This window comes from Carassius gibelio, chromosome B24 (assembly GCF_023724105.1).
Source record: "Carassius gibelio isolate Cgi1373 ecotype wild population from Czech Republic chromosome B24, carGib1.2-hapl.c, whole genome shotgun sequence".
In the NCBI taxonomy this organism is placed as follows: Eukaryota; Metazoa; Chordata; class Actinopteri; order Cypriniformes; family Cyprinidae; genus Carassius; species Carassius gibelio.
The window spans coordinates 3,921,926-4,128,179 of record NC_068419.1 but is presented as its reverse complement, the minus strand read 5'-3'; the positions used below and the strand labels follow the sequence as shown (position 1 = coordinate 4,128,179).

Below are 206,254 nucleotides of genomic sequence, written 5' to 3'. Positions count from 1 at the left end.
GCATTTTTAAAGTAAAACGTCTAAACTTTTGTTTGTCTGGTCCAACAATGAGTGTAAAAAACCACTCATGTTAGCCTACTTACAGTTCATTTGTCACTTAAAATCAATAGACATATTGAGTGCACTAGGACACATGCAGAGTGCACTGCCTGTATAGGGTGAATGCAGGTAAATAAATTGGGTCACTTTTTAACACTCATGCACAATTTGCCAGATGCAAAACATAGGTCTGCTGCATAAATGCAGAGTGTTAGGCTATATTTGACTAAACAGACCAATACGTTCAGAAAAGCATGCTTCCATATTCTTCATAGTAGCTATTGGTTAACTAGGCTATGTAGGAAATAGCAATATAGTGTAGGCAAAATATACTGTGCAGAATGCAGTAATCATCCATATCCACAGAATGTTTTGGATCACACTGTCGATGATGACATGCAAAACAACACGATATCATAACTTAATTATAAATACAAGCACAGGAACAGTTCGCAAACATTTGTGAGCGATGACTCAATCTTTATGGTTTCGTGTTTTGAACCGGTTCGTTTGAAACCAACCGCCCAAATGAACCGATTCGCTAAGTGAACCGAACGTGCCTATGCTAATCACAAGCGCTTTTTCCGTGTCTCTCTCTCTCCTCTCCCCTTCATTCCTTCACTGTTCACCGACGCTAAACATCTGTCCATTTTAATCTAAATATATTAGCAGAATATGCATTAGTGAAAATCAAAGCTGATGGGAAAAAGACGCGGTGCACAAACGCAAGAGAAGGGTGGCTCTTTAAGTCTCCATCATGTGCGTGATTCTCAATGCGGTATTATTTGGTGAAGGAGGCAGAGGAACCCACGGGCTGTACGAGAACATTCCCCACAAAGCTTTACATAAGCAACGATGTGTCTAAACAACATTGCAAGTTACCAGAGCTATTTCAGTTTTAACAATGGGACTCTAGATATGCTGCAGAAAAGAGAGTTCTCAAGAGCCTTTGCATATGTTTCACTAACTATAGCAAGTCAGTAACACAAACAGTCAGCAGGTGCTCTATCTGCTCTGGTTTTCTTGTTTGTTTGCATTTTATCCATCATTGATTTTAATTTTAAAAACAATAATTAGCCTAACTTTGCCTCTAATAACCCCCCTTCCTTTCTTTCTGTTAGATTTGCTATTGATTTTCAGTATCCAAGGTGTAGTGTTTAAAGATCTGGGCCAGATGTTGAAAAGGTTACAATTTTGACTCTCACAATAGGTTATCCATGTGCGATCGCCATTGTGCCTTTGAGCAAGGCACTTAACCTCAGGTTGCTCCGGAGGGGCCGTGTCTGTAATAACTACTGTAAGTGGCTTTAAGTAAAAGCGTCTGCTATACTGACTTGTTTAACATTGCTATAGAACATATTGAGTCGTGAGGCATACTGCTGGATATCTATTCCCATTGCACTTTATCTAGAAATGCCGTTACTATGATCTCTTGAACCAGAGGTTGTGTAGGAGCCTGATTGTGCCGTGCTCACATTTATTTCCCCTCTCTCACCAAACACAATCCAGTCTCTGTTCGTCAGTACATTTATCAGGCCCTGTGTGATTGAAGTCAACAATGCATGTACAAACATTGTCAAGACTTCTTGATATAAATAATTGCAAAGTACAGGCAACTGTTTGCAAACAATTAAAATGCAATTCTGTATTATATTTGTGTAGAAAAATATAATGCAATATATTTTCTCTAGGCTATATTGTGCTGCGATAACACAGAGTGCTAAACAATATTTTTTACTGTGCTTTACTGTGAAACTCAGACTCAGAATGTATTCTTGTCATTGAGAACAGAGAAATTAATGCCCTTGCTTTTACGGCGCTATGAACAATGGATACTACCTCCATTTCTGTAATTAGTTTCGGCAGATAAGAAGTCTGACTTACAATTAAAAATTCCCCCAGAAGAGGTAGAAATCTGCTTAGCGTGTGCCTGTTTTAATTACTCAAGACAAGAGGCCCTATTGAGAGCCGCTTTATTTATATTCACAGCAGAGATGTGATGATGGTTATCTTCATTTGATGGTTATTGATTTGACCTATTATTCACTTTTCTTACTGGTGCTTCTTGAACAGCAAATTAATCCAAATATAATTTTATATACCGTTTTCCATCAATCAGTCTGTGCAAAATATATATATTGGTCTCTTTTGGTCCAAGTTTTCCTTAATCAGGTTATTAGATGCCATGTTAAATTAAAGTGGATGAAAACAAAGTCACGTTGGTCCTAGATCACGTAATTTTCACAGCTCAAATCAACTTTCAAAACTGATTATGATTTATTTTTTCACAATGTATTTTTATCTCTCACGGCCTCATTTTCATCCCGTCAGAAATTAAATATGGTGCTATCCTTAAGGTCTATAGGCTACTGAGCCATTATAACCTATCATCATTAACTCTGAAAACACTCTTTGTCCTTTTTCACTTCTCTCCAATTATGCATCGCTTCTAGAATGTGCTGTATGTAAAGAGGTGCTAATGGCTTCTATCAGCATACAAATGACTTTACAACTCAATAAACAGTGACCTCAAAAAAGGAATTGCACACTCGAGCCACACCTAAAATGTATTGCATTAGACAACAATATATAAAACACAATTGCATTTATTTTCATAAAAATACAACACGAACACACGCACTAGAAACATATTGAACTGTAAATGTATAGTTTAACACTGAAGAAATAGGTTTAGCACTTCTTTGGACTTTTGATTACTATACTGAACTTGATTAAATGGTCCATTACGTCATATATAGCCTAATTTGTGTTAATTTAGCTGGCTTATGTATGAGAAAAAACGTGCTCACATTTTTATCTCTATATTTAAAAAAATATGTTTTAAACTTAATTTATTAAGCCCTTTTCTTTTTTTATACATATAAAATAAATGATAACACGAGACCTAATGAATCTTATTCTCAAGTCAGAGGTTACTCGTGTTTGTACTAGAGTTTGGAATCGTGTAATACTAGAATTAGTAACTCAACACAAGAGGGCGCTAGTGAACTGTGAATTCTATCTTGAACGTTTATATTGGATTTACATTTGAACTCTAAATCCCATAACTAAATTTATATGAAATTCCTACTTTTGAAAACACATCTTTAAACTGTTGGATCTGAAAACGGACATAACTTATATTTAAACATTACTTGTGAGAGTTGACCAAATTAACACTTTAGGGAAACATCCAACAAACCACAACATAAAGAATATAATGTTGTGGTTTTTGAAATTCACAAATCAGTCACGACCAAAAATTAACAAGATCTAGCCTACATTCCATTTTATTGGCTATCTTGCTTTAAACATTCAATAATAATGGCATTCCAACAATCTGTGTGCTCTGACCATCTGTGGCAAGTCTGAACATTATTTCACCTCCATACACATCCCTAGCGTGAACACCTGTCTTCCTTTCCCTGGTCGCTTCTGACCACGCCCTGTACAAACCACGCCTCTATTTCGATTGGACCGGCGCTCATGAATATGCAAGTTTCGAACGCTCGGCCCCTCCCTTTGCACCTGATTGGAAGTATTTACTAGTTTTTTGCACTGAGGCGCTGGAGTAGAGCTGCACTGCACTGGAAGATGAAGCCCTGCCGGACCGAGCAATAAGGATTACAGTGATTTGACTTTCTAAAAGAGAAGAGAGGACCTTTATATCTGCCAGTCGACTTTATACATATTCCAAGATGCCTCGTTCATTCCTAGTAAAGAAGCATTTCAATGCAGCAAAGAAACCAAATTATAGTGAGCTGGAGAGTCCAACAGGTAATAAACTTGATGATTCTAACTCCTAACAGTGAAAAGTTAACGTTATTTTGTCAGTTGCAACTGTTAAAACGCGTTAAGTTTGCGACATATTAAAAAGATGAGCCTAATGAATTATTCAGTTTCATTTCATAAGTTTGGGTTTTAAATGATACCACTTTTAGGACTGTTTTCCAAAGTATTTCCTTTGAAAATCCGGTACACATGCGTATGATTGTTTTTTGGCGAATGATATTATGATATCATCGTTGTGAAATTATTGTCTGAATGTAACTCAGTGTAACGGAGTTAATAAAAACTGGTAGTTGGTGCATATCAGTTAACTATATGAATGCTCTAGGGAAGTACAAATACTCGTTTTATCAATAAATAAGGCAATATATCTACATGCATAGCTATAAAAAAGGAAACTGCATTTGAAATAGTTTCATATTTTAAAATATAGCATGTTACTTCTCAAGGTTTTTATGTCAAGAACCCAGTGAACTAATGCAATCACATTTCCCCCCTTTTATTGCAGTGTTTATTTCTCCATATGTCTTAAAAACCCTCCCGGTGCCTATTATACCACAGCCTGAAGTGTTAAGCCCGGTGTCTTACAACCCCATAACAGTGTGGACTACCAGCAACCTGCCCCTGTCACCCCTGCCCAGTGACCTGTCCCCCATCTCCGGATACCCCTCGTCCCTCTCTGACACGTCCTCTAATAAAGACCACAGCGGTTCAGAGAGCCCCAGGAGCGATGAAGACGAGCGGATACAGTCGACCAAACTGTCAGACGCTGAGAAGTTTCAGTGCAGTTTGTGTAACAAGTCCTACAGCACGTATTCAGGACTCATGAAACACAAGCAGCTGCACTGCGATGCACAGACCAGGAAATCATTCAGCTGCAAGTACTGCGAGAAGGAATACGTCAGCCTAGGGGCCCTAAAGATGCACATAAGGACACACACGCTGCCGTGCGTTTGCAAAATGTGTGGGAAAGCTTTCTCCAGACCTTGGTTGCTGCAGGGACACATTCGGACGCATACAGGTGAGAAGAGATAATGCACACTTAAAATTCTTGTTGCATGCATTGCGTTTAAGTATTTTGCACAATTTGTAATCAATAATTGTATCAGACAATGCATTGCATGATGCAGCAGTACTCCATTATTGAACTGACATGACTTTTGTGTTCAATAGGTGAGAAACCCTTTTCATGCCCCCACTGCAGTCGTGCATTCGCAGACCGGTCCAACCTTCGAGCTCACCTGCAAACCCACTCAGAAGTGAAGAAATACCAGTGCAAAAACTGCTCCAAGACCTTCTCTCGCATGTCGCTGCTGCACAAACATGAGGAATCTGGCTGTTGCATTGCACACTGAGACAGTCTCTCACACACACATTCACTAAGTGCCTCCGATTGTGAATGTGTTCTCGGATCTGCTCTTCCTGTCAGTATACTCATGATAAACTGGATACGAAGTGCAAATGCATCCGATTTAAAAAAAAGCACCGCCCTAGGGTCTGAATGCATGAAGTGTTTTTGGAGTCATTCAGAGATCAGATTCCAACCAAGACGCTACACGCTAACAAGTTAAACTGACCCAAAACAGCTTTCCGCTTTAAGATTGGTTCCTGGAGAACCTTCGACACCCTCAGAAAGGAAACGGCACAAAACAAAAGACTGGTGGTCTTAATTCATTGACTAAGAAGCCTTTTCATTTCAGTGTAAACACAGATTCACCTGCCTGTCACGTGCCTTCCATTTTAACAGTATTTGCCCTGTCCTGGTCGGGTTGATGTGTACTGTACATTTGTTTACGGATATGTACTATTTGGGAGGTTTTAAACATGTAGCCTCTCCAATAAGCAATAATTTGTGACTCAATGTCAAATGGTTAACAGTCACTTTTTTGTTTTGTTTTTTGTTCTGAGAGGTAATCGGTCAGACATTTCACACCATAGATGGTGACACACCAATGAGCTTGAGACCAAAGGAATAATTAACGCCATGTTTTTAAACAGGGAACAAGTGCAAAATGACACTTTCTTGAATTCAAAGTATTTAAACTGTTGTGCTATCATAACACCACAGCAGTTAACCAGCACTCAAGACTTGCAATTTTTTTCATCAGGAACTTCAGAGATTTTGCCATGTAATTGTTTTTTTGAATGTATATGACACTGATATGATTGTACTTTGTATTGAAAAGTGTAAACGAATGGTATGGTTTTGTACAAAAAATAAAATTTACACTTTTTGAATAACTCTGCAATGGTTCGAATCTATTTGGCATCCATACTTTTGGGATAGTTTGTGCAAAAAAATCTAAATTAAATCATAATTAACTCACCCTCATTCCAAATATGTATGACTTTTTTATCTGTGGAAAGAAGAATGTTTCTTGAAGAAAAACAATACGATTAAAGTCGCTAGGGTCTAAAACAAGGCTACTGATGATAGTATTTTGTTTTTTGGGGGGTGAACTATCCCTTTAGGCTTTAACACTTTCATTGAATAACAATTAGCCCAATGTTTAAATGTGCATAGTGTTTGAAATGTTATGCAAATGAGAATGCCCTTAATGGCACATTAACAGAACGTCTCTTACCGAAATCTCCTGAAAACTGTGCTGTTAAATCTGTTGCTAAAGCATTCTGATTTTTTTCAAATCTGAATTAACAGTTAAAGAATTACAGTTAAACATGGTCATGGGGGGATGACTTTTCATCACCTGGTTTTAATATAGTTTGACTCATTCCCACAGTTAACTTGCATTGTGGGAGTTCATCAAAGTGCAGTTTAAGTATTTCATGCTGCAAATGTGTTTGCAGTTTATTGTGACAGAAAAAGGAAAGAGCAAGCCGTATGAACTACTATCATTAATTTAAAAGTCACACAGCTGGAGACTCCATTTATATTCAGGATTCAAAGTTAATCAGAACCAACTTGAAGAGTCATGGAAATGAAGTGGCCAGAAGATGTGGGAACGACACAAGAGTTGTTGTGCATCTCAACAAAACGTCCTCATTTTAAAGTCAGTGGTTTTGTGGACACATGAACCTGTCCTTCCGAACCTGTTCGGCTCCCAAACAAATCCCAAATGTTACACCCCCTCGCTATGTTGATCTCACTTTGCTGCCAATTTCTTTGAAGACTCCTGGTCTCTGAAGGGGCCACTATGGCAAAGCCAGACTGGCTCTCACACATGTGAAAGTCCTTTACTGGATTATTACTCAGCAACCTCACACTACACAGTGGGAACTCACAGGACTTGCACAAACCAGCGGGCTTTCAAACACTGAATCCAATTTTGAACTAAAGTAAATACCTTTTAACTCCATTACAAAAATCATCTAAAGTACACTAGAAAATCAAGGTGAAAATGTGCCATTTAATAACATTACACCGAGAGAGAGATTTATTATTATATATAGAAATAATAATTAAATAAATATTTAATATGCTAAAATAATATGGAAAAATGACACATGCACAAGTAAAGGCCTGGTGGGAATACTCACCCTATAGAAAGGCTTTGGGAAAACACTTGTCTCTTTCATGCTGTGTGGTTTTATCTTTCCATGATCTGACTCATGGAAGCACTATTCCAGGTGTTCACTGTGACGCACCTCACAACTGAACAGCTTCGGCCCTCGGGACCCCCTATGGTGCCATACAGGTGTTCACATATCTTGCGGTTTTCTAGAAGTTCAAATAAATGTTATGACTTTTTGTGCATAATAATGACAGAATATTATCACAACAAAACTTGGCAGATTATGTAGCAAATATGTTTAGGTATATAAATTAGGTATGTGGCTTTTAATTCATCTATCAGCTTTGAGGTCATCGGTAAACCTTTCTTGTCCACTTTCTTTCAGTCACCAGGAAAACATGTGACAGAACCTGCTTCTAATGCAGTTTGCAAGAACGTAATTCAAAATCTGTTCTAACTCTGCTCTTTTGTCACATGTTCATTGAACTTTTGACGCCCCACGTCACATCAGGCCTCTCTCTCACAAGACTACCATCACCATGGCTCAAGGACAGATCCGACAAGGTTACAAAGGAAGTATATTATCTTTGTTAGTCTCTCTCTCTCTCTCTCTGTTGACTTCACACTAATGCAGCTGCTCCTGTAAATGGAACAGATTCAATTAGAAAGCTGGTTGAAGGCCTGTTTGTTCTGGTTTGTGTGCGATAGAAGGAGCCTGACCCGAAGAAAAAGACATAAATATTCTTCTCTTAGTAGCCTGAAAGAACCTTTACAGTATAAAAGAGGCAATTTTATTGTCTTTAAAGAAATAGTTCATGCAAAAATGTATGCACTACACTGCAAGTCATTAAAAGTCATATTATAGATATGTGTGAAGAAATATAATTTATTATTCACAAAAAAGGCAATTATTCATTATTAGATCCAACTCCAAGGACAAAAGTGAATCACATCTGAAATCTATCTTAAAAGTAAAGTTCTCCCAAAAGTAAACATTATTATTATTATTTTTTAAATAAATTAATCGCAATTAATCGCATCCAAAATAAAACATAAATATTTTTAACATAATATATGTATATGTACTGTGTATATTTATTATATATAAATGCACACACATACAGTATATATTTAGAAAATACTTACATGTATATACATTTTTGCATTTATTTTCTTATATTTTATATTATATACATAATTATATTTAACCCTCTAAGCACCAAAGTCGCAAAATTGCAATAAAACATCATACTCAATATATATAAACATAACATATTTTTCTTAAATATAAACATGCATGTGTGTGTATGTGTGAGTGTATTTATATATACATAGTAAATATCCACAGTATACACACACATATGTAAACAAGAACTTATTTTGGATGCGATTAATCGCGATTAATCATTTGACAGAACTCATTTATTTATTTATTTATTATATATATATATATATATATATATATATATATATATATATATATATATATATATATATATATATATATATATATATATATATATATAAAAATATTGTGGAACACAACAGGATATATTTTGACAAATATTACTAACCAAACTGTTTTGATTACTATTGACCACTAATGAACAGAATGAATGAATGAACAAACAAATGAATTAATAAATAAATGACCTAACTTTCATTTTTGGTTGAACTGTCCCTTTAAGATGGCAGTTGGATTCCAAGCAGCTGGTAATACCAACTTAAGGTGGTGGAGGTTGGTTTTTGGAACATAACAGGCATTTGTTTCCACCTAATAACCAGCCTGAACCAAACTATGTACCAAAACAGATACTTCAGCAATCAGCTAAATCTTCCAGAAGTGAGGGATACTTGTATTTTTTGTTTTTTATAGCAACATACAAGGTAATTCTGCATATCACAGAACTGCAAGAGGGTAACTAATCAGTGCAGTATGTTAGAACAGTGATTGATCCAAAAAATAATAATTAATGAAGAGTAATTAGATCTAACGTTTTCCTAATGTCAGTAGCTGAATGAAGCTGAATAGCTTTCAGTGTGTGAGTAACATTACCAGCCAAAAACAATACTTGTGTCAAATCATACATATACACATCAGGAAAAAGGGGAAGGAAAGAATCCGAACAGCTAGACATGTCTGCGCTTGCTTCTAGGCCAAATATCATTACAATCTTCTGCTAACCTAAAATGTCTGATCGCTCATGTGATGAGAACAGGACACTCACATGCCTCGAAATCAATTACAGTCGATATCAACACAATCATATGCCAGCTCCTGAACAGATTTGATGACCTACAAGATATTTATCATCCATGTGAGAGTTTCATAACTCCAGGACAACCATACTACAAATACTCTATTATGTTTCAAGAGAAGAACATGCGATTTCTGAACATTATCTATGGATTTTATGCTAAAATGTTGCCAATCAATACACCAATCTTGGATTTGAAAGCACCAGCTCCCATATTCAGCTAGACAACATCATCATGCTGATGTTTCTTTCTAACATATTATTTCATAAGGGATTTAATTTAAACTGAGCAAACATTAACGCCTTATAGTACACTACATTTTTCAATATGCAGAAGAAGCTAATCAGTTTGTCAGAACATGATTGTTTTTCTTACACTAGGCAAGTGGCTGATTGTTGTTATTGAGTCTAATGAAACATAATCTAAGACAAGAGATTATTTTTAGCCTCCTAATGAAGTTGGTCCTCCAGGATGAATTAAATCCCACCTTCAAGTCTATGGCTGCTATGATATTTTCACTCCTATTATATGAACCTATTTTATATTGCTTACAAATCATACTGGAGAGTGATACTCTCAACAAACATCACTAGCTCTTGGTTAGCCTCTGTCAATGTACCTCCAGGAATCAGGGTGGCGCTAGTGAGTAAATGTCAGACATGAACTGTTTCTATAAAACTATAAATTCTGCTAAAATCTGGAATCTGGACATTTATAGATTTGCTGTTTAGCAAAAAACAATATCATGGATACACACGAGTAGCTTTAACTTTATGCAGTGTTTGTAAAAGACACTTGTAAAAGTAATGCATGACAGTATTGCGCTACTCCATAAAAAAGTAACTAATTGTGTTACTTAGTTACTTTTTATGAAAATTAATCCATTGTATTACTTTTGCATTACTTTTTATCACTTGTACTGGGCCTGCTTATTTGTTTTTTTAATATTAAAAAAAATTTTTTTGGCAATACCTCATGTTATTTGTAATGCATCACTATTTTAAAAAGTGACTCAGATATTTATTGTAAATTAAATTGTAATGCGTTACTTAACTAGTTACTTGAAAAAGTAATCTGATTACATATCGCCGATTACTTGAATGTGTTACGAGTAACTTGCATTACTTATATGAAAAAGTAACTCAGATATTTATTTGATATATAAGTTTGATATATAAGTATGTTCAACTTTATCTGCATACATACGGTATACTCATATATGGTGAAATTTTGATCTATCGTCACAAAATGTAAATTATCAGTAGCTACAGTATAAAGGCACAAAAATATTGATATATTATAAACATTAACATCATGATTTTCTGTAAAGCACTGTGAAATCTCTATACAAATTAGGACTATAACAGGATTTTTGATTGTTAGAATGTCAAGTTTATTTTGGAAAATTACCCAAATTGAATGCAGCACTCAATATAAATAGTTTTGGTGCAAAAAACATTAGCCACCCCTAAAGTACAAATCAAATCCTAACAGATTTAAAACCAAGCAAACTGATTGGAGCCGTCAACTCCAGATCAAGTAATGCTCGAAATCCCCTTCAGATTGAATCCTGTCTGTTGCCAAATCTATCCCGATATCAAGGCCTATCCCAAAACAAAACAAATGGGAAGTGATCGATTTACATTTCACAATCAAGCCAGTGCCTGCTTTTAGCTGCGCAGGCTTTATCCATGGAGACAAAAGAATCTGGAACAAACAAACCTTAGAAAATATCCAGCGCATGATGGTATTGTAGTCAAAAAACATGCCAGAACAGCACCAATCCACCAGCACGAGGCTCAAATAAACACGGCTGGATATCAGATGTGCCCTTTCCGAGGACCATTTATATAAGCCCATTCTCATTCATGCATTCTGATCTCCAACACGATGCCGGTAAATGCAAAATCCCCATATAGCCTTGTCAGTGAGACACAAAATATGAACGTGTCACTGTGATTGCTTGACCTGGTCAATGCCAGCTTTTGTTATTTTACTTTCACAAGTGAATGTCACTCTGCAATCAGTGCAGATCAGACTCAGAAGGTCACATCTTCAGCTGTAGACTGTTTTTATGATTTTACACCATGACGAAACCAAAATTGATGTGATAAAGTGATAAGCGATAAAGCTATCTTTTCCATGAAAGTTTGTTTTCTGTCTAACAGCAAGTAGCTCTGAGCAACAAGATGTTTCGCTAGTTGTGTTTGGATCGGTAGCTTCGCCCGAAATGAAACAGCATCAATCTAAAATCCACAAAAAGGTCAATAAACAATAAATATGTTCTGACGTGTCAAGAGTGTGTTGCATCGCACAGCATTTATTTGATTTAAAATACAATAAAAATACTATATTCAAAATAGCGGTTTACTATTTGAATATGTTTTACAATGTCATTTATTCCTGTGATGCAAAGCTGAATTTTCAGCATCATTATTACATGAGGCTCAAATAAACACGGCTGGATATCAGATGTGCCCTTTCCGAGGACCATTTATATAAGCCCATTCTCATTCATACATTCTGATCTCCAACGCGATGCCGGTAAATGCAAAATCCCCATATAGCCTTGTCAGTGAGAGACAAGGCTACAAGGCTATTATTTGATTTAAAATACAATAAAAATACTATATTCAAAATAGCGGTTTTCTATTTGAATATGTTTTACAATGTCATTTATTCCTGTGATGCAAAGCTGAATTTTCAGCATCATTATTACAGAGTCTACAGTGTCACATGATCCTTCAGAAATCATTCTAATATGCTGATTTGCTGCTCAGGAAACATTTCTATTATTATTATAATTATTAGTGTTAAAAAAGCTGGTGGTACATTATTTCAGGATGACTAGAAAGTTTTAAGAACAGCATTTATAAATAGAGTTTTTATGCAAATATATTTACTCTAACTTGAACTCATCCTTGCCTAATAAAAGTATAATTTTTTTTTTTTTTTTAACTGTACTGAACAAAAACGTTTTAATATATCCAGACACTTACATTTTGAATCTAATTTGCTGCAGTGCATTCTGGAATTCCAAACCTACAAATGTAAGCTAATAAACTTCAACGTTCAGGTGCATTACTCGAGTAAACCATGACTAATAGTGCTGACTGAATCTATAACTGTAGCTATAGTCGTTTTTGCGGCTGGCAAAGCTAAAAATACACGGTTCAGATGTGCTCCAGACTGTGTGTGTTGTGTGTGATGTAATGTTTGGTGGTGTTGTGTGTTTGTCCCGTTGTGTCTGCTGAGTAACAAGGGTCTGTCGGGTCCAGCTGTAAGATCTCTGACTCAGGAGGATGTGGCGCAGACGCTCAGCTCCCCCTCAGCTCTTGAGGAAACAGCACCCGCGCCAGCTCAAGTCCTGAGCATTGTCTAAGTCAACAATCAGAAGGGAAAAGCCTGGAGAGTCCATCTTTGGCTTGGGATTTATTGGTCTGTGTAGGGAAGACCTTGACAAAATTCCTACAATCTTTTATAGGTTGTTTAAGGATTTTATTTGGATGAAGTATATAATTTTCTGATTAATTAATCACGTTCCAGTATTGCTGAGAAAGAGAATGCATTATTAGACATGTAAAACATTTATAGTAGTTATAAAAAGAGGCTTTAGGAGTCCATTTAAAATCATTTCATTTCCATATCATTAAACATAAGACTGCCATACAGTTCATTTTACAAATGTTAATAATTAAGAATTATTATCAATAATCAAAAAAATTAACTTTAATTTTATTAAAATGTATATATTACAAACATTAATAATAATAATATTAAAACAAATAAAGTGTAATATAATTATATAAAAATGTTGTATAGATGTTAAAAATTAAAAAATTATACTACTAATAATAAAATGTATACCTTAATAAAAAAAGTATAAAATGTCTATATATTTTATTATTAAAATGTCTATATATACTATAACAGTTATTAATCAAGAATAATTACTTCCAATTAAATAATTATTAAAATATATTTATGTAAAAATGTAAACAATGAACAATTAAGATTTAAACACAAAATACTATTTAAAATGTTAATAATTATTTAAATCTAATTATTTAAACAGTTTATAATTGTTAGTAATTAAGAATTATAATTACTAATATTGAATTTTTTGTTAAATTTCAAATATAATTATATAATGTAAACAACAATAATATTATTAATATTATATAATTATTGTCAATTGTGTGATTAATACTTGATTTTTCACATTAAATCTAAAAATGGATTTCTTTCCAAATGCATCACATCACAACCATTTTTTCTCAATATTAACACTCTTTACAGAAAATCATACTTTTAAAGTTTACAAGCAAAAATAAAAGTGTATGAATTTTCCATCTGTTCTAGTGTTGCTCATCAGCGTTCAGGCGCCGTCGTGTGTAAAATGGAAACTGAGTCACACAAGTTTTGGGAGTGTTTCAACAGCCTCGAGAAAGGAATGATATCTGGTGGAAGGTGATGATAATAGTAATATTATAGTGCACTTCTGGGACTTTTGAACATTCAGAAAGAAAGAGCCAAGCATTTCATTCTTCTTCAGCTCTGTTTTTTCCATTTGAGTGCCTTTTTTTCCCTCTCTCTCTTCATGCCTGCGGGGGTCATTCCTGATCTCGCATCACTTGGCAAGCATCCGCTTTTGATCATTTTTCCTTAATATGGAAAACTCTTTGCACAACACCTGATTCACTGGCACTATTTCTTAACTAAAATTTAGTTGATTTAAACAAAATCAATTCTGAAAACAACAAAGTTTTTGACGTGTGATTACATAGCCAACGATGGGCGCTTGAACTGTAAATTACTGAATTTGTTGCCTGAAAGCATCTCTGGGATGTGAGATCTCAGCCGTTGAGGCGGATAAGAGCCCAGACACACTCACAGAGAGATAACGTCAACCTGCACTAGTCTCTGCCTGCTGCTGATATACGGGTGACTTATCTGCTCTGGATCAGTTCAGAGGTCTAGTGAACTGCAGAGGTTTAGTGCAGCTCGCTGCCAAAACTACAGACAGACCACAATGGACACTTCAGAGTGATGTTAAGATGCCGAGTGTACACTTTAGGCACTAATATTTACACTTTAAGCACTAATATGTACACTTTAGGCACTAGTATGTACACTTTACACTTTAGGCACTAGTATGTACACTTTACACTTTAGTCACTAATATGTACACTTTACAATCTAGGCACTAATATGTACACTTTACAATTTAGCCAATAATATGTACAGTTTAAGCACTAATATGTACACTTTAGGCACTAGTATGTACACTTTACACTTTAAGCACTAATATGTACACTTTAGGCACTAGTATGTACACTTTACACTTTAGGCACTAGTATGTACACTTTAGGCACTAGTATGTACACTCTACACTTTAGGCACTAGTATGTACACTTTAGACACTACTATGTGCACTTTAGGCACTAGTATGTACACTTTACACGTTAGGCACTAATATTTACACTTTAAGCACTAATATGTACATTTTAGGCACTAGTATGTACACTTTACACTTTAGGCACTAATATGTACACTTTAGGCACTAGTTTATGTATACTTTAGGCACAAATATGTACACTTTACAATCTAGGCAATAATATGTACATTTTACAATTTAGGCACTAATATGTACACTTTAGGCACTAGTATGTACACTTTACACTTTAAGCACTAGTATGTACACTTTACACTTTAGGCACTAGTATGTACAATTTACACTTTACGCACTAATATGTACACTTTACAATCTAGGCACTAATATGTACACTTTACGCACTAATATGTACACTTTAGGCACTAGTATGTACACTTTACACTTTAAGTACTAATATGTACACTTTAGGCACTAGTATGTACACTTTACACTTTAAGTACTAATATGTACACTTTAGGCACTAGTATGTACACTTTACACTTTAGGCACTAGTATGTACACTTTAGGCACTACTATGTACACTACACTTTAGGCACAAAAGTGTACACTTTACACTTTAGGCACTAATATGTACACTTTAGGCACTAGTATGTACACTTCAGCACTAATATGTACACTTTACACTTTAGGCACTAATGCGTACATTTTAAGCACTAGTATGTATACTTTAGGAACAAATATGTACCCTTTAGACACTAGTATGTACACTTTATGCACTATTATGTACACTTTACACTTCAGACACTAATATGTACACTTTACACTTTAGGCACTAATGCGTACATTTTAAGCACTAGTATGTATACTTTAGGCACAAATATGTACACCTTAGACACTAGTATATACACTTTAAGTGAGCAAGCACCCCTTTGCGTGCTGATCTGCACCATCGATGAGCAGCGGACTTCTACCTGGCATTACGTCATGAAAGTGTGGACTCAGAGGAAGACCGCAAGGGTTTAGGGTGCCATTTGGGACAGGGCCAATATGTACACAAAGGCACTAATACATAAATTTGTTTAACTAGTATGTACACTTTAGACACTAATATGCAAATTTTGACACTAAAAATACATTTAGCTTACACTTTAGGTGCTACTATGTACACTTTATGCACTAAAATATAAGTTTAGGCACTAATATGTACATTTTTGGCACTAGTATGTTACTAAATGTACACTTTAGGTATACACTTCAGGCACTCATATGTATACTTTAGACGTACACTTTGGGCATTAGTATGTACTTTTAAGGTACTAAAATGCACTCGCCTTACACACAAAAGGACCACAGTTCATGTCACTTTTTAGGGTTAAATAAAGGAGTACATTTTTCAAAATTATCACTCAAGTGACAGCTTTTGAACCTTTATTTCTGAGAGTGCATATTCAAAATAAGGCATCATGTCTAAAACACTGTCATATATCTTCTGAAACAAGAATGTAGCCAAATATTTAAAATTTGGGGGAATTTGTTTAAAGCATTGCAACCACTTAGCAACAACCTAGCCCACTCAGAACACCCTAGCAACCACCTAGCGACAACCCAGAATGCCCTAGCAACCATCTAGTGACCAACAACATCTAGTAACTCTAGTAACTATTCAAATAATCAGGCTTCGGAAGAATCTGATGGTAAATATTTGAGTTCACATTAAGATCTCTGATTTTGGCAGATGAGTCTGAGATATTGCTGGGATGTTTTTTGAAACTGGACATTGGTGACAAATGTCTGATTACACAAAGAAATATCAGAGGCTTCAGCAAAGGTCTCCATTTAAACTCTTCGGTGTCTAGTAGAAAAATTACATCAGTTATGATGCTTTTTTTCCTCTGGAAGTAGAGACACTTGCGTACGAATATCCTAATACATCAATACATTTCTTATCTCCATTACATCCCAATCTAAGGAGGGGTTTGTTAGAGCAATCTACATCAGCCGGATGACGTAAGTCGAGACATCAATGAAGAGATAAATTGGCTTGTTTTGGCTCAAAAGCCAAATGCAATAAAACCCAAATTCTTACTGTTGAAACATTCTGCAGTTGAGCTGAGCATCAGGAAACCTCAGCGGGGCTGTAGCACATCACCACAGACGGACAGATGGGAGAGTTACGGTGTCTTACGAGGACGCTGAACATCAAAGTCTCGCACCATGGACCTGTGACGCTCTCATCTGATAACAGGCCCTCTGTGTCTGTCTCTTAATCTCTTACACTGATGCTCTTCAACCTCTTTTATGATGTCGGTCCACGGCTGGAATCCAGGCCTGATAATCCTGACCGAACCCTAGGAATGTGTGTGCAGAGAAAAAAGAAAACAGGCATGGATGGACACAAGATGAGCTTAGCAATCTTTGATCTTTGCTATTCATATTGAGTTAAAATGTGAACAAACACATACCTTAAATATTAAACATCTTTTCTTCAGAAGAAAAGTGTAGATATATGTAGATATTTATCTATCTATCTATGTATATATCTATCGTAATTACTATATTTTTATCTATCAGTGTTTTGTTATATTTATTATTATATATTTTGTTTCGTTATATCTTTCATTATAACTTTCGTTCTATCCTTATATCTATTGTTATATATTGTTGGTTCGAACATTATATCTATTGGCATATCTTTCGTTATAAATTTTGTTCGATCATTATAATCATAGTGACATCTTGCATTCTATCGTTATCTCTTTCGTTCTATCATCCTATCTTTGTGTATCAATATATCCTTCCTTCTATCGTTATAGCTTTCTTTCACTATATCTTTCATTCTATCATTATAACTGTTGTTATATCTTTCATTCTATCACTGTCTTTTGTTAACTTTCGTTCTATCTATTGTTATGTGTATCGTTATATCTTTTGTTCTATCATTGTTTCATTCTATTTTTCGATCTGTATTTCGATCCATCTATCTATCTATCTATCTATCTATCTATCTATCTATCTATCTATCTATCTATCTATACTATCTATACATGTCCTTAAGGCCTAAAAATACAACATTCATAGTTCCTCTTGATAAACTTTGCTATTTTAGTTCGGAATTCATTGCAATTCAAATTCAGGAAGACAAAGCGCACTATGAAGTACTATGAGTTACTTTAAAGAACGACATGATATGGTCATGTCCAAAAATAATAGTCTAGTACTTCTTTGTAAAAGCTGGTGGAAACGCACGAGACAGGTGGAAATTACATTCACATGTGCAAACCGGTTGATTGAATCTGTCCATTTCAGCCACTTACAAGTGCAACGTGAGTATTTGGATAGTTAAAAGCACCATTTAACCATCCACCATCAAAACACACACACGCACTTATCTGCGCCTGCCAAGGGCTGCAACTCGTCTGCAGTAATGCGCCTCTCATGTTGGAGAGCAAAAGCTGACCTTGTCCTCTTTGCTGTGGGTCTGTGGGTTTTGGACTTGGGAACAGGAACTCCCAGTACAGACAGAGTGTCTGCGAGCCCCAGCGCCCGCTCCACAGAGGAACACTTTGTTCACCGCCACCAAGGAAAACTTAAGACAACAAAAACACACACATTCTGGAAAAATGAACACTTGAGAAGGGCCCCCTCAACCTTTTCTTTCCCTCCCCCTCTTTTTATGAAATCATTCGCTTGGCGTTCAATGATAAATACTATCTCCCTCGCCTCCGAAGGGGCAACAATAACAGAACCGGAGGGAAAGTGTCCAAAAGCCAAAACTGCGGCTAATGAATGAACCTGAGTGGAACATAATGACTCGTAACTCAACGATGAATGATATCCAATTGGGTTTGATTTATTGTGTTAAGAACAGAAGGCCTTGGTTAGGGAAAACAAAACACTAGGAGACTTTCTATGGCTTGTCACAGTAACTCACAAGCAGGACTGTTGACAGGAGGGGGTGGACAGAATAAAACGCGTTTTGCAATACATGCATCTGATTATAGTTTATTTGGAGTTTGACTGCTTTTGTTACATTATAGCAGAGGCATATGGAGTGATGATTGAATGCACAGCTATAATTGAAACAGTCACAGATGCTAGGTAGGTGTTAGTAAAGCATGAGAAAGCGTCATGGTGCAGGGGTTACAGCATCTGTGTGCAACACACTGAGCAAGTTCAAGTCTAAATTACATACAAACTCCTATGTCTCTATTAATGTCTAATGCAAATGCTTCAGCAAAAAGTATGTAATGTTACATGTTTATATAAACTGTACAATTTGTTTTACTGGTAATCAGTTTTTTTATTTTATTTTATGAACATTTCTGTTAACTTTAAAACATGTAAGAAATCAAATTTTAAAATGCAGGTAAAATATGTGTAGAAGTTCATTTATATACAAATATACAATACAACCAGTTTACATTTAATTTGCATTATATATTTAATTTGTGACCATGGACCACAAAACTTATAAGGGGTCAATTGTTTTCTAAATTAAGATTTATGCATCATCTGAAAGTTGAATAAATAAGCTGTCCATTGATGTATGTAATATTTAAAGGATGCAAAACAATAAAAAATATTGAGAAAATCACCATTTAAAGTTGTCCAAATGAAGTCCTTACCAATGCATATTACAAATCAAAAATGAAGTTTTGATATATTTACGGTAGGAAATTCACCAAATCCCTTCATGGAAGAAGTTCTTTACTTAATATCCTAACGATTTTTGGCATAAAATACAAATCGATAATTGTGACTCACACTTTTAGCTATTGCTGAAATATACGTCCCCAGCGACTTAAGACTTTTTTTTTTGACATTTCTTTTACAAAATGATGCATGATTATAAATATATTTAGAATGAATATGCTGCGTTCATATATAAATAACATAAAAATAACTAGATTTTTTTTTAGCAACCCCAAACAAAAAGAGGCCGATCCCAAGCATTCTACTCCTTCAGAGTAGTTACTGTACTTTACTAAAGTTGTCGACTAAAGAAACAAAACTCATAATAATTAAACAATTATAACACGAAAAAGAGCATACCATTCAGAAAAGATCAAAACTGTGCCTTCTTTTCACCTCATACACCCATTTTACCAGAAAAGGGTGGAGTGAAGGAGGTAAGAAAGAGCGAGAAAGCGAGAGGGCCAGATTTTCATCACCCCGGGCTACAGTTATCAACCTCCACCCAGCTCGGCTCTGACTCAAGCACTGCGCTCGGGCTTAAGCAACGCATGCTTTGTTTTCTTCTGAAAGTCTTTCCTTTTGACTCCATCATGAAGCAACAACCTCCCCGGTTCATGATGATCCATTCGTCAGTGTTTGTTTCAGATCAAACTCAAGAAGGTTTGGCAATCGGTTGCGTACGGTGGCAGTGGAGCAGGTTATCTGTTCGTAGCGTGCTGCCACGCGTCCTGCTGCACCTGATAGTCTTAACGCAGCATTCCTCACCTGAGACACAGAAAGAACGGGCAGGTTTGAACACGAGCGTCCAGACACTCATACACTTGTTCGGTGGCTGCAGGTGTAGCTCAAATCGCATGTAATACTGCAGCTCCAGGCTTGTAGGTGAGCCGCATCAACTATGCGCCTGGGCTTTAAGGAGGAGGTAAGGGTAATTTAATGTTTGGAGCCACAAACCGTGGGACGAGAAATCCAAACGACTGTTTATTTAAAAGAATGAAGCTTTTCGCTCTGTGTGAAGTTGATCGCTTTGTGGATTTTCCCTCGGGCACGGTTCAGGGCACGTGAATGCATTAAAATCCCTCTCAGATGTAACAGCACACCGACTTCCAGTCGCTCCACAAATCTAAATATACAATGTGAAGTACTTCTCAGTCTGATGCATATTTAAGATGGAGGCCTCGCGGTAACCGTCACATTCAAAGACAAGGAGCGTGTGGAGATGTCGGGTAATAGTGCAGTGTTTACTGAATGGAAAGATTAGGTTAAAGTGTTCTGTGATTACAAGCTGCCAAAAAGCATCTTAGCCAGTTTCCAGACTCAGTGTCAAATTAAACTAGGATTATTAATGCTGAATCACCAATTCTCATTATTTGCTTATCAGTATGTATATTACTTACACATTGGCTGTTTGTTAGTACTTACAAAGCACATATTAATGCCTTAGTCTGTGTGACAGTGTTTAAAATCCCTTAGTCCGACACCAAACCTAAATTTAACAACTAGCTTACTAACTATTTATCCACAGCTAATTAGGAGTTTATTGAGGCAAATTTCATAGTTAATAGTGAGAATTGGTGTCTGAACCAAAGAGTAGCTTGTATTTAAAATGTACATATGAATGTGTTTAGATTAACCTGTCAAGAACACGTCAAAGTATTTTAAGCTCAAAAGCAAATTATTATTATTTTCAATTAAATTTGCATAATTACAGTATTTCATTACAGTAATTTGGGATGCCGTTACAGTAAAAAAAAAATAAACAGTTGCATATTTATAAAAATAAATAAAGATAATATTAATGAATGCAATTATAGTATATCAATAACATTAAAAATAAAACTGATATAAATAAATATTAAAATGTATATTTAAATTATTTTTTTATATTTATATAAAAATTTAATATATATATTTACAGTGTTTGATATTATTTATTTATTTATTTTTTTGCATAATAATAGCAATGTCTAAATGTCACGACAAAAATGTGAACATGAATTTAAAAAAATTTCTAGGTCATAAAATTTTCTTTATTTCTTTCCTTTTGATTTTGTGGTAAAATGTGACCTGAACATGCCCCTAACAGGTTTTGTGGAAGTCACCGTTATGACACCAGCCATACGCTATTGTTGTCCGAGGCTTCTTGTTTGCACATGTGGACAGCGAGATGCTTTCAGACGAAATTCTTCTGAGCCCCACCTCTGCTTCCTTCACGTATCTGCCTCCTCTCACCCACCATACACTTCACATCCAAGAATGTTCCCATAATTCCATGGGGGTGACATGGATGTCCTTTTTTCCTGCCTGTAAAACATTTTTGAGAACAGAAAGGGGATTTTTCATCACAAAATCAATTGTCAAAAAGGTTAACTTAGGTTGAAGCAATCTGGTTTTGACAAGAAGAGCTGAATGTGACATGCTGAGGCCTGTGTGTGTGTCTGTTTGAATGTGTGTGTGTGTGTGTGTGTGTGTGCGGCCTGTGGCAGGTGCACAGAAGAGGTAGATAAAGGGATTTCAAACCTGCTGAAATCTGTGAGGGCAAGTCAGAGCTGTGCTCCACACACACACACACACACACACACACACACACACCCTCTTAGATACACACAAATACCTCAGCCAATGTTTTATCTCAGGTTAAATAGGAAAAGTCATTAGGACTTCATGAACAGAGTGTTATTAATTCACAGCTGTCTGGAATACTTGATTCTGATTGGACAGTCACAGCATTCAGCAACCATATATTTCAGAATAACAAATGTTGTATGCAATGCTGTATAACTGACCGGTCATGTTTCCTTCATAACTGTGCCTGTGTGGATTAATGTATATTTAAAGGGATAGTTCACCCTAAAATGAAAAATTGCTGTTAATTCCAATATGTAGGTGACTTTTTTTCTTCAGTAAAACAGTAAAGATTTTTAGCTAAAACTGTGGTCCTTGGTGACTCATAAAATGCAAGTCAGCAGCTGCCCATTTCTAAAAATAAAAAAGAAGAAACACAAAATTTTGCACTCCTTGATATGATTTTTTTAAATTCTCAATAATGGGCAGACACAGACTTTATGTTATAAATCTCAAGCATAATGGTTTCTGCTAAAAATCTTCTTCACTGTTCGGCTGAAGACCAGGTTTTCTCAAGCCACCATCAATTTTGTTCAAGTTGCTATACAATCACAAAACAGAGGCTATTTGAAATGTAACCATACATTAATTATAAAGGTTCAAGTATACAACAAAAACTTTTAAATATGTATGTGCTTAATAAAATGCCACTGTAACTGTATGTATAGTGTTATACTTAAAGTCTGCTAAACTGGAACAAATAATTTTGTAATAATGCACTTTAATTGTGCTGAAGTCCAACTAAAGTTATAATGAAGTATATATGACTGTGCTAAAGTGGAAGTATAATTTATATATCATGCATTAAAAAAAAAAAATATATATATATATATATATATATATATATATATATATATATATAAAGATGTTATTTAAAGATCATACAAACCTCATCAATAGTGACATTAAAACACATTTTAGACTTAATATTAAGAAATGTGCATTGTGCACAAGTAGTACTCCAATAAAGTTTAATTATAATTTTTATATCAGTAAGTCTCAAGCGATATGTCAGTAAATATGGTAATAGATTTAAATTATACTTAGTATAAAATAAATGTATTTTAAATATATAGCTTTTTTATTTATTTTTTACTAGGGTATAGTTGGATAAACAATGAAATAGTTGCTTTAAGGTTTTGTTTGAATGCTCATATGCATTAAAAAAAAAAATTATATGAAGGTTTCAAAAATATTAAATTCCCATCAAAGAGAAGTTTTATGACAAACTATGTTTAATGGAATGAAGGCTGTGTGTGAGCTCTGACACAGATCCCTAAACCTCACAGCTATGTAAATAAGCAAGTCTTGTCGTGTTCAGACAGACCCCTGTAATTACACCTTCATCAGAATCACCTGTGTGAAGGTCTATCAGTGCCTTCATCACAAGAGGGCTGCGTTCAGAAGAAAAACACAGTGTGGAAATGAGTGCATTATATATACGCCACTACAGCTGAGAGGGATGACAGAAAGACTATATGTGCAAGGTTCATTCAAAGCGTAAAATATCAGCTGGGCTCTTTGAAGTTGCTAATCTGTTGATTTTTGGCAGTGAATTTTAGGTTTCCCAGCAATCCTCTTGGTGTCAAGACAAATGAGACACGGTCTGTCGCCCGGTCTTTTAAAAACCAGAGACACGCTGAAAGAAATGGACGTCAGTGACTCCTCAGGACATGTACCTGCTCGGGAGAGCTGACAGCTGGAAACAAAAGAAGGTAGAACTTAAAGAAAGAAAAAAAAAAAGTTTCTGATGGAGGAGAGGAAGGGCCTTATAAATAATACACACATTTTTTTAAATCAATTCTCTTCTGCTCAGCCAAGGCTGAATTTATTTGATAAAAAATACAGTAAAAATTGTAATATTGTGAAATTATATTACAATTTAAAATAACAGTTTTCTATTTGAATATAATTTTAATTTTAATTTATTCCTGTAATGCAAATGCATCATTATTCCAGTCTTCAGTGTCACATGATCCTTCAGAAATCATTCTAATATGATGATTCGCTGCTCAAAAAACATTTATTATTATCAATGTTCAAATGAAAGCTTAATATTTTTGTGGAAACTGTGATACACTACCATTCAAAAGTAAGAAATTAATATATTGCATTCAAAAGTGACAGTAGTAGTTCTTTCCAGCAGTGCTGATAATGTAGGGTCTATAATTATACACAACACCTTCTGTGAAGTGCAGTTTTTTTTCTTCTTCTTTCTTTAAATGAATGAGTTCAATCACAATCATTCACCAATGTTTAATCGATTGTAAAAAATAAGGTATCTCTTTACATTACAGCACGGATTAAACCAAAATGAAATGGAAGTGAAACTGGTCATAGTCTTAACTGACAGGTTCTGGTTTGGTCAGTGCGCTGTGAGGGATCCTAGAGGAGACAGGTTTAAAAAGCGCACTTATCTCTCCAGCATCAGCAGATCACCTGGAGCTATCAGAGAAAATGTCACTCGCTGGGAGTGAAAGAGGTGGCTTGTTTTGTCCCGAATCACTTAAGTCCCTCAACCTGAAAACAAGGGATCATGGGATAATCCAACTCCACAGCAAACTGAGACACGGCCTCCAACAAAATTCCTTCTTCTGTAACAGTGCAACATACATCATTAAATATCTTCATGAGTGCTATGCCAAATGCTAAAATAAACAGACTTATCGTGGATTTATGTATATGGAGGTAATGGAAATGTTGCACAAATATTTCAACTATGCACGATCGCATTCTTGTAATTTGACAACAAATAAAAAACTGACCCAAGTGCACCTACGTAAACTGTAAAATAAAAAAAGTAACAGAAATAAAATGTTTCGTTATATTTTAAATTATTGGTTGTATTACACTGGTCTAAGTTGACTGTAAAAAAATAAATAAAAGATTGAATAGAATAAAATATTAAAATACATACATGCATACATTAGGCTAACCTAAATGTACTAAGCTAAAGAATAATACTAAAGTAAAATAGAAAAATTTTATTATTATGTGTCTGCTCTCTTGTGTAAATTACCTGCAAATAATTCTGATAAAAAACTAAAAATATACAATGAAAAAAATAAAAATCACCCCACCAAAATAAATGAACGAATAAATCAAATATTATATTATAAAAATAAAAGAATGATCTCTCTCTCTCACTAGACAGATATAGATATATATTATTTGTATGAGTTGTGCTCTCTGGAAAGTTTAGCTGTAAGGTTGACCACATTTGCACTCAAATGAAATGAATGTACAGATTTGTGTATTTTCTCTCTTCACACCGTAGTGACGGAAGCAGAAAACACTTCCTGTGCTCTGACCTCAGCAGCTCCAATCCCCGAGGCTGTGACCTCACATCCACTGCAGACACACACACACACACACACACACACACACACGCTGAATATGAGTCTAATGCATACTGACATGACTGTGCACTTTCCACTGCTGACTTACTTTCCCCTGCCAAAGAGAGCGAAAGGAAGTTTTCCTGAAGTATTCATCACTTCTCGGAGCTCAGGCAGTGAGCAGTGAGCAGAGCCGTTCATGATGACCATATCTGTCATGTGCCAAAAAAAAAAACTTAAAAATAGACCAGGAAAATAGTATATTACTCTGAAACATTTATCATTTTATTTTATTTTATTTTATCTTATTCCATTTTATGGCGAATTATTATTATTATTATTTTTTAATTTATAGAATTCTATATATTTCATTTAAATATATAAATTCCAAGTAATTTATGTATTGTTAAATTTAAATTGCTAGTAATTTTTTTTTATGTTTTCATGGTTACTATGAACTATATAGACTACAGACACTGATAAAAAAAAAATGTTTCTTGAGCAGCAAATCAGCATATCAGAATGATTTCTGAAGGATCATGAGACACTATATGACTAATATAAGTAATGATTCTGAAAATCACAGAAATAAATTAGATTTTACAATATATCCAATTAGAAAACTATTTTAAAGTTGCAATAATATTTCACAATATTACAGTTTTTACTGTATTCTTGATCCAGTAAATGTAACCGTAGTGAATTCAAGAGACTTCTTTTAAAAACATTAAACTTTTAACTGGTAGTGTATGTAAAAAATTAGTTTCAAGATTGTATGTAACTGTAAAATAAATGACAGCATGAAGGTTTGGAACAATTTGGGTGAACTGTTCCTTTAATGTAAACCTAAACTCCAGTGCTATATGGGAACAGAAGCGTCTTATATCCCCCTAAAGCCTGTCTTAAGTCCCTCTCCTACGCAGTAATAATAAGATCAGGTGAATTGTTGAGTAAGCGCGTGAATAACTTGTGCCAGTGGAATTTCCCATTGTAAGAGAGCATGATGCCACAAGCGTGCAATGAATCATTGCTCTACAGTAATGCTCCAGCGTCTCTTCTGAGGGACCTGAGCACAGGGTGTGTATCAAAAGCCCTTTAATAGTCATAACATGTATGGCCAAAATAGAAACCAGTAAAGCTTTGTTTATCCGATTCATCCTCCATATAGGAGGCACAGGAATTGTGGCTTATGGTTAAACTTGCGGTGGCAGGAAGTGCTTGTTTACTGTTTTCTAACATTTCAAATCTGCTAAATATATGCTGACATTAGCTCTGTTTTAAACCAAGGGAGCGTCCTTGATGCCTACTTTTGCTCACAATTGATTACAATAGTTAATATACACAAAAGTACATAGCCCACACAACTATTGGATAAATTAGTCTATTTTTTATCAGTACTGTATGTTGCAGTAAATATATTTAATTAAGCCATTTTTGATGATTTTTTATTTTTTTCACAGAAGTTTCAATGTTACTTTATCATTATAGTTTTCAGTTAAGTTAAACTTAAGCGAAAATTAAATGAGAAATGTTGCTTTGGCAACTTTTATTTGATTTATTTTTATTATTTTATTTTATTTTATTTAAAGTAATGATTCTTATGCTTTTTTAGCTTTAGTTTTGGTTGATGATAATAACCCTAATTAAAAAAAAAAAAAGTTAATGTTAATATAAATTTGACTTTTACATTTGAGTGCAGTGTAAGAACTTTTTTCTAAGTTCTAAATTTACTAGGAGTTTTTATGAGAAAATTGTTTATATAAATTTGTTTCAGTGAAGATTTTTTTCTTTTCTTTTTTTTCCACAAATTATTAGTAAAACATTGACTTAAAAGTAGAAAAACTGAAATATTTTCTTGCAAAATGTTCTCAAATAATCTTAAAAAAAAAAAAAAAATTTAAGTGTGTAATGTAATTCACACTTCAGATATTACATCTTTTTTTTTGTTTTACATATAGTCTGGTTTGCACATATTTTAAAGTATCAGTTTTACTGAAAATTATATGTAAAATTAAGATGCATTGCATATATATCATCATACAGATGATAAACAAACACACTGTTGATTACAAACATATACATTTGAAAATCAAGTTAGACCTTTATGAGTTTAACATCTGACTTTAAGATACAGATAAACACACTCAGGGATACACTTGAATAAATAAAATGCATGGCATTTTCCAAGCAAATGTTGAAGAACACATGACATTTTATCTATTGTGTTTGCCTGTGCTAGACATTTTTGTCAATAGGTCAAACGAAATACACCGAAGGCTTTTCCTGACCATTGTTCCCACGAATGAGGCATTTTACCTTGAGGGACTGTCCTTGTCAGTAACAATTAACTTTAGAAACCTTTTCCTTTAAGCTGTACAAACTGCTGCAGAGCCCTGGGTGTGAAATGCTGCTGACTAAGACAAATCAGCATCAATCTGTGAGAAGAAGCCGTCACGACAGATAAACATTGTTTGCTGTGGACTCAACGAACTAATCATGTATCATTTTTAAATTGTGAAAGCAGGGATGTAGCAGTCGTTCCACCTGCAGCTAGAGGGGAGTTTTAACATTAGGGAGATAATCATCACTGTCTAAGACCCCCATTCTTCAAATCAACCAAAGGCTCCTGTTTGAAAGGACTTAGTAAACCTAGGTGTAATAAAATAGCTTTTTTTTTTTTTTTTTTTTTTTTAGAGAGCGAATAAAGTTGTGCCATCATGAGATCAAATTCATAATATTATGTGAATAAAATCAATAAAATGACACTTTTCACAATTTCTCTCACAATTTTTTTTAACACAAGAATGCTAGGTTTACGGTTTTGTTATTTGATGCGATGGCATGCATGCTCTTCAAGTGTGTTTTAAATGACTAAACACTTTTTGGAAGCACTGAATGGAATACAGATGGAATCTAATATATACAAAGGAGTAATAATTAGAAACAGTTAGAAATGCTTCAGCTACATATTAAAGCCACACCCATGAAGCGAATCTGGGGTGCTGAAAGACGATTGGCTGCAGCTCAAGTGTCTCTGCCATGTGTTTCTCTCACACCTCAGCGTCAGAGCTGGTCTCTAATGACAGAGCAAGGAGAGGCCAGGATAACACACACACACAAGCCCCTGCATTCCTCAGCGCAGAGCACCATGCCCACCGCAAGTTAAAGCACGCTCATCAGAGTCATATCTGTCTCTCCTGGCCAAAAAACACTCTCACGAGCCACTGGGGCAGTGCCATTGCACCAAGGCCGGGACACAGCGGATAGGCTGTTCAGGCAACAAAACACTTCTCTGTTCCAGGCAGGGATTCACGACACATGAAGACATGCACCTGTTAGATAGCATGTGTGTGTGTGTGTGTGTGTTTGAGAGAAGGAGTGAATGAATGAAAGGGTGATAGGAAGGAGAATGTCTAACACAGTGCGCACGCATGGCAAGGCTGTCATCTAACACTGATAAAAGACACTTATTTACTTTGTAGAAAATAATTACCGTATGTGTGGCCAAAAATGTACTCTTTTGTTTATTGCTTGGCTATAAGAAAATATTAAAGAGCCCAATTTGGCTGTGTTGTTAAAATGAAATTCAAACTAATGAAAAATAGTTTTAAAATCAAAGAACAATATAATATAATATAATATAATATAATATAAAATAATATAATATGATATGATATGATATGATTATAAATTATATATATAATTATAAAGATAATATAATATAATATAATAAACCTAGAAAACCTAATTAAAGCAAAACAGGACAAATTGCCATGCGAAGTATCTGAAATAAAGCAAGTTGAATTTGAAGTAATAAAATAAAATAAAATTAAATTAAATTAAAATACAATAAAATCAATAAAATTTAAATAGAAATATCTGTAATAAATAATAAAAAATGACAAGAGCACTAAATTAAAACAAAATAGAATAAATTAGTGTTTATACAATATATAATAAATTACTAAAAATATAAAAAAGCTAATTCAAAATATGAATAAATACAATATTGGTAAAAAGATTATTCTAAAATGACACATTTAATTATATTTATTTGTAATAACATTTAATTATAATAATGATATTATTAAATATTATTCATATTACTTTCCTATATAAATAGAAAATATAAATGTCACATTTATACAAGCAGTAAATGAGTGTATTTTAAAAAAAAGTATTAAATAAATAAAAATGGAAACATTTAAAATATAAAAATGCTATTAAATAATGAATTCATGAATATATTAAATGAAATGTAAAAATATAAACTATTTAATAAAATATTGAATAATATTCATATGAAAATAATATTTTGTACATATTTGAGGGCAATCTTTCTTATCTATAGTTGTCACTGCATATTAAGCAGAGATATTTTATGTTACAAAATCGTAGTTTTTAAAAAAGCCACTTAAACCAATGGTCATGAAATGTGTCTATGCGTTCTATTCTTCAACTACGGGTCGACTGCTGAACAGCTGTGGTCCGAACGCCTCGGATAACTCAGATGGTCTCGGCTCATGGTGTTACAGACAGGACATAACACCTGTCCAGACAATCCAAACCACCTGCTCTTTCAAGCCCTCACACAACACATGACGTGAGGCTAGGCACCTTACACTTGAATGTAAGGAGCCGTGTGCATTCCTCAGCTCCAAGAGATGTTCCTTATAGCCTCAGGCACAGATTCTATCTGTGAGCATCTACTGAGAAATGACTGAGCCAGTTCCAGCCGAGTGAAATCACTGTGGTTTACTTATCTTTACAAAAACATTCCTGGCCTTAATATCTAAGAAAGCAACCATCTTCAGAGACTTTGGCAGAGGCACATTTTGTTTATATACCACCCAAAATGTTAATTCAGCTACTGATTTAGTTTAGTTGTAGGATTTGTTATATTGTAGCCAAATTTGAGACATGTATGTGAAAAATGTAAATTAGGAATGTACTTCTTTAAGACTCCCTGCTTCAGCCAGTAAAAAGTGCAAACTGATCATGAAGACAAATGCTGATGCGTATAAGCAGGCTGCTTGTTATAACAAGAATATAATGCTTACATTTCCTAACCTGCTGAATTTCAACATTATTATAATGTTATGCTTACAGTGTCAAAATCAGATTAGCTGTGTACTGGAGAATGCATGAGTTTAATAGTGTGATCTGTGTGTGTGTGTGTGTGTGTGTGTGTGAGGTGCACAGGTGTGAGATATTGTGTCTTGTTGCCACCACCTGGTGTAGTGATGTGGTGCACCTGCGAGAGAATAAACCTGGTCAGTGCAAAAACTGTACTGGTAACTGTATGCACACACACACACACACACACACACACACACGCACACACCATCTATCTATCTATCTATCTATCTATCTATCTATCTATCTATCTATCTATCTATCTATACACCCTATTTATATCCAAAAATTGATATTATATATATAACATTTTACAACATACTAATGTATAATTATATATATTATAATAATATCAGATTCAGAATATATTATTTTAAAATATATTAAATATATACAACTATGTATACATTACATAAAATATATACTTTTACATAATGTGTCTTATTTCATACTTTTTTTTTTACCTAGCTTTGAAATAATTAAATAAAAAATGTAAAAAAAATATTTTCCATATTTCTGGTAAAAAATAAAAAATAGTAAAAAAATAATAATAAAAAAGAATGCATGATATTCACTCATACATGTATAGTAGATATATAGTATTTAATGTATTAATGTAAGTACTTCTCTAGATGTAGCTTGGGTTTCTCTTTCACTTAAGGTCTATGAGATTTTGTTTCATTTTATTTTTTAAATAATTTTTTAATTACATTTTTTGCCTGTGAGACTGAAAGTCAGTCAAAGTCAGAAAATCAAAAGCAACAAGACTGTAAGTCTTAACTGTAAGTGATTTTTCTCCATATTTAATTTTTTTACTTTTGTCTGCTAGATGAAAATCAAGTCAGAAACACAACAACAAGACACATGATTTGATTTGTTCTCGTTACTAACCTTACGTATCAGCTAGAACAATACAGACAACAGTACGACCTGACAGCGTTTGAGCTTTAGTAGAAGAGCCTGAATGACATTCCATCAGGACTGCTGGAGGAAGTAGGAACGGACACAGCCATCACACTTCCTCTGTCATTTCACACACACATTAACCTCCGGTGCCCACTGGACTCGGCCTGTCACCACTGAAACACACACACACACACACCGGGCCGACGCTTCCTCTAAAACACACCTCAGCATTTCACACGACAAAGATGATGAAACAAAATCATCAGTATTCTAGATGTGTTGCTGGGTTTTGATGACGGTCACAGTGACCTTTAGAGTAACTGTACAGTCTGAACAAAAGACAGCGTGTTTCTATGAACTATTTGTCCTGCAGTCAGACTCAGAATCAAATCACAGGGATGCCGGCGTCTAAATCACATGTATCGAGACAATGAGGGGAGATTTAAAGTGGAACCTTTTCCTGGCCGTTTAGTTATTTTCTGGAAAATATTTTTGAGGAAAACTAAACAGAAGAATAGATCAACTAAAAGATAAGGTGACAAGAATCTCCACACACAACACAATCTCCTTAAGTTTAATTATATATATATATATATATATATATATATATATATATATATATATATATATATATATATATATATATATATATATATATATATATAAACTTAATTATAATTTGTTTATAATTACAATTATACAGGTTTTTATACATTATAAGGGTATTACTCTAAATAGTATTATATTTTTAGGTATTTTATATATAAACATAAATTGAGATACATGAACAATTCTATGTGGAAAATCTTTTCGACTACAAGAAATAAACAAAATATTAATATTTTTATTCTACAAAGAATGGTTGTATTTTTAGTACTAGTATTGTTGTATATATAGCAATATTTACCAATAAATGTGTGTGTGTGTGTGTTTACGTGTGTTAGAGAATTGCATATTTAGCTACAATGCATTAAATTAATCAGAAGTGACAGGAAATAAATATTTCTATATATTACTTTATATTTGTCAAATAATTCTGAAAAACATTTTTTTTATCAAGGTTTCTTGAAAAATGTTTCTTGGGCAGCAAATCAGCATATTAGAATGATTTCTGAAGATCATGTTAGTCTGAAGACTGGAGGAATGATGCTGAAAATACAGCTGCGCATCACAAGAATAAATAACATGTTCAAATAAATTACAATAGAAAATGGTGATTTTAAATTCTAGTATATTTTCTACATTTTTTCCCTTTTTCCTTGTATTTATGATCAAATAAATGAAGCCTTGGTAAGCAGAAGAGACTTCTTTAAAAAAAATTATAATAATAACCCCAAACTTTAACAGTAACAAGTTTTATAAGAGTTTTAATCAATGAAACAGACTGTCTGAAGAACTTGATAGAAGTGAATCAAACTTACTTCGGTCCACTGACAATGATTTGTGGTGCTTTGCAACCCAAAGTGATTAGTTTCTGATGAAAGTTTTCTGGCAACATTAGCATTAGAATTAGCAAAGATAAACGTCATGCTAATGAGTTCAGAGACTCTGCAAACCTCCAGCAACTGAATCACTGTCGTTCTGAATGTACCTAATGGTCTAAGACCATTTTGCTAGTTGCATTTAAATGAGAGCCATTGCTCCTAAAAATACTCTTAATGGTGTTAAACCTGCAAGCTGCAAGACGAGGAGGGAACGCAGATCTGGGGTAATCATACAGTCCTCAGGAAACTCAATGGTCAAATAAAAGGCACATTAAAATCACTGTAAATGCATTGTGAATATTTGCTATCCAGCCCTAGTCTTATCCATAAACCAAGCCCTTACCAATAAACCAAACGTTATATTTCTTTGCCCTATTTTGGACTCAATCCTTATATACAAGTGATTACGAGATGGTATTCCCTCTCAAGTGAAAGATGCGGCCCGCGGGAGCAGTCGCCAGGAAGACTGATGGGCTTTTCTGAATGGTGTGTCTGTGCACTTCCTGTTTGGCATGATATCAGAAAGTGGGAAGTTACTGAGTCTGCAGTCAGCCTTGCCAATACTGGAACAATCCAGCTGTGAGAGCGTACGAGACAGAGAGAGATACACATCTCTACATACACAGCAGCTTTAGAAAGCATTTGAACATTTAAAGGAATAGTTCAATCAAAAAAATGAAAACGTACTCCATCCAAGATATAGATGAGTTTGTTTCTACATCGAATTAAGAAATGTAGCATTCCATCACTTGCTCACTGAGCCTCTGCAGTAAATGGGTGCCGTCAGAATGAGAGTCCAAATAGCTGATAAAAACATCACAATAATCCACAAGATACCAGTCCCTCAGTTAATGTCTTGGGAAGCGAAAATTGTCTGTTTGTAAGAAACAAATCTCTATTAAGATGTTTAAAACTTTCTCCAGTCAAAAATGTCATCCCATGTAAATCAGGAGAGAAATATTCAACAATCAAGCACCGTTCACAAGCAAAGACAGTCCAAAACAGTTCTAAACAAAAAAGCCTGTGTATTGTGATGTGAGAAGACAACAGCGGATGGACTTTTTCACTAGAGGAAGCGTTATTATGGATTATGGACTCATATTTTGGACAGAAGCGATGGTTTACAGTTAAAAATGCCTAATGGAAGACTTGCTTCTTCAGAACATGCAGCTTTCCATGTCACAAGATGTTAACTGATAGAAGGGAGTGTCATTCTGATGGCACCCATTCACTGAAGAGTGAAAGTGATTTCAAGTGATACATTTCTCCAAAACTGTTTAGATGAAGAAAAAAAACTCATCTACATCTTGGATGGCCTGAGGGTGAGTACTTTTTTTTTTTTTTTTTAGCAAATGTTCATTTTAGGATGAACTGTTGCTTTAAGTCACACTTAAAGACGTCATTAAATACCAAAAAAAAAAAACAAAAAAAAACTGTACTGACCTTATTGAAATCATCAGCTGGTGTTTTGGTGATTTTAAGTACAAAGTCAGTACAAAGTACAAAGTCAGTTCTCCAAACAGGTGTCCTAGCAGAGAAACCACATAAACATTAAAAAAAAAAAAAACATTTCTCTTTATACTGAACAATACATCTTCTGTTTCAAAATTTGAATTATTTCAAATAAATGCCACTTGGTTTGAGATTTGTTAGATAAATCAAAAACACTCCCAAATACTTTTTTATGTCCTGTTAGTATACATTCCTTCCCTATTTAATACCGAGCATAACTACATATGAGATTGCATTTGTCTACATGTACATTTATGGCTATGTGTAAGCATGTGATTTCTTTAAAAAGGCACTAATGTCCCCGCCGCAGTCAGCGAGATGTATTCTCGGCTCCATTCGCAGCAATCGGTTGGTCTGTCTTGCTCTAATTGTTTCCAGATTTGTGTGGGAGGTCAAGCCCCACAGTGCGCGGCCCTGCCAAGTTTATAAACACAGCAATGTTTCCAGATGGCCAGCGGCTCCAGCCTGGCTAGCAGGTTGATTGGGTGCAGAATAATAGCAGGTGGAGAACAGACAATGAATTCCTTGACACTTCAGACCTCTTGCTCTCTCGCTCACACACTAACCAGCAGTTTTTAGAAGTTGTTTTAGAAATAATCATTAGAAGCCTCTGGCGCTTCTTAGCATGGCATTTGGCACATGGAGATTTTGGGATTTCATTTAACCTTCCTCTAATGACCCGACTTTTAAAGTAACATCATAAATTGTGAGTGCATCAATACATTATTCATGTATTATTTAATGCTAGTGATTTCATAGCTGGTGTGCCACTATTAAGCAAAGAATCATTTAAGTTTTCAGAATGATGTTTCATTCGGCTTTTTAGATTGGCATGCTGGATTTCATGTCATTAAAGCATGGATAATAGAATAAACTTTAAATAATAGTTCCTCTTTTTGCTCTAAATGGAATCTTTCTTTTTAAATGTGCAGTTAATACAGAAGAAAATCAAACCTTCATTACCAGATTCAACTCATTTAAGCCTGCGGGCAATTAAAGTTGCCAAATTCTCCACCACTTTTTTCCATATGTGCCTTCTGGGTGACTGTAAATGCTTTAAAAACATCTAGCGTACAATTACGCAACTTTAGGTCAGGGGGAGTCATTTTTATTTGCACAGCGTTTTTAACAAAACATGTTGTTTCAAATGTCTTTAAGCCTCAAAGGAGACTTTAGAAAGACATTTTGACAACTTGCTGGATAAAGTGTCACTTTTATTTCACGCTGCAATTTCTGGGCATTTACTCAGAAACGCACCTAGCAGCTTGAGTGACCGGTGTGCAAAACCCCTTATTATCTTTATATAGCCCACTGGTCGTTGAAGTTGAAACCATCTTTATATAAAAAAAATTTACTTAACAAATTGCACAGTTCATATAAAAAAAGTGCACAAATATCTTGGATAAAAAAAGTGCATTAATGGGTTAAAGAAGTGCAATTTTCATTGTGTTTCTTCACAACTTTTAAATAAACTTATGCATATGCTTTGACTTGCTCAAGAAAGAACTTTCACAAATCCTTATTAAAGAATAATTAAAATGAATCAGCATTAAAATGAATAGTTACATAAACACTTTTTGCTGTAGTGTGTCATGAGATAATATCAGTTAAAATTCCAAAACATTAATTTTGCCAATAATTGTAATAATCCAGTGAGACTTTTTTCTGACAACAGCCAGTGCTCCACACAGAGATCTGATCTCATCATCATCAGTCTGTCTGGAATGACATGAAGAAACAGACAAACTGAGACAGACTCAATCCAGAAGAACTGTGACAATGTCTCCAAGATACTTCAAAAAAAACCTACCAGCAATCCATCAGGCCTATATATGTATATAGAAAGAAAGAAAGAAAAAAAAGAAAGCAAGCAAGCAGATATGGCCATAGGTGAGACTTGTCTGAAAGTGTGATTTAACATCTTTTTAAGTAGTGATTCATTGCTTTGCTCAAATATTCCATAAGGTATCGTATCGCGAGAGAATCACATCATAACATTGTGCTGACACTCAAATCTGTCGCCAGTTCATCCAGACTGTTCCGTCATGACCAAGGCTTTTTACTTTGATGTCACGCACGTCTGGACGCCTGACGCGGCTGAAGGAGTACTTCAGACTTTGAAAGGTGAGATTTTTATCAAGAAAAGCATATTGTAGACGAGCAGTATCCGTCCACACGGCCCCATTTCCACAAACTCCAAGGGAAAAGGGAAGAATGGAAATGGAAAGAGAGGTTTGGGGAGCTCCTTTCATCGACTGTGGTGTGCTACACTTGTTTCAGCCAAAGCTCCCTCCCCCTCCTTACTTCCACCTTAAATCTCCTTCTCTCACTCACCCTCTCTCTCTCTCTCGCTCTAGTAGACTCCAGATGTGCCGTGGCTCCAGTGTGGCTGACATATACAGTAAATCGGCATCTGAGGGCTCGTCAATCTGCGGGGCACTGATCGAGGAGGGCCCCGCCCCTCTGCGGGAAGTTTGGACGATGGAGATCCCGAGAGGGTTTGTGGACGGCGCTGAAGCGGAGGCGGAATGAAAAACCAGGAGCCAAGGAACATTTTCAGAAGGAGTCTGAGGGAAAACTGTGTACCACAAAGCAGCAGAAATCACTTGCAAAATTACCATGGTTTACTGTAGTATTTGCGCACGTCATCGTGGCATTTGTGTTAGTGCAGAAACTCTTGAAATGTGCTGATTAAAGGTCCTTACAAAAACTACGGTAGTACCATGGTATAACCGGGTACTCTGTGATGCTTTGATACATATACGAAGTTACAGAATTATAAAAATAAATATTAATGCACTGTGGGATGAATAAGTTTATACTCACAAAAACATACCATGTACTATTTCAGAAATGTAGACACTTTTTTTTTACCATGGTAATACAGGGTTTTTCTGGACACATACTTCTAAACATGTACTAAAGCATAGTAATACCATGTTTTTTTAAACAAGTACCATAGTAATATCATGTTTAGTGAGCTATCCTTACTAAAAGGTACTTTATTAATACTTCCATATAGTAAATAACTTTGTGCCATGAGCTTTGCATAAAAATGCTGATGTTTATTCAAATAATTTTAATAAATAACATTTTTCGAAGTATTTCATTGACATATTTATAACTATAGCATATATCCAAATTATCATGGTTGTACCATGGTACTTTCTAGCACTTTTTTGTGTTATATTTTCCATGTTAATACCGTGACACATGAATATTGCAATCGTTCAGTACCACCGTGTATTGTCATCTTTTATCATTGTGTCACCACAGTGTGTTTGTAGGGCATTATGAAATATTAATTATTTTACATACAGTTCAGTAAATAGCACATTTTCATGTTTGCACTAAAAAAATAACATACATGCATAAGTATACCATGGGAATCTTTCAATAACAAGTTGATATTAACATATTATCACTACCCTGACATCATCACAGTGCAATTTCTATGAGGGCGCTTAATAGCTAAGAATCATGAATATTTATATTACTGAATTATTTCATAAAAAATGTACACATTTACTCATGTATACAAAAATACTCAAAGTGTGACCCTCAATTCTTAGGACTTTTAACACCCACTTCCAAATGTAAATCGTTCATCAGTGCATGAACATTTAGCATCTGCACCGTTCATTCAGTAAACTCACACACTTGTTCAGATCCAAATTCTGTTAACTCCTCCACTCCAGACGAAACGAGATGAACCTCAGGGACAGATCAGGGTGAGAGAGTGAGAGAGAGAGAGAAAACAAATGTTCTCTTTCAAACAAGACAATAAACAGAGGGAATGAGAGCGCTCGGATGTTTCAACACATCTATAAACACACTAGAGACTTCGAATTGACCAAGAATTGGGCAATGCGTCAATGGCGGGAAGAGCTAAAAGGTTGAGAAAGAATTCTGCTGATCTTAAACTTTTCAAGGAGAAGGTTACACTTGACCTTACTCATTCGGCCGCTGACGTCTGCAGAGCAGTGGATGCTCAGAACCTGTCAAATTCCAAAGCTTGCCAGATATAATTATGGGAGTTGAGTCAGAGTTGCAGAATTAGGATTCTGCGTGTGTCTGATGGAGCGAGCGTGTGAGAGTTAGTGTGCGTCTGGCTCTGTGATAAGAGCACTTACTTGGATTGTCTCAAAGCCTGGGAAAATGAGTGGGCTGGAATGTATGAAGAAATAGCATCTGCATACGCGCACACACACACTTGCCCATATATACAGTCTACTTTGTCTACTGTACATACAAAGTCTCTCTCTGAATATTCATGCATGGAAATTCATGTTTTTGTATCCATGAATGTGCTATAAATGAATACAGCAATGGTGCGTGTGGACTGCCGCAGCTCAAACCCCGTCCTCAGAGCGTGGTTGGAGAACTGTGTCGCCAACTTCCTGTGGGATCCCTGTTCTCCATCGTACATATTTGGGGCTGAGTGAGTGTGTGAGTAACCGACCCAGGCGTCAGCATGCTGATTATTTTCACTGACCCGAGTCTGTCTCCTGCGGGGCCTCTGACGGCCTGTGTGTGAGACAGAGAGAGAGAGAGAGAGAGAGAGAGAGAGAGAGACTAAAGAGACATGAGAGAGAGACAAAACAGGATGAAGATCAGGGAAATGCAAAGGTGAATGGAAAGAAGAGAAATTTAAATTAATAAGGAAAAGGGAATGGAAATAAAAATGAAAAGTAAGATAGAAAAGGTTAAAGATGCAGAACATGTAGAGAAAGGAAATTGGAAATAAAAAGTAAAATAAAATAAAAAGGAAATAGAAATAAAAAAGGAGGATGGAAAAGGATGAAAATACTGAAAGTGTAGAGGAGAAAGAAAAAGAAGAGGGAAAAGAAATAAAGTTAAAATGCATAGGAAAATGAAAGAAAATGCATTTAATAGGAAATGGAAATAATAGGGGAAAAGGGAAGGAAGTTCAAGAAAGTGTCGAGATGAAAATAAGTATAAAATAAGCTTCAATAGGAAAAAGCAGGTAGAAAAGAATGAAGATAAACTGATGTGAAAAGAGTAATGCAAGATAAAAGAAAAGAAAAGAAATGGAAGAAAGTATGAAAAAGGATGCAGATGCAGAAAGTGTCTAAATGAAAGAAAGGGTGGGGCATGGAAGAAAGAGGAAATGCAATGAAACACGAAAGGACTTTGCAAGGAAAAGAAAAGAGATAGGGAATGGAAGTGGAAGTGAAAAAATGAAAAATGAAAAGGAAAGAATAAGTGCAAGAAAGTTAAGGGGAAAAAAGAAAGCATAACCACCACAAGCATTCCTTTTCCTTGTCCTTTTCCTGGAAAGTTAGGAAAGGAAAGTAAGTGACTTTAAAAGTGTAGCTGCAAAAGCGAGTGTAAGAGTAGAAAAGTGTTTGGAGGGGTGTGGGGTGTCCGATGTGGCTCCAGTATGGCGGGCGACTCGGGCAGGTTGATGAATGTCTCGGGCTCAAGCATCTTTGCCACCCAGAGCTCATGATTGCCGGCCACAATGACTTACAGTCTCCTGGACCAAACCACCAGCCTTCCCTCTGCTCCCAAACCATCGCATACACACACAGCCCTCCTCCCCTCTCCCTCCAATCCACAAACACTGTGTGTCTATCCCGAGACTCTCAGGAGCATATCTCAACACCCCGGCCCTCGTAACTCACACAAACACACTGATTCTCCCTGTTCTTCCCCACTATATATAACACACATGCATTCAGCCACACCACAAATCTCACACACTGCTCGGAGAGGAATGTTCAGTGAGTGTGTGTGTGATTGCACCATGTGATTGAGTGTTTGGTAAACTGGAAAAGTGTGTCTGAAGCTGTCAGCAGAGATGGTGATTTTCATGAATAAATCAGACGTTCTGCTACACGCCAACGGTGAATGAAGCAGGTGTACTACATGAAGAATGTGGAACGAAGCTGATCGCCAACCATTGAATGATTTCTTGATGCTGGCAACCCGATCAAAGCATGGGGAACTGAGAAAGAGATAAAGAGCAGATGTCAGCACTAGAAAGAACTCTTCCACTTCCAGATCTACTTCCTACAGGCTCGGCTGATGCTGTAAGCAACTGCACTCTTAAAAATAAAAGTTCTTATCAAAGCATAGAAGAACCATTTTTGGTTCCCCAAAGAACCTTTCAGTGAGCAGCTCTTAACATAACCATTTTTCTTAACATAAAGAACATGGAATGGAAAATGTGGAATGGAAAAGTAGATTCTTCATGGAAAAATTGGTATCAATAAAGAACCTTTATTTTTAAGATTGTACTGGCACCTATGTTCCATCTAGAATTTTTTACATACATAGAACCTTTCCATTGCACAAAACGTTCTTTATACGTATTTAAAAAAAAAAATAGTTTCTTTATTGCCATTTACTATTCCACAAAGAACTTTTAACATTCATGGAATCTTTTCAATGCAAAAAAAAAAGATTCCATATACTGGAAAAAGGTTCTTTAGAAAATAAAATGTTTTCTTCATACTTAGAAGTCAAAATTTTCTGTTTCTGTTTCAGTTTCTTTGGGGAACCCAAAATTATGCTTCCACATTTGGAAATCGTACTTTCAAAAATCTATATTGAAGAATATCTTTTCAGGTTCTGATTATTATTGCGATTGTAATGAACACTGCTGTGATCTTGATCTAATCTCTTTGCCCATCTAGTCGATGTATCACCTCACAATGTCGCTTTGTTACCACCGTCCTGACCAACAGTCCCTAACAATAAACTATTCAGCATGAATAATAGCAATTACCTCCAGCTAAGGATCCAGTTATGCTCCATTAAGATGCTTATAAAACCAGACTGTAATAGCTTGAGGAAAGCAGCACTGTCATAAACCCGACTCCCTGTTGTTCGTACAAATTGTACACCTCTCCCGGTTATTATCCCTTGGCCATGACAATCCCAAGAATTTTTACTTCCATACGTGATCCTTAGCACTGTTTAGCGCTGGCAATAAAACAAGTCATGCATACAGCCACTGATGAACAGGAATGAACTGCACAGTTTTGGGTGCCATTACAAATGCATTATGGTGACAGTGATCGAATCCTTTGATACCGTGCTACTAGATGATTACCATATTCATATTTCATTGTACTCCAATAATCTCAAAACAATGATGGTTTTACATAACATTGGTATCAAGGCTAGTCCATTTGTTTTTTAGTTTTTACCAAGAACTGTCTACTAAGGGTGTTACTGACTGACATTTGAAGAGATCAGTCGCAGTTGTTTTGTTTTACTCTTTGTGCGGGATAATCTGACTTCCATGGGGGGGGGGGGGGGTGTTCATTCATAATGTACACTCTAATGCATTATATGTTTTCATAAATGAATGTAACCAAAGTTACAATGCATTTTAATGCATCATATATACAAGTGCATCTCAATAAATTAGAATGTTATGGAAAAGTTCATTTATTTCAGTAATTCAACTCAAATTGTGAAACTTGTGTTTTAAATAAATTTAATGCACACGACTGAAGTCGTTTAAGTCTTTGGTTCTTTTAATTGTGATGATTTTGGCTCACATTTAACAAAAACCCACCAATCCACGATCTCAACAAATTAGAATATGATGACATGCCAATCAGCTAATCAACTCAAAACACCTGCAAAGGTTTCCTGAGCCTTCAAAATGGTCTCTCAGTTTGGTTCACTAGGCTACACAATCATGGGGAAGACTGCTGATCTGACAGTTGTCCAGTAGACAATCATTGACACCATTCACAAGGAGGGTAAGCCACAAACATTCATTGCCAAAGAAGCTGGCTGTTCACAGAGTGCTGTATCCAAGCATGTTAACAGAAAGTTGAGCGGAAGGAAAAGGTGTGGAAGAAAAAGATGCACAACCAACCGAGAGAACCGCAGCCTTATGAGGATTGTCAAGCAAAATCGATTCAAGAATTTGAGTGAACTTCACAAGGAATGGATTGAGGCTGGGGTCAAGGCATCACCTGGGCTAAGGAGAAGAAGAACTGGACTGTTGCCCAGTAGTCCAAAGTCCTCTTTTCAGATGAGAGCAAGTTTCATTTGGAAACCAAGGTCCTATAGTCTGGAAGAAAGGGTGGAGAAGCTCATAGCCCAAGTTGCTTGAAGTCCAGTGTTAAGTTTCCACAGTCTGTGATGATTTGGGGTGCAATGTCACCTGCTGATGTTGGTCCATTGTGTTTTTTGAAAACCAAAGTCCCTGCACCCGTTTACCAAGAAATTTTGCAGTTTTTCATGCTTCCTTCTGCTGAACAGCTTTTTGAAGATGCTGATTTCATTTTCCAGCAGGATTTTGCACCTGCCCACACTGCCAAAAGCACCAAAAGTTGGTTAAATGACCATGGTGTTGGTGTGCTTGACTGGCCAGCAAACTCACCAGATCTGAACCCCAGAGAGAATCTATGGGCTATTGTCAAGAGGAAAATGAGAAACAAGAGACCAAACAATGCAGATGAGCTGAAGGCCACTGTCAAAGAAACCTGGGCTTCCAGACCACCTCAGCAGTGCCACAAACTGATCACCGCATTGAATTTATTTAATACATGAGTTTCAAAATTTGAATTGAATTACGTAAATAAATGAACTATTCCACGATATTCTAATTTATTGAGATGCACCTGTATATATAGGCTTTAAGTTTTACCAGAATGAATAATAAATAACAAAATATAATAAATACAAATAAATATTGAATAAAATAAATGTACTAACTAACTAATAATAAAAACAATTTGAGTGTAGACTTTGTGATAAATCCAAAAGTAAAACCTACTGACTGTTGGGATCACAATTTCAGTAAATGCAATTCCACTATAGTCTACACTAGTTATCTAGTCCTAACTAGTCTAGATAGTCCTAAAATTGGGGAAGTCGTGGCCTAATGGTTAGAGGGTTGGACTCCCAATCGAAGGGTTGTGGGTTCTAGTCTCGGGCCAGACGGAATTGTGGGTGGGGGGAGTGCATGTACAGTTCTCTCTCCACCTTCAATACCACGACTTAGGTGCCCTTGAGCAAGGCATCGAACCCCCAACTGCTCCCCGGGCGCCGCAGCATAAATGGCTGCCCACTGCTCCGGGTGTGTGCTCACAGTGTGTGTGTTTGTGTTCACTGCTCTGTGTGTGTGCATTTCGGATGGGTTAAATGCAGAGCACAAATTCTGAGTATGGGTCACCATACTTGGCTGAATGTCACTTCACTTTTTAAATCTGTGCAGCATCATTTCAGCCAGCTGTTGCCACTGCATGATTTTTAAAAAGCCATCAAAAACATTGTATGAGCATAGAACATTTTTAATATCCTGATTAGCTCATAGATAAGTTCTCTGTATCTGTCACACATGACCCATTTCCAGAGTGACTGTGGGGGGTACATTTCTTTGCACAGGGCCTGATAGTGAATCATCTGACAGCACAGAGCAGTCGTTCAAAGGCGGCTTTGATGGTAAAGCTGCACTCTCTCTGGTTCTCTCCCCCTCCAAGCACATCTCCTCTGCCCTTTCTGTGACTTCTCCTCACCCCTTCACCCCCAGCACACACGCATTCCACACTGCATGCTGTGAAAAGCAGGCCTGTTGTGTGGCACAGCCCTGGCGGCAGACTCTGTCACGTTTACAAGCCGCTCCGCCGGCCCCCACTGTGAGCCCGTCTCCAAGCCCCTGCTCCCAAATGACCTATAAAACACTTGCCTCTCACACCAACCTGACCTTAACAGCTCGCCATGAGCCCTCTAATTGTGCCATTGAGAGCTAAATGTGCTCTTTTGTGATGGTCGGCCATTAGATCATGACGACTAATTGGCTGCCCGCATCTCTTTCCACTGTGCTGGATGCGAAATGGTAAAAATGGAATTCACTGCGCCAATGTTTTGCACAGTGTCTGGGGTCAATGAGGATGTCGGTGTAATTGCGTTTTTGTTTAATGGATTGTGGATATGTAACTGGGATGTATGTAGTGATCTACCGAGTGCTTGTGTGGTCTAAGTATACCTTAAAAAACAAAAAGTAAGAGATTACATTGTTCAACCACACCTATTGAAAAGCTATACTGTTATGTACACACACACACACACACACAGCGCTGGATAATAACTGATTACATGTAATCTAGATTACATAATCAGATTCCATAAATGAAGTACTTGTAATCAGACTATAGTTAATTTTTATTGATTACATGATTACGTATTATTCACACAATAGCAATAAATTATTCATAATTCATTAAATTAAAATCATCCACCCCAGTTTAGGAAACCTTGACTTATAATGTATATGTATAATGTTTTTATGCACTTCATGTTATTTCAAAAGTAATCAAAAGTAGTCAAATGATATAATCAAAAAGTGTTATGTAATCGATTACATTACAAACTAAAATTTTGTCACGGATTACAATTTGCATATGCTAAATGCATAAATATGAGTGTGAATATAACCAAAATGATTTGTTGTACATAAATAAATATGGAATGATGTTGTTAAAAAGTTGCTTGCACCAGCTGTAAACCAACATTCTCAGGGGTCAAAGGTCAAATGCTAAGAGCTCACAGAGATTCCAATATGCGATCTTCTTAACCCATGATTTACAGCACGTCAAGACAATTTACACATATAAATAACAATTGCAGAGCAGTTAGCAAAATAAGATCATCTGACAGGATATCCGTGTCATATATTACAATAAATAACAGCTAGTATTTGCAATGAAATATGCAGTACAAAGGGCTGATTGCAGCTACCACCCAGAACACTCTAGCAACCCCCTGAAAATACACTATGACCACTCAGACAGGAAACAATCACACATTTTCTTAAAAAAAAATTGTAGCTTTAAACTTTATACATAAACTGTTCATTATAAATTGTAAACAAACAAGTATAACTGTAAAAAAAAATCGTTGAGATTCACATCATTAAACTGAAAACTAAAGACACAATACTACCTTTTTTATTTTTTACAATAAACTTCAATGATAGCTGATTATCACATCTTGTACATTTCTAAAACGTGAAATTGTTGTGAAACCAAAACATCATTTTTAACAGCACTGAAAGAGAAAACACTCAAGTAGCAACTGAGTTCAAGTAGGAAAGAGGTTAAAGCAGACGGTCCTCTGGATTACAATCTCTGGCTGTGTATTTGCTTCTAAAGATAAGAGTTGAATATCATTCCCAGAACCGAATGAAATAACTTTTTTAGCAATTCGAATGACTTTTGGACACTGGGTGACAAAACTGGGGGGGGTCACATACCAGAGTATCTAGGGACATGGGGTTGGACTCTTGGCTTGGTCCATCCACACATTTACTTCAAAAAATATAAATTATAATATATATATATATGTATTATACACCAAATTGGACAAAAATGTCCCTGCAAAATTAAGCTAAATCTACTATGGTTGTCGCAAATAAACTGAAAATGAAATGAAAAGTATCTATTATGGCATTAAATTCAGATCTGATAATGCCGGATCACAATCCATTTTAGCGCGTTTTTACATGGTTGCACATTATCACACGCAATTCTGTTGAGCTAATGAATGCAACGGCCAATGGAAGGTGTTCTGATTAGATCACATTTTGTTTTAATGCGTTTTTACAGCATTGTGTATTATAATCAATCACACGCAATTCTGTTGAGCTTATGAACGCAACATTAGTCATCGCTGAATCACCGGTGTTTTGTTCAGTGTGCGTGCTCGCCGATTGAGATCTGCACTCTCGAGAAAACAACAGAGTGCAGATGTATATTCGAAATAGGATATTATTTTCACAGTGTAAACAACTTCAGGAGTTTTTTGAGAGTGCTTAAATTAGTAATTGCAATAAATACAAATTCAGTTGTATTGTATTGCCTGAAAAGCGTGTTTTTGATGTGCGTATTTAATAGACTAATATTAGACTAACACATTAGATACTTTTAGTTGGTTCACCCTCCCCCTATGTATAAATATATTAAGCTTTAAATGCTTGTTTGTAAACATTTACCAGAAATAATCTACGGGAGTCACATTATTAAAATAAAACCTGAAGATTCAATACTAAGGCTAACCTGAAGATTCGTTCAGGTAATATAACAAGGCTGTTTGACCTTTATACAAATGCACACATGGTAAAAGTCATTATAATGTGACTCAGCCACAGTGAGAGCAAAGGGGCACAACGTGACATAAAAATGAAGTGTATAAGAGCAAGTAATGAGCTGAAATCGACCGATTCCTTTCATAGGAATCCAGCTCGCAGCAGCTCAGTGTCAGGTCCTCATTCATAATTACATGTTATTTAGATTTTTAGGTGCAACTTCAGCAAGAACTTGTGCCAAAGCTTTGTTTTGATCTGACTTTGAAAATCCGAAAGAGGCAGAGACAAATTTTCTTTCTCTTCAGTATTTATAAGGTTTCTGCTTTAACTCCAGAAGTTCCACTGAGTTTAAAAACTGAAATATATCTTGTTCTCGTACTGTAAAAATTCAAATGCATATAAATTATGTCTTCAAAAACACATCAACTTATAATTTTCTCTTCAGAATGAGTTATAAAATGTGCTGTGTGAGTTAATAGCTATCAGATAAGGGACTTGTTTGGTGCTAGTTTCAGATGACAGATGACTGGTGCAAACTCATCGGTAAATTCCAGTGGTTCCCAACCCTGGTCCTTGAGGCATCCCAACACTGCACATTTTGCATGTCTCCTTTCCCTGACACACCAATTTCAGATCTTAGAGTCTCTACTAATGACCTGATGACCTGAATCAGGTGTGTTTGATAAAGGAAGATATGTAAAATGTGCAGTGTTGGGGTGCCTCAAGGACCAGGGTTGGGGACAACTTAATTAGACAACTGATATTGATACTAACATAACACTACAAATATGTGTTATGTATGTTAAAGTATTGGCTGAGATTAATATTATATATGTATATAAAATATGTTTAATATTTTTTACAACCATTTAAAATATGAATATATATTCATATAATCATTAACAAAATATTACTCACTTGGTGGTGCCCAAAATTTCTTTTTTTTCTAAAACTTTTTCAGGATTCTTGGATGAATAAAAAGTAAAAAAACAAAACAAAAAAAAAACAGCATTAATTCAATATATGAATATTTTCTGAATAAAAGTTTAAATTTCTATAAAAAAATTAAATAAAAATGTACTGAAACCAAACTTTTGAACTGTAGTGTATTCTATTTTTATTTATTTTTATTTAAATAAATGCTCTTCTTTTTAACTTTTTATTCGTCAAAGAATAAAGTTTTAAAAAGTTAAAAAAAAAATATTCAGCAGAACAGTTTTCAGCACTGATAATAAATCAGCATATTTGAATGATTTCTGAAGGATCATGTGACACTTTATACTGGAGTAATGATGCTGAAAATTCAGCTTTGCATCAAAGGAATAAATTAGATTTGAATGTATATTAAAATAGAAAAACGTTATTTTTAGTGCTGTCAATCGATTAAAAAAAATTAACTAATTAATCGCACAATTTTTTTAAATTAATCGCGATTAATCGCAATTAAAAGACTGAAACTTTTTGGATATGTAAATGTAAAATGTAAATAATTAATGTAAACTCAAGACAAAGCAACTATTTAAATTAAAAATATGATTGTTTATTGGAATTTTTGTTTAACTTGTAACACAGATTTTCTCATGTAAACAACATACCTGCAATAAACCATCAATATCCTCCAAATTAACTGTTGGCTTGAAAGCAATATTTATTACAGAAATAAAAACACAGGCATGTAAGTACCATTTGAATTTCAAAACAATCAATGCCAATAAAAAACAAAAATGATTTCCATGTTGAATTCTAAGTGGACTGCAAAAAAATTCCAAAGTATAGTCATTGCCAGTGCTTTAAGTGGGCCGGTACACACCAGTACTCAGTACCGCCACTTCCAAATATAGCTCTTGAGCGTACCGCCACCTCTCCGTGCGCCCAGAACGTGCTTGTAGCGTACCGGTACGCTCATTTGGACATCTGTTTTAATAGAGGTTTTAATCTTTTACCTGCACTGCCGATTTTCAGAGCGCCCTTCACAATGCAAGCTTCCTAATTCATCCCACCCAGAGCAGAAACTACATTACCCATTCACCCTTAAGTTATACAAGTGAATAGCGCATGTGTCGCTTTTCCCACTGTTAAGTGTCAACAACTCAACGTGGCCGGAGAAGGTGTGTGAAACTCGTTGTGAGTTATACTAAAGCAAAATCTTGAGTATTTATTGTCTGATAAACATTAAAAACTGTCTGCGGAGGTTGAGTCGTCCTGCAGCCCCCGCTGGCTGCTCATTGGATGCAGCATCTTTTTTCTAAGTTCTAAACAAATACCGTAGACGGCAAGGCACAAATTTAGATATTCATTTATCTAATTAATCTATAGCCTATGCACAAAGACAACATGATCTTTTTGTCCCCTTTTTGTTTTAAAGCTTGATGAAGAGAGAGAGCGCAAGTTGCTGCAGCTGCGAGGAGGACAGTGATGCACGCGTACAGGAGTGATTGACAGTTCGCGGCACTGTGTACAAAAAATACTCCGCTACACAATTATTTCTTTATTTTCGTTTAAGCTTATTAACGTTAGCGTTACAGAAAGGTCTGATTTACGCACTGTTACAGTCATACAGTCATAATGTTTCTTGTGGCAGACTGAAGAGTAATCCGGCAGAGTTTTATACTGAAACTTTCCGTCTAAAAGTCCTTCCTTGGTCTTATCCATATTTCTTTGCACGTTGAACACACATAGGCCACAACTGGAAATAAAAAAACTGCAACCGCGTTAATTGCGTTATTTTATTTTAACGCGTTAAATATTTCAAATTAATCGAATGCGTTAACGCGCTAATTTTGACAGCACTAGTTATTTTACATTGTTATAATATTTCACAATATTAAATTTTTTTCCCTTTAGTTTTGATCCAATTAATACAGCCTTGATGAGCATAAGAAACTTCTGACTCCAAACTTTTGACCGGTAGTGTGTGTTATATAATATTTTATGTTTTAAATAATAATCTTATATTGCATAAATTATTAGATATCATACATGTACAATAAATTATTTTGCCACTGTCCCACATGGGTCCAATGTGAAATCAGAGTCCTGAAACAAAAACCCTTTGAAAAGAACTGTAATCCTAAAATTACGATCAATCCTCTGAAGTCATAACAGGAGAGAAGTTGCTATCTCAGATTCCTGGATCTCCCTTAAAAGCTTTAACAGATGGAAATCATTGTCTTTCTGAAAGTGTGTCATAACTTTTATAATACATCCCAAGATTCTCATACAACACCTGTAATATTCCTTCACATCTGTCAGTACTAGCACAAGTATTCTGGTCAGCGTTCTTAAAATAGATATCACGTTCAATTATAACTAGGTTAACACTCAAGTGTTCGTTGATGTAGGAGGTCTCGCTCGCTTTTAACTGGTTATCACAGCTGATAACTATAATAAAGAGACTTTCAAACAACACTGGATGCCCACTTGTCCTAGTAAGCCGTGCTGAGGCTGGATGAGAACTATTGTATGAAGATTAATGGAAACCAGATGTTGCGCTTGTGTCCTCAGAATGAATGGCTCTATTGGGAAAGCAGACAGTGTCTCATGGGACATTCCATTCAGAGGCTCAGCCGATTGGTTCGCATTGAAACAACAAAGCCAAGGTAAACGCTGATTTGAAGGAAGGTGTGTGTGTGTGTGTGTGTGTGTGTGTGTGTGTACTGGGGGGAGAATTTAGTCTTGGACGGCGGAGCCTAAAATAAATCGTTAGGGCTAAAGGAGGAGCTTAGCTCATCCTCTAAGGAAAACAGAAACTTTCGCAAATGACTGACGTGCATGATGACTGTGGCGCCAGGCAAGTGCAGACTGCTGCCCACTTTCTGAGGCTTCATGGGAAACGGGGAGTATCGGGGGAGCCAAACTGTTTTTACACTGATGTCACTGAGCGCTGCAGCATAATTTGCCTTTTTCAGCACATTGTTCTAAAACTCACTTTCTACATCAATGTGCCTGAATTTACTGTTACCACACTGTGGTGAAAGACCTGCTTTTACTGGCCAGAGCTGCAGTGAGAGAACACAACATCTGAGGATAGAAACGCCACACATTCTGCCTAAATAAATCAATGCAAAAAAAATATAAGTACTGGAGTAAAAACTTTGAGAACCTAACAAAAGACTTAAGCAAAGTTGAAAACTAAAATGAAAACTGAAATGACCAATTAAAACTAAAATAAAACTGACAACAGTTCACTCCAAATTAAACTAAAATTAAAATACAAGTGATTTCAAAATATTAATAAATACTATAACAGTTTATAAATAATACCAAAATAGCAGGTGAAATGGTCAGACAAAATACCGGGTTGAAATAAATCATGACATCAAATATATAATTCGAATTCAAACAGTTTTTAAAACTAGATCAAAGTTTGTAAATACGGTCTAAATAAACAAACTTTGATGTTGGCTTGAGAAAGTCTAGTTTAAAATGATAGATAGATAGATAGATAGATAGATAGATAGATAGATAGATAGATAGATAGATAGATAGATAGATAGATAGATAGATAGATAGATAGATAGATAGATAGATAGATTTTTAGAGAGAAATAGTAAGATTTATCTGAAAAAAAAAGTACAAGCTATATGGAAAGAAATTATAAAAAATACCAGACATATAGGTCAGTACCATTAATAAATCAAACTAGAGAAAGACTATAATGTCACAGCTTAACTGGGTTTGGAGCCACTTGGCTCTCTTTACAAATGAGGTGTGGGACCGTCCAGACACAGGAAACTGACCCAGACCCAAAATCTGACCTCAGACATGACTGATGCACTCACTCCTCCTAATCTGACCTCTTGCAAGTTTTCTCAGTCTAAGAAGATGAACAAAACTGTTGTGTCCACAAAGAGAGATTCTAGTCTGGCCATAATGTATATAGCACATAAAAAATATGACATTATTAGAGCAGGTTGTGTGCAATGTTGCCCAGAGTTTCAATACATACAGTGGCCACAAACAGTGTTTGGACATTTCAGTCACAGTTAAAAATCGACGAACAAATGAACGCTTAATTCAACCACAGAATGAATATGTAAAAATGCGAGTTCCCTTTCAAGGAAAACGTTACAAGACATTTTAAGTTATAAAACAACATAAACTGTTAAAATGAAAGCATTACATCACTTGCTTAACAAAGGACGCTCTGAAGTAAATGGGTGCCGTCAGAATGAGAGTCCAAGCAGCTGATAAAAACATCACAATAATCCACTCCAGTCCATCAATTAATGTCTTGTGAAGTGTAAGGATGTGTGCTTATAATAAACAAATCCCTCAAGATGTTTTTAACATAAAACCATTGCTTCTATCAAAAATATGAGTCCTCTTTGTGTCTCGTTTGAATTAGGAGAGAAATATGCAAAGATCAAGCTTATTGTAAAGTGAGAGGACAAAAGGTGATGTACTTTTCAATGGAGGAAGAGGTATTATGGATCTTGTACTTGTATTTCGGCCAGAAGAGACATTTTAAAGTTAAAGTTGTTTCTTACAAACACAGCCTTTCGCATAACAAGACTTTGGTGTGGATAACTTGTGGATTATTAATTTTTTAACAGCTGTTTGGACTCTTATTCTGACGGCACCCATTCACTGCAGAGCATCCATTGGTGAGCAATATTTCTTCAAATCTGTTCTGATGAAGAAGCAAACTCATCTACATCTTGGATGCCCAAAGAGTGAGCAAATTTTGAACACAGGGAACTATTTGTTCAGTGTGATGCTTTACACCTGTGTGAACTCATTCACTTAATCGCCAAAATACCAGCTGATTAAAAGACACTGAGAAAAACGATGACGAAAAGTGTGGAGAAAAGCTCTTTGCGGATGGCATTCATACATTTTTAAACGGTTTAACTGTCAAAACACTTTTTCGGGCTATTGTATAAGAGAAACAAAAAAGAAACATCCAGCATTCAGAGAGGAATTATTCATTTTATTTTCGGCTAATCTTGTTGCGTAATCATCCTACATTCTGACAGCTTGCTTTCTCACTCGGCATTCACACTAATCTGTTATTCAGAAGAGTCACAATTACACCCTATTGATTACAAAAGATCCGACGCTCTTCCTAACAACACGTCCTGTGCCTGTCCGAGCCCCAATAACCACAAAAGCCACGGTCTAAATTGAGCCGCGGCTCCCGGAGCAACAATAGCTGGAAAGAAGGAGTGTGACGGAGCTTTTCCTCTGACAGAGGTGCAGGCGGCCCTGTTTTGTAAGCACTTCCATCCTGTGAAAGTCCCTCGGAACAGAGAAAGACCTCCACCTGCCATGAAAGTCAAAGGCGTTTGGGGCCGACCACCTTTCCAGGAAGGGACACTGATATCATTCGGCAAAAGACAAAGTGCAGATCTGATCCGGGATCAGTGGTGGAGGGGAACGGCCGCATACAACGCCCTTGCTTTAGGTACAGTCTCGGAGCCCGGGGCCCCTCCTCCTATTCGACTGGCGCCAGTACTCAATGGACCCTGCACTTTGATTATTTGTGTTAACAGTTAATTTAGCACCACAGACACATGTGCCAAAGCTGCCTTCACTTCCTCATGCATCACTAACAAATGTGACTTTTATGAGTTCTTTTGCACAAAACCAGACACCCCCACAACTCCCGCCACCACACACACACACACACTCACCTCCCGCTTTCTGGCGTCGCTCATAACTCTCTGTCTTTAATGCACATACACAAACACACAGACTCAGTGCTAATCGCTTCCACATCTTGCGTGAGGAGTTATTTCTGGCTCCTCTGTTCCCAGTGTTTGCATTATCAGGGATACATTTCATGTCAGAGGAGAGCAAGAAACCTTCTGATGACTTTAATCCATGTTTGCTTCCATGCGCGAATAAAGAAACACTACAAACTTTTTGCTCGGCATGCTCGAGTTTAGCATCAGTGTGGCTTTTTGTTACCTTTCGGCTGTTGACTCTGGAATAACTGGTTTCACATATCATATTTTTACATTTTAATAAAAAACTATGGTGCTAGGGTAATATTATACAATTACTAGTTTTAGTTTAGTAGTTTTAACTTCAAAGTCAAAGGGTTGTTATCATCAACCAACACTAAAACGACTAAAAATCATTTTTGTCACTGAAAAAATGTTACAAATAAAATATAAATTGAAAAACAAAATAATTTGATATGTAACTGTTGCACTAAAATGACTTAAAAGATACAAATAAATAAATGTAAACACTAAAATAGTGACCGGAAATACTAACAGTAAAAACTAACTGAAAAAAAAAATGAAAAAAAAAAAAAAAAAAAAAACTGATGTAAAAATTGTATCTAAATAGTGATATAACAAACTCTAATAAAAATGACAACACATTACAAATAAATAAATAAATTCAAAGGAAACTGAAAGCTAATATTAATAAAAATTATAATAGTATATAAACAATACTGAAATAACTCTGGCCTCATATTCTGGTCCCTAGATTTGTTTTCACTTTAAAAAGGTTATTAAAACAAAAAGTTAATACTTATAATAATATTAATTATTAATTAAACTTCTTAAAAAAAATCTAAATTATGAAATATAATTATACTATTAATTGATAGTATATATTACATGATAAAATATTTAATAAATATTTAATTATCGTAATATGAACAAACAGTTAAGGGCTGAACTGGTAACAACAAGGTTTCGAATATCAAGTCAAATAATGTGCTTGATTATTTTGCCAGCAACATTTTTTTATATATATATGTACGGCCCTGAATGCATTTTAGGTCAGTTTGGATAAAAGAGTCTGCTAAATGCATAAAATTGAAGAATAAAATCTATATAAATGCACAGAGAGAGAACATCTCTCATTCATAAACTAGCTAATTCTAATCATGCATATAAAATTATTCATTCTTGATGAAGGGTGAAAAGTGGTGTATATAAGTCACCCATCCTGTTGCACTATGAATAAGTCAGCGAAGCGAGAGGTAAAGTGAGCACAATCTTCATGGACACGTCTTGATGACGCTGACACAGTGCTGAGAAACACCTAAGTGACCGCACACATGAGCTCATGCCTAAGCTATGCAGCGTCTGAAGGCCACAGGAGCCTCTGAAACATCCTGACTCCACTCACGCTCCGTCTCTCGTCTGAGCCGCGAATAGAGCCGTCCCTTCAGCAGTGAGGAACATCATCCAAAACCTCAGCTTTTCTACTTTTCAAAACAGAGAAAACTGACATGCTTGCATTAATCTTTCAGGGGGAAAAGACAGATGAACGATGAATGAAATCTAATACTGTTAATGATACATACAGTCAAGATGCACCAATAAAAACCACAAATCTGATGACTTGCCATCATTCGAAGACCCCATTAGAAAGATTCACCTGGGGCATAGCTTCCAATCAACCTATACAAATTCAATCAAATGACTGGAATACAATAAACAACTTTTTCTACTTCAGAATTTGCACCTATCTACAGTTTCGAAGGGTCAGCGATAGTTGCTGAAAGTCAGAGTTACTTTGCAGATCTTGGGCTGCTGTTGTTGACTGATTTCTCATAAAAAGACATAAACAGACTCCAATTTTTTAACTACATACTATGATTCCATCCAGTCAGAGGACATCAGACATTTTTGATGTATTTAGAACACTTTGGTTTAAGGTAGCAAATGGAATGCAATTCAAAATGGAATTTAAATAAGTGGAGTTCACATGAACTGAACTTTAAATAAATGGGTATAATATTTAAGTAGGAAAAGAACGTTCATCAAACAAATGTTAAATTATGGCAAAAAAAAAAGTTTGAAGGACATTCAGTCAGATGAAGTGTCATCTACATAAATGTCTAAAAATCTTTCAATTTATTGACAAAGCTGAAAGAACCCTTTCAATTTTCAGAATGCTGTTGAATTTTGTTGAATTGTAATTCAGTAAAATCCATCAGAGACACCATCACAGTTTTGATTCCTAGTGAATGTGTGAATGGATAAAATACGAACTTGAATGCAATGTCAATCGCTTCGGTTAAAAGCATCTGCCAAATGAATAAATGTATAAATTGATATTAAACTGGGTAAATAAGGAAAAATCTCTTCTAAACTATTGCTTTACAAAAATGACTGTAGAAGGAAACAGCAATACCAATGTCTGCCATACAATGTAAATCATTTTTTGAAGTTGTAAAAAACGATTTCAGTCATGCAACTTCAAAATGTACATTTTGTGAATTTCGCCTGTTGCAAAATTCCTTAGCCATTTTTCTGAGTAAAGGTTGTTTCAAAGCCAAATTCGTTTTCAATGCAACACCCCTTTTGTTGTGATACTTAAAATGCAATATACCCGACATTGTTACGAATCTTGTTCTGACTCACTTCAGGTTCTATGTTCTAAGAAGTGGAATGCATTCAGTGAAGCTCTAATGCTTAAGTTATATAAAGGGATATAGTCAGTATCGGGGCTTCATAGGTTGGCAGCTTCATGTCCCTTCTTCTCACTGCCTCCTCTTTCCTTCCCGGTATTGTCCTACATCCTGTGGACTACTTCTGCAGCCTGTGCCACAACAGCACCAACAGGGACCAACTGTCTTTACAGCCAGTCTGTCACCACAACATTTGTCTGCTAGTTCGACCTCGGCAGGTTTACGGCTGTTCCACTGCAGCCCGTGAAGGACTGCCTGTTATTGAGGCACTGGAAGCCCATTCTGGGTTGATTGGGAATCCTCTGGAACACAACAATCCATCACCATTCAGGTGTAAGATTTAAGTTTAATTTAAAACTACAACCAGCTAAATTTACATCCCAATCATCAAGTCTGCAAAGTTGCCAGAAGGTGTACTTATAGCAAGTATCAATGCAAACGACTTCTGCGGTCAGTTTTCTTGTTCAGGTCGACTACTGTCATGAAGTTTGAAGGGAATCTTATCATGCAACGTAGTTAAAAAGTTATAGGTCATCTGTAAATAAAGTGTAAATAAAGATTCTGTCACATGTCACATTCACTTATTGAAGTAAAAGCAATAAATTGTGCATAATTACATGCAACTAATCCTCGTCCTAACGTTAACCTTACAGTTAGTACAAGTTGTTCATTAATATTACTCAATACTTAGATGACATGTAATTGCGTTATTACGTATAATCACACAGTAACAAATTAACAAAATAAAGTTTAACCAAATTGTCATCATTTATTATTTTTCTTTTACAATGACAAATAACCTTAAATCAAACATGCAATTTTGATGACGAAAGACTAAAACAGATTTCTTTGGAATTGTTTTTCAGAAGTGTTCTTGTTTATTATATACAACTTTGATCATTTTTTATAGTGTACACTAAAATTCAATGTTGGTTGGTTCCCAGTGTTGTTTAAAATGTCTTATTTTACAGTCTACATTACATGAAGGTGATTGAATGATGACCAAATATTCATTTTTAGGTGAATTATTACTTTGAAGTTAATTCAGATATTAAGTTAGTTCAAAGTATCTTCTTTTGTGTTCCACTACAAGTCGGTCATACAGGTTTGAAATGACATGACGGTGATTAAACGATGACAGAAAAAGTACATCCAGGCTATGAACACCACATAGTTATCCTGATGACTTCCGACAGCACGTTTCTGCAGTCTTGCTTCGGACAAGAGCACAGCACAATGTCATTTGATGGCTCAGTCTTGCTTTGAGTTTTATCAAAAGCATTTTAAATTGACTTGACATGCCGATCCATTTGTCTGTCACGCCTCACAAAAGACAAACTGCCGATATCGACACCAAAAATGTCTCATATACTAATAGCGAACATTACCAAGAGATTTACTGACTCCCTTCGCTTTAAAAGGCCCTGTGTGTAAAATAAGGTCAAACAAACTTAAGTAGCCGAGTCTGATTCGACATACACCGCTCCAGAAAATATATGGCACCAGATTTGAGGTTTCAAAAGAGACATTAACAGCAATTCTACTGGCGACAAGTGCTATTACTGATGGCACCAGCGCAGGAGACGGATTACAGCCTGCAGGGCCAGTGAGAGTGACGCTTTGTGGCCGTACATCTGGGATTGCGTTTAAGTCTCCTTAAACACAGTGTGTAAGAAGCCAAAACTCTTTTCATTTAAGAGCAATTAAGTGGATCAGAGCCCCGTTCCCACCCCGTCCCACTTTCCTTGCTTCCCCTTCTCTCCCTCACTCCGTTTTCACCCTTGTTTTATTAGCTATTTCCTCTCTTCCAGCAGAGGCGTGAACGCTCACTTTTCCCTTAAAAAAAGAGCACACTTTCTAATGCTTGCATTACATAAACACACACAGACAACACACACAGGAAGACCACCGGGACGAGGAGGGACCGAGGCCGGCCTCCCCAGCAGAACTGAAGTCTGGGGGCCGAAGCGCTCTGAGCCGGGCTGTGTTGCTCCATTTATGGGCGGTAATTAAAAACATCCCGCAGTAATTTAATAGCGCTCACAAGCCAGAGACACAAAGTCTGCTGGCTTTGCCCTGTGAATAAATAACTTGGAATGGGATCCGTACACAGCTTATTTGTTCTTCTCCTTTCTCCTCAGCATGAATATATATTTTCTTTGCCTTGTTGCATTTACTGACAAAGACAAACTTCAGGATGAAAAACTTTTGGGCAACTCTTCACAAAAACTTTATAATAACTACGCATTAAGACATCATGCAATGTTAACAGACTAATTAATTCACATCAAGATGGTTAGAATTGAATAAATGTATACAAAAATACACAAGTAGGCTATATTAATTTTGTATCAATGTATCGATCTATCTCTATTTATATACATTATATATACATATATATACAAATGCTGTCAAACGATTACATAATAAAATGATTTGTTTACACTGTGTGTGTGCTGTGTATATTTATTACGTATATATAAATACACATGCATGTATACATTCAAGAAAAAATTTATATTTCTGTATTATATATATATATTATACAAATATAAAATACATATAATAAATACATAAATACATAATAAAGTTCACACACATATATTACATAAACACTTATTTTGGATGCTATTAATGGCGATTAATCATTTGACAGCACAATTTGTTTTTCACTTCCAGCCTTCATGGACAATTATTATCACTTATAAATGATTAAATACAAATGAATAGTAGTTATTAAGATTAATGCATATTAGAATTGGGTGTTTGGTAAAATGTGCTTGGAAAAACACATCATCAGAATATCACCATGCCTATTAATGATGTACACGGTGTATCTAAAATATTTTGCCCATTACTTAATAGTGTGTTTTCTGACAAAGTTATTACAAGCATTGTTCTGTTCCAAACTAAACAAACACATTTTTTCATTTTTTATAATCCATCAATTTGAACAATGCTACCAGCTTTAAACTGCACTGCTTTATTGATCTTATATAAGCACCGCTCCTGCAGCATCATTGATCACATTGTGACGTCACAGTCTTGATGTCACGGTTTATTTTTGCAGCTCGGCAGAGCATTGAGTAAACACACATCAGACTGTCTCCAGCAGATATTTACAATTGCATCTCATCAGTCAGGAGTGAGAACAGGCGACGGGGGAGATGAGAAAAACCACACATGATTTCAATCTGCCAGAGGTTCTCACACTCACAAAAGAGCAGTCATGCATATTAGCAAGTATGAGCAAACTTTTGATACTGTACAAGTCCTCTTGCTGTTGGTTTGGCACTGAACAATGCTTTATAACAAGTTTCACGAAACTAGTAAACCATTATATATTATACAATGATAAAATGTATAGCTCATGCATATTCAGATATTAATATATACAAAGTCTGAGACCACAATGAAAAGCTAAATTTTAGGATTTAATTTGAACACAGAAAAGATGTAAATCAAATGTAATACAAATCTGAATAAAAACCATTTGAATGGGTTTTAACTATCAATCTGCTGAAATGCAATAATATAATGAATTATGTATCATATACCATGCACTAAATTACAAAAAAGTACCATGATAATATCATGTTTTTAGACATGGACCATGGTGATCTTTAAAGTATAGTGTAAATACCACTGAAATTATTCCAAAACATTACCTTTTTTACATTTAAAAGCAATTTTGTCGCACTAGTTTTAAAGACTGCTTGCACAAATGAAAATGAATATTCAGGAACATGACTTCTTGGTCACACTTGCCATGCAAGCTTAATGACAGAGCATTTCAGTTAACATCTGACAGACATAAGGTTCTTTCTTTAACAAGGGACTTTTCCTCTCTCAGTAGCGGTTAAATCAGGATGAAAGTTCCCCTTGGACAGAGACAACCCGCTTACAAGTGTCGAGGAGAATGCTCTAATTATACACGGCCTGAGACACAAAGACATGGCCAAGAGCGACTGCTCTGGTTCCTGCTCTGTCGTCGGCTTTCCCTTTGGCAAGGTCAATAAAGCATGTCTTTTTTGGAAACATAAAAATAATGCATTGCTGCAGCACTGTGCCACAGATGCAAAGTCATGGCAGTGCGCTCTAGTGATCACAGAAGACACTGCATGCACAGAAGCTTCATGTGAGTTAGATGCGGATGAATGAACCTCATGGCTGTGCATATAGCGCCTCCTTGTGACAAAAGTCAATGCCCAGGTTTGATCATTGCAATTCCTGGAGGGTTTTGGACTGAGCAAGGTTATGGTGTGACAGTTTTTCTCAACCTTGGTCTATGAAGGAAAGGATCAAAGAAAACAAATGTGTTTCATTGATCTTGAAAGGCAGATCAATAATAAAATGCATGATTAAAATGCACCAGCAGCTTTCCCAAAACACATCATTCCCATCTGAAAGAGAATTTAAGCATAGAGAAAGAACACTCCGGCATTGCATTACAGCCAGAAAGTGTCTAAATTAATGAAATATGCTCATTTTGAACACTTTCTTTTTTAAGTTTTTCTTGTTTGAACTTCCTTTACATTTTCGGTGAACCAGTTGGAATTTATCTAAATAATTTTAAATGTGGTTTAAGTGTCCAAACACTATGGTGGCATGCTGACAGGCTCGTGATTTTAGTAAAAAATTAAGAAAAACCTTAGGTTCTACCATTTCCAGCTAAATCTGTAGAACAGAGCATCTAAAAAAGCTCTAAAAGACCCCTTAGTGGAAACAAAATCAATGTTTAATAGACAGTGAATATAAAATGGATGAGAGAAAATGTTTCCAGTGACAGACAGGTCTTTCAATGATGGACTAAAGATATAAAACCACAAGGATGAGACAGTAGGACTTACGCAATGTGATGCATTTCCCAGTGAAACAAAACTTTCCAGAACATTCTCGTTCACCATTCCTGGCTGGTAGAATGATCTCCCCACCCCTATCCGGAATGCCAAACCCAACTATTTTCAAACGACAACAGAAATCTCTCTTGCGACGCTATTTGATTTCATCCTAAATTAAAAAATAAAAACTTGTCTTTCTCTTCATTTATTCTTTCCCTTTCTAGTTTGTACTTACATGAACAAATGCTTGAAACTTGGTATTACGAGCATTTCCTGTGTCAGTTTGCCTCTTTAAGAAGAATCGCTTTATCCCCTAGTTCTAAGTCGCTTTGGACAAAGCACATGCAAAATATATATTTTTTTATCTAAATGCAAAACAATTTATAAATAAATCACAAAAAAATAAAATAAATAAAAATAATATTTTAAATATATATAAAATGTGAAGAGATGTGATCATCACTTTTTTAGGCTTTTTAATTTAGGGCTAAACAAAGTCTTGGGTTTGGAATGAAATGAGGGTAAATGAGTAAACATTTATTTTTAGGTTAACTATCCATTTAAAAAATAAAAAGGGTTCATTTTGTTAAATTAAAACAAGATATTTTCATTACACATCAGTAAACCACAAATAAGTCCCAAATGTAGCTACATGTACGTTTAACTAGCCAACTAAAACACACACATATAAAAACACTGCAAGAGATGTGCAAAAAATGCACCAACAGCTTGTCACTGGTGTGTAACCCTCAAAGATACACCTGTGTACTTCATCTAATATACAATTAGATAAAGTACTTTATACTAACATTCAATATTATATGAACATTAGAGCATTAAAAGTACATACTAATATGGTTAAATTAGGGCACTGCTGAAACAAAAAGCCAAATCTGGTATGGTTGACTTTGCTATTCTTTTTTGTTGTTGTATATATTAATTCCATAAATACTCCAAGCAGCTCTGTAGAAAATAACCAGAGTAAAAACCAAGTGTGTTCCACAGTTTGTTTTATTATTCTGAACATAGCCCCGGTGTCACAAATTCAACTTAACTTGATTACATGTCTTTAAAAAAAAAAGAAAGAAAAAAATGAACAGGGAGCAGAGAAAGAAAAAAAAAAAAGTTTCTTAGATGCATTACAGGGTGATTCATCTGTGGCTTTGAAAATGTCAAGACCATAAGAAAACTGCCACTACATATATTAATTTGCACAATAACTGCCTATTAGTTTTCGCTAATGAAGACTTCAATAAAAAGGTCATAGCCAACCGAAAGCATAAATGAAGAACAGCACAACAAACCCCCACCATTCACTGGAATTACAATTTAATTCAATGATTAACTTCGTTAGAGTACCTAAGGATTATAACAGTGGTTCTAATGTAATAATTACTGAAGTACTAGTCAGTGGCGTAATGAAAGCTACATAACAGCATGCCGTCGCATAAAGCACTGTGGTTAAGCAAAGGGCAAGTGTACAGCAAATCCTTACCATTGACACAATCAGTGATTCCTACTGAACACACCACCTCAAACTCACTTTCACAGTACAACAGTGTGGGAAATGTTCAAACGCATCCGAAAAACTTATGTAATGAGCGATTTAAATGTCACAGTTCACAACGCACACTTATGTTCAGTTACACTGCAGTGATATGAGATCAATGTGAGCGTTTACAGGTAGGATCGATGTATAAAATTAATCTATCACTGTAAAAATAAGGCGGTGTCATTCAAACGATGCAAAACAGTGAGTCGGACACTCTCTGAATGGCAAGGGTTTGCTGTTTTATTCGTACAGTAACATCTCAGCGTATTTCTGCGGCGTTTGATGGACTCTTATACGAACAGAGTCTGACAGCAGGTTGGAGAGTCATATTTTAATGCACCCGACAGATCCTTGCACGCGGTTTGATTTCAGAACAGAACAGAGCATCCGTGTACAACACTGCGATCGTGTCAAATACAGACGTTAAAAATAAAAACGAAACGGAAGAGAAAGTTCAGAAACGCACCCACCCCTTTTGCGACACTACTAGACTACAGGCACACTTTTAGGAACCTTAAGTGAGGGGTTCAGACACACACACACACAAAAAAGGTTCAATTAACTTACAATTTTTTTTTTAAAGCATGCTGTTTATGCATCCTAATTTTATCTGTATTTTTTTGGTGTCCCGTTACTTTAACTTAAAATGAACAGATCTGTATATAAACCTCACCTAGCATGCCTTCTTTCTTGCGTCTATGCTGACTGGATTCAGTTCATCATCATAAAGCTCGTGGTCGATGCAAATGTTACTGGAAGAGAGAGATTTGTGCACTCGTAACTTTAAAACAGAATTGAACATGGTGCCACATAATATAAGCGTTTCCTTCCTTTGTTTCTCAAGCTGAACTATTAGAAATGTCCAATCGAGTGTGGAGTGAGCAATATTTGTTTTCTTTTTCTGATGATTTACAAGACATTTCTAAGAGTGTAAGGTTTAAGACAGAGGGTCGTAACAATCATTTACAATTAATTGCTGTATGTCTGTCCCTCCGGTGGTTGAGGAAGCTTCATATTCTCTTTGGACATCATAAGACGCCTTAGCTCTTGAAGAACGACTTTAATGCTATATGAGTTTTGCCATTTTGCTAGAATTGGTATGCTACGTGCATCCACCTGAAACAAAAGAAGAAAGGGAGGGGACATGTGGAAATGAGTTATATGATTTCGGTTACAGTCGCACATGAAATTAAACACCCTCTGCACTGAATTAAATAAAGAATATGCAGGATTTACTAAAGAAATGTATTGGCATTTGTGATATAATTTCAATTCATTCCTCAGTTATTAAAATCAAAGGGACAAAATGCTGGTTATAGTTACTCACAATAAAAATATACAGACTGTAAACTTTAAAAACATAGTTTTAACCCTCATAGTGTATGCTGAAAAAAAATATTTAGTTGTTATTCCCAGTGTGAGCGAAGTCAGTAAATCTTTGTCCAATGCAATAACATAAACTAGCATTTAAGGGGGAAACAAAATCAATCACAACATAGAAAGTATAGCCAGAAGATTGAAACATTATACTTGTTGGTTGGAAACTCATTATTATATTGCTAACACATAATCAAAAGTCCCACCCCAGCTACAAAATAGCCGTTTCACATTTCTGTTTCCAGACTAGCTTGGTCAACTCACAAAGGCAGTGTTTTACCGCGAATGTGATTTTAGCATAACAACTGAGGGATGAGTCAAAACTATTTTCGGTGCTAATCAAATTATGCCACAAATGCCGTTGAAACAGCTAAACTCAATCCTGGAACTCGTCAATGAGACTTACTTGTCGACCAAACATACCAATTAACTAAAAAGCACAGAAAACGTAAAAGGTTATACTAGAAGTCAAAGTGGGCGCAAATAATATTCCACTACCACAATAATGTCCTGTGGTATCAGTATGACTGCCGTATAAAAATGTGTCAAATAGATCTCAATTTCCATATGAGCCATGTGATTGGACTTTATAATCATTACTGTAGAGTTCAGGGTAAGATGTGTCATTTCATCTTGTGACAAAAAAACAAGAAACTGAATCTGAAACTGAACAGGGTGACACTCTTCAGTGTGAACATGGTGTAACCCTGCATCATATATCTCAGAAGTCATATTACAAAAGCTTCCTTCTCATTTTAGTTGAAGGCAGACATCCTTATGTATTAATTAGCCATATCACCTTTACTTGACTAAAGGTCAATTTGATATCACATTTAGGAACCAGCTTATCATATTTCCCCCTATTTCCTTCAAATAAATAGCTTGTAAAATGTCTAGGATTTAGTTAATATTAAACCAGTATACTTCTACTAAGCAAACGGCACAAAGACTTGGACTGATTCAAGTTACCAACCATTAAGAAAAACAGACACAAATGAGGATTCAACAAAATAACAACCCTCTGTGGGGTAATAAGGGGGTTTAATTTACTATGGCTCCTTTTCTATTTTGTATCCAGCTGAATCTCATTAGATGTGTTTGAGGTTCATTATTGGTTCTGCTTAGGCAGAGTGAAAAACGTCCCTCCTCTGCAGTACTGATGTGACTCGAGGGCCTCTGTTCTGCATCGCTATGAAAAACTGCAACATCACACATTTCTAACAGTTTGCTGCTAAATGATCTCAAACACGGCTGACGATACTCTGTTAAAATAACAATCAAAATAGATGATTCAACTTACCATCCCATTGGAATTATTTATTCCGTTCATGCTAATTTTTGTTACAAATCTAACATTCGGTGGTACTTCGGGATATTTGGGTCCGCACTCCACTTTCAGGCTGTATATTCTGTTTTCGTAATTAGTCTGAGAAATGAGGAAAAAGACAAAGGTTAAAGCCGAAATGCCAAGTGGAACAAGAGAACAGACCCATACATCTTAAACAAAAAAAAAAATCTCACACTTCAGATGCTGATGCAACGTTTTCATCCTTAGTATTCGATACGATAACAGCACACAGTAATAGACTACAGCTGGAAACACAGTATCACACTTAACTCAGGGTTTTATGATGCTACATTTGAGATGTTTTAAAAACCAAGTAGAGAAAATGTACAAACGGGAACAAAATATGTCAATATATTCTCAAAATGCGAATGACTGGGGAGCACAAAACAAGAAAGATTAAAAATACAGCTTCCAACAGAACTCAATTACTTTTTAATTCATTTTAGTAAGGCTTGAATATCTCTGTTCCCAACAACTAAAATATGGAAATAAATAACCATAACTTCTACTGGCCCTGCAAAAATGTGATATTCTTCCTCAGTAGTATTTACGATTACAAATATCTAGTTTCTTAAAAAAAAAAAAAACAATATGACTTAAGAAGTCATTTTCTGAGAAAGAGATCAAAATGAAGCGAGTTTGAATAAAACAAAAACTAGCATCAGCCAATGGACTCTTCAACTTAAAGTGCTCTCTCGACATATTTGTTCATGTTTTACGCATAAACGCAGTTTATTTTGTTGTTCAGTTTCTCAGAAAACAAGACTTCATAATATTTTGCATCTCAAGCAAATGCAAGACGACTGAAACATATTTAGATTTCTATTCTTGCCGTGAATGTAAAATTAAATGCTAGAAATTTATGTATTTATGACTTTCAGCTCCAATTTAAGACCTTTTAAGGCCTTAATTTATGGAAGGGCAAATTAAGACCTGCAAAAACCCTGCAATTTTTTCTTTAAATGATGACATGTCAAATTCACCAATATTATCTATACACAATTATCTTGTAATTTCAGGCTAGCTGAATAGTTTGAATGCTAAAGAACCACTTCACTTCTATTTAGCAAACCACTAGGTTAAAAGCTCCCTGAAAAACAAACAAACTAAAAGGTAGAATTATCTTACTTCGCCTGTAGAGCAGCACTATTATTATGAAGATTCTCTCTAAGAAAAAAAAGTGAAGGTCATTTTTCACCCTGAATTCAAAATAAAAATGTTAATTATTTACATTAGAATTTTAGGACCATTCATATTATTTTCATATTTTTACCAATTCAGATTTTTTTCTTTTGCACCCAAAATTTACTGTAGTGTGAAAAAAAAAAAACTCATTCACATCCTGCCTGGACACAATGAATTCTGTTTTATTACAAACTGCAAACATGTAATTCATAATGAAAGGGCTTGATTGTCACTGCAAACGCTCATAGAAAAGGCTTCATTATCTTTATGCAAAATATAATTTCAATCATTTTGAGGGTGAAATATGACTTAGGTTTCATGGCAGGGTTCAGTTTACCCATTAAGCAAATGAAACGAATCACAAATAATCCTAAAGACCTTTGAGTGATTCATATTTCCAGACCAATAAAGAATCAGGTGCCAACTTGAACAAATACATAAATCACCGAAGGACGTTTCCGCTGCATGACTGCTTTCATAGCATGCATCTTTATCTTAAATCTACACCACCAGCGTCATCAGTGTTCTCCCTTAACTGCTACATTAAACTGATTAAGGCGCAAACATACTCGTGCAGGTCCGATGATCATGCCCGTCCACCGTGTGAGAGTCATATCCTCGTCATCCTCCAGACCCCAGCTCACCGTCCCATCACCGACACCCTTCTGTCCTTCCTCCAGCTCTTCCAACAAACGAAAATTACGAGGGACTTTAACTCCTGCAAGAATCCCAAAACAATTCATGAACAACCATGTTTCTGGAAACCTTTGTTAGCAGCTGGCTAGTTGGTAATCATTTTTAATGAAGAATAAAAAAAATTAAGACTATTGTAGATTTATTATACATGCAGTTTCTATGAGTTCATATTAATTGAGTGACTTCAAGGAAAATTTATATTCTTAATTTGTCACGCCGTAAGCCTACATCAGTGAACAGGAATAAAAGTTGATTCAAAATGAACGGGAAATCTAAAATATACACTTTTCCTCTCCTTGTGTATTTATGATTCAATTTATGTAAAACGGTCTCATGAGTTCATCATCATTCAGGGAATTCATATCTAATGTCTAATTTCACAATGATCACAGTATAGTTTGTATATATATATATATATATATATATATATATATATATATATATATATATATACACACACACACACATATATACATATATGTGGTATATGAGAGTTGGATATTTTATTTAATATGAAACCAACATCTGTTTCCTTTTTTGTGGATGTGCAAAACCTTTTATTTGAGGTACGATTTAAATGAGTATTTAAATTATTACATTTAATTTAAATACTCAACCAAGACAAAAATTATAATGTAGGAACCTACAAGATTTAAACAATATGTGCATTTCAACAAACAAGTTATTATCACCACGTGTTTTCATAGATAATCCCATTTTTAAAAAAAAGTGGAGGGACAAGATTCTCAAGTTCAGGCGAGCGTCTAAAAGACCGACTGATCACTCATTTGTGAATGATTCAGGAAATGACACCCATGTTGCTTTATCAGTGTTTTCACTTCCTCAAAATCTTAAGACGATCACCAGATGCACAAGCCTGAACAACTTAATACATTTCTGATAAAATATTGGCTGATGCATCTGACCTCATGTAAACATTCAAGATAATATGTAAACACACACAGTCCTAGATTTCATATATCTGATTCTAGATAAGCAAATGTCCAAATCAGCCTGTGCAGATGTAATGATCTGTGAGTTTTGACATGTTAGAAACACAACAAGATGAGCTGTTCTTTACATATGTAGTTTATAAACTCTAAAATGTTATTTGATCTTAACATTTTCTACATGACTTCGCACTGCTGTAATTTGCATTAAATCATTAATTAAACAATTTGAAGTTGTAAAAGCTTCAGAGGGGTTTAAAATTCTCCTTTAGTGTATATGTATAAACCAACTCCACTTAAACTCTAAACCTCGTGTATTCTGTTATGAAATGGCTTTACACTTAAACGAGTGTTGTTATTAACCTATATATCTATATTCCACAATCACAACGCACTTCTCCAAAGACTTATTATATTTAAATAGTTTAGAATTACTATATGAGGGATTAACAGCCTGCTCGGGTGCTTTTATGAGAGACAAACAGCAGTTAAAGGCCCGTTATTCATGACTCTGGACGGATCCAGCAGAAACACGCGCGTCAATGCTCCGCCTCGCCTCACATTTGCACCGAAACACCCGCCCAGCTGCAATATACTGCATTTAATCTATGCCTTAGTTCTATACGAGTGCTTGATTATATCTGAAGTGTGTCTATAACGTTGATTAGCTGATGATAAAAAATAAATTTGATGTTATTTTTAAACTAAAGGGCTATCTGAGGGCCGTTAGCACGATGCTAACACACACGTTCAAACTGCACACAGATCTGTGAGGTGAAGTAAATTAAGGAGCTTGATAACGGTAGACCTCTCAGATAATCTATATTGGGTCGTGAGGCACGGGCTCAGCGATTCTAGAATTAAATTACGGCCGAGAAGGACCGCGAAGATTGAGGAGATTGCGAGACAAACCTGAGGAGGCCGCCATCGTCTTCTGCCCGAATCCAAAAGCGTACGAAGGCGTGACGTTGACGAGTCACGTGACTAATGTCGGTCATGAAGCGAGAGAGGGGCGTGGCTCCACTGCAAAATTATTATTATATAATAAATAACTTTTTTTCCACTCGTACACCTTGAAGATGTTGTCATGTTTTCAGGTGATGCAGTTGAATTATTGTTTTAAGTAGTCACTTTATACCTTTGTCCTCAATTTCTCCTTTTCAGCCCTCTGTAATATACATAAAAACAGGGCATTTATGACATTGTCCTTCAATTATGGACTTTTAAGTGAGAAAACAGACATCAGAGAGCATAAACAATTAATTAAATTTTTTTCTAAAATGACATTGTATAAAAAAAAAAAAAATCTGTTTCCTGTTCTCTACTATTCAGTTTCCATTGTTTAATTATTCTATTTATAATAAATCATAAGCTCTAGTTTGTGTTTGTTAATTCATTGTCATCAAGTGTTTTAGTTTTTAGTGTTTTAGTAAGTGAATCTCTGAGGTTTTAACCAGCACCATGTTATTGATTCGGGTCAGTGAATAGATGCTTTTCACATCTGATCATGTAAATAACAGCTATTAACTACCAAAGTCGTCTCTTGAACAACAAAATTCATTTATTGCAACCAGAAATTGTCCATACATATCACTATTAACAATATTCGCTCTAAAGAAACAGAGGATAGGATAAAGCAAGTAATAAGAGGGAGAAAGCAGCAGTTGTGCACAGTGAGCGTTCACAGAAGACGAACGGTCTTTCCTGTGACGGTCAAATAATCTTCATCAGCAAGTGCTCTGAGGGCCTCTTCGAACATGTCCTTCGTGATGGCCTGAAACAGGAGGAAAATGTTTAAGTTTCAGGCTTGCAGTTTATATAAAATCATAACATGTATAGTTAGAGTGCCTATGCATTATTCAAATAATCGCAAGGAAAATTACCGCTTCTGACTGGCCACGGAGATCATCAAACAGCTGCTGGTACTTCATAGCTGGGGTTTTACCCTTTGATTGGATGAGTTTCTTCAGAGCCTGAGCCACTTCCTCCTTACGCTTGCGTGCTGTAGCACTCATCCCTGTCCAGAAACAACCAATCAAAACCATCAGACTCCCTTTAATTTGCATACAACATCCACAGGTACTAGTTAAGTCATAATAAAGGGATAAGATGGGAAACTAATAATAAAAACAGTTCATTTACTTTAAACTGATTTAGAACTTGTTTTAAATTTACAATTTTATATAAATTCTTCTGAGACATAGCAGTGGTCTGCAGATGCATTCATATCTTCACAGAAACAGCCAATTAAAACCATGACATTAAATCTGCAGACATTAATAGGTACTAGTTAAGGATAATTGATATGCTAAACTGATATGATAAACGGAGGATCAGCACAGATTATACAAATCTAATATAAGTGTGACAAATAATAGTATTTTATACAATTAAATTACTAATTAATTTAATAGAATACATTCTTAAATATATAAAAAATTTTGAAAAATAGCACAGATTATGAAATAATTTTCAAATTAAAACTGTAGCTAATAATCTCTCATATATATAATTTATAAATAAATAATCTAAATTTGAGGAACAGCCCTCAATTATTTATAAATCTAATTTAATTATGAAGTAATTTTTAAAACGAAGAGTAGCATAACATTTCACAATTGTACATAATTACATTATTCATTATTATTGATTCATCATTTATTAGTACTCTTAATAATGTAAGAATATAATATTAATACTTTTCTTTCGAGTTCTAAACAAGACCGTGTAACTGGACCTGACCAGTACTAACAGTTTATTACTGCATCTCTGAACTAGTGCTGTCAAACGATTTATCGCATCCAAAATAAAACTTATATTTTACTTATAAGTTAAATAAAAATGTTGTGTTTTATATAGTACATGCATTTACATGTAATAAAATATATATTGTATATATACACATAATAAATATACACAGTACACAAAAATAGATCATGATAAGCTTTTTGTAGTACTGTAAGCCGTACCCGTGGTGAGGATGGAGATATCCACGAATCCTGTCCTGGGATCAGTTGCGGACTGCTTCAGGGCTTCTCTGTGCAGTCTCTTGGCTTCCTCCACATCGATGGACTCGACTTTGCTTGAGAAACGTACTTTAGCGTGAGCTTCAGCCAGTCTGATGAGAGACTCCAGCTGACGGGGGTATGCTGACACCATCCCTCTGCCGCTGCCGATCTTACGCATGTCTACATAGGCCTGTAAAGGTCAAAATTACAATTCATTTGATATTGTCAACATGCATTCGCTCGCATACTGCAGTACTACAGCTACACTGATCTATATTGTTTCTGTACCTCGATAAGGGCCTGACTAGCTTCTTCACTGAGTCTGGGATGCACAGTTGTACGTGCGAAAGCGATGTAGTCTTTCAGCATGGCCATGTCCAGATGCTCCTCTTCAATCTGCTCTTCACTCTGATAATACAGAGACACGAGGTGATGAGCCAGACGCCGGTCATACGCCTCGTCCTGAGGGTCCAGCATCAGGAAGATCAAATCAAACCTAACAACCAGAGATTTTATTAGTTCACTAATAGAGAAAATGTTCAACAAAAACAGTTTAAAACGTATTTTAATGTTTAAAACAGATGAGATCATTAAAGTCATGCCATTTACGGTCTATAATAAACGTCTCTAGGGTTACTTGTACAATTTGCCAATTTTAGATGTATTAATTTTTTTTATACATCTTTATACAGTGGGGACTTTATTGCTAACACTAGATAACTTTATTTACATGGTCAAAAGTGACAGTAAAATATTTATAATCTTACATAAAATTTAAATTAGGTTCTTTTTAACTTTGTTCAACAAAAACTTAAGCATTTGGTATGTTTTACTCTAGTGTCAGTGAAATATATTAGTCAATTAATAGCATTAGCAAAATAGCAATTAATAGCATCCAAAATGAAGTGTTTGTTTACGTAGTGTGTGCACTGTGTATACGTGTGTGTGTGTGTGTGTGTATATATATATATATATATATATATATATATATATATATATATATATATATATATATATATATATAGATCTATTTTAATTGTAAAGTTTTAGTAATTTTGTTGTGTTTCTCTTTTGTAATGCCAATTTTATATTGGTTTGTTTTACTACATGAATAAATTACATGAGAAATTTTGTTTTTGCAACTAGCTTGGCAAGTGTTCACCATTTATTTAGAGCAACAAAAGTGTTTTCTAACAGTTTAAGTTACCAATAATAACTAAACTTCTGAAGAGTTATGTAACTCACTTTTTACAATCAACTGTAAATTGTTTCTCTCAGAAAGACATCACATTATGTATGTTAAGTGTAAACAGTGTCATGTTGCTCTCTTACCTGGACAGAAGTGTGTGAGGCAGCTGGATGTTTTCTATGGTGGTCTTCTTGGGGTTCCACTGAGACTCCACCGGATTGGCTGCGGCGAGGACGGAGGTCCGAGCATTAAGCTGGCAAATGATTCCAGCCTATGACACACAAAACCTGCATTAATGACCTGTCCTGACAATCAATGGCCACAGTGATCTTTCACACATCACCCTCACCTTAGCAATCGAGAGCGTTTGCTGCTCCATGACCTCATGCAGCACAGACCGCGTGCTGTCGCTCATCTTATCGAACTCGTCGATGCAGCAGATGCCGTTGTCGCTGAGCACGAGCGCTCCTGTCTGCAGAACCAGCTGTCGGGTTTCTGGGTCCTTCATCACGTACGCTGTGAGCCCCACAGCGCTGGATCCTTTCCCCGATGTGTACTGACCGCGAGGAACCAGGTTATACACGTACTGCAGCAGCTGGGATTTACTGGTGCCCGGATCGCCACAAAGCAGGATGTTGACCTCTGCGCGGAAGTTTCCACGGCCCGTCTGAGTGAAGTCCTTACGGGTCCCGCCAAATAACTGCAGCAGGATGCCCTGAAAAAAAAAAAAAAAAAAAAAAAGATCTATTAACTCACATCCTGGGAAACATTTGAATTGCATCTAAGGAAAAACATGAGCCAGTCTTAAGCAGTGCCAGTTAAAACTCACTTTCTTGATGTCCTCGTGTTCATAGATGCTGGGCGCCAGCGCGGAGGACAAGCGGTCGTAGACGTCCGGTTTGGCCGCTAGCTCTTTGAGTGCTGCGACACGTTCTTTGGTGAAGAGTTTCTGCTCGCCGTCCTCGTCCAGTCCATGAAGACGCTTCTCATCCGTCTTCCGGAAGTGGATGGCGTCGATGTGGGTCTTGTACACAGACTTCACCTGGCTCTGTCGGGGGTTCAGACGCATGGGGGCGGCTCTGTAAATGCCTGATGAGAATAACAGACACGCTGCTTAGACTTTCAACAACACCAGTTATATTAGAATACATTTATAAAAAATAAAATAAGTAAAGTTTGAACTTCTATGAACATCAACGCTTTTAAACAATGTAATACAAAATTCTCTTGATAAATTAAGATAAATAAGCTATAAATAATTCTGTATTACATATATATAATCCTGCCAATAATGTGCGCAACTACTTATTTATAATTATAGCACATCACATGACACTGTTTATTTAAGATTTAACTATTATTAGAAATGTAATCTATGTATAAACAATGAAAATATATAGAATATTTTAACATCATAATGTAACATCACAAACAACAGAATAATACTAACATTGTGTTATTACTTAACTGATATAAGTTATTCTATTAATGTTACAATAGGAACTGTTGAAAAATATTAAAATGACACTAAAATAGTAGCATTAAACAACAATATATATTAATTAACAATATATTGTGCAAAAAATAAAAAGATATATAAAAGTTAGAATATTAATAATGTTCATAACCTATAAATATGATTCATGAAAAAATCTAAAATAAACACTACAATATTTATTAATAATAACAAAAACAACAACAAACATTAATTGAAATAAGGAATAATCAGTAAATATTATAATATTAAATGATTTATAATAAACAAATGTTATGAAATCTGAACATAATTTTTAAGTTGACGTAAACTTATCCACTAGGAGTTTCTCTAAAAGAATTTGAGTATAATAAAATCAAAACACTCCAATATTTAATGTTTCTGAAAGTCTAGCTGTTAAACTATTTCTGCTCCACAACTTTGAGGAGGCTACAATACAGGCATTGTTCATAAAGTAAAGAAAGAGGAAGAACCAGACAGGATAAGCGCTTATATAAAACCACATAAAGCTTCAATGACAGCAGGCCGTACCAGTGATGTTTATTCTGTCTCCAGGTTGCACTTTGTCAACTAGATCATTGTGTGCATAGACGATGGTGGTGTGTGGCGTCTGACCCGCAGGCATGTCCTCTGGAGATTCCTGGAGCTTTATCTGTCAGGACAAAAGACAAGGAATAGAGAGAAAAAAAAAAAAAAAAAAACTTTTTGTTACGGTATAAAGCACTACTTAAATGCAATCAAAAAAAGAAACTTTCATTACATAAATTATATAATGCACATTTAAAATAAGTAATAAATATATAAAGTATAAAATGTATTAAAAAAGAACAAATATGACACTAAAAAGAAACTAAAAAAAAATCTAAATATCCCACCATTTGTTTGTCAGAGAAGGCGGAGCGGTTATGCACCAGCGCCAGGCTGTGGGTGGTGTTGCAGTTACGGCAGACGGCAGGTTCAGCGATGCGGCCGCGGTCCACCTCCACACGCGTGTTAAACGCACACACCTGACAGCGGAAGAACGCCTCCTGCATCTCGGGGATCAGCTGAGAGGTGCGGATCACCATCCCACTGATAGTGATGAGCTGGTCAATATCTGAAAGAGACCAGAGAGTGAGACATTCCTCAATAAACAGTGTGCGATCATGACACACTGGGTCTCTGGTCTCTCACCTTCAGGGTTGAGCGCGCGCATGTTTCTGGTTTTCACGGCGCTGTAGGGACGCACTTGAATCTGATGCTCCAACACGGAGTCTGGGAAACGATCGAAGAAGAGCTCGTTGACGGCCATATCGAAAGTGGGGATGACTTCCTGTGAGGAGAAAAGTTAAAGACTTTCAATAACAGGTAAAATTGACAATACAATAAAGTTTTGTAATCTTTTTGAAAGAAAAAGCTCAACGAGACTGCATTTATTTGATTTAAAGAAAATAGAGTAAAATTGTGAAATTATCACAATTTAAAATAAACAATTTTTATTTGAATATATGTTAAAATGTAATTTATTTCTGTGATGCAAAGCTGAATTTTTCAGCATCAGTACTCCAGTCTTCAGTGTCACATGATCCTTCAGAAATCATTCTTATATACTGCTTAAATGTTTTTTTTTTTTTTTAATCTTTGATGAATAGAAAGTTCGAAAGAACAGAATTTATTTGCATTTGGAATTTTTGTAACATCATAAATGTTTTATATCTTTTTTATTCTGTACTGAATAGCAATTTTTATTATGTAAAAACAAAAATAACTTGTTGACCCAAATCCCTTGTCGATGTTTATCCCCCTCACCTGTGGATAACAGATCAGCTGACGGTAGAGATCAGCATCAAATATCTGAATATGACCGCAGTTCACATTCAGCACTGGCTCTCCAACAACACTGATCTGAAACACACACACACACAAAGCAGCAATATTATTACACAAGAACTGGATATTAAGGATCCTGCATGACTAAACTTGTGCAATCATTGTTTATGTCTTTCTAGTCAGTTCTGCACTCCTCACCTCATCCAGTTTCTGCATATAAAGAGGCTCGTTCAGATCCAGCCCCTGGTTCTCCTCCTCTCTGGAGTTGGGGTCTGTGAACTGCTGCAGGAAACGCTGCAACAACAAAACACAGATTTTCAACCAATGATCATTTTGTCATGGAAGATAAGCTTTCTGGCAGTCAGCTGTGGATGAGTGTAGTTACACAGACTGTATTCACACCTGAAACTTCTCCTTGCAGGTTCCCACATTGACATCAGTCCCCCAGATCACCAGCCTCTGTCCTGCACCCTGCTCGCTGCCGGCCACTGCGTCTCCAGACGGCTGGAAGAGAAAATATTGTATTTATTTATTCATTTCTATTATTAATAACTAATGTAATATTTATTCATTTAATAATGTACAAATTCTACAATGTTATTAATATATAGTGTATTAGCTTAAATTTCCAGTTTTCATTTTATAATTTTTTTTTGTTGTCATTTTATGTTTTTGATTTTTTTTTTTTTTATATTATGTACAATTTATTTACATTTTAGTTTATTTTCAATTTATATGAAATGGCTTTTATTTTAATATTTTCAGCATTCATTAAGTTTAATTTTTAATAATTTAGTTTTTGTAGCTTTTAAACAATCATACAGGTTTAATTTCAGTTTTATTTTTTACAGCTAATAAATTTAGTGCTTCAACTTATTTCTGATTTTGCTTAAATCACTTAGGTCATTTATATTTTTTTTTTAGATTTACTTTGATTAAGTCACTTCAATTAAAGCTAACGATAATATGGATTTCCGTATTTCCTGACCAGAAGTATGACCCAGTACAATAGTGTAATTATATATTACTTCATGATTTGTTTGATATTGAGTTGAATTATTTTGAATTTTATAATTATATTCCATTATAATTTTGCCCTTAGCTGATCACATGCCTGGCGCTCATGAAGAAACCACAAAAATAAGTCCATACTCACAACAGAGTAAAATATTAACAATTAGACGGAACTGATCATGATGTGTTAAATGTAGTGCTGTCAAACAAACAAATTGCGTCTTTGTTTACATGTGTAGTGTGTGTGTGTGCATAGAATATATTTAAAAACACACATGCGTTTATTCAAGGATAATCACATTTATATTTTACATTAATATAAATATACGTTAATGTTAAAGTTTTCAAAAAAATATACTGTACGTGTATAAATATAACATAAATGTACACAGTAGACACATTATGTAAATAAAGCACTTAGTAAATATAATACATCAGTTTAATTAAAAACAACCAGTAAACCAAAATGCAAAAATTAAACAGTTTTTTTCAAAATGAAATAGCTAATTTCACTCACCGGTTCTGAATGCATGTCGACCTGTGGAGCTTTCCGGACAGATCCCAGGTCGGCCCGCTGACGCGCCGGGGTCCCGCGTATGCCGCTACGGGGCGTCCCTTCCACCCTGGAGCTGGGAGTGCCGTACATCAGCGGAGAACTCACGTCAATCTCGCTCTGCAAGACTGGATAAAACACATCCTGATGTTTCCCTAATTCAAATTAGCTTCATAATCTGATTTGGTCCATGAAAGATGTTGAATATGAGTCGCACCAGAGCGTGGGGCCACAGGGCTGGAGAACAGAGACACGTCCATGGCTGGAGACGTGGGCATGGGCTGAAGCTCTGTGGACGTGTCATGAGCCCTCGACCGCTGTGATGGAGGAGACAGAGGGTCCTCGCTAGCAGCTGCAAACACACACACAAACACCATTAACATGCAGCTACTGCCAAAAACAAACCTGACAAAGAGAAAAAAAAAAAGTATGCAATCAAAGTCAGTGTAACTCACGGGTCGGGGGGTCTCTCTTAAGGCTCTGGGACGATGGTGAAGACGACATCTCGACTCAAAACTGAAATATTAAATCTCAAATCAGTGAACTGGTGAACTTACATTTTTAATGTGCACTAATATTCAATTTAAATAGTTGCAGGTTCGTTTCATAGACAAACTATTTCAGCATATATGAAACTTAATACCTCATTTATCCTTATGTTAATGATTTAAGACTGAAGTTGTCCTAAAATCATTAATGTTATGCAAATAGTATAAATCAACTGTTGTATTTAAAATATTATAATTGTTATATTATGACAGCAGGCCTAATTTTTTTTCCCAGAAGTCTTCATCGCAACACAGCAAAACGCCAAATCAGCACAAAACACTTTAAGGTAATCATATCTAGCTAAACACAACATGAAGCAAAAATAAAAGTTTATGAAAATAGGTTGAATGCTTGTGAGATGCCCTGCGACTACAATAACTGTCTGTCCACATAGCAAAACTTCTTCATCTTTAAACTAAATAGGTAAATCTACCTAGCACATCTATTTTGTAAGAACATTAAAAAAAGAAAAAGTTGTATAATGAAGGTTTAAGGGAGTACAGTAACTCTATGAGTTGATATATTTTTACTGGAACAGCAAGACGCTAGTAGCACGCTGCATCAGCCACAACAATGACATAGCATAGTCTTTTAACTAGAATACAGAAAACTATTACTTTCAACTACAACGCGTTATGTTAGGGTCCAGTTGATCATGATATGTTTTTAAGCTGTCGTGATTACATTTCTTTTCAAACACAATGAATTTATAAAGAAATATAACGCTTACCGTTCGCACTGTTACCCTTCTGATGTGAACGGTGGCGCGAAACTGTCTGTGACGTAAGTTTCGCGGGGAAATTTTAACCAACCAACGATACGCTCCTCATTATCAGTCGAGAGGGGGAGAACTGAGACACGTTTGCGCTTAAATCGCATATAACTCGTTGTTTCTTAGATTACGCAATTAAATTTCTATTACGTATGTTTACCATTACAATAAACTTTTTTCCAAACGTCCTTAATGCCAGACTGACAATTATAGGATGAGTGATATAAACGAACCCCATCAACTGTTTGGTATCGCCCTATGTTTTCGCGGGAAAGAAAATCAAGGCAGAATAAAACGAAGTTATTCCTCTGCTGTCCACTAGATGTCAACATGGACAAGATGGAGTAGCACAATTTGACTGCATATAGAAAAACAACTGGACCGTCCTCAGAAAAGTATGAATGACATTTTGGCCCCATCAATGAAGATTATTTATTAATGCAAGCATTAGGCAGGGAAATAAAACAAATTTGAATTTGCATTGCTTATATAACTGCGAAATTATTTACAACTTTTTTTTAATTACATGTAACATTACTAACAAATAACGTTCTTGCTTTTAATTCGACTCTCGTTTATTCTTGTACTGAATTTGTACTTTCAGTGCGCTTCTCAAATACATGGATTTGTGAATAGATGAATAAATTGTTGTTTATTTCCAACTATAAAATACAGTAAACGGCCATTTAATAATAATAATAATAATAATTAAACTAATATTAATAATGAACCAAATATATTTGTATTCGTATTATATATTAATTTCCTCTCGATGATCTTTCTTTCTACTAATATACACATCCAAACATACCTTCATATCCAACAAAATTAGGTAATATTAACAACTATTACCACCACCACAAATATGAATGACAAACTACAACAACATTAAATAGGAACAAAACGAAAATGACTTTTAATTTGTTTATGTATTTATTTAGGAAGGTTGAAAATGGTGCATTAATTTTAATTTCTCTCAATGATCCTTCTTTCTACACATAAAAACTTGAGGTCATAATAATAATTAATGATAATAATAATAATAATAATAATAATAATCAAAACATTACTAATAAATCCTTAATATTTATAATAGCCTAATAACATAATTAATAAATAATAGTAAACACGAGCCAAACATTATTTTCTTTTCTCAATTTTATTCTTTTTTTTATGCATGTATATATACTGGTAGGGGCACATTAAATTAATTTACTCATCCAAGCATGCCCTCATGTTCCACAGCATGAAGTTCTGACAGGCTGTTCTTAAAAGTTGCTGTAGGCGTTCACACACACCCGAGTCTCCTCGAATAGGAGCTCAGGAGAAACACGTGACTGACGCTGGACAGTCACTGGCTTCTGGAAGGGGGCGGTGAAGCCGTGACGCAAGCAGTGCGCTCGTACTTAAGCGCGCGGACAGCAGAGTTGTGATAGAGAGCTAAGAGGACTTTAACACCTGTTTAAGAAACAGACAGACTTTTGGAGATACGCGCTGGTTGCGCGAGACAGGGTGTGATTGCGCGTGAAAAGTTACGCTTTTTGAGGACTGTCAAGGGGACGAGGAAGGGATCTGCTAATTAAGTTTCGCTGCGTCCATGTCTGACATGTACAACCTGGACTCCCAGTGCGTAACGCCACCATGCAACATGAGCTGGGCCATGGAGCCTGCCAACTTCTATGACAATAAAGTCATGCCAGGGGATGCCAAATCCGGGGGAGAGCATGGCACGCCCGAGGACAACAACAACAACAGCAGCAGCATGATGGAGCTCAGCAACGCGCCTGCCATCTACGATGATGAGAGCGCCATCGACTTCAGCGCCTACATCGAGTCCATCTCCACGGTTCCTCTGGAGATCTGCAACGACGAGCTCTTTGCAGACTTGTTCAACAACACCGTGAAGCAAGAAAAGCCCGACTTTTACCTGCCGAGCGCGGAGAGGCTGCAGCACCATGATGGTGGCTTTAGCAAGGGCACGTTTTGTGCACCGATCAAGGAGGCGGACTGGAGCGACAGCGAACAGTCCTCTTCCTTACCATCTCAGATCGAAACGTGCGCGCAGACGACCGTGAGCCTCATGCACACGGGTCAGCCGACACCTCCCACCACACCCGAGCCAGAACCCGTCACCCAGAGGAGGCCTGGAAAGGAAAAGGGCAAGAAGTCAATCGACAGGCACAGTCCGGGGTATCGGCAGCGGCGCGAAAGGAACAACATCGCCGTGCGTAAAAGCAGGGACAAGGCGAAGCAGCGCAACATGGAGATGCAGCAGAAGATGATCGAGCTGAGCGCCGACAACGAGCGCCTGCACAAAACCATCGATCAGCTGACGAGAGAACTCACCAGCCTCAGAAACTTCTTCAAACACATGCCAGACACTTCGTTTGGGACTGCGGCGCGCGCGGCTGTTGACAGTCGGTGACGCGCGTCGAGGAAAGAGAGACAGAGAGCGCGCTCCCCAAAAACCTTGCCAAAAACATACCTCAGTGAACTTGAATTACTATGTTCTTCTGTAGCAGACGTGCATTAAGTTGCACATCGGATGATGGACTTTGGCACCTCATGGTGTCGTCGTGATTATTTTTGTGAATGTTTTTGTATTCTAAATTATTACAGAAAAAACTTCATATATGTTTTTATGGTACCCGTTTTATAATTCCCAGAAACTTCGTATTAATGGCAGAGCATGTTTGAAATTGTACAGTGTGTACAAATGTATAATAAATGGAAGAGAAACTTCCAAAAAGATCCATGTGAACTCGCATGTGTGCATGGGGGCGGGTCTGAGGGGGCGTGGTCTGTTGGAAGGTGTTGCTGTCGATCAGCTCGACGGGATCGTGATTCGTGATTATAGGGATTTTTAAATTGAATATACGAAGTCACGTGGGTTGTAATGAAAAGCGATTTTGGATTTAAGAATAAAACACGTGGTATTTATTGTGGTAAACACTAGAGTGACACATTTCCAAATTTGCCAGACCTCAAAAATAAATTCTTAAGTCGCTGCATTTGCTTTTAAATATAAGTTAGTAAATAAGGGCTACAAGTACTACAAAGATTGTTTAAGAACTTGACGAATTGATGCAACTTTTTTAGAAAAAAAAGAACTACAGCAACAATGGAACAGGTGAATACAAAAGGAGTATCATTTGTAGTTGCAGTTAGACCCATTCATAGTAGAATTAAATTACATAATTAACAATCATTAAACATTATAAATATTAATAGAACATATTAGGTTTTATTGTGTACTTATTATCAGATTTTGCATACTAGCTATTAGACACTTAAAAATGGTTGTTAAGAAATAATATTGGCTTATCTTTCATGAAAATGACTTGATCAGTTATTTGATGGCATAAAACGTTTATTTATAGTGAATGTAGGAGTTCAGCTTTCATAGAGAGCAATTACTATACAATTAACTTAAACACCACCATAATACAGATGCCATCATTTGATTGACAACAAAAATATATTTTATCAGCCGATACTGGACATCACATGAGCATCTTTCATACTGATATTATTATTTCTTGTTTCAAAATACTCAGATACTACAGACTCCAGAATGATCCGTTATTTTAGCACTCTACACATTTTTGGTTTATTTACAAACATTTGGAAATAAGGCAAGACTAGTGTTGACTAATCATTCTTTTTAAACCGTGAAATGAACAAATAAGTGTGCTAGTCAGTGCAGGTCACACTCCTCCAAACCCATCCAAACAGTGTGACTTCTGTTGACGACGTGGACGAAGACGCTGAGAGGACCGATCTCCGACCCAAGAACATTTTCCACACTGTAACCCTGTCAAACAAACAAACAATTAACTCTGAATTCAAAACAGAAATGGTTCTAAATGACTAGCACTTTCACACAGCAAGTCCAGAATCGTACCTCAGTACAGCTTGAGTTTAAAAGAGACTGAATGGTCTTTTGCTGCAACTGAAACACATGAATGCATTAATATCATAATTTGATTCATATGATGTGGCAGGAATATGAAAACAAAAACTGTATGAAACATGAAGGCTCTGAAGGCCTCAGGAAATCAACCCTCTGACCTCGTCAAATCAAGCATCTTGAGACATTTACACTTAAAAGCATTAGACAAAATAATTTTTCATAGTGCAAACTAAATGCATTATAAAAATAGCTTAGTATTAAGTCAATTCTTGTTAATATAGACTTAAGACTACTTGATTTTGTGCTTAAGGAGCAAGTCAATGTAACAATAACAGACAACACAGTGGCTAATTATTCTTTGTGATTGACAGAATGTAATTTATTTACGTTTAAGATCAGAACACATAAACTTTCCCTTTCATGCCTCATCGTTTACTGAGCGGTCTAAACTTTGTTCCGTTTCTGTGGGTGAAACTCTGATAACATATGAGAGATATCTCATTAAATCTGTTCCATAATACGTGACCCTCCACTTTCGCTGCAATTTCCAGGAAATAAAACAGAAAAAAGATAAACACTAGATGAAAAACATTTGCATTTCTGCATGAGTGATAAAATCCTGCTAGCTTCACTTTCTCGAGTGTTTATGATTGTCATTTTAATGTCATGTGAGATGTAGATACAGTTTGTTTTCAAGAGAGCAGAATTAAAAGAACTGATACATGAAACCTGTCATGAAGAGGTCTCTATGAAGAGGTCTCTATGTCATATATAATGTGAAAAATACCATTCACTTTATCATAATGTGCAAAAAAGTACTTAAGAATTTAAATGGTAAAGTATGTATATATCATTTGCTGTACACTTTAAACCTGGAGCACATTTTTCTGTGACTAGTGAAAATCTGATATCATTTAAATAAAATTTATATAAATAATGTAAAGAATTTATATAGCATAAAATGTCTCCTGTATTGAGTTTAATTTATTCTACTTAAATATTACAAAATAAAAAACCTGGACCTATATTTTTCTGTAACAAAAAAATCTAATCTGATAGCATTTATATGTCATAAAACTGTCGGCTGTATTGCATTCATTCTATTAAAAAAAATTGTAATAGCAGAAAAACTGGACATGATTTTATTTTGAAAGTAATGTAAATGTAACATTTAAATTAATGCAAATTATTATCTGCATCACTTTATTTTTTTTAAACATACATATATATGACTATAACATGTGGACAGTGGGAATGTACATTTTCCACATCCAGCAGCTGAAATCATCTCACCTTGACTTTGATGGTGCAGTGACTCAGTGGGGAGCAGCTCAGAAACACCTCCAGCTGCATCTTTGTGGTGGGTTCATCCACCACTGCTCCACATGCTAAACAGAGGAATCCTTTCCTAGAAACCAGCACATATGCAACTTTATTGATGTTTTTCAAATGTTTTTTGGTTTCTTTTTCAGTTTGAGGGCCCAAAGGCACCATGATTCATCACTTCAGCTTTACTCTTACACAGGAAACCATTTAGCTATGTGGTAGGCTGTGATTAAACACAATGAAACGGAGGAGTCTTACGCATTAACTCTGAACACATATGGGTCAACAACTATGCAGACTGCATTTAGCATTCCAGGACAGCACCATTATTCTGTCTATTCTATTTGGCAGACTCTTTTATTCAAAGGACTTGCCTTGGATTTCAAGGCATATACTTTTTTCATACATTCCTCAGTAATAAAACCCATTAACTTGGTGTTTCTAGCATTATTAACTGCTGTTGGTTATAGGGATGTCTATTTTTAAAGTTGACAAGCAACAGCATTTAACTTCCGTAATTGGAAATATTTCTGAATCAAACATGAAAAAAATTAGATCCTCTGCAGTGAATGGGTGCCGTCAGAAAGCGAGTCCAAACAGCTGATAAAAAAACGAAATAATCCACACCATCCCAGTCCATCACTGAACTTCTGAAAAGCTGTTTTGTAAGAAACAAAACAAATCATTTAAACGGTCATTTTCAGACCATAATTCATAATAACGCTTCCTCCAGTGTTGTCCTCTCACATCATAGTACAACATATTTGTTTACAATTGTTTTGGATGGTTTCTGCTAGTATACGTTGTTTGATCTGTACATATTCTCTGCTAATTCAGACAAGACAACTTTCCACTGGAAGAAGCAATATTTTAGACAGACGACTTGTATTTTAGCTGGAAGCACTGGTTCAAAGTTCAAAATGATGGATTTGTTTCTTATAAACATGCAGCTTTTCAATGGTGTGGATTACTGTAATGTTGTGGTCAGATCTTGGATGGCCTGAGGGTGAGGAAATCTTCAGCAAATGTTCAAACTCTTCCTCAAAGTCTGTTTTTGTGGCTTCTGGAAGAGAATAAACTGCCACAAACACGTCCCCTATGATGCACTTTGGGAAAACTCAATTTAATTAAGAAAGCATTTGGGACTCAGTAAACACTTCAGTTTACAAGATGACGCAAGTAGGAATTTGCAGCTGTGATGCTGTTTTAATAATGTCTGTATAGGCATTCGTTTTCTAGAACTGACATTAATCTGTCAGCCCATCCTTAGCACAGATGCTGTACGCTGATGTTCACTTAGGATTGTTCTGGTCACCGGTTTGGACTTAGAGGAGAGTTGTAGGAGAACTTTGGACTTACTGATATTCTCGAGTCTCTAAATGGCAGCTCTCGCAACAGCTGCAGGTGGGCCAGGAGAACGCTGTGTTTTCATCCACTGCTACAACCACACCTGTAGAACACATTCAAATTGTACCCACAATTAAAAGCATTTCATTCACACACTTCATTCAAATCAGTAAAAAAATAAAAGTTCCAAAAGGGGTTTTTCACAGTGATGTCATAAAAGAATCATTTTTGGTTCACGTTTCATTGAAAAAGAACCATTTTTTGGAACCTTTGGTGGAATCACTGTTAAAGGTTCTTCATGGAACCATAGATTTATTTTTCAGAATGTTGTCTTTGGGAATTAGTTTCATCACTATTATTTGTACTCCATGCTGTGTAAATGAGCTCATCACTGCTATTTTTACCTTTCTGATTGGACCTACTACTGAGAAATGAATTATGAAATACTAAACACAAAAATATTATCAACACATATTCTATGACTTTGTTTGTTCAGACTTCTTCTGAGAACACTACATTTAGGCTCTGCATGGACATTTTCTGACAAATAAGATCGTAAAATCAGTAAGACGCAGCACACAAACACACATCTGTGTTACATAACAGACAGCAGGCAGAGTGATAAGACCCCTGCGTGAACCTCTGCTCTCTGGAGGATCCTCCGGCACGCAGCCAGAAGCTGAAGTTGCTGACCACTGCAGAAGATAATTTGTGCTTGTTACACTTTTGAGTCAGATGATTTGTCTTATCTTCAGGAGTTTCAAAGTCTAACATGGAGTGTCAAATATCGCATTTCTATCCTCTAACTGACTTTGAATAACAGACGAATTAATGTCTGCTTGAAACCTGAGTGTGGATGACAAAATCAAAGCATAACACATTTCCTTGAAACAGATTTAATCTTAACCTGTAATGCATTATGAAAACATGGGCAGGTCATATTTCCGCCCAAAAACAAAATAAAAAAATAATGCATCTTTAAAGGACCATCAAGATTTTGCTGTTTTTGTAATTCATTTAAATCATTTAATTAATTATTTCAATATATACTACTATGATGTATACATACATTAAAATATAATGAAAATATTTGCTTATTATTATTACAATAATTACTAATATAATTAATACATTTTCCATTACAATAATGAGATTATGAAAATAATGTCAAAATGAAAAGATACACAGAGACACATATATCAATAAAATCAATAAAAAAATAAAACTAAATAAACTATTACAAATTAAATATTTTTTTTTTACACAATATTCACTCAAAAAGTTATCTAAAAATATTCAAAAGTTTGTTGGTAGATTTTCTGATAAATTATGCCATTTCATTTTCGGAAAAATTATTATATTACAATTAAATGTATTAAATATACATTGGAGAGAAATTCTAAACTTTTAACCATCCATACATTAAATTTTTCCTATTTTCTTTATAGCTGGTTACGAACTGTCCCTATATGACACAGGCCTATGTTTTTAATGAATTAATATGTCAGACGGTCTCTTCCTGTCTAACTGGACAGCTCTCAGTCAAAAAACAAGGCGCAAATATAAGACTGTTTTCCATTTTCTGAATGGAACATTTTTAGATATGTGGTATTAATGATGACATTTGAAAAGCAATGAAACAACCCTCAAAAACTATTTCTCCTAAGAAGATGGTCAATATGCGTGGATCATTTAAAGAATGAAAGAATACACAGAGATGGCATCACTTTGCATGAGTTAAAATAATATAATAAGGGAATGAACAGAACACTTTGTAACAAAATGTGACTTTTATATCTCAAAACCAGGCAAGAAGACAACTTCAACATGTGGGAGGAAGATCTTTCAGGAGGAAAAGCAAATAACAAACCACAAGAAGGTCCCTAACAAAGCATCAACAACAAAGCCTGAGCCAACAAACAACTGGTTTTGTTTAAATGGCCAAACATGCTGTACCCCCCTGAGATCTGGGTCGTACCAACTCCTCAAAAACAAGGGAGGCTGTGGGTGGAATATACCAACCTGTGACAGTGCAGAGAGAGTATGGGGGGGTTTCTGGACCCAGGTGGTCCAGTATGATGGGCCGTGGTATGGAGAAGGATGAGTTCTCTGGCTCCAGTTGGATCACCGTCTGTTCCCAGCAGAATATCTGCGCTGGTTTACAAAAAAGGAGCAGTAGCTTAATGTCACGGAATGTTCTACTCTCATGGCTCTGAGAAATAACAACACTAAGATTAATGTAGGAAACCTCTAAATCTCTAAATAGTTCAGACATGAAGAAGCAACCACAGAGCCTTTCAGCTTGAATGGCTTCCATTCAGTAGTGCTGAACTTTTCCTTAAAACTGAATTTTGAATGCATTATAAAGCATTTGTGGCTGCATCTCAAGAAAAAATATCCAGGTCATATTTCACCCCTAAAATCAAGTGGAAAATAAAAAGGGATGAAAAGTGAATAAATTTCAATTTTTTTATTTTTATTAAAAAACGTAAAACTTAAATAGATACTACCCATTATTTATATTATGCATTATATATACATATATATATATATATATATACATATATATATATATATATATATATATATATATATATATATATATATATATATATATATATATATATATATATATATATATATATATATATATATATATATATATATATACACATATACATATATATATATATATATATATATATATATATAAATAATATATATATTTTTTTTGTTTCTAATTTATACTTAATATTATTATTTTCACATACTAGTAATGATTGTCATGAAAATAATGTCACAATGTATAATGCACTATAATACCTTATAATCAGTGTATTTAGTATTATTTGGATAATTATATAGTTTGACAAAGAACGGCTGCTGTTTTCATTTTTAGATTTTAATTTGAAGAAACAATTTTATTTATGGATTTGATTTTTGTTTCAGATCTTGTTAACCTTAATAAATCAGAAAATCAGGATGTTTTAATTGCAGATTTACAAAATGTGATTTTATAGTTATTTGTGTGTTTGTGTGTGAATGTGTGTGTGTGTGTGTGTGTGTGTGTGTATATATATATATATATATATGTATATATATATATATATATATCTCACTGGCTTTACAATTATGATTCGCAAAGAGGCACCAGTTACCAGAGGCACTGTTAATTATAATACTTCACAATTACTACCATTACTGTAGACTGAACTAGTAATTAGCCAGTCCTTCAAAATGCACAGTGTCAGTATAAAAATCTGTGCATGAGACAATACATACAGACAGCTGATGTGTTCATGTCTAACAGGTGAAATACCATTCTCCTCCACAGCGTCTCTGAACATCAGAACAGGCTGTGTCTGCAGGGCATCCAGGGCCTGTGTGACTGAGCTCTGGATCAGGCAGGACCGGCTCAGACACACAGCTACGGTTCTCCTGTTCCCGTCTGTGTTTGGCTCCCTTTGGAGACTGGGATCGGTCACAAACAGCAGCATCTCCCTCTCACCTGCATTTGAGCTCTGCAAGACCAAGATGCATGTGCAAATCAGTTAAATCTATTCAAAAGATTATCATGAACTGACTTCAGATTTTAAGATTAGCACTGGAATATGCCTTTCAATATATAACGAACTTTTCTCTTTTCAAATATGTAGACAAAAATATTGTGTACAATTGAGTATTTCTCATGTTCAGGAATAAGAAAAGGAAAGAAATTATTATAATACTTCAATATAAAAAAAATAATCTATATATTAGATAATACTATGTTAAGGCACAATTTTGGGACATAACACATAAAAGCATAAAAAGCTGCTCAGAAGAATGGAAAAGATAAAATTATGTTTATAATAATATTTTTTTTTAAATAAATTATATTACCTGCATATCATATTACACTGGCCTGTACTAGATCATTTTATAGTTCATGTATAAACAAATTTGGGTAAAATTTTGGTGTTTATCAAACACAGGTCTGAATACACAAAGCTAAATAAAACTTCAATTGTTTTGCATTATTTATAAAGACATAAATCTGTCATTATCAGGGGAAAAATGCTTTAGGGACGGTTTCCCACAAAGGCTGTTCCTTCATACACCTACGCAGATGTGCAATGTCAAAAGCAAAGCAAACAGAGCGAATCAAAACAAAACAAAAAAAAGGTTAATCTACTATCCAGACGAGTGTGTATTCATGACCCTTAACCTTTTACAAATAAATCCCAGGTTATCAAAGTCCAAAGTCTTGAGTCTGCTAGATCAGTCAAACAGATTGTCAATGGATGACGTCACTTACGGGAAGCTTGCGTCAAACAGTGCGTAAAGCTTTCCAAAAGCTTTTCCAAAGGTGTACAGTATGGAAGCAACCCTGAGGGATGAAGACTTGGCAAACGTGCTGGGAAAACAGCTACGGTGGGTTCTCAAGAAGACAATCTATAGACAAAGCTAAGGACTATTTCCCACACTCCTTAAACCAGGCGTGCCAAGGCGTCCCACAAAGATATAGCTGTGATGAAAAATTATCTGATTTATGCATTTGTTGTTAAAAATAGGTTGAGAAAACATTACCAGTAATTGTTTATGAACCACAGTGGCCCGAAAGCTGCAACGACGCCTTGAAGATTTATCCTAAAAAACAGAGAAAGAATCATTCAAAAACATTTTTACATTAAAATAAAATGATTTCATGCTTTGCACAGCACTGTTTGTATTGTTAAAAATTAAAATTATGAAATATAATTTTCATTCATTGAAAAAAGCTGAAATAAAACAGAATTTTAAGATCAGATGAAAAACATATAGTAAAAAAACAAAAACAAAAAAACACTTAAAATGTGGGAATATTACCTGGAAAAATGACTGAAATAAATGTTTGATTACTGAAACTGAAGTAAAAATAAATATTACATATATAGGTAATAAATATTATCAAATAACAAATAATAATACAAATAAATAATACATATTACAAATTAATTAGCTACTAAAAATGACAAGCACATAACACTAAAATTACTAAAAATCTACAAATGTATATAAATAATGCTAAAATAATATTAATAACACTGCTCCACGCCTTTCCACCAATTAATTTTCAATAAATTAACATTACTGGATAATTTTAAAAATATAAAAAAATATATCTGAATGATATCTTAAGATGAGACGCCAAGATGAGGTTTTTTTTTCAGCATAATAATAATAATAATAATAATAAAAAAAAAAAAATATATATATATATATATATATATATATATATATATATATTTATATATATACACACACATTACACATACACACACACACAAACACACACACACATAAAAATCTTCAAGTATACAGGTTTTTCTTTATTTTGTCATTTTTTTAAGCGTGTGAAAGAGTTCTCTGTCAATCTGTTTTTGTCATTATGAATGCTGCACCTGAAGGATCTCTCTTAGCGTCTGAAGTACAGGTGGTCGGTACAGTGGAGATTCAGTCTGTCCTGATAACAGAACCATGTTTTTCAGCTGGATGCTCAGCCTATAGCAGAAACAGGGCGGTGGGACGCCATCCTGGAAAGCAAAAACTATTTCAAAATCAAGTAGTTCCTTAAATAGTTCAGAAGGGTCATTTTATGGAAACGGACGAATGCCATTTATCTCTGTCACCCAAAGTAAAGCTCCCTTCCCAGTCAACTTAGATTATTTATAAAAAACAAAACAGCAAGAACACTCATTCAGAAGCCACCGTAAGCTTGTTAACATATGACTGCCTAGATTAGCATAGATTTACATTACTTAGCCCACTCTGATGAAAAAATCAGTTTTTGGTGAAGGTTTAGGGAAGGTTCAAAAGTAGTCTTTCAAGACACAAAAGAATATTAAAATGCTATGAATAGTAGAAAATTCTTCCTTTAAAGCTAAAGCAACCTTGGGTTTTTAAACCTAAGCCTAATAATGATGACTGTAACTACTTATCTGTCCCAAGCAACACATTATTTACAAAACAAGCAGATTTTAATGGCGAGATACAGTTGACATTATGACACAAGTCTCTCGTTCAGTGTAAGTCTAAGGGATTTGTTGTCTGTTAGATGAAAATCTGAAGCATAAATTCATGTCTGGTATGGGACGAGTCGCACCGCAACGTTTAATACACAGAGTCAGGGGTTTGTTTAAATCACTAACTCTTAGTACGAGAAATTGCAGTAATGTTTGTCTTCGCAACCACCGCTAATGAGTAATTTTGTATTTTTAAGCTCTGAAGGTTTATTTATATGTGCTTTGGTTAAGAACGCAGCGCAGTGGTTGTTTTGACGTTGTTCTGCCGCTATCCAGGAGGAATCTTCCAGAAGCAAGAGGCATGCGAGATAAATATGAAGTAAACACGGCTGTGATTTACTATGTGATCTGAAAACCTACACTGGGAGACTGCAGAAGATCGTCGTGAGATTTTGGATCAACCGGAGGAGGCCACAAACTGTCAATCAAACTGAAGAGCACAGAACATCTGCAATGAGAAGAGAGAGGAAAATAAATCAGGTTTCAATCTCTGAATGTTCAAATTCAGGGGTCCTTCTAGAAACACGGGAGCCGAAGGTGAAGCGTATACACTGTCAGTCTCATTAGCTTCGGCTGGACTGACGTGCTGCCAAGTTAAGCTTCTGTTGGAGCCGAAAAGTGTCTGCTGACAAATACAAGATCAGTTTCACTAGCAGGCTGAGGCTTGTTCACACACACACACACACACACACACACACACACAAATAATCTGTCATTAAACCATTCAAAAATGTAATTATCACTATTCAAAATGCTGATAATTTAATATTTGGCAGGCCAAATGTTATTTTAACGGATAAACACTCCCACAATATGACAATTATAACAGATATGGTGCAAGTATGTACCAGGGTTATTATTCGTTAACGAAAACTGAAACTATGCTGTAACTGAAAAAATGGGACATTAACAATTTTTGATGAAAAACTAAAGGAAAAATGTTGCCTGGCAACTAACTGAAATAAGCACTAAACTGGAAATAAAAACTAAAACTAAAACGGTCTACATAGTTAAAATAGGATAAAAGAAAATGGCAAAAGCATAAACTTTCTACAAATTTTAATTACGATAAATAATTTTGAAAATGTAAAAAGAAACAAACAAATATTATTTAAAAAGATACATTTAAATAGAAAGATTTTAAAAAGTACAAAAAAAAGACAAAAACATTCAAAATTTTGAATTTAAATTTAAAAGAAAGTTAACAATATAAAAATAAAAGCTAATTCAAAATACTGAAAAAAACTTTAATAGTATAGTTAGGGTATTCAAGTGGCTGTTTGGAGATCATCAGAAGTTCTTGATATTTCATTACAGATCATAAATGGATTTTTAGATCGCAAGAATAAAATGTTCTTAGTGGAGCGTTCTTGAACCCTGTGTGTGCCTCAGTGCAGTGTGATCTGATCACTCACAACCAGTTTCACAGCTGTCCCAATCACAGTCTAGCTCTCCTTTCCCCCTCAGCTCTTCCCTTGACCCGCTCAACCGCCCCATCCAGTCCAGCAGGACGAGCCCTCGCTGAAAACACTCAAGAGGAGCTTAGTACGCACTGAGAGAATGAGACTGAAAGCCATATATCTTATGTCTTGCAGTACAGACAATCATACTGTTCATACTGCCTATTCCTGATTATTAACTAATTTTACCAGAATGTTTTAGATTAATGCATTTAACAGATGCTTTTATCCAGAGTGACTTACAAAAGAGGAACTAAAAAATAGCGTTAAAAACAAGATGGATAAGATGAAACAGATAAGATGAGCTAGATCACTGTAAGAAGGTGCGATACACAACTGATCCAGACATGCACAGAATCATTTATTTAAGGTGTAGCTAACCACAAAATTTACAATTTCTCCTTTATTTTTGCTAATAGAAATAATGCTGAAATAATATTTAAATATTTTATGAAACTAATGGATTAAATGGACTAAATTTACTAACTGGTAATAAATAAAAACTACAAGTGAACTAAACTAAAATCAAAATAAATTAAACCTAAATAGTAATATTTAAAAAAAAATTAACAAAACAGATCTGACAAAAAGTATCAAGTATCAAAAAGTATCAAATGACTAACAATTAACTAAAATGTTAATATTAAACCTAAAAATTAAATCTAATTTAATAAACATTAATAAAAACTATAATAGTTTATAAATGAAAATAAAATAACTCTGGTTCCAAATGAGGTGCATCCATAGAAGACAAGATGAGATATTAGTCATAAAGTCCAGGCTGCTCTTTTCCATTTAATGAAAGTGGGAATTAGGAACTCTGACTGCTAAAATGTGATAAAATTATCATGAACGCAGTCTAAATGACTTCTGCACTGAATTTCAAGTGCTCTAAAACCATCATTCACTAGCTTTATGTGAGGAAAAGATGTGATGTTATTTACTGAGAATCTTCCCGTTCTCTAATATTATCAGCAAATAACTCGTAAAATTCAAATTTTTCTTCAAATGAAGCAATCATATGGCTTCAAAGGACATATTTTATGTTCTTAGTGTCTTTTTTGGAGACTGACAGTCCCCACTCACTTTCATTCTATACACACACACACACCATTTTGAAGGTTTGAAGTACAAGAGCAAGTAAATGATGACAGAATTTCCTCAAGTGCTCTAACCCTAATCTCACAGACCATATTCACCATATAGATGGCCACTGATCCCAAATAAGCAGTGCATGCTGAAAGACATCTTGGGTATTCGTGTACACGGCTCATGTTCATATCTGTGGAAACGTGTCGCCAGAATTTCCCATCACATGCCACCTTCAACTTAATCAACACATATGTTAAAGCAGTGACCACGCAGACAACCTTGAGTGAGCAGACGCATGTGGTCAAGGCCAATAAAATACCTAACGCAGATGTAAATCTAGCAGGCTGGAGTGCTGCAGACACACTGACACTGTGAGCTGTTAATGTGAGCTGGAGCAGGTGCACATAAGAGCTCATATTAACTTTCAGTTCAATGGAGTGCAGTAAAGTTGACTGATCCTTCACAAATAATGCAAAAAATCAGGGTACAGTTTGAGACAAAATATGAAGATATGCTGTTTGAATACTAAACAAACAGTTGGGTTTAAGAGGACAAATACATTTCATTTGAAATTTGCTCTTTATATTTTAACTTATATTCTATAAATACTACTATAACTTAATTCATAAATCTATATCCTGTAAATAAATATTTATGTTTACACATATTAATAACAATTATATATGTATAATAATACAAGAATATGTATCAAATACACATAAAATAAACCTATACATAAATATTTAAATAAATATGACATTCATAAATATTATGTAATCAGTATTTATATAAGTAAATTAATAACAACAATTAAAAAATATTTATGAAAATATATTACAAAGAATAATCTAATCTAATCTAATCTAATCTAATCTAATATAATATAATATAATATAAAATCCAGCAGGCACGAGTTGTTTTATAATATAATATATATTATTGCTAGTGTCCTAATTTGTGAGTTGCTTTTTATAAAAACATCTGCTAAATTATTACATGTTCAAAAATAAAATAAAATAAAATAAAATAAAAGGATGGTTTAAAATCATATTTTTCAGATCAGCAGGATGTTTTTAGTGTCATGTAATGTATCATAGACTCACTTTTCACGTGTGAGACGCTGGACGACTCTCAGGGCCTGGAGGAGACACACATGGCCCTCCAGTTGCTCCGAGTTCTGCTGGATCTCTGATTCTGTGGACACACAGTGCAGAAGAACCTCACCGAACATCCCATAACTGTCCTGAACTAGAGCACACAACCTGAGAAAGAGAGGGAAAAGAGCCAATGAACAACCTTTAGTAAATTATTCCCAACTGCTTTGCACTACTGATTTAGTTTCCGTATCTAAATATGACTTATTCACTCAATTTGCACTACTGTCATTTAACTCTATTTTACAAATTTTGCTCTTTATTTTTACAACATAGAAGTTCAGTATTTTATTGGGGCAATAATAAAGCACACTAAACTGAAATTAAAATGGCAAGAAAGTGAGTGGTTAAGAAAGACTGAAGTTGTGACTACCTTTCTAAAAATCCAGCAGGCATTTTAAATTATTATGACAAACTGTAGTTATAAATAAACTGCCCAAAATTAAGACCTGCAAATGTGAGTCGCTGATGAACAGGGAAGCTTCATCCCAACAACAAACACTTACATAGATACAGATACTGTCTGCAGATTAAATGTTGACTTTGGCACCAGACGGGGCTTAACTAATAACTTGATCTATGGACTGACTCGCAGCGGTCACACGGCGGTGTTTCTATACTCAAAAAGATATTTTTGCATGTATTAATAGTCTCTACAGTCAGTTCACAGACACCGGTGACTTTTTTGGAGCCGGTAAACCACAGGACTAAACAAACAGGCTGGTATTTAAATATATTTTCACATGCTAGACAGTGATTTGATTGCACAGTAGAGATAACTATAGTAGAATACAAAAATAAACAGAGTTGATTCGTACATTCTTCACACTGATTTGAAGACACGTTGTTTAGTTAAAAAAGTGCTTGCAAGGCAGAACTGCATTGATATTCCTGAATTTTTTTTACTTTTATTCTTTTTCTTGTCCACATTTTCAGCAAAGAATTCAGCTCAAACAACTTAATGTGCAAACCATTAACAAACAGTGTTTAGTAGACTGTTTAGAACAGAGTTTCACAAACGTTTTGTCAGCCGAACCCCATTGAACCAAAAATATTTACTTGAAATGCACTTTTCTTAACGTAAATATTTTAATAACTTCACAACGCTCATTCGTTCATGGTTTTCTGATGTTATTTAATGGTCACATGACATGGAAAAACAAATACAATATTTAATATTTGTTTATTAAGGGCTAGATTTACTAACAGCTTGCACCAGCGCAAACCGTCTTTTGTCGTTAAAATAGTACTGTCAAGATTTACTCAAGACAAGCAGTTAAGAATTAGCACTAAAAAGGCATGGACAGTTATTCTTGCATATGACCTTATTGAATATGTATTTATAGGAGTTTCCCTTTCAGACGCAAAATGAGAATCGTCAAATTACTGGTATTTAAAGGGGTCGTATGATGTAATTTCAAGTTTACCTTTCTCTTTGGAATGTTAAAACGGCAAAAAAAGTCTCACACCGAAAGAAATATTCTTTATAAAAATTACGAGTTAACTACGTTCTCCAAAAAACACCACAAATAATCACGCAAAGAAAGAAGGCTAACTTTGATTCTCGCTGTTGCCACCGGCGCAATGTTGTGGAGATGTTTCATTGTGAAAGTGAAAATACTTTCTTTTGCTTTCCAAAATTCAATTCAATTCAAGTTTATTTGTATAGTGCTGTTTATGATACAAATCATTGCAAAGCAACTTTACAGAAAATTCAGTTTCTACAATATTTAGTAGTAGCTTATCAGTGGTGACTGTCATTTTATGTGCACATGCAAGAAATTTTCTGAAAAATTAATTAAAGACGTATTCAAACAGACGATAAACACTATTAACAGCAATTATTATATGATGCAGTCACACTTAAGGATACAACTAGAAATCAGTGGTTAAGTTATTTTTACAACACTGTTCCAGAACACAAAATTTATCTCATCAATTTCTCTCATCTTTTGCTAAAGGTGACAAGAAGATGTGCACATTCGATTCACACGGAAAGCTGATAGAAAACGAAATTCTCTGAAGTTCTTTTGATTTATGTTCAGTGTTCAAAGAGGCTGCTGATTCAGGATATGAATCAGCTGGAATTTTATATCGATCTCAAATTTGCTGTTTAGTCATTTAACATCAATACTGTCAAAAAAAAAAAAAAGCACTCTGTCTTTACAAGTCAATGTGTTAAACTCAACTCGAGCCAGATTAGGATAAAACATGTAACAGATACAGATTGTGTCAAAGCAGCTTTACAGTGTTAAACAGGAAAATTATGTTTCAGATGTGGACAAACTGCAAAAAAAAAAGAAAAAAAAGAGGACAATAGTTAAGTTAATTTTCCAGTAACCATTGGTTCAGTATTGACTCAGTTCAGTTTAATAACTGTGTGAAGTTCATCAATTATGGAATGAGTTTAATTTACTACCAAGCAGCTCTGTAGGAGTCAGTGATGTCACTATCCAGCTCAGTTCAGTTCTCTTCTGTGCAATCAAGTTGACAATGTTTAAATTAAAATCAATAAAAAAACTCTAAGCACTAATAAACACCCAAAAGAACGTCTGCTTTCAAAACAGATAAAAAAAGCAGGTAAACTTGATAAAAGCTAACAATGATGGCGCGATATGAGATGACCTTTGATAAACGATGCCTGGCATATCTGGATTTATCCTGACCTGTTGTTACTCTGTTGTAGCACTGCTAAAGAACACAGGGGTTAAGTGAGTGCGGTTGAGAACACTGAGGCTTGTTTAGACCCGTGTGTCTATGAAACCGGAGAACAGGAGGGGTGACTGGGCAGTAGCATTTTGTGGTGTGGCCAGGTTGACATAAACAACCCCCTTCTTTATTCCCTGTATCAGGAGCTTCTTCCTACGGAGCGGGGCTGGGGTGCCATTGCCCCCTCCGGATTTCTGGCATTGGTCAGCTGCAGTCACTAGCCATTTTCAGGAATCCGTCATTGTGAGCATTCGCAGGAATACGCAGCAACTTGAAGGCGCTTCCAGGAACTGCGATCCATTGAGCTTGTCCAAACACTCACACACACACACATTTCACACAAGTATACTGGATGTAGGAACCCCACTCCACCTCCAATTCCTTCACACATGCACCAAAACTTCTCTGGCAGCTGATTGGCTGAGGCGCAGTGGGCGGGATTCCTTCCGGCACGGCTCTGGCCAATGGGAGCAGAGCTTTTGATAAACAGGGCTGTAATCCGACACGTAAAGCACATTGTGTTCCACTTCTTCTAGAAAACATCCAACCCCTCCTGTCTGAGCACAGAGAACTTCTTCAGCCTGTTTATACTGCTCTGAGTTTTTACTGGAACAACATATCTTCTTGGATCCAAAGTTAAATGCTAATTATTGTCTGGAAACTGGCCACAAAAACTCAAGGAGGAGAAAGAAACTTAAAAAAAAAAAAAAAAAAAAAAGTAGGACGTAACTGCATACTGGTTTTAATGAGACCGGTGGTCTTGTTGAAGCACACACATGAAAATAATAAATATTGTCAACCTCTAAGCTATTAGATCATATATATATTAGGGAGTGAACGACTTCTGATTTTTTTTAAAGTCGACTTTTATGTGATGAAAGTCAAGTCGAAGTCGACTAGTCGCTGATGACGTCATTAATGAACAAACGGAGCTGTGACAAACTCCATGTGCACAGCTATGACATATGACACAGCACTGGCCAGATGGCTACTGCTCCCATAACAGCTCATTTTTATCAGTTCTTTTGCCTTTGGGTCATTTTATTTCTCAAAGATTTCTGCTCATTTTAAATCAGATATAGATAAAAAAGCACAGTAAATATTACATTTATATTAATGCATTAGAGAGACCGATTGCATGTGTGAATTAATTCTATATGTCTCTCTAGTATTAGTGATGCCTTGGGATTTAGTTCCATGATATTTTATTGAGAACGGCACAATCAGCGTGTGACGTATGAGCTACTGTCTGTAGCCTATGTGTGTGCGTTCCAGCAGCGCATTAGATTAGAACAGTGATTAACTTACCTGTACAATAGGCTGTTTCGAATGTGCATTCTCCCGTTCAATTTCGACCATCCAGTAATACAATCACACATGTCTTGTGGAGCTTTCGGAGTACACATTTATTTGTCATTTTAACTGTTTGGAAACAAAGCGTAAATGTAGAAGTCCTTTAAATATTTCTTATCCTGTTGCGCCCTCTATAGGAACATTGTCTAGTCGACGTCGAGCTTAAAGCGTCATGGCAGAGCACTGAAGTAGACTGGACAGGAAAGAGCAGAAGAAGAACAGATGATCTACGCACCAATCCAAAACATAAACGGTGAGTTCAGATGGCATGCCGGCTATAAATCGGAACCAGTTTTTGTTTTATTTTGGCCGATCACTATTCCAGAGTTGCACACAAACTGCATTGCAATCATTTCCAAAAATGTAGTTTGTGTGGAATTTTTATGAGGTCTGCAAAAAGGAGATAATACTGTAGCAGGCAGATCAAGCTCACTGTTTGTGATGCTTAAAATATAGGAAGGAGTTTATATGAATGTATCTCTGAGAGGAGCTGACCATCTTCAGAAATGTTTCAATGTCAGTTTTCTTTTCATTTTACCACAATATAATGCATATTAAAGTAGTGTTTATAAGTGTAGCTGCTTTGCTTACAGCGGTAACCAAGGAAAAACTGTATAGCTGCTGTTTCAAAAGCGCCACCTTCTGTCAGAGAATAAATCTACATTTTCATTCAGTCTGTCTACTGTTTTTGTTTGGTGCTGCATAATTTCACAAATCTAAAGTCAGACCATTCTGTTTTTGCTTTAAATCTTGAATTTATACAATCGAATTCAAATAAAAAAATCTAATCCAAAAACAACTGCTCAAGCTACATGTATCATATGAAGCGCTACTATTTTTTAAAAATAAATGAAAAAAAATTAAATAAAATCCTGTTTTACCGAACTCATGTCAAACCATGACCGTGATCGAACTGTGATTTCTGTGTACTGTTACAACCCTTATATATAACCCTTATATAATTAATTTTAAAAAATTTAAAATAATAAATAATGCTAAAATTAATGCTGTGTCACTAGGCAAACAAATAAATATGAATATACTAAAGCTCACAGTTTAGCTTCAGAAATAAGTTTGGGAAAGACTGAAAACTAGGGTGACAGAAAAATTGAAAAAGTACCTACAAAAAAATAAACCAACTCCTCGGTATAGCAAATAAAAAAACAAGCAGTATTTTCTTCACAAAGTCCCAAATTAAACAGAGACAATCCATCCTGGGCATTGCTATATGGGGTTGTAAGGAAGTTTAGGGTGGTTAGTTATTAGTCCAAGGCAAAAGAGCATCACCCCTGATATAGCTGAGATCCATTAGATCACTAGAAATAGTGATAGTTGCCTTAGCAACAACTGAATAATTTAGATAAAAATAGTGAGGTGCAGGATTTGAACTGAACACTTGTCATCTGACCCAATCTTACTCATACTGGGCCAACAAAACACGCAGAAGGAGATCATTTATAGTTCTGAAAACAAGTCGATGTTATTTCTCTTCATCTGAAAACTTTGGCCAAGACAAATCAAATCATGAGGGAGCAATAATGGGATGGAATAATCAAGTGATACTGCACAACGATCATAATAAAAGTGTTTTTTCTCTTTGCAATTTATTATTGATTATTTATTTTAGTGTCAGAAACAAATCAATCATTCAAACAGGTTCTGCAATAAGACACTGAATACTTGCTCATAAATCGTCTTTGTATTGGATTGACGAGTCTTAAAAATCTCATTCTCAAAGATCATGAGACTGCTTTATGAGAAAAGATAATTCATGAAAAAAAAACAACAACAAAAAACAGAGTGGGTGACACACATGAGTGAATGTCATCTAGTCATGTCCTGGGGTCTGTTAAAAATGTTATGCATTGTGTGTATGAATATGTGTTGGCTGTATCTTTGTCAGCACCAGCTTTTGGTCCAGTCAGGGTTCCCCTGTCAACACACACTCCATACCACAGTGTCTGGTCTTCCTGAGCTTCAGTGTTTACGGAACGCTGTAGCGTCTGACATAGATCTGGTTACCGACAGTCAAATGACTCTTTTTCCATCACCCTTCATCAACATAGCACCACGTGCATTTTTTGAAAACAAAACAACGTGTCCCCAAGCAGTGGAGAGATCGGGGGCGCTTGAGGGAGTAGAATGTGGACACTTAACCTGTGGTAATGATTTCAATCTTGCTGAATTCATGCAGCATGTGTGTAATTAAAACCTGCACACACTGGCACTGACAATGCAGTAAAAAAAGAGAAACAGACTTGGTTTCCAATTGTCTTACGCTCACCATTGAACCGTTTAATAACAAACCTCTGACTATAAAAGCACCTACACAGAAAAAGCTCAGATGGAACATCTGACAGATAGGAATGAATGCTAGGATTCATTTTGAGGATGTAGAAAGAGCCGTGTCTATAGGGGTGTGAAATATCGATCATCTACATCATTGTTGCTTTAATGATGTGCAAACTGATATTATTTAGTGTAGTATTATTTACTCACTCAATAATGTCGAACAAAAACATGTCTTTAGAGTCAAAAGCATTCACTGAGTCATGAAGTCTATTAGAATTTAGAATGCTCATATAATCTAAGTTATGAGGGCAAAATTTCTTTGTATAGGTTTTTGTTTTCATATTTATAAGATATAATTTAGTTTCAGCACAAGCAAGAATGGCGTTTTCCTGAATATCAGCATGTGAGAGTGAACGTGAATTGGTCATTTTAGACACAATATTCACATTTTTTTCTGTTTCGCCAATGGAAATAGTTCCACATAAAGCCAGAGTAGAACTGTTGTGTGTCTCACAGCAACATTCATATAGTACATATAATACTAATTTGGAGTAGAAGTTACAGTTATGTCACTTGCAGCTGTGCAAAAAAATATATATATATTATTGATAAAAAGTGGAGGGAAGCAAGTGGAATCCATGGAATACGATTAAAAATTTACTTTTGTGCCTTTGGATGTCAAAATAAGAAAAGAAAAAAACTGACTATAGATGGAACCTGTTGATTACCCTACTTTTAAAGCATAATTTTGGTTTTAAACAATATGTTTACATAATATTCACATATGCAGACATACTGTATTAGCCCTACAGTTACAGCATTACATACTATTTAAACCTATACAACATTTACCTACTTTATCATACAATTCTGATTTCCTTTTCACACAAATGCAAATTTATATCTCCTAGTTCTGACTTTATAACTTGATTTAACTGCAACAATTGCCAGTACATCAATTCTGAGGAATAAAAAGCCAGAAGTATGGGATATAAACTCGGAATTGCGAGAAGAAGAAAAAAAGGTCAGAATTTTGAAAAATAAATCAAAATTAACCTTTTTATTATTTTATGCCATGGCTTCCATACATAGACTGCTTTCATAGACAAGATAGCCCTAAAAAAAAAACAAAAAAAAAACTCCTAAATAGGTCTATATACAGTCATTTGTTTCTAAAATAATCAATCATTTTAAACAAATCATTTGTGATTCAATGAATCACTCATTAAGACATGCACCTGTCGCCACCTACTGGCGTTAGTAGTGGCATATCAGGACAGGCTTAAACCAGCCAAAATACCCGCACAGCAGCACACTCAGCAAAATATATATATTAAAAAAAATTACCATTTCCACCCAAAATACTGAGATATCATTTTGGGTCAATATCAAAAACCCACTACGTGTCACTTTGAAATCAAGCAGGAATATAATTTTTATTTATGAAAGCACAGCTAAACCTGCTTGATATTCTCAACGGTCAATGAACGCCAATATGGCCATTTGTTGCAGAAAAATATGATGTTCTCAACTAACTATCACTAATCCTTATACTTTCCCTCAATGTCATAGTAAAGCAGCATTTACATTTAAATCTATGGGTTCAATTTAAAAATAATTCAGATAGGAAACAATTAATTTCACCTGGTAGATAATAGAACAAACCAAAAAGACTGAAGATAAAAGTTTGTAGGGTTTTGCCATATGGCCGAGAGAACTGCGTGAGGCAGAGAGAGAGAGAGAGAGAGGACTCTGTGTACTGGGAGGGGTTGTTTTGTTAGTCATTGACAGAAAATGGAGCAAAGTTTCTCTCTCATCATTTATCACTCCATGAGGAGACTGACCTCTTGTATCTTTAACAGTGGAGTTCAGACAATGGCCTTATTATACCACAGAACAAACAATCTTGTAAAACACATACAAAGATGACCACGCATCGTCTCAGATTGACAAAGCAGATTCTAGATCTACTGATGTTTATTCTATATGATTTGGACATGTCATGCCTATTTCTGTATTTACTGCACATTCCCAATCAATTTACATACATTTTATTAGAAGCAAATTAGAGCAAAGGTTTTGGGACCTATCTGGTATCTGGTTTGTTAAACTGGTTTGGCTGGTTACTGGAAAAGGAGAGTTACTGATAAACTGCACGTTGCATTTATTTACTTAAAGCTGGTAATGGTTATAGATCTTTTTTTTTAATCGCAGATTAGAAATGCAAAAAATTAAATAACAACACAAATACTGCAAAAATACAAATAGGTTCTCTAAAGCTGCTTTAAAGTAAAAGTATTGTGAAAAAAGGGCTTTCTGCTTTTTTTGCTATTTGACTTCAAATCTAACAGTAAATTCCATAACAATATTCTGAGTGCATATCCACACCATTTTATTATTATTAATACTTTATTCAGCAAGGATGCATTAAATTGATCAGAAGGGAGGGTTTATAAGAATTGAGACATTTATAAAGTTACTAAAGTTTCTAAACTAAATGCTGTTCTTTTGAACTTTAACAGTTTCCACAAAAATATGAAGCATCAAAACTTTGTTTATCATTGATAATAATAAGAAATGTTTCTTGAGCAGCAAATCTCTGCAGAATCATGTGACACTGGAGTAATGATGCTGAAAATTCAGCTTTGCATGTGAGAAATAACTTATGGTTATTTTAAATTATAATAATATTCCACAATGTCACTCTTTCTGTGTTTTTAATCAAATAAATGCAGACTTGTTGAGCATAAGAAACTACTTTGAAACACATTAATAACATCTTACCATCCCCAAACTTTGAACAGAAATATATACATACTGCTTTATATGCCTTTGACCAAAACAGTGTTTTAGTACTTAAAATCTGCAAGCTGCAACAGTGTACCATGACATTTCCAGTAAGTAACATTGTTATCTAAACTAGAGAAATGAAACAGAATGGACTTCTAGTTTAGTACCTGCCAATGTGTTGCGGCAGTGCTGATTCTGGTGGAGGTTTATCAAGCGCTCTGTGCTGGAGAGAAGTTCTGGGTAAAGACTGGGTGATGGGTATGCAGTAGACCCTCTGAACGACCACCTCAACAGGACCGCTCTGAGAGCCCGATGACCCACAATCCTCCACTGCATCCAGCAGAGACTTCCGAACGCCGCTTCTGTTCAACTCACCGACCTGAAGATGGAAAAATGGGAAAAAAATGTTTTTCCTAAACACACCAATAGATTTATTATTTCAACATAATATCGGCACAGAATGGCACCAACAATTTCTTAAAGGGATAGTTTTAAAATTTTTAATTCTGTTATTAATTACTCACCCTCATGTCGTTCCAAACCTGTAAGACCTTTGTTCATATTCAGAACACAAATTAAGACATTTTTGATGAAATCCGAGAGCTTTCTGACCCTGCATAGACAGCAACACAACTACCACATTCAAGGCCCAGAAATGTGGTAAAGACATCAATAAAATAATTAATGTCACAACAGTTGTTCAGTCGTAAATGTGCGTTCTAAGTCTGAAATTGAAAAGAAGTCACAATTTGCTTCTTTGCGAACAAAAATATTCTTGTAGCTTCATAAAATTAAGGTTGAACCCCTGATGCCAAATGGACTATTTTAACAATGTCATTACTATCTTTCTGGGCCTTGAATGTGGTAGTTGCGCTGCTGTCTATGCAGGTACAGAAAGCTCTCAGATTTCATCAAAAATATCTTAATTTGTGATCTTACAGGTTCGGAACAACATGAGTAATTAATGACAGAATTTAGATTTTTGGGTGAACTGTCCCTGCAAATACCTGTAAGCAAACATCTACACTACTGTTGAAAAATACTACTTTTATTAAGCAAGGATGCATTAAATTGATCAAAAGTTACAGTGAAGACATTTATGATATTATAAAAGATTTCAAATAAATGCTGTTCATTTGAACTTTCTTTTCATCAAAGTAGTGATCGTCATATCGTCAGCCCGTGAGATCGATGATAGTGCATGGGTGGAGCAAGAGAGAGAATCTTTATTCTGGTGTTTTAAACGGCGCAGGTGCGCAAGAGAGAGCCTATGGAATCACCAATATTCTAAAAATATACTTTAAAACATACTGATAAACTAACGTTAAATATAAAAATACTGTATTTAAAACAGCTAGTTCATATATAGTCTGACACAACATATCACGCGTCCTGTGACAAATTTGCTTCATCTGCGCACGGAAGTTATCAGTCTAAATGTTCTGCAAAATCAGTCAACAGGGAAAATCAATACTAGATTTCATTTAAAGTCCAGCAGTTTAACAATAATATTGGACATAAACGAACACGTTAAATATAAAGTATTTAAAACAGGTAAGTTCATATATTTGGAGTAAAGTTGAACTGAACTGATGCATCAGTCACACAGCGCTCCGGACCGCGCGCCTCATGACGAGACCGAAGCACAGCCACAGAAACAAGAATAACATGCATTCTAACATAACTGTGGCATTAAACTCAGTCCGTGAGGGCTTGTTTAAAATATTGCACATTTATAGGCCATTCAGATTACTTGTTAAAGTGCAATGAAATAGCTTATATCTGCAGAGGATGTACATCTGTTTGCGGATGGAGACTTTGTAATGGCAAAAACTATGTATTTTGCATGCATCACATTTTAGTCAGTGAATAAAAATAATAACAAGGTGGTAGAACGAACTTATCATCCATATTGTTTCTCAAGTCCTTCTACGTCATCACCACTTAGTGTGTGTTATAAGTGATCTGTCTTTAAGAGATGGAGTATGTGAGAACCACTATTGATAAGTTCGCTCTGCCGCCTTGTTATTATATTGGCTTTTACTTTATTTGTAATGCCAAGAAAGAGTTAACCTCTCATGAAAGAGAAGAGCGCGTTGCCCTGTATCAGCCATTAAATGTGTGGGACACCAACTCCTCGTTTTCTATCTCTTTCATTTCATGGATTTAACGTGTTATCCGAGTCAAAGCGGACAACTTCAGTGACTACAGGCTCTAATCCTCCTGCACACGTGGTGTGTGTGTGTGTGTGTGTGTGTGTGAAATGCAGTGCTGAAGTGAAATAGCTAGCCGAATTGTAATAAGCAGCCTAATAAAAACAATAGTTATTATTATTATAATCTAATACATTAATAGGAAAAGGGCCTATTATCGACAGAGAAATCTGCTTATGTCGATATCTCTGACTATCGTCGATACACGATACTTTTTAAAATATATTCAAATAGAAAGCTGCTGTTTTCGATTGCAATAATATTTCTCAATATTACTGTTTTAATGTATTTATCATAAAAAAGAAGAATTGGTGACAGTTTATCTGGTAATGACAATATGATAATGCACATTTAAAGGGATACGCCACCAAAACATGAAAATGTTTATGAAATAAGTTGAAAAATGTTGAGAAAAAAACAACATCAGAGCCCAATGATTTCTATTCTAAAAAGGAAAAATAAATAAATTTAAATATCTTCTTTTGTGTTCCAGTTTTGGAATGAAATAAGGGTGAGTAAATTATTATAAAATACTCCTTTTTAGGTGGAGTATTCCTTTAAGTGTTGTGTTGGTATGCTCACATTTTGATAAGAGAACTCAAAAAGATCTCAGAGTAGCAGATGATAGTTACTCTGTATTTTGTAAACTGTGGCTAACACTGTGTTTACAACCAACACAGACTCTGTATGGACAAAACTGACCTTCTTATTTTGAGTATTACAATAAGAGAGGAAAAAGTACAAAGCCTTATTCTTCAAATGTCTTTTAAAAAGAATTTGTTACGCAAGGGTCTTGTCGAACAGGACAATTTGGCTTGGCTTTCACACTAAAGCAAATATTTATGCATTAAAAACATCCCTCATAAATCATCTGCACTCATGAGTGTCACACAGGAAACAGCAGCTGTCTCCATTCCAACAGCACTTTCACACATTTTTATGTGTGGCCGAATTCGAAATCTAACATAGATGCACGCTCTTTTCCATTTCCTTCCCGTGATCACATGAGAGAGGACCTGTGACGAACCTGTTTACAGGGAATGGATGACACTTGGCTCGTCCCAGACCACCACAGGCTCCTGGTTAACGGCGGAGGTCTGCATTTCTCCACAGTGACCGCGGCTCTCGGACCATCTGCGTTATCCAGCTTAGTCTCTTCACAGACTTTCTGACTGAAGTGGGTGTTGAGAATTATGGGATAACGTTCACCCTCCACAACAAGATTCTGCCTAGAGAGACAAACAGAGGTCTGATGGTCATAATGAGTTGTTTTTCCAAAAACAGTTACAGTATGAAAACATCAAGTCTCTCGGAAGTGCCACATTGATGGTTTTTATGACAGCTTGGCAACATTCATAAAACTCAACTGCATTGAGTTTCATCTACGTTGATTGATTGACAGCGGTCTCGCCGAGCACAACCACCTCCACACTTCTCACACACATAAAAGAGTCTCAAAAAAGCCTCAGGTACACACGAACGCTCAAGCCCGTCCCTCTCTGAGTGGAAAACAACTGTTAGTGACTTGACTGATCAACAAAGATGCTCTTTTCCATTTCACAGGCGGTCTGAAACATGTTTGTATCAAAACACTATTTACTTTGTACTTGGCATCTAACGGAACGACTGTGAAACAATCTGCGCTCTTGTGATAATGGTCTGCCTTGGTGTGTCTTAGTAACAGAGCAGGAACAAACACACAAAACAAGCTTTAGATGTTGCTTGACAAAATAATTTATGATTCTATACAGAGTGGCATTCAAACATGGCTCCTTCTGAAGCACTAGTATTCATCTTTTTTTCCTTTTCAAATATAAATAAAGGTAAAATAGCAGCAAAGAGGACCAGACTTTATGCCGATGGCTAAATAAGGTTCGTTTCGGCCTACCTGGCAAGAGGCTAGAGCTGTGAACTCAATTGCTGTTTTTCTGCTAAAAGTTGTGCTAAAAGTAAAATAAAATCCAGGTTTGCTGTGCTTGTTTGTAGGACTGCCAAAATTTTGTGATTATATATCAAAATGGCTATAAAGTAATTCTAAAAATCAAAAAATTACTAAATAAAATAAGAAATTACAATAATACTTTTGTAACATTTGCTGCAAATAAAAAAAAAGACTATTTAAGAAAAAATATGTGAATAATTATTTTTAATTATATTCAATAAATAAAAATAAAAATAAATTAAGGCGAATGACTGCAGGTTAATAGGGTAAAAAAAATAAAAATAAAATACTAATATTTATCTAAAAGCGCCTAAAAACGCGTGGAAAATGCTAGGCGCACCGCTTTTTCCTTCTTTCCAAAGCGCTTGGGCAGTTGCACTCCTGAGGCGTTGGCCTTTGCTAAGCAACCATGACGTGCTCTATCCATGAAGACGCGGAAACTTCAGCAAAGGATAAATGGATTAGCAGCTCTAAAAATCGCTCGCAGTAGCTCTGCTACTAAATTTATTTCAAAATTTCAATCCATATACAACCATGATCAGATGTTCCTTCATCTTGGCTGAGTTTTCAACGTTGTTACGGGAAAGGATGAAGCTGATTGGTTAGTTCTTGTCACATGACCTGCGGTGCACTTGCGGCATTCTGAAAAGTTGAAATGTTTTTAACTCAATGCGGTGCGGACGCGCCTGGAAAAAACAGGCGCGTTGCACCACGCAACCGCATTGCTTCCATTATGAGCGTGCATACTGCGCGCCTACATTGGAAATAACAAACTTGCGCGTGCAAAAGACGCGATATGTGAACGGCCCCTTACCCAGCTGATTGATTACATTGATAATTGCAAACATTTTTTGTATAACAAGTTTTCTAAAGTGTTATGTTTAAATATCCACATGAGTAATTATTTAATGAAATATGTTCTGATTTGCATACATTTCTAGTACAAAAATCTAAACATTGGTTGGACTGAACACAGTTTTTTCACTCCATAATTCAGAAAATATTTAGAACGGGTAGAAAACATTATATTTTCACAATTTTGGGGGGAATAAAATGTTGTATATAATCTAGAAAACCATATATGAACAAATCCCTCTGTAAAAACCTTACAGACAGGAATATACATTTAAGGTTTGGTGTGTGTAAGTGCTACTGAAGTGGATATCTATGGCTCAATGTAGAAGAAAAAAAATCATTTTGAGAAAACGGCTTTTAAAAATCTGTACCGTAATTGAAATCTATTGACACAACTAGATAAAATGCAATAAAAGAAGCACTTAACAGTGTTTTTTGGATGTGAGTATTTGAACTAAGTATTTAAGAAAAATAATAATGCATTTTTTACATTACAACCATAAAATGAAATAATGTATAATAATGTAATAATGTATTTATATTAATATATAAAATAATTATATATATATATATATATATATATATATATTTTCAAGAACATTCAACTAGTGAACTTCTATGTGATAGAAAACTGAAAGAAGACAGAAAGCCCTTCTTATTACAAGCATCGGAAGATAGTTGGCATGCTGCGCTCCCAAATGCACGTTAAAGACACTCAAACTCGGAGCAGATGCAGAGATTGAGCTCATGTGGAGCAGCATTTACTGTGAACCGAGCCACTCTGAGACACTGAAAACGGACGGATGACAACAGTTCCACACTTCTTTTTAAACAACCTAATGCATACATTCATTTAATTAAATCGCACTAAGCCATTTTGCAATTTTGTTTTATTATGATGACTCATGCAGCACTAAAAAGAGCTATGATCAGTTTGTACAGGAAAGTGTTTACAACTAGTTATTGATAAGAAGCACATGGGGACAAGAGCCTGCAAATGAAATAAGTATTTCTGTGAAAACATCTGCACGTTGGTAAGCACATACATTAAAAGCGCTGTCATGGATGCATGAGAATGTGCCATTCGCAGGGCCTCAGAAGTAGGTTACAAATAGCCTGATCGATCTTTGTGCTGAGTGTAGGGTAATTTGTCACAGATCTGTTCCAAACAAACATGTCTTCAATAAACGGAGGCCTCCACTACAAGCCGGGGCCTGCAGAGCTCATGTCAGGAGACGTAACATTTACGTCAGCATTCAAATCATCCTGCCCTGAGAGAGAATTGGACAGGTGCCAGCAGAAACGAGTAATCACACTGAACCTATTGAACTTCAGCCAACAGTGTGCAGCTCCAGGGCAGCCAGCAAAGGCAAGTTTACACAGGAGAGGTGGAGGTTCTCTCCGGCCTCCTGCAAACAAGTGCTTTTTTCAACATGCTGTCAACCCAAGAAGAATAGCACAGAAAATTCCAGTCTTTGACAATCCAGTGACAGGACAAAAAAAACAACAGATTTTTTTGTTGGCCATTAAGTCTCGAAATGAGAAAGTGTTTTTACTGTGAGTAATAACTAATAATATTATAATTACTATTATAATTGAGAAATTATTTATCATTATAATTTAAATTATTGTATAATTTATCTAAATTTTAGAATAATAAAGTAATTAAATATATGAAATACTAACACTAATGTAAGCTTCACAGGGATTCAAAACGCTCCTGTATTTTAACATCTAATATTCCAACCAACTTCTTGAGGGATGCTTTTCTGAAAAGCCTTGAAGTTATTCCCATATAGGCTATTTTTCCAATTGTATTTATTTCTCTAATATCTCTAATAAAATAAAAATAAACTTTTTTTTTCAGTTTTTTTTTCTCAGTTCAAAATGTGATACTAAACCTACTACCACTTAAAAGAGAATCAGTTCATGCAAAAAAACAAACAAAAAAAAAAACACTCTTTTTATCAGAAATAATGTACAAATAAAAATACAAAGCAAAATTCTTAGTTATCAGGTGCACAGGAAATAAAGTCTTAAAAGAGATTTGTTAAGTTACTGTAAGTGACGATCACGATCATTTATACATGTGAATGCATTTCCGGTGGATCTGAACAGGAAGTCTGAGAACAAACACAAGAGTGTGCTGACGTCGGAGCTGACACAAACAGGTGAGGGTGCAGCACAGGTGTAATCACCAGTGATGACAGGTATTTCCTTCATAGCTGAACCGTGAAGAAGCTGGGAACAGTGTGAACAGTCACTTTACAATGGCATGTCCAATGAAGTATCCTGAGGTAAAATTAGTTAAGAACAAATGTACAAAAAAGATCATCTGCACTAAAATCAAACTGGTGGTTCATGGAAATTTTAAATCTGAAGTGAACTTCAATAAGTGTAATTTTTAGAAAACAAAGGATTGGCATTAGGTTTCTGCAAGTTTAAAGTTTATAAACTTAAAAGGTTTTATAGGCTTATGTCCTATTTGAAATATAATTAAAAGTAGAATTTTTACTATATTTAATAATCTGAATCTTTAATTCTAATTTAACTTCTGGTGGGGAGAGGCCGAACCAATTAAAATTCCACCTGATGAACTGAAAGGAATTTTGGAATTTTGCTCAACCCTGAACTGCAAAAACCAAACAACATACACTTTATGTATTTTGACCAAAAAAAAATCAATGTCTGCATTTATCAACGACCCGCACGTTTTAAAATATATTTGATGATATGTAAAGAGTTATCATCTGCTGCCCATCTTCTGTGCTGCAAACTAAGGGGCCCGAAATGTCAAACCCATGGACTTTCCAGGGTAAAATGAACTTTTGGACTTTCCAGGGTCACCTACGCCTGCCCTTAAAGCAAACACTCCGCAGGGGGAGAGAAAGTAAGAGAGAAAATGATACAAGAGGAGAAACTGTGCCAGCAACACACTGTGCTGCATGTGTTTTCTATTCAGCCCTCTGGCCTCTGTCATAGTTATTGTGATCCCCTGCCTAAAGCTCCTCAAAAAAGAAGGAAAAAAAAGGCGAGGGAAGAAAAAGGATCCAGCAATGTTTTTTCCCGGCTTGCTGGAAATGAGCTCAGAGCTGCCAGGAAGAGGTATGCAGGCCATTCCCTGGAGCTGAGGAATGACGTGGGAGCTACGCTACATGGGGGCGATACGGGGGAGGGGCCCTGGCTTCCGGCGAATCCTGGCCTCTCCAGTTTGGATGGATCCGTGGATCTGTGGTCCTCCCACACAGATGGAGACTGGCTCGTCTGTCCTTCTCACCTCCAGCCCCACAGGCCTCTCACGCTTATCAGCTCTGTGCAAAACACGCGGCTGCACACGGCTGACAGCTCGAACAGTGCGGAAGATATAGGGAGATGTGCACCGATGCTGTGCAACACAAGTGATCGAGACTCCAGTTGATGGAATTATGATGAAATTGAAAAATAAAACTGCCAGCGAGTCAGAAAGAGAATGAAATGTAAAGAACGAAATTCTGATAGCTTATAATTTTAAACAATGAGATCTTTATAACTGTATAACAGACTGAAGACATAAAATGCATATAAATATTAGTCGTCAGAACATGTATTGCAATGGCAAAGGACAAAGGAACATTCCTTAAAAGCATGATGTTTTCATTTATGTAAAAAATATATATATGGAAACGTACGGATAATCAAGTAAAACTTCAACAAGTTACTTCAGTCTAGTAAGGGTTCATCTTGAAATAATAACGGCAATATAAAAGTTCTTCTTTACATCTACTTTACTTTCAGAAACAGATGGACATTAGAATTATACTAAAAGGTCTTTTGCATGATAAAAAAATCTAAACTAAGGAATGCTGAAGATTGTGTTCATATGCCCATATTACAGGCCAAGTTTAATAGTTAGGGTTAAACATTTGATCAATAAGATAAAATATTTTCAAAAAAAAATACATGTTTTTAAATCATTCTGAAAATCAGTGTTAGGTCAGTAGCCAATAAACTGTTTATTAACATCACAGATAATAAACAAACTCTCTTTTGCTATTTTATGGTAAGGTGGTAAGGAACAGGACTCTCACCATGGTGGATAGATGTGGACGATGTCTCCGGGTGCAGGCTGTAACTGGGCGGCCGTGTCCTTGCTGAAAAGAGCCACACACTTTTCTCCTTCTGGCAGCCTGTCACACACAGCAGCCTGCATGCCACATTCCTCCCGAACTCCCAGAATCCTCAGCATCAAGACCCCTGGCCTCTCAGCTTGGGTCAAAAAAAAATAAATGTAGGTATGAAACAATCTGTACACATAATTTAAGTCCTATACAACTTTTAATGCAGTTAATACTATACAGCATGAACAATTAGCCTGGAAGTAAGCTATAAATTTGATCAAATGACTAGCTCTGAAAGATGATTTTATTCTCCAAGTCACTAAGTTTTTCAAAACAGCACAGATACGATACAGGCCCAGTAAATGAATAACAGCAGCTGGATATTTTGGGTTATGCAGTGAAAACTCAACACTGGCACGGCTTCAAGTTTTTCATTTCAGTCAGTTCTGAGGAAATGAAACAAAATCCAGCACTGACGGGATATATTCCCATGCTGACTGTTCAAGGAATAGTTGGCCCCTCGATTGGACACATGAACACAATTGACTCAGCTGAAATCATGCCGAGAACAGGCAAGACATCAGAGAAGAATGATGTGTAATGGAAATTTTTGTGAAAAATGTAAAGCAGTGAGAGAAACAGGCTACACTTACTCCATGCAAGTCACATGCAAAACAAAAATACAAGGAACACTATTTTTCAGTTTTTTTTGTGTGTGTGAGGTAATGTTACCAAAAAGCTATGCATGACTTTAAAAAGGAAAGAAACAAGTTTTTAAATGCTGGCATCTGATTTATTAGCCATGAGAACACCTGACATTTTTGCATATAAAAAATAGATACAAATAAATCAACATTTAAAAAATAAATTAAGTGAGTGGGAGATACATTCTTTAGGCAGTGGAATTTTCTATGGAATGATGTCAGTTGCAAAGCAGTCCATAAACTATGTCCAGTCATCCTAAATCACTTTTCCACATGCAAACTTAAATGAAAACTAAAAAAAATTTTTTTTTAGATCATCTTAGTCAGCTAACATTACATGCACAAGAAAGCATAAATCAGTAGATGTGGAAAGACAGACATTCAGAACGTGAATATTATTAAACCAACATAAATTTAACATTTAACAATGTTTAGAGTGATAAAAACATTTTAAATTTTACATTTTTTTAAGAAAAATATTTATTTAAAAACTCTCCACCAGTTATTTTAGAATCACTGATAAACTGATACAGGTTTTGTTAATATTTTACTTTTATATTTTACGTTTTTTCATAAATTTTGTCACCTTTATCTATTTTTTTTCTGTATAGTTTTTATTAAGTTTTAGTTGATTAAGTGTTTATTATTTTAGCACTTCAAAAATTAGACATTATGACTAGACAACTTCAGTACCTGAAATAAAATGTTTAAGTTTTAATATTTTATTTCAGTTAATGTTCATTTTATTTCAAGTAACGAATATTTAGTTTTACCTAAAAATAATACCAACAACCCTGCTTTGCACTGGCAGTGCACCACACAAGTTTAATCTCCTAATATCATTTTACATTTTCTCTTGAATTTCCACCATCAACTGAAACCTTACCTTCTTTAAACCTCCACACAAACATACCTACACACACTGAAGACCCCTAGTAGGGCACTGTTTGAAAAGGAATCCGTTATACCATGGAAAATAAAAACGTAAGCTGTGTGTGACTGTGTCTGCAGTATGTTTGTGTCTGTGGTTTCCTGTCGCTTTGGCTGCGAGACAATTACATCCTATTGTCACCTGAATCACCTGAAACAAGCGTGCTTTCACAGCCTCCTACTCCTCCAACTGTACACAGTAAGATCTCATCGCTGGAATATCATACACATTTCATCAAGCATGACAAGCAGTTATGGAAATATGAAAACTGTGGGTTGGTGGTTAAATAATTTCCTGGCACATTCTTTGGGCCAGATCTGACATTGGCAGTATTTAAATGAAAAGACTTCATTTCTAATTGTGAAAACATTAGTGGTCAGGAACAGAGAACTAACCACTAATGATCTGTACAAGAGCTTGCATTCAAGACGTGATTGAGTCTTCATATAAACAGACAGGAATCAGATTGGATGTGTCTTACCAGCTGATGTGGTTGAGTTGCACTGATGTCTCCAGAAGCTGATGGCTGATTTTTGCCTGCTGTGGAGTCGGTTCAGCCTTTCAGCAAGACCTCCCCTACAGAGAGCGAGCACAAGGATTCAGTCCCACAGAATCAAAAGAATCAGAATCATTCATAGAACATAAAACACAATCAAGACATTCAGAATAACACATAATCACAATCTGAATCAAACCTATGGAATCAATCATTCAGAATCAAAAACACAATCAGTGTGACTGATTCATTTAAACATCCCTGAATCATTAACAAATAATTAAACCTATAGATTCAGTTACATGATATAATCTGTATATGCATTCAATCCCAGGGAATCAGTCACATAAAATCTATGGTAAAGAATGAATGAGAAATATTTATATAAAAAGAATCAAATAATGAGTCTGACTGAATCTGCTAGAATCAATCACACAGAATGAGACAGAGAGAATAAACTAGAATCAGTCTCACTGAATCAGCTACATCAAGAGAATCAATTTGGATCAACTGCAGAGAATCAAAGACAGAGAGTGAGTTCCATGGAATCAATCATTGGAGAATCAGTTCAAATCAAATGGAATCAATCCCACAGAATAATTTATATAAAATCAAACAAATTGAATCAATCATAAAGAATTAAAATAATAATAATAATAATTAAATTGAATCAGTCGTAAAAGCAATCATGAATGAATCCTAAAGAATGAAACACATGAATTATAGATTAATGATTATAAAAAATCAATTCCATGGACTCAATAAGAATAAATCCCATAGAACCAATCAAAGAGAATCAATTAGATTCAATCCCATCAAATCAATCACATAAAACTAATAGTAAGGAATAAATGAGAATCTTTCCTATAGATTTAATCAAAGAAAATGAATCTGATTGAATCAACTAGAATTGAGGCATAGAGAATCAATAAGAACCAATGTCAATGAATCAGTTCCATTCAGAGAGTCAATCTGATTCAGCTCCACAGAATCAAACCAGAGAATCAATTTCAAGGAATCAATCAAAGAGAACCAATATTCAGTTTAATCTATATTCACTGCACATGGATAACTGATCCATAATTTAGCTTGTTAACTAAACTACATTCTTATAACCAGAGCAGCTCTGCATGCACTTATGAATGGTTATTTGCTTTATGTTCATGAGTGGGTGGTAGTGTTTGCGAGTGCTATATTTTTTATGTGTATAAAAGCATAATAAAAACATTAACTGACACTGGCGAGGGGCAACTTCTCCTGCACTTTCCTGCTGACGGGACTGGGGGTCAGCAGAAAGATCGGTGGACTAACAAGAGCCAAAAAGAGACACAGCTCCCCCGTGAGGGAACAAACTCGACAAGTCCTGCTTCTCCCATTCACAAAATCTGACAAGCAACTCAATTATGGTAAAACATCATGGGCTGGGCTCAGACTTTGATGGTACAATAGAAAGCAATCGCTGAGTGATATCTGACAAAAGAGCCTTATGCATGCGCTACTGCTTCTTGTCCGCATAGGAGGAAATAGTCTGGTAAATTAAATAAGGTGACAAAAATGAGCAAAGAAAGCCGCTCCCTGATAGCCAATCAAAAACCAAGCTGACCAGGTTTTTACTTTAAGGGTGTGGATGTATTATTAAACTAGTTCACCTAAACTTTGAACCCTTTTGTATTCTGTGTGTTTACACTGGTATGAAACTTCGAGTGAACTTGACATCACACACTGAAAAAAAAAAAAACTGTAAGAATAAATAACAGTATGAAGGATTACTGCCAGTTAAGATGATAAATCCCGATCATGAAGCCAGTCACTGAACTCATAAATTGAGTTCATCTTGCACAGGGTTGCACCGAAATTAAGATTAAGATCCAGGTGCCATAGATCATACCTTTCGAACCTCCTCCTCTTTTTACTCGAGTCCTCTGGGGTCTTGATGCTATTAGGGGTTTGTTTCTGAGGTGTCTGAAGAATCGCCTGAGCAGATCGGACCCACTCGCTGACCGACTGCCTGCTGGACTCGGCTGCATCCTGAAGGGATGAGTCCGCTCTGCTATCTTCTGGATCTTCATCATTATCATCGTAAGAGGAGTAGTCGGAAATCTGGGTTGGTGACTAAACAGGAGAGGAGAGTCTTACATGCGGTTATTTGATTTGCTATTATGCACAAAAGTGATGTTATTGTTAATTAAAACTATAATTAATTTCCGCTAATTGAAAAAAAGTTAGAAATAAGGCTAAAAATAACAAATATTACATAAAAAAATTAAATAACATTTGCTTTTAGTTTTTAAAATTCAACAAATATGTAAGTACCAAAATAATAAAAATAATTTGGCACTTACAAATGAGGAACATCACATGCAAGAAGACATTTTAACTTAGAGCTGATACAGAAAAATTAATTATTTGGAGAGAGAGAGAGAAGGAATATAGTATGATAAACGGTGATACGATACATGTCAGATTCGAACCTGCACCATCAAGGCTTAATGTCAAATACTAACTAAAGATCTGCAGCCTCTAGTTCAATGTCTGCCTCATAAAGAGCTTCCTTAATGTCTCAAAGTTTGATTATAAAATGAACATTAAAAGAGCCAAGTCACATTTCAGAGTCACAGTAATAAACCCACAGAGCATCACAAATCTCAATATTGTATAACGTCAAAAACCTTCAAAGATATTGGGATTTAATGCTTCCAGCACAAAGACTTTCAAAAAAACGTTCAGCCTTCACTTCCCATCTGCCTAGAGGCCAATAAATGTAACAATTAATCTCAGGGGTACTCAGTTCTCAAGCTAAATGACGCAAACAAAACTCTCAGTCCATAATTACACAAATTACGGGACCTGAATGACGCCGCCTGACAGGCTGCCACAACGCAGTCAAAGTGAAATTATGGAGTAAACAGGTGTTCCAAAAAAGCAGCAGCATGTTTTCACCTTATTCACATGTCATGCTTGGATATGAAAGTCGACAGAGTTAAAAATGAACAGAACCTTAAAAAAAGTCTTTATAGATGGCTGAGGGCCACCAAAGCAAAGCCAAAAACCTTAAGATCTATGAACCAGTGCCTTGTACAACACAATCATCATTCAAACTCACGTTTCACATGGATACTAGAGGAGATAATAAGTGAGAAGAGCAAAGGTGGTAAGCTAAAAAACAAGAACTCAATGACCTCCAAATAATTCTATCCTCTAGCACATATCTTAATTCCCAAGGGGCCTTGAAAACACTATCTGAGCATCTGCCTATCCAGAACAGCATTAATTTCAACCTCTGCACTCCGGAAAAGAGTTGGAAACAGTACTGCCACTGAACTCTCAATCCACATGCAACTCCCACCCATGCTTCCCACGTATGACACTTGCCTTTTAGTTACTAATGCCGCGTTTCAACTGCAGGAACTTTACCCAGGAACTAGGGACTTTGGCCTGGTACTCGGTGTGTTTCCACCACAGGAACCAGGAACTAAATAAAGTTCCGGGTAAAAAAATGCCCCTCAGAAAGTCCTGCTGGCGAGGTAGTACTTTTCAAAGTTCCGGAACTTTCGGGGGCGGGACTTGATCGCTGGTACAAATGGTCCGGGTAATTTCGGTGGAAAAGTGGCATTAATCTAAAATCACCGGCTTTGTGAGTTGCATATTGTTGAACTTAGTGGTGTTTGCTAAGGCAACAATCATTGTTATTATTATTGCTCATACTTAGGGTAAAGGGTTTCTTCAAATAAACAGGAGATAAAATAGGAATAAAAATGCCATAGAATTACATTCAAAGACCAACAGAGAATATCTAGAAAAGTACTGAAACTGGTTTTAAAAATCACTTTATGGGGTTAACCCTAACCCTATATATCTATCTATCATTAAAATGAAACCAACTTAAAAAAAAAAAACAAATTAAGTTTTATCTAATTATTTTTAATTTTATATACCGTATTTTTCGGACCATAAGTCGCACTTGAGTATAAGTCGCATTAGTCCAAAAATACGTCACGATGAGGAAAAAAACATATATAAGTCGCACTGGACTATAAGTTGTATTTATTTAGAACTATGAACCAAGAGAAAACATTACCATCTCCAGCCGCGAGAGGGCGCTCTATGATGCTCAGTGTAGGCTACAGGAGCATTGAGCAGCATAGAGCGCCCTCTCGCGGCTGGAGACGGTAATGTTTTCTCTTGGTTCATGTCTTAGTTCATTTCTCTTGGTTCATGTCAAATTAATTTTGATAAATGAGTCGCACCTGACTATAAGTCGCAGGACCACCCAAACTATGAAAAAAACTATGTATATATCAGTCAAACCAAAATTTTCACATTATCACAGTTTATTAGCTAGAGTTTAGAACATGGTAATAAAACATGACAAGAACTCAAGAGTTGAACTGTGTCAGAACAAATTCATCTTGAACACATCAGATAACTTTGATAGAAAGTAACAAAACGTGGTCAGGTCAAAGAGTCAACTCAATCATATGTATCAATCAATCAATCGTATAAAGAATTTTTGGGTATAACTGTTTATTTTCCTATCCTCACTTACGTAAATGAACTAAAGTGTCCTGCACCTACTAGTAAAAAATATAAAAAATGTGAATAATTTTTGGTTTGACTGTATATAAATACAGTGGTGGCCAAAAGTCTTAGGACACTATTATTTTCACAAGCTAAAAAAATGGTTTTAAGTCTTTTTAAGATATTTTTTATCTTTTGTGTGTAGGAAAAATCAGTTTACATTTCCAAACATTAATTTTGCTATTAATTGTAATAATCCAGTGAGATATTTGTCTGACAACAGCCAGTGCTCCACACAGAGATCTGATCTCATCATCATCAGTCTGTCTGGAATGACATGAAGAAACAGACAAACTGAGACAGACTCAAGAAAACCTATTTTACCTATACCTAATTTTAAACAGGCATATTAAAACTTTTCTGTAAGAAGTTCACAGTAACATACGTTTCTCCCTCATGCTGTTTCGAACTGAACACTGGGATATCTATACGTTCCATGCAGATCCTACTACAGTCCTTTGTGAAAATAAAAGAATCGTTTCCAAATGCATTATGGGCAAATCTACAAGGCAATCTGAGAAGTGACGAGGGACATCCAGCCCTGATAAATCACACACCTTCAAACAAACAATGGAAAAAGAAAGACTGAAGATAAATTCCACAGATAGACCTGAAGATACGACCCGGGCAGATGATATATGATGTATGACTCATTTACTTTAAGACAGGTCGTAAAGACAGACCTAAAGGGAACATAAGGGGGTTATGTTTGTGTGTGAGCGTTTGTGGTTGCATCGTCACAAACTGGTTTTCTTATAGAAAAAAAATCGGCTGCCTCCTTATCATGTGGAGACAAGAACGGCATTCCAGCCCGCCGAACAGCCTACACAGTTTTTTATTTGAATCAACTTGACCCTGCAGGGCAGTCTGCCAGCAAACAGTGCACTATGCGCGCTCTCTGCCTTTCTCTCTCTGCGCAGTACACTATGTTCCTGGCCTGAGCTCAAAAATGTGTTCACCCTGCACTGGCTCAAAATGAATGGAGGAGTACACAAACTTTTCGCTCTATCAAATCTATCTCACTCTCACTTTTTTTATCTAATTTGGACACATCATATAGGGGCAGTCCTCAGACCAGCGGGAACAGGATGGAACCGCTGTGTTATGGAGAGGGATGCCAGTCCACATAAAAGTGTGTCATCGTCAAGGATACACTAGTTTGGTTTGCAATTGAAGGAAAATATACAGGAAATGTATTATAGGTAGGTAGAACTGGAGGTGAAATTAAGTGAGAAATAAAGTAATGTCTAGAAGCATGTCTGTCGTTTTTCCTCTCTTCTTGTAAATGGACACAAAACATTTTTCCTACGAAAGCCGGGTGAGTAAATAATCAGTTTTTTTTTTTTTTTTTAAACAAATGGTTTCAATCTTGAATCAAGGAAGCGGGGGTGATTTAAAAGACACTATTAAAAGGAGGCATGGGAATAAGAGCTAAACATAGATGTGATTTGGAAGAGTTTGAGGCTGACAGACATTTCAGAGAGAGATGATGCAGAATACTTCATGACACCTTGGGAAAATTCTAAAATTATGTTTCAAAGATGCTCTTTTTTTTATCCAATAACCGGCCTGTTCTGGTTCTGATCAGTGGGGGATAAACATAACTAAACGTGCATAATTTTTTCCATATCTTCTGTTGTTGACGTCAAAGATGTTCAATCAGACTCTATGATATTTTGGCACAATTTATCTGTCACTCAGATTATATAGATGTCAACATGAATAGCTCAAGTGACATGCCGCATTCTCAAAAACCATGAACAAAACAACAAGAGGGGAAAGAAAACCCTCAACAATGAAAGAATATTACTAAAATAAATAAATAAATCACTCACAAAGATAAACATGATTAGCACCAACCACAATGTGTTGTGTATGGTGAATTATTGACTGCAGAGATTAATATCATGCAATTATTAATGATGTAATTTCTTAATGTATCAATTTAACAATTTAATATTTAAAAATATATTTATATTTAAAAAATGTTATATTATATATTTGTTTTTATAAATATTTATTATATTAATATTATGAAAATAATAATAAATTAAACCTTTATTTTGAGGGAGTTTCTGTTTATTTAAAAAAAAAAATTGTAGAGAACAATTTCTAAAGAATCTTTAAGGGTTTTTTTTCCCCCAATGCCAAAGAAATCAGTATCTTGAGTTCGGGAGTGTTCTCAAATTATTAACTGGATCTGCGCCACGTGACCAGACTAAACTACAAGGAAAAACCTTTAACTGTTTCAGCAATGTGTGATGTGATGCTCTCAACTATTCGTAAGTCAAATCGAAGCTGTGTTTATGCAGTACTTCCACATGACAAATTTGCCTAATACTGCCCTTCCAGGAATCTGAAGAACTGTCTAGTCTGGACAAGATGACAGTCTATGACAGTAACTGTGAATTGAACCATTATGACAATAAGACGCATCATGCTGAATTATGATAATCATGGTCAAAGATCAGCAGATCATGATGTCACTGCTGATGACACAGATGTCTAGAATAACATTCCTGGAATAACATTCCATTCAGGATGTATTTTAAATCGATTATACCAAAATGTAAATTAGGTCATTATTTAATCACTCCAATGTCATTCCAAAACTGCATGACTTTCATTTTAAGAAACACAAAAGACATTCTGAAGAATTCTGCAACTGCTTCTGTGAAATAAAATTAAAGTCAATGGGATCCAATGATGTTTTGGATGTCACTGACTTTCATAATATGGACTAAAGTAGTTGCACCATTCACATTTAAATGTAAATTTAATTTAAGCATTTAGCAGATGCTTTTATCCAAAGCAACTTACAGTGCATTCAGGCTATCAAGTTTTACCTATCATGTGTTCCCGGGGAATCGAATCCCCAACCCTTAGCTTGATAGGCGCAATGCTCTACCAATTGAGCTACAGGAACACTTCACTTCACTTCACTTCACATTTCACTGATGACTGAACGTGAACTGTGTCTGCAACCGAACTTGCCACTACCAACTACCTTTACAGGTGCTACTCTAGGCATACAGTTATTAAATTAACCAATTAACCTTCACTGCCTCATCGAATTTACATTCTCACACTATACTATAAAGCATTGGAAGATTTCTAATCTAAATCTAGTTGTTTTGCTTTTTTTCCACTTAGCATGTATAAGACATCCTAGAAAAGACTTTCATATACGATTATAAAATGCATAGTGCTGTACTGTCACTTCTTATGGTGAAAAGCATCATTTTGAATTGGCATAACAACATATCTGAGTTAGACCGGCATTATTTACCTTTTATACCTTTATGCAATTTAAAACTAAAGTCATTTCATGTGTCACATGGAAAATAATATGACATGGCTGTTAAGCCACAATTGATATTTTATTCAGATGACTTGAGTGAGAGATGTACTACAAAATGTTGAATATAAATAAACTAATACCAAGAAAGGTTGCAAATATATTTTCAGGCCAAGGGTCAGTCCTAAAAGGAGCAGGGACATTAAGAACCCTGATGAAAGCTTAAGACGTCTTGTGTGAGGAATCATAGCGCCCCCTACTGAGCAACAGTGCAATATCTCACCTCATCCGATGTTTTCTCTTTTAATAATATTTGATTCTCCCAATTCTAAAACATGTGTTTAAAGTTAATATGAAAGCACTTTAATATATGTATAATTATTTAGTTAATGTGAAGATAAAACATACTCACCCCAACGGGATTTAGAAAGTCAGTATGTCCTTTTGAAGCTGAATTCTCCTCTTCTATCTCACTGTCTGAATCAATAGAGGGCAGGTCATCTGTCTCTGAGGGCAAAAGCAGCAGGTAATCAGAATTAAATAACAAGCCACTGCATATTAATCTACAGTTATGAACTTTGAGCATTGCTGCCAGAACTGATGTTTTGATTTGACAAGAGTATTTTTACATCATTCCACATTCCTGATTGCGTTTAATTACACTACAATGTTTTTACACTTTTTACACTAATGTTTTTATTAACATTTATAAATCTAACATTACAACTGTAAAATTATAATTTTCACATTTATTTAAAATAGTTTTCACATTTCTCACACACAAATGTACGGAGCCCCGCACATGACATGCAAGAAAAAATAAATAAATTGTGCGCACGATTTACAAATTTGTTCCCTCAATTTACTAAAATGTGCACACAATTACTATTGCGTTCCCTGGATTTACTATTGTGTTCGTGTAAAAAATTTTTTTTACTCAATTTATTAATCGAGTGAACGCAATAGTAAACCGAGGGAACGCTATAGTAATCGTATGCACATTTTAGTACATTGAGGAAACGAATTAGTAAATCGTGCACACGATTTAGCCTTATATTTTTTTCTGCTTGTCATGTGCTGGGCTCCCTACAAATGTAATTATATAAGGCAGGTTTCAGTAATTATACAGGAAACTCAAAGACAGCCATAAATTCCAAAAGCATCTTTGCTAGAAAATGTTTGCCACTTAGATAATTTAATTGATAAAAATGCTGACTAGCAGATATCACAACTAAATTTAAAACTGTTCAAAGCAAAACCATGCAAAGAATATAAAAATAAAGTAAGACTGACTGGCCCAAAATAGTGTAATATTCATCTCAGTCCAGTGGGCAATCCATATTATTAAGCCCTGAATTCATGGTTCAAATTAAGCTCCTGAAAGATTCATTCACTTTACAACAAAAAAATGTCTCTGTTCTTACCTACACCAGTGCTGAACATCCGCAGACTTCTGCAAGAGTCTAGAGGATGTTGTTTGTGTGCCCTGGGCGGCTGCGGTGCCTGTGTGACATTCAGTCGAGGAGGAAGACGACTATCACCATCTGATTCTTCCTCATCACTGGAGCTCCAGGCAATGTGCACTGGTTCATCTGTGCCAGCATCCCTATCGCCTTAAACAAATATTTTCGTTCAGCGTGGATGCATTACAATGATCAAAAGTGACAGCAAAGATATTTGCAATTTTATAAAGGATTTCTATTTCAAACAATGCTGCTCTTTTGAACTTTATATTCCTCAAAGAACATTAAAAAAGTATCACAGTTCCCACAAAGATATTAAGAAGCACTGTTTTCAAAATTGAAATAAATAATCAGAAATGTTTCTTGAGCAGCAAATCAGCATATTAGAATGATTTCTAACGGATCATGTGACACTAAGATACATCATGTGACGAAGCATTTATTATGGATTGATTAATCTGTTGTATTACCAGTAACAGACGTCAGAGCCACTTTATGTGCATTCCTGCTCTTCTTCTCTGACGTTTGCAGCTTCTGAAACACAAACACATGATGTTCAGTGCGTCTTTCACAGACCTACAGCATTACATACGTCTACTGTGACACACCTGAATGACAGAAGTGTCCAGGAAACTGTCCCCACATCTCTCCCAGGACTTCGTAGCAGGTGTGGATGTTCTGGCAGATGCTTTTCCGGCCTTTTTGAAAGTGTCTTTCACATCGTCTGGGAATAACACACACCTCATGTCCGGGTTTCTCTTCCGCTGAAATCACACACAAGCACACATTATAATATATACATAGAGAGAGAGAGAGAGAGAGAGAGAGAGAGAGAGAGAGAGAGAGATTTTAGTAATTAATTGATTTTAATTTTGTTGATCTAGAAAAAGAGTTGCCACTTTCAAAAAGCTCAAATATCAAGCAAAATAGCTTTGTGGTTTTTATTTGAATCACTTAAAATTTCATGGTCACTACATAATTATTGTAGTAACATTTGCAACGATTACAATTTCATAGATAAAATTAAATATGTCAAATAAAATTCGACTGATAAGTACATATTCATATATTATTGGTCTCTTTAATTGCTCTCTTTTCCAAGCTTATTATGTGTTTTATATTTCTAGTTATATTTCTGTTATTATTAATGCATGCTGTAATGATGTGTAGTGGATAATAACAATTCGACTGGACTGACTGTCAATACAAATATACAACTGGTTCTCACAAATACCTGAAACACATTAACAGTTTTAGGAAATCTGTAAACAAAGTGTTTTTGATCGCTTACCTTGCCCATGATGTTAAGTAAATGTTTTACGGATTTCTTTTCCTCAAATATGGCTTAATTTCTAATTAAATAATAACTGTTTACATTGTTGTACTGTAGTTCACTACACGGGCAGTTTCTTCTTCGGTTCGTCTTTCCCGCTCTTTTAGTTCGTATTGCCGCGCGCTACTGACCCCTGGCGGCCAGAGACGTTTTGAGCACAAGCTGGACGAAATTGTTTCTTTTTAACAGAATTATAAATAAAATCGTCTCTTTTCGTCAAAGAAAATCATACACTGTACTCTAAAAACGATGTATTTATGTGAAAAAAAAACTCGATATCCGAAAAATAAAAATACCCTAATGTTCCTTTTCCGTTAAATATGCTAATTTGTATGATTTGTCAAATATTTTAAAAAGCATTTCAAAGTAAAATTTCTGTCCAAAAATTAAACCTAAGCACACTGAAGGCGTTTCAACATTTTTGATTGAATATTTCCTTTAATATTAATGACCAACATGGAAGTCTTCAGTGACTCTTTTAATTTACTTAAAATAGCAGAAAACATAAACTCCAAAAAATAATTTTACCTAACTTAATCATAATAAAAACAAAGGATTTATTCCTTTTGAAAGTGAAAGGGTTTTATTAGGGCAAGTCTATAATATCTCCAGAGATTTTAAACAGCAAGTTAAACATACAAAAAAAACATCTTTTTTTTTTTTTTTTGCTTTTTTATTAAATATGTAAAAAGCAGGTCAAGTTATTCACAAAAAAAATGCAAACATGCAACACATTTGGGGAATGCATAAGGGGAGATACTGTAAGGGAAATAAAAAGAAAATCATTGTCTATTTATAATTATTAACAGTACATATGTTTACATTCCTTTTCATTGTACACAATAATAAATGACATAAGCATCGTTGACCTGTGAGAATATTGACGAGTATCATGAGATCACGAGAATGCTGTTTTCCGTTCAGAAGACCTGTGATTTAGAACAAGTTAACAAAAATCTTAAAGATGCATCGATTTCTTTTTTTTTTTACTGTACATATAAAGTAAAACATGTTTAGACGCAGAATACGGATTGCACAGTTCAAATGAAATGCTTCTTATCAAACACTGTGATTGGCTTCCTCCTCTGTGAAGCAGAGACACATTTAACCAAAGAAAACAAATTTTATGAGTACATTTAATCTAACGGGGTGAAAAATTTAGCTTGTTTTCTAAGTGAATCACATGGGTTTATATCACCAATATGCATTAGGTTATAATGCAGAATTTTCCATAGTTAATCTTCTGAAGGAATCTATCATGAGGTGATGATAAGTGGCTCTTTGAGCTACTCTTATTGCAATATTTAAAAATGTAACTGTTCAATACATCACATCTTAAAACATTAACAGCTTAAGGAATAAAAAAAAAAGCTAAATTCTCCTTCATCGGTGCAGTGAGATGAAAATCAACTGACTTCAGTTAAAGAAAAAACCGAATGGAGCTGATGTGCAGTGGTTGTTATCACGGCTTCACACGAACAACATTCACCAATTAAGCTGCTGTTGGATGACATGTTCATAATAATCATGATGCAATTAAAGAGGGCTTCAAAACAAGAAAATAATAAAAGACACGTGAGAAATAAACCGTCATGAGTTTGAGGAAATGAACCCAAAAGCAGTTTTCTGACTGAGTGTGTGTATGTTCAGGTGTTCAGTATTCGTCCTGCGTGTCGTCAGGGACGTCCTCCTCCTGAGCGGGAGCCTCGTGTTCCTCTCCGCCTGCCTCCTGCACAAACAGTTGATTGCTGTTAGTTACTTTTAAGGGTCTTGTCATATTAGATAGTCACTCACTTCGTCTGTTATGAACGGTGAGAAAACTGACTACGTATGAAGCACTTGATCTGAAGGCTTATATCATGAGAAACAACAACAGAATTGGGTCTTTCAGAACAAGTAATTAAAAAAAAGTAGTGACACATAGAGGGTTAAAACTAATTGTGAAAATTTAAATGATGGCAAGTTTTTGGCTTTGACCTTAATCATTCATAAGTGGACATGAGGGGGAACATTTGTCCACCTTTTAAGGTGGGAAGAAGAAAAATAATAAAAATAAAATAAAATAAAGGTCTGTTTTATTAAAACAAAAAAGAAAATATTAAGACATAAAACAATAATAATACTTATAAATGGGATGATGCTTTGTTAAGAGCAGAAAAAGTTATTAAATAAATGTTTTATGTCTTAAAAGAAAGAAAGAAAAATGTAGAAAAATGTAAATAGGTTTGATGTATTAAAAGAACATTGAAATAGTAGCAGTGGTAAAAATAATAATAATATTAAGAATACTAATCTGTGAGCAGTCAGAGACCTCTCATTAAAATAATAATAATAATAATAACAAATTGTGTGATTTATTAAAAATAGAAAAGTACTATAAACAAATAAAAATATATGTGGTTTAATCAAAATAAAAAGGGGCTATAAATAACTGAGAATGAATGCAGTTTGCTGCAAAGGACCTGAAGCACTAACCTGGTCGTCTGCAGAGTACAGCACCTCCATGAGTCTCTCCACGAAGGGCCCGTTGTCCTGGCCCTGCTCCTGACACAGCAGCTCCACCTCTCTCAGCTTCCCGAAGTAGAAATCCCGCTCCTTCTCCACTCCTTCTAGTGCTAGCTTTAATGTATTGAGCTGCAGCAGAGGACAGACGCAAGAGTTACCAGTGACATAAAACACTGTCAACACACAGTAAGAGCTGCTTCTAAACACCATACAGCTTCACTGAATAGATACACTTCCTGATACCATTTGATTGGTCAGAAATTTGAGTTTACCTTGCTTTTATGGTTTTAATTAAATAAAATAATAATAATAATAATAAAGTGCCAAGTTAATTTGCTTTTAGGGCACAGGGTTCCCAAAAAATGCTTTATACTGGTCAACATGTCTATGATGTCATAAGAACATCTATAAAGATGCCTGTTATGTCATAAGGACATTTAGGAAGACATTGGTTTAGAAATAAAAATTGCAATAATTTTGATAAAAATAGCAATTTCATTCAACAAAATATCAGTATAGTAACATCATCATAATAATAAAATTATTACTACTACCTCTACAAAATACAAAAATAAGTAAAAAAAATATATAATGTAAAATCAAGAAATAAGAACCATAAGAAGAAAATCAACAAACAAAAGAGCATTTGAGAAAATCAGTTCTAACTTTATTTCACATTACAACCATACTATTTCAATAGCACCATATGCTATTATATATGATTAAATAGGACACATATCTGCACAGGCAATTAAAAAAAATAATAATTTCATATAATTTTGCATCTCAAGTAAAAGTAACTTGATTTAAAGACGTTTAGATCTTTATATTGGAAAACAAAGTTTTTGTATTTAATGCCATAACTTTAGAATTTAGAATGTTAGAACGTTGACTTTCTGCTCTAATTTAAGATCTTCTATAAGCTTATTTTGTTACTCAATACTTTTTTTCTTTAAGACCTGCAGAAACCCCGGGCTTCTAAAATGCTCTATTAATAATTATGACTAATAAAAACCATGATGTTCTTGATAGCTGATCTGTTTAAAGATCTGAATAGCGTTAGGGATGTCCACCTGATCGTTTAGTTGTGTTACTTGGGCTTCCAGCTCCTTCTCTCCTTTAGCGGGTGTCGCGGACATAACAGGGATCTTTTTGGCAGAGGAGGGTCTGGAGGTGGAGGTGGTGGAGGTGGAGGATTTAGGGGTTGAACTGGTTGATCTAGTAGCTCCTGCACACAAGTTAACGGATGACACGATGCAATTTAGTAGATGTTAAACGCCAGTTGATTAATGCGGATTATTAATAATCAGCCCAACAGACCTGCGGTGGGAGAGCTGGCGGCATGGTGGGATTTCTTTGGCAGGTTGAAGATCTGCTCGCCGGGATCTGGAGGGGGAATGGCGTCCTGACCCTGTCTGGCCTGCAACGGGTCGTACTCCTTCCCGTCGTAGTTGGCGTCGAAGAACTTCTTGAACCACTGAATGAAGTCCAGGTTGTCTTGAAACCGTCCCTTGACGAGCTTCTCTACAGGGATGATCTACACAAGATGGGAGTGTAAATGTGAAAAAATTACATTATACAGACATCTTTGCATAACAAATACAGATTTATATGTTAGATTTTGGGTTCACAAAGTGGTGTAAAATTAAAATCAATTATAAAATATTGAATTTGTTTATCTGCATGGCACCTGACTGTTAATTGACAAAGAACTGCAAATACCTGAAGGTGTCAATACATTTAAAAAATATATTAATTTCAAATCTCAAGTAAACTTCAATTTCAGAAATTGCAGGTCAAAGAGGTTCAGCTGACAAAAACAAAAAACTAAAAGTTTATGAATCCCTGATTAAATTTATTTAAAATGATACATGTGATTTTGAATTGGGTGCATTATAAATATATTTTATTGCATGCATTAAGAAAGTCTCCATCTGTCAGAAAACACTAAACCTCTGACTGCCTAAAATGTAAAAAAAAATAGTGTAAATATAAAAAAATCTATAATAATAATAATAAACAAATATTGTGGCCCGGTTGGTCATGCTTCTTGTAGCAAATCAGAAACACTTTCTCTGGGTGAAACAGTTTACACATTTGGTTTTTTTTTTATATGTCAGATTTTGATTCCTTTGCAAGGTATGTGGTTATTAAAATTGGTTGGAATTGCTTACAGTTTGAGGAATAATAAATGTTTATATGCATTAGGTTTAATAAAACAACATCATCCTTTTATAAAACCAAAAATTATGGAACATTAAGAAGAAAAGCAATTACAAGGCTAAACAGTAGAAGGTCTAACACTTTAAATTCTCAATTGATTGATTTTTGCATTAAAGAATATATTTATTTAATAAATGTATTAAGTTATAACAACCATGTTATTAAATTATTTACTAGTAATATTAACAATTTACTACACATTTTTCCACACAAATGTAACTTTTTTATCAAAGGTTAAGTTTTTGCTATGAAGAAAGCAACAACCGATGCACTGTAACGATTTTTATTTTAAAGTTGTAAATTATTATTGTTGTATGTTTTACAAGGAAATCTTATTTCAGTGTTTTTATTTCAAAATTTCACATTCATTCAATGTGCGACTTGCCATTTCTTAGAAAGTACTTACACTATTAATTACAGAGTGAAAATAATACAGAAATGTCACATGCATATCACTATAAAGCAGCCCTAAATTTATAAACACTATTTTAGCAGTATGTGTTCAATAAGTGTTTTTCCAATTCATTTTCTCCATAGGCTTAATGGCACAAGAGCTATGTGAATAACAGATGTAAATCAATCTGGGGTTTTGAGAGCTTTCATTTATTCATAACACATCAGACAACTCCACTATGGTTCTTCATGCTAAAATGTACTTTCAATGATGCTTTTGAGAGGGATTTCATTTCTAAATCAGGTTTCCAGTAGTTATAGTGAAATCATGACTGAAAGGCCCTCATGTTTGTCTCACCTTATCAACGTTCATCCTCTTGAAGGAGGCCTGCAGAAGTTTGAAGTTGTGGATGTATTCATGCTCCAACTTGGCCTGGAATTTCACCTTCTTAAGACTGATGCATCCGGGAAACAGCATGTCCATGAACTGACAGTACGCTGCTCCTGCAAAGACATGCACAGAAGGGTGAAAAAGGTTTCGTGAGGACATTATTTAGGACTCATTCTGCTTCTCTAAGATCATTCTACTAGATTTAGTTTCAGTCTCATGTTCATCTAAGTGTCCAATTTACTCTGCAGTAAACTTAATCTGCCCGATCAGAAGAAATAAAACAAGGGCACTTAAATGGAGATCCACCTGACTCCAAGGATGTAATTTAAAATGCCGTGTAAATCAATGTCTTCTGCCTTTCTAGGTAGACCTGGAGCCGTTCCAGAGGATATTCAGTGTCTCAGAGATCTTTAAATACCTCTGGCCTGACCCGTGCTTATCCTGAACTAAATTAAGGTCTTGATGTCCCGTGTGATGTCATAAAGCTAAAGCACAAAAGTGTTGTCCACAAACTGAGACTTTATTCAGACTTTTGTTCACAAAACTCTCAAAACATAAAACCCCTGAGATTTTTAATGCAGAATGTCTATTACTGTGTGTTTAGGTTAAAAAAATGAGCAACACAGACAGTCCTCAACAGACTGAATCAATTATTTTGAGTAGAAAATAATTATATTTTTTAGAAGTGATTTAACGATAGGAATAAATAAATGGAAATATATAGCATTGCGTGTACATACATACATACAGTGTACATATAATTTTGTGTGCATACACACACACACACACTTCTTATATTAATCTTAATTATCTTGACAAAGATATATTCCCTTAACTATAAACTACTTACATATTCGACTATATTTACAAATACAAATAATGCTGTGTGTGCGCATTACATTTGTTTTATAAAATCTTTTTAATCACTAGTCTTTATATATAATTAACATTCATTAAAATAACTCCTTTCTCATCATTAATCAAACTTGTCAACCCTTCTGAAATCCTACAAACTAAAATCACACAAAGGACTGAACAGACCATCTGATGGATGTGAATGTCAAATAATTAAACGGTGCAGATGACACTCAATCATAGCAGTGGTCAATAGTAATGTAGTTATTTCAGATCAAATTACTTGATGAAAGAATACGGAAACTAAACAGGAAGTTGGCAAATAACAATTTAATTAAAACCGATTAATCTGCAATGAAATTTTTATATTTTAGATGACATTTAGCGGTTTTGCAATTCATTTAAACAGCCCTGTGGTGTGAAAAGAAAAAAGTATAAATCATATTAAGTCCACATATAATTGCATGCCTAGTAATTATACAAAAATAAAATATTTTGATGAAAATATAGCCTGACATGTTGTGCATAATTCACTTTTATTATATGATTTAAAGCTATATTTGTTTTCAGCTGCAATAAAGAAGTTCTAGTTTAATTTATTTTAATTTCATAGCAGTTAAATGGGATTAACTCCGTTCCCAGCTTCATAATTCATGGCTGTGTAACCTAAAGCAGCTGAGAGTTCACGACAGCTTTACTGAGCAGCCAGACCATTGCATTCATTTACACTACCGTTTAAAGGTAGCAGCCGCCCAACAGCAGCGCAGACAAGCACTAACAAAACGCCTCGGTGTAAATCCTCTGGGATTACTGCTCTTTGTGTCTAATGAGTGTCAGCGGTGGTTTAAGTTGGGAGCTTCACATACCTGATGACAGCTGCTCCACTTTAGTGTAGTTTAGACTGAGCAGATCGTTCACCCAGGCTGTGATGTCATGCCTGCTCATAGTCTCCTGGGTGATTGAGGTAGAGTAAACGTTGACCGCCATCCCCCAGCTGTGGACGAGACACAGACATCATCACAATCATCTGCAGATGAAAGAACAGCTCAAAGTCTGAATGACACTATCAGCTCCAGTATTGACTTGTCAATATGAGCAATTTACAATGCATGCATGCATACTAGATCAACGATGTGAACGAAGTCTAAAGTCGTTCTCTTAGAGTACTTACTATAATATAATGTTTTGGAATTAAAAATATGAAACTGAGCACTGAAAAACTGCTGAACATGTATGCTGAGGCCATCCAAGATGTAATGAGTTTGTTTCTTCATCAGATTTGGAGAAATTACATCACTTGCACACCAATGGATGCTCTGCAGTGAATGGGTGCCGTCAGAATGAGTCTCCAAACAGCTGATAAAACATCACAATAATCCACTCCAGTGAAAGTCCAGTTTGTTGATTAATGCATTGTGAAATAAAAAAAACGAATCTATTATTATTATTCATTTTTTTACTTATATGAATATGAGCCCTATATCCATAATATTGCTATTTCCTGTGAAAATGTCATCTGGTCTGAATCAGGAGAGAAATGTGCACAGATCAAGCACTGTTTACAAGCAAAAACAGCTGTAAACAAATATGTCGGTGGATTTTGATGTGATAGGACAACAGGGGATTTCCACTTCCTCTTTCCAATGGTGGAACTATTTGAACTTATATTTTGGCCATAAGTGATGATTTAAAGCTTTACTGTCTTAATGATGGATTTGTTTCTAACAAACATGCAGCTTTTTGCTTTACAACACATTAACTGATGAACTTGAGTTGAATGTGGATTATTGTGATGTTTTTATCAACTGTTTGGACTCTCATTCTGACGGCACCCATTCACCGCAGAGGACCCATTGGTGATATAAAGCCAAATTTCTCCAAATCTGTTCCCATGAAGAAAAAACACTTGGACAGATGGAGGGTAAATAAATTAAATAAATTTTGCCCAAAAACACTGTATAACATGATCCTAATGCAAACTAGGTAACCAAGTAAATATCAAGTTATACAGAGCACTCCACAGTGTTTAATAGAAGCTTTTGAGCTTTGTTTGTACAGAATTGTGAGTTCACCCACTGTCTATCCACTTTAACTCAAAACTAAACAAAGGGTGAAAAAAGTTATGCATATAATTGAACAAGAAGTACTTTTTAAATGTATGCACAAATATAGCATTTTTCCATCCCAGAATAGCATTTGATGTCAAACCACACTGACTTTACATTTGCATCAGACAGAAAAAATAAAGACTGTTTATGAATTGAGGTTTGTTTGTCCTCTACTGAAACTCACGTCATGGAAAAGCTGCTGATGTGATGATGGATGTGAAACACATCTCCGTTTGGCACAAAACAGAGTTTGATTGGGGGGATAGTTTCTGACGTGATACAAGCTGATCATTATTTTCATGCTATGACTGATATCCAAAATATGATCAATATTAAAATGCTATTTTGTCTATAGAAAATCAAAAAAATCTAAAGTTGTACATTATAGTATACAGTATGAAATATTTATTGTTTATTTATAGAAAGCTGAACAGTTGGAACATATCACGTTCATGATATCAATAATAAATGGCAGAAACAAGCATTAATTGTGTTCATTAATAAAATAAAACATGTTTAAGATATGGCCCTGAAATATATTCCTTATAACAAACCACTGGTTTAAAATAATAATAAAAATATATATATATAACTTGATCTTTTGTGCCAAAATTTGACAAGTAAGATTTCACAGCAATGCTGTGCACAACCAGTTGTTAATGGGGCACAATTAAGCGTATGAACAAATCAAAGATCATCTCAACTTTCATGTATTAAACTAACCGAATTCATTCAACTGACCGAAACCAGTTTCAGATCACTGCCAATAGAAAGATCCACCTCATCAATCCCATTCTCCTTAATTTCCCAGCGCACCATCATATGAATAATGAAGTGAATCCCTCAAGAAAACCTGGATGTCTTGTATAAGATTTCTTTAAAATCCCTCCATGATGACAAATCCTCCTCCCTGTTAGTTTCTCATGACTTTAATAAGCTTAAACACACTGCATTTCCAGACATTAGTGCTGTTGTGCTTAAAGAGCAGATTCATCTAAATTTAGCAGGAAAGATAAACAGTTTAGTGAGATGCTGGAATGAAGGGGGGAGGAAAAAAAATTCAGAGGAGCCAACAAATCAGTGTCAAGTTCAACAATAGCAATCAGCCTGAAACAAGTTTATAGACCCGTAAAACACAAGCAGTCATATTTTTACCCATGCACGAGATATGACGCAGTATTGGGCACGATATGCACGCCATAACAAACAATCTGAACAGATTTTGGGGATAGGATGGAATGAATTACATTACGCAATGGCTGACTGCTTGGTGAACATACAGGCCATGTACTGTCAAAAACTGGGAAAGCAGCCTGTCAGCGCACATCCCAACATACATCCATCTCAAATCATATGCATAACGGCTGATAAAACGCCCAATAGCTTGAACGCATTCACTAAAGAGCGTTTAACATGTTTTTTGGTGATTGCACCAACGGGGAAACGCCATAACTGGCTCAGGAAAAGCCCAACGGTTAGATAACGCAGCCATAATGGGAGTTCGGGGTTCCCAGGGCGAGTGCATTGGGAAAGCATGAATTGAAAAGTATAATCTTGATATTTTCGGCTAAATGCATTGATTGTAGATCGCTTAAAGCGGTGGTTTTCTTTGTGAAGCGGCCGGCGGATGGTAATGGCAGTGGTGTACCTGTAGGCGCGCTCCCCGCGCACTGTGTTCTTTCTGTAGGGAATGATGTTGCTGCCGTCGCTGTCCGGAATGATGTCGTTGTTGTTCTCTCCATTGGGGGACAGAGCTTGGGTCGGACCGGGCATTTGGCTCTGTGAAATACTCGAACGGACGAGGAAAGGGTCGGGGCTTTTCCCTGCCGCCTGCCTGCTTGTTCTCAGTAGAAATCCCGTGTGTAAGAGAGAGTGTGTGTGAGTGTGTGTGTCTTCCGCTCAACAGCGACCTCAGCGGTGAGTCACGGAACTACAGTCATGTGACTCTGGGAGGGGTGCTTCAGATTTGAGCCAGAGGAACTTTGCATCTTCCTAAATACGTCATTATATATTATCTATAATGTATTATTTTTAGGAAAATACCTTTGGGTTCCGCCATACAAATAAGATAATAAATAAAGTTCATAGGTTTCTCTTCCTACATCTAAGCCTTAAATTATGTAAAAAAAAATATATATATATTTTGATGTGCATTTTTTTCCTATACTAGTTAATGCATGGGGGGGAAGTTGTGTTAAAGATATATAAATATATGGTTTGATAAAGTCATTCTAATATATAGCTAAAATGTATCTTTACTGCTAAATATCAATTAATCTGTTCTTTATGCACAACTTATGTCTGGAAATGCATGCAATAGTGAATGTTTAACTGTATTACTGTCTTCAGGAAGACAAAATATATAAATGACAATATTATAAAAAAGTGCACCAAATCAGCATATTAGTATGATTTCTGAAGACTGGAGTAATGATGCTGAAAATTCAGATTTGCATCATAGGAATGAATTACATTTGAAATATTTGACAGGTATTTGAAATTGTAATAATATTTCACAATATTACAGTTTTTACTGTATTTTTACTGAATGAATGCAGCCTTAGTGTGTATGAGAGACTACATAGGCTTATATGTTTGATAATACAAATGATCAATTATTATTAAGTTATATAAAATATAGTATAATTTCACAACAGTCCAAAAAGAAACATACAGTGCTTTTCAGATTCTAGATATCTGGGTCTACATGTGACGAGGCCCGTGGCTCATTATTCTGCTCTGTATTGCAAAGAGTGCTGTGATGTGATTTATTACATATACACATTACACAAAGTTTAGATAAGGCTCTTGTTAATGTATGTGGTGTGACATCTTTACAATGTAGTCTCTCCAACCAATCAAATCTATGGTTTTTAGGTGTCAAAACAGAGAGATAAATTATCTAAACGGTCTGCCGGGTCATTAACAAACGTCTCAAAGTGATGAATGAAGATATCATTCCTTTACAAGTGGAAAAAGATTACTGAGGTTATTTAAAGTTTTAAACTTTGATTTAAACTTTACACAATGTTTATTGAAAAAGGTCACGTGTAAATACACGATGTAATCGGCCTGTGATGCCATCTCACCGTTCCTGATGTGATCAACACAGTGAAAACATCTGTTGATGTTATTTTACTGGTTGAATTAAGATTTTAAAATGATGCTGAGCTTTATCTAATAGAAGAGAGACATTCAAATGAACAAGTTTGGTTGTAGCAAACTTCACTGCAGCACTCCACTAAACCCACACAAACATGTAGTACATCAAAAAAATATGACTGAGAGAGTTCATATCTACAAATAATTAAAAAGCCAAATAGATAGTAAAAGTTGGTGACTGAGATGCTCCATACACTGAACACATGCTCCTGCCACTGCAAATCTGGTCATAAATACACTGCCAGCGGAGAAGGTTAAGTCATACATCTATATAAAAACAATACTAAAGATGAGTCTTATATTAATGCTTGAGTTTTCAGTGTCTGATACTGAGATCTGAGTGCCTGACAGATGAAAAAAATACTCATGAACATATAGGCTAACCTAATAATGTGGTTTAATTATAGCAAATATAAGCTGAAATCAAATAAACACTTATTTTACATTTATTATTTATAGCGTGTAATAATTGTATGATACACACACATATGAAACTGACTATAAAACTTAATCATATGATGAATAATGGTGATGATAATTTACTGTAATCTCAAAATGGCCAAATATTGGCCAGTTAATTAGCTTGGATGATATATACCCATCAATCATCTATCACTAAAGCATATTTGTCCTCAAAACAAATAAATATGATTAAGTGCATATGCAGAGAGGTCTAAAAGTCTGAGACCACATTTATTTACTATGTTTATTTTCTCCATTTCAACCTGAAAATGCATTTTAGGATTTAGGGCATAAGAAAAGTTGTGATGTGAAATGAACAAGAAATATTCTCTGTTTCAATTCTCTACTACTGAAGGTAACTAATCATATTAAACCAATAAATAAATAAATAAACTAATGACATTGGTCATGTGTCTGTTAGTACAGACTTTTTTCTTTTTTGAATCCATTCTTGAAAATCTTAGGGAAAAAAAGTAAGAGGGAAAATTGCAAGACAAATGCAGAACTGTGTGGTGCAATATATAAACGCAACTGCCAGAAAAAGTCAGGATGGTGGGATGAATTGTGACAAAAAAAATTCTGAAATAAAAATGTAGAATTTTGAGATTTAAATACAGAATTCTGAGAGAAAACTTAGAACTGCAAGATATAAACTTGGAATTGTGGGTAAAAAAGTCAGAGTCCCAGTGTGCCTACTAAAGCCCCTTTCACACTGCACGTTGGACCCGCAATATTTCCGGAACACTGCCTGGTCGCCTTCTGTGTGAAAGTAACCACGTCCCGGAATTGATTACCGAATTGAACCCGGGTCGGGGACCTAGTAACATTGCGGGGTTCGACCCGGGACGAGCGCTGTGTGAACAAAAGCCAGATCTAATTCCATGTCGAAGTGATGACGCGCGTTATCGCATGACTCTTTTATCGGCTGTTTTGAAGGAAGATCAACATTCGCGACGAAAACATATGTGCAAACTGTAATGAAGCAGAGATCAGTTAGTTCCTCACTTTCCGCGCTGACGCCGAGATCGTTTGCTTGCTTCAGTGAAAGTATAACGTGCCTAGCGTTGTCGACTCGTACATTACACGTCACTCGCTGATGTCACGTGTCGTAACGGGATCTTCAAGGGTTGTGTGTGAAAGCACGCACATATACCGGGTCATCACTGGCAGTGTGAAAGTGCCAAATCTAACAACCAGGGAACAATTACAGGAACTCTTTACCCCTGTATTTGCCGGAATGGCAGTGTGAAAGGGGCTTTATACTACGCCCTTAAAGTATTTACTTTTTTGGTGGAGAAAAAAGTACATATTTCTGAGTGTTTCTATATAATTGCGTCTTTAACGGTCTGCTCTGTCACATAATAACATGCATCCCATTACTGTAAACTGGCCTGTCAGTCATCTTGTCACAGTTAACATCCTCCACATTTCATTTCATTTTCTACCAATACGTAGAGAAAAGACGTAGCAGGTTAATCTGTGAGCCGTGGGTCTTCATGCTGAGAACTCTGCTCATATAGAGATGCATTTAAAAGTTAGTGAACAACAGGATGTTTATAAAAGTTTACATTGCTATTGAAGATTAAATACAACACTGATAACATAATTATGTTTTTTTTTTTACTAGGTTAAATATTGAGTAACTCAAACCCCTTTACATAACCGTAGGTCACGCGCATCCACCATGTTTGTAGTTTTTTTTTAATTCTTTTTATTGGCGTTTGTAGTTCTCCACCGAATCATTCGTCAAATCGCAATGGATTGTTGGTAACATTAGCTATAAGAGTGTGCACGGATCCACACTTCAAAAATCAACCTGAACTAGTTGACCATCCGGGGACTTTTTTTTTTTTTTTTTTTACATACTATGCTTTGGAACACATTAATTCTAATCTCTCATTCTATTTAGAATGGACAGTATGAACAATGGGACGCAGTGTTGATCTTACAATTCTGACTTTTTTCTCAAATAGTCCAAATAATAGGATAAAAGTCACAATTACCATTTTTTTTTTACAATCTTTCATAATATGCTCTTTAGAGAAAATGATCATCAGATCACTTTGGTTCATGCAGCTCAAGTGCTGCTGTCACTAAAGCAAAAGGGGCACAAATCAAATCTGATAATATCAATTGCAATTGCAAATTTTTGAATAGAAATAAATGTTAAATGTAGGTCAGGTATAGTTTCTGAACCAGCACTAGAATGTTAAACATGCAGTCATTAAGCGGTTTGTGTTGCAGATTACTGCATTTCAATTGCACCAGGCTGTTCAATTGTCTTTTGTTGGCTGGCTTCGTCTCTCAAAGTGGCTTTGCAGTCACCCTTTCACTTATTCGAGCAATTATGTTCAACGTGTAACGTTAGACTAAATATCTAACATCAATGTCAAAGTTGCACCTTGCAGCCTAACCCACTTATTAATGCAATTCTCTAAGAACAGGAAGTGTGCTTAGAAAATTAACAACTTCATATTAATAAAAAAAAAACACAAATTTGTGTCAGTAATGTTATGCATTTATTAACCACGTTATCGTAAAAACATAAAAAGTGACGGGTTAGGGTCATCGATGCACTTCAACGTAATGAACAGCTGCTGCTACGCTAACAAGCTACTCTGCCTGCATGATGTTTTCAACCATTAAAAATTAAACATAAAACAATGGTTTCCCATAGGCTCGGTCTGTCAGAGCAAAGCCAAACCTCTCTATTAAGAAATCACATTAATGGTTTAAAGACAGCGCCTGATATAAGCTCGACTCACCCGTGAACTCAACAGTAAATCCGACCAAACCAGCTGCGCTTTTCGGTTCGCACCCCACCCTCCAGCGCCTCAGAGAACCAGCAGCACCGACGCTATCCACCCGCCGCCGCTGATAGGCCGACGCACATTCATTCTTCCCGCTGATTGGTTGACAGATAGAAAGGCCGTTGTTTTATTCATTGGCTCCTCCTTCTGTTCAAATGAATGGCTGACGGAAGAAACGGATGTTGTCTTTCTGGACCAATTGGAATGCAATGCGCTGCTCGTTGAATAGTGGACTGTGGTTTCCTGATGTTTTATGTTTTTAAGTATCTAAGGAAACTAGTGATGCGTTTATTTATCACAACGGGAAGCATGTTTGAATGATAGATAAAAGGCTAAATTTAGAGAAAGAATCTGCCTTTGTTTCATTGTAAGGTTCTAGGTTCCTAAAATAATGGGGAGCAGACAGTCTAATAAATCAATATTTACTAAATAAAGCACATGGCGTTATTGTCACTTTGTAGTAGCCACAGCATGTAGAGAAAATAATCACTTAAAGCTTCCACCAGTTTCCAACTAAACATTTCTCATTTTCTTTAAGTTTAACTAAAGGTACTAAAATATAAAACCGACATTTAAATGTATAAATTTGCTACATAAACATGTTAAAAACGACAACGTTTAAAAAATAAAAAAACAGTTAAATGCTAAAATACTTATTTAATAGTAATTCGATTATTAAAGTTGTGAGAACGTTCCAAATTATTAAATCAAATATTTATTAAGAATATTATGTTTTCCTTTTTTTCATAAATTAAATTTGATTTATTTACATTTAAGTTAACTTTATCCTAATGTGACGTTTGTTCTCATGGGGGGGGGGGGGGGTCAACAAGGACATCTAGTGGCCGTTCTGTATATTGAATTAACACATGAGAATTCAAAATAGCATTGTGTGAAACACAATTTGAAATGAAAGTTTTAATATAGAGACAGATATCGACTTTATAAAATAATATTAAACATGACATTTGGACACTTGATGATACTTGTACAACATAGTTTTATTTTTCTTTAGTTCCATGCAAAATCACTGAAAAGTGCAATGGTTGACAGCAGGGTGCAGATGCTGTTTGTTGTTGTTGTTGTTCTGGTGTTCTGTCTGTCTGAGTAAATCATGAGAAGAATGTGAGCGCTGCAGTGTGACAGTAGCATATCAAAGAAAACACATTGATGAAAGAGTCTGGAGATGGTCAAAGCCAACCCAGTCTTCCTTAACCCGTCTACTACAGACGGTCTTTACAAGGAATCATATTCACTGAGAAATCAAATCAAGCAGTAAAGTTCTGTTAGAGATCAACATATCTTACACCAAAATATGCATCTTTTCGCTCCTTTATCAACATAACTGCACATTCAGTAGTGTCTGATGCGGTCTCATATATTTGTCTAAAAAATGTTTTTTATTGTTTCTTAAAACATTAAAATTTTTGCAGGTTGAATAATAGAGCATGGTAAATGTACTGTGTGCTCTTTAGAGTCAAATAATATCTTCCACTGAATGCAGCGGAACAAAGTTTTGGGCGAGTCTCACGAAACCTGTAAAAAAAAATAGACTAACATAGAGTTAGAATAATTTTGCAAAAAAAAAAATCTATATAATTAGCATGAAGAGAATAATAAATTTAATAAATATTGCAATAATGAATGTGTCTTTGTGTGTGCAAATAAATAACTGATTTATTACAACCTTCAGTTTAGGCTGATTTAATTTAATTTGATTTAATTGTCAATGTGAGAAAAACAGGATTTATTTTCTTCATGCAATGCATTTTTATTTTGGGGGAAATTTAAATAATCCTAAAAAAAGAGGTTCAAATAACTGAAAAAAAAGAACTGGTGACATATGAGATTCACCTGTTTCTGGACTCTTCTTATTAATTAAGATGTATGTCTTGAAATATTATCAAATTGCAACAAAGTACACATACCTATCCATCTATTAAAATAAACAGAGTCTGATAAGCTAAGGCAGTGTATTTGTGTATCAAACACTATGAGAAAATCTCAAATCCTTCCACTCTCAAAGAAAAACTGAAACTACAACATAATCCTACTCTATATATGCTTTAAAAGAGCATCAGGTCAGGCTGTTATGCTCTTGATGTACAATAAAAGTGTCGTTTGTAAAGATAGCAGCTTCATTAAAGATCACCCCCTCATTACCCAACAGATATTTAAATACAGTACGAGTCTGAACAGATACACACAGAAATCAACCAAACCGAACACATCTCATAATCACTGGATTTATGGCACTGGCGGTGTTGTAGACAGCTCCATTATTTGTCGTTTCCAAAGTCAGTTCACAGTTTTGTTTTAAAACGTCTTGTAGATTCTAAAAATATATTTCTATATTTAAAGATTGGGTTGTGTTTTCAGAAGTGTGCCATGTTCCAGCTCAAGGCCTGGTTGCACAGTGCTTCAGAGTCGCTCAATCTTCCTCCCTGCGTTGAGACAGAGAGAAAAGCTTCGTTTGAACCATCAAACACTGCTGTACTGCATCTGACACAGCTCAACTGAAACATACTTACCATTGCTTATTACAACGCAGCTATTCTTGTAAAGTCAACTGGAAAAAACAGAATAGAAAAAGCACTGAATTGCTGGAGTGTTCCTCATAAGGCTTTACCACGCTAAAATGATTTGATACCATACATGAGAAGGAAGAAGTGTGTAGGAAGGAATTTGCGGTAATAGTTGTGGCACATTCCAATGTTTGTACAGATGCACGGTAAAAATGAACATCATCTCGCCACTCAAAAACAGGTGCCTGGAAGCAGCCCGGGGATATGTTCATTACAATGAAATATCCATTTGGTTTAATGGATACTTCATTTCTATATCTTCTAATTTCTATGGCAATTAAAAAGAAATCAAATTTGATTTACGATGCAGTGCACACCGTTGGCATATTTCCCAGAACATCCAAAGTTTGCTGCTTAAAAATGGCTTTGGGGCAGATGACAATATGGGTGCGAATACAGAAACATTGGAGATATTATTTATCTTTTCTGGGGGTTTTAAACCGCTTGTTGCATGTATTATTGAATTTAAAGGCGAAAATAATGCTGACAAATGTTTGAGGATTTTTTATTTTGTTTTTAATGCATTAAAAATGTTCACAAGCTGCATTTATTTGATCAAAAATATAGTAAAAACGGCACTAGTGTGAAATATTATTATGATTTAAAAGAACTGTTTTCTATTACAATATATTTTAAAATGTCACTTATTCCTGTGGTGCTAAGCTGAATTTTCAGCATCATTCCTCCAGTCTTCAGTGTCACATGATCTTTCAGAAATCATTCTGATATTCTGATTTGCTGCTCAAGCAACATTTTATTATTATGATGCAAATTTTGCTACCACTTTCGCATCATAATAATGCAAAGATTATAAATAGGGGTAAAACGATGACTATTGATTTGCGTATTCCAGTGTTTACCACATGCTCTGGTACACATATTCATTTGGACAGAAGCTGATCTTTCTTCTGCATTACTGTTTTTGCTTTGAAATCCCCTAGAAGGAGTTTTTTTGTGGGCCTTTGTATATGTTTAAGTGTCTCACCAGGACGTTCTTGTCCTGCTCCAGCTTCAGCTCTCTGTTCAGCTGTTTTTCCAGATCGTGTCCATAGAAATCCCCAGACTCCAGCTTACCTGCTGCCCTGTGAGACCAGAAACACTGTTAACACGCACCCAGGGGATCTGGACAGCACGGGATTCTCCCGTTAGCAGGTGAAAACAGCAGCTGTTTTTGTTACCCTGATCTTGGAGAGCCCCTGGCGTGGAGAACGTCTGATGATGGGAACGTGAGGTCTGTTTCACTCCCCGCCTCTAAACATGGTTCAACATCAGAGAATGACTCATTCTAGAATTAGAATCAAACATGTGTATAAACCTGATGTTACCTGAGTTCAGTTCTTTCACCAATGAAGACATTGTGTTGGTTATGGAGTCGGCAGCTACCAGGAGATCATTTCTGAAGTTCCTTCTGGAGCCTTTAATCAAGAAATACAATTATTTTATATTTAATATTTTTTTAATATAAATATAAATGCGTTTTCAGTGTTGATAATAATCAGAAATGTTTCTTGAGCAGTGAATCAGCATATTAGAATGATTTCTGAAGGATCATGTGACACTGGAGACCGGAGTAATGATGCTGAAAAATTTTTCAGTTTATTCAAATATAAAACAGATATTTTAAACAATAATAATATTGCACTATTTTACTGTTTTTACTGTATTATTGAGGAAATAAAAACATCCTTGAGCATAAGACTTCTTTCAAAATCATTGATTTAATTTATTTTTTATATTTTTTGGCTAGAAGCATAATATGCATTATTCAGGTATAAAATTAATTTATTATTATTTAATAGTTGCTACTTCAAAATGTAATAATTTTACTTAATATATTAAAAATGTATGGTTTTGATTTAAAGATAAGTGCATTTGAGAACACACTTTAACTAAAAAATTATGCTTTTGGGTTCAATGTGGTTTCCATGAAATCACTAAATAAACAAAAGCAGTTTTTAAACGGAATCTAGAAACGCAATCTCATTCCAAAATAATTATGTTGCTGCATAATCCATTTTATTGCTTGAACACAAATGCAAATCTCACATTTGTGCTTTTGTATGCTCTGGTGTATTTCATCTGTTTTTGAATAAACTCTCCAGTGTTTTATTTTGAAAGCACAAGAGGAACAGATTTGTTACCCTGAGTGAAGGCCTGCTGCACCTCTCCTCCCAGGCCCATGAGCGAGTCCTGAGGTGTCTGACTGGGGGTGGTATTGCTGGATGTTGATTGGACGGGCATGGGGATGGGTGTGGTATTGCCAGACACTGATTGGATGGATGTGTTGATGGTGTGGCTGGGGGAGGAGCGAGGGGAGGGGCCAGTGCCCTGGTTCTAGGATACAAAAAGAGATTATACAAATGTAGTGTTAAACCTGTTCTGTTATTGTTTATAAAATAAATTATAAAAAATAAATTTTATTCATTGAAATAAAGCTGCAATTAATTAAAATATAAACATCAGATGAAAAGCTTACTTTAAGTTGAGTTTAAATGTCAATTTAAGTTCAAATGTGAAATATTGCCTTGGCAACTAACTGAAAACAATTTTTATAAGTACTTAAAAAAAAAAATAGAAATGTCAAAAAACAAAAACAAATCTAAAATACATTAAAGGCTGATTAAAAATATTAATAATACTAGATTTGTTTTTGCCAATCATTCATGTCTATAGCACAAACAATGAAAATAATTCACATCATAATGTATTATTAATATGTTATTAATATGTAGAGTATGTAACTGACAACGTCAAATGTGATCCTGAACCACAAAACCAGTCATTAGTGTAAACTATTCCAAACTGAGAATTATATTATCTGAATAAATAAGCTATCACTGATGAATAGTTTGTAATGATAGGACAACATCTGGCCGAGATACAACTGTCTGAAAATCTGGAATCTGAGGGTGCACAAAACACTAAATAGAGAAAATCACCTTTAAAGTTGTCCAAATGAATTCTTAGCTATGCATATTACTAATCAAAAATGAAAGTTTGATATATTTACAATAGGAAATGTACAAAATATCTTCATGAAACATGATCTTTAGATAATATTAGAAAGATTCTTGGCATAAAATAAAAATTTCTAATTTTGACCCATACAATGTATGTTTGATAATTGCTACAAATATAACCCAGCGACTTGAGACTGTTTTTGTGCTCCAGGGTCACATATGTAGTCTGTCTGACGGCATGCATTTATTTAGATTTGTGATATGCTAAATGAACAAATGTAAGTTCTGGATGCCAAAGACACAACCAACACAAACATTTCATAGGTTTAATATTAGGAAGAACAGACACACAACACACAGTTAATCTCAAATCAGCTGAAGTATATTAACACACAGTTTTGTTACTAGACTCTGAGACTTACGGCTCTTTTTAGCTCTTCTTCCTGTAGATGGAGTAGTTCAGCACATTAACATGGAACTCTGCATTTCTATTTCACTTTATAAAATCATGTCATCATTATTTGTTGTGTGTTTGTGTGTGATCTTCACCTTTAACAGAAGCATGAGCTGCTCTAGTTGGACCATGAGTTCTCTACGGCTGTCCTGAAGGGACGACATCCTCTGCTCCAACTCCTCTTTCCTCTGCCTGAGACACAGTCGGACAAAGAGAGCATGCTGTTATCAATATAACTTTGACATTAACCAAAAAACATTGCGGATCCATGAACAACCTGATTTTTGACACTATTTCCATGTGCTATTTACCACCATATTAAATACATCATACAAATTAGGTAATGGTGTAAACACACCCACACACCCCTTCAGTGTTGAACACAATTTGTAGAGTGTAGAGACAAGCAATGCCTGGTTATGTCAGTTTATGGATAGTTTATGAATAAGATACATAATGCAACATAACAATTCAACCAATCTGTTTGTATCAGATGCTTTCTACTTAAAAAAAAATGCCAATCAATAAAAACAACATAAAACACATTAAAATGAATATAATTGAATTATAAAAAAAAATAAACATAAATATAAATTAGGAACCATATTCTATAACATGGTACTAGCAGTAGGTTTTATTTACAGGTAAAATCTAATTTCTAAAAATTTTATTATGGTTTTTACAAAACCATCTATCAAGTTTATTATGAAAATAGTAATAAAGACAAATTTATAATCCATAATATAAACATTTACCATGGAATGGAATCATATTCTTAACTGTGGTATTTCCAATAGACTATCAAGAGGAGACTGCTAAAATCTAATTTCCATAAATATTAAAATGGCTTAAAACAAACTATGGTGTTAACGATGAAAATAGAAATGAAGACACATTTAGAAACCAAAGCTGGTGTTTAAGGATATAATAATATACATTTACCATAGTTCTTTCCTGGGAATCATATTCTTAACTGCGGTATTTGCAGAAGACTATCAATAATAGGTCAAATCTAATTTCTAATGGTTTTATAAAACAAACTATAGTGTTTATTCTCCGTTCTTCTTTCACATCTGAACTGGTGATGTTCACAAACAGGAAAGAGCCATGCGTGCTGTTGCAAACTGCTTTTAAAGTGCTTTCACTCATTCACCAGAAGAGCCATGATCAGGTTACATTCACTTTCAATGCTGTCTATCTCGTATCCATCAGTGTCTGTTGTTCACCACATCCCATCAGGTTACAGGTCTGATTCACGGCTGTGCGCTGTGTGTGTGTGTGTGTGCGCAGGTGTGTTTACCTGAGCAGTCTCAGTTCAGCCAGTAGCGTTGGGTTTTGTTGGCTTTTGTCTAACGGAGGCTGGGAAGCTTCTTCATGTTGTAGTCTCAGGCGTTGGATCTCTTGCAAAATCTCCCTGAAAACACACAATTTATTCATTGTAAGAATGCTGATTCAAAGTTTGCAATACTAAAATAAACCGACTCAAACTCACTTGTTCTTGTTCTCTAGCTCGGCGATAAGTTGTCGCTGTTGTTTGTTGGAGTCCAGACAGAGAGAGATGTCCGCTGGGACTCTGGTCTTCTGTTAACAGTTGTCAGGTTGTATACAAGGTTAATGAGTTGTTTACATCTATTTATTTTCACATATTCGTTATAATTAAAGAAGAAGTGTGTAATTTCTGAGCACAATTTTTCAGACAGGTTTCCCAAACAATCCAATTGCCATCAATCTATTAATGGAAAAGAAAAAAAAAAAACAATCTTGTCTGATTTACTTTATAGCAGTTTCGCAAAAGTATGGTATTAATATTTGATGAATAATAGAATGTTTCTCTGAGCAAGTGCTCTGATTGGCTGTCCTACCGCTGCAGCTCCATCAGCAGCCAATCGGGAGGCGTAACGGGCAATGAGGAAGTGCTCATCATCTTGGGTTTTACAGCTCTCCTGGAAACTGTCAATCACAGAAAAGGGTGGAGCTCGGTCATCTTTATAGTTACCAGTATAGAAGGACAAAAGAACTTACTGTAATATTATATATACTGATATATATATATATATATATATATATATATATATATATATATATATATATATATATATATATATATATATATATATATATATATATTAGTAACCTATGCAAAGCTCAAGCATTAAAAGTAAACAAACCAGTGGTTCAGTCATTCATCCTGTACAAAGTTTTGTTGTTTTCTTGCACTAACCTTCATGTATGTGTGTGTGTGTGTGTGCGTGTGTGTGTGTGTGTGTGTGTGTGTGCACGCGTGTACACAGTTTACATACATATGCATGAAGGATAGAGCTACAAAACTTTGTTTTGTTTTAAAATGCACAGTTTTACCAACTGTTTTTTTTTTTTTTTTTTTTATATACAGAGAAGTTTAAGGAAGTAAAATGAGCCTTTGTGAATCAAAATTAGATCATTTTAAAGAACTTATCCACCAGTACTTTCCTAATCACAAAAATGATAGCATTTCCAGCACTGTAAACACATTTCAGGATCTAAGCAAATCATGAAGACCACAGAGCCCCAGTTTCCCAAAAAAGCACTGCAAGCAAAGCAAGGATAATCATAATATCAGAAACCTTTGCTGGGAAACACAACCATAGCTAAGGGTTTAGCCTAGCGAGAAAACAAATGTAGCCATTCATTCAGAGATACTGGTGACTCTGAGATCCATCATAATCAGCTCCTTGTTTAAATACTAGTAGCTGAAAATGGATAATTGCTTGTGTATTTTCTGTTGTTGCACATCAAATAGACATGAATCTTGCCAAAAATTCCATGCACTTCTACACAAAATTCACACACACAAAAAAGCCTGTATATAAAAATCAATCATATCTGTCATATATTAATCAAATTAAAGGTTTACATACTATTTGAATAATGGATGGGAACAAAATATTTTTCTAAATTATAGGGCAAATTAGAGTTTGGGATGGACTCGTTTAAGTTGGCAGTATTTAAGCAAAGGGATGCTATTAATAGTTCTCATTTTGAACTACTGTGTTCATACATCTGGTGCAACAGAGCGCTACAGTGATCAGCACTTTGTTTCTGCAGCACAGTTATGGATGTATTCTTTCTATTCATTTTCACCATAGCCAATTAAAAATCCATGAACCCGACCAATACACGCTCAAGAGAATCATAGCAACATGTGCTTGCTTGTAGCAAAAATGCATGAAAATCTGAACGAAAGTACATACAAATAGAATAATAAGGGACTTCTCATCCCATGAATATTATAGTTATAGTTATCAGAAAAGAAATTGCATTGACAACATGGATTCTATAGAAATCAAACTCATAACCTTGGTGTTGCTAACAACACTATCTACTATTTGGAATGACATAATTAGAATAAACAATTTATATATAGATATATATAACCACTTTCATGCATTTATAAAACTTATATTGTACAACAGCAACTTCTCTGATTGGTGAAATCTGGATATAATGTAGGATTACAGGTTGTGTAATTCTTCTCTGAGAGTTCAGCAATTAAATATGATCACACTCTATAGAAGCATATTTTATCTCTATAAACCCTCAAGGTAGTTCTGTACTGAAACGTTAATACATTAGCGCTAAAAGTAAATCTCTCTATGGGGAAAACCAAGAGCATTTTGACTTCCTGACTGCTGCGCTCTATAGCAGTGAAATCTAATATGTTTAACACAGAGTAAACACACTGCTTAAACACAATAAAAGCCTGGCCAGTTAGCAAGCTGCAAACACAAGACAACACTGTGGCCAGAACGGTCACCATCCCACATCTGATGTCCTTTCTAAAATGCAGAGATTATATTAGATACATTAAAACTGTATAATAACCTCCACTGTTTCCTCAAATGATAGTTTGACATTAACAATGTTACACTGAATTCTGGGTATTACCAGACTGACATGGTGACCCTGGAGCTCTAAAAACAGATTAGGGACAAGACTGCCACAGCAGACCGACAGCTCACACTGACCATGAACGGTCCTTTCGGAGGAGATTCACATAAAGTCCGATAAGCATGTGCTCATCAGCGAGCCTATCCGCAATATCGAGGCTGTACTGAACCCTGAAACCATGTTTCACAAACACAGAGATGAAAAATAATGTGGTATCACGATCTTCTCACGATTACACTATACAATTATGCATTATTTTAATGCATTAGTTATAATACAGAATGCAAATAGACTTCAGTTAAAGTTGAGATGACTTATTTAAAGAAATAGTCCATCCAAAAATTTTAATTTGCTGAAAACGTATAGGCCACCCAAGATGTAGTTGAGATTGTTTCTTCATCGGGAAAGATTTTGAGAAATTTAGCATCACCAATGGATCCTCTGCTGCGAATGGATGCCGTCAGATTGAGAGTCCAATCAGACTTACAAACATGCTGCTTCTCACTTGACAAGAAGATAGTTAAAGGACTGGATTATTGTGATGTTTTTATCAGCTGTTTGCACTCTCATTCTGACGGCACCCATTCACTGCAGAGGATCATATAATGCTAAATTTCTTTAAATCTTTTTCCATGAAGAAACAATCTCATCTACAGTACATCTTGAATGGCTTGAGGGTGATTACGTTTTCAGCTCATTTTAATTTTCGGGTAAAATATTCCTTTAACTTGATGCATGGGATGGAAGTACAATCCAAGTTAGTCTTTTATAAATTTGCAATGGATAAAGGACAAATTCTCAACATTAATTTTATTTTCTGAACCAAAGCCAATCAGGTACAAAACCACACAAAACCTTAAACAGCTGTACTTCAATCCCTCACAGCCTTGTTTTCATCTGCATCTACTCAAAACAGTCCCATGTATCCCATTACAAGATGATATTTACTCCTTGTTATTCCTTTATACACTTGTTGCGCTTACATCAGATAATAGTGACATTATTTCATCCAGGTTGACTTACCCTTTCCCTTTTAAAAGATCTGGGGTCGTCCGGGAAAACATTTGCTTCGTCTCATCGTGAGCACCTCTTTTTACCCAAAATGAGACATAAAAAAACTAATTAATAGGCAACACATATATACTTACACAAACCTGTTTAAAACACACCACAAAGAGATCAGAACATCTTTACAGCAGTTACTGTATTTTAGTAGAATTGATATACTATTATAGAATTTAGTAATTTAGTTTTATTTCAGTTTTCTTTTAAGTTTTAGTGCTTTCATTATTGCTATAAGTTTTTTTTAAAGATTTTAATTAAGTATTTTTAGTACTTCAGCTTATTTCAGTTAGTCACCAAGAAAATATTTCTAATTTTCATTGAAGTATACAATATTTAAAATCTATTCTATTTCACGTTTTATTTAACAAAATAGTAATAGTTTTAGTTTATTAGCAGCCTGTCTTACTGAACAGACATGATCTAAGCTCAGTTTCATGCTTGTAAACATACTCCTAAATAGCCTCACGTTTTGCTGGAGTAAGGGTTTCCTGAGGAAGGCATGGTGTGAGAGAGTATGAATTCACTTCCACTGGTCGCAGGTCGGGGAGGCCTGGAGAAAATGCAAACAACAATTGAGGCACTGCAATAAAAGTGTGTCTGTCTGCATAGTGTCAAACATAGGTTACAGTGCGTGTAAGATGATCCCCCCCCCCCATCAAAATATTGTGAAATCATATAACATGAGAATATATAACTATTCATCTCACTTTACTTACCATGTGTCCCTGTTTCGCAGCATAAAAGCAAAAACACAACGCAAGACAATGTTAGCATGCATAATTTATGTTACATGTAGTGTAATACATTTTACACGTAAAAGGATTATTCAAGCGAAATGTGTTGGATATGGTGATGTCTGAGTTTACATACACTACATGAGTGAGGTTGAGTGGTTTCTCGGATGTTTCGGAGAACGTCGGGTAAGGAGGCTCTCGACCGGAGGCACAACTCAGAGATTTACTGAGAGCGTCGGACAACTTCTTAGCTGGAGATTTCTGGAGCAAAATAAAGGACTGTACTGAACCAGAAGAGACAAGATTTATACAAATATACAGGAATATGTTTAATGGAACCATACTTTGAAAATCAGGATTTTCTTTGCTCTTTTATATATATATGTGTGTGTGTCTGTGTGTGTGTGTGTGTTTATGGAGACATACTCATAGAATATCAGAAGTGGTATTACTTAAAGGTTTTAAAGGTACTGTAAAAAATAATACGTTTAATTATAATAGTCAGAGACGGGGTAGAAAATGGTCATTTTTTATTTTGTAAATATTGTGGAAAATAAGTGTGTATTTATTTTCAGCAGTTTTCCACATTTAATTTCCCTGTAAGATTGAAATCTGTCAGATTTTATTAAAGAAATAGCTAATTTTATTCAGCAAGGATGTATTATATTGCTCAGACATTTATAATGTTACAAAATATTTATATTTCTAATAAATTCTGTTATTTTGAACATTCTATCATCAGAAAAATCTGGAATTTTTTTTTTTTATCATGAAGTATCATGAAATGTTACTCGAGCAGCAAATCAGAATATTAGAATGATTTCCAAAGGATCATGTGACACTGAAGACTGGAGTAATGATGCTGAAAATACAGCAGTACATCACAGAAATAAATTAGATTTTACAATATATTCAAATAGAAAACAGTTATTTAAAATTGCAATAATATTTCATGATATTCATTAGCTTTTACTGTATTTTGATCAAATAAATGCATTCTTGCTGAGCATTTCTTTCAAAAACATGAAAAATTCTTCCCATACACAAGAAAAGAAAAGTAAATTCTACCGGAGTGGCAAATTCAATGCTCATAGAGTTCAAATTAGATTAAGTGTAAAGTCATAAAGTGATTTGACTTCTGATTTCTGGCAAACACTGTCAAAGGCTGTTTGGATGACAGGACTCGTGCCGTCACTGACACTTACTCACAGTCACGTTCCCACATGGCCGTTCACCTACCCATGACATGTACTCCTTCATCTGGTGCTGGTTGCTATGGCTTCCCGAGGCATGGCCCCTCCAGAAACACTCTTGGCAGAGTTGGTAATTATCACATTGTTGGCACCGGTAGCGGAATCCCATCATGCTCTGGCTGTGGCAGTAGGAGCACTCCACAGGATGGAAGACTAGAGAAGAGCGAAATCAAGTCAACATTTCTAATTGAACGCTGTCACAATATTTGTCATTCATTTAAGTTATGAATGGCTGAAGGAAGTACTAACATATCGCTTAGCCTATGTATGGTTCGCTATAAAAATGAAATAAACATGCTTAAAGCGCACCGTTCTCAACATTTGCCAACCGATGCATCAGCGGTAACCAAACCAGACACTGAGGAGGAGGATCTGACATGAACGTGTCAAGAAACACATTGAGCGAGACCTTTTTCTGAGGAAGGACAGCAGTTAGTAAACAGATGAGTCAAATAAATACCATGTGCGTACAAGAGAAAAACAGTTTCGCTTTTTACATTTTCAAAAGAAATTGTGAATGGTGTTTGATGTTGACTGCAAGGACGCTGCTATTTGCAACTGGATGCTTTGCTTACTTGTAAAGTCTTGCTTACTGTGAAACTTTTCACCAGTTGTATTGTCCTCCATGCAAAAAAAAATAATAATAAGTAAAAAAAAGATTTTAAGATCATTTAAAGGGTTACTCCACCCCAAATTGACAATTCTGTCATTAATCACTTACCCCCATGTCGTTCCAAACCAATAAAAGCTTTGTTCATCTTTGTTTTGTTTTTACACGAAGAAAACAAAAATACTGAAAAAAGTCGCTAGTTTTATTTTATTCACATACAAACAGTATTCTCGTCACTTCATAACGTTACGGTTGAACCACTGATGGCAGATGAACTATTCTGATGATGCTTTCCATACTTTTCTGGACCTTGACATTATAATTTACTTGGGAGTCAATGGGACAGTCACAAGCCTCCCGGTTTTCATCCAAAATGTCTTAAATTGTGTTCCGAAGACGAACAAGTTTTAACAGGTTTGGAACGACATGGGGGTGATTAATGACTACATTTAAATTTTGCGGTGGAGTATCCCTTTAATGTTTTTTTATAAGTCTCTTATGCTTATCAAGGCTACATTTATTTGATCAAACATGCAGTAAAAAACTGTAGTATTGTGGAATATTTAAAATAACTGTATAATATTGTAAAATGTAAAATATTCCTGTGATGCCATGCTGATTTTTCAGCATCATTACTCCAGTCTTCAGTGTTCCTTTAGAAATCATTCAAATACGCTCAAAAGAACAGCATTTATGTGAAATAAAAATCTTTTGAAATATTATAAATGTCTTTAGTGTCACTTTTGATTAATTTAATGCATCCTTGTTGAATTATTATTAATTATGAATCATTATTCATTTTAATACTAAATAAATAAAAAAAAAAAAAAATGATTTGAATGATTGTGTCCGACAGCTTACATAAATAAGAAATAGTTTTAATAATTTATTATTATTATTATTTTATTATTAAGAGTCATTTCAAACCTCTTGTGGAAAACAGGTTCTTGTGGACTGCTCAGTATAACCAAAAGATGGTCCCTCAAAAACCGTCATGGGCAGTTTGAGTACCTCTCTTAGGAACTGGTCAAACTGGGAGTAGATCATCACTCCGTTTGGGTCTGATATCTGTGAAAATACATCTTGAGGAAAAAAGACAAGCAATCAATTTCATCAATTCTAATTTCTCATCAAATCAATTCTCATTTTCATTAATTTAATTTATATATATATATATATATATATATATATATATATATATATATATATATATATATATATATATATATATATATTTTTTTTTTTTTTTTTAATAAACTAAATTATTCTAGATCCAGGTAGCATAGCATGATACAGGTAGGAAAAAACTATTATTTAAATTTTATTTCAAATAAATGTTATTTTTATTCATTAAAAAAATCCCAGAAAAAAGTATCAGCCTTTATTAGCATAAGAGACTTTAAATTTATTTGTAAAAAATCTTACCAACCCCAAACAGTTTTGAACAGTTTTTCTGAACATTACTAGGAATGATTCACCAGAAAGAGAAGTTTTAGCTACACTGACAAGGTCATGAGAGGCGAATATGCCTCATGGCTAGAAGTGACTTTCAAGTAATGACAGCTGCTCTGACCTTTAAAATGATGATAGAATGATTAATCGAGTCCATTCACTTAAGCACTCATTAATCAGCATCAAACCATTGAACACACATCAGTTCAAAGGCAAATCCAAAGTGAAACTTACATCTTAGTTTATCCAAAATCTTCCCTCCACAGAGAGCAGCCAGGGCCATCTTCACCACAAAAACGGAGATCTTTCCCACTCCTTCCCTAAAAAAAGACACAATGAAGAGTCCTCGTGAAAGCTGCCATATACAGGAAATGAAGCTTCAAATGAACTTTTTTTCTTTCTACTCTTAAAGATATGTGAATACTATATGTCATCCATTCAGACAGATTTAAGGCAACTTCCTTACAGGTCGTAGGCCGCTAACAGGAAGTTGAGGAGGTATGAGATGGACTGGTCAACATTGATCTGGTGGGTTGTGGGCAAGCGCTTGTTTAGCTGGGAAAAGATGCTGGACAGTATTGCTTGCAAATGTGACACAGAGAACTCTGTGCTGAGGTCCATGGCGCAGAGTCTGTTTTCCCGGAAAACCTCGATAATATTCCAGATATCCACCAAATGCACTGCAAGAAGCACAAAACAAATGCCAAATGGAATCGCATCATTTTCAAAACATAAATGACAGTAAATACTAAATGGCGTAATGTAAAATCTTTGCATGAAACACCTGCACACTTACAATTGCACTTCTTCTGAATGAATCTCAGCTTGCATGCTGTCCTGTATGTGGCCAATCTGATAGAGTCCAGATCGAGTGCACCTGTGAGATCAAAAACATCACATCTAATGAACGTACATGGAAAAACATAAAGCTTAAATCAGCCAAAGACATTTTAGCTGGTTTAAGATAGTCAAGGTGTTGTTTAGGAGGCTTTGACCAAGCTTCAAAATCCTAAAACCTCTCTACCACCAGCAAAACAGACTAGACTGAACAGCTTGGCTAGGTTGAAAAACCACTGTATTTACAGTGTTTTAAATATTTTGTAACATTGTAAATGTCTTTACTGTCACTTCTGAGCAATTCAATGCATCCTTTCCGAATAAAAGTATTAAATTCTTTAAACTTATCAATATTTTCACCATTATCTCATAGCTTGAGTATGAAGTAAAAAAAAGAGGAATACATACGCATTTCAGCAAACAGTTGTCTTCTGTCTGCCATGGCACTGCTGTAGCTGCCTGACTTTTCGATCTTTCTGTAAAACATCACACATACAGAAAACAAAAGCGCAGTATGACAGGCGTCCCACAGCTGTGACGGCAAACGGGGCTGCAATGAGACCTTTTGAGCAATTAGTCTTCAGATTTGCACAAAATTATTTAACTATTATTGTGGGTAAAAACAACATCTATAATGTGTTACACCATTCTTCAAAGTTCTCCACTTCATATTTTAAAAGACTGACAGAAAAAATCTAATTCTCAAAAAAAAACTAAAAATACACAAACCATCCATGATGCATCTGCCTAATGTGATTTGCTTCTATCAAACGGTAGATGAAAAGTCTGACTGGACACACAACCTTTGACGTCAACAACAAAAGATACAGGAAGAATGTTGTCCTCCCTTTTAAAAGCTGATAATACTATTTACTTTGTTATTCTAACTATACACAATTATATCCATCATTCTACTACTTTTACCATTGTGTTTCCCTGCTGTCTGCAGCTTGTATTTCTTTTTAAAATGTATTCTAATAATTTTGTTGTATTAATAACTTTGCAAAATCATTTTTTTACAGTAGATTTGTACATTTCTGTTCAAAAAATTGGGGTCAGTATTTTTTAATGTTTGCAATAGAAGTCTCTTATGCTCACCAAGACTGTGCTTTTTAATTAAAAAATAATGTTGTATTTTCCTTCATAAATCATTCTAATAACGCTGATTTGGTGCTCAAGAATCACGCTGCTTAATATTATTTTTTTATTCAAGATTCTTTATGAATGTCTATACTGTCACTTTTATCAATTTAATCCATCCTTGCTAAATAAAAGTATGAATTTCTTTCTAAAAACACCTGCTGACCCTGAACCTTTGAATGGTAGTGTGTATACACTGTATTTATAGATATAATACTTTTTTACAGTGTAAAAAGAAATCCAACCAATGTCTTAGTAAATAGTTTTTTACCATCATGCACTTGCATCTCATAAAAACATGACAAAATGTTGCTCTGAGGAAGCTTTAAAATAAGGTTTTCCCTCCTCTTTAAAACTGCACCTGAACTTAAACCATGAAGTTAAACTCCCTCCTTCACAAAGCGTTTAATGCTCAATTAACTTTAAGGAATGTTCAATCACAATCCCAGAGATCCAAGAGTTCACAGGGACAAAGCGCTACAAATCCAGCCATCAATATCAAATTCACCTGTGGATGTGAAAAATATCCAGAATGCACTGCAAAAAATCAATCCATCAGTAACGTGACACTAATCTACCCTACTGATCTCACCTCAGAGATAAACAAGCTCCCACAGAGTAATTAAGCGTAATTTAGTGTTTTGGTTTGCTGTTTCAACGCCGCATCTATCATGTTAAACCAACTGGAAGAGATCTACACAAACTAATGCTTTAAAAAAGAGCCAAACTATCACAAAAACACAGAAAAAAACCCAAAGCAGATACCCTTCGGAAAGCACCATGATCCTCTTCTAGCTTATTTATGAGCGACCACAACAAGTCCACAACTTTTAATAAAGCTTTTCGTCTGGTCGAATCAACAAAAGTGGCCCATAGAGTTCTTGGCAGCCGACTGAAATAAGAGCCAGTCAGGATCCAGCATGTGTCACCTCTATCTTTAACTTCCAATGAGCGAGACTCACATTCTTGTTGGGCCTAGACGGCTGGTTCAGATCTGGTTGCAAGTTTGTTCCGTCTCCTAACCCTAGGCCTGGTCCTGCCTGAACGGCCCGTGGTAGTTGTTTGCAGTTTAAAGACTCTCTGTGTGAAATTATTAGGCAAAATGATGAGGCTACGCAAGAATGGCTCGCTAGAGAAGACTGTAATTCAAGCCCTCTAATGGGACATTTCTAGAGAGATCCCATATTTCACAGTCGGTCTTCTAATCTTTTTCTCTCTCTCTCTTTCTCCTTTTATTGTGGCTCTGGGATCTCCGAGCCTATAAATATCCTTTTGGACAGTCAGTGGCATCCAGGCATTTTGAGCCAGACTCCTTTTTTTGTCACTCTCTGTGGGTGATTTATTTAGCATGGCAGGTTGAATGAAAAACATAAAATAGTGGTTTTTGATTTGGCTCACCCTTGAAGTCGGTTGGCATATAGGACATACAGATCTGACCTGGAGGACAAAGTCATGTTCTACATAAAGCAGCTGTTCAGAGTATCTTCACCGAGTAATTAGTGCTGGATTACTTGCATTAAACCGTCTATGGGAGTAACTGATAGCAGCTAATGCTATTGCATTTTTCCAAAACCACATAATGCATCTATTTGAGAAAAGCCATTCCTAGATAACAGACGAAGCTGACATTAATACAGGCTGAAATTAAATATATGCGTACATATGTTTGTTTTTATATTATTTAGATTTATATCTTATATGAATTGTTATATATTTGTGTATTATATATATATATATATATATATATATATATATATATATATATATATAAGCCATTCATAATAGTAAATACACACATACAGTAAGTAAATCACATTTTGCCATTATTTACCAATTTTATATGCAGTTAAATATGCAGTTTATGGAAATATCAATCAATTCAAATGTCTGAGTGAAAAGAGATTTTGTTTACTTTTGCACATTTAGTTCTGTCTTGGGCTGCTGTGAAAGCTGTGAATTGGATTCCATGAGAACTCTATCCGCAGCAAAGTGAACCATTACTCAACCTAACTGCTTTTTCCACCAATCAGACACAGTAACTGTCCGTATGCTCTGATTGTCATGGTACCGCCATGAAGCAGCACAGAACTCTGGGTAAAGTCTCGCAGCCCATTCAGACTATGATTTACAGAAAAGTCATTATAATGTTGTCTTCTGCATGCATTTTATTAGATTGATTAATATAATGATGCACTTCAAAAACAACATGCAGTCTATTTTCATACCATTACACACAAAATGAAGAAATAACTTTTGGTGAACTGTGCATGCAGACCCTAATATAGCCTATTTTCCAAATGTCTTACTATTCAAATTTCATTTAAAGTACAGAAAATGCTAATCAGATGGCAACAATGTTTATGTTTACAGTATAAAGGCAATTATTAAGATAGGTATTTACTAACTAAGGGGAATTTGATTAGGTAAAACAGTAAACCAACACGCACTCACTGCATTTAAACCAATCCTCAACCAAATGCATGTAATTATATAAATAAATTACGCATGCAGAAATAAGCAGAATTTGAGTACTTCAATATTACCACAATTCATACAGCTAAATATCATAGTTCTGGCACTGCATCCGATGATTGAGGACATGATGTTCCAGATACACACTATTAATATCATACTTGCAGAGTCTGCATCGTGCCTGTTCAGTACTGTGGAGCGTTCACAATGAATTGAAGCTCTCGAGCTCTGTGCACTTGCTACTCACCAAACGCCTGTCATCGCCAAAACGGGATTCAATTCAGCTCCTCTGCGTTCACTGAAGCCCATCTGCACTAAAATGGGCTTTATCGACGAGAATTTCGGCGTTTGAAGACAGAAGTCTGTTTTCGTTCGCATCAGACTCTCAGAGAGCGCCGCGGATCTCAGACCTCTGCTGCTCATTTGCTTTGATGTGACGTAATGCGCTTCTCGCGATGACGTAATGCGGAATCTCGCCACTGAAGACAACCATCAGTGCTCTGGTGATAACTTTAAATGTGAAACCAATTATTTATTATGAGTAGACAAAAATATAGAAACAATTCTAAACTTCATTATCCTGAACGACAGGTTCTTTATTCATAAATGTCGACTGTCCAAATGTATTTCTCATTCTTTTAATTACGTCTTTTAAACTTGTAAAAAATGTAAAAGGTAATTCCATTGTTACATATTGTGAATCTGTATTTGAATGAATTTGTATCTTGTGAATCTTGTCTTTTGTGTCTGGTTTAGTACGGTTTATAATTCTTAAAAAAAAAAAAAAATAAATAAAACCTTGCAGAAATATTGATAAATATTAGTAGAATGTGTTTTTCTTGATTTTATGTGACAAAAGGTTATGAGCATAAATTTTGTGTTGCAAATGTTTTTTTTTTTCTTGATTAAATCTATATGTATATATAGCTATATATATATAACAAAGAAGTTTTGAACCCTTTTTTTCCTTTTCTTTTTTTCACTGTGGCGCGGCGCAATGCTTTTCATCACTCAGACCCTGAATAAACTTGATACGTGATTGCATTCGCTATTCAACATCAAAACCTTCGCAACCCTGAAAGGCTTTTTTCACTTTCTCACTTTTGTCTATTGTGTCAGCGGTGAATGAAGGCCTCCCTGTTGCCTAGTAACCGCGCGCGCACGGTGAAAGCGGGGCTGGAAAGTGGAAACAAACAGCTCGCGCCGTGACACAATGCCGAGATATGTGTCAGCATTTATCATATCGCGCTTGATGGGTCAAAAATACAATAAATATCATTCATGGCTCAACGTTCTGCGCTTTAGCAGCGAATAATGTAAGTATTGAGAGCGTGAATCACAGTCAAACCTGTTGTATTGCTGTAGTCAGCTGATACTTGCGACTGTTAACCTCGTTTAACCTGCGTTCATTACTAATTAACTCAAGGTAAGAGTATTTATTTTGTGCAGATGGTGGTTAAAGAGCTGTTCTGATGAACGTCACAATGACACAACACCACTGTTTGATCATGCTACAGAAAGACAATGTTTGCACATAAAAATCTTTACATTTTTAAAAAATAACGAAAAATCTAAGTGACGTCACCATAGAAATGCATCTTGATATCATCAAGCTAAGAAAAGCATTGGTTGTAATAGTATGTAATCAGTGTTTGTTGATTGATTGATACAATTAAATCAATGATTTTGATTTTCATAGATGTTTTTTGAGAGATGCCTGACATAAAGTTACTCAAGTTTCCTTCAAGTGAAGGAGCATTCTTACAAGGTAAAGTACAATGTTGTTTATCAATGTTATTTGTTAAGCATGTAGTATAAAGGGATCAGGATTCCTGTCTTGATATATATTTTCAAACCATTCTGCTTATTGTGTCACAGCACATGAAATAGAAACACATACATGCCGGATATCGAATACATTGATATTAGATTTGATGCGATTTCAAGTTTTCCTTCCTATTTGAAGTGTTATAAGCTCATTATTCTAAATGAACAAATAAATTGTTTTCACAATCTTCAATCATTGTCCTCTTGCATAAAAAGCCCACCCTTTTTTATTCTGAGTGCTGTTTCACTCTAAAATATGTCAAAATTATAAATATAAAATGGATTGTGCAAGCCATTTTATGTTGACCTTTAAAGGAATATAGTTCACCCAAAAATGAAAGTTTGCTGAGAATTTACTCACCCTCAGACCATCCAAGATGTAGATGGGTTTGTTTCTTCATGGATTTGGAGGCATTACATCAATTGCTCACCAGTGAATCCTCTGTAGTGAATGGGTGCCGTCAGAATGAAAGTCTAAACAGCTGATAAAAACATCAGAATAATCCACACCACCCCAGTCCATCAATTAAAAACTTGTGAAGTGAAAAGCTGCCAAAATACGAGTCCATAATCTATAATAGACTTGTGCCGGTATTCGGTAATGCGATATATTGTGGTGATTAATATGCACAATATTGTTATCGTGTGCACTTCTAAATACCGTGAATAAATATACATTACAAATTATTCCGAATTTGGAATGCAACTACTGAAATATTTAAAGTTAATAAGCTATTTATCTTCAAACATTCATTTTTTAAAAAAACCTGGACATCAAATGCCCTAGATATTATTTTAAAGTGTTTGATCTTTTATTGTTCATTCACACTTTACATTATGGCTTCATTAGTTAACATAAACTGCCAATGAAAAAATTATTCTTAACATTCATTAATCTTAGGTATTCAAATATTTAATAACACATTGTTAAAAATATTTTTCTTATTACGTTTTTTTTTTTACTTTCTTTTTGAATTACCATTGTGTACGAAACATGCTATAAATAAACTTGCCTTGCCTTGCCTTATTGTAAAGTGATTCCTATTGGTTTTTATAGTTCTTTTGCACTTTAATGTGTAAAACATTTAACTTTTATATATTTTTCTGTATTGCTTTATTGTTTTAAATGTTTTGTTATTTTTGTTATAAGAAAAAAAAGTTATGTAACCTGTTATACTGTATTATGACCACTTTTTTAAAACACAATTTCAATACCGTGATAATACCGTATACTGTGATAAAAGCATTATCAATTAACCGCAACAGGATAATTTGATACCGGCATATCCCTAATCTATAACAGCACTTCCTCCAATGAAAATGTCCATACCCTGTTGTCCTCGTTTTGCTGGTAAATGGTGTTTGATCTGTGCATATTTCTCGCCTGATACAGATGAGACTGCTTTTTCACTGGAGAAAGCAATATTATGAATAGAGGACTCTTTTAAAAATTAAAAAAATCTTAACAATGGATTTGTTGCTTATAAACATGCAGTTTTTTGCTTCACAAGGCATTAACTGATGGACTTGAGTGGTGTGGATTACTTGTGATGTTTTTATCAGCTGTTTGAACTCTCATTCTGACGGCACCCATTCACTGTAGAAGATCCACTGATGTGCAAGTGATTTAATGCTACATTTCACCAAATCTGTTCCAATGAAGACACAAACTCAACTACATCTTGGGTGGCCTGAGGATGAGTCAATTTTAAGCAACTTCAAATTTTGGGGGTAAACTACTCCTTTAAGGTTACAGTATACATGACTCAGTGTGTGATCTTGGTGATTGCTGTGATCAAAGTCAGTTGTACGTTTCAGAGCAGGGAGAGATGGTTAGCTCCAGCAGGCGTCGCAGCTGTGCTCTGGTTAACACTCCAGCACCATGTGTGAACAAAGCAGTGTCTCACATCCAGGAACTGAAGTCCAAACTGGAAAGCTGGGGCCAACAGGTAAAATCAAACACAACCTGAAAATGGGTTGTATTATTACATATCATCTCTGACCAAGACTCTACCACGATGATTCAAGCCATAGATCAAATCCAGTACCACACAGATTGAGCTCACAGTTATATGGGTTGAATTGCATGTTATTTTCTTTGCTCTTATTACATAATGAATGAATAATGAATGTCTCTTGTCTTCTAGGGTGATAATGCTCAGCATGAAACTGCACATGAAAACAACCACAGTATCATTTGGAAGTGAGCCATAAAGCATTATAGATTTTCCACATCACATTCTGTACATCAGTTGTAACCATTTTTCCAGTAAGATAGCACATGTGGTCAGCAGTTTTATGGGTTTATACCTATTAGATAGTGTGTGGGCTCTAACATATCATCAGAAAATAATTTTAATCTAATTAATAGTTAAATTAATTACTATTATAAAAAATTTGCAGATTAAGCAACACATTTTCCCTTTTTGTTTTTAGATGTGTTTCTGCTGATGGCAAAAATAAAGAGCTGTGTATTGAAGGCATGGGGCTTTATGCACAAGGTAATGATGGACAGTCTTGAATCTCCTTAATATCTTGGTTATAATATGCACTTAGTTTTCTTTACATAGTGGGGGATTAGAACAAACCTGTATTATACTTCAATACATAAATATTAATATACTATGATAGTATTTATTAATATTATTACGATTTTTATATTTGCAGTCCTCATTTTAATTTAGTTGATGTTTTAGTAATTCTGCTGTGTTTTTTGTTATTATTTTTTAGCTTTAATTTAATATTATTTCAGTTTTAGTAATTTTAGTTCTTCTTCACCTTAGTTGACCACCAAATGTTTGTTTATATTTTAGGTTTTCCATCTAACATCTGCATTTTATTTTATTCCAGCTTTATTTTAATTAACAAAAATGATGTAGTTTTACTTTTAGTTTTAGTTAACAACAGTAATAATAATTTATTAATTTGTACACAGACAGTGGAGTGTTGCCATCTCTCTGGACGGAGCCGACAGACGTCCTGATGGAGGTGATGAGTTTGATCGAGCGTCTTGAGTTGGACCGCAGAGATGCAGAGAAGGCTCTGAAGGAAGAAAAGGAGAAAGCAAAGAAACTTTCAGAGAAACTGGACAGCCTCTGTCTCTGGAAGGAGAAGGAGTTTCCTTTAGCAATGCAGAGAGGTCAGACTGGATATTGATTACCACATGCAATTTATGTTCAAACTGTTTTTTCCAGCACTGACATTTTACTTCAGGCCCAGTAATGTGGCCATAAAGTATCTAGTGTTCTGTTCTGTTCTATTCTGTTACACTGCATAGTACAAAAATATTCAGCAAGGTAATCAAAACACAAAAATGGCTAAATATGAATTCTATATAAAGTAATTTATATTACTTAAGTAAAGGCGATAGAATACAATATAAAAACTTAATTTTATTTCAGTTAGTTATCAAGATAAAATTGTCAATTTTTGTTTACTAAAATAAGTTTATAAAAGCTAAATAGACCGTTTATAAAAAACTAACAAAAATGCATAAACACTTGCAATGAAATTTCTAAAACTATTTAAACTAAGATTAATAAATAGTAAAATAGTATGTTAATAACACTGCTTTGTTGCTATTTCCTATTGAGACAGGAAGTTGTGGCAGTATAATGAAAATATACTCACTTTCTTTTCTGTTTGCGTAACAGTTCAATTAACAGTTGAGTTGGTAGCCATTAACCTCCATAGTATTTTTTTCCCAATATAACAGACATCATTACCAATAAAGGATATACATTTTTAGGTGAATTAACCCTTTGAAGAAAAACAATCATCTGTATTTTGGTCCATTTTCCAGGAGAAGTAAGACGTGTATGTTTTAAAAATTACTTTGTCAACTTTAATTTGTTTAACTTTAATAGATGGCCCAAAGATAATAGACATGGACTGAGCACCACAAAACCTATGCTATAAGGTCTTTAAAAAGTTTGATTACCAAATTAATCTTTTTTTCTGTTCCGTCCTTGACTTTTCGCATCTGTCTGTCTTATATTTGCACGGTCAGAGCGTGAAGCCTGCAGCACAGACATCGCCGAACTGACGTGGCAACTGAAAATAAGGAGAGATCAGTTGCTGCAGGTGAGAGACCGACTGACCCACACGGAGGTGCTGAACCGTCGTCTGAAGGAGGATATCGATTTTATGAGGAAACACGGGCCGCTCGTTCACCAGAGACTCCAGCTGGAGAGTGAAATCATGAAGCAGATCCAGACAGCACAAAGCGAGGTGTGTTTACTGCGAAACCTGTTTGTTGGCTTGTTTAGAGGAGCTGAGATCAATAAGACAAAACCAAAGAGAAGAAGCGATGTAGGTCTAACTAAAAGAGTCCAGCACATACTGGAGGAGATTTTCTCTATACATGCTTTTTAAAGAATTCATCAGTAAAGAGTGCTAAACTGAAGTATTTAAAATCTTAAAAACATTTTGTGTATGAACTACCCACTGTGTTATTTTAGTATTATTTATATATACTATTACAGAACTTATATTGATTTGAATTAAAATGATTTAGTTTAAGTTTTAGTAATTCTATGTGATTTTATCATTTTATTTTTGATTCCATTTTAGTCATTTTAGGTGGTTGCCAAAGCAACATTTCAGATTTTCCTAATTTTAAGTTTTCACCTAATATTTGTATTAATTTTAATATTTCATTCAACAGTTTTTAACCATTTCAATTTTGGTTTACAATAACGAGATTGAAATAATGATGCATCAAATACAATACATTTGAAATGTTTTCCTACACTTTTAGATAAATACTCATTTAAAAGTTGTTTAACCAACCACAGGAAATTGAAAATGTACATTTTTAAGGTTAAATAGCACTGACCTCTACATAAGCAAATACAACTGCTAAATAACCTTGGAGCTCATTGTCTATTTTGGGATGCAGTTTTACTTGTAAACCATGTTGCCATGATTAATTGTCTGACTGTTATTTTAACTCATAAAGAAATTGTGACAAATGTTCGTCCAGGTCAGCGAGACGTTTTCAAACATCTCTCAGAAGCTACAGAGTCTTCAGGAGGAGTTTCAGAATGAGGAATTCAGAGCAGATCTTAGGAAAGGAGAAATGAACAAAGGAATGGAAACGATCAGAAATCATCTGAGTGACAAGCAGTGAGTCTGGATTCTGACATCAGGCCTATATTTTTTATTTCGGTTCACTCGTGTTATATCAATCCAGACAGAAGGTGTCACTAAAATGCTGTTCTCTCGTCTTAACAGTTTCATTCCAGTCCATCGCTGTGTAGGCAGGTTATAATATCAATATCAAAAAATGTATGTTATGCAAAATCACATTCTAATGTAAATCAAATTGTAATTCATGTTATCTCTATTTAAAGGTTGCATCCATTCATACCTTTGACCTACATTTACATCACACTTTTATTTCACAAAATTGTTTACTTTTTTAGATGGAAAACATTTGCTTAGAATCAGCCTTGTGGAAATGTTTAGCCATTTGTATGTTAGATTTATAGATTTTAGGATTAGTTTATTAAACTTATCATGTAGTCAACCTCTGCTGGTAAAACAAACACACATTGACATTATGCAGATAAATAAAAACAACGTGATAATACGATGTTTTTAGGTTAAACTATGTATGAAATGCTGACAAAACTAAGCAGTGTTTTAACAGGATCTGATGTCATTCAGCTGCTTCCCTCCATCTGTACGAAGCGGTATATAGACGTGTAAAGTGGACTACGGAGGAATGACATGATTTCTCTTTTCCTGCTTACAGGAGTGAGTTACAGCAGCTGCAGTCACAGTGTGAGGCGTTTCGAAGGAAAATGAACGAGTCGATCGAAAAACTAACATTGAGAGACGACCAAATCAAAGCCTTGCTGAAAAATACACGTCAGTTTGAGAGGCAGGAAACAGACGCAAATGAAGAAGTCAGTTTTTGAGTACTTTCACCTACCAGTTTGCAGGATATTTAAATCTGTTTCAATATTGTGAAGAATTTTTTGCTATATTCTGACTGTAACAATCATTAGCTCAGGTTAATTCTTAATTTTTATTTTTTTACACAAGTCCCCTGAAAGAGCTTTTGTGTTAAATATTAATTTCACTTGCCTTTTTTTAGGTCAGAACATTAAAAGCTGAAAAAAATGATAAAGAAGAGAAATTGATGATACAGAAGAATGATGTAATGCAGCTTCAAAACCAAATACAAGCATCTGTAAGTATAACAGGCTGTTATTTGAGATGATATAAATCAGAGGTGAAATGATGTGCCGTGCTGGAGATGTCAACCCTCACGTCCTCTGGAGGGCAGGAAAGGCCCACGATTCCTTGCACTGATCTGCTGTGTTTATTCTCTCAGAGCCTCCATTTTGTCTAAGCCCTGATTTCACAATTACACTCCGCTTGAGTGAATGAGCCGCAGAGCGCTCACTTGTTTCTTTAGCAGTTTGTTTATTCCTTTTTAAATTTGTATTTTGTGCATTTTTGATCTTGTTCCGCCACAACAGAGTTTCAAAAGTTTAGAAACTTTTCCAAAATAACCAAACTTGCTTTGACCATAGGTGGTGCTATGTGATGTTTCATTGTCATAAATGTTTGACAGATGACAGTTATAGTTTTGAAATAACAAATATTACGTTTATGTTTATGTACTAGAACAATCAGTGGAGCTTTATATAAGCAACGCTCTTTTATTTTAGCCTTTCATTTTGTGCACAATGTGTGATTGTAGTTGAATTTAGACTTCAAATAAAGGCTTGGCTATGAAAAAGTACATATTAGCATATATCTACTAAATAAACGCAAATAATGGGCATTACTGTCTTTATCAGAAACTTGAAGGTGATGAAAAGGTGTCAATGTTGGATGCAAACTTGAGCCAAAAGCGACATGACTTATTGACCCTGCGAGACAAAAACAAAGAGCACAAACTGGAAATTGAAGACTACAAGAGAAAGATCTACCAAAGGTTTGTCCCAAGGGATAATTCACCCAAAAAAGATATTTTGAAGATTGACAGTTGGTGGTTCCTATTAACTTCCATAATATTTCTTTTCCTACTATGGAAGTCAAAGGGAACCGCCAACTGTTTGATTACCAGCAATCTTCAAAATATCTTCTTTTATGTTCAACATAAGAAGGCAGCTCATACAGGTCTGGAACGACATGAGGGGATAATTACGGATGAGTAATTACCATAGACTGTATAAATAAGTGGACGTAGTGTTCATGATGTCATCCATAGGTTTCTGAAAAGGGTATTTGAAGCTAAAAGTGGGCAGAGCCGGCCGTCGCCATCTTGGGAGCGCATCACCAAATGTCACTCGCAGATAATCGAAAATGGGTAAAAAAGCGGGAGATGGTTGTTGAAACCACGCCCACCAAGCTCGATGGCAGTGACAGCAGCGGCATTCCACCTGTCAGTCAAGTTGTCGTGCCATTAATTATGCAGAACTTTAAGGCTTAATAAAATTGAAATGAAATTCACCCCTCTCACAGTTGTCATGAAGGGCAAAATTAGCTATATAGACAAAAATAACTTTTTATATCAGGCTGTAAACATGTTTTTTTCTGCTGTAAAGTTGGTCATTTTAACATGGGGAGTCTATGGGACTGACTCCCTTTTGCAGCCAGCCTCTAACGGCCAATCATGAAGTACAGTTTAAGTCACTTCCTTGTTGGCTTCATGAGAGAGAGCGGGAGGTTGCCGATTGGTAATTACTCACTCCATACCCGTATGACTTTCAGTCACCTTCAAAACACAATTTAAGTTATTTTTGATGAAATCTGAGAGCTTTCTGACCCTGCATAAACAGCAACGCAACTACCACGTTCAAGACTCAGAAAGGTCACATGCGTCACGCGCACTGAAATCTGACACGGAAGAGAAGAAATCATTGAATAAAGTCATTATTTTTGTGTCCTGGTAGCTTCATAACATTTTGATTGAACCACTGATGTCACATGGACTATTTTAACAATGTCCTTACTACCTTCTGGGCCTTGAATGTTGCTGCCTATGCAGGGTAAGAAAGCTCTCGGATTTCATTGAAAATTCCTTAATTTGTTTTCTAAAGATGAACTAAGCTCTTATGGGTTTGGAACAAGATGAGGGTAAGCAATTTATGACAGAATTAATCGTTTTTGGGTGAACAATCCCTTCAATGTATATTTCTGTATACTTGTGATTGTCACAAACGATTAGCTGCGTCTGATGTGTTATGCAGTAATTTGTTATGTTGTGACAGAAAATGGCATACAGTAGTCTGCATTTTTTTTCACTGTAAAATTCTGAATTTAGTTATTTATTGTAAAATATATACAGTCTATACAGTCTATACAGTCCAAATATCAAGCACAATTACCTAATTTTATCAGACAACAAGAAGTACAACAGAAATAACTTTCATAGAACTGCAGAAAATGAAATCGATCCAAATGAAAAACAATCCACTGTTGCTGCTTCCCTAAATTGTCCATGGTACAGCAACAACAAATGATGTTGCCTCCATAAGATCTATGAAGGCCATATGTTTTCACACACAAGCCAATAGTGCTGTTCATGTATTACGGTTCAATTGAATCTGTAACACATCATGAGAAACTATGACATGGAATAAACTCTAGATATACAATAGTGAACCCAACTTGAAAGAGAACTTATGGATCAGCATTGTTGGAGATTGAGACTCAAATGACAACACTATGAGAAATGTTCTGGAAATCTCTTGTGGTTCATTGGTTCGTTGTGTGAGTGTTGGATTCTTCAATTATCGACACAGAATCTGTGCTCTGCAGATCATGTCATGAAATCATGCAACAACTCTAATTCCACTTCATTAATAATGTGTAGGTGTGTGTGGCATTGCTTCTGAAATTAAAATGCTCCGCAGCATGAACTAACACAATGATTTAGAACACAAGAAATACCTTCCACCTTATTTTGCACTGTTTACTGTGAAGGTGCAAGACTTCTGATTCAGAAGTCGAGACTTAGCTGCTACAGGTAAATAACTAGAAACTAACAAATTCATGCTACAAACTAGCATGTTTATGATTATGGTAATCGCAGTTTGCAGTATGAAGCAGAATAATGGGCTGTTTTTGTTTAATAAAAACAACTGGAACCCATTGAAATACATTATGTTTAAAATAAGGTGGAAAATCCATCATTGAAATTCATAGATAAAACCATGAACTGTATAAACCGGATTATAAATTATAAAATAATTAGGTGAGCATAGCTGCTAAAAATACCTTATTGTTTGACTGATATTGCTGTAAACAAACTGCAGTTTATGTTTTTACAAGAATCAGGCAGCTTGGAGTTAATGTAATGCATTCTGAACTAAACTTTAAGCATAGTGTCATAACTATTGCAGTAATTCATCTTTGATTTGGCACATCTTGTGTAATCAGTTGGATGTGACATAGGCCTACTGTATCTAGAGCATTTTCATTTCCAGTAGTAAAATTTGCTGAATGCTGTGCAAGCATTTTTGTGAGCAGGCTGCTGTACATCGTGGTGTGGATCTCGAGGGACGGACTGTGTTTTATAATGTTGTTTGTGGCCGTTTCGTTCCAGTGAACAGGCTGTGAGAAAGCTACTGAAGGATCGTGAGCATGTCCTGCTGAAGATCAGTTTGAGTGAGAAGCAGTGGAAACCGGTCAAAGACGAGTTTGACCAGGTCTCTGCCATTCACTCAGAAACTAAAGCCAAGCTGGACTGTCTGGAACGCAAAACCTTTCTGGAGGAGCTAAAGAACAGGGTAGGAGGACACCTGCCCCGTTCAAATTTACAGACGAGTTTATGAGCAAGTTTACTCAGTGAACAAATGTGTAGCCCAGATGCAAAAATAATTCTGTCATCATTTACGCCCCCTGATGACATTCCACAAGAATTCAGTCAAAACACTAATGGTTCTGTCTTTATTGGCATTGATGGTTCCGTAAAGAACCTTTAACAATGAAAATAGTTCTTCAAATTAAGAAAAAAAATATTTTTTCCCCTTTTTGGAACTCTTTTAAGAGTGACACTCTAAAAAGGACAAAAATGGCATTAAAACATCAAAAATCAATACATATGACTTACACTTTATATTCTAAGTCTTCTGAAGTTGTACAGTGACTTTATTTGAGGAACAAAGTTCTTATTCACTGAATATCTTTTCATCGGCTTGGCCTTTATCCTTTTGTGTTCTGTAGGAAAAAAATAACCTAGAACCACATGAATGCAAATAAATAATTACTTATATATCTAATAAATAGTTACGTAAGGGTTTAGAAGTATTGGTTGATTACAGTAGTTTAATGTCTTTTTGGTCTCTTTTGATAACTGTCAAGATAACATGTATATAGGGAATTATACTGTATTCATTCCTGAGCTGCTTTGGATTTTGTTTTAGTCTTGACAAGTTTTGCTTCCTAATCAATGGATTTTGGTGTGTTTTCTTTTTGCTGGGCAGAAAGAGATCGACAAAATGAAGAGCCTGATAATGACTGAAATGACAACCTTAGATATTCTCAAGGTAAAACCAGATGTACCTTATGAATACGTCTTTCCATGATTAATGAATAAATAAACTGATGATAAATAAAGAAGCAATGTTAGTGTTGCACTAGTTTGTGTGTCTGTTAATGTCTGGAATTGATATGTTCAGGGTAATAGGGACGCAGAGGCAGCCGAATATAACCGTGAACAAAAAGACTGTGAGAGGGTGAAAGGTGAGCTGCAGAAAAAGTATGGAAACGCTTTGTCTACAGCCGCTCAACTGGAGACTGAGGTGGAGCAACTGAGACAGATGTATACAGAGAAATCTGAGGTAAACCTGATTCAGCTTAAAATATTGAATTCATTATTTGCATTTGATTAGATCTAACATGTAAGGCTATGATATTACTGCTTAATATTATTTTCCCACCTATGTGGCTTTTGTAACAATGAGAGGAAGAGAAAAATGATTTCATGGGTTGAGAAAGTTTTTACCTTTTGGTGATGAATACTGATGAATAAGGCAAAGTATTATATATAGAAAATAAATGGTCTCAGTATCGATCCATGTTGACTGTAAGGTCCAGTCAAGTTATTATTGAGTTATCAGTTGCATATGTATGTATTTTCTTTGTATTTTTTATATTCATTATTTTTATTTCTTTTATTCTCAGAGTATTGAAAACTTAAAAGCCAAACTAAGTGACTTGCACACTGCACACAGAAGCCAATCGGATGATTTTGAGAAGAAAAAGAAACACTATCAGGAATGTTTTAATTCAGTGAAGGTGAAAATAAAATGATAATTGATTTATATTACAGTATGAGTTATAAATGTCTGTCACACTTTATTTTGAGGTCCAATTCTTGCCATTAACAAACCACTAACTATGACTTTTGCCTCAGTTGATAGTAAGTAAGGTATTTGTTAAGTTTAGGTATTGGGTAGGATTAGGTATATAGAATATGGTCATGCAGAATATGTGCTTTCTGAGTACTAATAAACAGCCAATATGTTAATAATTAGGAAAGCCTTAGTGTGGTGGCATTGAGGTATGAGGAGATTTCAAACCGGATCAAGGAGCTTGAACTGAAGTTGAAAGAGTTGAAGCAAGAGACAGACATGATGGAGCAAACCATCAGCACCATGCCACATCGTATAGCAGAGCTACAGTAAGAAATACTGTTCATAATATATGTCTGGCCATATATATATTAGACCCCCATGCTTGGTTTTATTTGGTGTCTTTTTCAGGGGTTTGTCAGACACAATGGCGTTCAAACATGGTACAGCCACAGTACTGATGGGTAACGTGCACAGGGATATAGCTTCCTGGAAACAGAGGAAGTCTCATCACGCACAGATTCACTCAGCACTGTTCACTCAACGCCAGACTGTCATGCAGGACACAGAGGTTAAGAACCCTTTCTTTCATATTTACATTTATGTCAAGATTATTTAGTCAGGGCTTCCTATATGGGCTAATCCTTGATCAGCTTTGCTATTTAAATACTTATAATCCAGGTTAACAAATGTTTTCTTTACATATCAGAAAACAGATCAGCTGAAGCCGAACGAGCATGAGTGCATTTGATAGGTTCAGGGATTTGATGTGCTCCAATCACCATTCAAACTGAAATTGCCTTTATAAATATTTAGATTTCCTTTGTATGATGATGCACCGTGTCATTTTTATGGAATGCACAGTGATACCAAATGATACATTTCAAGACACTAAGAACAAACCATATACAAAAGCCTACTGTTCTACTGATAGCTATATAGCTTTTAAGAGCATTAAATTAGTCCATATAAATAGTACAAATGAATTTGCCTTTATTAGTCCCGCCAGTTATTTCAATTTATAAATACATTTGAAATAATAAAATATAAAAAATGATTGGACCAAATTTTCCCTTATGGGATTGTGTAACTTGTTTATTGAATTTGGTTTCATTCACAAAGATTTCCGCAAGTTCATTCCTAAAGTTGTACATGCAAACAAGTGTTTCTTTTTTAAAACACTGTCAGTACATTAAGTCAAGTCAAGTCTGCTTTATTGTCAATTCTTCCACATGTACATACATACATACATACTGTACAGAGAATTGAAATTGCGTTACTCTCAGACCCCCGGTGCATACAGATAACACTAACAGTAGAGCCTAAAAATCTAGATCAAATATACAATTTTATGTACAACTCTACAATACAACTATATACTGTAATAAGGGCATGCAAAAAAAAAAAAAAAAAAAGTTAAATAAAGCAGCGCAAAGGCACATGGCAGATAGAGTGCAAACCAGTGAAGTGAACAAACAGTGCAGATAAAAAGATAGAAATATTAATATTGTCTGTTTTTGTGTCTTCTGATATCCACAATTGAAATCCCTAATGTTTCAAGTAAAGCAAATGATATTGCACCTTTGCTCTAGAATATCCACCGCTCAGTATCACACCTCTACTAACATTTCCTCTAATCATTTGATGAAAGCTCTTATAATTTTCCGTCAGAGATAATATGTTATGTTTTGCATGAAACCCACGTATTATCACTTCATTTTCGGAGGAAAAAGCTATTTATTGGGGGAGTTGAGTTTCGGGATTATGGCCTCAGTCAGAGCCCGGCTCCTGATGAAAGTCTCACATGGCTTATCTAATGTGAAATCGCCATGTGGTATATAGTTTCATTAAACGGTGATCAAGAATGCATTAGTTCAAAACAAGAAAAGGCAATGGGGCTTAATCCGCCATGCGCGCAGAAGCAGCAAACTCCAAACAAGTTGTTGGTGCGAGACAGGAGCCGAATTAAAAGTCCTCCCTCATAGAGCCAGTCTGCCATTAACTTGCTGCAGGGCAGCAGAGCAGAGAGTCTCTTCAGACTGCTCACAGGAAACAATAAAGCAGCACAAAGATTCATCGCCCAACAGAAACGATTCAACTTTAAACATTTCCAACAAAGAGAGACTGTGTCAGAGTGCCTTCGATTGACCTGAGGCGCATCGTTGGGACGTCACAGTCATGAGATGTTAATGAACATAGGAAATATAGATAGTGACGCACAACACCGGATGACGACCACAGCATCATGTGTTTAAGATTAGAGGGATACGCATATTAGAAAAAGGCTTTTTGTTTTTTGGATACACAGATTTCTTTTCTTAATTTGCTCATAAAAGGCATGATTATGTGGAAGTGAACATTAAAAATAAAACCATAATTGTGAGTCCCCCCCCCCCCCCCACATAATCTTGGCTTTATGTCTTAAATATAACTTGCAATGTCATATCTCATAGTTAGGTTTTTTAATTATTATTATAGCAACTTTCTAATTTGGCTAAACTTCAATTTTCACAATTGGAATTTCATACTTTATTTTGCCTAATTAATTTTTTTTTAAATTTACTTTAATGTATGACTAATTATTATTTCAAAATTTCTCTCACAATTAACTGTTTTTTTATTTTATTTTATTTTTTGTTTATTTAATGTTTTTTGCTTTTTTTTTTTTTTTTAATCGGAGGTGGAAACAAACTTCCATATAAGGCGACTTTAGTAAGGTTTATGCTTAAAATATGTACATGAACACTTTCACTTTCATAAGAAAAGAACAAATTGGTGGTACATTAAGAAAAATAAAAATTATTTTCTCTCTCTCTCTCTCTCTCTCTCTCTCTCTATATATATATATATATATATATATATATATATATATACACACTGTATATTCATATATATATATATGCTATTCATAGGTTGATTTTCAGATTTTAGACCTTTCTTTATTTGAGAATTTATTTAATAAATCAATAAATTGAATAGCATTCAAATAAATACATTTAACTTCATTATTCCCATCTGTCTGCACTTGAATCCAAAGCAACAGTTTCATCCGGATATTGTATTCTTTGGGAATCAAGGCCTTTATTACACTTACACACGTGTATACAAGCCATTTTACTTCCATAGTGTAAAGCATTTCTGAGTGAAATTCAATGAAAAAAAAAGGGCAGTGTGGAGCAACAAATTATTATATATTTTTTTATTATATATATATTTTTTCCCGCTGGAATAACTAGTACCTATTAATTGATCTCAGTAAGACCAGGAATGTGAATAAAGCAACTTTGTTGAATCACTGTACAGCACGGATTATAACCTCATAACATTTTAAACAGTAGTGTATTTCCTTACACGATCATCCCAGATGTGTTAAATGTAACATGCACTTATGGACACACTCCACACTGTGACTTCCTCACAAGCTGAACTGGGGATTTTTCTCTCCCCTCATCATATTCTCATGTAGCTTGTTTACTTGATGAAGTCAGACGCTCAGTGAGTAGAAAAGCAGTAGGATGCAAAGTGCAGACACCATCAGTTTCTTATGGCCAATGAAGTGTAATTTGTTCCATTTACATTTCAGAGGTGCATCAGACGGGTTTTGTCAGCACTGCATGCAGTAATTAAGCTTTAAATCAATAGCCAACATTTGTCATGTTTACTGCCACTCTCGGTGCTGGGTTAAACTCATCAGTTTAGCGCTGGGTCGTTTTACTGCCCAGACACACTTCATTATTCCTTATTCTCAGGTAGAGCAGAAAACGTTCTTCTCTTTCTCTCTCCATCTTTCTTTCCATAGCTCTCTCTCCACGTTTCTGATGCTGACACAGGGTTGTGGAGATTGTGGAGACAAGCAAATCAGACACTTATTTATCATAATTTGTTTACATACTTCCTCGAGTGCTGTATGATTACTAGAGTTACTGCATTCTGAGAAGATTTGTTTTAGTGTAAAACATGCGAAATGCAAAAAAAAAATGCAAAGATACATACAAAATATGAGAATACCTAAGCAACACAGAAAATGCTTGAAAGTTACTGCACTGCATGCACAAAATATCAAAATAAGTTTCTTCTGTTCAGGATTATTATCGTTAACTAAAACTGAAACTAATTAAAATATTTTTATATAATTGAACTAAAGCTAAAATAAGATATACAGTTAATTTTTTTTTTTTTTACATTAATCGAATATAAATATAAATAAAATGTTGCCTTGAGTAGTTAAGTTGAAGTCTTAAAATTACTAACTTTAAATTAATAAATAAAAACTAAAACTGAAATAATTATTAAAACTAATTAGTAATATTTAAAATGAAGACTAATGAAAATTATAAAAGCACAGCAAAATTGTAAAAAAAAAAAATATATATATATTGTTGTGAGGATGGGTTTGGGACGAACTCAGATGCAGACAGGATGTACTGAACACAAGATTTATTATACAAAAAGGGGAAAACAAAACCCACGAGGGGGAAAACAAGGGCTAGGGTGAACACTAAAAGAATTCTACAAAACACAATAAACAAGGTAAACAAAGACTCTGAACACTAAATACTAACAAACACTCACTGCAAGACAAAGACTTCTTCGAGGGGTTTCTAGGACAAGGTATCTCAGGAAGAATGACAGGTAGGAACACATAAGTAGAACAATGAACCGACGCAAGACAGAGCACACTAGGAGATCTAAATAGGGGAACTAATCAAGACACGACAGGTGTTACAGATAGGACAATCACGACACGACTAGGATAACAAGGGGGGCGGGGCAAGGGAACGAGACAACACAAGCACATGGCCCAAAGACAAGGCCATGCGCTTGTACACAAAACATGGGTCTGTCATGATCCTGCCTCAAGACTAGGAAAAATCAAGGACACGAGGGCAGAATCATGACAGAACCCCTCCCTTAAGGAGCGGCTTCCAGACGCTCCTCAAGGGAACATCAAACACGGGACATGACGGACTGGGACACCGACACAAACCAACAGGACATGACAAATAATAACAATGGCAAACATGAATACACAACGGCAGGGTTAGGGTGACAAATCAAGAAAAACAAACAGGGAAGGGGAGGGGGCGGGACCACAAAGTTCATTGGGGACAGACCAGGGCGGGTGGGTGGGGTAGGAATCTTAGGGGGACAGGACGAAGGCTGACGACGGGGGGTACGGGCAGGTCTGGGTGGTGAGGGGCGGGGAGGGGTCTCGGGACTACTGACAGGGGACATGACAGGAGCAGACAAGGGACGCGGGACAACACTTACGGGACGCGGGGCAAGACTTACGGGACGCGGGGAGACGACATCTACTGGACACGGGGGGACCACAGGACACGGGGGGACATTAACGGGACACGGGGGGACATTAACGGGACACGGGGGGACATTAACGGGACACGGGGCCACATCAACGGGACACGGGGCCACATCAACAGGACACGGGGCCACATCAACAGGACACGGGGAGACAACGGCTGGACACTTGGGACTTCTGGGGGCAGGGTCAGGGGACAAGACAGGACTGACAGGGATTTCTAAAATTTGGACAAGACGGGACAAATAATCAGAAAAGGCTTTAGCAGCCAGGACAATTGGCATCTCCTTATGAGATGAGACCGACTGTACAAGAGTCTTTGCTGCAGAGTCGGCCGCGGCTCTCTCCTCCGCTCTCACGACTGCCGACTTGAATACGGCTTTCTTCTTTGCCGCCTCGGGCACGCCAGCGCTCACCGCTGCTGGCTCGGGCACGTTCACCGCTGCTGGCTCGGGCACGCCCACCGCTGCTGGCTCGGGCACGCCAGCGCTCTCCGCTGCTGGCTCGGGCACGCCAGCTCTCTCCGCTGCTGGCTCGGGCACGCCAGCTCTCTCCGCTGCTGGCTCGGGCACGCCAGCTCTCTCCGCTGCTGGCTCGGGCACGCCAGCTCTCTCCGCTGCTGGCTCGGGCACGCCAGCTCTCTCCGCTGCTGGCTCGGGCACGCCAGCTCTCTCCGCTGCTGGCTCGGGCACGCCAGCTCTCTCCGCTGCTGGCTCGGGCACGCCAGCTCTCTCCGCTGCTGGCTCGGGCACGCCAGCTCTCTCCGCTGCTGGCTCGGGCACGCCAGCTCTCTCCGCTGCTGGCTCGGGCACGCCAGCTCTCTCCGCTGCTGGCTCGGGCACGCCAGCTCTCTCCGCTGCTGGCACGGGAGGAGACAGGGTCACAGGACCGGCAGGCCCCTTCTTCCTCCTCTTCCTCCTCGGGCGCGGTGCAGAGGCTACAGCTGGGTCAGAGGCGGGTTGGGGGAGTTTGGTCTCGGGCAGGGCAGCCTCGGACGCCGAAGACTCTGAAGCTGACTCCCATGAAAGCCCCTGTCTCCCTCGCTTGTTGGGGAGACTTAAGGTAGAGGGAGGTACCTCAGGATCTTGGGAGGGACGTAACTGATCCCCCAGGGTTGCCACGGCCAGGACACGACCCTCCGGGATCGCCGGCAGCTGGGTAGGTGGGGACCTCTGGGGGGTACCCTGCGGCGCCTCCTGGGAGAACTTCTCCCACAGCCGGGCATAATTGTAGAGAGCCCACTCGTTCTCAGGCGAGTATGGCAGGGCAACCCTTTTCTTCTCGGCGGGGGACGACATCCAACACTGTTGGCGGAACTCCAATTGGGATTGAGGAGTGGGGGGACATCCTGTCTGCTGAGTTCCTATTTGGTCGGTTCATTCTGTTGTGAGGATGGGTTTGGGACGAACTCAGATGCAGACAGGATGTACTGAACACAAGATTTATTATACAAAAAGGGGAAAACAAAACCCACGAGGGGGAAAACAAGGGCTAGGGTGAACACTAAAAGAATTCTACAAAACACAATAAACAAGGTAAACAAAGACTCTGAACACTAAATACTAACAAACACTCACTGCAAGACAAAGACTTCTTCGAGGGGTTTCTAGGACAAGGTATCTCAGGAAGAATGACAGGTAGGAACACATAAGTAGAACAATGAACCGACGCAAGACAGAGCACACTAGGAGATCTAAATAGGGGAACTAATCAAGACACGACAGGTGTTACAGATAGGACAATCACGACACGACTAGGATAACAAGGGGGGCGGGGCAAGGGAACGAGACAACACAAGCACATGGCCCAAAGACAAGGCCATGCGCTTGTACACAAAACATGGGTCTGTCATGATCCTGCCTCAAGACTAGGAAAAATCAAGGACACGAGGGCAGAATCATGACATATATATATATATATATATATATATATATTTTTTTTTTTTTTTTTTTTTTACACAAAACATTTTAATTTACAGTGTATCATAAAAAGTTGAAAAGAAACCTAAATTTAAGTGTCTTTGGTACATTCATGTGAGTTCATGATGAAAGTTGCAATCTCTAGTCATGATCTAATCATTCTTTTGAATCAGATGCTTTTAATGAATCAGTTGATCCGGTTCACAAATCTGAATGATTTGTTCATGAATCGGACTAATCCAGTTCTCAGGTTGAACTCACTGACTCAATGATCCAGTGACAGAGGTTAACAGCCCGCTGGAGGGCAAGATTATCAGTGAATAACTTACATTTTGGTCTGTTTCTTGCACAAAAAGCTGTCGTATGACTTCAGAACAGTTGAAATAGAGTGCATAAGTCATTTAATCAGCTTTTGTGTACTTTAATGAAGCTTCAGTCCTGATTCATTGTAATTGCATGTCTTCAGAATCTCTCCTTGAAATAATTTGAAAGGAATGCAGGTTTGGGATGACACAAATGTGTTTAAATTTTTGGCTAAACTTTTTCTTTAAATAAGGCTTACTGGTCATTCTTTGTCCTTCTTTTTAATGGTATCTTTAATTGCATTATACATGTTAGAGTCTCTCCTAAACTGATGGAGAGCATCCTGTGCAAATCTGTTCCAGATTAATCTACGGGAAGCCCTGAAAGACAATCTGAAGTTAGCGCAGGAGTATCAGGAGCTGCAGAAAGCTCTGATGATTGCCAGACAAGAAGCCGTTTATGTTTTTGACAGAAGAAACAGAGCAGAGGCCTACATCCAAGATCACAAGCAGGTAACCCTCATTACCACAAACACATTTCTTATCCGTATGTGTATACATCAAGGCTATTTTCTGCATGTGTGAATAATGTGGTTGTCTATCTTTGTCATCAGAGATAGACAGCAGGCATGCAAAATAGTGATGAGAGAGAGAGGTCTGCGCGGACTAGTGTACGCTTGCGTGCTCCACGCAGCCTGTCATAGGTGGTTGGTTTTAGTTGGGCAGTCAGCTAGGAGGCCACTGCAGTAATCTAATCACGATGAGATAAGCTTCATGACAGTGTTGCTCTGGTGTGCATGTGTGTTTATTTCATCTCACATGGTAGCGAGTGGAAACAGGCGCATAGCAGATGCAAACGCTCTCAAGAACCAGCAACTCAGGAACGTTTGGGAAAATGCTAATATGACATGTACGTCCATCACTAAAGGATGGGTGGTTTTGCTGGTATTCATCAATGCTGCAGTGTGCAAGTGCAGTGTGTGCCTATGGAGTGCAGTGCATTAGTCATTTCCAAACAACATTATATAAGTGTGTTTTTGGCTGTGTAGCAACAAACACTTATCAATGTAAAGATGTTTTCTGGTGCTGCTGTCAGTAATGAGATGTTAAAGCTGAAGAGTGTAATTTCTATGCCCCAGAAAAGAACTGTGAAATGACTGTGTTCAGACAGGTTTCCCTCATTTGCAATTGGTGGAACATAGTTTGGTTGCGATGCACAAACAGGAATTGGTGCATTTAAAAGTATTCAGGCTTAAGGCTTGTTCACACCGTGTTTACAGTAAAACAAGACTTGGTGGTGCTCAAGCACAAAATCGGTCACAATTGATACCTAACGATGAAGAGAAAGTAAGCAGACAAAGAAGATGCATCGAGGCAAGATAAATGTAGAGCTGCTGGTCTCATTGATGTCTGAACACAAAGGGCTTTATGACAAACGCAACAGTGACTACAAAAATTTCGGTAAGAGAGAGTTTTTATGGAGAGGAATTGCAGATCAAATAGGATTCGATGTGTACCATTGTATTTCTGTTTTTCATTAAGCACCATCTAATGTCATGGAGTGAAGTCGCACGTTTACTTCCAAAATCAAAAACAAAATACGCGTCAAAAAACAGCAATAAGCATGCGCGATAATTGTCCTGGTGTGTACAAGGATTTAAGTATTTGAATTGCATATAAAATTTCCATCCTTTTGGATTGCACTTTTTTAACCTAACTAGAAAACGAATAAACTTAATTTAATGCATATTTGTCAGTCATACATAAATGGAACGCAAGGTGCAGCACAAGTGTGTTTGCTAGTTTCAGTCCAGCGCCATTCGCATTTTCCCGTCCAGCGCCACGTCATTTAATTAGCAAATGCATTTAAGGAGCTGAAAATAGACTGCGCCATAGACCAACTCAAACCTGGTCTAAAGTCTGGCGCAATGTTTTTTCTTTGTTATCTAAAGAGCATGTTAGTATAGGCGGGTCTGCATCGTGCGTACACACTGCTTATTAAACACAGGGATGCACAGCAGCACACAAACATGCCAAATAGAAAAATGTAAGGATTGCAATGCATAATAATTTTTTGTAGGTTAATTAAATATATATAAATATAAATGCCTTCATGTCATAATGGATAGTCAACACATGTATCAGAAGTAGGCTATCCATTTGCTCGCACACAAGCAGCTCTGTTTCATCTCGGAGACGCATTCTGTCTTTGCGCTGGCCAAATTTCTCCATGTAAATGTAAATAGCAAATCCGTCATGGCTGGCTCCTAAAGGGAATGGGAGATGAGACTCTGATTGGTTTATTGCGCGGTATGCCCCCCAAAAAAACATGACTCATTAAGAGAATAGGGACAACCCGTTTAGACCATGCGCCTGGGCACGCCAACTGTTTTTCCCGTCGTCAAAACAGCAAAAGTAGATTTGGACACGCCCTGAGTGCACCTGCGCCGTGTGCTTTATAGTTTGCGTTTAGATCGTTAAAATAGGGCCTGATGTGTTTTAAAGGGGTTCTATTATGTTCTTTTACAAAGTCTTGATTTTGTTTTGGGGGTGTACTAGAACAAGCTCTCATGCTTGGTGATTCGAAAACATATTTTTCCAATAATTTACATTACAATAAATTTATTATATAAATATACACACTACACACTGACTAAAATAAAAAAAAAGTGAAAAAGCATAATAGGACCCCTTTAAATACACAATACCCAGGTTTATATATTTAGCATGAATAAATCCAATATAATATATTTTAACTAATTGAATATTGCATACAGTAAGGGTGTATGCTAACATAAAAATAAAGTGCTCGAGGAGGATCTTGATCAAATGAGGAGTTTACTGAACATCGAAGGAGATTACAGACAAAATACAACACATTAACATCATTACTTAACAATATTAGGTTATCACAATACGTTAACTTAATCACGGACGAAGAAGAACTAAACAGACAGGGTATTTAAGCACACAGGAGGTAATGAGGGAACTGGAGACAGGTGGGGATCAATCAATTAACAAAACAAGAAAAAGAAGATGACCAAAAAAGGGAACAGAAAGTCCATGAACAAGGTTGCCATATTTTAACTGAATTAAAATTTTTACTTTAAATTTTACTTTAAGTTAATAAATTTATGCTGATTCTAAGCAATTTGAATAAATGCTTTTTGAAAATATGATTATTTAAATAAAATGCATACAGAAATCTTACCTGTTTCTTACCTGTTTAATTTATGTATGTCTGACTGACAAATATGCATCACATTGTTAATTAGTTGTTGATGTTAAAAATTTGTAATCCTAATGGATCGAAATTATATATGCAGTTCAGATACATAAATCTTCAATTTAGCCCTAATAATTTTCTGACTGGGAAGTGATTTTTGATCAGTCTCTCTAACTATGTAATGTAACTCTCTTCATCAAGAACCTTTGTTTATTCACTGATCTGTTATTCATTGGAATGATTTGTTCAAAACACTCATTTGAAATACTACTTAGAACAATGCTTATATTTTCTTTTTGTAACAATCAACCTATAAATGGCTAACTTACAGTTGTCTGCATATTAAGCTAAGATTGGAGAATTTATTTAAACAAAAAAAGTGCACACTTCAGCTTTAAAGCTTTGTGTCTTTGACATTAGCCCACAGATCGTTATAGTAATAGTACTATTGTTGTTGCTTGAGATTATTACTAGTTATACTGATCTAGACATAATCTGTCACTTTATATAGCATTTTTTTGAGCTGTAGATCATTTTAATATGATTTGTTATTCTAGCGCTGATGGTAAAACTCTACTGAAGAGCAAGACACATTGTTTGTTCCCCAAAAGACTAATACTCGTACAACTCCTCATCTAACTACATGAATGTTATCAAGTGAGAAATGCATGCAAAAGGCAAATCCTGTGGACGGGATTCTCCACGCTCATGATCAAAGCCTGATTTTCTTTTACTCAGTATTCAGCCTTTTTACAGTTTGTTGTTTATTTTCAGTCTGGTACGGCTTTCTCTCCTTCAGAGCAGATGTAGTTTCATTTCTTAGAGGTTTACGACAAGCTCTTCCTAAAGTCCCATATGTATCTGTAAGGATGCATAGGCCGAGCTGTGCTCAATTAAATATGGATTCTTATGACGGCTTACCATTTTTGAAAGGTTTTCCATGCCATGGCGAGTATGTATAAGGTGTCTATTATGAATAGTTTGAATAGAATGTATATTTATCAGATGTCTATTAAAACACCTGCTCCATATGTATGAAATTGCAGCACCACATTTATCATGAGAGAGAGATTCAGATGGTGTTTCCAAGCACTGTTTATGTGGCTATATATTTGTAATCTGACTAGTTCAGTATGCAATTTATATGCAAAAGAATTAAAATTTACTTCATTGCCTTAGAAAGATTTAACCCTTGTGTGGATAATTTTACATTTAGAATTTGTAAAAATCGTAGCTTCTACATAATGGTACAAAACGTTTATGGTGACTTTTATTTCACTTGTTATGTGAACACAAAAAAAATTAAGGGCATGATTCAAAATAGCAAAGTGGTCCTAAAAAAATAGTCACACTCATGGTCTTCGCTCTTTTGTGTGTACGATCTACAAATCCCCACAATGCAGAAAAAAGTTGCATTTGGGTTCACATTGGATCAAACTCTAAAACATTTACAGTGCCAAATCTACACACCGACACACACTTGTACACACACATCTATGAACTGGTGTGACTGTAACACTGCAACTATGTAAAATAAAATCAATAATTCAACTACAATGCAGTAAAAATCCATGAAATTAAAAGTTTAGCTTTTTAAAGGCCCAGTCTCTATTTTAATCTGAAATACTGCATTAATTGAAAAATAATTGTAAAACTTGATTCAAACTTGATCATAATTATTGAATAAATATTAATTAGTACCATACAATTCTCTCAAAATACAAAAAACAAATATATTATTATTATTATTATTATTATTATTATTATTATTATTATTACTATTAAAACAAAAATATATTAGATTAATTAATTTTACTGAAGAAAAAAAAGTTATATTTCAGGTGTCCGTGCACTTTTCACAACAAAGACCATGAGTGTGATTCCAAAATGAGGAGCGCACAAGGGTTAAAAAAATCCACAATAGAAAACAAAAAAAAAGTATAAATACTTACTGGCCTTCCCACTTTTAATTATATGGCAAAAATATAATATGTGACATAATTAAAAGTGGGAATTAAATAGATCAATTAGTAGAGTGCAATGCAATGACACCTAATACAGTTGTTTTCATAATTAACATTATATTTAATAGATATTTATATTAAATTTTTATATATTTAATTTTATGCTGTTTTATTTGGTACTAAAGTGCTACTTAAATTGCAGTAACCATTTAACTATTATATTTTTCATTCTTTTTTACAGCTAAAAAATGCTATGAAAAGAGTCCAAATATGTGCATTAATGTGCTAGTGACAGATGGCGTTTAATTATTTATGTGGTTTTATGTGGCGTCCTTTGGTTATGCTGACAAACTTCTTTGTTTTGCACTTTTATCAGTTGACTGTAGCTCCAAATATATGTCTAGCATAACTGCTATAGTGGACACTGCAACTACAGTATGTCCTTAACCTCAACAGATCACTTTTATAGATAATACAGGTTAACATATACAGTGGCATTTTGCCAGTTTAGTTGGATTTGCCAGTTTAGTCTGAATAGGAGAGCTAGAGCGCCCCCTTGCAGTGGTTAAATGTACAAAACATAGGCCTACCTTAACTTCCAGAATCATGTGTGCTTGTAAACAAAAGGTAACCCTTAAGGCCTAACAGAAATTGCATTATATACATCTCAGACATGCCAAATCAAGTTTTTTATATGAGCAACGATACTGTACAGACAACAGAAAGCACGGATGAGGATAATCTCATCTTTTTGATATCGTTTTTTTAAGACAATATCTTTCTACAGTATATTGTAAGTATTGTTACTTGTAGCATTAATAGGATAGTGCAGGTTTTGACAGAGCTCTATAAAGGACATTTTTTTGTTCTCGTTCAGTTAAAGGCTGAGCTAATTCGCTTTAGTTTTTTCATGCTCCAAAGAACACATTGCCAAGCAATGATAAGCTTAAAGGAAGAGAGAAGAGATGGGGCGAAACATGGGAAGACATCCCTCCGAATTGAAACCCCCTTTTTTTCTGGAAAACTGCACAAATAATAAAGAGAGCAGCATGCTTTCTTTCTTTCTTTCTTCTCTAATCTCTCTCTCTCTCTCACACACACACACACTCTCTCTCTCTCTCATTTTTTTCTTCTTCTTTTTTTCCAGTATACTCGGAATAATTTCTCGTTGCGGCAGGGGGTTCATGACTTTTTGTGTATGTGTAAAATATGTCTGGAGGGGATTGGTATAAAGTTAAAGTGAGTGAAGTCGAAATATTTTACTCATCAGCTTTGCAGTCACCGAGTTTGCCTGAGCTAGAACAAAACTGCTGAAGCATTTAGAGAAAATTAACCCCCCATCCTGGCAGCCAGATGTGACTGGTTTCCGCCCAGTGCACATGAGTGGGCAGGGAGAGCAAGAGACTGTGAAATTCCTGTCAGCCCCGTGTACTGCAGAATGGGCTATTGACTGCTTTCTCTATTCCCCTCCATCATTCTTCTTGAACACTGCCATTAATTTCCTCTCCTGCCTTACCAATTCCCCCTCTCTTTCTCTCTCTCTCTCTCTCTCTCTCTCTCTCTTTCTTTCTTTCTTCCCCAGCTTTCTTTGTTGCAGAAGAGGATGCACAAAGCCATGCTAAAATACTTCAAACACCGCAGCGTCTACAGCCAGGCAGAGCTGGCCCGCTTCCAGACCCTCTCCAACCAGAACAACCAGAAAATGAAAGCCCTCCAGGTATGGGCTCTTTAGTACCCCCACAAACACAAACATACACACACACAAGAGTATTGCACTGTATACTACGATGGGTCCCACTTGGGTTAATGAGGTTAAGACAATTAACCTTTAAGGAATATTTCACTTCAAAATTTAAATTTGGTTATTATTTACTCACCCTTTCCATAAAAAAAAAAACTAAAAGGAGATGTTTGGTTGAGTGTGCAGATTGCCATACAATGAAAGTGAATGGTGACCATGGCTGTCACCATGTCACTTTCAATGAATAATGACTTAGATTTTAGCTTGTGACTCACTCAAAGCTATTCTATGACTTCAGATATAAAATACTGCACACATGGACTACGTTCATGATGCTTTTATGGCTTTTGTGGAACTTGACAGCAGATGGTGTTCCACAAAAGAAAGGAAGTCATATGAGTTTGGACTGTCATGAAGTTGAATTTGAAGTTATATATTGGAAGGCAATTGGCCATTTAGAAATTATCGTAAATGTGGCTTATGCATAAGCATTAACATTCTTTTATAATTAAACTTATTTTCTAATATTAAATGTTTGCAATACCTGTAAATATCAAGTAAATATTGTGTTAAAATCAGCATATATACTGTATAGGGATATGCCGCTATCAGATTTTCATGTTGCGATAAATTGCTTATGCTTTTATCACGGTATAGGGTATTATCATGATATTGAAATTTATTTTTTAAAAAGTGTTCATAATACAGTATAACAGGTTTAATAACTTTTTTCAAATAACAAAAATAACTGCAATTAAGCAATACAGAAAAAGATATAAAGTTACAAGTTTTACACAGATTAAAGTGCAAAAGAACTATAAAGACCAATAGGTATCACTTTACTATAAGACCTCGATAAGAACTACTTAATCTTAAAATTAACATTTACAATGAGAAATAGTTACATTTGCTACAGAAGCTATTAATCTTTGTAAAAAAAATACAACTTTTAGTTCATGTTTGCTCATTAAATGACATAGTTGCAACTTTCAATTTTAACAACGCGTTATGAAGTTTGAGAAGTAAATAGGCTAAAAGCGTCTGCTAAATGAATAAATGTAAATGTAAATATTTAAGTATTTGGCTGTGATGAACACCATAGCAAGTCCACAAATCTTAATGGGTATTTAAATACGTTTTAGAAAGTAGTGCAGTTGTTTTATTTATGGCGTTTCCAGGTTAACGGCTGCATTTTCTGCAGTTTAGCGCCATCTGCTGTCAGAAAGTGAATGTGCTTTCATTCAGCGGATCTCTCACGTGTTCCTCATTTGCTTCTCATGCGTGCTTGTTTACAGAGCGGCACATGCATCTTTTATGCATCATGCAGCGGTGCTGTGCATTTTGATCAGTTGATGGGAAAAGTATTTATAAAATGCATTCCAAATTCGGAAATAATTTGTAATATATAATTATTCATGGTATTTAGAAGTGCCCTCGATAACAATTATGTGCATATTCATTACCGTGATATATCACATTACAGAATACCGGCACATATATAATACTGTATCTCATTTAGTTCTCACCACATACATATCGGCCACCCCATTCTCTGCATCGTCTGACCACTATAATACTGCGTTAAGGTATAAAATTGCACAAAAAAAAAAAAGCAATTCGCTTATGACGTCTTAAAGGGGCCATGACATGAGAAATCAAATGTGCTTTGATCTTTTGGCATATAAGAGGTCTTTGCACCATGAAAAGATTCTGCAAGTTTCATAGCTTAAAATGTCCTCCTCATTATAAACAAAGCATTTATTCAATTTCCAAAAACAGCTCATTTTGGTTATATGGTGCAAGTAGACGTCATCTAGGCGCAAGTATTTGTTTAAACATTGCCTTCATTGGCATTGACGAATAGTCACCTTCTCACCATAGGCCCCTCCCACTGGCATTCAGTCACTCAATGGCTTGACACTTGATTATGCTTAATGTTGCAACGTGTCAAAAGCAAATAAAAAATAACAATCACTGATGCTATCTGGTCTACACTGGAAAAGGTATGCAAGTGTGTAATGCATGCACAAATGAATGGTCATTAAAATTGTATTTAAATAATGATTCAAATTAGCCTTGCATATAACACGATTTTGTATACTGGAATAATGTAACCGCAATGTTTGGATGCTCTAACACAAAAGGCATTTGGTCTCAGTGGAAGGTGTGCTATGTGCGCTTATAATGAGGTGAGCGGCGGTGTGTTTGTGGCTCAGTCAGGGGAGGCCAGCTCTAGAAGTCAGGCTGGTGAATGGAGCATGAAGACGAGGAGTTCTTCAAGCTCCTCCGAGTGTGAAGGACAAAAGGAGCAGCCTTACTCTAAACTTTGTCACAGCTCTGTGAAGATCTCCTCCCCCAGAAACACACTAGCATTGTGTTGAGGAGACTTTACATTGTAAAATCATGGCAATAAATCGCCGCAGTTCTTAAATGACCCAAAACTATGGGAGTCATGTAGTTGCTAACCTTAGCTGTTAAAGGCCGGGGAATAAATAAAACTGTGATATTAGAAAGTCTAGCTTGCTATTGTCTTGGTATTGTGCATGGCCAGACAGCCACTGGCAAATGGGACATGGTCAGGGAAAGACAGGGTCAAGGGCCCTTAAATGACAGAAATCTAGAAAATATTTCAGAAAAGAAAGGGATTAATAAAGAGAAAAGTTGTAAGAGACGGCTAAATTGTTAAGTAACTTTTCAGCTTTTCTTTCTGGATTGCACACAACCTTTTTGGTAGCCATCTTTGGTTATGCCTCTGACAGCTATTTCCTGGTAATACAAGTTTCCTAGTCATGGTTCCATTACGTGCCAAGCTTTCAATAACACTTCAAGTCACTAATATATTCATGTCCGTTGTCGGGAGGACATCCGGGAATGTTGTCCCGGGCCCTGTGACAAGACATCCCCTTGGGCTCATGGAAGAAAATAGCTCTCACTTAAAATATCTCAATGGGTTGCACAACACAAACAATAATTGTGCTTTATTTTTGCATGGTTAAAATGGCCAGTTTTTACACCATCAAGTCACTGAAGTTTATTTCTCTTTTGCTTTCTTTTCAAGAGTATTCACCATTCTTAAGTATGGCAATTAATTCAGTTTTAAACACAAAGTTTATTTGTTTGCACACATTTGGAGTAAGAAGATAATTGGGCCATTTTCCCACTCATCTCAATGGCTAAAAGTGTCCTAACTGACCTGAATTCACTTTACTTTAAAAATTAAATGCATTTTATTGTGTTTCTTGAGGTAAGCATATGATTCTAGTTTTATTGCATCAAAGGTTGTGAGTCAAAGAGATCAATGGAAACATTATTGTTTCAGTCATTAAAGGTACGTTGTTAAAAATAAACTTTGACTATGCATTTCTAATAGTTTGATCTTTTGGAAGGTAATGCTGTTTTTAGATGTGCATGTTGTCTACATCCATTGCTGAACAGAGGAAAATCATGACATCACAAATGGGGCAATTTCAAATCCTGGTCTTACAGAAAAGTGGAAAACAAAAAATCTTAAATCAAAAAAATATTTTAAAGTGGGGAGTTAGTTTTGAGGCATGAAACTTGCAGTATGTTTTTATGATAATGGGTAAATTTTGATCATATTAAACCTTCACAAATATTTAATTTCACTGTGTGCAAAGGCTTTTTATCTATGCCAATTCTGTCCGAACATTATTTCTTATAAGATACCACAGGCAAAAGTTGTCCACCCATCTATTCATGAGGAACCTGAAGGTTGCGGATTGCAAAAACTAGTTCCACTGATTTGTCCCCGGGTCTTCCTGAGAAACAAATGACTGCTTCCAAGCAGCTCTACTGAAGTATAGAGATGGGGGGAAGAGTAAAACGAAATAGAGAAAGCGTGCAAGCCTGTCATCTCGAAACGCCGCTGCAATATTGGGCACTCAGTTCCGGGTTATGCAAGTTTACACCAGGGATAGCATAATTGACAATTGCTAACAACAGAGAGCAGGGTGGAGAGTTGTGAATGGCCAGTAATAATTGGAGCGAACGCCCACTGCGCTGCTCTCGGGGGACCGTAATCCAAGATCTTGTTTCTGATATAATTGTTAGTCAGAAAATTTCTGCATGGCTAGGCCAGCTCAGTTCCCCAAGCTGGTTGACAGTGCAAGGCAGTTTAATAGAAAAACTGGTTGCTGAGGTTTTTTAAAACAGGCATGCACTGAACCCATGTGCTTGGTTCACCAGGAGTGTGGCACACACCGTCTTTCTCGTTTCCTTATGACAATCTTATGTCTTACAAACTAAAAGTGTCTCTTACAATTCATGAAATGTAAGAAAGTTGGACCAGTAAAACTCCATAACTAAACTGATTTACAGATAAAAAGTGTCTTTTCAGAAGTATCTATAACAAAATGTAGGCTAATATATTTTATATTATGTTTTAGTAGAATATTATATAGGCCTATAATACTTTTCAAAAGTTTGGGGTCGGTAAGACTTTTTTTTTTTTTTTTTTGCTTTGGAAAGGATGTCTCTCATGCTCATTTATTTGATCAAAAATATAATAAAAACATATTCTGAAATATTTTTACCATATAAAATAACTGTTTTCTACAGTTTGTAATCTACAAAGATTAATTATCACCAGCCATTACTCTATTCACCAGCATCACATGATCCTTCAGAAATCATTCAACACTGTAAAAGTGTTTTATTGTTGTAAATATAACATTATTTTGGGGAATACATTTTACAAGAAAATGCTGTTTCTGTCTTTCTTCTTCAAAATGTGTTTAATCCAGTGTTAATATTAAATTAATTGTGAAATATATGTGAAATTAGTTTCTAGTTTTTTTCAGTCTAATATGGTGCTCGAAAAACATATTTATCAATGCTGAAAACAAATATGCTGCGTCATATTTTTATGGAAACTGAAACTTTTTTCAGGATTCTTTCATGAATAGTTCAAAACAACAGCATTTTTGAAACATTCTTTGTCAATTTTGAACAATTCAATGCATCCCAAATCATACTGACCACCAAACATTTAATCTGTAGTGTTTATATATTTGAATGGAATTGAATGGAAATGCTAGACTAGCGCTTGTGCCACCAAGAAAGTCTAGCTGGTTAGTTAACACAACCTACACCGGTGACCAGCTACACCGGCCTCTCCGGCAGAATGTGGATGTCAATCTGTTGCGGGATCCGGCTCCCCTACAGGTTTTTGTAGTGAATTAGCCAGCACTCATTGATTCCATTTGCTTGCCTATTTAAACAGGAGGAGATGTCAAACGCAATCCAGCGCCTCTCTGAGTTCCTGCTCTCGCTGACAGATGACTCAACTAGCAGCCATGTCCCGCAGCAAGCAAACAGACCCGTCGCAGATGCCGACGGATGGAGCAGGAAGACGCCTACAGTTCAGATAGCGGAGTAATTGGACGCTCACCTGCGCCAGACAACTTACTTAAACCCCCAGCATGCTTCACTCTCTCCCCTGTCCGACGCTCACGGCCCAATCCATAACAATGAAGCAGGTGACTTTCATGCTACTGTCAGGAATGATCTAATTTTAGCGGGGTGAATGATTGCAATTGGCTTTGCCTCATCAGATAATTAATCTATGTCACCATTAATTGGAAAAGAGAATAATTAGGGGGCTGTGTTGACAGAAATTCTACGCTTCTCTAGATTCTTGGATCTAATTACACCTATTTAAACCTCTCTGACCTTAACTAGCGGATAGTATACCTGCGTAACCCTAACCAGGCTGGGGTTGGTCTCGACCGCCTCTCGCTCGGCGTCCTTTGTCATTTTTTTTCTCCTTTCTTGCTTGTTTATCCTCTCTTTTCCTGTCTCCTCAGAGAGCTGTCTCCCTCAATCACTTTTCAATATTCAATCTTAATTTTGTGGAAGTTTAGCATTTTCAATGAGCTGGAGATGAATGATTAATGAATAAATTTGAATGCTTCATTTTGTCCATGGATCATTAGTCAAGTCCTTTGTGGGAAGGACCTGCGAAAAAAAAAAAAAAGAGGGAAAATTATTGAGACATTAGCCTGAAGCAATCCAGGGGTAAATAGTATGCACAGAGGGATGTTGTGTGAACGCTACCCACTGGCATTCTGCACAACCCCACGGAAATGCAAGCCTTCTAATTTACCCCGCTTCACAAGACTGATGTGCTCTATCGACAAATAGGTTTCATTTACAAAAATGAGTTCTCATTTTGATGTTTTGGTGTATGCGTTTTTTTTATAACTTTTTTACTTATTTATTTCTTTTACCCTCGTCCCTTGTCGTGCCTCCTCTGGTGAGATGTCAGATAACACAATTATTAATCAAATGTCAGTTATGATTGACCGAAACTATTATAGTCAAGCAAAGACATCAGAAAGTGACAGGCATGCTTTTTGGAATATTTAGTATAATTGGGATTTTCTGTTAGGTTGTTCGGTTCAGTTTTACAATACAGTCTTAGATAGATCATATGGACTAACAATGAACAATGCATGCATTTGTCAGTCTAAGTTCAACATTTACTAATATAGTTTTTAAAAGAAGTTAAGATTAAGAACATTAATGAAGACTAATCAATGCTGTGTTAATCATTATTATTTTAGTTTTTAATAAGTGCAATTGATTTTATTAATTCATATTTAATTTTGAAATATATTTTCATATATTTTTCCATTTGAAAGTTTTAGTCTTTTTGTTGTATTTTATTTTATTTGTATTTATTTTATTGTTTTAGTTTATTAGTTATTTGAGTAGAAATTGTTATAATTTAAACACAGTTTTGGAGGGAACCTAGAGAAAGATTTATAAAATAAAAACATTATAGGGATATTTCAGCCAAACATTTTTAATTCTGTCATTAATTACTCTCTCTTGTGTTGTTTCAAACCTTTCTTTTGTGGAACATAAAAGTTATTTTGAAGAAGCTGTTTTGGTTATCAATAACTTGCATTGTATGAACAATAAATGAGATGTTTCTCAAATTATCTTCTTTTATGTTCCATAGAATATGTTATGCCGTTGTAGCCTAATTGTTTATGTGTAATACAAATTTTATGTTGAATCAAATCAAATATTTATTTCTAAAGCTATAATTTGTAATATCTACTTGATACTTTATCATTTAACACAAAAATTACTTTAAATAGTCTTTTGTGGGTATTTTCAGTCAAATGTATTTTGCGATTAATTAATCGTAACATCATTTAGTTAATCAGATTAAAACATTTTATCGACTGATAGCCCTAATATATATAATATTTTTTATTAATAAATGTAGTTCATATATTTTTTCTTTATTATTATTATTTTATACTTCAGTAAATGCATAACCCTAGTTTTTTTTGTGGGGGGGGGGGGGGGGGGGGGGGTTTGCTCTTTGACTGATAATCCAAAATCAATCAAATTCTTGGCAACGGAACACATTATACATTCTAAACTCTTTTATCTAAAAAAAAAATACTTTTAAAAATAAAGTTTTTTTTTTTTTACTTTGAACCACTAATGAACAAATCAGGAACTCTTAAGGACCAAATAGCAATTTAAGAACCGCATACATTAAAAACATGTTCTTAATAAGAATTTAGAAGCTGCAATTAAAAATTGAAACTATATTTTTAAGTGTGTATACCTGTGACATTTTTGGAAGATTATGTAGATGTGGAAATGACATATTTTCCTGCAAAGTGTTATAGATTCATTTGATATGAATGGATGGGCCCAGAAGCATACATACTCCCATGACAGCAATAAAACTTTTTTTTAACACAGAATACAGACAGAGAATGTAATGGATGACTGAGAGACATACTATTTCTCTTGAAACTCAGTGAAAGAGATCCTTTGGCCCCTTTGAGACTGTCAGAGTGGATGTGTTTCCCGCTCTTCTGCATTTGCAGTAGATAATAGCAAGCGGCAGCTGGTTTCTTACTTCCTGTGATCAGCACTAACTAACCAGCACTAACACTAACTGTCTAGACACAGTTTAAAGGAGGCATGGGATCATATTATACAATCAGTAGCTCTACAGTTTGATTGGATGAGCTTGTATATGTCCACCTGTGAACACACACCAGTTTAATTTTATATTAATGCAGCAATCATTTGTTTACTGAAAAAACTTTAATGAATATTTTGCTTTGCAACTGTAAAGCGACCACAGTTAGGCTAATAAACTTTATTACTTAATGGAATATTGTTTTATTGTGTTGAAGGTAACATTCACAGAATTGTTATATTGCTTATTTATGTATTGTTGTTCAATTATATTATTATTATTATTATTATTTAATTATTATTTAAAAGCATAGTTAACCAAAAATGAAAATTCTATCATTAATTACTCACTCAAGCTGTTCCAAACCTGTACAAGTGTCTATTTTTCTGTTGAACACACACTAAAAATGAATAATAATGAATAAATAAAGGTATTTTGAAGAATGTTGGTCACCAAACAGTTGATGTTAGCTATTGACTTCCATATGTGGAAATATATTGGAACAACATGAGGGTAAGTAAGTGATGACAATATTTTCAATTTAATAATTTATTTGAAACTTGTTTGACAACAGTCGATAAACCCTAATACAAAAAAAGCGAATGTTAAAAAAACATATTATTATGTTTATGACTGTTTTTACAAGTTTATGAAACTTGTAAAAACAGTCATTAAAACTTGTTCAATAAATAAAGTATTATTGTTGTTGCTTTAGTCCTTTCTAAGCTTTGGTAGAGCAGCCATGCGAAATTTAGGTATGACAGCAACACAGGACTGCATATTGAGAATATATTTATGCACAATTGTTTGCACACTAAACTTTGTTGGCACCTCGGACACCCAGGTCATGTTTTTGAAGGATGGATTGCCTCTTTGCTTTCTCTTCCAGGTCAGGCAGCCATATTTTAAATTAGAACACTTCCCAAACACATCTGTCTGCTCTTCCAGCCTCCAATCAATCCTGTGAAATAAATGACACCAGGCCGGGAAACACCACTGCCATTAATTTCAACAGAAACATGCATCAAACCTTACAGAGGGTTAGCAACCGCCAGACGACTCTATTACACAAACACATTCACTGATGCTGTATTGTACATTCAGCTTTCGTGAGTCGATATTAAGACAATTGTAAGGCATTGTGATTGGATTTAAGGTTAGTTAAAGATATATAACGTGTAATATTTTCTATAATATAAGTGGGAACTGTAAGTCAGCCATTGGCATTGAGAAAGTTAAGAAAAGTGCTAGAAAACAAAAATATTGCAATTCCATTTGGCGACGCTAGTGGCGCAGAAAATACACACTTCATTTTTAAGTCAAATCAGATTGAATGCACCAATCCAATAGTGTCCAATATTCTAAAGGCCAATTCAACAACAAAGAGATCATAATTACAAGACACACATACATGTACTCCTGCCGGCTTCATGATGCAACACCAGACGATGACAACCCTTGAAATGTGTACAGATGCTAAGTCTGTGTGTATTTAATTGGAAAATAAGACACCTGAAAATGTGAAGAAAAAAAAACAGAAGAGCGATAAACAAATTCGTCATGAAAATAATATATGTTCTCTTTGTCTCCACACTTCCCTGCCTCCCCACACATTCATCTTAACAGGATAATAATTTGTGAAAGTCTCTGACATTTGTGGCTAGCTAGCATGGTAATAAACCCCTGGCTCGGAACGTTTTTTAGTTAATTAGAGTCAATCAATCCAAACTTTTGCTCACTTACCGGTGTGAAACAGCAATATAATGAGCAGAAATCAGCACAGTGATTGGAAATACAAATTACAGCTGTTTAAAGGAAACCACACAGTCTACTACGCGGCCAGCGAAGCAAGAGCCTGCTGGGGACATCTTGAAGGGTTTGGTGCCAATTCGATGGGTGCAGTAGGGGGAAAGATATGAGATGGAGATGAAGAAAAAGAGGGGGAGTGAAGCTCAGCAATGCAGATGCTGAAGGACGGATTCAGTCAAACCGCCCTGACGGCAATTAAACACGAGTTACGTTTGACAAAATCTCTTTATTAATACTTGCACCGTGACGACAAATGCGTACTGCAGAGGGATGATGCTTAGCTTTGGGCCTAACATGATTGTGAGTGTACAGTAGTGTCATATCTGTGTTTTCTCATTACAGATGTCATTAACATGTGATGCTCATATGTAACGCATGTGATGAGACAGATTTTGATGCATGAAGGTATGCTATGAACACAGAAGTGCTCTCTTGCGGCATATTCATATTGGCATTAACTCAAAGCTAAACTTTTGGATTAAAATTTAAATATTGGCATCATTTATTCATAAAAGTTTTTTGTACTGATGCATTTTGTTCCAAACCTGCTGAAGGCATTTCAATAGCTCTCTGTAAGAAAAATACTGAATTTGTCATTTTTAAATGAAATATTTTATCAAAATAAAAATGTTATTTTATATATATATAATATATAGAATGCATTTAACATTTATGCATTTATTCAATATTGTAATTTTCATTAACATAAATACATATTTTATCAAAATAAAAATGATTATAATATTTAGAAAAAAGGTGTTATTTTCGTGCAGTGCTTGCGCCATATTATAAAAAAGTATAAAATAATTCCACTTTATTATGTAAATATTTATTCTCATTTATAACTTATAAATAATACATATTTAATTTGAAAAAATGTCTGTGCTTAGCATTTCTCACACACATGGTTGTAGTTTATGTATGTATGTATGTATTGTATGTGCATTAATATCATCTGGAAATGCATAAATACATTGCAAAATGTCTGAATCCGACAGTTTTCAGCACCCAAACTTCATTTCTTAAGTTCTAATGCTTGCTAACTGAGCTTGGCAGCCTCGGCTTGACGTTGTCTTACAGTTATTATTGTTAGACTATCCAAGGAGCGCAGATAATGCAAAATGCTCTGCATGCCCTGCGTTTGTTTCACTTTTCACTGGAGGGAGTAATTGTGTTGCGCTGACCATATTAGACACAAAGCACTTTTTTTTTCGAAGGGGGAACTGCTGGCGACAGAACAAAAGAGTGGAGAGAAATTAAAGACTTCATGTCTGCAAATGTCTGTTTTTTGACTCAAACATTAGTAAGAATAGAAAAAGAAGGGATGATGCTACTTTTGATATAATAATAGAAGTATAAGGATGATATGTGTTAAAAAAATACAGTAAAAACTGATAAAATATTATCAAAATATAATAGAAATGTTATTTTGTGATGTTTTTTTTAAATGTAATTTATTAAGCTGTATTTTCAGCATCATTCCTCCAGTCTTCAGTGTCACGTGATTCTTCATAAATCATTCTAATATGAGGATTTGTTGCTCAAGAAACATTTCTGATTATTGTCAATGTTAAAACAGCTGTTGCTTCATATTTTGGTTTAAAAATATTTTTATAAAATAATTAAGGTTATATGTATATGAGTTACAAAACAATTAAATATAAAAAGATAAATAAATAAAAATCAAAAAAACATTCTTATGAATATTTTCATGTTGAAATGAAGCATTTTTTGCTCTTTTTACTAATTAACAAATTACTCAGAAATGAGTTCTGCTTGTGTTTCAAAGGCAACTTAAAGTCATGTTCACATATTCTTCTAATCATTTGCCATCTGATTCCTCTGCTACTTCCAATTCCCATGTGGCTTTCTTTGTTCTAATATTTGAGCTATATTTTTGATGCTTTGAGTGTTTGGGCGCCGCTTTAACGAATAAAATCTCCCAGTTCTCCCCAGAAATAAGCATCAGCTCTGCTCCGCTGGCTTTACCTTCCCCAGGTGATCGCGCCACTGCGTCCACGGCCGCTCCAGCGCACACGGCTCCTTCGCCGCTGCCAACCCTGAGGGTGGCTACCCGCTAGTGGCACACACACACACACATGCCAATGTTCCTCCAGTATCCCATCATGCCTCTGTCCTAGCTGCCCAGCTGCTCCCTAAGGTACACACCAGTACCCTGATACCTCCCTCTCGCTCTCTCTCTCTCTTCTTCTGCTGTTTTCTTTGTCATGAGTGATCGTCTGCAGGTCTCTAAACACCGGGGCCCACCTGGTCCGGGAGGCGCCCATTAGAACCCCATATGTGATGGAGACACAATGCGCCCAACTTCCACACCTAATCAACACCCCTGTGGGCCGCAGTCTCAGTGTGTTCCTCATGTTATACAAATATCTCATATTATCACTGACAGTTACAGAATGTACACAATGTATTTTAGTAGCACTGATAAATTTTTATAGTTTAGTTGTTTCCCCCTTCAATCAAAAATTCTGAATTTTTATTCGTATATCTTCTGTTATTTACATTTTTGTGAAAGTTTTAGTAATTTGTTGTGTGCTTTTTTCATTGTCATTATTTTTTAGATCTCTGCTTTTTTTATTTTTTAAAGTTTTAATTTAATTAATATTTTTATTACATGTATTTTATTTCATTATATTTGTATTATATTTATTATATTTGCTATTTTATTTCTTCAATTTGAACTAAATAAATATTGACAAATATTGCCTTGGAAACTAGCTAAAATAATATAATTCTATATTATTTTATCTATATTTTATTTCAGTTTAATGTTTATTTTATTTGAAATAATTAAAAAAAAATGTATTGTTATAGTTTGAGTTACAAAAAAATATATAATAACCCTGCCTATTTGATCTATTTCTATTTGTTAAAACAAATAGTTAAACATTTTTTATTTTTTTTCTAAATATTTTATTTTGAGGATTTATTTATTTTATTTTATTTATTGTGTTTCTCTTTTTTATTAAAAACAAATTATATGTTATTAAATCTCTTATTTATTTATATAATTATATGATTTTAAACATTATATTATTTAATTACTATTAAAACATTGTTTGTTTTTTCCTTCTTCAAAGCGTTTCTCACTGTAAATAGTTTTTTTGTCAGTTTGTTTGTTTTTTTAAAGCAAGTATCACTAGGATCAGGGTAAGTGAAATAACTCTAAATAATATTTATGTACAGTACATGTATGTGAAGTCTGCATGCAAGTAAAGTAGGGCATATTCTGATTATTTAACATTGCTTTAAAATACAATGCAAAACAGCTTAGCCGCTCACATAATAACATTTCAAAAAGCTAAGCATCTCACTATACAGAAGAACAAAAAAACATTAAATACAAGAACATAATCAATGTGTTAATTGCAGTGATGCAAAACCCCATAAGCACTGCTCCCAGTACTACACTAACAAGATTAGCTTTAATTTATTACCATCACGAGTGGTGTAGGTGTCATCTAATGCATGCTTTCATCATATCTTCACCGTTTGTTGCCATTAAAGCCATGAACGGGGTTTACTTTGACCCTTGCTTTGCAGTTACAATATATTTAGAGGGGCATTTCAACAATGAAGACATGTAATATCACATGTAATTCCACACTAGCTTAGCATTTTATCATCTAGTACTGATAACGAAATGCAAAAGCTGTAGTAAATACATTTGCAGCGTTCCATTTATTTAAACAAAATAATTCCTGTTCCAGCCAGTGGCCTAATATGCAAGAGCTTTTCACATACTTTGTGCGAAAATTAGATTTAATAAATAAATAAATAAAAAAAGCCACTTTCAGAGGTTGCCATCCCACCACACTTAGTTAACAAAAATATTTTTACAAACAAGATGATATCACAACACTCCATGATATTAATATGATATGTTCCCTGATCTGTAAAGCAGCTGGTTATCTTGCTTGGCACCGATAAGAAAAAGTGCTGTGGATTTCCAGTTTGTGAGCACATTTGGGCTGAATCTTTCACACGTCACAAATTGCAGATGGGAAGCAGTGATCTCGAACAGCCGATCACCTCAGCGTGACCATCTGACACCTTCCATTTAGGAAAATAATACTTTCTATCTTAGCATACTCTCTCCTCTGCAGCCAGGCAGAGGAAATATGCCTGGAAGAGCTTCAACCTCAAACTTTGCCTTCGCTTGGTCCCATTCAGCCTCGTTTCTTTAGATGGATCGTTTTAGATTAGCTTTCTCTTCGTGTTAACGATGTATGTTTGCAGCAAGGGCTTGAATCCGCTGATGCTACGTGGAAAATATACAGTTGTTTAAGCATTAAGAGAGCAACTGTAGTCATGCCTTTATGCTGTTTTGATTTTTGTTTTGTTTTTTCCAACGTCATTTTGACCAGATTATGTTCTTAAGGCTCAGCTAGCAACGCCAAGGTCACGGGTTCAGTTCCAAGCACACATACTGATTACATTTGTCTGTATGGTGCTTTGGGTGAAACTGTCTGCCAGATACATTCATTAAAAATACACTTAAAGAAAACAACAACAACAAATGCATCACGACTGGGATTCTGTTCTAACATCCCAATAATCATTAAGCTAACATCATTCTCAGTTTTGCTTCTATAACCAAGTCTAATTTCCAAATGATTTGAGATATAACATTCACATCTGTTGGACTGTATACGATAAAGTAAGAAAATATTATTATAAGTATTATATAGAATCAGTAAAGACTGTTTCATTCATTCTATCATTCTAAAGTTCTATCATTATTATCTATTTACAGTTCTATCTATCTATCTCTGTCTGTCTGTCTGTCTATATCGCTCTTTCATTCTATCGTTCTAAAGTTCTATGATTCTAAAGATCTATCTGTTTATTGTTCATTCGTTTGTTCTATCATTCTAAAATTCTATCATTCTATGATTCTAAAGATCTATCTATCTATCTATCTATCTATCTATCTTTTGTTCACTCGTTTGTTCTATTGTTCTAAGGTTCTATCGTTCTATGATTCTAAAGATATATCTATTGCTCTTTCATTCTATCATTCTATGATTCTATCTATCTATGTATCTATCTATGTATCTATCTATCTTCTGACTGTTTCTATCTATCTATCTATCTATCTATCTATCTATCTATCTATCTATCTATCTATCTATCTATCTATCTATCTATCTATCTATCTATCTATCTATCTATCCCTCTGTCCATTATGCCTTTTAAAACTTTCAAACAAGAATTTGTCAAATTCAAGTTTGTCAAGTTGAAAATTACTGTTATATTTATCCCTTTACTTCCTTATATTGAATTTGCAGTTCTTCTGCGTTCTGTTTGTTGGCTGAATTTAAATTCAAGAATTGAATTTGAATTTTTAAGGCTTTCTCATACAAATTTGAATACATATTTTAACTAGTGGTGGGCCGTTATCGGCGTTAACGTGAGACTCTTATCGGGCGATAAGAAAAAAATTTCGCCTTTAATCTATTCTCAAAGTTGGGTTGAGAGCTTGGTCTATACTACGCGAGCTATGATGACTTTCACCTTGATAATTTAGCATGGATGTATACCTAGCCGAATCTGTAGGGGTCGAGAACGAGTCTTCGAACCTGTGTGTATGCCTACTGTGAAATTACCACATCAAACGTGACGTGCTAACATGGATGCAGCTGAAGCCGCCTGGTTTGCTTCAGGGGATTTTTTTTTTTTAAAGAAGCTTCCCAATGGAAACCTCGACAAGAAGCACGCCTGTTTCACACATAATCCTTCTGCAGTGTGTATGCAGTCCGTGTGCGTTTCGTGTGTGGTGCAGAAGCAGCACGGACTAATACTCATTGTGCTTGCACACAGGACGCGTTTGCAGTCCTCTACTCGGTGCGTGAATGATCGCTGCACTGCTGCAGACCCGTTAACATGGGTGCGTAAAAAAATACAAAATGCATACGCACTGCAGACGGATTATGTGTGAAACAGGTGTAAGGTTGTTTGCAACTTGTGCAATGTGGAATTAGTTTACCGCTTTCTCAAGCAGTTTGTGACGCATTTTGGAAACGGGAGATGAGCCCCTGGTCTAATGCACTACCTGGCTTGAGAAACCCCTTCTCAAAGACTTAACGTTACTTTAAGTCATTATTTTATTTGGGTAGCACACATATTCTGAATGCAAATGAGCCGTTTTAATCTATATTTATCTTCCAAGATTACAGTGAGATTAATCTAGATTTAAAAAATGAATCTATGCCCACCACTCATTTTAACCTTAAAAGTGAATTACCGACAAGTATTTTAACAATCTCTGCCAAACAGCTATTCAGACTAAGACTAAGACTCTATATCTCTATATCTATATCCTTCAACATCACACATGCATGCTCCTCCATCCTGAATGTGACATAAAGTTCAGTTCCACTGACGACTGGCCTGCGCTCCACTCATGGGTGCAGTGTCTGTAATTTGAGCGATAAATAGGAGTGGGTTTAACAGTTGTGGAGAGAGTTGTAAATCTGGTCTGCGTTTTGTGGTCTCGGAGGGTTTAATTAGTCCACGGATTCCACTTCTAACGTGACGAGGTTCGCTCAACACCCCTCCATAATGTGGCACAAGCAGAGTGCCCCTCCGTCTAAAGTCCGCCGGCCCCCGGAGAGCCCTGTAGCAGTCCAGAGCTTAAAGACTCAAAGACGGCCATCTCAGCCTGTATAACAAGTCAACAGAGAATTAGCTGATGTCATATCAATTGAGCTCCTTGGTTTTTTCAAGTCACGAGCAAAGACTCTTCACTGAGGAGTGAGGAAAACTGTCAATGTAATCCCAGGTACTGCAAATAATCCGTTACTAAAACGGTATTCAGAAAGTTGCTTTCCGCTGAAGCCAAAGGAGTGTTCAACTTTCCACCAAATGCTCTTCCAATATATATATATATATATATATATATATAAAAAATATTGTTTGAATGTGGTTTTCACAAACCATGACCAAGTAACTCACCCTGCAACATTTTGTAAAGCCTCAAATAAAGTATTTCACTGAGCAAAGGTGTGATACTGTTTTTCTAAGAAATTAGAGAATGTATTTTCTCTAGTATAAAAAAAAACACATTTATGTTGCATATATATAATAAACTCAATTTATATTGAATGTTAACTGGCCAAACCTACTGTGTTAAAATGAACACTACAGATAGGGACATTATTATTGTTACAGACATTTCTGATAACATTAAAGCAAAAAATAATACAGTGCAAAAATACAGGTAATACACCTGTTTACAAATCATTTACAGATAACTCATTCATGTTAGTTTTTGGTTTGTTTGTTTGTTTTATAGGTAATGTATTTTCCAAATTGACTTTCACAGGTGTTTGTATGCATTGTGTTGTGTTTAAGGGTTAAACTAAATTTCCATAACTTTAACAGTTAATTTTCTTTTTCTGGTGTTTTTTTTTTTTTTTCAACTGTTTTTTTTTCTTACAATGTATGTAATTAAAATTATATATTATTAAACAATTATATATTATTAAAAACCATAATAGTATATCAGTGATGCTAAAATAATACTGGGTAACACTGAAGATGCAAGGTGAAGTTTGCTGATGCAGTCTGTATGAAGTTTTTTTTATCATTAAGCCAGTGCTAAAGAGTCTTAAAGCCCTCTTGGAGCAATCTGAGATGGATACCTTGCTTAAGGATCCATTAGTGACCATTTTCTCAGGAATCCACCAGGCCACCGGAAATGTATCCATTACGTGAACCAGTTAACATTCTGACGATCATAAATCTGTTTATATATTTTTTTAAATGTTGATGTTGTGAAGAGTTAATTGAATTCATTCTTTCACTTCTTAAAACAGTGATCTTTCAGAGAACACATGAGGGCATATCAGCAGTAAAACTTTCATTAGCAGCAAAGGAAGTGTTATATCTAGCCATTTTGGGTGTCAAAAGCACAACTAAAAAAGTTGAATCCTTCACTTGATCCATATGCTTTATCTCAAACCTTTTCTTTTAATGGCTTTGTGAGCTTGATGCTGTTTTCCAGATGGCTATGTAACATTATAAATCTGTCTTGCATGTCAAGCAACTATGTTATAATATGAGGATTTAGAAGCGTTAATCTTACCTACTAACAAACAGTGCATATGTTTGACTAATTGGGCATTTACATCGCAATGCTTCATGACTTGGTATATTCTGCATATATTCTATATTTTATTAACTTGTGTTCCTTTAGCTCATATTTTCTGAAATGGACTAATCGCTGATCATGGCTTTATGGTACTGTTTTACCATATCCTGTTCTTTTTAAGAGTAATGCAAGGGTTTTATTTCATAATGGCATAACACCACAAGCTGTCACATGACGGCATTTGAGCTGTATGAAATATTGACGTATGGTTTCTACAGGATTGGATGTAATGCAAAGCTACAATCTTGTGTACTGTATATCTGGGCCAGCTGGAAGCTGATGCAATACGATGTTACCAGTGCTGTGCAACAACAGGCAATGTACAGGTTTATAGATCAAGAATTATGTGAAGACCGCACTCACTTTATTATTGGTCTGTATTTATGGTTAATAATACAAAATAAATGCATGCAATTTTGTTTGCAGCTTCAAAATGGGTATA

The 206,254-nt window shown here is 35.5% G+C and overlaps 8 protein-coding genes across 16 annotated transcripts; 3 read left to right on the top strand and 5 right to left on the bottom strand.

The window, feature by feature from the left end:
- The first annotated feature begins 3,588 nt into the window (after positions 1-3,588).
- On the top strand, positions 3,589-6,069 carry LOC128012809 (zinc finger protein SNAI2). Its single transcript, XM_052595354.1, has 3 exons — positions 3,589-3,816; positions 4,337-4,849; positions 5,002-6,069. Exons 1-3 carry the CDS (start codon positions 3,738-3,740, stop codon positions 5,181-5,183), a joined length of 774 nt encoding a protein of 257 aa, XP_052451314.1. The 5' UTR covers positions 3,589-3,737; the 3' UTR covers positions 5,184-6,069.
- A 55,874-nt stretch (positions 6,070-61,943) lies between these two features.
- LOC128013322 (ubiquitin-conjugating enzyme E2 variant 2-like) lies at positions 61,944-69,064 on the bottom strand. The gene is made up of 4 exons (XM_052596231.1): positions 68,971-69,064; positions 66,982-67,130; positions 65,180-65,305; positions 61,944-63,618 (listed from the first exon to the last, which is right to left on the bottom strand). The coding sequence occupies exons 1-4, from the start codon at positions 68,984-68,986 to the stop codon at positions 63,472-63,474; spliced, it is 438 nt and encodes a 145-aa protein (XP_052452191.1). The 5' UTR covers positions 68,987-69,064; the 3' UTR covers positions 61,944-63,471.
- Positions 69,065-69,597: 533 nt separating this feature from the next.
- LOC128012878 (DNA replication licensing factor mcm4-A) lies at positions 69,598-78,503 on the bottom strand. 2 transcript variants are annotated; one of them, XM_052595450.1, is made up of 17 exons: positions 78,406-78,503; positions 77,582-77,642; positions 77,344-77,478; positions 77,091-77,254; positions 75,962-76,063; positions 75,758-75,853; positions 75,539-75,634; positions 74,924-75,062; positions 74,626-74,846; positions 74,282-74,402; positions 73,085-73,344; positions 72,605-72,970; positions 72,399-72,526; positions 71,355-71,562; positions 71,028-71,256; positions 69,942-70,075; positions 69,598-69,832 (listed from the first exon to the last, which is right to left on the bottom strand). In XM_052595450.1, the coding sequence occupies exons 2-17, from the start codon at positions 77,628-77,630 to the stop codon at positions 69,740-69,742; spliced, it is 2,541 nt and encodes an 846-aa protein (XP_052451410.1). In that variant the 5' UTR covers positions 77,631-77,642; positions 78,406-78,503; the 3' UTR covers positions 69,598-69,739. The 2 variants fall into 2 exon arrangements, with proteins under 2 accessions (XP_052451410.1, XP_052451411.1); XM_052595451.1 differs by lacking the exon at positions 78,406-78,503 and adding an exon at positions 78,293-78,317.
- Positions 78,504-79,837: 1,334 nt separating this feature from the next.
- LOC128012881 (CCAAT/enhancer-binding protein delta-like) lies at positions 79,838-81,198 on the top strand. The gene has a single exon (XM_052595454.1). It carries the CDS (start codon positions 80,045-80,047, stop codon positions 80,870-80,872), a length of 828 nt encoding a protein of 275 aa, XP_052451414.1. The 5' UTR covers positions 79,838-80,044; the 3' UTR covers positions 80,873-81,198.
- Positions 81,199-81,796: 598 nt separating this feature from the next.
- Positions 81,797-125,964, bottom strand: spidr (scaffold protein involved in DNA repair). Of its 2 annotated transcripts, XM_052595448.1 has the most exons (20): positions 125,796-125,963; positions 125,113-125,268; positions 124,975-125,038; positions 124,466-124,654; positions 123,454-123,548; positions 117,054-117,277; positions 115,151-115,245; positions 113,005-113,182; positions 107,168-107,369; positions 104,095-104,306; positions 94,733-94,891; positions 91,438-91,525; positions 90,457-90,588; positions 89,603-89,662; positions 88,353-88,554; positions 87,056-87,187; positions 85,046-85,136; positions 83,654-83,768; positions 82,352-82,399; positions 81,797-82,261 (listed from the first exon to the last, which is right to left on the bottom strand). In XM_052595448.1, the coding sequence occupies exons 1-20, from the start codon at positions 125,802-125,804 to the stop codon at positions 82,145-82,147; spliced, it is 2,568 nt and encodes an 855-aa protein (XP_052451408.1). In that variant the 5' UTR covers positions 125,805-125,963; the 3' UTR covers positions 81,797-82,144. The 2 variants fall into 2 exon arrangements, with proteins under 2 accessions (XP_052451408.1, XP_052451409.1); XM_052595449.1 differs by lacking the exon at positions 83,654-83,768 and having other exon boundaries at positions 125,796-125,964.
- A 524-nt stretch (positions 125,965-126,488) lies between these two features.
- LOC128012879 (microtubule-associated protein RP/EB family member 2-like) lies at positions 126,489-140,839 on the bottom strand. Of its 2 annotated transcripts, none has more exons than XM_052595453.1 (7): positions 140,702-140,839; positions 133,071-133,198; positions 131,317-131,462; positions 129,663-129,879; positions 129,416-129,570; positions 128,313-128,471; positions 126,489-127,566 (listed from the first exon to the last, which is right to left on the bottom strand). In XM_052595453.1, the coding sequence occupies exons 2-7, from the start codon at positions 133,189-133,191 to the stop codon at positions 127,492-127,494; spliced, it is 873 nt and encodes a 290-aa protein (XP_052451413.1). In that variant the 5' UTR covers positions 133,192-133,198; positions 140,702-140,839; the 3' UTR covers positions 126,489-127,491. The 2 variants fall into 2 exon arrangements, with proteins under 2 accessions (XP_052451413.1, XP_052451412.1); XM_052595452.1 differs by lacking the exon at positions 140,702-140,839 and adding an exon at positions 135,961-136,221.
- An 887-nt stretch (positions 140,840-141,726) lies between these two features.
- On the bottom strand, positions 141,727-160,677 carry LOC128013503 (dystrobrevin alpha). Of its 6 annotated transcripts, none has more exons than XM_052596547.1 (23): positions 160,483-160,677; positions 157,032-157,099; positions 156,583-156,663; positions 156,253-156,466; positions 156,021-156,106; positions 155,262-155,416; positions 154,034-154,139; positions 153,711-153,877; positions 152,608-152,732; positions 152,204-152,287; positions 151,696-151,761; positions 150,750-150,842; positions 148,608-148,695; positions 148,238-148,326; positions 148,046-148,159; positions 146,841-146,937; positions 146,714-146,734; positions 145,473-145,665; positions 144,657-144,746; positions 144,510-144,582; positions 144,317-144,413; positions 143,278-143,315; positions 141,727-143,190 (listed from the first exon to the last, which is right to left on the bottom strand). In XM_052596547.1, the coding sequence occupies exons 2-22, from the start codon at positions 157,063-157,065 to the stop codon at positions 143,298-143,300; spliced, it is 2,091 nt and encodes a 696-aa protein (XP_052452507.1). In that variant the 5' UTR covers positions 157,066-157,099; positions 160,483-160,677; the 3' UTR covers positions 141,727-143,190; positions 143,278-143,297. The 6 variants fall into 6 exon arrangements, 5 of the variants coding, with proteins under 5 accessions (XP_052452507.1, XP_052452508.1, XP_052452505.1 ...); XM_052596548.1 differs by having other exon boundaries at positions 157,032-157,095; XM_052596545.1 differs by lacking the exon at positions 160,483-160,677 and adding an exon at positions 158,529-159,306.
- Positions 160,678-161,406: 729 nt separating this feature from the next.
- Positions 161,407-195,152, top strand: LOC128012850 (coiled-coil domain-containing protein 178). The gene is made up of 20 exons (XM_052595414.1): positions 161,407-161,551; positions 161,935-162,003; positions 163,881-164,011; positions 164,210-164,265; positions 164,499-164,563; positions 164,998-165,201; positions 166,072-166,292; positions 167,047-167,189; positions 167,821-167,974; positions 168,166-168,261; positions 168,878-169,014; positions 171,631-171,814; positions 172,511-172,573; positions 172,706-172,867; positions 173,211-173,324; positions 173,564-173,709; positions 173,792-173,951; positions 181,285-181,434; positions 187,694-187,828; positions 193,095-195,152. Exons 2-20 carry the CDS (start codon positions 161,949-161,951, stop codon positions 193,248-193,250), a joined length of 2,532 nt encoding a protein of 843 aa, XP_052451374.1. The 5' UTR covers positions 161,407-161,551; positions 161,935-161,948; the 3' UTR covers positions 193,251-195,152.
- The last annotated feature ends 11,102 nt before the right edge of the window (positions 195,153-206,254 follow it).

Bases quoted from the DNA above. Each gene is read 5' to 3' on its own strand.
- spidr (XM_052595448.1), bottom strand. The intron at 90,589-91,437 runs GTAGGTTTTCAG...TTTGCTTTCCAG, and splicing joins ATCTTCTGCAGTCTCCCAGT to GATGGCGTCCCACCGCCCTG. The intron at 87,188-88,352 runs GTATTTCACCTG...TTTGTAAACCAG, and splicing joins AGACGCTGTGGAGGAGAATG to CGCAGATATTCTGCTGGGAA.
- LOC128013503 (XM_052596545.1), bottom strand. The intron at 146,735-146,840 runs GTGAAGATCACA...CTCCATCTACAG, and splicing joins AGCTCATGCTTCTGTTAAAG to GAAGAAGAGCTAAAAAGAGC. The intron at 144,747-145,472 runs GTAACAAATCTG...TCTTGATTAAAG, and splicing joins GCAGCAGGCCTTCACTCAGG to GCTCCAGAAGGAACTTCAGA.
- LOC128012879 (XM_052595452.1), bottom strand. From the start codon at position 136,085: ATGCCCGGTCCGACCCAAGCTCTGTCCCCCAATGGAGAGAACAACAAC. The intron at 133,199-135,960 runs GTACACCACTGC...TCTCGTCCACAG, and splicing joins CGCGGGGAGCGCGCCTACAG to CTGGGGGATGGCGGTCAACG. The intron at 127,567-128,312 runs GTTAGTGCTTCA...CTGTTTGTGCAG, and splicing joins TGTACTCTGCAGACGACCAG to GAGGCAGGCGGAGAGGAACA.
- LOC128012881 (XM_052595454.1), top strand. From the start codon at position 80,045: ATGTCTGACATGTACAACCTGGACTCCCAGTGCGTAACGCCACCATGC.
- LOC128012850 (XM_052595414.1), top strand. From the start codon at position 161,949: ATGCCTGACATAAAGTTACTCAAGTTTCCTTCAAGTGAAGGAGCATTC. The intron at 167,975-168,165 runs GTCAGTTTTTGA...GCCTTTTTTTAG, and splicing joins AAACAGACGCAAATGAAGAA to GTCAGAACATTAAAAGCTGA. The intron at 172,868-173,210 runs GTAAACCTGATT...TTTTATTCTCAG, and splicing joins TGTATACAGAGAAATCTGAG to AGTATTGAAAACTTAAAAGC.
- LOC128013322 (XM_052596231.1), bottom strand. The intron at 65,306-66,981 runs GTATGTTTGCGC...CTCATTTCTCAG, and splicing joins TGATCATCGGACCTGCACGA to ACTAATTACGAAAACAGAAT. The intron at 63,619-65,179 runs GTAAGTTGAATC...CTTTTGTTTCAG, and splicing joins TAAATAATTCCAATGGGATG to GTGGATGCACGTAGCATACC.
- LOC128012809 (XM_052595354.1), top strand. From the start codon at position 3,738: ATGCCTCGTTCATTCCTAGTAAAGAAGCATTTCAATGCAGCAAAGAAA. The intron at 3,817-4,336 runs GTAATAAACTTG...CTTTTATTGCAG, and splicing joins TGAGCTGGAGAGTCCAACAG to TGTTTATTTCTCCATATGTC. The intron at 4,850-5,001 runs GTGAGAAGAGAT...TGTGTTCAATAG, and splicing joins ACACATTCGGACGCATACAG to GTGAGAAACCCTTTTCATGC.
- LOC128012878 (XM_052595450.1), bottom strand. From the start codon at position 77,630: ATGTCGTCTTCACCATCGTCCCAGAGCCTTAAGAGAGACCCCCCGACC. The intron at 75,854-75,961 runs GTGTGAATACAG...TTGTTGTTGCAG, and splicing joins CCTGCAAGGAGAAGTTTCAG to CGTTTCCTGCAGCAGTTCAC. The intron at 69,833-69,941 runs GTAATTTTCCTT...CTCCTGTTTCAG, and splicing joins TCCGTGGCCAGTCAGAAGCG to GCCATCACGAAGGACATGTT.